Source organism: Scomber scombrus, chromosome 12, assembly GCF_963691925.1.
Source record: "Scomber scombrus chromosome 12, fScoSco1.1, whole genome shotgun sequence".
Lineage (NCBI taxonomy): Eukaryota > Metazoa > Chordata > Actinopteri > Scombriformes > Scombridae > Scomber > Scomber scombrus.
The window spans coordinates 15,793,739-16,082,096 of NC_084981.1; the positions used below are offsets into that span (position 1 = coordinate 15,793,739).

At 40.1% G+C, this 288,358-nt stretch overlaps 15 protein-coding genes across 21 annotated transcripts in view; 7 read left to right on the forward strand and 8 right to left on the reverse strand.

Moving 5' to 3' along the window:
- Positions 1-30,457: 30,457 nt before the first annotated feature.
- On the forward strand, positions 30,458-58,146 carry pax2a (paired box 2a). Of its 6 annotated transcripts, none has more exons than XM_062430072.1 (11): positions 30,464-30,506; positions 31,962-32,139; positions 33,153-33,350; positions 36,842-36,927; positions 37,122-37,241; positions 38,245-38,289; positions 45,933-46,108; positions 48,146-48,266; positions 56,148-56,249; positions 57,721-57,807; positions 58,006-58,082. In XM_062430072.1, the coding sequence occupies exons 1-11, from the start codon at positions 30,464-30,466 to the stop codon at positions 58,080-58,082; spliced, it is 1,233 nt and encodes a 410-aa protein (XP_062286056.1). The 6 variants fall into 6 exon arrangements, with proteins under 6 accessions (XP_062286062.1, XP_062286056.1, XP_062286059.1 ...); XM_062430075.1 differs by having other exon boundaries at positions 31,974-32,139; XM_062430078.1 differs by lacking the exon at positions 38,245-38,289 and having other exon boundaries at positions 30,458-30,506; positions 31,971-32,139.
- A 46,893-nt stretch (positions 58,147-105,039) lies between these two features.
- Positions 105,040-110,268, forward strand: cuedc2 (CUE domain containing 2). The gene is made up of 9 exons (XM_062430309.1): positions 105,040-105,132; positions 105,852-105,938; positions 106,535-106,678; positions 106,806-106,867; positions 107,068-107,201; positions 107,345-107,512; positions 107,624-107,688; positions 107,776-107,836; positions 107,939-110,268. Exons 2-9 carry the CDS (start codon positions 105,865-105,867, stop codon positions 108,083-108,085), a joined length of 855 nt encoding a protein of 284 aa, XP_062286293.1. The 5' UTR covers positions 105,040-105,132; positions 105,852-105,864; the 3' UTR covers positions 108,086-110,268.
- A 114-nt stretch (positions 110,269-110,382) lies between these two features.
- hif1an (hypoxia inducible factor 1 subunit alpha inhibitor) lies at positions 110,383-120,296 on the reverse strand. Its single transcript, XM_062430307.1, has 8 exons — positions 119,942-120,296; positions 115,221-115,471; positions 114,513-114,661; positions 114,166-114,311; positions 113,726-113,832; positions 113,026-113,089; positions 112,813-112,923; positions 110,383-112,501 (listed from the first exon to the last, which is right to left on the reverse strand). The coding sequence occupies exons 1-8, from the start codon at positions 120,119-120,121 to the stop codon at positions 112,451-112,453; spliced, it is 1,059 nt and encodes a 352-aa protein (XP_062286291.1). The 5' UTR covers positions 120,122-120,296; the 3' UTR covers positions 110,383-112,450.
- A 5,924-nt stretch (positions 120,297-126,220) lies between these two features.
- Positions 126,221-131,412, reverse strand: wnt8b (wingless-type MMTV integration site family, member 8b). Its single transcript, XM_062430137.1, has 6 exons — positions 131,342-131,412; positions 130,217-130,250; positions 128,965-129,103; positions 128,333-128,458; positions 128,038-128,180; positions 126,221-126,790 (listed from the first exon to the last, which is right to left on the reverse strand). The coding sequence occupies exons 1-6, from the start codon at positions 131,410-131,412 to the stop codon at positions 126,221-126,223; spliced, it is 1,083 nt and encodes a 360-aa protein (XP_062286121.1).
- Positions 131,413-134,705: 3,293 nt separating this feature from the next.
- On the reverse strand, positions 134,706-142,359 carry scdb (stearoyl-CoA desaturase b). Its single transcript, XM_062430135.1, has 6 exons — positions 142,080-142,359; positions 141,628-141,877; positions 140,625-140,755; positions 140,196-140,401; positions 138,733-138,965; positions 134,706-136,467 (listed from the first exon to the last, which is right to left on the reverse strand). Exons 2-6 carry the CDS (start codon positions 141,860-141,862, stop codon positions 136,274-136,276), a joined length of 999 nt encoding a protein of 332 aa, XP_062286119.1. The 5' UTR covers positions 141,863-141,877; positions 142,080-142,359; the 3' UTR covers positions 134,706-136,273.
- A 3,017-nt stretch (positions 142,360-145,376) lies between these two features.
- Positions 145,377-147,149, reverse strand: trmt2b (tRNA methyltransferase 2 homolog B). Its single transcript, XM_062431029.1, has 2 exons — positions 146,286-147,149; positions 145,377-145,991 (listed from the first exon to the last, which is right to left on the reverse strand). The coding sequence occupies exons 1-2, from the start codon at positions 147,147-147,149 to the stop codon at positions 145,377-145,379; spliced, it is 1,479 nt and encodes a 492-aa protein (XP_062287013.1).
- Positions 147,150-147,349: 200 nt separating this feature from the next.
- On the forward strand, positions 147,350-154,211 carry dnajb12a (DnaJ heat shock protein family (Hsp40) member B12a). The gene is made up of 9 exons (XM_062430141.1): positions 147,350-147,482; positions 147,837-148,014; positions 149,543-149,688; positions 149,781-149,951; positions 151,429-151,508; positions 151,608-151,717; positions 151,804-151,976; positions 152,418-152,562; positions 153,601-154,211. The coding sequence occupies exons 1-8, from the start codon at positions 147,350-147,352 to the stop codon at positions 152,537-152,539; spliced, it is 1,113 nt and encodes a 370-aa protein (XP_062286125.1). The 3' UTR covers positions 152,540-152,562; positions 153,601-154,211.
- A 364-nt stretch (positions 154,212-154,575) lies between these two features.
- LOC133992162 (DNA damage-inducible transcript 4 protein-like) lies at positions 154,576-155,711 on the reverse strand. The gene is made up of 2 exons (XM_062430864.1): positions 155,483-155,711; positions 154,576-155,245 (listed from the first exon to the last, which is right to left on the reverse strand). The coding sequence occupies exons 1-2, from the start codon at positions 155,652-155,654 to the stop codon at positions 154,731-154,733; spliced, it is 687 nt and encodes a 228-aa protein (XP_062286848.1). The 5' UTR covers positions 155,655-155,711; the 3' UTR covers positions 154,576-154,730.
- An 8,420-nt stretch (positions 155,712-164,131) lies between these two features.
- Positions 164,132-195,149, forward strand: spock2 (SPARC (osteonectin), cwcv and kazal like domains proteoglycan 2). Its single transcript, XM_062430134.1, has 11 exons — positions 164,132-164,320; positions 175,826-175,834; positions 176,347-176,392; positions 184,723-184,837; positions 185,219-185,324; positions 186,990-187,098; positions 187,313-187,447; positions 191,824-192,042; positions 192,530-192,592; positions 193,509-193,640; positions 194,200-195,149. Exons 1-11 carry the CDS (start codon positions 164,132-164,134, stop codon positions 194,343-194,345), a joined length of 1,269 nt encoding a protein of 422 aa, XP_062286118.1. The 3' UTR covers positions 194,346-195,149.
- Positions 195,150-196,385: 1,236 nt separating this feature from the next.
- Positions 196,386-200,176, reverse strand: tysnd1 (trypsin like peroxisomal matrix peptidase 1). The gene is made up of 4 exons (XM_062430522.1): positions 198,923-200,176; positions 197,489-197,619; positions 197,169-197,354; positions 196,386-196,971 (listed from the first exon to the last, which is right to left on the reverse strand). Exons 1-4 carry the CDS (start codon positions 200,020-200,022, stop codon positions 196,769-196,771), a joined length of 1,620 nt encoding a protein of 539 aa, XP_062286506.1. The 5' UTR covers positions 200,023-200,176; the 3' UTR covers positions 196,386-196,768.
- A 1,906-nt stretch (positions 200,177-202,082) lies between these two features.
- sar1ab (secretion associated, Ras related GTPase 1Ab) lies at positions 202,083-205,659 on the reverse strand. The gene is made up of 7 exons (XM_062430207.1): positions 205,586-205,659; positions 204,364-204,434; positions 203,703-203,822; positions 203,522-203,587; positions 203,328-203,431; positions 203,080-203,211; positions 202,083-202,333 (listed from the first exon to the last, which is right to left on the reverse strand). The coding sequence occupies exons 2-7, from the start codon at positions 204,419-204,421 to the stop codon at positions 202,217-202,219; spliced, it is 597 nt and encodes a 198-aa protein (XP_062286191.1). The 5' UTR covers positions 204,422-204,434; positions 205,586-205,659; the 3' UTR covers positions 202,083-202,216.
- A 2,122-nt stretch (positions 205,660-207,781) lies between these two features.
- On the reverse strand, positions 207,782-211,951 carry ppa1b (inorganic pyrophosphatase 1b). Its single transcript, XM_062430770.1, has 11 exons — positions 211,797-211,951; positions 210,927-210,991; positions 210,048-210,101; positions 209,716-209,835; positions 209,518-209,604; positions 209,237-209,363; positions 209,014-209,141; positions 208,581-208,666; positions 208,400-208,475; positions 208,254-208,293; positions 207,782-208,135 (listed from the first exon to the last, which is right to left on the reverse strand). The coding sequence occupies exons 1-11, from the start codon at positions 211,855-211,857 to the stop codon at positions 208,104-208,106; spliced, it is 876 nt and encodes a 291-aa protein (XP_062286754.1). The 5' UTR covers positions 211,858-211,951; the 3' UTR covers positions 207,782-208,103.
- A 2,999-nt stretch (positions 211,952-214,950) lies between these two features.
- Positions 214,951-219,381, forward strand: eif4ebp2 (eukaryotic translation initiation factor 4E binding protein 2). 2 transcript variants are annotated; one of them, XM_062430160.1, is made up of 3 exons: positions 214,951-215,247; positions 216,908-217,099; positions 217,230-219,381. In XM_062430160.1, the coding sequence occupies exons 1-3, from the start codon at positions 215,115-215,117 to the stop codon at positions 217,259-217,261; spliced, it is 357 nt and encodes a 118-aa protein (XP_062286144.1). In that variant the 5' UTR covers positions 214,951-215,114; the 3' UTR covers positions 217,262-219,381. The 2 variants fall into 2 exon arrangements, with proteins under 2 accessions (XP_062286144.1, XP_062286145.1); XM_062430161.1 differs by having other exon boundaries at positions 216,908-217,087.
- Positions 219,382-220,850: 1,469 nt separating this feature from the next.
- On the forward strand, positions 220,851-224,770 carry rps24 (ribosomal protein S24). The gene is made up of 5 exons (XM_062430162.1): positions 220,851-220,904; positions 221,523-221,588; positions 221,693-221,902; positions 223,034-223,147; positions 224,689-224,770. Exons 1-5 carry the CDS (start codon positions 220,902-220,904, stop codon positions 224,689-224,691), a joined length of 396 nt encoding a protein of 131 aa, XP_062286146.1. The 5' UTR covers positions 220,851-220,901; the 3' UTR covers positions 224,692-224,770.
- A 34,102-nt stretch (positions 224,771-258,872) lies between these two features.
- Positions 258,873-288,358, forward strand: part of zmiz1a (zinc finger, MIZ-type containing 1a) — a 101,913-nt gene continuing 72,427 nt past the window's right edge. The window contains exons 1-2 of the mRNA XM_062430133.1: positions 258,873-258,971; positions 284,803-284,919. The gene's annotated coding sequence lies outside the window, so the exon portion shown is untranslated. The remainder of the gene's footprint in view (positions 258,972-284,802; positions 284,920-288,358) is intronic.

Genomic DNA, 288,358 nt, shown 5'->3' on the forward strand with positions numbered 1-288,358 from the left:
TTTTATTTATTGTTGTCAGTCGGTTGCGAAGTGTGAAAACTGTGTTTTCATGGTATATGAATGAAGAGCTAAAACATCATCCTGGTATGATAACAATATCAACCCAAAGTTGTGAACATACTTGTTTATTTGTCAGCAGTGACATCTTTTATAAATCCTGTCTCAAAACAGATGTGCTGTAACTGTTGGACTGGGACGGGAGATCAATCCATTTATTTTTCCCATGTCTACTGAGAGACAACATACAAATTGAGACTGTATCTAAGTTACAATAGCAGCCAAGTGTGGCCCACTAGGATTTCAGGATTGATTGAGAGTGTGTTTAGATGCTCAGGGCCAAACTCTAAAAGCATTGTTACATTGACAAGGCCGACGCAGAGAAAGAATGCCTCTCTACATTTACTCTCCCTTTCTTGGGTATTGCTGCCATTGGCGACTTTGATATTGATTATTGTGAAACAAAAATCAGCTCAAGGAGCACAATCATTAAGACAGATGCAGTTGCACTCAATGCCAAACACACAAAGACCTGAAATTCAGGAGACTATGAGACAGACTGCTACTGTCAGACTTTAGAAGATACAGTACCTGTCAGTTATTTATGCACTATAAGAGGAAACGATAAACAACAATTTCTTATTTTATACTACATATAGTATCGAATAACATCCATCATTGTTGTCAGCAAAAAAAATCCAAAACTTCTGCTGATAAATTTGGAATTTCTTTTTTATTAAATAGAACACTTAAACATGTGCAAGGGACTGAATCAGTGATGGAGGAAATATTTCGATATTTTGCTTGAGTATAAGGAGTAATACTGCAATATAAAAAATACTGTGTTACAATAAAAAAAGTAATGCATTGATCAGTAATTATCAGTAAAATGTACTTACAGTATCAAAAGTAAAAGTACTCTTGCTGCAGAAAAAGAAAAGATTGGATAGTAAAGTCCCTTGAGGGAAATTTGTGATTTTGGACTATACAAATATGAATAAACTTGACTTTCATCTATAACTGTGCATCATATTCTTATGAACAGAAAATACTTAAGTACCTTAATACTGCAAATTTGCATTTCTTCAAATACAGTACTTAAGTAAAATCATCCACTGAACCAAATAGATATTACTTACATCAAAATTACAAGATAAAATGAGAAGAAGAATAAATCTAATCACAGGACTATTGTGAGTGATTCCAATAAACAGCAAATTATGTTTTATTTCACCTACAAAAATTGAAAAATGAAACAAAACAGTTCAGATGACAAAAGAGACATAGTATATGTATATGTATAGACAACTGTGATACTGTTAATGGTTTGTCTTGTCAATAAGAATAAGATCCACCTTTGTTTGTGTTGTTTTGCACCTATTTTTATCATCTATCTTGCTGATCAACATTGTTGATCCTAGAGGACAAATGATCTGTATTTGTTTTAGAATCAAGAGAACTGGAGATGAACAGTGTTAAATCACAGTGCAACTTGAGTATATCTCCACCACATTACAGACAGCACTAAAATATATTATGATTTCAAAAACAGTGAGATAATACACTGGAAAGGATATTCATTATGTACATTAACGATATTTCAAATTTTACTCTAAACAGTGATCAATTTTTCTTGTTTAGCACCGACATAGCTCTGACTTGAGGATGTCATTGCAGATTTAATGTGGCCCCCATACCTTTAAAACTTTCCATTTGTTATGTTTGGTCATCCCATTAGTTGCCATTTATTATCATTAGTGTGATAGAAACCCCTTCCTCGCAGAAGCAGGAAAAAAAAGCCTCCACATTTTCACATTAGACAGAGCTTCACTGGTGCGTCAGATTAATGTTCCTTTCACAAAAACAGAAAAGGTAGGTGGAACATCAACTTCAGGAGCAGCACCATAACTATTACATTATGCTGTCTGTTTATTTGCTTATTTTGTTGATGGTTGGCTAATTCCTTTCCCTCATGATGGTTAGAAATATGGCTCCTTTTCTGTCTAAGTGCATTTTAAGAACCTGTAATTGATGCTTTGGTTGTGATAGCTTCAGTCATCAGTTAGGCTATATTTAGCCACAGGATAAATTAAGGAGCTAGTGGGCAAAAACAGATTAGAACAATTTCATGCCTCAGAATTCAGAGAATACCATCATTTTCATTTAATAAATGATTATTTATTGAGTGATTTGATTTATTTGATCAGGAATTATACAGCTTTTATTATTTGCATAATGAAAACTTTAATTTGGCCATGAATTGAAACATGTCAGGTTTACTTTGTTTTCATACTTACAGAGAGGAAATGGAAACACTAACAGAGACAATACAGAAAGAAAAAGGAAAAAACAACAACAAAATGATTGAAGTTGATAAGAACTTTTTTTTTTAAACATTTTGAAAACGTGACAACTAAACTGTATCCATCTTGTTGGAGAAGGCAGGTCTGGATATGCCTGCCTCAGGTACATGTCCCTGTCCTGCCCAGTGTGAGTGATAAGTAACAAGGCCCCCAGCAAGCAGGACAGGTGTGTCGCTGATTCACTCTGTATTACACCAAAACGTGATTAATGGTTTTCTTAATGTATTCATGGCAGTAATAGAAGTCCCTCACGACTAACCTTGCATAAAAATGCAAATGAATAGAGACAAACTGCGGAAAAACACAATGGGCAGGGCTAAGCCTGGAAGCCTTGGGAAGTGGGTGTGCATATTTCTTTATTTCAGGGAGAACAACTTAAAATTGTAGATTAGCCCTTGTTGTGCTGGAATAATTAAAGATCATGAGCCGTCATAGGAATAATTTGGGTTTTGTGAACAAAACCACCAGGAAAGAGAAACCTGTAGTATCAAACAACTGAATCAAACTTTTTTCTTTTTAAAAAAAAAAAAAAAAAAATCTATGATGCATAAAAACTGGAAAGTTGGCTATTGAGGTTATTTTGGACTAAATAGAGTTCTGAATAATACTTTTAACACTTGACACGGTTGCTTGAGAAATACAGCACTAAAGCATGCAGTTAATGTTTTATATATTTTAATCTTTATCATGAAAAAGTCACATTGTTCCCTAAATCCACAGGAGCTGCCCAGTACAACCACAATATTCAGCTGGTGCCCACAGCTCTGCTGGAGCACATTAAATAATACACATTTTAAAAGTTTACTTGACTAAGTGAATCATGATTGCTGCTGCAGTCTGTTCTTCAGTAAGTCCCCCCCCCCCCCCTCTTTTATCATCATAAATAATGTTGATTAATTACCAAGTCAAAACCACTGAGGATAATCCATGTAGAATATATCACTGTCAGGAAAACTGTTGAATATTGCATTTACACCAGGAGCAATTTAATTACAGATGTCTTAACATATCAATTAGGACTCGGAGGGAACATAACAGTTAAAGGTAAGAATCTGAAAAATTACTTTCACACTAGATTTTGAGGCTGTTTTTCCTCTTTTGTGCGTTAACTCCTTCTCACCTCTTCTATTTCTATTCACCTCTTCTATTTTTGGCCTTATTTGCATCATTGATTGTATTAAAGCATGAGTAGCTCCACTGCCACTGTTTGAGGTAAGGCAACTCATTACTTAAAGAATAGGTTTGGTGATATTCTGTAAAGAAAAGATCCAAACTAACATTAAAACAAACACTTTTTCTTATCCGAAGTTTCACATAGCTTTTTATCTGTGTGATAGACCTCCTCTTATTGTCCAAAAACTACATCAGTAAGCCACAGTTTCACTGGCTGATATGTTACTTCACTGCAATGAATATTAGTTTATTTTTAGTTTATATCACATACACTGTCCTGCTTGAAGTCATTGAGTACTGAGAAATTGACTTACGCATTGTTGGTTTTGGTCTTTTCATGATCAAAACCAAGCCAAAACATAAAATAATGTATTATTAGATTACACCTGTTCAGTGTTTTAATTCACCTCCTGTTTTGTATCTTGAGTTTGTCACTTGTCATTATATGAATACAATCTAGTGGCAAATCATCGGTAGTTTTTATGTATAATTATATTTACTTATATTTTTATAAGGCTCTGGTTTGACATAGTTTTGAATAATTAATGTTATTCATTAATTTGAATCAACTTCTACATCTTCTCCCAGAATGCAAGAAACAGTTGCATCATTCTCTAAAATGCTTCAGTCACAGTGTTTAAAGGCTGAAACAGAGGGATTGTTTTGTAATAGGTCTGAGTTAAGCAATCTCTCTAAGCTCCAAAAAGCATGTCTTACTGCTTTATGAAGCCATGACGCACTCATATCATCCTTTATGAAGCCCAACCAGCCCTCTTACATAAAAGCCCATCAGAGCCAATCCCATCAGAGGGATGTGGGGCAGAGATGAAATTGGGCTCTTTAAGTCCCTGTACCGTAACATGCTAATGCAGGACAATGACTCGCTCATTGCCAGCTATTATAGGATATACTGGAGCCCCAACATGAGGGCTGTGACAGAAATGATTGTGTGATACATGTAAGTGCAGACTGGGTCTCTTAGAAGAGTGAGGATTCAACTTTTAGTGTCAGGTGTGGTGCTGTTGAGGAACATCCTGAAGTTGGAAATGAAGATTGATGCCTTGCATTGCTGTTATTAATATATTGATGGTGCTGTCAAAAACATTACAAATAAGTTTTTTTTACTCTATATTGATACATTAGCCCAGGTAATTGATGAAAATCCTATAACACTCCTTAATTTTTTTTCCTTACAAGCTATTTGTCTACCATCTGCTCCACTTAGGGCTCCCCTGGGGACGGTCGTGATGGGTTGAAATCACTGCTGATGAGAGTCCTGAGTGCTCACCACTCACAGTGGAGTTTGCTTAAAGAGCATCAGAATCTGTGTAGAACTTTTTTTAATAATCAAACATCCAGCATAAAATAATAGTTCAGTTTTAAAACCCAGTACTCTCCATATATTTGGTTCTTAAATTCACATTAGCTGCAAACCAGTAGATACTCAAATCACTGCAAAGTAAACATTCAATCAAAAATGCTTACAGGATGAGAGAAGAGTGCAAAGATGGAGGGGGGTGCGTTTAATCTCTCCGTCATCATGACGGGCGTTGATGTGAAATGAACTGTAGCCACTCTCCTTGACCAGTTCGCAGTGGTCAGCGGTCCACATCCAGGAGACTAGATTGGATTTATTGCTACTGGGCCAAAGGTAACAAATACATGCAATATAAAGGCGGAGATGGATGCCATTATCACTGGATGGATTTTGTGCCCATCATGAGGGGCAATCATATGGAATAGATTGATACTGCAAGCAATACCTTTATATTAGGCTTATATATCTTAACTGGACAATTCACCTACAAGAAAGCAAAACAGGAAGTAGTTGAACTATGGTATTTTGCAGACAAAGGAAGATGATATAGTCAAACACTTCATATTTCTTTTTTGTTTGTTTTTTGTTTTCATAGTTTGCCTTTAGATGCAATAATCAAACAATCATAAAGGTCAAGCTCTAATTATTGTGATTATTTAAAAACCAGCCAGAGGCTTCAGTTGGCTGAAGGTAGAAATATCTTCATCTCATCAGCAGGGTCGGCCGAAGGTTCCTGGGAGTCCTCGGAGGGATGAGATGAGGTTATGAGAGGTCATGTAGAACAGCTCAGTGTGACAGTAAAGCAGAGGCCTCCACTGCGGATAAAGTCACGTGAAACAAAAGGAAACAAGGAGATGAAACACAAACACTAACCTATGTGGGCAAACTCCTGCAACACTAGTGACATATGGCCTCATTCCACTGTCATAAATAGAGAAAGAATTTGGCAAAATTGATGTTCATTAAACACTATGATGAAATACTTTCTTGATCTTTCTGGAAATTCTTTCAAGTGTGGCTCTGTGTGCTTTCTTTATTGTAGTCCTCTATTAGGAAAATAAAGAAAGCTCACATATATATTTTAAAGTGGTTGGTAATAGATTTTTAATGTTCATTTGTCTATTCCCTGAAGGCTTGGATCTTTGACATTTGAAATAATTGTTGTTCGAAGGATCATCACCAGGGGAGGGTTGTGAATAGTGTAGGGACGATTTGAGTAAATGACTCTGTCAGCCTGTTTATTTGTAACATGATTGCCTGAGGCGCTGCCGCAGGACAGCTATTAGAGGGTCTGGCCATAAAGAGATAGAAAGAAAAAAGCCCGGCGATCACCCAAAAGTTAGCACTTAATGTGACAACTTATCAGACAAAAGCTCCCCACAGAGAATGTAAAAATGAGAGAAACAGAGAGGGAGGGAGGGAGGGAGGGAGAGAGAGAGGGAGGGAGGGAGGGAGGGAGGGAGGGAGGGAGGGAGGGAGGGAGGGAGGGAGGGAGGGAGACAACACAGGCAGAACTGCTGGATAATATGATAGTATGCTGAAGAAGAAACTGTATTATAATGACAATTACCTTAAGTGGCTGCCATGTGAAAGATCACATGTATATTCAGTGTCTCAAGCATCGTCCAATATGTTTTAGCATATTGCACAAAGCTGTCCAATCCATGTTGGCCTGAGGGGAGTCAGGGAGCAGAGGACGTCCAGCCCCTTATTTAATTAGATGACTCTAATACCTCTCGCCTGTAGCAAGGCCTGAAGTGTAAGTGGAGGGGTTTTTATGCCGTCTATAAGAGCTGCTAAATAAATACTGAAGGTCCCAGTGGGCTCGAGATCATGAGAGGATGCATGTCACTCCCAAGATGTAAACACAGCAGGAAGAAGAATAAAGAATTACAGACAATACGATGGAGGGAAGCAGAAGGAGGGAGATAAGGTTGTGTTGTTTTAAGTATGTTTGAAGATGAACAAAGCTATGACGTTTTCAATATTTGTTGCTGTCACATAATGATTATAATTTAAATGTTGTGATCAAATGCAAAAAAAATGTGGTTGTATCAGAGAAAGCAAGACATTGCATTTTATAATTGTGGTTGCATGAAATTATCTATATAATTATCCATAGAGAGCTAATTTGAGGAAACATAACTGAAAATAAAAATCATGATGCCACTGACACAGAGGAAAATGAAATGAAATGAAATTTAGCGAAATGAGTGTTTCTTTCTGGCAAAGAAAATGCTAATTTCCCTGTAGCCAAGTAATCATTTTGTTGTCTGTTTGCTAGCAATATAACATGCTGAGGCTGAATTTTGAGGCTTGTCCTTCTTCTCCAACAAATCTGACTTTGAGTCGCTAAATCCTATGTCCCTGCTGCCATGATGGAAACCACAACAAAATACTGCTGCATTTAAAAAAAAAAAAAAAAAAACCAGCACAGGTCTCCACGACAACTGGGGTCTGACTCAAGAATGCTTGTAATCTCTTCTGGCAAGAACGGATCCTGCGGCTCAGGCCGGCTGTGGAGTGGACAGTCCTATTGTTGCTTAAAACCTCAAAGGAGAGAAGGAAGATAGGAGGGCAAGCAGGAGGCGGAAAGAAAAGACTAGGAGGAGAAGGGCTGTGGAAGCAGTTAAATATAGTGCTGGGCTGGTTGGATTAGCGGTGTGGAGTTGACGGTGAAGAGCAGGTAGTGTCTTCCTTTAATCCTTCTCTTAAAACTCACCTTTTCTCCCTTATTCTGGGAAAAAACATTGTTATCCTAGCTGGTATCTGCCAACTTAAGAACATTTCCAGTCCTATGTTTGTTTGTTTGTTTCATTTGATTTCATCAGATACTTAATAATGAAAAAAATACTTTGCATGTTCCTATTGATTGTAGACATGAATAAGGTGTTTAAACATGAAGAGGACACAACTGTTCTTTCTGTCATTTTCCTGTGGATGAAATGGAAAGGAAAGGATAGTGTAAGTGTGTGTTTGTGTGTGTGTTTGGAGGGGGCAGAGGGGGAGGGATCAAGGTTTTTGAAGATTATGCTAAATCAGGGCCCGTTAGAAGAGGGGGTGGAGTAGAAAGCCAGACAAAGACTGAAGAGGATGCTGCCACTGGCATTTAAATGGGCAAGAGGGTGAGGAGTTGAGAAAAAGTGAAGAAAAAAACAAGAGAGAGAAAAAGCATAGAGTTTCTCCACCATGGCAGACACTTTTTTCTGGCTCCTCAAACAGATGCTGAGGCAGATGGTGGTGAATTAACAGAAGATGGGAGAAGAAGAAATGAGAAAGCCTAAAACAGGCCCATGGAGGGAAGACATTAAAATATTGTGTGTGTTTGTGTGTGCATGCATGGGTGTATGTGTGTTTGTCTGAGAGAGAGAGAGAGATAATAAGTGTGTGTGTGTGTGTGTGTGTGTGTGTGTGTGTGTGTGTGTGTGTGTGTGTGTGTGTGTGTGTGTGTGTGTGTGTGTGTGTGTGTGTGTGTGTGTGTGTGTGTGTGTGTGTGTGTGTGTGAGTGCACAGTCCAGGCTGTTAAACAGTATCTCAGCTGGGAGGACTAAAAGAGGATGGGTGGAGGATTCCCAGTCAGAGATAGAGCTCGCGATAATAATCACAGGCGTGAAATTACAATGCTGATATTTGTTGCACCCCAGGGTGTGGTGTGGTGGGGCTACCGGAGCTCAGAGGGCCCACATATCACCAGAGGCCTGCACCGGCTGACGGTCATCAATGATCACAGAGCGCTCCTCCACCCACACTTCTGCCCACTGTAGATCCAAATCATCAAGCAGAGTTGCAAAGTATTTTATGAAAACAGTTCATGAGTAAGATTGTGCCCTCTATTTTTTTTTTCGATTTGCATTTACACTAGTTGTTTTTGTTGCATTCTTGCTACATTTGTTATATTTTCCCAATATATCATGTTTGTATTGAATAAAATAAGCAAATTCATGAATGTTGCCATTTGATATGTTGTATCAGAATTAGCTTACATGTAAATGTGTCACATTTTTCATCCTGATATATTTACTGCTGCAGCATCAACGCCTGGACAGCCATCACAATATGTATATATATATATATATATATATATTATTGCAGATCTATATGGTCAACCCTGTCTCTTAAATTATGTTTATATACTACTAAATTGCAACAGCAAATGAGTTTTGGGAGATATACTGTAAGAAACTCACCAAGATTTTTACAGTAACTAACTGGCAACAATTGACAAGTAATTTACTGGAAAAATAATTTACACTAAGTTTACTGTGTTTATTTTTACAATAGCAATATTGTAACTGTAAAATGAAACACATTAGTTTAATGATAATGTACTTATTTTCACAGTAAGGAAATCATAACTGTAAAATGAAACTAATATAATGAAATACACTAATACAATACTGTAATTGTGTATTAGATTACAGCACCAGACATTTTACAGTGAATTAGCTTACTCGTGTAACACTGTAAATTTACACACCTTACTTTTACAGAAGTCTACAGTCAAATATTAACTGGTAAAATTAACAGACTGTGTGATGTCGGGAAAGCCCACATTTTCCATGTATAATACCGTCTGAAGACTTTACACTTAACAAAAACGGACATTTACATGGAAACTCATAAAAAGACAATCCCTTTATGTAAGAAAAAAATAATGTAAACCAAAAAGCTGTAAAATCCCAAACCAGCTGCAATGAAGTATTGTGGCACCTAGACTGACTCAGTGATGCTATTCAAATTTGATATCACATGATGTATTTCTTCTACTCAACCAATCAGCTCAGGACTTCAAAGACAGTCTGTCCTGACCTCATAAACATTGACACATTTAAAAACTGATGAATTACAGTCTGCAAATGAATGAAGAAACAAGGCCATCTTGATGTTTTTGAATGCCTCTGGGGGAAAAAATCCAAACTAATGTTTAATTATTTGGTTTGCACCATGAAATTGAAAAGGGAAAATTGGTATCTTAATTACAGTAGTATAATTGTTCCTGTGATTTTCTAGTGTGTTTGCTGTGATTTTCTAAAGAAAGTATTATTTCTGCAGCAGTATTAATATTACTGTGCTTTTCTGCAGTATCCTGTTGATTACTGTGTTTTAAGCCTAACACACAGTACTTTACTTTATATAACTGTGTAAAAACATGCTACATTACTGTGGATTTTACAGTGCACTTTTTATAATTGTATCAACATAATAAGGAAATATCATGACAGAATGTGTCAACCAAGTAGAAAAATGTTCATACAGAACATATTTTCACTGACATCTGCTTTTAACAACTATTGCATAGTGTTTATTATGTTAATACATAGACTATGGTCTTGGTTAAATAATTAAATATTTGAAAAGGTAAAGGCTGACCTGAACTCTTTCACTGTGTCAACATGTAAGCAAAACCACAATGCTTTCTAATAACCAAAGACTTTTTGAGCTAAACACTCACAACTAAAGATGCAAACCCTGTGTATTTTCATGCTTTTTTGCTAACTTCTCAGAGTTCTGTGTAATGCCTAGTAAAGCAGTTTTCCTGCATGTTCACCTTGTTTAACATTTAAATCAGTAGCAGAAAAGGTGGCTGGACATACTTCAACATGAATATCTCCTTGGCTATGAGCCAAGCCCTGACAAGATATGACACCACATTTTCTTCCATCCATTCAGTGAAGGGGGGGAAAGAAGCTCATTTTCATGTCCATCATCTCCTGCTCTTGCCACTGCCTCTGTGAAGGGGCCCCTCCAGCCCCCCCATTTCTGGGGTGAAAGTGAAAAGTAGATGTGTTGTCAGGGCAAAACTGATAATGGCAGTGGGACACAGACTGATCCCAATTGCCCTGCTTTCAGCCCCTGCCACCCCCATGCTCCCCAGCACTAAAGGGTCCACTGACAGATGGGACAGGGCACCGTGGGACAGAGTGCTGAGTTGGCATAAAAAGCCCACCAAATAGGCCTTTTTCTTGGCACCGGAGCCCTGCACAAATAGTTTACTGTTGGGATCTTTACTGTCTGCATTTTGCCTTGCATTCATCTTGTGAAAAGGTCCACTGAACCTAAACAACATCAAGAGTTTAAAAAAAAAAAAATGAAGGAAATTCCAATTTAAATTTGAGCAACCAGATCAGATGATGCATTTCATAAAGGTTGAAAAGTTATTATGTTGAAGACACTGGCAAAGAGTGGCACTGGCATTTAAGTTGACAAAAGTTCCACTGGTCATGCATTCATGTGGCTAGTTATGGCCTTTGAAATGACTCCCTTTAGCATCCATTTTTGCTCAATATGCCCTCTGATTAAAGCATCTTATCAGCTTTGGGATACATTCAAAACTACATTCCAAACTTTGGAGTCTGGGACCAAAGCCAGTTGGGCACAGTAGCTCGACCCTACTGTGTTTATTTTCTGCCATTTGTAAGGAAGCCGAGTGGCTAAAATGCAGGGTGGTTATCACTTCACAGGCCCATTTCATTCAGATAATCTTCACCTCTCAGCAAAGGGAGAGATAACTCAAGAGATCTATCACCAGAAGGAGAGAAAAGTGAAGGTCATTATAATGTCATCGAAAGTTATCCTGCCGACCCCGAAATCCCAGACTGAATATTGTCCTCTGGAGAGTACATATAGGACATAAAAGGACGAGAGGAGGGACAGTTTTATAGAGAGAAAAAGACATGTTGACAGACAGGAAGTGAGAAGAGGAAAAAAGAGTAGGAAATAATAAAATGTTACAATAACATATTTATGCAGAACTATATTGCATTGGAACAGGTAATGTATAAGCTGCCTGTTAGATTTATACCAGAGAGAATAAGCTGGTAAAGATGCACTTTATCTTCAGACATGAAAACAGCCCTTCTGTTGTGGCACCATCCCAGCAGGGGCTGGTGGGAAATTGCTGTTTTTACATTTCTGTATCATTTTCCCATAAGGGATATGGACAACAAATGAAATATTCAGCCCCATTGTCTGATTTATTCCTTTTATTATCCACAAATATCCGCCCGGCAGTCAAAGGATGCCTAGCCTCATTCAGGGGGCTCTTCCCACTTGGGGCCTGACAGCCTATCAAGTCTCCTCGTATAAACAGGTCAGAATCATGTGAGTGCTCCAATATGCTATACTTTCAGGTTTTCACCATGCAGAATCACTAAACAGAAATCGAAAATTACTGAAGAGAAATTCCCTGAGGTATCGTTGCAGGCCCCTCTGCAAATACTACATGCACATCACTTGGAATAAGAAGTCAAATAAACAACATTAAACCCAAATAAGAACCAGAGATACTTAAATAATGGGATGTTTGCTTCCTCATCTCAAACATGTCCCTGCAGCATGCAATTTCTAGCCAGAAGTGTGTGACCCCCACTGCAGTAAAAGCGCCCCTGTTGTTTTGTGATGTTTGCAAAGCAGGAGAGACAGATGCCCAGTTACTGCGGCATTATAACACAATGAGCCTCATCAGATATTAGTAATTGACCATTAATGAACTCCCTGTGATAGCCCACTGAGGAATACACACAAGGGCCCTGGGGACGACGGGGCAGCAGGGAAAAAGGCCCCATGGCATTAACATACTCCCAAGGCTACAAGAGGCTTTTAAATAGCCAATCAATAAAGAGCATTAGTTCATCATGCCCTTTGACGGACCCTGGAGGTGTCTGTTGTGTGTTGAGAGGCAGCACAAAAAAGCGGAAAAGTGTGCAGTCAAGAACCCTATTCTTTGTAAATGATGAATGTGAGAAACAAAACATCAGCTAAATGTGTTGCATGTGGAAGTACTTTTGTGTTATTTCATCTATCAGAGAAGAAATTACTACCAGTGTTGTGTTTTATGGCCATGAATAAACAGATACATTTGCCCCCAAAAAATACCCCAAAACCTTTCACTCTGTGCTGCCCACATTCCAAAAGCCCTTGGCACATTGTGAAGGCAACATCAACATTTTAACCACTACTGTAAAACCAGGACAAGGGCATCACAAATATCATGTGACATTTACTGTACATATCCCATTAGATAGCTATGAATAAAGCTAGACCTGCTCTGCACCAAGCAGTTTTATTCTTAATTTTCTCATTTGTGTTATATGGCACAATGAAATGAATATCATTACATAGAATAGCACTATCATACAAATACCATGCTGTGTCCTTGAAGGCGGCATAATAAATGGTTCATCACTGGCAACCAAATGGCAAGACAAATTTATGGCTACTGATCTCTCTCATCATCAGAGCAAAGTACTCAGTAAAATTTCATTGTAACTTCCAGGGAAATAAATAAATTTGCCCCCTGACCTTGAGGGAAAAAAATCTCCTCCAACTCATCCAGCTGAGATGATGGACCCCTCTGCCTCCATCACTCCCCCTCTCTTTTTCAATCACCTCCATACATCTTACCTTCCTTGGCACTGTGTCCATTCATAGACAGTAGGCTAAAGATAGGTGTCCCACCTTCACTTGCTCTATACCTAAACCCCCTGAGATTTGTTGAGCATCTCTCTCTGTCTCCTCTGCCTCTGTTGATACCTCAGCCCCCCTCTAAGGAACAAAGATAGACTGAAAGGGGAGTGAGCATAAAGGAAAAAGAGCAGATCTGGAGGGAGGGAAAGTGGGAAGAAAGAGAAGGGTAGGTGGGAAAGGGCGAGAAATGACAAGAGAGAAATATGCAGAAAGTCTCAGTTTAAATCAAGATAAAAGACAGAAATAGAAAATAATAGACGGAACGAACCTCTGGACGCTGACTCTCTCTAATGGAAACACATGGCTGAGGGCTGAGGTGTTGTCAGCAGTCTGCCTGCGCATACAGTGACATTCTTGCCTGATAATCTGGCCTGCCATAAAATTAGAATAGCAAATACCCCTCTGACAGAGATGCATGTCCTCCCTCTCTTGTGCCACCATAAAAAACTCCTGCCGGTGTCTCCAAACGCCACAAACTTCAATTTAAATTTACAGTGCTGCAAAAGGAGAAGTGATATGCATTCAAAAATTTTAATAACCTATTAAGTTATGACTTCAATTTCATTTTATGAATATTTTCCTTGGGGAGTGCTGTCATCACCAGAGAAAGACAGAAATTTTAAAAAGATAGATTGTGCCATTAATCTATAACATTTCTCTCCCATTATTCTTGAAAATGAGAAGTTATTTTTGCGCAGATCGTCATATAATTAGCTCCTTATACTTGACTCACAAGCCAGAAAATGACCATGTTCGAAAGGAGTCTGTAGCTTGTCATTTGATTGGGGGTAAAATTATCATTTGTCTTCATATATTGTCTATCTGACAAGCAGTATTTGAAGTTGATTAGGTTTCAGTAGCTTTATTAATAACAACTACTGGATCAGAGGGAGGTAAGCTTTCTACATTTAAGAGCGACACGCTGTGAGATTGAGCTGCTGCAGAGGTCAGTAAGTCTGCTTTGCTTTGAAAGATCACTGTGCTATAAATTCTTAGACGCCGTTTATAACCCGACATTACTGCATAAACTGGTTTTAAGCCACAAAACTATTAAACAACTCATCACAACTCCACTTTGTAGAGGGTGAATGTGGGAGTGCAGCAGGGTATAATAGCTTTAATCTGTCTGTTGTTTGTCTCATGGGCATTAAACACCATCTTGATATGAGTGAGACTACAGTGCACACAGGAGGGGGTCCTCATAATATTTAATAGGTCATCAAAGGGAATGGGGGGTAGACTGCTGACATTTGCCTGGATAGTTAGGAGAAACCCCAGGAGTTGTCATATGACTCATTACCAGAGCACAGTCGACTTGGTTGCATCATCGTTCAAAGAGACTGGCTGGCAGAAAAAAATCATCATCCAACAGATATAACTGTTCAAGTCACAATGGCTCCATTAACTAACATGAGATTTTGATTCTTGTTTCCACCCTGAAAGTAGAGACTAATCAGTTAATAAAACTCTATTACTGCTACTTTAAATGAGAAAGCGGTTGCTGTTAGTGTGAAAAACCCTGTGAGTACAGTGGCCTGGAAGCATAACATGCTACAGCTAAACATGCCTTTCCCACGGATAGATATAGATAGATTGTATTTTGGTTCTTTCGCTCTTAGTGCAACACTCCCTCAAGCATCTAAGCACCTGCCTCTCTACCTCTGGTCAAAGATTAAAAACTGTAGCCCCACAACCTAAAGGAGGTGATGGGACATCATTTGAAGCTGCAAGATTTTCCATAAAGAAAAAAATGAAATATGGTGACTGGGCCAGCTGCTGACCTCCTCAGGCCTGCCAGACAGCAGGTGTCAGAGGGGCACGATGAGAGTAAAAAGTCCATGTGAACTCCAATATTTGTTATATCTAACTTTAGATTATATCTGAATAGTCATAAAAAATGCCAATTTATAATCAATAAAGAAAGGAAATGTCCGTGTTCCTTTTGCAAACCTACAAAAAGTTGTCATTGCATTTTTATATGATCAGAAATTTCCATTTTTCTCAAGCAACAATGACATTCCCACAACACTCATTTGGTTATTTTACCACAATAAACCTGAAGTCTCCTGTTAGGCTGCCAGCAACAGCAAGTCAATGTTTCAACTGGCTACATCAGTTGCGTTCAAATCATTGTAACTCATACAATAGACATGTCAGTTCTTAATCATTGCAACACAATTTAGTGAAAAAGTGATAGCCCTATTAAGTTTATGCAAGCTTTTTTAGTTAGGCTTAAATATTTGGTTAATGGTTATATATAGATATTTATACAGGATAGTGACAGTTGACAGATAACAGGAAACAAGGGGACAAACAAGCTGCAGTTATGCGGCATGTGTCTTAACTAGTGGGCTACCGGGGCACGCCAGTGGTTTTTATGTACTTTAATGGGAAACTGCCCTGGTCCACACAGTCAACAACTTTTTAAACAATATTTACATTTTTATTAATGACTGTAACTTTCCCATGAGATTAAGCTTCATTGTTAATGTCTTAACAAAGTGGGCTTCACAAAAACAACAACACAAAATGAAGGCAACCTCAACCTCAAAGGCTTGATCAAGCATGTTTAGCATCAAGATGTGGTGACTACAAAAACCTTTAGAGCCAGCAGTATTTGTAGCTTGCCAAAAATGCCAGTATTGTTCTTTGTCACCACAAATGTAATGGACAAAAGTACACATATATTTACTTTACTTTACTATATTTACTAAAAAATATTCCATACTGACAAGGTAGCCACTAATATTACAGTTTTGATAATAACTGGGGTGTTTAAAAGCCATAAATCAACACAACCAAATTTGGAAAATAACCTTGAAAGTCTTCACATTTCAGCTCAAAAAGTTGTTCTGTCTTTGTAAAGAAGCAAACAAAACATTTCAAAAGAGAATTCAGCTGTCACATTTAAGACCCCTCAAACTTCGGACAACCCCCATGGCCCTCGACAAAACAACACTAAAGCTCTTACATGCCCCTCACACATTGATTCCCCTCCCGAGGGCCCAAACCAATTTCTCTTGTTTTCAGACACTCTCCCTGCCTGAACCTGCAGTGGCCATCAAAGACATTCATCCATCCGCCCAGGATGACTATGACTGATCTCGCCACCAAACGATCAATTTGTATCCCTCTCTTTCTCCTTCTTTCTACTCTCTCTATGTCTTTCTTTCTCTCCTTCTCTCCCCTCTCCCTTTGTCTCCTTCACTTCATTCTCTTGCTATTGTGTTGATGTGCAGAATATGATGAAAAAGTGAAGTGTAGATCGCTTTGACACCACGGCGTGTGAGAGTAACAATGCAATCAGTATTTGACCTTGGAGAACAGTTAATTCATATGTTCATCTATCTATATGTTTGACACATGTAACTTTTCATTTCAGTGGAAGCCCACAGCTCATTCATGCAAAAATAAAATAATAATTCTTTACTTGCAGAATTTTATTCTGTAGGCTATTTGATCTTTGACACATTGAGCCATTGATAGACCGTCAAAAGATAGTGGATATTATTAATAAATCAAAGCGACACCCTCGAAACTACACTGTAAGTTAATTCAGAGCAGCTGCCTGATTTGTTCAGTGGTATATGTCTCTCCTTCATTCATTAAGCTATAATTGGGTGTGATTCGCATTCAGGAATGCAGCATCCTTAGATTCCTCCAAGGCATGCAAGGTGATGATGACAGTGTTAGAAAGAGCTGTTAATCCATCTTGTAATTGCACAGAGCAGACGGCAGGGTTGTGTCTGTGAAAAGGCTGTGGAGAAACATTAGTCACCAGACGTGAACAATAGGAGGCGTTATGTGTTTGGGTGCATCTGCGATGAAAGGTTTTGTATGCATTTGTGATGTCGGTGCTGTGAGTGATAAATGAAAGCGAATGGTACATTTGTGTATATGTGATGCAGGTCTGTGCATTAGTATATGGCTGTGTTTGTCCATGTATGTTGATGCTAATGTTGTTTGTGTGTGCATGGTGGGTTGTGTGCATGTGGGGGTCCCTTTTCCTTTGCTATTCAGAAACAATTTGTAAGGCCGGCTGTTGAAGACAGGCCTAAGCCCGTGGAACAGCTGGAGCCCCTCCATGATTGATAAACGTGGCGGCGAGAACTTCATCTCCCCCTGAATGAAGACAAAAGCCCCACAATGCTCAGGCAGTGTGTTACGCCTGCCTGTCGTTAAGTGTGGACTGCGGACCTGCCCTGGTCCTCAGCTGGGGGAGTCGAGGTGCCAAGAGGGAGGTCAGGACCCAAACTAATTACCATTTTATGACAAAACGGTTCTTTTGTCGTCGTTATATAATTGATTTACCTTTCAGTGGGAGATCATTATGAAGTGGCTTTGGGAGGGTGGGATTAAAAGGGGGCAAAAGGGGATCAGCTTCAGTTGTACATGTTTTCAATGACATGAAGGTGAGAATAGTCATACATGTCAACAAATACAAATAAAATTGTTAAATATCCTCTAAATGGTAAAAAAAATGAATAATCTTATGTTTTAAGTATTTGTCACACTTTATCAGACACACTATACATAAGACAATATATAAGCAGTTTAAATAAGCACAATATCAATGCTAATGAGTAAAAATGGTGGAAGAAAAAAACAAACCAATTTATATTGAAACAGTAGAAATCACTGACCCCATGAGTGTGCTATGAGCAGCTATGTGCATCCAAAATGACAGTCAAATCTACATCAATTGCACGTGATCAAAAAGACATTACCATGTTATATTGATCCTAGCACATATCAACACAAAAAGAGACAGATTTTAACAGAGACACATTCAGAGGTCCGCTGCCTCAGTGTCGTAAACTTTTGCTTAGTTTGTGACCCATGCAGGACCAGGTCAGTGAGTCAGATCAGGGCCTGCTCTGTCAAAGTCACCACGTGCTGATAATCATTATATTGGGCTGTGAAGAATCCCACCCAGTGATCTGTTTCCTGTGACTACACATGGTTCTGGATGAGCTTTTAGAGATGAATCCTAATGTAGTGGCTTTTGGGTTTTCCATTTTAGTCCTTTCTCCAGTCAAAGCTTTGAAATGAGCTAGCTGCAACAATACTCTTGCAGTGTTTATTATTGCTTTAGGAAACCCTAACTTACACATAAGTTCAGTGTATTGCTTTATGTGTATAACCCTTTAGTTGCAAGCATTTCCCTCTCTGTGAAACAAATGATGTTTTGCAAACAGGCTCCCAACTTTCTCTGTTTGACTCAGAGAGCAATGTAGCCTGGGTACATCCATCCTTGACCTATTTAATGGCTGGGTTCTGTTGAAGACCCGCTGCACAAATTGAAACGTTTTCAGTCGCTAAGTGAAATGTATGGCTCTGCCTTCGGTCCAGAAAAATTGGGGATTGTTCTATTTTAATTCCAAACTCAATTTCAGACATCCTCCTCGCTGCAACAAAGTGGATTTCAGGCCCATCCATTGCAGTGCTTGTCGAGATTTCATCTGCCAGGACAGACGATGAATGAGTGAATATTGATGAACACAAAAGATGTACCCAGGCCATTTTTTCCTGTTATTGTTGGCGTGGAGGTGGGGGAAAAGAGGAGAGAGGAGGCGCCCTTTGGATCCCCAGGGAGTGAGGAACCCCTCTCCATATTCAGAATATTCCCTGTGAAGTTCAGAAAGAGATATCAATCTCACTTTGAGACTCTAGGCCTTCATTTGTTTGTGAGAGATGCGGAGCGCTGCTCAGATGACTGTGCCAATTCTTCAAATCCCACTTACAGTAGGAGTCCACACAAACACGCATGCACAAGCGCGCACACACACACACACACACACACACACATGCACACACACACACAGAGTACAGCATCTGCCACTTTCCCCTGCCTCTGTGTCCCAGGCATCAGTGTCTTCAGCAGTGTAGTCTGCACTGTGGCACTCTTAGGTCTTGATTGAGGAAGCAGTCGCAGCTCTGTCGGCAGCTGAGAGTTAAGAATAAAAAATACACCATGGTTGTTTGGGCAGAAGCAACACAAATGTATATTGGATAAATGGGTTACTTTTTCTATGTCACATTCATTGGAGAAAAAAGGTGTGCACATGTGTGTGTGTGTGTGTGTGTGTGTGTGTGTGTGTGTGTGTGTGTGTGTGTGTGTGTGTGTGTGTGTGTGTGTGTGTGTGTGTGTGTGTGTGTGTGTGTTTCTTTGTGAGAAAGTGAGTGAAATAGAGTTGTTAAGCTGTTGCCACTGACCATCTTTAGTATTTTTATTCTTTGTTTTAGACAGCAGGAAAGTGGATTAAGTATTTTTTACATAGACATACAGATGTAGATGAAACCAAAGCATACAAGATATTAAATAAGGAAGAAAATAATCTGTAATTGATGTTTTAATGTGTGTTTTTTTAAAGTCAGTTGTTGAATGTTGGGTATTATTTATTATTATTTTAGTGTCTTCTTCATTAAAATTGCCATTTCCACATTTTTTTTCATCTACAATTTGTCTTGTTGCCTGTTTGTGTAAGATGAAGGAGCTCCTTGCCCTTATTTGGAGCTCTGGTTGGATAATCATGATCAGAGAGCAATTTGAGGGAAACACATGTTAGATTGCCACGGTGGAACATTACACTGGTGCTGTGCGTGTAAACGTAAGGTTCTTAGCCGCTGACAGTATCGCAAGCAGGGCCAATAATGACTCTAAGAAGTGAAATAATTACACACATCCCCACAAATACAGCCATTCTTCACCTCAATGAACACCCTCTCTCTCTCTAGGTCTTTCTCACTCGTGGTGTGCTTGATGTGTCCTCATATAGCCCACTGCAACAAATAAACCCTCACTGTTACCAGCTAGTGACATTTAAAAAGAGTGTGGTCGATTGTTTGCAGGGTATTTTGTCTTTGCTTTTATTGTGTTTCACCATTTATATATATTTTTTCATTATTGGTTTTAAGCCACACACTTTTCTTTCTGTCTCAGTCTCATCTTTTCACCGTTTTCTAAAGACACCAGTTTGTCAGGTGTCCAACCTGGCTATGGTTTGGTTTTAGTAAGGCAATGGGCCATGCAGGCCTTTTTTCCCACTGTGGGCTCCTGAGTGGAGTCTTTGCCCTCACATGTGTCCAGTTGGGCCTGCTTTACCCACACTATTGATTGCAGGTGATGTTCTGGACTCAGTCCAGCTGACCTTGAAGGGGAGTCAGATACATCATTGTCCGGAGAGGAACACTCTGGAGACCAGACAGAAGCAGCACACGTGTTAAGCAGTCTGACTTTGTCCAGCAGTGCATCTGTCAAAAAACACTTTGGACACAGCAGTGCTCATTCAGTTATTACAATAGTGAGCAAAGAAATTGATGCGCCACAGACAAACATTCATGCTTCAGCTGCCGTGCTTCTTGAATGACCATCCATGCACCGCACATTCCTCAGCCACTTCACCTTTTCCTTCTGCTTGCTAATTAGAAATTTTAATATGCAATCATGTTAACATTGGGTCTAATTTGTGCTCCATGCATCTTTGTTTCTTACACACCTCACAGCAATTGATGGATATCCAATGAGACGCAGAGTCACTGCCAAAGGGAGTAGCTCTGCAGCTTGTGACACATCGCTGAGGCTGGGGGGAAGTACGCTTTAAATTAATTAACATCGGACCTCTTGTAGCTGCTCACTTCTGTAAACAAACATTTTAATATGCAGTAATTAATTAAATCTGCCAAGCTACTCTGCCCCTCCCATAGATCTTCCTTCACTCTTACTTTCCCCATCTTGTTAAAGAGTTTATTATGTTCTGTGTGAGATGAGGAGTAAATTCAAAACTTTGTCCAGCACCATCTCTCCAAGTAACAGATTTCTGTATTTCTAACTGTGATCTATTGTGTCATATTGTAATTATTGTCCCTCTAACCCATCCAGGGTTCACATTTCATGTAAGGTGAAAGATATAAGGGGCAAATGTAAGTTGGCACTCGTGAGGAATGGACCAATAAATCTTATGTTGCAACAATCCTGCCCTTTTTAATAGCTTCTGGGTTCTGGCTGTGAGAAGAAAAAGGTACCAGAGCCTCTTGGGCTACTTTGAACAACGTCAATGAATAATGTTTGGTCTGACAAATGTGTGTTTTTGACATCCAATATACTGTACTTGTCCACTACATGTGTTTCTTACTTCATGGTTCCATGAGATCTTTTCAAGAGACACATTTAAGAGACAAAGCAGGATTTGTGGTCCAAAACGATTAGTGTTCTACTTTTCAGTGATGAAAACATGAATATACAAACAACTGAATGGACTTTTCTGTAACTATACAATCCCTTCAAATAGATGCTAATATTATGCTGATTCTATAAATGTGCAAACAGCCATTCATTGAGTAGACACCGCAAGCTGACTACATTAGAACACAAGTGTGCCAAAAATCTATGGATTAAGATTTATTTGGCAAGATTTCTTATTAAAGATAAATAAATTCAAACACCAATAAATCCCTCAAATTATCTACAGTGGATAGTTTTGCATTTATCAGAGATGGTTAAAAAAGGGTTGCATGTGTTTATGGAAATCCACATCAGCAGGGAATGGATGCGGACTCAAGGGGCATCACTGCACAGGTAAGCTGCTTTTGGAGGGTTCATGTAAATCCTAAAGTCCAAAAAGTCAATTACTGGGGCATCTCAAGCGTGTGTTACTGAAAGACTCTGATGTTTTATTGAAGAGAGGCTTTAATTCATCAGGCTTCTCAGCTCCCTTTCATGCGGCTTGGAGAGGGAGAGCGAGGCACCTCCTTCAGATGGCCAGTGTCATATATCACACACACACACACACACACATACAGAGAGGCAGAGAGAGAGAGAGAACACACACTAATGCCCAAAAACAACTCTCAGGTGGTCTGCTTCACTCCACTGACCAGACCATTACCCCCTACACACACACACACACACACACACACACACGCACACACGCACACATGCACACACACGCACACGCGTGCACACACACACACACACACACACACACACACACACACACACGCACACACACACACACACACACACACACACACACACAGCCTTCTCATTGCAGACCACACAGACTAAACAAGAAATTCTAACTCATGCATGCAGTGTCTTGTGTGCTTTCTACATGCAATAATCAACATTTCAAACAAGCCAATGACACATTTTAATTACAAAACATATATATATATATATATTCCATATTCTAACCACCCACAGTTTGACGGTCATTTTACTTGCTATATGCCTTGGACTATGAGGACATCTACAATTAACATTTGCCACATTTTTCATCAGTATCTGACTTGGATTGCTTCCTTGTCATGTCATCCACGCAGTGTCTCTGTAGCCTCTACCAGAACAAGCTCATTTCCTCACAGCTGGTTTCAAGGTGGGAGTTACTGTGTTACACTGCCATTCCTATCTGCTGATCGCAGCGTCTCTCTACGCTTTATTCCCACTGGAACATTAATAAACAAATACTCATCTCAGGCTGACGTTGTCCCATCACAACAGAACGAGTCCTCTGTCTCTAATGTCCCCACAGCTGGAATTAAGGCTCATGGTGGCATTGCCCACAGTGAGGGAGGCAGACAGCTTATTTTTCCACTGTGATTAGCCAAACTGTGCTGCTCATATACAAATGGAAATGGGATGTGCATGAGTGTCCCCCTCTCCATACCCTCTCTTTCCCTCTCCCTCCCATCTGTCAAGACAATAGATTTTAATCTTTAATCCATGAGCAGCCATTGAATACTAGGGAATTACAAATTACAGATGTTTTACCGTTTTTTTTTTTGCTTTGTTTTTTTCTCTTCCCCAACACCTCCTGCCTGCTGTCTGTCTTCCTGTTCAGGCCCTTCAGCTACCAACACTATCGTGATGTTAACACACAAAGGTGTTCACGCTCTCGCCACAAACAAATGTGTACAACAGAGATGGAGAGAGAGAGAGAGACACACACACACACACGTACACACATTAAACACACTCATTCTGTGCCATCATGGTACCATATGACACTGTCATCATTTGGTAATTAAACCCTTGCTGGCTTTAAATATGAAAAGCTGGCAAGAGTTGATGATGATGATACTGGCTGTCGCTCAGCCCAGATTTCCAACAAACCATCCAGACACAAGGCAGGAAACATATTGAACCATTGTTGCCTTAGTTTGGCATTCCATTTCCCTCCAGAGGAAAATAAATGATACAAACAATATATTTGACAATTCATAAAGAGTTTAGCAATAAAGCAATAATGCAATGATATAGGTAACATTAAGAAATGTATCTGAAAAAAATCCCAAACACATCTGGTGTACAGCGTGATAAATGATGGGCACAGCCTGGTGCATAGAGTTACAGTGGCCTCCAAGTGAGGAGAGGGAGGTGGTACCAGGGAGAGATGTGGGGGGGCATGAAGGGTGAAGGAGGGAGGTTTATTTAATGTTCAGCCCATGAGCAAGTGGGACACGATTTTAAAATTGAGAGGAGGTGTGTGGAGGTGGCAGCGGTGGTGTGGTGGGAGTTTGAAGATGAAGGGTGGAAGTTCAGGTGAGATCTTTGTCTGTCCGTGGAGAGGAGACAGGAAGAGAGAGGGTTTGCAGATACCTTAGCTTACATTAACCTGCCCACCCCATACACACACACATACACACACACAGACACTCTCTCTCTCTCTCTCTCTCTCTCTCTCTCTCTCTCTCTCTCTCTCTCTCTCTCTCTCTCTCTCTCTCTCTCTCTCTCTCTCTCTCTCTCTCTCTCTCACTCACACACACACACACACACACACACACACACACACACACACACACACACACACACACACACACACACACACACTACCACTCACTCTCTCTCTTTCACACACACACAGACACACACGCTGCCCTCCCTACCTTTCCTTTCAGCCCTCTGGCAGTCTTGGACAGAGTAGATACCATTGACCAGTCTAATGGACTATGCCATAAGATCTCCCCCCCCCCCCCCCCCCCTTCCTCACCCCACACACGCAACATGGTCCAACCAAAATCACTCCTCTCCCTCAATTTTCAATCTGCCTCTCCTGCAGACTCCGGTCATAACCCGTAAATGTGGTGTGTGGCTCAGAGAATAGCTTAGGTTCCATTACTGACAGCCCACACAGCTTTATGGCCATTTAAGCACCTCGAGTTTGGGTTCCTCCCATTCGGATGTTCCTGCAGACCCCCAGTGTGTCGCCTCGACAGATAGAGGAGAAAACACTTATTAAGATCATTAATGTTGGGATTACTAAGGCAGACTCAGCTCTTATTGCTGCAGCAGCAATAGACAATAATATGGTAGTGTGCCAGTGTGTGTGTATCTGCCCGTCTGTATATAGTCTGTCTGTAAATTAGCATAAATTAACATGTTGGCTGTTTCTTGTAGGTTATAGATTATTATGGGAGGCTTTACACATAAATCAACTTTCTAAAAAAAATAATATAGTGCTCCACTTACTTAGGAAAATATTTTTTGAGATATTATTTACTACATAGCATAATAGTAATTAATTACTTGAGTCAGTTTTTTTTTGTATAAAATAGACAAAAAGAAAAAAAAATAAGAAGACATGTTCACACATTTATTTTAATTTTGATATTACATTCAAATATATTTATTTTGCAGCAAATTTAGAGGAAATCATACTATTTATATATAAGAATATGCATCTAAATTACCAAAATGAATAATAACGTGAACATATCTGATGTTTCAAAAGCAGACAGCGCCTGAAATGACATTTTAAGTAAGGAACAGATGTTTTTAAGCCCAGGATCTTAGATATAAAGTGTGCCATAATATCCATTACTGGTCCTTGGTCCAGTGGCAGCCTTATTGCCATTTTTGAACTTCAAGCACTGTAAAGAGTCTTATAATACAAAATGTTTGTTAAATAGCCATAGAGAAGCCATAATCTTTTAATGTTGTATTTTATAGCTTTACCACGCTCTGTCGTTCTTGTGGATATTGTAATATTGCATTTTACTGGTTATTCATCTGTTAATGTTCCAGTTACTAAGTTTTATACTCTCCCCTTACACTTTTTGTATTCCCTCACACTGTTAAACACACAGAGAAAGTTTCCCTCTGTGAAGTTTATGTATCTGTGTGACGTCTGACTGAATGAAATCTCTGGAGATGAGCACTTTGAGATGACTGTTTCAAGAGTTAAGATATCCAAACTGTGGTTGATAAGAAGAATAAATACATATCTGAAGCAATGAATCAGTAAAACCTGCAAAGTAAACTTTTGATTGGAATGTGAAAAATAAACTTTACTCTTAACTTGACTATTGAACAAACTTTTGACAAAATTAATTGATGGAAATTAAGATGTATTCATTGAATCCACATCATATTTGTATGGCGTGTGTGTGTGTGTGTGTGTGTGTGTGTGTGTGTGTGCGTGTGCGTGTTTGTTTGTGTGTGTGTGAGAGAGAGAGAGAGAGAGAGAGAGAGAGAGAGAGAGAGAGAGAGAGAGAGAGAGAGAGAATTGGTGTAATAGGTGCCAACGTTGTGTTATTATAAACATGGATGAAAGAGTCTCAGCCTAGTTAACTACACAATTACACTTAAATTATCATAATTTTATTAAATAATTTTATAGATTTTCGGTGTTGCCGATGCTTACATTTATTGGGGTTTGGGACATTTTTGTGCATCTAAACTACATGACGTCTGCCTTAAATTCGTATTATTTCTGTCACAATATATAATAATATATAAATAGCGGCATATATCCTATTGACCATTTAAAACTTGGTATTGGATAGAGTGTGTACGTTGCTCAACAAACCCACTGTAGGTTAAATAAACTTCGACGAAAATGTGAAAGACATGAAGTTTAAAATATGAAATGAAATACCTATCAACGCGTACTAAATCCATGAGTCAAACAGTCCAGCTGTTTGAATACGAAAATCCTTTTTTTTTGTTTTTTTGTTTTTGGTTAAACACAATATAGGAACATTTTTACAGTTCATTTTTAATTCAACACCTGCAACGCTCTGTGTTCTTTGATTTCTATTTTTTTACCCCCAGCTTTATCAATTCCTAGTTCATTGGAGCAGGGTTGCTTCCTCTTTTTGTTGTCGCCTAAACCGTTTAGTTTTGGATGATCGGTCAAAGATTCTGACAACCAGCGGGGAGAAGCACGACGCCCAGCCGGGGAGAGAGCGCAGGAGGCCGGACAGATCTACTGGGCTGCATCGGGGAGACGCACCATTAGACAAGGGGAGAGCCATGCCTCACAGCGCTGGTCGATCAGGTAAGGATTTCTCCCTCTACCTCATACTAATGTCAATGTTTGTTTGCAGGTATGCTGTCGGCACTGTGTGGGACAAAACTGTGTGGAGGTTGTAGCTATCTGCTTATCTGAAATTGTATTTTATTATATTTTATTTCTCACATTAAACAAAGCATGGTGCGCTTTTTGTTCCAGATTGTGCGGTGGCTTCATATATTTGTATTGTATAATGTCAGAAATGACTGTCAGAAAATTATTATTATTATTATTTTAAATAATAATAATAATAATAATAATAATAATAATTATTATTATTATTTATTAAATTCACCTTTATGCTTGGCGCTTTAATTGAAAACATAGATCACAATCTAATTCACCTCTCAATTTTGGTTGTAGATGGGAAGATCAATGGAAAACAGTTGTAATGATCTAATTAATTACGGCAAAATTAAAAGCAAGTACAAAATCAATCTGTGATGGTGTCGAGGATGGAGTCAAATTGATATCCATCTGCTCCCGTTATAAAGCACATGAATAAGCAATCTAAGGACAGCTGATATCCTGCAGTTTGGCATAGTCTACCCATATGGCTTTTTGGGTGTCAGGAGACACCAAATCATTGTGGAGTATCGCAAGTAACTCCCGATATGATGCTGATGTTTTCACTAATAGGAAAAAAATGGGGACATGTACACAGAAGTACCGTTTTTTTCTACGTCTGACGTGTCACATAATGAAATTAGCTTTTAAATATAGGCTGTCTAATGCAAGAGTGGAGAGTGAAAGTATTAGGTGTCAATATTTAGGCCTGCCTGACTCACACATGGATGTCCTCGTTGGGATGATAACTGTTTACTTCTAGATGACGTTTATACTTCTAAAACGTGAAAAACTGAAAGTGTTTACACTTTTAAATAGCTCATATTCATTTATCATTAAATGTCTGCTTTATAACGCTCGGTTTATGCAGACATTCTTGTACAAGATGAAAATTAAGTTAATTTGATTTAAACGTTCAAAGTCAAACTGTGGACTGTGTGGCTCCTAAACTGTGGTCAGGGGACATCGTTGGCCCTGAAATGTATTACAAGTTTCACTCTCTCTCACACACACACACACACACACACACACACACACACACACACACACACACACACACACACACACACACACACACACACACACACACACCAGGAAGATGAAAAAAACCCAATATCGATTGTTGACGTGATCGCGCGTTACAGGCCACATGTCTAAAAAAAAAATTTTTTTAAAAAGTAGATAAAAGGATTTGTTTTATCCTCCGTGAAAATTTCACATCCTCCTCTCCCTGTATTTCCCTTTTTAGTCTGTCTTTACAACAGATGTATCATTGATATTATAATAATAGTAATCATTATTATTGCATGACAGAGAAGACAGGCATAATATATATTTAGCCTATTGAGGACACATTAAACTCAGTTTTAATCAATAAAGCAGTAATAGAAAGCAGGAAGGTTTTTTTTAATAATTGTTTAAAGTGTATGGAATGTATTATATATTATCAACAGTTATCATTGTGTGTGACAACTGTGCCGACTCTCTTTAATGTATAATGCAAGCCACAAAACAAAAATCGAAGACAATAATCGCATTAGGGCCTTGGTGGCTGTGATTTTCAAAGAGGTGAAGTCGGGACTAACAGTTTCTTAATTATCACGCCATTTGTTTTTCTGTACTGTGACACGGGGACGTCATCACGGCAGCGCAGAGAGGTACGGGGGGCAAATCGGGGTGTTGTGGGGGGAAATAGCAGCAGCTTTAGGGCAAAAGTGCACTGACGTGTGAAATTACAGCCCATGGTGCTACATATTGTACCAGAAGCTCCCTCCCAAAAAAAAAGAAAAAAAGGGGGAAAAAAAGGAAAGCAGAAACAAAAAGAGGAATCGTCCTCAAACTTGTCCAGAGGGCAGCTGGACGAAACACGGAGTCCATAAAGTCTACAAAGCCTCATTATTATTATCATTATTATTATTATACTGTTGTGTCTTTTAACAACTAAATACATTTAAGTAAATAATAGGAGCATAATTATTTTACTTTTGGATAACTAGCACAGTGAAACACTCCTCTGCTAATAATATAGAAATATTTTTCAGACTGTCATGCTGGAAAACTGCAGCTACTTCAACTAAATAGCATTCAGCTGCAAACATACAGAAGTTAATGTAACGTCATTTTAGAAAGATTTAAAATCTATAACTCTTTGATGAGTGCCTTTTCTTTCTGTTTTCTTTTGGATTGAGTTCTACCGGAAGAGATTAAGAGTGCATAATTCGGCCACAGTAGGTTTACCCCCCAACCTTTGACCCGGCCAACCTTCAGCAGCAGCAGAAGCAGCCTACCTGTCTGCCTCCATGAGCACAGCGGGCTGTGTAACCTACTGTAAGAGCGCCATCTACAGAGCGATGCTGCACACAGACGGGTGAGTGGATGATGATGATGATGGTGATGATGATGGCCTGCTGACTGACTGACTCTCCCTCTGCAGGCTGCGAGCTCACCTTGCACACCTCCTCCCTGACCACCCACATGCTAACTTGAATGTCAAAGAATGGAGCATATAGAGGCCTTTAATACTGCTGGTAATTATCAATAAATGAGATTCATTCTGAAAACATGGGCTTCTCTTCGTTAAGAGGTGCTTTTATGTTCATTTAAAGAACGGGAAGCTATAATATGAATTAAACTGGAAGTTTGGGTCACATGCTGTTAAAAACATATATTTTTAAAAATTTTAGTGCAAAACTGTTTCATATTTGGTGAAATAGCTTATCTGTGATATTGAGATTCTACACTTTGAACCAGAGGCTCACAAAAGAAAAGTTGATTTGTATCATTATTTCATTCAAAATGTATGATTTTTCGAATAACTTGTCCCAGGCTGATAGTAGAAATTCAGTCCCATCTTCCTATGTGTACATCTCAGTCCTCATGTGTTTGTGTGTGTGGAGTCCTTCATATGAAAATAATCATCGCTTTAAACAACATACACCAGCCTGACAGTGCTTTACCTCTCTTCTACCCCCCTGCCTTTAATTTCCTTGATTCTTCACCCCAAAGTCTCATCATTTCCCATTTCGTCTCCCTCCCCTTCCTGGCTGTCGGATGCAGGGACCTCCTCATTTGAGCTGCAGGTTTTTACGTGGGCGAATCACAAAGTGTTGGAATCTATTGCCTTTGTCTGACAAGTCATCCATCTCTATGCGAGGGGATCTGTGGGATGGAGGTGGGAGGAAGAGGGGGGGTGGGGGGGGGGGGATCTGTGGGACTACAGCTTTTAGAAACAAACACACAAGGAGAGGGGTTTCATTCTCAGCCCAAAGCTTCGCTCAGGCACAGCCCATTCCGGAGGAGAGGGGGACACACTGCTCTGTACTTCGCCGTGTCCATGTTGTTGTCATCTCCGCCCCTATCTGATTAAACCACACAGTCCTCCATCCACGCCGTCAGAGGAGAGGGATTTTTTCGGCCGCAGCGGACCCGTGGAAACTCAGCTATCCTTTTTGGTTGTTTTCCCTCATGATGTCCTTTAAAAACAAACTGTGACCCGGTTTGAGCCGATGTTGCCGAGACTGGTGCGCTCTGCAAACGCGTGGGTCATGCGCTGCACCTGACAGCCCTTCTGCAGACTTTGAGTTTAGACTTTAAACAGGAGGAAAATTTAACATCGCCGCCGATAAAACTGTTCTCCTCTGCAGCCTGCGGACTCTTCCCACACGGACTGTTTTACCACAAAATATAACGCCTTGTTTTAATTTTTTTTTTAAACTGCTTTTAAGCTTCACCATCGAGGCGAAACGGCGACCTCAGTCGATTACCTTTCTTTCCTTTGCTATCCAATGGATATTCACTGCAAAGCAGACCCCTTCTCCGCGATGCACCGTGAGTATACTGAATAAGTTTGTAGACAACAAACAGTTGTGTTGTGACTTTAATTCCTGCTGTCTGATTCACGCAGAAACCAGCAAGAATGTATTTTAAATCTTAAACATTAAATACATACGTTATATATAAGTTCAACTAGTCTTGTTATTTTCCAACGTGAAACACAGCTATCAATGATTAAATATGTCAGTAGTCATTTTTATTCAACTATTAAAAAACACTGGCAAAGTTTTCCCAGAAGAGTCATTAAATATAGATTCATTAATGTTAATTCTGATTATAGAAATTAAAATAAGACGCAGAGAGACTATTCAATTTAATGATACATGTTTTAAACAAACAGTTATCTGGTTATTCTTAAAAGCACATTTAGTGTTTTGTTTTTATTTTCTCAGTGCTGATTCTGTTGTGTGAAGCTTTGTTGTCTTACAGATAAACTGACATGTGAGCGGTTTTCAGCTATATTTAGGCTACTGTTAGGTGAGAAAATGCAAACTCCTCAATTTAAATACAAAGCTTTTTATTACCTGTGACATTACTGCAGAAACAAGAGCACGTTGTGTGTAAATTGACGTGTTATTTTATTTAACATCTATCACTTTAAACGCAGGTGGTACTTTTTTTTTTTTTTTAAATAAAGCTGACAGCAAGAAAGTATGTAGCAGTTGCTTCAAAGTGTGTTGCTGTTTTTTTTTCCCTCATATGTTCTCCTCCATATGATATGGGTAAAGAAGACCCGCACTGTGCGTAAATTATTTATTCCTCCTCTCATTCGCACCATCCGCGTTTGTAATATGAGTTATCAAAGCTCATTTTAATTATTTACAATAATTGTGCAAGGAAAATTAAACAGGTTGAAACGTAATATGTGCGACATGTGTTAGGCTGCAGTGGCAGAGGTGATCTTGGAAAATATTACCTAACCAGGCCAATGAACAGGGAGAGAGGAGATGCTGTTATTGTTCCAAAAGAGCTCCTAAAGAGGATTTACTTTACGCATTTGGATGCAACAAAAACACAATAATTGTATTATTGTTTTATTATTAGGCTGCTTTAATTCCTATTATGTTTTAACCAACTATTATTATTGTTGTTGTTATTATTACTATTATTATTATTATCATTATTTTAAAAATTCTGCTAAAGGTAAAATATATTTAAAAAATCTGTGTGTGTGTGTGTGTGTGTGTTTCTATTTGTGTGTGTGTTTCTATTTGTGTGTGTGTGTGTGTGTGTGTGTGTGTGTGTGTGTGTGTGTGTGTGTGTGTGTGTGTGTGTGTGTGTGTGTGTGTGTGTGAACACTAATGCGATTTAACCTTTACACAGAAAATAAGAACACAAAAACACACACTGTGCATCCCTCCCAGACAATAACAGAAAGCAAAAACTGAGAAGTGAGGTCGTGTCTTCTGCAGGTATGTAATGTTATGCCCCCCCCTTGTGTTGCTGTTGTGTCCCACGCAGGGCACGGCGGTGTGAACCAGCTCGGCGGGGTGTTTGTGAACGGCAGACCCCTCCCGGACGTGGTGAGGCAGCGGATCGTGGAGTTGGCCCACCAGGGCGTCCGGCCCTGCGACATCTCCAGACAGCTACGGGTCAGTCACGGCTGTGTCAGCAAAATCCTCGGCAGGTAAAAGGGGGGAAAACCACTACCAACAGAGCCCTATGTGTGTCAAACATCAATCTTCTAGCTCGTATATGCGCACCCAGCTCTATTTCAGCCTCAGTCATCGGTTATATAGGCAGGTCATTTTTTCTTTCTTTCTTTCTTTCTTTTTTGTTTTGCTTGAACACAGCAGTTCTGCGTCCGAGATTTTCTATCCATCACCTACAGCCTTGCAAAAAGAAAAGCATCATAATCACGAAATAAATCTTAGGAGGAGAGTTTACAGCTAAACATTAAGGATAATAAATACCCCAGAGGAATATGAGGCTGTATTAAAATGATAGGAGACACAGGTGATAAAGAAAATACCAAAGTAACATGAGGTCACTTGAAAAACGACTTTTCAGTAAAAAGAAATACCGTAAATACACGCTGCACGCTTCAATATTTTTCTCATCAGTGCGAAGTTTACTTTAAACCTGAGAAATTAGTTCTACACAATTTTTACTTAAGAGCACAAATGCTGTGAGATAATATTTTGAAATATATTTTTTTCAGCTATCAGAAGGCATTTCAGAGGTATTTTCATTTCACACACACTGAATGTCTGTCACCAACATTTACCAGCAGGTCATGGTGGCATGTCGTGCATGCTACTATAAGCTCATGGAGACTATAAATTAGGTCTAAACTGTGCTCTTACAGCTAAAACTGTCCTTTTGTTCTGTCCGTCTCACTGCTTATTGTGTGATTTTAATTACACTGCTTCTTTTTGTTGTTGTTGTTGAAAATCCGCTCTGTTCACCTTCCAGCTGACACTCAATTAAGGCCATATAACAGCACACTTCCAGACTAATTAATAGATTAAAGCCGCCATCATATTTGTAGGTAATATTTTGCCCTACATGTAACTGCAGAAGGTCGGCGCAAACCCACACAAACGATTTCAGGCCACCTTTCCCATCAATCAGACGAATGACTGGATGTTGAATTGAGGAGGGATTCATTCAAGGAACACTCGCTCTGTCTCCATGCAGGTACTATGAAACCGGCAGTATTAAACCCGGAGTCATTGGTGGCTCCAAACCAAAGGTTGCAACCCCGAAAGTGGTGGATAAAATTGCTGATTATAAGCGCCAGAATCCAACCATGTTTGCTTGGGAGATAAGGGACCGACTACTGGCTGAGGGCGTCTGCGACAACGACACTGTCCCCAGCGTTTCATCTATCAACAGGTAGGTCTAGAAAACATATATTTTATTTTATCTTATTGGTGAAGGCATGCAGATTTTTTTTATGCGAGAAAAAAAACAATATTTCTTTCTAAATGTGTGCTTGTATGTAAGAGGAAATATTGGTGTACCAAATACCAAAGGAAAAAGAAAGAAAATCAGATAAGAAGCAAGAGCGAAAAAAAAAATCATTCATCATGCATGCGTGTTTAAAATCGAGCATATATATATAATAACTAGAAATAAACAGAGTGTCATTGAACAATATAGTCAATTCCAGCCGAGCCTATCCGGGGTGGTCTTACAAGTGCAATTCAATCCCCTCTGTGGCCCTCCACAACACAGCCAGCACGGGAGCGGATTCTGGGGCCACGGAGAAAAAAAATCACATCTGTCTCGATAAAAACCGATCAATACCGCGTAACCAGATCTAGAGGCAGAGGGAAATGCCCAACAAAGTCGTTCAATACGCGGACCACACTGCGACAGAGACGGCACACTCTTTATTGCCAACCAATTGCTCTGTTTTCCCACACAGAGGTGCATGTGGAGCAACAGCAGACCACACATTACTTCGGTTGGACAATTGTTAATTAACCACACATTATAATAATTATTAATATTATTATTATTATTATTGTTATTATTAATGCCAGAATGATTTGAAGAACTGTAAAATAATACAAAGGATGGAATTCAAATTCAAGTCCTAAAACAGTGTTAATCTAAGCGTAAATGTACTATAAAAGAGTTTCTGTTCCACTGAAGCAGCTAAAGCAGCAGACACCCTACACCTTCACCTTTCCACATGAAGTGGGACGAGCAGTGGACAAAGTATCTTTAGATAAGAGGACAGCGAAAAGCCCCAGTGCATGTGTGCAAAGAGAAAAAAAAGCCCCATAGTGCCTGGCGAGTGAAGAACTTTGGTTAGGAGGCACTGTTCCAGAGAGCTGGTCATCAGCATTACATTTTAATGAGCTAAAGAGAGTCTCATAACACATCCAGTTAAATGCCGGAGATGGATGAATTTCCTCAAAAAAGAGAACAAAATCTTAGACAAATTAGGCTGGCATGGAAATTGTGGTTTCAACAGGTCTTTCTGTAGCTGTTGTGTTGCTCTGATTTCACCTGTTGTTCCTAAAACTGAGGACATTTTTTAAGGGTGTATGGGGGAATACTTTAGAAAGGATTTATGATATACTGCTTGGTTTGAGCTGTGTGGAACAGCACTATTAGCACAAATTGTGTCCTTTGAAAATAAGTAGGCCTTTACATTAATAATTAACACTAGATCATGGGAAATGTTTTTTCTTTAAGGCCTCACCGATTACAACACACTGTAACAATCAGAGGGTCTCATGCTTTCATTTTTATTTTATTCCACAAATTATTATTATAAAGCATGATAATTGCAGACATTGTTTATAAAATCAAAACTTTTAACCCTGTTAATTTTCACTACGCATGCACTTTTAAATGTTTAGTTTTTCTTGCTTTTTTTTGTTTCTAACTGTTGTTGTGGTAAGGAGGGTTGGGAAAGATGTGGGGGAGGAAGAAAATGAAGTGGAGAAGAAAAAGGAGGCAGACAGAAGGAGAGAAAGAGACAGTGGACCCCTGGTGGTCTTTGTGGTTAAGGTGGCTGACCTCTGCTTTGTTGACTAAAGAGGATGTCCTGGCTTTAAACACATTTTTCCTGCATGAATTATTAAAGATTACACAGAGACAGGGTTGCACTTTGTTTTGTTGCCGCAGAGAGGAGTTTCCACCCGCTGCACCATGTCCAGTGGACAGAGGCGTACCCATGAGGTCCCGAGCGGCTATCAATCATATTGATCCACATTTTAATATTTCTTTGGGGATGTTGTTTTTTTTTTTTTTTCCTACAACAGCCAAACGCCCAAAGTCATTAATCCACCCATCCAAATTGCTTATTCAATATCAACAACATAGACTCGAAACAAACTCCTTGAATTTATGAGGCTCCCTCGAGTCATGAGGTCAGATAACTGTTGTGGTGAGATGTTAGAAATTCAAATAAAATATTGATGTGTGTTTTCTGGAGGAGGCTGCGAGCCGTTGTTGCCCTGCCTGAAGGAGAGAGTATGGAGGACACATAAGATAGTGAGGGGAATAAAAAGAGTCTGATGTACATTTTGCCCCTGAGGAAGTTAACCCCCATAGCTGCCGGATTCAGAATTGATAGCTTATTGCTCAGTTCTGCATGAACACGTGAACTTCATCTGCCTCATCTGCAGTGTATAAAAATGTGGGGTTTTTTTGTCACACCTCTCAAGTGAGAGGGCTTCCAGGTGGGATTTCTGTCTGTATACAACGTTGATTGTTAGTCAATGATCTCACGTTCGTCTGTCAATCAAAAGATTACCATGGTCATGGCTTAATGTAATACGATCATGTCCCAAGAGCTAAAGCCGAGCTTGTGTAAATCCCACTGCACTGTGAGTTTTACTAAAAGAATTACAACAATCCTCAAATTTACAAATGTAAAAATTATCTCTTAGGCCTCTAGTTTTTTCATCCATGCAACTGTTTTATAAAGTGCACTACTCTAGAGTTTTAAGATTTTAGTGACTCCTGCTATTTTTATTTTATTTTCACATATATATAAATATGAAGAAAGACATTGGATGTGGCAGTGGTCTCAGGTTGGGTCAATAAGACACTATTGCTTTCCTGTCACATATTATTTATAGATCACCATTTGCATTTGCTGTTCCTCACTGCCATTCGTCGACAACTTTTCTATCCTGGAGTCCAAATCAATAGGCTGTGATCCTCTGTGAGCCTTTAGGATTCCTGTGTGCAACAAAAAGACCAAAAAACTACAGCAGACACCAGAGAGGTGACACAGAAGGAAAGAAAAAAAGAGACAGACAGTGTGAAGTACGGACAGTAAAACAGTGAGCACATTGGACAGTAGGGAGAATTAGAAAAGAAATGAGGATGGGAGTGAGAGGAGTGAAAGATCAGGTTTGAGAGATGGAGAGAGAAAGAGAGCGAGAAGAAAAGAGGGAGTGGGGAGCAGGAGAGGGAGATTATTAGAGTTGGCCAGGTAGAGTCAGTGAAGCTGATCATTGAGGTGAATTGATGTGATTTCATGCTTTGTTTGCAAGATCATTCAGACCAAAGTGCAATGAAGACTTTCCCGCCACATCACATCTTACTGGTATGGGGACTTTATCATATTTCGAACCTCAGAATCCAGCTAGATTGAATCCACAATCTCAGGGGGCAGCTCTTATTTAGCCTCACACAGGAGCGAGAGATTGCCCCTAAAGCCCAGAGATTGGCTATTTGTGACGGGGGCCCGAATATGAGGATACAAGCGCTCCAAACGATGGAGCACTTGTACATGCAAAGGTGTAAGTGGACGTGATGTGCCGCGTTTAAATGTCCCGGGGCGCCTGGGCTGGTGTGAAATCTCCATGCTCTGAAAGCAGTATTGATTGATCCGTGTCTGTTGTTCACTTTACTAGGATTATCCGCACCAAAGTCCAGCAGCAATTCCACCCTTCCCCTGACGGATCTGTCACGCCACTCTCCACGCCCGGTCACACCATAGGTGAGCATGAATGAGGCTACACACAGATTACAGCATAGTCAAATGAGCCAATCAGGGCGGCTGGAAGAAACTAGAAAGAAAAGACATCAGCATTTACACACATTAATCCACATACAAACCAAAACACACACTTAAATGACCCACTCACACACACACATTCCCTGCACACCCACTAACTCAGCTTTCTCCATCAGTGCCCAGCACAGCCTCCCCCACTGTGACCAGCGCCTCAAACGATCCCGTAGGATCCTACTCCATCAACGGCATTCTGGGTATCCCCCGCTCCAACGGCGAGAAGAGGAAACGAGACGATGGTAAGGGAGACACAAGATCCCTTTTGTTTCCATCCTTTTAATTCTCTCCATCACTCTTCTCCTAGTTTTTTGTTTTTTATCCTGTGTGTGAAGAAGATGGCATTTATGACAGCGCTGCAGCCAAGTGTGTTTCTGTGTGCTGTCTCCAGTGACTTGTTATGTTGTATATCAGGCAGGGCGAGTGTTGAGAGTGTGTTGCGATTCAATCAGCTTTCTGATGCCCTACACTTTACCATACGCCTACAGAGCTGCATCTCAATTTTATACCAGACGCACTGTAGATATCCCATATAGCTGTCATACAACTCTAATCCCCCTTGGCAAGGCATCAGTGCTGCTGCTTCTGGCTATCATTTTTACAATGTTAGAAAATGCAGGAAAAGTGTGATTCTTTGCCCTGACAGTATCAGTTAAATACCACTCACTTAACAGATAAATGCACTTTCTGACTAATTAATAATTTTTATATCGTATTCTATGTCGCTGAACAGCAAGAAAACATTCAATATGAAGTATTTTTGTAAGACTTATTAGCTACTAAACTATACACTACCAGGGGGCTGGCAAGCAAATAGACCTAGATACGCTCAAAGATTAAGTGGAAGCCTATCCAGTCCAAGCCAGAATTTCTCATTCCTAGGCAAGGCAAGAGAGTGGACACACACTGCCTGAGGGCTAATAGATTATCGGTTGTGCAAACAATTGGCTTTTTTAATGCCTATGAATTAACATGTCCCTGGTGGAGGCCTGAACAGGTGTAGGAACAGACCGGTGGAGGCAGGGAGGGGGCTGCGCGTGTGTGTGTGTGCGTGTGTGTGTGTGCGTGTGTGTGTGTGTGTGTGTGTGTGTGTGTTTGTGTGTGTTCGTGTGTGTTTGTGTGCATGTTTGATTCTGTGGTACTGCTTTAAAGGTGGCTGATGGTGGGATGACATGGTTGAAAATGATCTCAAAGAACATTCATCAAAACAGGCCACTTCCTTCTTTTATGTTTCCGTCTCTTTAGTTCTCTGGAGTGGCAACCACTTGGATGGGAGGAAAATAGGACATTGTAAGTTGAAGTTAGACAACCTTTTCTTTTGCTTTGGTCAATCAGATCACAATACTCTCTTCTCAATTGCTGTTTTTTGCTTTTTCTGTGTTGTGAGCTTATGAGGAAAGAGGCGGGGAATGATTTTTTTTCCCCAATAAACAATCTCCCAGAGAAATTAAAATAAATTAAGCTAAAGTGACTGTGGAAAATCCTATTTTACATGTAATGGCATGCAGTTCAATATATAATAATGCAACATGTAGCTCATTTAGAATTATAACTGTGGATTTCACAAGTAAATTATGAGAAATAAAAATCTACTTTTTAATGATTCCTCTAAATGTGGCCTGTAATGTCAAGAAAGCCACTGCAGTTCTTGTTTTATGTTAATCATGGGGATTTTAAATTGCCCAAAAATGTTTTATAATTCCAGCATTAATAAAGCAAAAAGAACTTCCTGAGCTGGCTAAGCCCAACTGTCACAGCAGTTTACCTACTATAATGTTAATATGTTACTTTGTCAGAAACCTCAGTAAATATACAAATTATTAAAACATAAAAAAATAAAAAACTAGGTAAATTAAAAACTAGTGCAGCAAATAGTTTCATATTCCATAAAAGACACACTGGACTTTGTTGCATGTCTCTAAACCAGTGAAATAATTGTGCTTGTTTTATGGTAATTTCACCATGATGAATCTGAAAAACATGTTGTACAGTCCTCACACCAGTGGGGTCGTGATCCTGCTGGTGTGTGTGATCCCGGTGTGGCTGAAGTCAGTGGTTGCCCTTTGAGGGAGAAAAAGGTCCCCGTGACTGGAGGGCTGTAGAGATAATGTAGTGTGACACGCGTTATGTACACTGGGTCCCCGTAAGACGAGCTTCAGGGACATAGGTGCCATAAGAGCCATTAATCTGTCCTTGTCATGTGTTATTGCAAATTAAAAGTAGCATGTTACACCAGACGGCTTCGAGTGAAGACGGGAGGAGGGAAAAAAAGAGAGACAGAGGAGCAGGGGGGTTGGGGACGGAGGGGGGTTATGAGGGGAGGAGGTCCTGGCAGCCTCAATGAGAGTTGAGGAAGGATCTGTTTTTGGATTTGTTCATCCATACGTGCACACACCTATGCATGGAAATGTGTGTGTGTCTGTAACTCTCTGGCTTCAGATGCTCCTCGCACAGTGAACATAGTGACATTTGAAAGAATTTGCAATTCTGCAGAGAACAGCTATTAATTCACAAATTAACATCTCCCCCTCACCTCCCTCCCTCTATCTTGGATGTGCAAGCTATCGAAAAGACAAAAGAAATAGCCTTAAGGGGGGAAAAGAGAGAGTCTCAGCCCTATCTGTGGAGAGATTGGTTTGCATGTCTGCAAGCAGCGATACCAATTATGCCAGTGCTGGGAGAATGTGTCTCAATGCGCCCCCTCCTTTGCCCCCACAACTCCCCCATCTCCCTCCCCTCCCTCCTCTCTTCCTACCACCATCACCACCACCACCCCGAATCTATCCATAGCCAGATTTATTTGTGTATCTCATTACGGGAAATGGAATGTTTTTCTTGCCAAATGCATTAATAGTGAAGTGGGGAAATTAGCCTGTTGTACAGCATGCTCTCACTCAGTCATTTAAACCTATGGAGGAAGTGGAAGCCAAGACAAGACAGAGAGAGAAAGGATTGGATGACAACTGCTGTGTGATTGACAAATGTGTATTATACTGCGAAGTCCATTTAAAAAGTTTGGTCCCTTCATGGTTTTTGAGCAAGGTGAGACACACTTGCTCCAGTTTGTTCTCTTTTTAAACAAAATGCTTTTTTATCAACTGCTATATTCAAATTCAGTGTTCTCCCAGTCAGGCACACTGTGACAGGTTACTCCTGACCTTGCTGCTGTACGTAGGCAGGTTGATGTGACATAAGAGTTACTCTAATAGCTAGCTTACCACATCCTGGATGGAGCCCAGTGGAGTTCTGGGGAGGACAGGCAGTATAGGGAGCTACAGTGATAAATTAGATGGAGAAAGTAAAGGTCATAACTTGTGATTCTAGCGTGGGTGTGGGATGAGTGTAGAAGGAGCTGATGAGTGTGTGAGCGGGGAGAGGAAAATATGACCTAGCAGGTTGTTCATTCATGACATAAAAGAACGATTGTACGCAGCAGCCAGAGTCACATCAACCTTGTTCAATAGTTTGAAGAAAAAAATGAATACAGTCACTGTTTTGATTTGTTCAATTTTGATACTTGGCCCTTTTGGAGATTGTCGGTTGTGTATCTTTTAACACATAAGACCCACTGGCGGAGTTTAAATCAGTTAGTGTATAGATTTTAACCTGGGCCTACATTGGTTGGCTAGTCAAGCCAGTCCATGACAATGAGTCAATAGCGGATCACTTTAGAAAATAAATGCATCCAGAGCGAAGCAGAAATAAATGAAATCATGAGCACCATGATGGCCCTGATGGGGCGTGTGTGTGAGAGAGAAAAGCCCAGGTTTGAGAGGGGCCACAGAGCGTAACATAGAGACAAGAAGCTGTTAGGGCCCCGAAAGCAGAGGAGGACACAAAAGGGTCCACACTGCGTATCTCCCCCCTCCTCTTTCTCTGCTCTGTCTCTGCCACTCTTTCTCTTCAGCATTCAATCCCTTCGTCTTATCACTATCCTCTTCTTTCTGAGTCTTGTGGGTTAACCATTTGCATTCAGCGACACGTATAGTTGTAAACAATATACAATGAGATCCGTCACAAAAATATAAGGAGAGGGAATTCATTCAATGGAGAGGAATCATGTCAGAGAAAAGTCAATTACGAGCAGCGATGCCGAGAATTAATGGAGCGATGCATTACTCAGCTTGAGGAGGGAGAAAAGGCAAGAGAAAATAAGGGATACATTAATTGCATTTCCACAAATACTTGCCACACAGGGTGGCAACTGCTAAATGACAGACTGGTCCAGAGGAGGGTAGAGCAGGAGGACAAAGAACAATAAAAGATGGGAAAGAGGGACAAGGTGCACTATAAAAAAAAGTCTGTAATTGAGTGTTAGATGCAAAAAAGAAAAAGAAAAATGGCAGTGCAGTAAATATATTCCAGCTTGTTTCCAGTGTAAACCTATATATTTTTGTAAAATAACATTTTTCTTGATTGTCTCACACCGATCCTTTCTTGTTTTAAGAATTTTGTTGATTTGCACTGGAAATAGATGATAATGGCAACAAAAAAAATGTTTAGGATTTAATTATGACTAGAAAACATGGAGATTTCTGCAGATTTTTTGGCAGATGCCTTTATCCATATGGACTTACATTTTCCCCCCACAAACACACACCAGGAGCAGTTCAGTGTCTTGCTCAAAGACTCTTCAATATGTGGACAGGAAGGACCAGAAATCAAACCACCAATCTTACAATTACTGGCCAATCTGGTCTACCACCAGAGAAACCCTTTTATTAATGTTACTGAGTCACAAACTGCTTCCAAATAGTTGTTTACTTATTTTACTTACTATAAACTTTCTGCATTGGCCTAGTTATCATAATTTAAATCTGAGTAAATAAAATGTGCTTAAAAAAACTGTTGATGGAGCTTCAGAGATGGCGGTGAGTGCAAATAAGCATCACTATGCCTGCTGACAGTCAGTACACCGGTTGGTGGTGCTAAATCGAATTAATAAAGCTCTTAAACACGCTGCAACATAACAGGATCTTAACAGCCATGGCAGTGTTGCTGCCTCTCTCTCTCTCTCCCTCTCCCCCTCTCTCTCCTCCCCACCCCACCCACCTCTCTCCTTTCCGCTTCAAAGGTTTCATAAATATAGCTAGCTTACAGGGAAGGAGTGTTCACCCTCTGGGTATACCAGTTTGTTTGTGCTCTTTTTTTCAAGCTCAACTGCATTTTTAAAAAACATCAACAAATGATTCACAATTTGCAATAGCATCATTTCACCTATCAGCAGAGGACGGATAACTAAACGGTCGACTTGCAGCCTCTGATCTAGGAAACCCCATGTCATTGATTTACGGAGAGAGCCAGGCAGTGTGTAGGAATTCATTTGCCTTTCAAACGAGCCCCCACCTCTCTCTCTCTCTTCTGAGTTATCTTATCACTGGAACAGGGAGATGAAAGAAGGACATAAAGTGCCACCATGCCACCACAGGACGTTAACATCCCCCTTACACACAAAGCAAAACAGAACAGCTTTTGATACCATTGTAGTCTGTTTAACAGTAGCTATTGACATTGGTTAACTCTGTCCGTGCGTGTGTGTGTGTGTGTGTGTGTGTGTGTGTGTGTGTGTGTGTGTGTGTGTGTGTGTGTGTGTGTGTGTGTGTGTGTGTGTGTGTGTGTGTGTGTGTGTGTGTGTAAATGGTTGAGTGTATTAGTTTTCTAATGGCAATGCAACAAGAACAAAAGGGAGCAGTTGCAGATTCATGTGTGTTGGTTGTGTTTCTTCTGATGAGTTAGTACAAAACATTTCAGTCCACTTGACATGCAGCAGGCTAAAATGTTTAAACACACTATGATGAAATATATAACTTCTGGACACAGCAAAGTTAAAACAGCATCCATCTGTTCAAGCTGATCAAAGAAAGAATTTACCAGAAAGTAGATTGCTTTAGGGATGATACGTGTGAATGTCACTGTTGGAGAGCCTTGTTTTTATCTAGGTTTGTCTCCTCACACTTTGGTGTTAAAACGAAGAGATGCAGTCAGCTGGTGCTATGGGAGTGATAAGAGAATACCTGCTGAGACACCCAAAGGGGTTGAAGAAACACTGAGAAAATGAAACAAGCCAGTCAATGAGCCATACACACACACACACACGCACACACACACACACACACACACACATACACTGACAGTTGGGCTTCACACTCCACTTGACACGCTGACTGTCAAAGGATGAATCTGATTCATTGCAGTTATCTTGTGATATATGTCAAACATAAACCTCTAATGACGAATTCTGAAAATAAATGGTTTACTATTATTTCTATTTAAAGGCCAAATCACACATTTTTGACCATATGCATTTAAAATGTATTCACATGCATAACTGAGGAGTTTGAGTTTGAAAAATTGTGTTAAAAATTAGACATGTTTCACTCCAATTTTTGAAACATTTCTGGTTTAAATAAACTCTTTTAGCATCATGAAGTGCTGCTAACAAGGCCATGTGGCCCATTAAGGGTTCTGGAGTGCCACTCTGCCTGCAATTCCAAATATGAAATACACATTTAAATGAAAAAAACATTTTTGTTATTGTTGTGTGTGTGTGTGTGTGTGTGTGTGTGTGTGTGTGTGTGTGTGTGTGTGTGTGTATGTGTTTATATATATATATATAAATGTTTTATTGTTACACTCGTATAAATCATACATAATTACAGAAATGTGCAGCAGTACGGCAGTATGTGTGAAATATGTTAGGCTTTTCCTGGTGGCCCCTGATTGGTTAATGTTGCATGTCAAAAATAACTAGATCTGGGATGGAAAATTTTACACCAGAAAAAATTTTGCCAGATTTGGTGATTTTCTATTAGTGACATTCACCTCTTGAAGGCACACAAAATGTAAATGGTTCATTGTGATACTGTGGTGATAATTGTAAAGTGGAAGCAGTTGCTAAGTGGCCACTTTTAGAAACTACTGGCCTAGCCGCTAACCACCAGCAGCTAGCTCTCTGCTACATTGTATGGCGCACATGATTACAGCCAAAATACACAGAACTACCTATTGTCATAGCCCCACCTAGTGGAAAAGTCAAACCACGCCACCGAGTGCTAATATATTTCGTATTTGTTTATTGTCAATCCTTCTGTTAAAATGCCTGGCTATCAATTACGAGCAATAGCAGGTTCCAAACGTTTTTTTAATTTTGGCAGTGGGTCTTTTGTAGCATTTAGATCACAGAAAGTGCACCAAAGGAATTCCTATGATGCGAATTTGTGTCCTTTTGCAGCCAGTTCAGAAAGCCTGATTAAGTGGGATGGTGGGTGCTGAATATGGTAAGCATGCTCCTCCATAGTGAATGACAAACACTTGCTATTGATCGCGGTTGCCTCTTTTCTCAGACCAGCTGATACGAGGTAATTAATGACTCCATTTTCTTCTGTACCACAGACAACGACTGAGTTTCATATAGCAGCACTAATGCTGCATGACTATCAGGAACCCTCAATCCTTCACCCAAGGGAGCTGTTTCAAAAAGAAAAAAGGCTGTGCTAAAATATTCTATTAAACTGATGGTAGGAAAAACACATCTGGCAGGAGACAAAATAACAGATTCCTTCTTAAATGTTACACAAAGTTGAAGTCAATATACTGTATTTTACCAGTGAAACACACATATACACAAACCCTCCCATCTACACATACACACACTCATACCCAATTACAGTCCTCTATTCCATTCTCTCCATGGATCTATTTCTTGGTGCGAGTCGGGTTCATCCTCTGGCCTCAGCCATTGAAAAAAGGTCAAGCAGCCGAGCAGAATGGCAATAACGCCCCTGAAATGGTACCATCAGTGGAACATGATTGATCAATTGAATTCCATAGCACAGAAAAATGTGGGATTAAGTAGAGTATTATACGCACAATGAGTTGAGGCATGATGTTCATTCCAAGTTCATTTCGCCTCCCTCCTCTGCTGGCGGATCAGGCAATCAATAGTGGCCTTGCATATCATATATCACTACTGGCTCGCCCAGGAGAGAACATAATCTGCTGCAAATTTAGAATGACAGATTTGTACGGGAGCTAAAGCCCTCAACCGCTGTTGGCGTGGGGTATAGGGAGGAAGGGAGGGTGGCGGGAGGCAGGCAGTAGAGTGGAGGTTCCTGGGATGCTGGCTGGAGGTTTTAGCTGCAGATTTTTTTTTTCCTTTCAGTGTTCAGGACTTGATGAGTGAGCAGAGGGAGAGCTGCAGCGGTGGTGGCGGGCTCCGTGGCCGAGTTGATAGGGTCAGAGATCAGGAGAACTAGGGAAGCATAGGCTCATTTGTTTATATAGAGTGTGACCGAGTGGGAAAATGCATACGCTTGCCCTCAACGCCCCGTCCTCATTGGGCCCTGAGTACCGTCCCCACTCCATTCTGCTTTCCAGAAGACAGGCAATATGTGGGGGATGGAGAGAGTGAAAGAGAGACAGAGGGAGGGAAGGGTAATATGTTCAGGAGGAAATAGTACAGTTAAATAATGGCTCTCCATTTCCCGCTGGCAGAATGAGAGGCTCTGTATGTAATCGCCAGCCCTACTTTCTCCTCCTGAAACACACACACTCTCCCTTAAAAGTATATATTTGCACCGAAGGTAATCCATCAATTACCATAGACCTATCACATGATGACCGTGCTGATGGTGGCCGCGAGGACAGGTGGGGGGAGGTGGAGAGCTGAGTGCGTGTGTGTGAGAGGAAGAGAGGGGCCAGAGAAAAATAGAAAGAGAGAGGTAGATAAAAAGGCAGACATGCTGGTTGTTTTCTCTAAATTTACTATAGCTCTTTATGTCATCACTCTCATACACGTTGAGCTCAAAAACATTTTTTCCCTCTCATGCTTATCTCATGTTGCTAAAATAATATCAAGTAAAAAGACTGCAACCATCCCCTCATGCAAAATGTTGTCGCCCTCCCTTCCCTTCCTCTTCGCCCTCTTTCTCTAGATGGCTCTGATGGTTCAGGCCCCGGTAGCGACTCTCAGGGCAGTGTGGAGAGTTTAAGGAAGCACCTGCGAGCAGACGCCTTCACCCAGCAGCAGTTGGAAGCTCTGGACCGTGTGTTTGAACGCCCCTCTTACCCCGATGTCTTCCCCACTTCAGAGCACATCAAACCCGAGCAGGTTGGCCACACAGATATTTCTTTCTACACTCTGACATTTGCAGGGCCTGACTGTTTTTGTGCTGATTCTGCTTCTAGTGTGTTGCATTCGCCAATAATATGTAATTTTTACACTGATCTTTAATGTTACAAAATGAATTAAGTGATATAAATTCTGACACAGGTGACAAAAAGCTCTGCGCTACTTCTTGCTCAAAGCGGCCTACATGCCTACACCTTGTTACAACGGATAACCTTTATTTACATTCATTAGACTGTTAAACAACAAGAGACTGTTAATTTTTCTATTGGAACTCTATGTGGGTGCCCATGCAGCCTTAGCAGTGCCCTAATTGAGTTCATTTTCATCTCTGCGCGATCGCGGGGAATTACAGCGGCGATAAATCAGAGGGACAGCCCCTCAGCCTGCTATACAGGCCCTAATGCAGCTAATTACCAAAGTGATTTCTACGGCAAGATCAATACCAAAACGAATTGGAAATGACTTGCAATCACAAAGAGTGGAGGAGAAGGTATTAAAAAGGCGAGGGGGGGGGGGGGGTAAACGGCGTCAGAATGGTCCAGAAAAATCAGTTTTAATTTAATGTAATATTAATCAGGCCGCTTTCCACTCTTTCTATGCGCCTCCTTTTTTCTCCCTGTTTCCAACACCCCCCCTTTTCTTAAACTGGTGAAAAGGTGGGATATTAGGCTATTAGGGGCTTGTCTGGTGTCTGCGTCAGGGCATTAAAAAGCCATTTTGAAGAGGCCCGGCTGAATAGGCCTCATCCCTCCCACACTTCTGGCAGCCATGTGGTCAGGTCATTCAGGCCCCACTGTGCTTGCCACTCGCCCTCCGCCCAGCCCTGCCCAGCCCTGCCCACAGCCCATCTGCATGACAAAATGGCTCTTGTGCTACGGAGGCCCAGCGGAATAGAGAGGAACATCCAGCCTAGTGCCAGGGAACAGTTGTAAGCAGACAATTAGAGTTTATCTGGGATAGAGGCAGACAAGACTGGGGTCACCAGCTCGCCCCTGTGGGACCCCGTCCCATTGAGACAAACAGATGCACACACGCACTCTGGTACAAACACTCACAGACACAAACGTGTGCACACACACTTATCCTTTCAAAGAAGACGCAGGTCAGGAAGTGTCATCTCATTAACAAATAGGATTCATCACAGCTGCTTGCAAAGTCTTAACCTGGGATTAAACTGATCAAATACTTAACAGTCTAGGTGGCGGCTCATCCTCGCATTAAGTTTACAAAGTGCAGTACAGCAGATGAGTGCAAATGGACAACATCAAAGATGGCTTCTTGCAAAAAAAGTAACTACAAAGTCCATTTTATCACAGTTGAAAAGAAATGCAATGAAAACCCCCAATATATAGTAAAAAAAAAAATCTAATAAAAGTATAAAAAGCATAAAACAATACACATTATTTTATCATTTTATTAACCCATTTTTATGTGTTCATCCTGGAGGTGAAGAACAAAGGTTGATTTTGAGGTTGTACTCTCCTTTAAAAACCCCACCACATGTCTCTCCTGTAACAAAGCCCTGAATGTCTCCTCCCTTGACTAGTCACAGGGATGACTGCAGTGGAGCACAAAGAGCCAGCTGACACCCTGTCCTTTCACTCCTCTCCCAATCCCTCTCTCATCCCTCTCTCCCTTTCTGCCTTTTCCTCAGACAAGCCCTAATGCATGCATACATCACGGGTCTTGGTAAAGAAGCACAGGGAGCGGAGACTGGATGGGTTAGGGGGGGAATTCACAGGAAATATTCAAAAGGAAACACAGTGAGAGGATCACAGTCAGGTTTCAGATGCAGCAGACATATATCATCTCCTAAACTTAGATATATGCTTCAAATCTTGCACCCTAAGTAGGCTTGCAGGTAGTACAGCAATTATGTTTACCAGATCATGACACATCCTGTAAATTACATGTATTTTATATAAAAAGTGTGACTAGCTCTTTTTGATTGCCACCTACTCACATGTGCATCCCTCAGCTGACATATTTTAACATGCGTTGTTAATTTGTCTACAGGCAAATGAGTACTCACTCCCGTCCCTGAACTCTGGCCTGGAAGACGTGAAGCCGAGCCTTTCCAGCAGCGGCAGCTCAGACCTCGCCTCCAGTGTCTCCCAGAGCTACTCTGTTGTGACAGGTACAATCTGACTCATGCTAGATTGATCCTTAGAATTGCACACACAGCTGCAGCAGGCCAAAGACATCTGTACAAGGTGGTCGAAATAAGTCATTGCTGAGAACACAAAATAGAGTATTGAACTATGCGTCTGTTGCTACGTCTTTCTGTATTGTTTCACTGCATTTCCCCAACTGGTCATGGTCAGTTTTAAAAAGAGCTTTTTTTAGTTAAAATCAAACCAAACATTGAAGCAGGGAATGTTAACTGTGAACTATACCACTTTCCCCTCCCGCTCAGTCAGATGTACAGAGGCTTGATGTGCACACTATTGCAGCTGGTAAAGATCACAAAATTCAACGAAGGCGCTTTTTTGACCCAATCTTTCTGAAAATACAATGTTTGCTGTAATTTTCCTCCCACTTCATTGCACTCAGTAATACTGATGATCGCTGATAATCAGTCAGATTTTTCTGGCTTTACTTTTATATCGTTATTAAGTAGCAAAAATTTAAACTCTGCTCATTTAAAATAAGCCAAACATTTAGATTTTAGCATTTAACATATATTGGAGAAATCATCATCTGCTACTTCTTACTTCTTATATTTCATCATCATTACCTCACCAAGATTTTGACAACCACTTCCTTATGGCATACACATTTTCCAAGGATATAATATTCTTATCACCAGACGAAAAAAGCTTTTTCAAGGCACTTTTGAGGCACTCTGTGTGTTTATTACTAAGGGACAGAGTGAGGCAATATATCATCTGAGCCCATTAAATCCAACAGGCCTTTCACACGCTGCTCCTAACTGGCTATTGTGTTAGCCTGGATTGGCCCGCTAACAGATTGACTGGGAGCAATTCTCATAAGAGACAGCTGCTGTTCTCGCCACGACATGACGTTGTCGTCAAAGGCTATGATAGCCTGTTGATTGACAGCGGCTGGAACAGCACAGTGGCTGGCTGCCTCACACTGTGGAACGAGAGAGACTCATACAGATGAGACACAGTGAAAGAAACATTAAAATTACAGGTGTTTTCCAACTCATGAGCTGGCTGCTGTTTTCAATAGTTACTTCTACTAAGAGCCAGCAGGTACTAGCAGGTGCAGTGTATTATATATCTTGTAGTATTAACTATCTGTATCATATAACCCACACCAACCCACCCTAGGGTTAGGGTTAGGGCTTTTAATAAAACTCCCATAATTATGCAGTGGGCATCAAAGTCAATGAGTCCACTGTGTGTGTGTGTGTGTGTGTGTGTGTGTGTGTGTGTGTGTGTGTGTGTGTGTGTGTGTGTGTGTGTGTGTGTGTGTGTGTGTGTGTGTGTGTGTGTGTGTGTGTGTGTGTGTGTGTGTGTGTGTGAGTGAAGAGAGAGAGAGGGTAACTAAAGAGGAGGACAGCATGATTGAAAACTGCAGTGGCCCTTCTCAAATGATCCCTATAGTCTAGCCCCAGACCCAGGCACAGTGCTATGGGAAAAGAAAGACCCCTTTTTTATTCCTGAATATGTGGGAGGTGGATTTGCCCCAGAAAGTTGGGCCTCAGGAGAAGAAAGGTGTGTTTTTGTCTTTTATGCTGGACTCCTCATATGAAAGCGGTCTCGCTCCGGGGAACACACTCATAGCAGGTGGCCTCCATGCCACCTGGGGGCGTGGGGCCTCCTAACGCGATACATGTGAGGGCCACAGATTGCATAATGAGGGGACTAACAAAACTAACAAAACTTTTCTTAAAAGTGGAATATGACAACACACTTTGGAACGGCCATTTGGGGAAAAAATTTGCCTGAGAATCATGAGCACCAAATTAAACTGAGAAGTAATATCCAGTAAACTTTTATGACTTCATTTTCACCACTATGTAAAGTAATGCATGAGGCATTTGATTGGATGTAGGTTGTTAGTGCACAATATTATTTTTTCTGCCATTAGCAAACCCTGTAAATAGGAATGTATGCCAAGGTTGAAAAAAATGCAAAATTAGCTTCCTCACTTAGGCTGGGATCCAATTATCAATAAATTATGCTCTCATGCTGGATGGAGCTACGAGATTATTTTCATTCTTTAAATGTTTTCTGCTCCCAATTAAAATTCATGCAGTTATTGATCTTGTTGATTTTTATGTCCTGAAATTTGCATAATCTATTAAAGATGAATGATTAATGAAGTACTTACTTTTGCGTTCCAAGGGCGCTAACAATAGCAACGTTGGGCCATCTTTTGTGTCCTCTGTTTACCCTAATGTGTCAAAGAGGACATTACCTAGCAAGAAGGGTGGCAGAGAGAGATTTAGGGCTCTGAAATGCACTACCGGGTTTTAGTAAGAAGCACCAATCATTTACAAATAATTTCCACTCCAGCACAATGGCTATCTTTAGAATTTCAACATGTAAAAGAAAATCCATTATAATATAACCATCTCAGTGAAAATAGGGAAAATACTCTCTTATTCTTCCTAAATAGGAACATAATGAAACTAGCCTCTTGGTAATATTGGAAAGTACATAATATAAAATGTAATGGCATCATATATTATTATACTTATTACTTGCTTGTATTATACTTATTACCTTGTTTATGCTACTATGCTGCATATCCAAGTAGGGAATAAGTAAATGGGGCACGTTGTTTCCGGTATATACAAACTGTAGAGAAGCTGTTGTACTTGTTTGTGTCTATCTTCAGTAGATGAACACTGTGAACTGTTCAGTGCATCCACCGATAGAACAACATGTCACAACTCACCCCTGGTCGCTGGCCCCGAGCCAGTATTCGAGTGGCTGCGCAGTTTTCTGTTGATACATAACTGACAAAGCGACATACGGTATCTAGCAGATCATGTGCATCTTGATTTTTAGCTATTCTAATCCTGATGTGAGGTTTACATTTGGAACAGATGACAATATAATTTTGTAGCTGCTTATCACTAGTTAAATAGGGTTATGCCCAATGAGAGTTCAGTAGTCTCTGTGCAGGCTGGGTGTTAGATAATCACTTTCAGCAGAGCCTGTGGGGAGGCTAGGTGTAAATGGGCACCCCTCTGACCTACTACAACTCCAGCAGATGTGAATATCCTGTGTTATTCCACCTCTATATATCTTTCTACCTTTTTACTTAGCTATTTCTTTCTCTGTTTAAGTAAAAAACACAAAACTGTACTAATGAGAGAGCAGTGGTGAAAACACATGCTGTATTTGAGACTTAGATCACACTCTGAGATCATTTTATACCTTGGCAGTACCAGTGATTCTCTGCTGGGTGGCAAACAACAAGCAGCCACCTTACCTGCGGTGCCTGGTGTGTGGCCTGGTGACAAACGGCTTGTCTCAGCTCAGTTAACGCCCGCAGCCCCAAACTCGGAAATTAATGTTTATATCACCCCCTACAATGGCACACTAACCTTTGAGCACACATTTGATAATGAATGACTTTAACCCTGTGGACGGGGAATTTAAGTTGTTTTACCCAGCAAATGTTCTTTACTCACTCACAATTGGATGAGTTTGTTCTTTAATTCCTTTCTAATGTAAGTGGTAATAAATTACCACGTCTAAATAAATTAGCACAGAAGAGAGGCTAAACTGGCTGTACTTGAAGCAAACATGAACGTGTCCCTGTTGAAGTAAATATAACATTTAATTCTCAGTAGACTCCTCTCCAGTTGACTTTGCCCTACCTACACAAGAGGGAAGTTTCGCTTTGATCTTGAACATACTGTAAAAATGAAAAAGTTGTCTGTAAATAAAATGGCAGCCTTTGAAAACAAGAGTTCTGCCAGTAAATGGTTCTCACACAAGTTCCTTGGTGCACATTTAAAAAATGAAATGCTCACTTGAGAGAAGGCTGTTGCAGCTATATCTGAACGCATCACTCAGCGGACTGTTGTAGATTCTTAACAGTCCATTTCTATGGTTGATGGGGTCTGTAGACATGGTATCAGAGGTGGAGCAGAGACAGATGTTGGAGAACTCTATAGCATCACTACTCTCTCAGAGATGTGTTTGCTGGGGAGAAGAGTCCCCAAGGACCCTGAGTTTATCTTCCATCTCCATCATCAGGGCATGTGATTTGACAGGCTCCCTTTACCCAAGCTCTGCCTCATCTCCAGGACAATAAGCAACACCATGTCTGATTAGTTTCAGAGTTCAGTGGTCTTGAACGCAGCGTTTGTATCGGTTGTTGTTGCGTTGTAACCCCTGTCTGTTTGACAACGGTTGCTCAGGGGCTGAGAAAACATACAGTAGTATGCAGGGAGTCTCAGATACAGTAAACAGACTTGGCTTGGCTTTCATGTTTGGCAGCCTCAGTTTCATCCGGAAGTTCAGGTTCATGTCTTAAAGTTTAGGTGGCCAAGTGTTAATTTGTGTTTAATTTGTCTGTATCAATGAATGCCTGTTTTCTCAGAGGGGAAATGGCTTATATATAACTTGAGAGAATTGAACAGATATAATTAACTTATGAGCAGAAGTGAGCATGAGCCGTTTCAAATGGCTTCTTTAAGCAAACTCTGCTTCCAATGAATGTATGCCATACTTATACAGTACATGTGAAAAACTTAAGGTTCACCCAATTAAATGCACAGCACGCTTGTTATAATATTTCTGCTGGTGCCAGAGATTCATGGCAACTGTGCTCTTTAATGATTTGATCATCCTGCAAGTCTTGCGCACTTGTTAAAAACCTACGTTATTAAGAACTGTGCCATTCCCATAACAATGGTATTTGTCTCAATAAAATGAAGGCGCTCTGTGTAATTGCTGTACCTCCGTCTAAATCCACATTTACAGCTGTCACATATAAACAGAGGGAGAAAGATATTTGGAGAACCTACTATAGGTTGGGAAAGCAGTTACGTTTCCTGACTCTCTGGCATTAGGCTCATAGAGCTGATGGGGCTGCATCCCCCTTCCATAGAGCAACCCTTATCTTAATGAGGAATCGCAACACACAGTCCTGTTGTAAAACAACAATGATGGGGGAAGCAGCTAATGAGGCTATCATGGTGTCGGGAAAGAGCCATCTCTCCCTACAGGCCCCAGCAAACAGAGCGGGCTCTGCGGCAGACGCAGAGAGGCCAGAGACAGAGCTCACATTGATTACATAGGTTTCGAGAGGCAAAGCCGGTGAAATGAAAGATGCCAAGACTCATCAGCCAAATTAGATCAAAGTGTTGAGTTTTGAGCTGTCTGCGAGCCGATTGTTTGGTTGTTTGTGGGAGTGATTTTGTTGTGAGAAAGCAGCCGTGAGATTATGCTGTTTGTTTTCCCAAAACCTTGGGGAAATTTTTACGCATTTGAGCTTGATTGATCAGGCGCGATGTGTTGCTGCAACATTTCACTGGTGTATGTTTCCACTTAGTTGAATGAATTACTGCTGGGTGCATATGAGATTATTATTATAAGCTATGTAAATGAACAAATCAACCGCTAAAGACTGCTTTTCTATTCAGAATCAATAGGAAATGTCTGGTCTTAAAAATTATACAACAATAAATGTGAAATAGCAAGTACTCTTCTTATAACTATGTTCCTCATATGAAAGATAGTCCAAAGATTATGCTTTCTTGTAATTAATACCACAATTCTGCTAAACATTTGGAGCACTTTCTCTGTATGATTTAATAGCCTGTGGTAATGTTTGGTTATGTAATAAACAAATCTAAAAACTTTCTTTTGCTCCACTGCTGGCCACATTTGTCAACGCTGCATTTGGCTTGGTACAGCAGTTTTACTTTCAGTTATTTGGTCACTTGGAAAGCTAAATATCCATCCTATCATACATCTGTGTGAGTGAAGTGAATGCATGTATGCGTGGAGTTGAATGTCTTCATTATATTTAGCTCTTTTTTCTTTTTTTCCCACCCAGCAGACTCTCACCCATCATATCCACCTTCCATGTGTGTAAAGCGGGAGCCCCATGAGGCATCCTTTGCCCCCTTCACCCCCTCCTCTGTTGGGGACTCTGTTCTAGCTGACATCTTGTCCCACCAGTCCAGCCTCTCTGTAGATGCCTCTACTCCCAGCTACCCTGCCCATGCCCATGTCTCCTGCTACAGCCAGTATGCCAGCCAGCCTTTTATAGCAGGTACAGCTTTACTAAAGGCTCCAAAACAAGATCAAAATTAAATCAAGCTCACTCTGTTCCGTTGATTTTTTTCTTTACTTTCCTCTTTATTTTTTCTAATAATTTAGTAATTCTCAAATATACACTAAACGAAAGCAGCTGCCTCTCACGTTGCAAAAGCAACAATCCCATCATGCTTTTTTTTCACTCTACTGTTGTGTATACACAAGCAAAACTGATTGCTTGGCCCTCATTAACAGCAACTGCCCTCACCCCCTTTCCACCCTGCTTTTCTCCAGCTCTGACCCCTCACTTGTCTCCCGGGTTAACAATAGACCTGCAGGTCCTTCCAGCCTCGTGACAGGCCCAAGGTCTGAGGGGCCAGAGGAGGCGAAACGTGGGTGGTGGGAGGGTGTGTGTGTGTGTGTGTGTGGGGGGGGGGGGGGGGGCAGAGGAAGAGACTTAGAGCTGATGCTGGGGGCTGCTTAGGACCCGTAGCTTTCTGTCCTGTGTGCCCCCTCATCAAGCCAGACCCGATGCTGTCAGTGTTAATTACAGAGCTGAATGTGGAGCAGAGAGCAGAGTGTGCTCTCATTGGTTTGATGCTCCTGACAGTTTTAAAGCTGTTTATAACTTTAGTATATTAAAGTTACAGCAGTTTCAGTCTCTCATGAGATAATTTCATGAAAAATAATTTGAATAACTGGTGATTGACTAGCGACCTATCCAGTGCATGCTTGGATAGACTCCAGCCCTCTGCAACCCCAGACAGGATGAACGGCTCAGAGACTAGATAGACAACATGCAGCTTCATGAGACATATTGTGGTCACGTCTGTCGAGATGAATAATCTGTGGTTATTTTTAGCATTTTTTAACTACTTCTCTTTAGACTATTATAAATGTATCTTGATTAAGAAATTAAATGGTATGATGTGTTCTGTGTGACAGTGTCATCATTAATTTTTTAACTGTGAATATATAGTATGCATCACATCACTTGATGTCATAACTGCAACATTTAGGAAATGATGAAGAGAAATGATTTCCCCCTGAAGAAAGTGTGTTCAAGTGTTGAGTATTCAAAAATCATAAAACATACTATACTGGTTAGCAAACTGGCCTATTTTTTCATTCTGACAATGTGATATAAATGATCAACCCTGTCTCCTAAAAACTATGTTTACATACAACAAATTTGCAACAGCAATTTCATTGTGATGGAAAAGCTATGTCACCTGGGTCATGTTTTTTTTTTTTTTTATCAATAAAATGAGGATATGTTAATAAACATATCTGGCAATTTGAAAAATGTATTGATGGTATCTGCAAAACATTGAACACACAATTATTTTAGTTTTTATGGTTATTTTATGGCACTTAGGGAAACTTTATGGTCATGTTTAAAACAGAAAAGTCTGCAGTGTCTTTACGCGCAAGACATCATGTTTACTTTACTGACACTTAATCAAAACGATGAACTTTCACTAATTTTAACCAAAGTGCTGTTGTCCCACTTAACCACATATGGGACTCAGGATGTGAATCACAATCTCCAGTGTCAAACCAACCACTTCCATTTGACTTCTGGATGAAAAAAAAAATTCTTCACTTAAAAAACATTGCCTGTGAAAATAATCTTGGCTGTGATTACAATTTTAAATCGAATTTAATTTGGATATAAACGTAATTTCCATTGTGGTAGGGTTAAAATAATAAATATGTTTCACAACACAACTATCTGGAGTAGTAATAGAAACCATGAATTCATACTCCACTTTTCTGTGTTTGAGCCTCCTTGTGACTGTTTTCCTCTTGTGTGTCCGCAGGTCGAGACATGGCTAGCACCACCTTACCTGGCTACCCGCCTCATGTCCCCCCCACGGGACAAGGCAGCTACCCCACCTCCACACTCGCTGGAATGGTTCCTGGTAGGTGACACTACACCCTTTTTTATGATGCCATTAATTTTAGTTTACAGTACCCTTCAGTTGATCTTGTTTTTTTTTTTTAAAGTGAGGTCAGTCTAACCTAAACAAGAGGTAATGTCTATCTGTGATGTATTGTATAGTACATGAATACTTGTGACTATTGAAGAACCCTATAAGCGTTGCTCCTGACTCAAAGGAGTGAAGCAAGCTTGTTATAGCTGTGTTAGACTGCGGTTAGCCTGTGGTTAGCATCTGTGGACGAGGACATTAGATGAACTCAATAGGCGATCACCACAATCAGTGGCCGTGAGATAGGACAGTTCCTCTCAGTTACACTCCAGCTCCCAGCGCTCATTACCCTCACCGTGTCCACACAGCGCACTCTCACCAGCTCCGTCGATAAACACTGCTTTTGCTCCTCTCCTCGCCTCCCCGGACACCCAGGGCTGCAGAGCGTATCTCTTTCCCCTCTACTTAACCTGCAGTTCAGGTTCACAGCAAACAGTTAAGGGTCAAAACACAGAGGCGTGCAGGGCCTGTAAATATTTAAATCACTATCTCTCTCAGGGATGAGCTCGAGTTACGGGACCAGCGGTGTGGATGCTATAGCTGCCAGCATGTGTAGATCTCTCCTCCAAACAACTGAAAACACAATTCCCTTTATTGCCCGGAGACATGTACTTGTCACACTGACCAATAATCAAAGCAAGCATAAAGTATTTACAAGTGAGCTCAGTGTGCATGAGGGAAACAATTCAAGATGTACATGGGGCTAAAAGCTGATATCTCAAATCAAATTAAGAAAATTACATTTGATGTATTGGATTATACACCACTGGAAAGTGCTTATGGACATACCAAACACAAACAATCCCACATACAAACACAAAAGCATGAAGGCCTTCTTAATCCAGGGGTTGTAGGTTTTTTTTTTCCATCTAGTGGTGAATGGCTAAGATTTAGTGTCTGGCCCCAAACACTGTTAAAGCAAGGGCCATTCTTCAGCAGCTTCATATAAAACCCAACCTTTATAGTCTCATAAAAGAAAGGAACCTGTGGACCCACAGCATCGCTCTCTGGCATCCTCTCAGCCTCCTGTCCTTCCCGCCATGACCCACACAGGGAGGACAAAGACGAAATGAGAGTCTAAGAGAACCTATTAGGGAGTTTTGAAGCAAAGCATCATAGCTTAAAAGCAGTGAAGTCCTCACTTAAATAGAGAATAGAGGAAATCCTATATACTAACAGAGGATTATTAAAACAATCAATTCACCTAAAGGGACTGTGGAGGAAAGCTATAGAAGAAGCCAGGGCAGAAATGCCTCAAAAACATTGTTGTGGGACAAGATTGCGATGTAACTGCAATGTAACTTGGTAAAAAGGTGTCTTTTTACAGCTTTATATCTAACAAAAGACTGTCAGTGTTTGTTAACTCTTTGCTAATGTTTGTTTTTATTAATTTGTTTTCTAGGAGGGGACTTTTCTGGAAACCCTTATTCTCATCCACAGTACACCACGTACAATGAAGCATGGCGGTTCAGCAATCCAGCATTACTAAGTAAGTGATTTCTATGATAAAAACTACCAAACATACTGTAGATACTGAACTTTGATCTGTTCTACAATCCATATTTGGAAAATCTATTTAAAAAATCTCCAGGCTCCATATTCTCTGTCCTTGGAGCTATGTCACATGTGTCTTACTTGATGTTTGACCACGTGGTTTCCAACGGCTCGTTCTTCTGTTAACTTTCAGGTTCCCCTTATTATTATAGTGCCGCATCCCGTGGCTCCGCACCTCCCACTGCTGCCACTGCCTACGACCGCCACTAGTTACCATGGAAACCAGTTCAAACTGCAGGGCCAGGGCTTCGGCCTCCATATTGTCCCCGTCTGAGAAAACACTGAGGTCAAAGGGAAGCGAGGAGGAATCCTTAAGGAACCCCCACCCCACCACCCCCAGGAAGGATTGGCGAGGTCGAAGCCGATGCACCTAGCCCAGCTTCAGCGTTACACACTTTGGGCCAAAAGGGCCCGCAGGCTTTCAGAACTCAACCATCATGCCCTCACTTTCTCACAGGCCTGAACATTTCCAGAATGACTTTAAGAGATTATATAAATATATATATTATAAAATATAAATTGAAGAAAAACAGTGTGAAGAATACCATGTGGAAACAATGTTGTGGGTTTTTATTTCTGTTTCTTTGTTGCTGTTGTTGTTGTTGTTATTTTATTCATGGATCCTCACATTCCTTTACATAATGAACTGCAGTATTTTTCTGCTCTAAAGAGAGAAGTCCTGGGGAGATGAGAGTGGTTCCATAGCTTGATGATGCAGAGACTCGAGCCAGTGTTGCAGGGCCTGTCTGACACTTCATGAGATCCTGGCTACACACTGTAGGATGGGCTTTACTCTGGTGCTTTGACAAAGTCTTTTGCTCCCATTTCTTCAGTCCCACCTGCATTATCAACATGTCCTACAATATTTACTGACACTATAGACCAGTGGCAACTTCACCCTCCCTGTGGCAAACAATCAGATGTAAAAAATGTAAATCGTTTTTCAAAGTATTAAAAAACACGGTGACCTTATACGTAAAATGGTCTCGACAGAATTTTTAATACTTTAAATTATTTTTTCTGTCACTATTTTTAATGTGAGAAAAAAAAAGGTATCAAAGATTTTTCAGAATAGTTGTTTTTGTCACATTTCCCTCATTTTCCAGTCATCTCCATGTCCATGCATGATCGTCCTTTTGCTCTTTTTTTGCACTATAACCTCAGCTTATTTGATTTATGTGGCACATTCTCTTAAAGTTAAGTTTAATTAACCTACCGAGTTAGAGCATAAGTCGAACACATTTACGTTGCATAGGTGTAAAAACAAAAGCAGACCGACAGACAGTTGTGTTTTTGAGTAAACATCTTTTTCGAAGTAAAAGTTTCAATTGTCTGAGGAGTTTGTAAGCCATAGTTCTTTGGCTACATGAACAAATCTTTCAGTTCTCCTGGGTTATACTTCATTCAGCTACTTAGTCACACCACTAGATGCCTACACAGTTTAGAAAGCTGTCTGCAGTTGAGCAAGCCAACTGTAAATTAACTTTAACAATTGCCTTACAAACCTGTTTTTCCAACCTAAATTCATGCCTCTTTAATGAAATTGATTGCCTTTACAAACACGTATTCACCACCCTCCTCAATTTGTGTTCAACTCTCCACAAGGACTGAAAGAAAATACTTGTTAAGTTTGCGTTTTGGAAAATATTTTGTGAATGTACTTTTAACTACATTTGCCAAAGACTTAGTTTGATATTTAATATTTTATTTACAGTATATGTATGCATAAATAAATCAGTATTATCTTTTAAATAAGTAGTCAACACTGAACATGTATGTCGTGACTTTTCAACAGGCAAAACCACATGACGATGCATATGACTGTAATGAAAAAAGGTGACATTCAGTGACTCAATATTCCACCGGTTGCAACAAATGCTGCTTTGTAGAATGATTTGTGAATAATGTGAAGACAATTCTTCTCTGTAAATATGATCACACACACCATTGCAGTATCATAATGTACTGGCTCCCTTTGTAGATATACAGACTGAAAAAAAAACATGCATTACATTTGTGTCTTAATGTAATGTTGTGCTCTAGAGAAAGGCACAACTCCTGTGTAACCTGTGGCTACATAAGTAGCAGGTTTCAGATGCTAACATCACATACAGTAGGTTGTCTTTGTCATTTTATTTTATTTTCATGATAATGTCATGATGATGTTTTATGTCACTATGCAATGAGTTAAATGGCTTTCTGTATCATCTTTTGTTGTTGGGCTTAGACTAAGTAACCCCCATGGTCTTCTGTAGGAAAAATGGAGAACAGCATAAAAGTCCAAAAGACCTCCAGTGTGAAATGGTTTCTCTGGTTTCACTTTTTTCCCTTAAATGAGGATGTGATCAAACTAAAGTCCTTGGCAACAATCAAAGATAGTTTCCTGTTTGCTGTTAGTAGATGTTGTGATCATTATGTTAATCCAAATTACAGTCATCTGTGCCTCCATGTATAGAAACGCATCCAAACTTATTCCCACTCACCCATCTCTCCTCCCTCCCTGCCACCTGTCTCCTCTCTTTCTCACTCCCTCACACTCTCTCAGCCCAGCTACCAGTACAACTATTTAGCGTAAGGCATCCAAGATGAAGTTTACTTTAATTCCACGCAAGCAAACACATCATCTGATACCAGGGTTTAGCGTCATTGCTGAGGGCACCAGATAACAGAGAAACAAGACTACGGTCCTGCTCTACGGAAGAAGCTATCCTCTACAAATTGCACTTGGGATTTGCCTATTTCTGTCTACATGTATCCTGACATATCTGAAAATGAGAGTGCACGCCACCGTCATTCAGGCGAAGTCTTTGCTTTAGTAAGTGGAGCACCTCTGAAGGAATGGGTCTTCTGCTGTTGTAAAGATGATACAGGAGATGTGTCATGGACATAAAAAGGATTTCTGATGAAAATCTATATGGAAAGCCTTGTGGCCTCAATCATTGTTCTGTTTCAGTTCTGTTCCAATTCTTTTTGTGCACATGAGAAATAAATTCTTTTATATGTCAGTCGTTGACTTGGTGTCCCCTCATTATTAATCCCATAAGAAAATGATTCAGAGTTCAAGGTTCCCAGGGAAAGAGCTTGCTGCTGGCGTATTGATGTGTGGCTTTATGAATGTGACTACAGAAGGCACTCGTACTGGTTACAGCTCTCAAATGTGAAATAGGTTACACGATGGCTGCACGGCACATTGTTTGTGTGTGGTTGCCTCATGTATGGATATTTGTAGAAATCAGATATATCATGATTTCGGTTTAAAGCAGTCTATAATAAGAAGGAACAACTGCAGTTATGTTAGTGCACGTGTTTGTGTGCAGGACAGACAGAGATGGAGAGTGAGGACAGGACAGTTGGGAAGGCAGGAAACCGCTGCTTTTGACTCCAGTATATTTAATGATGAATTGGTTTCATCCATACCACACTGCTGCTACTGCTGCTTCATATCCTCTGCACACTCTCTACTCTGAAACACACAAACCCAGCCAGTTGTGATTCAATGTCTCTGCTTCCTCTGCCTATTGTTTATTTCATGGATCCCCTGTGAAGCATCAAAAGCTGCTGTATCTGTCAGCCCCTAACTGTCCTATGTGTTTGTCATTCAGGCCTTGTTAAAAGATAAAAAAAAATACACACACACACACACACACACACACACACACACACACACACACACACACACACACACACACACTAACACCCCCTCTTCTCCCAGCTGAGAATTCCCAGTGGTAAAATTATTCCATTTAGATGGGAACTTTTTTGTCACTACCCTGTCTAAATTGGCATATCTGGCTCTCTCGTAGAAACCAATAAACTGTGAACCCGGATGCATCTGTCAGTCAAGCTCATCTTTACTTTAGCGGGCCAGATGACAACAACAGGATAAGAGACACGCAGCAGCAGAATGGGGTGCACTGATTGGCTCTCATCAGTCAGGCATTACGAAAAGCACCTGTCATCCTCGTGGGCTTCTCAAACCCGCACAGAGAGGCCCTGCCACAGGGGCCAATGGGCCTCACGCAAGATTTACTGAAACACTTCACCCTCATTGTCAACTTGGCTTGGTGATGCCCTCCAGCTCGGCCTCTTTCGCATGATTCATGTCTGTCACTGCTAATATATACAGTTAAATAAGCCAATTTTAAAGAGCTGGTCTGAGGAAATTCCTTGCAATTCGAAAGTTTTATTCAGACACAAACATATTGCATTACATAATATTTTTATACTGCACTTGTTCATAATATTTGCTACTTCTTCTTCCAATCCTAAGCATCTTATATAAGACTGACAGGCAACAGGGTGACCAGAATAAACACTGCCACCTACACTGTAAACACCTAAGAATCAAATATATAATCATCTCTCATTGTGTAAACATCCACAAGATAACCAGAGAGCAAGTCTCGAAGAATCGCAAGGTGCATTATGAGCGCTTATTGTTCAGAGAGATGAAGAGTGGTGGTGGTCTAGCAGTGACGTCCTGTCATCTGCCTGCATGGGAGCCTGTCATCAGCCTCATCATGTGCCTGTCATAGTTGATGCTGGCGAGGGGAGAGGCCAACCCTGCTGTGTCAATCAACGAGCCCTCATTAGAAGCAGCTTTAATTAGTGGCTGCATGGGTGCAGTATTGTTCACAACTTCGTTAAGCCTGTTAATCCCAAATGGATTGGGTTGGGAAGAGGCAGCAGCACAGTGGTATAATGTGAAGTGACTTTATGTATCTCTGGTTGAAAAAGCTCTTTTTCCATGTTGTTCGCATCTTCAAAGTCCACACCTGAAGTGTCTCTAAAGAAGCATCTGAGTGTTTATCGTCCTCGTACATGGACAGTCCAAAGGAAAATTTAAATGTAAATAAAGTTTCGTGGAAATGTTCTTGTTAAAATAATTCACCATCCCATAGTAAGATTATTTCAGTGTGGCTGGGGAGTCAGAGAGTTCAAGCCTGGTCTCTGTTGATCCTGATCCTGACAGAACGATGATTATGAGGTTATTTTCACTGTCGGCGGGTGAGACCATCCAGGCGACAAGAACATGACTTTGTGATGTTTGTAATGAGTGAGCATTGATTGACTCAACACAGCCTAAAGAGCTCTCCACGTTCAAGCTCAGAGGATGCTCGGGCTCTGTGTGCATCCTGTACTGTAGCATAGTTCGCAGTTAGAATAATGAGCAGTCGGAGAGCTGTCTGGAGAAAAGCAATTGCTGTGTTTCTAAACCAGGCCTCATCTGCCAACTATATGCTATTATACCATTCCCATTCCTGTTAGATCAGTCAGCAGTGCAGGGCAATTTCCCTTCAGGAGCTAAATTATCGTTTTGAATGGCCATTGTGCGACACATTGTGTAATTAAGCACTAAATATGCCTCGCTACCTGATTATGTCACTCTCCAAAAGGGCCAAGGAGCTGTGGGGTGAGGATTGGCGTTTCTGTGTTTGTGTGTGCACATCAAGCGGTGGGGAGGTATTTAAGGTTGGAGAGGAAGTGTGCAGGGGTATAACAAAAGACCAAAGTGTGTAAAATAGGGTAGCACTGACCTGCATGCCCCCTTCAAGCTGAGAGAGGGTCTTCTGTCTGACAGAAGCCCAGCCTGGTGGTGGGGGGTTGATTTGTTTGAGTCCCAACTGTTTGGGTAAAACTGTGCAACAAGAGCATCCAGCCCTCTGCAGCCTGAGCAGGATAGAGGAAGAAGACACGACGAGGCAAAGAGGGGAGAAAGAAAAGTGGGAGGCCACAATCACCAACCCCCCACCACCTCTGACTGCCTCCACACCCCGCTTCACCCCCCCCACCCTAACACGCACACACTCACACACACTCCCCGACTCCTCCACCCCTCCCCTGCCCAACACCCAGTCACTGTCAGGCCAAACACATGATGAATTGCCCTGTCAACAGAATTCATTCAGGGACCAATTAATTCAGCAGAAATGAACTAGAGCCATCAGTCGCTGAAAAACTCAGTGCAAAGAGAGCAAAGTAGCCCCACTTCAGAAAACGAGGAAGCAAGGGAGGGAACGAGGGAGAGAGGGAGAGGGGTGAGACAGGCTGGAGAGTGTAGTGGAGACGAGAGGGCAAGCTAAAGAGAGAGGGAGAGGGAGAGACAGCGCGGTGGAAGTTAGTCTGACAGAAATTGGTCATTTAATGCTTTAGCGCACTGGAGACAGCCCCTGTCATAGAAGAAGGCATGGCAGGGGCTCCCCTGGTATTTTATTTATTAATTATCCTATGCAGCGAGGGGCCTTTAACTGTCTCAGTCCAGCCCCGTCAGCCCGACTCCCTGTCATTTTCTCTCCACAAACAGATCCTTTAACACCGTGCTCCAGGTTAATGGAGACAAAGCCAATATCCAACCAACCTTGCCTTCTCCCCCAAATACAGTATTCATCTGTACCTTATCCAGGTAATTATGTCCCAGACGATCTCCTGAATATGTCGTTCGGTTGCTAATAAACCACTTTAGAGCTGGCGTGCAGAACACATCTGACCTTTTCAACTCACTGCTTCATGTTGGCTACACCTCCTGAGGAGGGCAGCAATTATTTACACCTTATTGGGAGCTGCATGTCATTGAGAATAAACACAGTTCCAAATAATTTAATGATGGCTGCATATATTATTCAGGAAATAAGCAAGACAAACTCATACTTATGCCCTCATAATTGACTGCTGATATGTGACATGATTCAACGTGAAATCTTTGTTGGTAACAGAAATGCTTTGCAGAGGAGAGCTACCTGTCAGAGGGGATTTTACTCACATAATTCATATATTCGTCACCTGAAATGCTCTATCTCTGTTTCCTTAACAGTGTTGACAAAATTCAACAGAAGCATGCTTGCCAGAAGCTGTTTTGTTGGCGGTGACAAATTAGCACTGTGAAGGGCGATATCAACACCGGCTAATTAAGGTGTGTGATTTTGGGCTCAAGATCAAGAATCTGCTGATTCATCCCATGGGTGATTATGATGTCCATATGGTCAACGTACAGCAAGCTACGCTGGGAAACACTATCGGCCCACTGCAGTGCCAGCTTTGCCAAAAGTTTGATCTTGTCTTTTGTGGCGGTGTTGGGTGGTGTTCATCAAGGCTCTGAATTATTAAAGGCATCTTTTCTTCAAGCCTAGGATCCTCTAGTGGAAAACACGGGATGAGGGGCAGCTGGGAGGCTGCCTGCGACTAGCTGCTCTTCAACATCAGGAAGTGAAATTCAACGCTGTTTCCACTGTCGTTCATTGATGGACTTGTGTACCTTGGATGCCCCCTTCTTAGCGTCACTTGGTTTTAAGAAATTATCACACCAGGCAAGAGAAAGGTGATTTTAGGTATGGTGTTTGGTGGTTTCTTTGTTACCTGGCTGCATTGCATGTTGTGTGTATATATACTATATTTTATCAATAAAAGCAAAAAAAAACTCACATATTTCTCACTATTTACTTTTTGTGGCCAAAAGATGGGTTATTAGTCTGGGAAGTAAACTGAGTAAACTTCCTTTCTCTCATTCCTCTCCTTTCAGTTCTTTACTGTAGTGCTAAGCACAGTGAAAATACACCTAATAGACAACACTGGCATACAACCCAAGTGAACTTGACAAATGGAACAGAAAAGCTAACAGAGAAGAAAGAGGTGCTTAGACCAACTGTCACAGGTAAAGTGCTTTTCTGATTTCTGTTTACTCACCATGCTTGAGACTTGTCTTGTTTTCCTGCAGCTTACTGAAGAGATTATGTCTGTGAGTCAGCTGGTTGTCAGCGTGTCTTGCAGCAAAAACGCTCATTTAGTGCTAAATTTAGAGGGTGGAAAAAGTTATGTAGAGCAGCTTCTGAGGGTATAATAACGTGGTCAACAAGAGGAAGATTTTTTTTTTTTCATTTCATATGTTTAATTTAAGTAAAAAGCCTGTCATGTTTTGTATTTAAAGACCGCTTGATTCAACCAGAGGACAGCTTATTAACGGCCACTGTAACTCGAACACAACCTCCTCTGCTTCTCAGCAAACTCCCATAATACCGCTGAGATACACAACGTGGCAAGGCTTCTCATTTATACTGTAAAGAATTAGAGTTAGTGGAAGGATGAGAGTGAAACCTACAGAAAGAAAATTGCATATGAACAGAGAAGATGTGCTGTAGAATATAATTAATTAAATGAGACTAATTAGGAACATGAGAGCAGGTGCCAGGCTATGAGCTGACAGGGAAGACAGCGAGACAACATGCCAGCACAAAAAAAAAGGAGAAACACAGTCACACACACACATGCAAGTACACAACCAAACACACACACACATACGCACACAAACACACAGCTGCGGTTATGAGGGTGTATCGTGACAGGCACGGGGACAAAACAACTTTCTGCGTTTTGTCATGTGAAACCCCGCAGGAATACTCATGACAGGAAGCAGAGACCCAGGCACCATGGGGGTCTCTTGCCTTTGTCTCACACACATTCTCTTTATTATTTTGTTCTGCAATGGTGGAAGGAAGTTTGCAACAGCCAAAGATTTCTCTCTCCTAATTATTTCAGCACTTGCTCAAGACTGCAAGCTGTGTAAATTCACAGACTTCTTCTCCTCCACCCAGACCTCTTAAAAAACACTCCTCATTCTAGAGTTGCTTCAACAGGTTACACTTAAAATGATGAATATAAATTTGACAACGCAGAAACTGATGGTAAAAGTCCAGATTGCATGTTGGAATCAATACTCTTCAACTATAATACACTGAATAATTGTTTTTATAGAGAAGAAGTATATCCTATCCAACTGTTTTGTTAATGAAAAGTGACGTAACAACGGCAATAAATAGAACCTGAGACCTGAAAATAACTACATTTTTCTGTCACTTATTATATCACAAAAGTGCACGGATTACCAAAACTGAAACCTAGCCTTACCCAGTTTTTAATCCTAACCCCTGGCAAAAAAAGCAGAAAAATTATGTGGCACTAATGGCATTGTTCAGCGAGCACTTTATTAGGAACCAACCCAGTCTCAAGACAGTTAGACTGAAATAGTGGATTTTGTTTCTAAACCTAACCAGACCTTAACCACAGCGTTTTCAGACCATAAAACATCATGTTTTAACACCTGTTTGTTACCGGTTCAAAGTCCCGACTGGCAGGGGGGAAAAAAGAGATGCAGATACAAAAGATATTTCCAATTAAAATACATTCATTTGGAAGTCATGCTAATTGTCATGAAAAAAAATGGCAAATGTACACAAATCTATAGAGACTCTGTCATAGGAACACCTGTGTAATCTAATGCAATCCAATAACAACAGCTCCGCCATCAATTCTACTATTACGAAGCTTGCATTTTCTTTTTTTGACATTGTCAGAAAGATGGTAATTCTACTTTGGGTTTATTACTATGGTCATAGTGGGTGGTGCTGGTGTGCCGAAGTTCATTAAATTGAAAAGTGTTCCATATTTTGCCACTCTCAGGTATGTTAATAGCTAATGGCGTGTACAAGATGTGCATGTTGCTATTATAAATTCACTTTTCATAGGATGTGATACAATAGTTTGTCTTTATAGATAAAATAGGGTTGAAATGATATGTTGACTGATAAAAATAAATAAATAAATAATATTATAGGCTGGCTCCATCTCCTAAAATGGCAGGAGTTGCTTTTTGAAATATCAATGTAAATTGAACATCACTGATTTTTGAACTTTTGGTCGGAAAGCAAGACGTCACCTTAGACCCAGGGATATTGTGTCTACATAGAATTATTTATTGGTTAAAATTACTAAGCATGTGGTATCCTGCACTCTTTCAAACAAACAAGATCACCTAATTTCTTCTCAGACAGTAATGAAGCTTTTGTGGAAATATGCAGTGTTAGGCTGACTACTCAGGTGGGATATTTTTACTGATTTATTCAGCTGGAGTCAAAGAGTTTGAAAGCTTGTATTAAGGGGATTTAATAAAAATACATTTTCTTAGAGAGCATCAACTGAAGAGGAATGTTGATTTATTTTTCATGTTGTTCAGTTGTTTTAGCATGAGTGAAACAAAGGGAAACCTATTCTGACAGGGAAAACTTGAAGAAACCTCAGACTTTTCTGCCGTCAGTTACACGCAAACACCTAGGATCTATAACTTTCCTCCAGAAAGCACACACCATAGTCGCATTTAGAAGGCTATGTGGTCCTGCAGCCAAGACTCTGCGAAGCGGACAGCTCAATATCTAGCCTTAGTGCGGCTTGTCAATGTAACACCAAACTCAAGACAGAGAGAGATGGGGGTGTGGGTGTGGGAAAGGCTTTTTTAATTATCTGTGGTTGGGTCGGACTGTGCATCTTCATTAGAGAGACTAAATAGCAGTGGTCACTGACTCAAGTAGTGGTAAACGGCACAATTAACAAGCTGAGGAGGGAGAACTGTATTCAATTTGAAAGCCTTCTCTCCTAATCCATCTCCAGTGATCAGCAGTGCTGCTGAGCTACGCCCTTTTACATTCAATTACATTAATCAGGTTATTACCCAGCAAAAAGTCAACATTTTAATCAAGAACTGGCAAAGTAGGGCAGGACATTATACCTAGACATGGATAAGTGACAGTCAGAGGAGTGGAGTGATGATATTCTACTGAAGATAATCTTTTACTCATGAAAAAAGGCCCAGCAATGGAAATGAAAGGCTTCTAAGTCCTGGGTGCATATATTTAGATTTTCTACTAATTTTAAAATGCCCCATTTTTACCAGACTTCATCTTTGATGTCTACATTTCTACAAGTCTGAATTAATCTCAATCTTTAGTGTGAACTTCATGAATCTTTACAGCTCAGGTCAAGAATTCAGGCACTTTCTTTTGTTTTTTACACCCCTATATAGGCTGCAAATCCTCTTGGATTTAATCCTTGCAGGGGTGTTGTTAACACAGAAGGTGTGTAAGAAATGTAGCACAGCTACAGGGTTCACATCCCAATATAACTATCTTGGTACTCTGACATCTTTTGATGTGCTCTTTATGGAAACATTGCTGAAATAGGTTCTCTAGCATGAGCCATTATTCATTTATGGATGGAAACAACTTGTCTAAATGTATGTAGAGCTATTCAATGCAGTCAGGTGGGGGATTATTTCATTCACAGCAGAAAAAAGCCAATTTATATGAATATGTGCTTACTTCACAACCAGTTCAAGTTGACTTTGCTGACTGATTGCTGACTGCACACCATGCACACACCAAGTGAATCTAATTTAGTAGAACCTCTGGCTAAGCAGTAGTTTCTCGCCCATTTTCTCCCACTAACAGGGAAGAAATCAATTCTTGGTCATCTATGACATTCAGGAGATGCTCGTCTTGGGTTTTTTTTTTGTTTGTTTTTCTTTATCGCCCTGCTTCTTTTTGCATTTTGGCTTGAGTTCTGTTATGGCTGACCTGAGGACTCGGTTCTGTTTAATGGAGGGAAATTCTTGTTGTCCACCCCATAATGAGAGAAGACAGAGGTGAGAACAGCTCAATAGGAGAGATAACCACTCTTTGATCCAAACGGTCATGCAGAACCTATACTTGCTGCATCGTCAGAAAGTGCACTGTCAAGCTCCTCGCTTTTAAATCTCCCCTCATAAACTTTGAAAGGAAAGGATAGGCTTTAGCAATAGGACAAGTATTTTTTAGCATTTATAATAAAACTAAGTTTGGTTTAAGTTTGTCTATTGTTAATAACAAAGTTTGCAAAAAATGATAGCAAACTGTCTGCCCTCTGAGCGTATTGTTTCCAGATCACAGTCTGCAATATAATAATTGACTTCTTACACTCTGTTATGCACAAACAGCAGCGCACTGATACGGCATCTTCACGCATTTTCAAAATATTAAACTGTTTAAGTGCCATTTCTGGATCCCCACTAACAAGACCCATCTCAACTTAAGATGTCTTGTTAAATTGAGACCTTGTTCCCCAGTGGACTTAAATGTAAAACATATCTCTACCCTTGACAAGCAATGTTAATCCATTTAGTGTAACGAACTAACATGTCCCTAATTAAAATATGCCTTTTAATGATACATACTGACATCCTGGAAAACACTGTCACGCTTCCCTCCTTTAATACAGGAATATGCTAATTGCTTTTAGTAACACTGGTGTTCAAATCCCAAGACTACCGCCACATCCTGAGGGAGTTGGTGTTGGGGGCTTGAAACCTTGGTTAAAAAAAAAACAAAAAAACAAAAAAGGCCCTTTAACGGCTGTTTCTTGAACATCATTTTGGCCGGCAGAAAATGTTTGATATCTTCAGGGACTGACACTGTTGATTTCCATTCATTTACAGACACAACATTTTCCATTCAGGATCCCCCCCTCCTCCTAGCCTCACTCACACCCCTTCAGTCCACTGCCTCACCTATAGGTGCTGTAGGGCAGAAGGACAGAATCAGCAGTCCAGCCCATCGCATGGCAGCTCATTTAAAACAAATCAGGCTGATTGCTGAGTTGCTGCGCTCACAAGGCCCAGGTGATAAAGCAATTAAAGCCTTCTAATTCTTCAGATCGTAAAGGGCCAGTAGGTAATTAACTATATATAATGAAATCCTTTTGTTACCTCTTTGTTTCTCCGCGTTTGATTTCGGTTTCCCGATGAGTGTGACTGTTCATTTGATGGGCAGTACAGGGACAGGTCTGTGTGGGTGGGGTCTGCAGTCCTCTGTGGCAGGGACCCTGGATGATAGTAGGGCTTTAGTTAATAGGCTCTCTCTGGACAGATGAGGTCCATTAGGAGGTTAATTTAAAAATGAATAGAGGAAATAGAAAGAGAGAAAGTGAGATGGAAGCAGAGAGAGGGCTGAGCACATCCACATCACACAGTTCATGAAAAAGAGCAAAATATTCAATCAAATATTTATTTTTCTGTGAAGCAACATTGCCAATTAAGCATGTGATAATTAAATAGCTACAGATCGAGAGCAGCCATTTAAGCAGTCTTGTAAATGAACAAATGGAAAAAGGAAGCCCACTGCAGAACCAAACACAACTGAACCCTATCACTTCCCATCCATGAGGCCATTTCTTAAACATTGAGGCATTGTTCAGATGCATGGACTGCAGCCCCTGCCTCCCAATTTCCATTTCTTTCTCCCCTGCAGAAAGGCTGAATCTGATCCGGACTCATTGGTGTGTGGATAATGAAGGGGTTACCAGGAGCTGGGAGAGGCCCAGTAATTCCCCGCACCGGGGGACTGGGTTTTTGGGTGGGGTTTGGATGAGTACCCCTGCTCCGTGATGCATGCACTCATGTGAGCTTGTGACAGCCTTACCCAAATCCAAGGCCAGACATAGACGCTGCATGTATTATACCGAGATACAGTACAGAACCCAGCTTCAAACATTCTGTTGCTGCAGAAATGCTTTTCTCCCATACAAATGGAGCTGATGCTGTATACATTAGTATTGTATCAGTTTGATCTCCTGAATATATCACAAAGTATCATACTAGAAAATCATTGCATATATTTCAGTTACGTTGCAACATTTGGCAATACGTATAAGAGGATGTATTTGTCTCTGCTTGTTGAAACCAACATAAACAGAATACATTTAATACAAGTCAAATTAAAGACATGTAAATAAAATCTCTGTCCTTGCAATTCTTGCTGAGTTCATCGTCCTCCTTTTGCCACAGATGTGGGAGTAACCCAGCTCGATCTAAGGTCACAAAAATTAGCATATCATCTGGCAAAATGGTTAGCCAATGTGTGGGCGTCTCCCCAAGGGGGGTCACCTTAAACATCAGTGTTAAGGCACCACGAGACCCTGCATACTCCAGGGTTAAGTATCTCTACTTCATTATGATAAAGATGAGAACAACTACCCAACCTTCCAATGCTGTCAATAGACATCGAGTCCTGCCTCTATCCAGCTTGACTCGCCCTCTCTCAGGACCCGGCATGAGCCCCCATCCATCATGTGAATATTCCAGGCCCGAATCATTGCCGATCATTATAGTAACAGAGAGCGTCCTGATGATTGGCTGTGATTGCGGATCACAGGGATCTGAGGGGTGATCCATCACACTGGTTGGCACACTAACACCTCTGTGTGATGGGGTTCACCTAAGGGGTCAGGGCCAGGTCAGGAAGAGGAGACCCCCTCCACAGAGAATACCTCCAACACTTGCCGACCAAAGGCTCCCAAACTGCAAGTAAAAATACATTGTTTCTTTCCCATTTCACTACTCATGTTGCATTAGCAATCAGTAAGTGGGTGAGACCAAACCCATTATCTCTTGTTACTTTTTGATGTATCTCTTTCCATACTTGACATGCTTGTTTAGCCAATATAACATCTAGTTGTAGCATTGCTTTCGCACACTATGCAGTTTGTTTGTGTTTACCATTGTTTTGTTACATTTAATTTCTGCCTCAATGAAGACAAACAAGACTTGTTTAAGTTAAGTTAATGTTTACTGATTTAAGTCCTTAGTTTTTTGAGTTATATATATTAGCTTGTTGTTTTGCCATACTATCCATAATTTTCAAGAGATAAAGGGGGAGTCACCAAACTACTTCCTGCTTCTAAGCTTTCCCTGATGTCACCAGTGATGTCATTTTGTCATCTTTTTTGTTGTTGTTTTACTGTCTCTTGCTCGGCTGTGTTTATTTTATTTAATGCAGTTTGTGAGCTCATTAATACCGCGATTTAAGTCGTAAACTAATCTGTGTCCTTCTAGCAGGGCTAAACTCTGAGTGGGAGTAGTGCAGGAAACCGTACGTCCCCAGTTCTTAAAACGCTGATTTTTGGGTAAGTGGTTAAGATTAGGGTTAGGTTTAGGCAAGTAGTGGCTAAGTCTCCAGGAAATCAATGTAAGTTTTAGGTGTGGGATACTGAAATACCCCTGTGAGAAATATGGTTCTGCCTAGACAGAGTAGAGGGCCTAGTTAAGGGGAGAGGATATCTGAGTAGCTGTGCACATGTGATCATGTCTAAGTTTGGTGAGTTTTTCTGAGTTAAATCAGATGTCACTATGTTTGATCTGTTTGTTTTTCATTTCATTTATTTGGATGGGGTCATGGGTGTGAATTGGACATGAGTCATTTAGACATGGGTTTAAATAAATCATGTTTTTTTATTCCTTGAACAAGTCTCTGAGTCTGCCTCCTATCACGTTCCTTACCAACAAACAGATTTTTCAGAAAAGATCAGATGTTAATAGACAAGCTGGATCCTTCACCATCATTTTTGCATCAGACCTCCTCTCTCTTGCTTCACAGCAGAGGATGAGCAACTGACCCCATCCGACTTGTTTCTTAAAACTGGTGCAACACAACACGGTAACCTGAGGCTATGTGTTGTCATCCAAATGAGATAAGTTTATTTTCCCTGGACCAGCATTTGTTCCATCAGCCTGTAGGGTCGCAGACCACACTAGGAAGCAGTGGGGAGTCCTTCTCAGCACCTGCAGCTCCAGCGAGGTGGCCCGCTAGCGAGGAAAGGCTTTGGCCGCTGCCCAAATATCTGCCTGCACCTTCTGTGCAAACGCACCAGCCTTAGGAAACCAGGAGGCAGCAATATTGTGGAACAAATGTCCTCTAATCTCAGCCTGCTGGTCGAGGGTCCTGGGTAGGCCTTCCTAGTTGTCCCATCCAAACAATTTTACTTTTGCTCTTAAAGAGGTGTAACAGCAACATTGAGATACACCAGCTTTACTTGGACAGGTGCTTTATGCTGACATTCAATAATGAAGCTCTAATGATCTACAGGCACTCAAAGGAGGTCACACTGTCACATTTTGCCATAAAGTTTACATGAAATATAATCACAAACTGTTTACTCCCTCAGGCTGCAGAGAGCTTAAAACAGTGATCTACCTTCAATTACCTACATGCCATGAGATGCAGGCTGGGTAAGCAAGGGGGCTTTTTGAGTGGTATCACAAGGAGAGAACACTCATAAATCTCCTGGTAATTTGTAATGTGTCATTAACATGTAAACTCAATGGTTACTCTTTTTATACATCATGCTAGGTCATCACTGGAAGTTGGCTTTATACTGTTAATAAATCTGAACCAAAATGTTGAAAAGTCTTATTCAGTGTCTAAGTGTGGCAGGTTTAGTGCTGATTGATGTATGATACAGTAATAACATAAAGTTATGAGCAACCACAGTCCCCTGTATGTAATACTAACCACCACTCATCCATATAAAAGCTCACATACACTAAAGTTACTGGACATTATTTTAGATACATCTACTTAATAGACTATTCAGTTACTATAAATATTAGTGCAAGAAAATTATTTTACTATATGCTTTGTGTCTTTAGTTTTAAGGTGATCAGTCAGTGGTGCTTTCCTTATAGTTATTTAAAGACAGCACAGCATGATAAGACTAAAAATCATAACATCAATTCAGGATACGCATGCTGAGCTAAATTTGTCAATAAAATACATTCACAAACACACAATTATTGAGAAATATGAGAAATGATGTCTATGATGCCCAGTGAGATCTCTTAAGCCTCTGATCATCATTAGTGAAAGCAAGAAAAAAGCATAATCAATCGCTATCATAAGAAAATAAGGTTATACTAACATATTTATGTGAAAACATGAAGTATTTCTTTGCTATCTCAGTGTTTGAAGCAAATATAAATATACAGTATATGTAATTAATCAACAATTTAAGATGCTGGTGAACATGTGTCACTGCAAGAGTATTTTTAACAATGACTACGATGCAAAGTATGTTAAAGAGTTAGGATGGAGCGTGTCTATGTTCTAATTTCTTACCCAAAAAGAAATATACCAATAATTTCAGTATGTTATTAAAGATCAACAGATAACTGATTATTTGCATTCTGTCAGACTTGTCCTATCTCTCCAGGTTACTCTGTGTCATTTGATAACGTTCTGATTGACCGTCCTTCATATTTTAAAGTTATTACATAAATTCCTTTCATTCATTTCTGTTTCTTTTCAAACAGCTAAAGATAAACTGAAATTTACTCGGTTGGGAAATAAATGATGATCCTATAGTATTTATACATTTTCTAACTTAGAACGTAACGTTTATAGAGGTTCATGCATACACAGTAAATTCCAGTCCATTCAATCAGTGAACAAGACCTGTGTCTTGTGTAGCTTTCCATACAAGACGTTGCCCTGTGGAGTGTGTTATTGGAAAATAATATTTGAAATTATTTTCCTGATCACTGGTTTATCTCTTGGAATCCTTCCACCTCCAGTGGAAAGTTCTGCAATTTGGGCAAAACAAACAGAAACGCAGTCATCTACAATGACAGAAATTTATTTTTACTGTTCCAAAAACTGACTTTCCATTTTTCATAATCAATTCTAATATATAACAATTAAATCTTAGAGTGCATGAAAAGGAATAGTTTTCTGCCCTAAGAATCAGTATTCATATTGTTCAATGTTCCCTTTTCAGTTAAGTTGGTTAGGAATAAGACTGATGAAAATGGTCATTGGACCAAGTAGGAAAAGGATCAAAAATCAACCAACATTAGCTGATATACAGTATTTACGTGTTTACTTCAAATGAACAGTCGACTGGGGGTGGAGGATGTATCTATGGCAACAGTCTGGTCCCCAGCTGTCACAGTAAAGAAGAAGATGGGTGCCATGAGCGAGGAGACCACTTAACCTCAGCTGCTCCTCAGCTAAGGGGAGTCAAGATGCTGCCGAAACCCTTACAGAACCTCACTTAATATGTAGACAATAACCCCCCCCCCCCCCCTCGCCAGACAAAAGATGACTTCAAACCAGCCAGTGGAGAAAAAAAAAGAGAAAAAAAAACTGAGTTTTGTCGAGGTTCCTCTTCATATGAGCAGAGTTAACTATCAGAAGCTCCAATACACCAGATGGAATGTTTAGGGGTACGAGAGGGGGGAAATTGGCAAAAGCTAATTAGATCTGGTTTAACTGGAGAATCGCTTTAATCGTTAACTGTTAACTTCACATAGAGGGACGCCATTTTGCAGCAGATTTTAAGCTCAGCTGTAACCATCTGCTGAAGTCACATCAAACTACACAAGATGAATACAGAAACACTGGAAATTAGCAAGCATGAGTATATTTACATCGAGGTTTCTAAAAAAAAAGGAATCTTTGCTTTCTTCTTTCTCTTCACCAAAGTGTAAAACAACAGTACCATTTTTTTTTGTTTAACTCTGTGAACATTGTCATACTAATAACATACCAAACCTTTTACAAGTGCCTGGTTTGTACCAGCTATAATGGCAACAATGAAAAGCACAGATGTAAAGATGAAGTTATAATTTGAGTCATAAAGCCACTCTATCTACTGCATATCTACTGCAACTAACACATGATTAATCAATTAACCATTTGGTTTATACACGGTCAGACATTTGTGAAAAATGCAGATCACAAGTTCCTAAAGGTGATGTCATCAAATTGGTTGTTTTGTCCAACTAACAGTCCCGTTTTTCTCAAACTCAATCCTCAAACTTGAAGAGCTGAAAGCAGAAAATGTCTGCTTGAAAAATGACTGAAACAATTAACTGATAACAAGACAGTTGCAGATTAACTTTCCTTCAATCAACTCATTGATCAATCGACTAATTGTTTCAGCTCTAGTAACGTCATAATCAGTTGTTTCCTGTATTTATGATAATATGTGATTCCAGGGACACAAAATCAGACACAGATATTTCTTTGCAGCACAATTTTTTTATTCAGGTTCATGAGATTCAAATGTCCAATCAATCTTGAGTTCAAATGAGTTTCAAAGCTTATTAATCCCAATAGCAAACAAAAAATGACAATACTTGTCATAGCAGCACTTTAGTGTTTGGGTTTGCCTCAAAATGTACCTCTCTAGCAGTGCTGAAGTGACTTTGAACAACATAGCACCTCCAGGTTTACACAAACAAGCAGGGAAAGCAACAATATCACTGCTGATGAACTGCTGTTCAAAAATATAATAATTTAGGGTTCATCAGCTGACAAGGTTGGACTGACTGACTTTGAGGTTGGTTGGGGAGGGTAAAGGGAGGGAGGTATGGGTGGGTCTGTCAGGGTGTCGTCGCGGCTGTGATACGTATTGCCGGTGACAGAGGTTGGGGGGTCAGACAGGAAGGTCTGTTGTTATGAAGGGAAAGAGGACTGCATTGTTCACACGCAGCCATCGCTCCCTCCCTGACTGCGCAGCGATGGCCTAATCAGGCTTTGTCGCTGCTGCCCGACATAGACAGCGCAAGCTCATTCTGTGTTTTGTCCTTTATCTACCATTGTCTCTTTGTCTGTTCCTGTCTCCACAATCAATGACTCTCTTCTCTCCTGCAAGCTTTCACTCTCTTTCTTTCTCTCTCCTTTTTACATTTTTCAATCTTTCTCTCTCTCCACATCTTTCTATGTCTACTCCTCTGGCATAGATTTCTCCTCCTGGCTGTCTGTATGTGCATGTATTTCTGTGTGAGCATGTGAGTCTTTGCCTCCAGCCATCCCATGGGAGGCTTCACAGGCTTTAGAGGCCAAATGAGGTGTAAGTCTATTAAAAAGGCAGAGCCGATGTGCAGATTCCCAGCATGGTGTGTCATTCAGGTGCAGTTAATTTCCACTTGATCAACAGTAGATCAGGGCACAGAGAGACTGACAGGTCAGTGCCTACACATCTAGCATTTTTCTGCTTCCTAGTAGCCTCAGGTTAACCTAAAAGGACTTTCTATACACACGCTACAGCTGTTACTGAAGTTAATCTCACAAAAACATCCTACTACACTGATCATGTGTGGAAGTCTGAGCTAATTCCAAACACTGTCAAAGTTTCCACATAAATTCAGAAAATGACGGATTGGTACCGCATCTCTCTGCAGTTCATTTGCAATGGAGATTCTGTTGATGACCATTCAATGGAAACAGGACAAAAACAAGCATGTTTGTAGGCTACACATAGCCTGCTGTTAGCGTGTATGTGCCACAAAATGTCATGAAAGGACAGAGAGATTAAACAGGCCTGTTTATTCATATGAAGATGACAAATGAAGTAAGCTGGAGGAAAACAAAATGCTTTGAGGATACATTATTCATTATAAGAGCGCCTGTGGGTCATCGTGTTTTTATCTGAATCAGGTCCCAGCCCATTTTCCAGACCACACCACCAGGCTAGATGCTCGTGTTTCTGCTTAACCTACTTCGGGTAATCAGGTAGTGTTTCTAATACATGCCTTTCTTCTGCACCCTTATAGAAAACATAAAGGGGCATGGACAGGCAATGAAATATGCTAACAACAAAAACTGGAAAAAAGAAACTGTACAATTTAATTCAATATGAATTCCAATCAGCAGCTGCTGTGAGTAGCTCGGAGCAGTGTGTGCATTGCAGGCAAAATGACATGAGAGCAGCGTAACCAGAGTCTGTCAAGGCTAATTACAGGTGATTCTGGGTGTAGCCTGCATTGCTAAAAAATTTAATTTGCTATTGATTTGATACTTAAATGGTCTATGTCTATTCCTATCACTATAACATGGAAGCATGGCTGCCAATACACAAAGAGCACTGACTCCTCTCAGGGTGACTCCAAAAAGCTGTGGACAAGTTTTTTTTTTTTAATTTACTCAGCACCAGATGAATTCACCTTTTTTTTTTACTCTGCTAAGTAAGACACCAAATGAGACGAGACGTTTGATACAAATACATTATTATCCATGATTTGATGTGGCAGTGATTTTCGCGATACAGACAAATTTCTCTAAAGTTAAAGGTTCACATTTGTCTGTCTTTGGTGGTGAAAAACACATAATATATTTTTATACACAAACGGGAATCAAGCCTGACTCTTTTATTTCTGGTTTCTGGTTTCTGATGCTGTTGTTAATGAATTAAATCCTACTAAAGGCACTGGTCTATATCACTTATCTGCAATATTTCTAAGAGATGCTGCAAGAGTGATCACTCCTATTGCTCATATAATTAATATGTCTATTCAGTCAGATAAAGTTCCAGATGAGCTAAAAATTGTAATAAATTGAGTAATACCACAAGTGCTCCTTCAAAGATCATCGAAATAATTATACAGTAACCAATAAATGAATATATTTTAAACAGTAAGGTTGTTGTTTTTTTTAAACAAAAAAATCAAAAAAGAAAGAAAGAAAGAAAGAATATAGATAAAACACCAAAACAGTTAGGTGTAACAAGGATAATCTGGGATAATGGCATATTAAACATATAGACCTACATGGAAATGTGCCTTGAGATCTTAGTCCATGCTAGTCCATAGAGACCAATCCAATGGGCCTGCGGCCTGTTATCTCCAATATAGTTTGGAAAGAAGTCCCAACTATGAAAAAAATTCAATGGTTTGTCCCTGAGTCAAGCTTATAGATTAAGTTCCCCAACACTCTGGATCCATTGCAAAACCGTGGAGTCTGAAATCCACAGAAGAAGAACACATCTCTTTGCACTAAAAAGTAGCACCTTAAGCCGCTTCAGTGAAGTGGGGCTAAAGTTCAATGCTGCTGATTGTCTTCCCCGAATACACAAAATAGGTTCAGGTCCAGTTTTTTCTAAATATAATATCAATTTCTTTACACACACTGTTAATATCGTTGTTATAAAGTCATTTGCCAGATCTGTCTTTTATAACTGAAATAGCCTGGGAGCCAGCCTTAACCTTAACTAAATTTGCCAATTATTTACTTGGCTTATTCCTGAATTCATACATCCTATGCTTAGCAACAGAACAGATTTCTGAGCCTCTTTAAACGAGAAAGAGTCTAGAGCTTCTACAGTGTTGTAAATTTGAAGTATTAGGTCCTCTGGGAGGTAGCGTGCTTAATTGTTATTCAAGTATTAAGCCCTCTGCTTTTTCTTTAGCTTTGTTGAAGATGTCTCAACCTCAGCAGTGTCCAAAAGTAGACTAGGAGATACACCTGAGATGTCATTCTCAGTAATAAAATTATTAAGTTGTGAGATACGGCCTAAAATTTGGATTCTTAAGAAGGTGGTTCAAAAACCACCAATGCCCCTTGGGACGTTGAATTTTGCTGTACATGACCAAAAACAATGGCAAGTGAACGCTTATAGTATTATTGTTGATCACGCTGAAAAGCACCCCCTGGAGGGTATATTTAAGAGTTAAGAAATAATCGGTTCTAGAGGTTGATCTATGAACCTTTTAATCAGAGTTAATACTGAAACTTGCTGTCGTTGGGCAGAAGAATCCTCCATGTGTCAATAAAATGTATATCGCGATTACGGCCCAAGTTAGACTATGCTGTCTAAAGTCACCAGCTACCACAGTGGACTCAACCATCCACACTGGGAGAGAGTGGATTAAGAGAGAGAATACTGTTTTCTAAACAAAGAAAAGAAGTTCATTTTAGCCCTGGAGTGGTTCAGATGTGTCATTTTACTAACAAAGTTACTCAAAGTTAATGTCACATTTATAGTAGTGACAACAGATGTATGTTCTCATCAAAAACAGACAATCTATCACATGATTTACACGTGTGTGTTTTCTTGGTATACAGAAATATACAAAGAGCACAGAGCATATAGTCTGATACAGGTAACGTTAGCTACAGATCAGCGCTGAACAGAAAAGCTGAATGCTAAAAACATTCACAGATCTTAAAGTGTAGGTTCCTATCAAAAAGTATTGATGAATGTATCAAATATATGAGTTACACGCTCTTATCTAAATGCACAACACACACAAAATAGCCTACGTTATTCTAGTTACTTTTAGTAGAAAGTTGGAAAAAGTTTACTACTCAATATACGGTTCAGTTTAAAAGTTAACAAGTAAGAAGACATTGCCACAAGCAAGCAGCCAGACCTGCACACCAATTCACAAATCTCACATCAACAGATGACTGAACAACCAGATCAGACTCTTTCCACATGAGTCAAAACATCTCACTGTAACTCTTCAACGGCTTCAGTGTACATGCAAACTACCTCCAGCACTTTAAATCATCTCTTTGCTGATTTCTTCTTAAGGAGATAAATACACACACGCCCCCTCAGTCTAAATCCATTCTCAGTTAGCTTAACAAGAGTCCTTTAGGGCTGCTACAACAAGCTAAATGTTGCGTTGGCTAACGCAAGTAGGTAGCCGACTTTATAAAAATATAGACGAAGTAGTTCCTCTTCCTGCAACTTTGCAAAAGTGAAGCCGGAATATTTTCTCTTCGCAAGCTGCCATTCTGCTTGTGTGACGCCAGAGTCTGCGCAGTACAGCTGTCTGCAGCCTGGCAGCGGTTTGACCATAGACATATGTCTATGGGTTTGACAGCGGCTGTCACAGCTGTCAAACATGACGTCATTCCCTTTTTATATAGTCAAATAACTTATTAAAACAAACATATCAGAAAAATTAACAGTTGGACAAACATTTGCATGTTAAGAACTACCTGAAGTGACACATTATCTTTGTGAAGAATTTATTTGACGTAAACTTTGATTTATTAGTTTGGCTCACTTGGTCCCATTTGCTAACATGGAGGGGGTGGAATTCATGACCCTAATTGCAGCCACTACGGGACTATCGAAATGTTTTAGCTTCACTCTTAGGGAGCTGTCACGATGTCCATCTTTATATACAGTCAATGGTCTACTAGAGAACCACAATGGAAATAAGCCTTCAGGCTTTCATCCTGTGTGGTTTTTAATGTATGACTGCAGTGCAGTGCAATATGTGTTTATTAATTATCGAATAAATTCATATATTCACTCATGTTGAGATCTACTGACATGAAAGCAAAGGTTAATTAATTATTGAAAGTGTGCAAGTGGACACAAAAACAGACACCTGCAATCAAAGTGAGTATTTCACTGTAGTCGGCTCTATCTGTGCGTGATGGCTAAGGGGGGCTGAGGTCAGTAGCCCAGCTCTGACCTTTCTGGGCCTATTTCTCTGACAGACATTTGTCACTCTGAGGAGGGCTGTGTGCTATAATAGATTATTGACCACCTCAGCAGTCCCATCACTCTACACAGCTCAAATCCCCAATATAGCCACTTTTATCACCACACAGGAGCCAGAAGAAAAGACAGAGAGCAACAGCATCAGGAAGGAACACATTATGATGAATAAAAAGCTGATACCTACTACTACATTGTGTTTATTATGTATGTGAATGCAAAAATGGCTGAAATCTCACCACTTAAAACTACATGGCTTTTCTGAATAAAAAATCTATTTCTGAATTGCTGAACACAATCAGTGCGATATTTCACAATGAACTGCAACACTTAAGAAATACAGAAAAGTGCACCAGTGTAAAGTGTAAAGTGCAAGTGTAATGGCTACAAAGTCAAAGCCTGTTCCTTTAAAAGAGGATGGGACATTGGTCGGTCTCTGATGAATTAGGGGGAAAGTAGGTCTTTCCTCCATATTGTGTGTTTTGTGTTTTGGCACATTCTGGGGTCCTTAATTGTATGATAATTCATCTCGGAGCACTAATTTACCCCCTGCCAGTCGCTTTAAATGTGGGACCATTTTGTGTACCAGCTCTCAGAATTAGAAATGAGCCAATGGCTCATAGAAGTGTGTCTTCCAGCTAAGGAGCATATTTATAACCATATTCTTCAGCTTTTCTTCAAGATTAGGGTTTTTGGCATATTATTGCCCATATGTAGTATTTTTCTGATAGAAAGGCATTGTTTTACTAATGTTTCATGAAAAAGGTTAATAAAATTGCGATTGTACGTAAAGTAATTTGTCTTTTTACAGTGAGGCTTTTCTGCTGTGAAATGATTTGTTGCGACATTTGAAAACTGGTTACTGGTCCACAGAAGAAGAACACATCTCTTTGTCCTAAAAAGAAGCACCTTAAGCCGCTTCAGTGAAGTGGGGCTAAAGTTCAATGCTGCTGATTGTCTTCCCAGAATACACAAAATAGGTTCAGGTCGAGTTTTTTCTTTAATATAATATCAATTTCTTTACACACTATGACCCAAAACTCATTAATAAGAGGGAAAAATAGCAAGAAACATTGTGCAGAAAATTAGCTTTATTTCTCCACTGAAACATACCACGCACACATAATGACTCAAATTCAGTGCAGTGTCATGGTTTTGATGTGGCATGTTGGGTCTACAATATGTCCCTCTCCAGCAATTCATATAATAACTACCTGCTGTTCGGATTCTTGGGCCCTGTCTGTCATGCGATTGGGAGACATTTAGGCTTATTTTGCCATTGCTTATTTAGCCACGGGAGGCCTATTAATTTCAGCAGGCCCTGTCCTCTCCAGGGGCGATCGCTACCCACAGCACGCACGTCCCATTGTTTAGATCCATTTACATCTGTGGTCAATGAATAATGACAGCTCTACGGTGTAGACTCTAACACAGCAAAACACTCACTTGCACACAAATGCACAAGGACATGAATAGACACATGCATTGAAAACATATTTCCTCATGTAGGATTAACAAAAAAGGAAAATAAAATTTCTAGGATTGCTATGCTTTATCTGCAGAGAATTATGATTAAAAGCTGCACAGTGCCAGGAAAAGCTGTAACTTTCCTTTGTGATTCTCCATCCTGTTAGAAATTCTGCTAGTACGGCTGTTATTTTGGCACCCTCCCAACCGTATTTGACCCATTAAATTAGTCACATTGGTTGATATGGTGCCATGCTAATGTTGAGGGTTTCTCTCCATCGGGTGCACAGACTCCTGGCACACGGTATTTCACTCTGGCTGTGCAAAAGAGTCTGTGCCACTGCTACCACACATCATAGAATATTAACCCTTTTCTGTTCTCTGGCAAACGCACCAGATGGCACAGCACAATAACAGCTGTCAATTTCAAGGCAGTGCCTCTTTGGTGGATTTTTTTCCCCCTTGCTCTTTGGGATGCTGGGAGGATTTTTTAAGACATAATAAGCGAACTGATGTGCTGTTTCAGATCGTAATGAATCAAATGTTACAGCGGAGCAAGAAGCGTGTTTCCTCCCTGGGAAACCAAAGAGGTGTTACTGAGCAAGTGCAACAGTCAGCTGCAGCACACAAACACACATGTAAACACACAAACATACACGCCCAGTGATGAGGCTGTGGAAGAGATCTTGCACATTGAAATTGTACAGCACCAGGTTGAGGTTTCCCCTCCTTCCACCCGAGCGATCGTAGCAGTCGTGAGATGAGGTCCCTGGTGCCCCCTCAGCTGCCACTCTAGTTAAATTAAAACAGAGGCTTCCAAATACATTTCTCACTGTGGGCCTAAAGCGCAGGAAAGTTGTATTTGGCCCAAGTGGTGGCTGGGGAATTGTCCCCCTAACCCAGTCCTATTCGCCTTATTTACATGATAAAAGCTGGAGTCAGGAAGAGCCACAGGCCCTGGGCTGTGGTGCTTTTTTTTTTTCTTCCATTTATTCATTTCTTTACCAACATCACCTCTCCTTCATCAGAGGCAAGTGACAAAATCATAGTAGCAATTTAGATATAGTTTAACACATTCTCTGGAAAACAGCACAGGGAATTGCCTCTGCACCTGTCACGTGTCTCCACCTACGACCTGCATTCCTGAATAAGAAGTAGAGAGTGTTTTACATACCTCTGACTGGCCCATCATTTTGTGATTTACCAAAAGCAGGGCTTTCCCAGTCATGTTTTGAGGGGCACCATTTCTCTCCTATTCTGAAGAGGACTCAACAGTCCTCAAGATTACAAGAGTATGAAAAGAGTAATATGGATTTTTACCTTAGTCTCCTTTTCACTTCAATCATCTGACTTTCTTCAGCTGGAGTTATGAAAGGCAGACACAAACTGTATAACTGTCACAGAGGTCATCTATCCTTCTCATACTATGCTTTGTAACTCAATTTCCCACCTGGCTTGAGCTGAGGGCGACACACAGAAGTCAATTCCAATACCGACTCCCCAAAGTGCATGTCCAATCGAGAATTCTGCAGTTTAACCTGAACGGACTTCATCAATTGCAAAGTTGAGGTAAATCAATTTTGAATTGACCCTGAGTCCCGAGCGCTATCTCAGGTGACACTGCATTGTCTATATGTGCTGGCTATCCGCACCTGACTTTGTTAAATGAATCTGACTTAATGACATCACACTGGAGCGTATAACTACTGTGCTTGCCAGCTATCCTTGCTTTCATCCCTTGCTTTATGCCACAGGTTTCTGGCCTCGAGGCTAAGAGGAGAGAGGTGCAGTCAGCAGGAGGTAAAATCCATACACATCTCCTGAGATCTCATCACACTCATCAGTGTAAGAACTCATATAATCCTACTAATGTCTGCGTGCCTGTCAATGGCAGCTCTCACTGAGACAAAAGTGTCCTAATTAGAAAATGAAAGTGCAAACACACTTGATCTGTATGTGTGTGTGACGGAGGAAGAGTCTGAGAGAAAAAGAGATGATGAAAAGCTAGTTAGGTGAAGAGAACAATGGAACACACAGATCATTGAATTTGCATGAGTGGATCGTCTATTTGTAATTTTCATAATTAGCAGTATACCTTTCGAATCTACAAACGCCCTCTTCATATCCCCCCTGCCATTTCTCCCGAATGGTATCCTCCCCCTTAAAGATTAATTGAAGCTGGGATAAAACAAAATGGTTCCCAGGGGGTGGCCCACTGTTTGTTATTCATGTGGGTCTGAAAACAGCAACAGTAAATCCTCTAAGTTGTTGTTAAGCTGGGGATATTACCATATGTGTGCCATTTCCATAGACTGACAGCTCCCTCTGGATCAACTGGGGACTATTGATCTTGCAGCACTCCATTTCAAGTTAATTGTGCTTGAAATGAGGTCCACACTCCCAGGCATACCTTTGTTTGAAAGGTGGATATTCATTTTTATTTGGCAGGATGTTGATATCAAAGATACAGGATATATTTCATATTTGGTTTATGTTTATCCTTCAGAAGCAGTTTCTCTTGAACTGATTGGTCAAACAGTCAAACGCCGATAATAGGCTGAAGAACGCCCGTTCGGCATTAGTCACACATTTTACTCAGTTATGATTGGATAGAAATAATGCTCCTCCTACACTGATCATTTAGGCAATGGAAAGAGCAGAACATCATTTCTATTTCCATTATTTTTTTTATGTGTAACAGAAAGAGAGTTTCAATGAAAATATTGATATCGATTGATGCTTTGACACACAAAAAATGCATTATTTAGAGATTATTGCTATTGTTTTCATATGTTGAACACTTTGCAATAGTAAAACATGAATGAGGACACGTATGTATTTTGTGGTCAAGGACGTATTGTGGGTTAGTATGAGTGCTCACAGTTTGCTTAAATATTATTTTATATGAATTAGGTTAATGTACTGTAGATATCTGTCTGTGTTTTCAGTTCTGGCTGGTAACCTTCTTTTCATCTGTTGTGTGTTTGCAATAAATGCCAGACACAGAAGGAATTAATCTCATGCAAAAAAAAAGGTAGACTTTCCCACCAGCTGGCCAATACACAAACAAACAAACACTTGAGCCAGTATTTCATCTACTCATTTCCAGAGATTATTCAAAGAAGAAGCCTGAACAGGAAAACTTGAAAGCTACTTATGCAAGCACTCTTAAGGTTTTATTTTTCTCCTTTCGCCTTGTTTAGCCTTAAATCCTCATCAGGGATAAATTGTCCACCCTGCAAACTTGCGCCAAACTCACAGGAAGGTGAACTTTGCTGCTGGAAAACACTTAAAGAACACTGAAAGTTTCACAGCTTTGTGGCTACTGTACATACAGTATAATCCCTGTCATGATTAGGTGCAAATCGGATTAGCATATGTGACATATGTGTGTTTTTACAGCTACTTTTGACAGCCCGACAGAAACAGAGTGTGAAAGGTAGACTTCCAAGGAATGAAGCAAAGTACAACCTCATTAAGACAAAAGAGAAAACGGCGAGGTAAGCTCTGTTACGGCCCAAATACTGCCACTCTCACTGATTAAACCTCTCAGTCTCAACTGCATCGTAATCCTGCCTGGAACTCATGCAGGAGGATTCTTTAGCAGGAGAAAAAAATAACAGAGGATATCAAATGAGTGTCAGTCCCAATCTAAAGGACATCTTAGAATATTCCCATTGCTCATTCCTCTGAGGAAAGGAGCACTTTGCCGGGAAGGATGCAAATTCCATCTTCCCCCTTAATCACTCCCATACCACTCTGATGTCCCTGATTGTTGCTGGAGCCATATCTGTTTGCAATATCAGATCACAACAAATAAAAGGTGTGTAATGGAGGACATTAGAGAGGCCAGTGTATAGAGGCAGGATTTAATTTGCATGGCAGATAAGCCTTCTAGTCCCACTGGTGGGGCCACAGCCTTGGGGGCAAAATTACACCCTTTCCTCCCTTTCCCCCATCTCTTTTATTCTTTTATTAATAGGATCTAGTCTCTTCAAATCCATTAAGTCAATTGAGCAGGCCCGTATATAATCTGATTTCAAATCCAGCATGAAAATGCTTAACCAGTGGCCCTGGCTCCATGCTGGTTTTCTTCAGGCTACTGGCAGGCCTAGTGTGGAAGGAAGGAGACACACGGTGAGAACATACACATCTTTGAGCCCCTGAGTGAGATGCAAGAAAAACAGTTATTATTATCAGAACTTTTCATGAATATTGAGAAATTGCTAATCCTACTGAGAGTTGAAATGTTTCCACTGGCGACTGCACGGTCAGTAAAATGTACTGCATGCATGGCGTTAACAAAAAAGCAAAGAATCCCGGAGTGTTGTATACAAAATAAATATGTTACATCTTCCGGGCTACCTATTTCCAAATCCCAGTGGAGGAGAGAGAGATTGAAAGAGAGAGAGAGAGAGAGAGAGAGAGAGAGAGAGAGAGAGAGAGAGAGAGAGAGAGAGAGAGAGAGAGAGAGAGGGAGAAAGCACGGCTGGAGGCTTTTTGGTCTCTGCCCTCTGCGCACTGGCCTGACTGGGGCCAAGTTACGCCTCAGTGCCCCGGCGAGCCTCAGCTTTACACAGGCAGACAAACACACACACACACTCACAGCTGGGGTTACCAGTTATTAGACAGCAAGAGGAGAGAGCCAAGTACACACTTTCACAAAATCATGCATTCATAAATACATTTACACACCCTGAACTCTTCTCTCTACAACACATAACCGAATGACATGAAGGCGAGCGCCTTGACAGCTTAAAATGCTGCATAAAAGGCTACAGCGATTTCAAAGGGACCCCTGTAATGAGCTGCACAGGCTTTCTGTGTCAAAATATTATTGAATATATGTATTTCACTGAAAGAAAAATTATTAGAGACAACATATTGGATTATGTTTTGTAATCTGAAACATCTAATCTAAAATAATTTTGTCATAACTTATCCCAGCTGCCTCATGTGAAATCATTACCTTCAGGACTGTCTCTTGTATTGACTTTGAAAGTTTGCCTAAGGTCTGCCAAATGCACAATATTGCTTACTACAGGTACATTATGAATCCTGTGATGTCAACCTTGAATTACATCTGTGCACCACCACACGCCCCACACCCCAATCCACGTCTTATTAACATAGAAGGCAACAGCAGCAGCAACAATGTTTTGCTAACAGTTCATGCATTACTACTCAGGGGAGGGTTAGCACCATGCATCCCTGCATCTCAAGCACACACACATGTTCCCCAGTGTGATTCAGTGTGAAAAAAAAATAACACAACACTGCTGATCAGAGCTGCTCAGCCCGCCTGCTCTGCACTCAGGGCCCCTGACAGAAGCAGTGATGTTTGAGATGCAGGGAGCTCCGAGTTTGTCCATCACTGATTAGTAAAAACTCTTGCTTCTTCTTGCCCAGCTGCAGCTGATATGCTTGTCTGTGGATCCTGACACCAGCTCCGAGCGAGTTTATTTTTACAATGAGACATAAGTGGACACACACAATAGCACATGTAAACAAAGACACACAAACACGCATGCATGAAATGCGTGCACACACAGACAAATGCTCTGCAGTGTGCAAGAGCTGTTTTTTAATTTGTAAAACACTGCTCGGCAAAGCTGGAGCAAAGCAGGCAATTAGAGACTCTTCTTCCTGAGCACTTGACTGTATTCCTTTAACCTTTACACAATGATTTATGTCAAAGGATTTGTCACCTTCGCAGTGGGGCCTTCACACACAGCTTTTCAAAACACACAATAGGGGAAAAGGAGGGGAGAAAACTTAAAATCCGCCTGTGAGGATTTGGGAACTTATATAACTCCCAATTATCAAAACTTCTTCTTGCAGCCTTTGCAGGCCTCCCCTCTGTTTGTAAGACTCACAAAATATCTACTGTGCCACTGAAGAGTGTATAATGCCTGTGTGCCCACATGACTGGCGAAAACACTCCTGCTCTTTCTGCCCCGCTGAGTCCTGCTGCATAATGGGGGTCTTGAAGGCTCTGGGCTCAGAGCAGGCCTGCCTAACAAAGCCTTGGTGGCTTGCAGCAGACAGGAGAGTGTGTTTGCAAGCCGGTTGCCAAAAATTAATTTTCAGGAGGTTTTCTATGGGATGCAGTGGCAGCAGCATGACAGTGTGAGGTTTAGATATCTTGGTGAGCGGGGGAGGGCTGGGGTTGAGATATGTAGGTCTTTTGTGAAGGTCCAGAGAGTTGGTTCGAGAAGGGGAAGTTCACAAATTGGTTGTTCAGAATAAATTTCAAAAGTAAGTAAGGTTTTTTTCCTTTTCTTTATTTCTTTTTGTTTGTTTTTTGCAATTCTTAAATTTCCACCACTTCATTAAGCAGATTTTAGAATTAATTTCAAATTAACCACACTAAGAAATGCACTTTCAGCAGCCTGTCAACTTGTGTCGTATTTATTTCATTCAGTCCCTATCCATCTCTCATAAGTACTTTTTATCCTCTACCCTAAACTATTCACTTTCCTTTTTGCTCCACAGTAGTGTACCTGTTTACCTGTTGGGTGGTCTTGAGCTGGGCTAAACTAAAGCCCCAGTCCCTGCAATCTAAGTGTAGAATAGCTGCTAATCCGATTTCAGGAAACAGCCAAACCCCCACATCCCTCTCCCTCCACTTGCCCACCCCTCTGTGCTTTCACCATCCCAGCTTACCCTTTCTCCTACGGGAGGGAAGAAAATAAAGAAAAAATGAATGATGGTGAAGGAATTGGAGGGAGAAGTCACAAAGGAATATTTGGTTATTAGAGTATTTTTCAACAGGTGCTACATAACCTGGGCTCTTGTGTATACTGTATCTGTCCCTTTAATAAGGTGTGACACAGAGTACCTGCTCACTGACTGGGCTCTCTTCTGAGTCCACTCTGCCCTCTCTGGGACGTTACCGGGGCCAAACATAAAGCAGTGTTTCATGGTGCTGGGGCTTATCTGGCCTCTGAAAGTATGTGAGACATGCCAGGAAACAAAGGAGCGTCTCTGAGCCCACTACTAGGGTGAGCATATCCCTTTCACAGGCCACACATCTCCCTGGCTTTACTTATTTGACAGGCTCATGGCAGTTTTCAGTGGAGACGGTCTGCACCTGGAAACAGACTGACCAGCCATCACCACTGCTGGCAAAAACCTGGACTCATATAATAAGTCTTATGTCATGAGAAAATATGTAATATACACATATCATAAACAAAACATCATGTAAACGTATGTGTAAAATTGAATCCAAATTTGAAGCTGCAGACATGTTTAACACTTTCTAATGTGTGTGTCAAAAAAGAAAGTCAAATTTTACTTTTGAACATAGTTTACTTCTCCTAATGGCCATAATAATAATTACAAAAGTGAATATTTTAAGGTAAAATATTAATGAAATGACAAATCAGAAAGTGTACAGTCATGGCTAAAATGAAGCAACTTCCACTTCCAGTCTGTTCGAATGACTTCTTTTGCTTTTTCTTTTTTATCCATAAGACAAAATGAACAACACAATGACAGAAATACTCAAAGTCCTGCATTCAAAATTTGACTGGAAGAAATGAAAAGACCAACACTACCAGCGTATCAGTAACAATATACGTTCTGAGTTTTTCTCAGCCTTGGCCCCAAGCGCATTGGTCCCAACTGTGAAAGTAATTCTTTAAAAACTGCTAACAAATTTACAGTTTCATTTTTACAAAAGGATCATTTGAAAATGTTCACTGATGTACATTGTCCCTGTTGAGAAATAATAAATAAAACCAATAAGTAATTATTTCCTATAAAACCAGGTGTACTATAGTTTTAAGCAAACTTTTCTTCAGCAGGACTAAAAGGTGACTTTTTAGAGGGAAAATTTTCTTAAATAGTTGTTGGGCCACAAAGCTATATTGCACAGGAGAATAAGCTTTGGCAGGCTTTGACTACACAGATAATAATGTGATCAAATAATTGATGATAAGGCTAATCCTGTAAGTAAAAGTATAGATACTAATTGTACAAAGTACTTGTTATGAAGAATGGCTCCTTATGGTTTGTTAAATAATCCATGTAAGCAGAATGTTAATGTTGTAGCATTTGTAAAAAGCACAGTAAATAAAACTTCAAATATAATGGACAAAAAGGATGACAAATGTAATTAAACACTCACAAAATGGTGCTCAATGGATAACGAGTCAGGATCTAAAAACTCAACACAGAACTTGAGAAAAGTGAACACACTTTTTAACTTTCCACTGCTGTCAAAACAGTGTGCTCTGTGATGAATATGCAGATAAGGAGCTTGCTTCGTTTTACATGACCCATATACAGCTTTGTTGTGAGGAGAGAGAGCGTCAGAGTGACAGTATATGCTGAGGCTGGAGACAGACTCGGTTCACCCTGAGGAAAGCATGGCCTCAGCTGGCCAAACATGAGCAGTACAACACACAGCACCTCACAGCTTTCCTTTCTGGTGAGTGTGTGTACAAATAAATAATCAGCCATGTAAATTATACAAACAAAACATTCAGTTTCGTGCATTTTTTTAAAACCATGATTTAAAGCAATGAAAAAAAGATATTAAACTGGCAGGCATGTTGCCCTGTTCATGTAAAAGACTGACAACAGCTAATACATGAATAAATCTGCTACCTTATATGTGACATGATGAAATCCCACAACACACACACATGCACACACTTACACACACGGTGGTGTTAGAACAGCATTGTGTGTGACATGAGGGGATCGGTGTCACTGTGTCACAGCTGATCCCTGGTGTACTGTCAGACAGCCGAGACCCTCAGGGCCCTCTTTTACTGCTGCGACTACAACAGTCCATACGGCATCTGTCGTACCCGCTGAAACACAAGCGTGTGTGTGAGCGTGTGTGTGAGCGTGTGTGTGTGCGTGTGCGTGTGTGCGTGTGTGTGTGTGTGTGTGTGTGCGTGCCTGTCTGTGTGTGTTTCACATGCATGCCTCTGTGGACATGTTGGTGTATCTTTGTTTGCTTTTGCATGCATGTGTGTGTTGGGGGACACATTTGATTGCACATTTCTTATTCATCTTGTTGCTTTACAGACAGATTATCTGATTGAAGTGCAGAAATGTACCACCTGTGCTCCTCCCTAACCTGCCATTGTGGCTACCTACCTGATTAGCCCCCATCTCCAGAGTTCCTCATGTGTTTATTTGTCCCGTCACTCTGGTTGTAGCCACTGATGACCTTGGTCTGGCACTCCTGCCACAGTAGGATTGCTCCATAAACGGTCAGTAAAGACTGAGTGTCTGGGGGGTTAAAAGCGCCCACTATCACAAACAAAGGTAAGTAACAGTGACTTGGTTGGGATTGTGGTAGGGCTTCTGCCCTTCTGGTACAACTCTCTCAGCAGGTTTCGTGTAGGGTTTTCACCATGGCACAGTGTCACTGAGATATCTTAACAACTACTGGATGGATTGCCATCAAATCTGGTACAGCATGAATCACTTTGTTCATCCTGAAACTTTTCATCTAGCACTATTATCAGGTCAAAATCTCAATTTGTTCAATTGATTACTTGGTTTATGACTATTTGCTACTGGCAAAACTCAAGACATTTTCATCAGTCTCAGTTATACTTTTTATTGAGAGCTAATCGCAAATGTTTGAATGCTAACTCGCTAAACTAAGATGGTGAACATGGTAAACAATACCAACTATCAAAATTAAAACATGTGGCACAACTCGACTCCAATACACCATCCTTTATTCTCCAAATGTTTTCAGATTCTGTTTCCTTTACATACATTCCACTGATTGATCAATTGACCAATAAATAAAAAATAAAACATAAAAATAATTAGATTTTCCAAAATTATCACAAACAAAAAATTATAAATAGTCCTAAGAAAAATGTTGACTCTATTAAACCAGGACTCCTAATCTTTATACAATATCATCCAGAAAATGTATGTTTTCACCTCGAGCAAATTACAAGTAAAAAAAAAGTTTAATGTTCATTTTGCAATTCAGGCAATCAAATACTGTATTCAAGCTAGCATTTCGGGACACAGTCTATTTCCTTTTTTTAACATTTATGAATAATACAAAACAATTTCAAAGTTCAACTGTACACTGAAGTCAGGTCATCCATCTACAAACAGAATTTCAAATTGTTTCCAAAAAAACATTTATTGATTTAAAAACACATATGACCAAGTAGACTCTACAAAAATTGATTCAAGTCTAATTCCTCATTAGCCCTCTCGGGCATAAAGTGCCCAGCCTAGAAATCCAGAAGACCTCCATTTTAGGGAGCAATCTCTCCAAATCAATACACGGTTTAACATCAGCATGATAGCATTATCATTGTGAGCATATTAGTATGCTGACATTATCAGGTATAGCCTCACTGTCACCGTAGACTCTTGGGCTTGATGTCATGTGTTAAGCATATTAGTTAAAGGACAGGTAGTTATAAACATAAATGATACAGTATGAACGTTAAGTTGTTCATTTATTATACCAGCAACATTTTTGTAAAGCCTTCAAACTCGATAAACAGCAACAAAAAAGGCTAACCACTTAGGCCTATTTGTTTAACCGCTGTGTCTTCATCAGAGCTACTGAGAAAAGTGCTGATTTAACACTTCTATAGCTTCTTTGAAGAGAAACCACTTGAAAAGGCACCAAGGAGCTCTGTCCATTCCCAGGCAGACTGCTCCAGGTTAACTGGTTTTCTTAGTGTCTCCTCTCTGGTGAAGTTTCTTTCAGTGGGCTGAAAGGCAAACAGGGCCCCGGTGAAAGACTCATTCCCCATTAGTGGAGGTAAATGGCTCTTCTGTGAGCAACCGGTTAAAGCAGGGTAGGATAAAGGGCCTCTCCACACACTTCTTCAGACAGATTAGAGAGGTGACTCTTGTCTCGAGTATGTAAAATGTTTATACGCGCGCAGGGGGAGCACTCTACCACAGGAGCCTCAGCAGTGTCACAATCACGTTCATCATCAGGAATTCACGAGGCAACACTACACTGAATCATGATGCATACGGTATTTTTTAGTTGAAGCCAGAACTTCAAGCCTGAATTCAAATGTTATCATGAATATCAAATGTTATAAATAATCAGTTTAAAATATTCAAAATAACTAAATTCTTTTTAAATAGCTTAATTAATTAGCTTTTAAAAATCCACCTGAGCTTTACAGAGAGTTGCAAAACTATTATAATACATTTTTTCCATCTTACTTCTTCATCTGAAAATCTTCCTTACTTCTTGAGGAAAAATTAAAAAAAGTCTGCACCTAATCGCAGGCTCATTGCTTCCTTGCCAGCTAGCAGCCCCTGATTGCATTTCAGCCGAGAAGTAAATACTACATGCTCAGTTACCAGGTGAAATCAAGCAGGCAGATGTGTCTGCAGCCTCAGTAGACACTCGCTGGACCCTGCTTCTGTCTACCTGTGCCACAGAGTTTCTAGCCAAGTCAGCTGCTCCTGATCCATGTTGCTGAGTGGGTATGTGTGTATAACTGTGTGTATTTGAGAGTAGAAAAGGACGGAAAGAGCAGGAAGAATTAAGGTGACTTTTTAAGGAATAAATATAGAATATAGATCTACAGCAATGAATGCTCATGTGTAAGGCCGAAATTTTTAGGTGGCAAACTCCACCTCCTTTTAATCAATTGTTTATATATAACTCAATGTACTACCGATAACTTCAGATTTCTACCCACTCTGTTCAGAATTCACCAGGCCTGTTTGTAATGAAGAGTTTACAAAGGAAGAGAGCAGCAGAGGTATGTTTGCCAGAGAAGGGGTGAGAATACAATAGCCCTCCTTCCAAGGGTCTGTAACCATAGACTCTAATAAAGTCACTGCCTGCAAATAAAGGGCCACTGCTCAGCTCGCGTTACAACAACAAGGACAGCATTATACAACTCGGCTCTGTTTTGAAATACACCACCGAAATGTTAGAGAGCAACAAACAGAACACAGTGCACGTTATCTACTATTTATGATTCAGTAATATTCAGTTTTATTCTCATTTGTAGAGCAGCTGATCATGAAGTTATAGTAGAGATCTTATTGTGTAAGGTTTCTCCTTCTGAGACGCCGTTTTTGTGGGATTCATGCACTAAAAGCTGATTGTGTTGACCAATGACGAGTGAGTGACTGTATGAACTTTTACAGCCTGAACCAAATAGTAAATACTAAACTTTACTCATGAAGTTTAATTGATTATTTTTGTGTCATTTACAGGAAAACCAACTAAACCACTAACTATCAATGCTTTTAAATTAGGCTACTAAGTTTAGATGAATAATATTTACATATTTAAGATGTAACTTTTTTGAAAGAAGTAAAAAATCCTGACTCACTCAATGTTTCCCTTCTTTTCCAGCAACCTGTCAGGCCACTATAAAGAAATTGATCACTATGCAATTATGTTGGATGGTGTTGCATTCAATGTCGTAAGTAAACAATTTTCTTTCTTCTTTTTTTTTTTACAAAAGTATGCAAATAGGAGTACATATTGATAATTAAGCTGCAGGATGATTAATAAACATTCATGTGGTGTTTCTTTTAATGGATCCAGACAGAACTATTTGAGGTAAAATGCTAAAACATATGGTGAGATTGACTGACTTTTACCTTAAATGAAAACTTCCCTCATAAACACTTGTCTGTATTGTGTCAATAGTTTGCAACCAACCAAAGATTGAAGGAGCCTCTCTTTGCAAATTTCAAACCTTTGTGTTGCTAAAGGTTGTGACCTCACTTTTTATTTTCCCCCGGGGCTGTTGGGTTAATGAAGTAACAACAAACTGGGCCTGCGGCTAATTTGGACTGGCACTTCCTGGCCCCTCCTGTGTCTGCAAAGACGTATTTCATTTTCTCTTATCTCTGCCTCGGTCATGTGGCTTTCCGCATGGACGCCCATGTCTCCCCCAGTTGCACGACTAATGGAAACTTCGTTAATGTCATTAATCTGCAGACCAGGACATGAACCAAACATGTTTAACCTTTCTGGGCAGGCCTCTGCCACCGAAGCTGTAGTGACTGTCCACACATTCTGTACTTGTGGCTCAGTGCGACATGCATCGATGTGAGCGTCTCTGGTCCACATCAATTTCAGCCACTATAAAATCATTCAACATGGCAACTGAAGCCTTTTATAGAATATACAGTTTTTTTTCGTGTCTTTTAATTAGTCCACTGACATGTCAGGAAAAATGCTCCATGCTTTCTGAGAACATCCCTACATCTCTCTGTTTTCACTGAATATCTATCTTTCCTAATCAGCTTCACCTGAGTGAACGGATGTTTATAGATGACAGCACTCTCACTTCCACCATGCACATTTAAACAATGGTAATGTCAAAAGACTGCTTAATGACTAATCAGGTGGCTGTGATTCATGCCTCATGCAAAGCCCTTATTCACACATTCCACCAGCTCCATGAATGGACACTCTCAGCCCCATATGTCATATACTTTCATTCATAAAGAAGAAAACAGGAGAGGGGGAGCAAGGTTGAAAAAAAAAATAAAAGGAATCTCTCTGGTAGGATGGGTAACCCAGGGGACATTTTCTTTTGTGTGGCGCTCAGCTTATGGGGCCAAATGCCAGCAGGCTTACCTCCACACTGTCTGTCTGTGTGTGTCCCCCTTTCCTTTGCACACAGTAATTAGGAGGATCTTAATGGAGAGGGGGTTTATTAGTGTCTGAGGAAGGCTTTAAACGTCACTTTAATTAAGCGGGATTCGGCAGACAGCTTGTGTGGCGATGTCACCTATTTTATAAAATCCTTGTTTGGGCACAACAGGAAAATAGAAGTGGGTCTTTAAGAGGAAGAGGAAAAAGGGCTTTCCAGAGGAAGGCCGTCTAGACCTGCGGTCAGAAACTAAATACATAGTCTGACCCTGGCAGAGCATTAAGATGACGGTCATTATCTGCCAAGAAATTCCACATGTGTGCACGTGGGGAGTAACACCTCCTCTCAAGAAAAAAATTCAGCCAAACAAACCGCCCGCCCCTGCTGAAACTGTTTCATTCAAAAGATAACCTCACTGCTAAAATTTTGGGGGGGATTAATTTATTCTCAGCATATCCTATGGCCATTCATGCAGGATATAAAATCCTAGATTATTTCCTGCTTGGTTAACCCGCATCCGGCCAGTCCCTCTCACAAAGCCATTCTAATGTTGTCATTAGTTATGCTCCTCTGGTGGCCAAAAGATTGATCCCAGAGACTTGGAATCCAATAAATGTGTACATGAATGGCAGAGGGAGATAACATGTTTCCCACAGATAGTGCGAGGGGCCGATCAGTGCTGAAACATCACTGGAAAAAGATGATTAATGATATCATATTTGAAAATAACCTCAACATTAAATTCAGCATTAAATTCTACAATAAGGGTTTTCTCAGCCTTGTCATTTTTTTGTTTTGTTATGTTTATTGTATTATTCATACTTTTCTAATTTTGTGTAAACACCATTATTAGATGCAGGCTATTTTTTAAAGTCTTTAAAACTGACTCAAGAGCTCAAAATATTATATTTCTTCAGGTGTTTTCCAACAGCTGTTCATTTAATATGTTAAGTGTGTAAATTTTAAAAAATGGAATAAGGATTTTTTTTTTATTATTATTGGATGATACCCAGCCAAAACTACAAAAAAAGGAAACTTCCATCCCAGTGACCACAAAACAACATGTACTCACTCATAAAAGCTACTGTTGTCACAGACATCATGGGGCTATAAAAGTAGAGTCTTCCACAATAACCACAGCTGCTGGGAGCCTACAGAGGGGATCTGATAATGGGCCCGAGGGGAAACGACAGCGTGCTCAGGGACCAGGGATTGTCTGGAAGACACATAAGAAGACACAAGGAACAGGTTATCAGCTAGTTTATGAGGTGTCACTCTGCTGAAACACTCACCTGTTCTGCAGGAAAATCATCGAATCACAAACAGGCATCCCATTAATTCATGCGGGGCTCTTGCTGTTATGGATCATTTAAATGTAGATGTCTTTTACACCTTTTAAACCAAGTCTCTGGCACAATATTTTCGCTCTCTTATCGACAATTTGCTCTATTGTGTCAGAAAAAGAAAAGAAAAAAACATTTTACAAAAAAAGCACATTTTGTGTTTTTTGCTTGTTTTGTTTGCTTTTACTTAATATACAGGTGTATCATACAGAAATCAAAACTAAAATTTCATCTACCCTCACACACATCATTGACATAACTCTGAAGTCCGTGTGTTAACTGATAAAATGTCTCACATCAAGCCTAACCGTAACATGTTCGATTATTGATGCTGCGCTTCAATACAGCTCAGAACAGGCTCTCGGGACAGTTTTTCATTGTCTAACAATGTTGTATAACACATTTTTCTCTAGTCACTTCAAGATTTATATAGATTAATTGTCCTGCCTTCAATATCATACAACTGACAAATTCCTTTGTCACAATAATTTCTCTGCAACTAACAGTAAAGTGACTAACAATTTTCTGTGAAACCTTAAACCCAGACCTGTGACCTGAATTACCCGTGCAATCTAGGTAATCAAACAAGTCAGTCAGGATGGCTGCATGCATGCTCCCTCTTGTGTTTTGACCGGACAATACTGTTGAGCAGTGAAAAGGAGTGAGCTTAAAAGAGCTACTTGACTAAGATGAATGGCAGCTGACCTGGGAGTACACAGAGGTGATGTGCCTGGTATTACTGGAAAGGTGCTCTGAAGACATTTCCTCTATAGTTGGAGAATGGTGATGTCACCTCACCCTGGGCCATTCTGAAGGAAAAAAGTCACATCACAAAGCTTGTGTGTCATTTGTTAACAATAAATTCCAAGGACCAAGACAGCAATGTTTTGTCCTTATCAGTCCTTGTGTGTGGTATTATGCTTTTTTCTGGTGTGAGTGAGTTCGTACTGTATATGTATAAACCTGCCAGAATGAAGGACTACATTTTATTCTTGATACAAAGAGGAATTGCATTTCTCATAATTAAATCATTCTAAATAATATGAAGAGTGACTTCCTCCACATATGATAAAAATAACATCATGAATAATTTCTGTTTTAGGTAATCATCTTTAGGCAGCTTGTCTGTAACACTTACAGACAGGGAATGTATGCTTAATGAGATGGTTAACTGCAAAGAATGTTTCTAAAAACTTTACTTTGTCATATCACTCATAGTCCATTATAGTTTACTTTTATATTAAATAACATAGTTACATGACATGCCTCAATGTGCAGACCACTATCCCACTAAATCTGAGAGAAATGTTCCTTTCTATTAAAAAAAAAAAAAAAACAGCCCAACTGTAGACTGCTCAACTGCATGGGTACATCCTCCAGAATTTTTTTTTTTTATCATTATTCTTTCACCCACATAAATGATCAAAAAAAATGACAATCTCTGTGCAAAGAAGAGACGGAGCCCACAAAAGGCAGTCTGACAGCCATTTCCACAACAGATGTTTCTACAGAGGGGTGTCTTCTCTCTGCTGAGCAGTCTCACACATGAGAGACCCCCAAAAGCTTCAGAGAAACGTCCAGAAAACCAACATGTAAATTTGTAACTGGCACGTCTCAGACTAGCGGGCCCACGCTTATTTTATTCCTTTATGAAAAAAACAAAAAAACAAGGAAAACAAGAAATTGTTATTGTATCATATCAGTATGGATGATTTAAAAAAGGCGGAGGGATAGAATTAGAACTTCAATATCAGAAAAAGACAACAGACAACATCGTTATGTGTTATCATGAAAAGATAAGTCCCTATTGATCCACGTTGTGGGCAAAGGCTGCACTATTGACAGGAAGACAGAACATGTCGGAGGGGCAATATTTCATACATTTGGCCTGTTCACTCCATCACTATGAGAGGGTGTTTTTCTGGGCTGTATATAATAACACGTGTGCTCTTTATTTCCTTCAGATCAATGGTAATGCGAGAGGGGCCACACAAGATGGATGCCATGGGCAGGTTAACCTATCGACTGCTAAACAGAGACACACAGACCAAGACAAGACAGACCAGTCCATTTACTGAGATGAACTTGAGCTAGTTGTATACTGAATTGCCCTACTTATTGTACCTGTCTGTTCTAGATATGCCTGACAAATCTTTACTGCTGCAAAAAAGTATGTAACATTTTAAGGAATTTATTTATTAAGTAATTTGCTTTAAATGTATGAACTGTATATGCATCTCTGAGGTCGTGTCAGTTTTTCTTCAATAAATACAATAATTGTTTCATTTGATTTGATACAAAATCCAAACATTTTTTAAGCTTCATGGTCTACAACCCTTCACTCTTGCATACCCTGAGACTGGTTGAGGAGTCTGAATGGGAGAAAGAAAAAAAAAGTGGCAATGAGCTGCCTGGTGACCACTTCCTGGAGACAGGATAGGAGGCAGACGGGAGGGCAGGCTAGCCCACACAGGTGGCCCGGATCTGGATCAGGTCAGCCTCGCCCTCGGACAACAAGCCAGCTAATCTCATGCTCATGCTCCAAGTCCCTTCACCAACCTGCAGCTCTTGATAAAGAAAAAAAAAGTGCAAAGGTAAAAATGTTATTAATGACATATGCTAACTTAGATTTCACAAGTGTTATTAACAGTTTGCTTTTGTAAAATCCACACAATACAACTTTTAAATCACCTTCAAAACCGAGCAGAGAGTGGTGAAATTATCAGTAAGTCTTAGAGTTGATTAAAGATGGATTATGATTGTGAGGGTTAGATTGTAAAAGTTTCAATTAATTAAACTGCACTGTGCTTGAATTCACTTTGTAAAAGCACCTTTTGTAATTCTTTGGAACAGATAGGTTAAGTGTTTAAAATTTTTAACAAATTCTCTCTCCAAATAATGTGCTGATCCGATCTCTGCTGCACAGGTGATTAAACTGAAAATATCAAATAATTCTCCTCCATTCTATTGTGGATGCAATGCTACACATTCACTAAGAAAATACAATCAAATCTAAATATGAAGTCACTCTGGCTGAACTGCAAATCGAACGTTAATAGAATAATACTCCGACAGACAGCTCTGAGCATTATTGTCTAAAGTTGGGTAAAGGGTAATTAATTTGGCAGTGTTTTGGTGACTAAATTCGTCTTTTTTCTTTTTTCTTTTTTTGCACAGACAACCCCCCAGCCAACCCCCAGTCCCCATTGTCTGAATGAAAATGGAAATCTGTGCCACCAGTACAATATCCACATTATGTGCCCTGGCTCGACATTGTTGCATGACATGCTTGATTGTACCCTGCCATATATGAACAGAAAAATGTTAGCACACATTAAGGTTTGTCTTCCACTTACAGCCATGTGTAATATATGAGTTTATGAGTTTTAAAATGATTTCTACAAAACCTTTTAGAACCTTGTAGAACAATATGAAATAATTAACAGGACTGTTTTTGCTTTGAGAGCATTGCTCTTGTGTTTATTTCAAATTTGTATTAAATACAGTTTATAAAAGAAAATGTACAAATATATTTAATTGTTTATTATACTATTTTTCACTCACATGCAATGAATGCAACTGGGAATGTGTTTCCTTTCAACTCAAACATTCAACATGTTAATGTCTCCCACTATGGAAATGTTAAATAATAATGGTGCATGAGGTGAGAGGTGTAATGCAATATCAGCAATATCATGTTATTATTAGCAGCGGCTATTAGAGATCTGTACACATGGATTTGTATTGTATGTGTGTACTGTGTTTGATTATACAACAATATATTTGTATGTTTTTCTGGATATTTTATTTTAGTTTAAGGAGGTGTGCAGCAATACTGACTCCTAGACAAATATATATACGTGTGTGTGTGTGTGTGTGTGTGTGTGTGTGTGTGTGTGTGTGTGTGTGTGTGTGTGTGTGTATATATATATATATATATATATATATATATATATATATATATATATATATATATATATATATATATATATATATATATATATATATATATATATTATATATTAACATTTATCATTAAAGTGCTTTTCAAATTGAGGCTGACATATTTGTTTTATGTTCATCCATGTGAAACATAATCTGAAATGTCCTCTGTTTATATGTCTAAATATGCACAAATTTAGTTGGATTCACAGATTGGATAAGTGCATGACTGACTGAGGATGCTTCAGCACAGTTAGCACAACATGCATCTCTCTCTCTCTCTCTCTCTCTTTCTCTCCTTTCTCTCACTAACACACAAGCACACACTCTTACACCAACTAATCAGCCCTAGCATGCACAAAAATGAGGCTCTTGCTTAGACAAATCAGAAAATCTGACGACTTAACTAAATTTGAGAGCACTTATGTTGCATCTGTACTGATGAACTCTATACTTCAAACTTTTGTGTTTTTCCGGTTGAGGTGTGTCACAATGTAATTAGGCCAATTTTTAAAATGATGCATATTATCTCTTTTAATTCATCTCTGTTGATCTGATATTAGCTATGAATCTGTTTTGTTGCTTTGTTTCGCACTTGCACCTTTCAAGAGGAAACCATCTCTCCAGAAAGTGGATGTATGAGCCCCTGTTGTCACTAATAACTCAATGCTGCCACCTTGTGTCAGAATATGTTTTGTTTCAGCTCTACTAGGTCTGTCAGCATGAGTTAATATTTATGTATTTATTAGTTATTTATCTATGAGGGAAACATGGTTTGTGCTCCAGGGTGGCTTTAAGATCATTTGTTTTTGTTTGGGAATAAATATGACATTACAATACAGCGAAGATTTCACTTATATACATTTATTTGTACATTTATGCGTTGAAGCTGTGAATATGTGTGCGTATTTATTAGTGTGTATTAGTGGCTTGAGGTCCTGCCCAATGTCAGCCATTGATACACTGAGAAAAACAAGATGCTCTCCTTTGCTGTAGATTTTACACACTCTCCCCCGCCACCGCAACCCCAAGTGTCTAGCCATGAGCTCAGAGTTGAAACAGAGTTCAGCCAAGTTGACAATTGTTCTTGCTTGTTTCATCAGTAGCGTGTACCATATTTCCCGATGAAATACTACAGCAGGCAAGAGATACCGCCAGGAGAGCGAGGAAACAATTGAATGGGCATTAATGATTTACAGGTACATATCTGCTATAATACCAACACAGGCAGAGGTAACTGAGAGCAGGATCTGATGACATCATTGATGCTGCCTCAGATAACACCTTGATCATCAACTATGTATGGATCCAGTAAAAGATATAAGATAATGTCCAAGTGAGAGTAGACTATTTACTGACCTAATGTAGGCTAGACTGACGCTGAGTCAGGAACCAAAGATAGGTCGAAGTAAGCGTCACATTTATTGTACAGAGAGTCTTAATAATATTAGCTAATAAATGTTTCTGTCGGATGTGAGGAAAAGAAATATAATGTGATCTCCTGTTGATAAAATGTTTGATAACAGCTGGAATACATGCATTTCTAAAAGTGCTAATGTGACCTTGAACACCACAGATTAGATTGTGTGTGTGTGAATGATGCAGATTTCCCCTTATTGAATCCATTGTAGGCTGCATGTGGGATAGCTTAAAAAATATGAACTGATGATGATAAAATGAAAAAACACTTCAAAACAGTAAGCAGCTTATTTCAATATCAGTTATTAAAATGCAGATATTATATGGCTAACCATACATAGGCCGCACATCTTAATAACTCTCTGCACTTTGTCCTCTTCCCCTTTATATTCAAGGTATTTGTGTAATAATGTTATTCCCTCCTTTTCATTTCTTTTGGTATATTTCTTCATAAAGATGAGGGACAGGTTGACATGTCATGCACTTTGCTGCAGTGAAAAGAGTTAAGTCCACTAAATCAGTCTGGGTGCATACTAACTTCCATACCAAGTATTCAAACTATGAAGAAAGACAATTACTGTATATATTCAGGTGGAAAGGCAGTCAAGTTTTGAAGTTTGACAATGTTTGTGAGTACAGTGGCTACACATGGACCTTAATGCTCCACTAATAATCAGAATAATAGCACAATTAGAAATAAAAATGCCTCATGCAACCCCCCCAACCAGAAAAGACTGGTCCGATCAGAAGGAATTTTCAATTGCGTTGAGAGGGGTTACATAAACCTCTGATAATCTGTTCAATAGGAAACCCTAACCCTAAATCTCATGGCTCTTGTCAATCACATGTATTTGTCTTTTTAATATAGACTATGTTTAATAACTTGTTGAGTTCTTAAAAAAACACACATTAAGGGTAAAACACAGAACAGGGAACAGGATAAATACATGACCAGTTAAAAAGCTCATATTTTATGATAATGATGAGTATTATTATTATTACTACTACTAGTAGTACTACTACTAATACTACTACTAATAATAATAATAATAATAATAATAATAATAATAACTTTAATTGTAAAGCACCTTTCATACAATAAATGCAGCTCAAAGTGCTTTACAACAAAAAGAAACATAAAAGGAGCATAGAGCAATGTTTAAAAAAAGAGCAGAAAAGAAAGAGGAAAGAAATAAAAACATTAATGTAATATAATAATAAATACAATAAAAATATTGTAGTAGTCGTAGTAGTAATAGTAGTAGTTGTTGTATTATTATTATAATTATTGTTACAATCATTAATATTATCATGTTGTTGTTGTTATGTCCATGTAACCTAGCCTACTGTTTCTATGCCTCATCTCAGTCTTGAACTGATACAATGAATGTGTTTTGTTTTAAGAAAAGATGTGAATGAATGACTGAAATCTAAACTTAATTACTTACATTCACTCATATTTGGAGCAGAGGAGCTGCAGCTGTTTACAATCAGAGGAAATGACGTGCAGTGTTTTGAATCTAGCAGCAGGGACAGAGAGCCTGTAACCACTGCACTGACAAGCCTCCCCCTAATACATCTGGGGGAAACTTTCACCTTCATGTCCCCATACTTTGTGTCACAGTAAGTGTGCTCCGATATAAATAATAATCATAATTTTGGTTTGTTTGGTTTCTGCGTGCTAACCGTCAGCTAGCAGCTAACACAGCAACACTTAGCTCGTTAGCGAACACATCCTCCCGTTATTTCTCATAGAGGATGAATGTTGACCTTGTTGATGTATTGATGCAATCTGGCAGTGGACAAGAACAATAAGTTACCTGTGGATGATAACACGGGTGTCTTGTGGTTCACCGTTTAGCTTGTGATAGCATTGTTTTCCTATGGCGTTGATAAGCAACGCTAACCTGAACCACTGCTGTCCGAGTAGTTAGCTCAGATGCTAACGTTAGCAAGCTTATTATATTGTGTTTACATTAGAGTGAAGTAAAGATTATTGTCAGGGCACTCACTCTGTTTAATGAAGACGTCTGGTAGCTTCCTCGACGTTCTTAATGGTAGTTGTTGGTGCAGTTTGGTGAGCTTCTTTGTTGCCGAATAATTTGCAAAGTTTAGGGACGTAGTGATAAATTCATGCAGGGTTGCTGTAAAACTATTCAGTCTAACCACTACTACGGTGGCGCCTGCAAGCTTTCATAACTGAGCTTTCGTAAGAAATGCTTTTGTAACCTCTTCACGTAAGTCTGTATATGCTGTGCCGTATTTGGTAAATGCATGACAACTGTTGTGTTATTTAAGGTTTGACCATCTGCTGTCTACTCTGCATTTCCTCTGCTACACAGTTAGGAGAACGCAATGGACCTCCACAAAATCATCCACAGTGCGCTGCACGAATTTATCCGGGCTTATATTCCTGATGCAGATCTCAGGTAAAAAAAAACAAAAAAAAGAAAAATCTCTGTTTTGTATGCATCTTAACACCTGGGGTGTAGCTAGGGGTGGCTTTTGAGCCTACAGCCCCTAATACTTTTTCAAAAGCCCTGACTTTTTATTTTATTTTATTTTTTTATTTATTTTGTTGTAGTAACTTTTTCTTAACAGTGACTTCAACCAGCTGCTGAATGAATTTGAGTGAGTTAAAACAGTTGTGATTAAGCGTGAAACTTATGAAGACATTTCAGTTTAAGGCGGTGCTACTGAGTGAAATGTTATTAAAATGAATGTAATATCTTTTTAGTTTTCCTTTTGAGCTAATGCCTTATTGTTATTTATGTATTTATATGTGCATTCTTTTTGGAAAATACATAATGGACCAAAATAAATTGCTACTACCACTACTAATGTTTGCAGTAGTCATAAAATGCAGTCAAATTCAATTCTGAGTATGTGAGCCATCAAAAAAGAAATAGGGCCTGGCTCTGGATGCTCTGGGCTTAGCCCCGGATCTAGTCAACTCCTACATCCGCCCCTGCTTAACACTTGTTAAATCAGTTTTACTTAACATCTTTCTTGTAATTCAATGCAGCACGCTGGACGATGTTCTTCTGTCTTACATCACTGGAGTCCTGGAGGATCTCGGCTCCCAGCAGAGCGTTGAGGAGAATTTCGATGTAGAGGTCTTTGCAGAGATGCTAGAAGCATACATACCTGGCTTTGCTGAAATTGACAGGTAAACAGACAGTCATGCACTCTCTCTGTTAGTGATAAACAAGACTAGACAACTGTGTTATGCTGACATGTATTGTCATTACTAAAGTAAAAAAAAACATTATTTTTTTATTCCTTTTTTTTTGCAGTGTTAAAGTCTGTGATATGATGTTCAGCCTGGCTTCAAAACTGGCCACAGCTCGGACCTCAGGTAGGGTTCCTAATATGTTTTCTGACATATACAGTATTACGGCAGTCTTACCTTTTCCAAGTGGGTTTCCCATTTTCCAAATGTTGCCAATGGGAGTCATCGACGTCATTGGGCACTGACACTCATTTCAGAGGAGGGTCATGACCCCAACAGTTATATTATGGTGTGTTATTTTGTTTTTCTTTTTTCTGTCTTTCTAGCTGACGAAGAAAACAGCGTGCCTAAGGAAAAGACAGATGAGATTTCACTGAAACTCACCAACCTGCCCAGTGCACCTCCACCAGGGAGTGAAACGCAGTGCCTTAAAACACAGACAGAGGGCGCCACTGCCAAGGTAATCATTCAAGCATACATTAGCACATCATTGGCTTTTCTTGGTGCATTTAAATCACTATCATTAAACTTTTTACTTGTGTGTCCTGCTGTTGATATTTCTTGCCATAGTCCAAAACATTTAAGCAACATGTATTTTTCCAGGTGCCAGTGTCTGAGTGGGAGGCCCAGGAGCAGCACCTGCTGGAGATGTTTCCCAAGTGTAGTCTGTCAGAGGCCCGCAGTGCCCTGTCCATTGCCAAAGGAGACATGGAGGAAGCTGTGCGCCTTATTATAGAGGGTGATGTCCAACTCAGCCCCACTCCTCTTAATGTGAGTCTCTTCAATAAACAGAAACACTGCCACTGTTTCTGTATATGTTAGCAGTCTATTTGATGGCGTATGTTGACACCTGTAAACAACATTACTGTTCTATTTCCTCAGGTAAACCATGGGAAAAGTATTCCCTTACAAGCAGACCACAAACTTAAAGAGAGCATCCTTGAGAAGTAAGTAAGAATGCTATTACCCTGAAAAGAGCTGAACTGCTCTCACCTTTCAGCGGCCTTGCTCATGACTGTGGTTAATTTTCATAGATACATGCTGGTTGACCGGGAAGATGATAAAAAAACACACCGGCCTGTCGCCCCCAAAGATGTAAGTCTCTGTTCATGTGCCATATTCTCAATGTAGCTTATCAAAATGTTCACAAATATCACTTATCACATCATTTGATGCATTCTGGTGTAATTTCTGCAGGCTCCAAAGAAGCTAGTTCGGTACCACAGTAATCAGGTGGTATCCACAAAAGGAGAGCGATATCAACTTGTGAAGACAAACGAGACAGAGGAGATGAAGAAGACGTATGTCAACCTCAAGCCTGCACGAAAGTACAGATTCCATTGATGACAAGCACAATTCTGTAAGAGCAGCTACTGACAATATTGTTTACGTCATTTTTAATGTATTAAGTTGGTTTAGCCTGAATTTGTTAGATATTTATACCAACTACAGGAAGCTATATGTTAGTGTGTCAGTGGCTTATTTTTAAAAATGTTACCGTTATCTGCCTTGGTTAAAACATTTAATGACAGTATTTCAGTTACTTCTCTTTCTTGTGGAGCTTTTGAAATTTTGTGTGATATTTTGGTGGGAATGTTGTAACTTGTGTTTGTGTGTCAGCATCTACTTTTTGCCATCTCAGCAGGTCTGATGTTGCACTGTTGTCTTTTTTTTGTTTATTTTTTCCCCTTTTTTTGTATATTCTTAACTAACAATATGGATTCATATTTATGACATGGTGTTGTAGGGATGAGTGTATTTTCATTGTTGTAAATAGGTTCTAGTGGTGCTTTAGACTTTCCTCTGGATTACATTACAGGTCTCAACTGCTTTTTGTACATGTGGGTGTTAAATCATCAATGCCAATTTCATCTAGAAAGGTTTATTTTTACATCTCACAGGAGTGCAAGTGCTGTGAAAATGTTTGCTCAAGCCTTGTGTTTTTGGACAGTTTGTTGTGCTGCAAAATGTTTTTAAACAAAACAGGTTTGTTTGACAGAGACAGATAATTTAAGAACATTTGTACAGTGGATGCGCACATCAGTCCTCACCTAAGAGTTTCATATGTGGCCTCTCCTGGTAATTGTTTACTTATTAAGATGAGACTAGTATGTACCGTACTGAATGTTAGGCAGGTTTACTCACTTACTGTAGCTGGATAACTTTACTGAACAGATTTTTTTTCTTTTTATCAGTCCATTTTCCAGACTTCAGGGGTTTTACCTAGTAAAATATCTCTGTAATGAAGCAGGTTTTATATTCAAAGTAGTCGAGTACCGCCTTGAATTGTAATCATGACAAGTAAATGGCTGCTACAGATGGGTAAAAAATTGAAGAAAAAACCAACAAAATGTCCTAGTAGTGTGTTGGGCCACCACGTGCCACCAGGACAGCTTCAGTGCGCTTTGGCATTGATTATACAAGTCTCTGTACTGGCCAACACATTGGTCCAAAATCTCCTGTAGTTGTTTAATTGTCCTAAACTGAGCCTGCATCATTTTAATACATGCCACAGAGCAGGATTGCATATTAATTGCTTAATTGTGGCATGTAGTGTCCCTGTGTGGAAGCATGTACATTTATCATGTTTCTGCACTCATTTATTCAGTTTTTCCTTAAACTTTTCACCTGTCTGTAGCTAGGAAGGTCTATTTCTACGAGACTTGAGCAGCATAAGAGCAAATGTTAAATATTTGTCAGTGGCATTGCTAACTTCTGGTTAACAAGGGGTGCACTTATTTTTACAAACCTTAAAATAATTGTATTACTCAACTGTAATGGAAAACATTGTATAACTATCAAATCACTCGTAATTTTCTAACAAAAATTCAATTCTCAAGGCGTGCACAAACTATTACAGCACCTTAAATTAGTGGAAAAGTAGAGGACTGTGACTCCCACCTCAATGGTAACTGAGACATGCGGCTTGAGGACTTGATTTTAAAGTTCACTCAAACAGCATTTTTATTTTTGATATAGATGTTTAGATTTTGGAACGTCTCTGATCATGTGTTAATTGTGACCAGGGCTGTTGTGTGCTTTCAGGGTCTGTTTACCTCATGTTACTGAAGTAGTCCTCTATCATGGCTCCTTTTAATCTCATTTTGTGTTTTGTGAATTTTGCTTCATATGTGACTGTTGGTTGTAAAATTATGATTGAATTCTCATTTGATTCTTGGTAGTAGTACATTAGGATAAATGGGTCCGTCAGGATTTGTTTTTTATGAACATATACTGTTTATTTGTGCTAATGTCTGCAACCATTTGGAGCAAATTATAAGCAAATGTGTTTGATTGGTATACGTTTCCTGAGTATAGGTGTAACACAATCATGTTGAAAAGATGTGTTACTGATACCGATCATTATCAGCAGCAATGTGGTCTTTAATTATGACAATGGTGTTACTGTAGAGCATGGAATAGATTTACTAAAGCTGTTTAGTCACAACTGAGTTTTAACTGCTCGCTTTGAGAAAACGCTGACTCACAATTTATAGTAAATAAATACTAATTTTTGTAGACTACCATTCACAATGTTTCCTGTGATTTGTTCAGCCATGTTATGTAAGATACTGCTTGAAAAGCATCACGGTAGAATATTTAAAGCTACATGTATAAGACAGTCACATGTTTCAGCAGAGTAGAACTTTGCAAACAAACTTTAATTTGAGAAACAAAGAGAACATAATGTTCAAAACAAACAAAAACAACAGGCATCCATCAATGAAAACATGCCTCTATCTGTAGAAACCCTGGTCAGTCTCACCTTTTAAAGCTGTTTTAATGCCAGAGTGAAAACATAACATTTTGACCATGAAACACATTTCAAAAATCAACTTCTTGCAACAATAGTGCCACGCCATCCTTAAGCAAGGCACATACAGTAAACAAGGTTAACCTAGCAATAAAGAGATGAAACATCTTCCGTCAGGTGAATTCTTTTTACAGAGGAAGCAGCACTGATCCATAGTTGTGTAAGTTGTAAGAAGCAGATATGCACACAATGAGCAACTTAAATGCTGAATCTTGACAGAATGTAACTTGAGAACCTGAAGATACCTGGTGAATTAAGTGCTCAGATATTTCTATTTTATAGTTATCCACTTAACTGATTCATCTCATTTGAAAGGCAAATAATGCTCTTTGAAGACGAAGATATCCATCCACTGGTTACTTGGAGGTTTGGCACATATCCTTTCCTTTTGTTTTATACACATTTTTACAAAAGTTCGACAAAGCACTTAAAACTTGCACAGCAACGACCATTTTTTTCAAGTTCTTTCTCTCACTTTAAGGTCTTTAAAATATGGCGTCATGAAAGAAGAAATGAATGAATATCTGAGGATTGTTAATCCACAGTATATTCAAAAGAGCAATAGCATGTTTTCAACTGGAATTAGACTTCTGTACACATTGAAGCTTAATTGTAGCTCAGTTCTACTGCATCTAATGCATTGTATTGAATAATTGTATTGTTGCAGTACAGTTCATGAACCAGCTAGCAATATAAAGCTTAACATGCAACTTCAAACCTGACCGCTACATTGTACATCATGTTGCTCTGCAGTGGCTGATATATAAGCTACATTCCAGCAGATCCTCCTGCTAATTGACTCAGTTTATAACATTTTAACATATATCTACTCCTAATGCAGTTCACTTAAACCACTCATCACAATTTTGACCATCTTTTAAACAATAAAAAACAATCACCTGTAAATACTCTGAGAGGTTTTGCCGTAACATACCACTAAATTAAGGTATTTTCATTCCTAAAGTGTATTTGCAACTAAAATTGCAGTATGTAATTTATTTTCAGCACTCCCTCAATTATCACTGGTATGCAGAAAAACACGTCCAATAAAGTCATTGAAATATAAATCAAACACACAGGAGCATAAATAAAACACAAAGTAATCACTCAGCTAAAATAATTTAGCTGCAAGCAGTCACATATTCCTTGAGCTGAATATATGAGCTCCCCCCCCCCCTTTTACACCCACACATATTTTCAATTGTATGTCATCGCTGTTTTTAATCACTGTACGTCTGTTTTATTACTGTGTCTATGCTGTCTTGTTGAAACAGAAACTGCACAACTGCATTATTAGTAGAGATAACACAAATACAAATATTCCAAAAACACTTGAAAGACCTGTCATCTTTAGAGGTAACCAAACCAGTTGTAAAGCTGTCTTTGTGATAAAGATGGAGAACACAGCGTGGTCATTTCACATTTAGTAATCAAGCAACGACTGTGTTATTACATGTAAATGACTAGTAAATATAAAAAATACTAATACCCCTTAACTAGTGGTCTAAAAATTGAGGTTGCTCCAAAGGTACTGATCTCAGACAGCTTTTACTGACTGGACGAGCCAACATAAACCCAAATACCCATCAGCTTGAATTATGAGAATGTTGAGCGGACACTGATTAACACAAATATATCTGGACTTAAGCCACATTAGGCTTTTCTTCAAGGACAAAAAAAACAGACCCTTTCCATTAGGGCAAATCCCATGAGTTAATTAAAAGTTCCTTCTGCACTTGTGTTTGCAATCACTCGGGATACGGCTGAAGCAGGATGGTTTCAAGATGGCCACTTATTGCCATGTAGTGATGATACGTAGGTCCGCACTCAGAATGCGTATCACACACACATAGAGTTTCTGAAGAAGTCTAGTGAACAGTTTTAAGAGAGGGGCTCTAACTGTGGTCATATCGCCCATTAATCATAGTTTTCAGTAAAGGTCCAACCTACAGAGAGAAAAAGGATTTTAGATTAGGATAAAGTACTTCATAGTGTCAAACATCACAGTGTTTTACTCATTCTTCCAAGCTGCATGTATCTTTTCTTTGTACTAAAATCAGGTAAGCCATAAATATTCACAGTAAGTGGGTTGCTGGAAGGGTCAGCATGCCCCTGGGATTTTATGCAACAAGTGACCTAAATGTGGATCTGATTTGATGTTCTAGAAACTGGCAGTCAGACAGTCATATGCAACTTACTCCATCAGTACACTGATGAAAGGAAAGAGTGAGGAGGATATAAAAACAAGTGCTTTTACTTCATGTGGATCTCCAAGTGCTTCTCCCAGCATCTTCTCAATGTTTCTCATGATGGCCACCTTCTGATGAGCTCGCAGAGGGTATTCTATCCTCTTGGGTGTCGGGGCGCCCTAGACAAATAAGACAAACTTGGTGAGGGATTGGAAAAAGTGTAAACAGTGTGGTGGCAATTGTCAAGATGAATAAAGTTCTAGTGGCTTAAAAGTACGTACTTTGTACCAGAAGTTTACAGTGATTGTCACTCCACCGTTCAACAGGGATTCAATGTGATGCCACCTGAAGAAAGAAGAAAAATACACCAAATTAAATCAACTCTGGCTGACTGTCAAATAGCAATTTTACAGTTCTTCTTGCTGTCGAACTGCCTATAATTACTTAATGTCAACATCATAAGTGCAAGCTGGTGTTTCTTGGAGAAACTGACAGACAAACAGTGTGATAAGCAGCAAATAGATAATCTCAGACATCACTGAGCCTCTATTGGTGTGGATTTCTGCATGACAACTGGGATATTACCCAAAAGGAAGTACAATGTGCCTCCTCTTTTCATGGAAGTTGGACACTACCCTGTAAACTACTTTAAATCAATTCACACAACAGTGAATTTAGTTCAAATTTAAATAAACCAACACCAATACCTTGCATTCACTGTGGATTCAAATCAGCTTTATTACTGACTATCACAAACACATTATAAAGTTACTTTTGACAGCAGCTGTCTACTGATCCCAGCCAAATCAATCAGGCACCGATGAATAATTTAGCAGATACATCAAAGAATAACATGCTGAAATGCAAAGAGCATGAAAATATATCTGCTTGCAGTGCATCCAAGAGCTCAGAGCCAAAGGGGATGACAAACTGATTTTTCTAAGTAAATAAACAGATGTACAGTACAGCTGTACTTCTTACCAATACATTGGGATGTAGAGCACATCTCCTGGGCCCACAACAGTCTCATAGCCAACAATATTTTTAAAATTGGGAAACTTCTCATAGTCAGGGTTGTCAAAATCAACCTACATATTAAAAAAAAAACATGCATTCATTAGAAAACATTTATATTACTGTATCCCATTGATGTGTATTTACATATACAATAAAAATACATTTCATTCCGCCTTACTTTGTTTTTCTGACAAAACTTCCTTGTGTTCTACTTAAAATGGAGATAATAGCTTTCTTAACTGTGTTGACAGCACTGTATTATGTCTTTGAGGGGATTTCCTGTTTCTAAGAGCTTTACTGTTAATTATCTCCACTGCTGTAGATAAAGGCGACTGAACTGAACAGATCTAAACTATTAGCAACCTTATAAAACCTGAGTAAGTTTTTAAATATCTCTAACTTACTTGACTTTGCCTGTCACAGGGGTGATGCACAGGGTATGGATAGAGACACTCAAACTGGTCTGGAGGGAAGAGGATGCATCTCTTGTGGCCTTTGATCTGTGCAAAAAAGTTCTGCTGCTCGTCGTAATGTGCTGGTGTCACATTCCCTACAGTGAGATAATATTAATAGAAAATGTGATGTGCCAAAAACTTTGAGTGCAACATTAGAAAAAGAAGCAAAAGCATTTATAATGAAAGAGATGAGGTGAAACACAGGCTAGCCTTGGAGCCATCCTACTTTTAGAAACTAAAACTGCAGAAACTACATTACTTATGCAGTAAGCAACAACTTTCCACAAAATCCTCACCCTCCATGCCTATGAGCAGCAGGTTGGATGTCAGCTGTCCCCAGTTTCTCTTGGCTTGCTGCTTGTTGATCCAGTTCCAGTTGAAACCAAGGAAGTCGACGACAATCTTCTTTCCTACTGTGTCATTCAGTGTCTGCTGCAGATATATCCTTAAGACATGCAAGATGTATGATTCACTTTTTTCACACCAGTTGCAATGCAGCAAATCTTCAAAAGTGAAACAAATGTGTCTGCAGGACATACGCTTTCATTCTTTTTAGGAAATACTTCCATTTCAGCAAACTTCATCTCCTTTATCCATAAAAAATAACTTGATATTCAGGGAAGTAGACAGTGTAAAAACATACAGATAACAGCCATTGTGAGTGTCAGCGAGTCAAACCGTGTGTTCACTTTAATCAGTGATATGTATATCTGTGTGTGTGCGTGCATGTGTGTGTGTGCTTGCGTGCACAGCCAGGCTAAGGCAGGTCACAGCAATAAGCTTCTCTCCTGATTCTCCAGTATAATTGCTTAGTCATTCACTTCACTTTCCTGTGCTACATTACATTTCATGAGAAAAAAAACAAAACACCCATCACTGTCAGGAACACCTGCAGCACTGCCACATTTTGCTCAGCATCAGCTGAAGCACGATTAATATAAACCAAGCTTACATTGTATTCTTGTGGAAGTCAAGCAAAGTTGTCCTTGTATAATAAATCTTACCTCTCATCTCCTCCCAGTTCTTCCATTTTATGCATTCTTTCCACAAATTCAGAGAATTTCATTTCCATTCTCTGCGACTTGGGGACAAAGTTCTCAAAGTTGGACATTTTTTTCTCATCGTAGTAGAGGAATTTGTGGTTTTCTGCGATGTAAACAGAGAAGTCTCCGTGTCCAATATTTTCTTGGAGGTATGCAATGTCCCATTTGAGAGCTGGATAGACCAGGTTTGTGTCTGTTAAAACCACCGGCTCCTGAAAACAGATAAAGAAATGTAATTACAAAAATATGCAAAAACATATGCTGATGCCGATAGTTGGGAGTAAAAAATTCCAATATTAACAGTAAGCTTTATTTAAAAGTTATAATAACTATAAATAAATAAAAAACACAGAATAATAAAACATATGTAAGTATACATAAAATCTGAATTAAGAAAAAGCATCAAATAAACATAAAACGCTGCCTATATAACACACACACACATCAGACAACATATCTGCTGATGCATCTGTGACTGGCTACTGGCTATAATAACGGCTATGTCAGCTTTAATACACTTGTAAAAACAAGTAAGTTATTGTCATTGCATGGTAACATACAACTAAAATCTGCTGTCTCTCTTGAAAAAAAAGAAAAACTGTACCCTGTTCACGGTCTACACTCATTCACTCACATGTACACACATTAAAAGAAACTGTGAGTTGAATGAGGAAATAGCTATAAAAAAATATATAATAGTGTTCTAAGGGAAAACTAGGCTACTTAAAGAGTTATATCAATTGGTGTCTTGAATCATTTTCAAGTGACTGTTCTTTATGGTATTTTATTACCTAATGAAAATGCAGGAGATTATGTGGTGGTGTTTACTGAAACCAATGGTATTTATACTTCTGCCTTGAGTAACCCTTTTTTTTTTTTTTTTACAAAGAGGAACATGAATGCCAGCACACGCCCGCGCACGTGTACATGCACTGTGTGTGTGTGTGTGTGTGTGTGTGTGTGTGTGTGTGTGTGTGTGTGTGTGTGTGTGAGTGTGTGTGAGTGTGTGTGTGTGTGTGTGTGTGTGTGTGTGTGTGTGTGTGTGTGTGTGTGTGTGTGTGTGTGTGTGTGTCGGACATGCAGAGCAACGAGGGCTACGTGACTAACTGAACGTAGACCGATGGGCGCGCTCCCGCTGCCTCTGCACTGGATCGGTTTCACTTTAGCCCGGGGACAGGAGGAGTCTGCGGTCACGGAGTGTTCAAATGATGCTGGGAAAGCCCCCTAACGTTGTCTATTAACTTCAACTTGATGATATGTGGCAACTTCTTTTGTGTTAAAGTGTACGTGTCTTCCTCTTTCTCTGCAGGTGCCGGAAAACGCGCGTATCCCTCACACACGTGCGCGATGCTCTGGACTTTGTGTTAATCACTGACGTTTTAAATGATTAAAAATGTATCTTAACATCTTGGTTTTGCCTTGATATGACTTACAGGCATACCAGGGTGTCCCCAGGGTATAGTGCTGCACACTGTAGTAATGTTGATGGTTGTTAACGGGACAGTAACGACGCGCCATATTTGGACATGTCAACGCTCCTCTTTTATACTCATGTCGGACGCGCGCTTGTCATTGGCCGTATGCCTGAGTTCAGTAAAAGATACGAAGAAGTAGACAGCTGAATGTTAGTTTTAAGGTCAAATGAAAAATTGGAAGACGACAGTACAAATGTGAGAGAACATAGGGAACTTTTATGTAGAGTAAAGCATCCATGTGTTAATTTATTGATGTAGCTATCACGTAGAGTAAACCAGTGGTTGTCAAAGTGAGGTCCCAGGACCCCAAGGAGTCATTTCCTTGAGGGGGTCTCCAGCATAAAAGGGGATAATTTATTTTCACTATAATCCCTCCATAAGTAACACAATGACAGAATGTATGGTTGTATTCATTTTTTTTTCATCATGGGTTTCATAAACTTTCTGTAATAAAACATCTAAGAGCAGACCCTGGGACAAAATCGTATTAAATGGGGGTCTGTGATCTAATTTGCATCACTTTAGGGGTCTATGATATAAAACAGTTTGAGAACCACTGATGCCATGTCTGGATCCTAAACAGACAACATTCATTTTTAGCCTATTTTAAATTATAATATGCAACAATGCAAACCATGCAAGCCTGCAGAATGAATGAGAGGACACACGAAGAATACACTTACAGGTGTTCATCTTTTACTATTATGTTCCTCAATAATATAAGATACCACCAGGGGAAAAAACCCTATTTTAAGAGCTGAAACAATTAGTCAATTAATCCATAAATGGATTGTCAGAAAATGATTTTGATAATTGCTCCATCACAATTACCATTTGTTTCTGCATCAAGTTCATGCATAAGTTTCTCTCATCAGCTTCATGACATCTTGGAAGCAGACTTTAAACACTCAACCATCATAACTTCCCACAAACATTTGCAAACTAGCAACTTAACTATTTTTTTTCTTAAGATTGATATTAGTTTTATAAAATTACATTATTTAGAAAGCTCAAATTTAGTCACATCAGCAATAGTTCAGCGTATCCACAGATAACAATAACTGTGTGTATTTGAAATCATCTGCCCATTCAAAAGTTTGCAAAAATGTTCACTTTGTAAACCATTTCACAAGAGCTGGAAATCATCATGGTCTGTGTGCAATAGAATCATCATAAGCTGAGAGGACACTTTTTCAATTGTCTATTTTTAAATGTATCAAAGATGACACATTTCTCTTCCTGTATACAATAAAAATTACAAAATAGATTTCATAAAAGAGAATGTCTCAGTTAGGAAACTGCAGGATCTAATTTGCTATCTTACATCTTTTTAGTCTGCATCTGGGTAAGCAAACCGGCAAGTGCATGTTTCTATTTTGTTTTATGTTATCAGCAACATCAATAAAGTATTACTCAGGAGAATAAGTTCTTTTACAAAGACACAAACTATGCCTGTGCGTTTAGTTGTTGGTGAAAATGGTCTGAGTCCCATCCTGTCCTCTGTGAGATGCAACAGACAGATGTTTCCGCTAACCTTGTAAAACTATCAACTAATGTGTTGTTTAATCATCAGTCAACCAGAGACATCACAGCTCTATGAAGAGAAAAAACACTTATCATGTCATATCTAAGATACTTGTGGCATCCTAAAATATCCAAAGAAAACATAATGTATCTGGGTTCTCTTCCATTTCTGAGACCCAGGTGCACAAATAACAAATTCTAGTGAATTAAGACTTAATTTGAACCTTTTAGGATTGGGTAAGTTGGGTGTGATTTCCATTGACAACAAATGACAACACATTTCTCTTCCATGGCAGCCATCGATGTGCATGATGACTCTCTCCTGTGTTGAACAGCCTTACGACCTTCCTTGGAAATGCTGCTTTTCACAACAACGCTGAATATGAATATTAAGAGATTGGATAAGGTTTTCCATAAGTGAAAACAAATGCAATGCTGCACGTATTCCTCTTGTATGCCAGTCACTCATAAATGTAATTAGGTCATTCATCTAGGAGGTTGTTAGACATATACTGTTCCACCAATGAAAGCATCAACATTTATCTCAGACGGGAGGTCAACATTAAATCACGTAGAGTAGAAAAACTGCAGCAGGCTGCTCTTTTTCCCTTGTCTGATGCATTTCTGAGCAAGCAACAATCACTGTTTAACCTGATGTGACATCACTGGCTCGATTAACCTTGCACTTGAATCTAAATGGGCTTTGTAGTTTAATTGTTCTATTATTTCCAAAAACACAAGTACTTTACTGTCACACTTTTTTTAACAAGTGGGTTACATCTGTGCATACATTTGCCAAGCATGGCAGATAATGACTTGTGACTCAAAATACACCTAAACACAATTATATGCACTTTCATTTTCAATATGATAATGACAGTAATATGATAGTGACCTTATAGTTACAACTTCCTGAGTCAGAGGGCAAGGCGATATGGACAAAATCCAATATCAAAATATCATCATGAAGTGATTTGAGTCACTATTTTAGTGGAATAGTCATTTTTGCATTTCATCTTCACTTAAAATATATACAAATGATGATGTGATTTCTTGCAGAGGTCTGTACCAAACAAGAATGTTCCCTTACATCTGGAGAATATGATTTGTAGACTGTGGCAAATTTGCTGTCAGAGCACAAAATTAACACCAGCCACCAGCTGGTACAATATGCAAGTGACTGGTAGATTTGCTTCACTCATCAACCAAAAAACAAACAACGCTAAGAGTGGCTCCTAAAATCTGTACACTCACTAGCCATTTGGTCTGTGGACAAAAAAGTTAATTTTGCACCCTGTCTGTTGCACCACAAAGTTTCATTTACAATGGTATGCTGCAACAAATGTTACTTTCATCAAAACAATTGCAGCCCCTGAGATTTGGATATTGGCCATGTTCCGATTTCAATACTTTGATTAATTGTTCTCCAACTTCAGAAAATCACATCACTTTACTGTAATGCAGCCTTTAAAATTATGCCATTTCATTAGCCTATCCAAGAAGATATCTAGCCTCATATCATAATATTGAAATAATATCGATATATTACTTAAGTAAGCCGTAAGTCAAACTATAATCAAAAACTGTGGTGCAGAAACTCTTGATATGAAGAGTTCCGATATCCCCTGAACTGACAGGGCAAGTAGGGAGCGTTAAAAGTTTTAGTAGGGCTTGCAGCTTTACCTCATTATTTATTAGCATTTCGGCTCTGGGGTCCGTGTGAGACAGTCTAGGAATGGGCTTGGTTGGGAAAGAGTATTTTCGGAGCTGAGACTCATCCCATCCGCGGGCCTGCACGTCGGAGAAACCGGCGCCACCTTCACTCGCTGCCCGATCAGCCTCCACTACGGTCGCTGCAGCCATGGTTGTCGACAAGCTGCCTCCGTCCTCCTTACAGCCAGAAAACCGGGCGTCCCTTTCGGACACTACTCTCCTAGGCTACGGAGTCAGCGGCGGAGATGTTATTATAAATTTCCCATTCACAATTATTGATTTAATAAAGGAAATCTCCGCAGTTCTGAAACCTGCAGCTCTGCTCCCGGAGTCTGTTCCGTGTGGGTGTTTACACACTGTGTTGACAGCCAGAAAACAGACGACATCAACTAACACAGTCAAGAAAACACTTTTTGTGCTCAGAGTATCGGACAGCGACACCAGCTGCACTGGCTGGCCACATGCTCATGTTGTAAGACAGTGTCTTTACCACTAGATAGCGCTATTGTATCTGCTTATCTTGCAGTTTTTAATCAGGAACCGGAATTATAAGCACCATGGAAGTCATTATAGTTCAATAGTGGAAGAAGATCTTTTACATAACCCTGTGTGGCATGGTGTTGCCCTCAGACAATAAACCATCTTTTTGGACCTCACACCTCTCATATATGTTTTTTTTTTTAAATTAAATGTCTGTGTCCAGTGAAATGACGGGCTGATGGGCTGAAGTTGGGTTTGACCTTTTGTGCAGTGGAGCAGAACTTTCAAAGCATAGACACATGATGTGACACAGTGCCAGCAACTGGTAAGATAAATATCACAATTCTTAACACATTTAAATTCATATAACTTTATTTAAAATATATACACGTATATGAGTATGTAAAGACATGTTTTGTTTTTTCAATTGTTGCATCCCAAAACTGTGCAGTTACACCTTAGTTAAGACAATATCATGCGTGGAGATGTGCTGGGTTGCATAGCTACTAAGTGGATCCCAGGATCAGGTTTGAGTCACAGTTAGAGGGTCAGAGGTCAGTCAGTAGAGTACGGTGCATATGTGTGTGTGTGTGTGTGTGTGTGTGTGTGTGTGTGTGTGTGTGTGTGTGTGTGTGTGTGTGTGTGTGTGTGTGTGTGTGTGTGTGTGTGCGCGCACATATGTGCCTGTAGATAATGAGACTGCGTCTGTGGATGAAGATGTTGAAGATGTACCAGAGCATGATCTTTCACATTTACCTTAGTATTTACCTACAGTCCCAGACTAACCCAATGCATGCACACACACACAGACACACAAACACACACGCGCGCGCACACACACACGCACACACACTTTGTTTGATATTTTCACATTAAAGCTTCATTTTGTAATTGACTGAAACCATTTCTGGTTGATATTTGTCAACCTGCTTATTTATCCTTATTCTACTTGTGATGTGTACAAAACCTTGGCATTTCACCCATGTAGCACATTGTTGAACATTAAAACAGAATAATTGATGCGTACATGTTAGCAGCATTTTAATGTTGTCAAAGTAGAGTTTGTGTGAGTATATACACTCACATACTGGCCACTTTATCAGGTACACCTAGTTAGTACCGGGTTTTGCTTTCAGAACTTTCTTAAAAGAAAAATGACAGTGTGACACAGGTACTTTTCCCACCACATTCTAGTAAAATCCAGGACCCTGATATGCTAATTCTCAAACCAAACATAAATCTGATGAAGCATTCTTTTTGTCCCTGACAAGACAGAAATACAGGGGTCATTGCACTTCTTCAGAGTCCAATGAGCGGAATGGGCATGACAGCCCTGGTTAGAACCAGTGCAGCGTCTGGATACATCTGCACCTTATACTGTTTAATAGTTTAATATATAACAATCTATAAAGTAAGTGATCCCTCAGAACAACTTTGTATTGATTTGCAGTGACCCTTGATTTGCAGGGGACAAGTAAACCCAAACCATGCCAGCGAAATGCCCCCCACAGAGCCACCAGATCCCCTTACTGTAAGGGTCAAGCATATGTATTTACAATTTATTTATATGAACAATTGTTTGCACTGAAAAGCAATGTTAAAATCAGTAATAAAATATTAATAAAAGTCCTCCCCCTTTCTATCTCTGTATGCTAAGATATGGTAATGAAAGCCTGGGCAAACACTTTTGAAATCCAGAGCAAATATTTAACTATCATCATTGTAGCCTCAGCATTACTGTATTGATCACCTGGCAGTCATTCTTCATGAGATAGCAGACAGCAGTGCACACTGTACCTTGCTCAGTGGACTGATCAGCTGATGGAGGCATGCTCTGTTTCGTCAGTGTCAGAGTGGTATTGAACATATCTTATCAATCACTTTGATCATCTCTGAATTTTAGAACTTCTTGTGACAACTTTCTATGAATTTAGCTCAGATTAACCATAGCATTTCCTGAAAGTTCTGTAAAACTAATGCTTGTATGTTGAATGAATTAGGCCTTATCAGCAGATTTCCACCCCAGGGACTACTTTGGGCTCCCTGGTGGGTTCCCATGCTCTGTGTTTCCTGTGCAGATCAGTGAGCTGAGCTGAGCTGATCCCTCTGATGCTCCTTTCCTCCCCATTCTTTGCAGATACCCAGGGAAGGAAGATTGACCACCCCAGTGAGTCCCAAGAAGCTTGTATCTCAATCCTGCTGATAGCAACAAACACATACACCACTGCAGTCTTCTCCACAGCAGCTGGACTGCTGTCAAAACAAAGACTCTCTGAGGAGTCACTGTTACAATAAAACAGTCTCTTGATGAGTGATATCACCTGCTGTAAACATGCAGTTGTAGATTAAATTTTTTTTTTTTTTTAAATCCTGAGCTCATAGCTAATGCATTAATTGCCAACAGATTAACTTAATGATGAAATACAGGTAACAACTGATTTTTGTTAACCACTTTAAGAGCACATGATGGACGTCCCACTCATCTGTCCTCATCTGTGTTGGCTTCCTCTCACATTCATACTGACCCTCGCCCCTCTAGGTGTTGCAGGTCTAAAACCCCTAAGCCATAAATCCTATTAGTGGGGGATGCTCTGAAGCATTATGAGTTGTTGTTTTTCATTTTTTACTGATTGCATTATCACTTGCTACCTGAGAGAAATCTTCCCCCTTTAGGCATATTTTGGTCTATACCATTTATATGTCAAAAGGGATATTTTGTAGAGCCACAAAAGTAGTAATTTACACAAAAGCAGATAAAAGCGTAACTGGTTCCACCTTGAACCAAAACCTAGAATTATTTTGTAATTGGCTTTTATTGATGCAAATTTCTATCAATAGTCACCTGCATTTCTACAGAAACTGATTATTCAAGCTCTGTCAGAAAGCATCCGCTTAAAACCTCACTCTTCCCTCTGCTGTGTCACCTCTCTCTCCACCACCTTGGGCTCATGCATTTTTGCAAATTGGACATGGCAGGGGCAGCCTGGGAGACGGAAGTTGAGACCCCTCGGTCGGAGGTCGTGTCACTCTCTGGGTGGGGGAAAAGGTTGTGTGTCTGAGTCATGATCAACATTATGTGCTGTTTCACATGCCATCATGAAGAGTGTACCCTTCAGTTCATCTCTCTTCCCTTCATCCTGAGTGCATATTGGTTCATTTGTGGGTATAACATTGACAGAGATGATAAAGATCTATGTTGCATGTTTTATGTCTGGCTGTGATTCAGGCGTTTGTGACCTGTGGTTGTCCATGTGACCACTGAGTGTAGTACATCATGTTATGAACATAAAAACACACCCATGATAACGTGTACATAAAGACATGTCTTTTAGGAAAAGAATGAGAGGGTAAAGGGTAAGGATTACAGTGTCAGTCTGGTGCAATTTAAGTATTAATCTGATCTCTTTTTGCTTCTCTCAGTTGCACCTGACGTTAGGTCTCCAGGTTAAGCATAGTATTATCTTCAAATACTGCCTACTAGAACAATGTCCTCTCTTTCAACTCTGCTACTGATGTACAATTGATGTTGAAGCCCACAGTATCACAGGTGTGTCACACTGTTGAACTTTACAGTGGACAAACATGTTTTTCTGTGTGTCTTTCCCACACATGCACCGATTGCTGTGTCAGTAGGCTTTCCCTTTGTTTGATTATGTCTACATGTGGGTATAAGTGGGCAATTTTCTGCTGAGAGAGAGCCAGTGCATGACAGAAACAATCACATACTTAACCACACAAAAAATCATTGCATTTTACACATCTCATTTAAAGTGGTGTTGTCAAGATAAATCCAAAATTATAATTTTACCATACCTTTAAATTATTGTGAATGAACATTTTTGATGCACCTCTTTTGCACTCCCAATCACAGTATACCTATTGCAGAAGTTCCACAGTAGCCGCAGGGAGAAAGCTCGGTATGCTGATGCTTTTGTTGGTGAGAGGGTTTTGCTGCATGCCAGGGAGAGCAATCCAGCCAGCCCACAGGGGTCATCAGAGGAGGGAGGAGTTTTGATTATGATCATTATTTGGTAAATAAGATGTCAACAAGGTGTTTCCTTGACACTTTATTGAGTAAAAGGAGGAAGGTGCAGAAATGAACTCCCCTTCTCAATGGGACCTCTAATCTCCTCTTTCATGTCCCATCGCGTCTGAAGGGTTTCAGCTTCGGCTGCCATGTGCTAGTCTGCCTGGGCCTGGAACTTCTTACTTGCAGGTGGGGTGAGTATCCTGGCAAGCATGTGTTTATAAAACCCACTTGTTTGGGCACAATACTTGAACTAACTTCTTTTCAGCGAACAGTGTGAATCTGTGCAAAGCCTTTTCCCAAAGTCCTTTAGAAGGCGACAGCCCATTGAGAGTAGAGAAGAAGGGATTACCTTCCTCGACAGTGGTGCATTTCCGAGAGAGCTGATTAGCTCTGCATTCATTGTTAAATCGAGCAAAGGAAGGCCCTAGAAGAGTGAAAGGATCCAAATAGGTGGGCCCAGAAATAAAACAGCCGCAGGAAGCCCTGCACAGGCAACCCAAAATTTTCCCAACATTTCTTTCCCTCACTCCTAAGGAGGTGCTGCGTGAAAAAGGAGATTAGCATACAAAATTAGAGGCGGAATGATTTTTAAGGGCAACTTGCCTCATGCCCTCCACCCCCAGGCCCTACTCTGTCTGGACAAAGTTAATTAAACTAGTATTAAACAGTAAAGAAACTTCCAAGCGCTCGGGAGTTAGGGGGCTCTTTGAGGATTAACATGATGAGGGAGAGAACGGGAGGTATTTTGTTGAGGCGAAATTGAGAAAGGCGTGATGGAGGGAAGAGTATGCTGAAGAGTTTTCCATTCTTACTGCTTTGCCCCAAAGTATCCTAACCCCAGTGTGAACAATGTGAAGAGTACGTCTGTGTTTACCTCAAACCATCAGGTATTACTACCACAAAGAATGCGTTAAGGAAGGATGACCACTTTCTTTCGGCTGAATGATATCATGATTTATTATTCTTTCATTACATTTTTATAGAAAATAAACCAAAGATGACTAACAATAAAACAAAACTAGGAAATGCTGTGCAATAAATTAACAATGTACAGTACAAAGTGCTTCATTTTATATACAATTAAATACATGGAGAGGGCAGTAAAGGTCAGCGCGAGCCAACTGATGTGAGAGCAGACTGTACCCTAAAATGTCCAAATGTGTCTTTGTGAAATAAAGTTAAAAGTTTGGCACTGATAGTTCATATTAATACAGATGTCTGCTGGGCTGAACTTCTTATAATTTACAGAAATTCAACCTAATCAGTCTTTTAAATTACTCATTTGTAGTCAATTATGTATAGCTCAATAGTCAAAATCTGAAAAACTAATAACTGTTTCAAGTTCAGGTTTTTGTTTGTATGAAAATAAATAAATCATGTTTGGGAGAGATTTGAAGTCAGTGTCAGAGAAAAATGCCCAGTGACTTTTCAAAATGTATAAAAATATATTTTAAATACATTTATACCAACAAAAAAAACTACAAAGTTGTAAAAACTTCCTCTTGTCTTCTCTATTGTGTTTTTTTGTTTGTTTTTTTGTTTTGCACATTCCACTGTTGTTAATCTTTAATACAAAACTGACCATGAAGACAGCCTTAATCTGCATGTTTGCTAAATTGATTTTTTGTTGTTATTTTTTTTAAATACACACAATCTGAACAAGCACAGACAGTTTGGATGTTGACAGAAGACGCAGTGGTACAAATATGATGACAACATTGGAGAAGTGATGAGGATGCTCAGTGCTTCTTCCTCAGTCTGAGGTTCTTCCGGCGGCTTCCAGCACTCTCATTCCTTCCCCGCTGACCTCCTTTCTTCACACAGAAGTACTTGGTCACTGTCTTTCTGCACTGCTCACACTTCACCGCACAGCACCAGTGGAATTTGCAATTACAGCTCGACACCATCTCGGCTTTGCGCTCCTCCACGGCCAGCCCGCACTCTCCACATAGCCTTTTGCAGCTCCGTTTCTCCCATTTGCTTAAGTTCTTGCCCTTCTTGAGGCACTCACGGCCCTCTGTGCCCGGCAAGCCCAGTGTGCGGTTCTCTAGGCAGTAATCAGGGGAGTCTTCAAGGTGGACCAGCTCCTTGCGTGAGATGGAGTTAAAGGTCTCAGCAATGGCCCCTCGGCTGGCCGCACTATTACCTGCTCCACGGAGGAGATCTACCTTCAGAGCCCTGTGGTACTTCTCCTTCAAGTAGTTCCCCACTTCCCTGAACTCTGGCAACTGCAGCCAGCAGGTCTGTGTGGTGCAGCTCCCCGACACCCCGTGGCATTTGCATGTCCTCTGCATGGTTCCCTTCACAGCCTGGAGTTCAGAAAAACATAGAAGAATTGAAACAGGGACGATTCACGAGTACTATGTTTTGTTCTGAGTTTCAAATGAAAAACTCAGTCATAATAAAGGAATTGATTATGTGGGTGTGAGTATGCACTCATATACATATGCACATGTGTGTCTATGTAGGTATAAATGTGTGTTCAAGTGTGTGTGTGCAAAAGACAGGATGTCCATTGTCTCCTGATTGATGTGTTGTCAAATTAACTGATTGTATTCTCAAGGTTTTCTAGTGAAGTTGAAAAAAGGATGAATACACTGAAAGGAAGAAATGATAGCTACAAGTTCCTTTGCTGAGGTTTTTTTTTTTTCTTTTTTTTTTTGTCCTGACTTTACCCAACACAAAACAGCTGTCAGTTGAAAAGGGATGTATTCTTTCCGTGAGGAGGGGATGAACTTTTCTGTTAAGCTGAATCAAAGTTTCACATTGAGTCCCATTGTCACCCCAGAAGAAATAGGAGTATTTATTTAGCATGTTCATTATCAACATGTTTTCTAGTGTGAGAAGACCCAATGGAGAGTCCCATTGAGAGGAGAAATGAAAAAGGAGTTTTTCTCTCCTTCTATCCCCATTTTTTTCTGTTACAATGATGCTCCAGGTGCCATGGGGATCCTAGGGCCCAACAGGGGGGAGCAAAGGCACCATAAACAAAGAGCACTTCAGCTGCATGCCTGTGGTCCCCTCAGACTCCCTTGGGGCTAAACAAAGACCAACATAAATGTGGGATCCTTATTGCAAGAATAAAACTAAACACTTATTTTAAAAAGCAGCATAATATAGAATGCTGTGCAATGTCTGGCTCCCCAGGATCACTAATTAAGCTTGCACCAGTGATCCTGAGATTCTTGAGTTGAGGTATTGTCATAAGGGGCATTCAGCACTGGTAAATAGGCCCTTCTGGTACACCGAACACACTGTTATTATTGGGGACGAGTGGCACCTCACTTATAGCGATGTGAAAGGGATGCTTGGGTGGCACACTCAGTGTAAATCTGAGAGGGGAAAAATGATTCAAAAGGTGCTTTACACTGTGCAATCAGTTGGAGGGCCAGGAGAGATCCCCAAAATATCAACCAAGCTGCCACCCAGTTTTTGTGGGATATAGCAGATAAATACTGTATGATTCAGGCTTAACAAAAACAAGCAGCCTGAAATTAAAACCAAGGTAATAACATCACTCCAAATGGATGCAGTGGGTTAAAAGCATCCACTGTACCTTGCGCCCAGCCTCGTTATTATGGAGATTCATGGCTGCCCGTGCATCCTGCCCAGTCTCCAAAGCATCAACAAATTGTTTGGAGATGGCCTCACCAAAGCCAACATTATCACTGCAGCCACCCCAGAGCCATCCATGACCACCTAGGAGATAAAGAGAAGGAAACTTATCCTGCTGTTTGATTGCTGTTTAAATGATCTGTTCACATATCAACATCTTTTGTGAACATCATCTTTAGTCAGAAGTTATTTCACACTACCTTTGTTTTACATATAGATCTATGTATTTATCTTACCTCGTTGTCCGTTTCTGCTGTCATCACAGCCACAATTGTCAAAGTCCCCAAGACTGCAGTTCCTGGTTAGAGTATACATGACGCCAGCGGAGCTGATGGCATGGACGAATGCTGTCTCCCGATTTGCTAGGAACGGAGAAGCTCATTTACTAACTTTTTTCATCACACAGATCATTGAATAAATACTTAGACATTATACAATCTTCCAGAAATCAGTAAATACAAGTAGCTGTACATGGATATTGTCATATTGGGACCATGTTACCAAATTTGAGGTTAATTACCTTTGCCTTCTGAATGCAGCTCATATGAAATTGCAAAATTTGTCTCATGTGTCGTTTGTATTGTGAAAACCAGTATTGCTTACACGAGCCTAGAATAGAAGCAGTGATTGCCATGGATGACGTAAATTGGATTAGTTTGTTTGTTTTGGCTCTAGCGACCATGGTCCCAGTAACGATCCCAAATTGTGATGAATCTTCTGATTAAGCAAGCATTTAAATTTTGCAAACAAAAAACTCCTCCTCTGTGAGAAATGACAGAGTTTTGAAACAAAGCAGATGCTCACAGTTACCATAAAACTTTTCCTTAGGGGTATTTCCCATCCAGAACCAATAAAAGGCTAGACTTACCACTGCGCAGGCTGCTGTGCGTGGACAGTTGCAGAGCTCTCTCAGGGCAGTTCCAGCGGTCCCATGCAAACTGGTATTTGCACTCCTCTATGCCACTCTGAGCTCCTGCTGCCACACTGCTAGAGTAAATCAGGTATGCCTGCAGAAGAAGAGGCAAGAAAATCATGCGCAAGCCCCCCACATCTAGCAACAAAGACAACATGGTTTAAGACAGTGAGATTAATCATCTGGCATGATTTAATACCCTAATACATCTACCTTGCAGTAGATTATGAACTGGTTCAAGTGGTTGCATCCCACCTATTAAATCCAGCCCAAATAGTGGAAAATAACTTTTAGGAGGTTGAATAAACCCAGAATACACAGCTCAGACATATAAAGAGACAGTATATGCAGTCTCTAGCAGTAAAAGGTTGTAGATGGCTGGCAGCTGGCTTTGAAATGTGTAAGTTGTGCAGGTGTTCAGTGAGTCCAGAGCAGATGTTACAAATCATAAGAGAAGTTTTGGCATTTCTGAGCTGATTGAGTGTTCACAAAGTCAAATCATGTTTGAAAATAAACTAGGAATAGTGTTGTAAGCCAAGTTTAAAATTGAACACATTGAAATGTAAACATTTCATTGTGTTCATTGAAATTTGTATGCATATGAACAAGTCTTCTATGTTATGGAAATGTTTATAACACACATTGTTTGTTTAGTGACAAAAACAATATGAATTCAGTCAAACATGATCATACTTTTTAAAACTGAATGGTGAATACAATGAATTTGTAAGTTCTTTTAAACCCGTACGTTCTGTTCTTGGCTTTCACCCACTGATCTGCTACTTGTTCAGACTGTGTGAACGATAATATAACTAATATGTCTCAAGTGGCCTTTGGAGAAATGGAGTACCACCTCTTTCATAGGGGTCTGGCTCACTAATGATGACCACCCACTACAGCAATGCCTTGCCCTCGCCTCTACTGCCTCTTAACACATTCACCCGCGGATACACAGAGCCTCTGAATAAGGTCAAGTGTAGGGAGGGGGAAAGAAAATCACAAAGGGCCAAGAATATCACTGATATATCAGTGCCATTGTTGCATGCACACAGGTACCAGAGCTTGTCCTTACACTTCAGTTAAGACATCACAAAGATGATAAACTTGAACTGAGTACACTGGAAAAACACAGAAACCATGTTTTCTCTCCCTCTCTCTTTTGGGAAAAAAGGGACAGGGAGGAAAGATCAAAAGAAAGTTGGCTTACCTTGGGTCCAGTCATCAAGAAATTATTCACTGACCTGGAAAAGGAGACAGCTTATTCACTCAAGGAAGCTAAGTGTCCTTCACAAATTCCTCTGCTAACATCTCTCATTAGTGCGCTTTGTAACACGCTAAACCATGACACCAGTAGGTAACCAAACCGTAGTGAACAATTCTGCTGGTTTTGTTAAAACATTTCTAGAAATGGAAGAAATGTAGCACACTAGGGTAATGCCATACAATTAAAAAAACTCGATCAAGATTTTATCATAATTGGTCGAATTTAGAGTATTATAATTGAATAGTCCCAACCAACATTCATCAATTCATCAAGTACAGATGATGAATCAAAGGTTTAGGTGAAACTTTTTTACATTTTTAAATGAGCACCTTTTTTTTTAATAAAGGGCTTATAAGTAACTAATGGCTTTATTATTGGTCAATAAATAATTTACTAGTGCTTTATTGATCAGTTATGAGCCCTTAATGAAGAAGAATTTGGGGTTGACAGGTTGTAACACAGTTTGAAATGTTGGTAATCCATTTCTAAATACTCGCTTTCTAATCAGCCATCAAGTCTGCAGCTATAAATATTAGTAAATCATAAGAAAAGTGTTTTAATCCATCAAATCTGGAGTTGTGAGTGGTTACAAATGCTTAATGATCATTTCCAGCCCCTTTCTAGTAATAAGCGGTAAGATGATGTAACCAGTCAGTGGGCATTTCACATCTTGGCAACCCAAAAGTTGTCTTACAACTGATTAATAAAGCATTAGTTAACAATTCATTGACCATTATTGAAGTCATTAGTTACAACTTCCAAATTTTATAAAGGCTGGTTTTTCAAACAGTGGTACTGTTTAAATTTATGTAAAAAAGGAAATTAATTTAAGTAGCTTAACTTCTTCATTTCCGAATGCTCAATTAAGTGATTTTATGGGTCATTCTAAGCCTTTTTTTAATGAGTTATAGAGGCCTATAAACAAATGTATACTGACAAAATTAAATGTTTGTGTTGCATTTATTGCCACAGCCATGACATGTAGAGTTTGGAGATGAGCATCATCTGAACACAAAATTAAACAGAAAAATAAAGGAAAAATGCTATTTCATCCTAAACATTACTTACCAGCAGCAGTATGACCTCATGTGAGCCAGGAGGATGAAAATGTAATAGAAAACCTCCAAATGCATGAACATCCTGACAGGTGAGGGGGGATGACGGTCACTCAGAGCCCGTCCAAAGCCTGCAGACAGTCTAGCGGTGCAGAGGAAACTGAGCTCCCAGCACATGCAACTTCACCAGGGCTTCCAAGGAGATTCAAGGAGGGGGCTCTGAAATGGAGCTGCTCTCGTCCCAACAAGAGATTATCTGCTTAATTAAAGATTTTCCCCCCTCTTACTCTCCTGGCCAATCAGAAGTATTGCACCAACGAGAGACTGCGATGATCAAAAGGGCACCCTGGGCCTTCAGGGCCGGGCAACTGGGGCTTCCCTGCCTCTATTCAAGAGCAAAGGAAGATCTGTTTAATCCTATAGGAAAAGTGTAACACTGATCCCTTGAATTTCTGACCAGAAAAAAAAGTTTATTTAAGTTATCTAACTCGCAGCTGATTGTCAGGGATTAGTGGGAGATGTAGCCCTCTGGATGACGAATTGCTTGATAAGTCTACAAAAAACTGTGCCCATAGTGTTTGTTCTTGAGGAAGTAATTCACGGTTTAACAAAGATGTGATTGAATCAATGTTTATCACTCTGAAACACAAAGACTGTTACGGCAGAAAAATAACAGCTTTGAAACTGTCTTTTGACCACTTGATTCAGGATGGGGTCAAACTCCCTCATTCAATTTGCAAAACTGGTGATTTCTGGGAATATTTATTTTATTATTAATTAAAGGGATCAACTGCAGGAACTTGCGCAACTTTTTCTCAGTACGGAAGGTCTATTTCTACTTTGCCCACATCTGCGCAGTTACAGTCGCAGAATTGGGTCTGATGATATTTTAGATACTTGTTAAAACTGCAGACATCAATCTAACGTTCCTTTCTTTTGGGTGAGGTCAATTGATACGCAAAAATAAGTAATATTATCTTTGCTTTTGAATTAATACATTTAGAAGAAAGTCCACGAGTCAGCTATACCGATAAGAGAAAAGTGTCGCACTATTTAGAGTTAGTTTTTTCTACTTTTGTAACTTTCACGTTTTATGAAATATTTCAGTCGTGTCAATCTAAAAGTCATTACAGGATAACTTTGTTTAACCTTGTTCTGGAGTATTTAAGAGATACATTTCCTTTGAGTGATGATCCCCCAACAGAAAACGAAGGGTGAGGGATTGGGACATTGGATTGGGCCTATAGTCATTGATCAGATATGCGACATTTGCATCACTAATCCAGACGGTCCCTACCTAACACTGGATGAAGGGTTATTCCCTAATAACCTCGTCTGACCCTTAGGTCTCTTCCCTTTGGCTCAGGCAGCCCTTTAGCAAGCTTCTTGTGTGCAAATTAGGATTAGAGGGGGGAAAAGTGATTTGGAGGGCGAACTTCTGAGGGATGTTTGGATTAAGATTTAAAGAGGAATGACATGAGACAAAAGCAGGATCCGTCCTGTTGTTTTAGTTTTTTTCGGGGGGGGGGGGGGGCGGGGTTTAAACACAGGATAGATGATTCCTAACAGAAAGCATCACCAAAAATGAATTATTGCAGCAAGTAATTTTCAAAAGCTAAATATCAGCAAACTACCATAATTATCTTGAGTTGCTGCATGTGCTATAGGCTACATGAATGAATGAATAGCTTTATTTGTCACTGTACCGAAATACAATGACAAATAAAGTTATTCATTCATACATGTGAACAATAGCAGAATATCTAAACCACATTTTGCACAAATTAAATCGCATACTAGGCTATAATGTGCGTCAAATTGGACGAGATGAGAATTACACATGAGTACGTTTCAAACTTTTTGGGCCGTTTCATATCCTTCTAAATTTATGAAATGAGATTCCCCAGCGTCACATATTTTAGTTAACACGCCCTGTGTGGTGCTAAAACCCTCTGACTGTCCTCACCGGAGTGTCTGAGTTATAACTGGCAGTGTGACCACACAGAGGTGTTACATGCCGAGAAGAGGATGGCCTGACAGTCGGCAGCCAATGGACAGAGGGCTGATGTCACCGTTGGGGCACCAGAGATCAGCAGTGGTGGGACCACTTGCAGTAACTTTTGGACCAGACCCACTCAGTCTGGCGGCTGCAGCTCTTTGGCACATTTACCAATATCATCATGTTCAACAAGCAAACGACATTTACTGCTTTTGCACAGAGGGAAGATGTACTGTAGCCAATTGGTTGCTCATTTAACTTGCCATAATTCTCCAGCAGAGGGAGCAAGTGCGCACATCCTTCAACAATTGTAATACGCCACCTCTGAGCAAATTAAACTCAAATAGTGAGAGCTGGAAGGGATGTAACCATTTGCTCAAGGGCTCTTCAAAAAACCAGCTACATAGCTGACAGGAAATTTTGAACTCAACTCATATTATGTCTCAACCTCTCTGATGCTCCCATCAGCACCAGCAGCCAAAATGAGGACAAAAACGAAATGATTGCAAATTGTATTACTCCAGAAAAACTAGCAAAATGACATTAAGTACTATATCTACTGCAAGCTGTCCTCAAAGAATGTGGAGACTATATGTGCAGGTATTTTAAATATGCATGGTTTAATGGCCGTTACGTGTGTTGTGGTCTTACAACATTGTTAGATATGAGTGAGACAAGTAAGCCAAGCATGAACAGCAGAGGTAGATTCCCATCAGTAGGCATGCAGACAGGAGACACAGCTTTCGATGAACAAGTACAAGATGTCCAAAAGCATCAAAGGTAGATTTTTAGAGATACTGTGACTGCAAGATGAAGATAAAAACATTCAAAGATTCTCGACAATTAAACAAATAAAAATGACCACCTTAATCCCTGCTGGAGAAGCATAAATGTGTGTTGTGCTGACAGACAGTCAAACCCATAACTATCAATAAAGTTTTCCATAAATACCAATATGTCACTGTACTGCACTATGGGAAGGAGTAAAATCTAACAACCTTTTGTCACATGTGGAACAGGTTTCACTGGATTAATTCACATACAGGCACGGTTTTTTGTGTGGACATCTCACACGTTTTGTTTTGTTTTCCTTTTTTTAAACTGTGCTATCATCACATATCTTTTGAAAATACTGTGTATGTAGTTACTCAACATAGGTTTTTGTGTTATGTGTGCAGTTATACTCTGCATGTTCTACTTAATAACTAAGGAAGCACAAAGTGTTCATGATTTTTGACAGTTACCGTGCTTTCTTCCTACATTTGAATAGTTCTTTATGGTATAGCTAATGTGTTGTGATTATTTCAATAACAGTAGCTCATTATCAGTATCAATAATAGTCGTTATCATTGTAAAATGATAAAGAATGTTACAGAAATGGTATGCTCATAATTTTTTTATTCAGTATACGAATAAGGAGTATTACAGAAATCCAACAAAAACAGCAAAACATACTTTGTCACAGGTAGAAAATTTGGTTTATTTATGGTACATACAGTGGGCAAAAACATTCTTTGAAAAAATTTGCCAATTTTTAAGGCATTCAAACTTCAAGAAGTTAACACTGTAAAAATTGTTGTACTGGAAAAGAGAGAGTGTGTCAAATATTACAACAATATCCTGCTTAAGAGCAATATTTTGGCTTATTCAAAGATCTTTTTTTTTTCTTCTTTTCTTTTTTTAAATGGTCCCTCTTTTGTATTATAAATAAGGGATTTCACTTCTTCAAGAGTTCCTTACAGACAGTCACAACACAGCTTTTAATAGACAGCAAATTTAAGCCCTAATTGATTTCCATAACTTGCACCCTAATTTTTTTAAGTGTGCAACTGAAAAGTACAATATATTACCCTTATAAGGCATTTGGGCAAGAGTCCTGATATATGTTTTGAATAATATCAGACAGCACAAAAGGCTAATGCACCTCCTACAAATGCCTCATTGACCTTATCTGAGGGAGAGGGAGAGCTTATATCTAGATTCACAATAAAAATAAATAATTCTCTCTTGTCCGATTAAGAGTGAAAACTCTGGTTTTATGCTTGTGCAGAGATGTCTCCGTGATGAGGTTGGATGAAGGAGTCCGAGGCGGCTTCACTACTTAACCAGAGGCATACATTGTGTTACACCAGAGAACTTAATCCTTCATCAAGACTTTCGTTAATAAAAGCCCCTTGGACAGGAAACATTTGGTGAGAAATAACAGATTGAACTGAATTTCGCTCAGGGTTGCTCTAATGTCACACACGGGGACAGTTCAAAAGTGTGTTGACTGTCTCTGTGTTGGCCTTGAACACAGCAGTTTATGGTTTAGTAAGACTACTAGCTTACCAAAAATAAAGAAAACCTTAGCTTAAAAAAGCTGAACAAATATTGAGATCAAAGTGTACTCCCTGCGGAGTGAAACAAAGCACTACTGACAGAAGTTAGACCAAAAGACCCTTAATAAACAGACACGATTAAACCTTGCCTGTAGAGAAACCTCACTATTAAAGGATTTCAATAAAGCTCCCAAAGACTATTAATAAATAGCACATGAATAAATAAAAGATTAATTATTCTATAATCACTGCTTTGACACACTGCTCACAGACTTGTTTGGTTGTACCAATAGAGACCTAAATCCCAATTAGCCCCCCCCCCCCAATTCTCCTTGCGCCTGTTTGATATTATGGTGAAAAAGCTGTGCTTGCAGGTGTAGCCAAGTTGTTGGCTGTGGCAAGGCGAGGACACTTCAAAACAAAAGAGACCCACACAATTTATGCAAAAGGTCTACGACTCTTTAAAGCCAATATTAGTCTCTGGAAGAGGTTTAACTTATAATCAGAAGCATGGTAATCACCACTCCACCACTACTGCCTCACCGAAATGCTGCTATCACTGTTGCTACGTTCGGTCTTGGTTCGTCATGTCTGCATCAATAAACAGTTTTTAAGCTGGTGTTGCTCAGCCACTTTTGCCATCACCCGTCCGCTGCCTGCGCGCAGCTATGATTTGCTTTGACACCATCTTACGGTCCGTGGCCAAACCCAGGGAGCACATAAGGTTTATAAAGGCAGTTGTGAGATTGAGCTTGCAGCCGAACTCACTGGTGGCGTAGTCAAAGGGGAATGTGTGATGGTAGTTGTGGAAACCTTCCCCTGAAAAAAACACAACAAAAAGAAAAGGCTTAGTTTTATGCTTGAGGTCAACAAGCTCACAGGCATGAAGATATGAACAGTGTACTTCATGATGAGGCTGATGACAGTCATACGGTAAATACAGGATACAGCAGGGAGAGAAACAGTGATTGGCAGCGTGTGACTGTTATTTAATTTGATGCTAAGTTTGATGCTGAGTTATTTTTGCACTTGAAAATCTTTAAGGCAGAGTATGTTCTAATGTGATTTACAAGCACAAAAATCAGGAGTGCTATTTCATGGTAACAGCACAGGAAGTGATTTTTGTGTTTGAAGTTATCATCAAACAGCTGCTCTGACTGCTTAGGAACATGCAAGTAACAAATAAATCATGTTACCAATTAAAAAGGACACAATAGGGGAGACTTACAAAAGGTGAAAATTGGTGAAGGTGAAACATACTGCAATTGTGCCAGGGCATTTTTTCCTTTGCACTTAGTCTCTAGAGAGCATTTAGTTCAGTGCTGGGCTACATTGCTCACAAGCTCATTAGACAAGATGGAGTGGACAGTGTTAAAGGATAATGTCGCAATTTTTAAAATCTTTCCTAAAACAACAGTCATGTGCCCAAATGATCACTGACACATGTTTTTTTGCTATAATCATTTTTCATGTTGTGGTGATTTTCAAGCTCCTTCATGATGCACTTTCAATTTAAGTGGGGAGGAACAAAATCCACACAATTGCATGCAAAAATGTATTCGAATGTGTATTTGAAGTTAATGAGGCTTCAGCCATCCAAATTAGTTTCTAACTTAATTTAGTTATTGAATTGTCTTTTTAGTGTCAAATTCCCCCTTTTCTGCTATGATCCTTCCACTGCAGCTGAAAAGGAAAACACTGTCTGTCGAGACACAAAGAGGGATTGTTTTACTGAAAAGACTATAAGAGTAGCAGCTTTATATATGATTCAGATAAACCTTCAAATATATTTTTTGCTCAAAATGAAGGCCATGGATTTTTCCCCCATCACTTACATTGCAAATGCGTTTGAAAGGACTCTCTTAATGCTCAGTACAAACAGGAGGAATGATCACAGCGAGCAAAACCTGTTTCAATGTTCATTTGGGTACCTGACTGTTGTTCTAAGACAGACTTGAAAACTTGTGAACTTATCCTTTAGTCCTAATACATCTGCATGGAAAGTGTGTCAGAATGGTGCATTCTTGTGCAATAGCTTCTTAGTTTGTGAATTTAGAGCTGTTTTGCAGTCAACAATGCTCATTGCTGTTTGCAGCATCACACCCCCTCGGTGTCAGCCATCACAACAAGAAACAATGACGCAGAAAAAAACCCACCAGTGCCTAACTCAACAACACGAGGTCAAAACCATGTATGTGGCTGGAGTATGTATGACTACTGTTATGTAGCTTAATAAAATTAATTTCATCTAAACTGAACTGATTTTAATATATTCATTATATTTACCAAAATGTGGTGATTTCTGCAATATCTATAAATATAGTAAAAACATTAAGCTTCACTTTACATTCACCCAAACAAATATGGCAGATTCAGTTGTTTGAGTTCATCTGTGGGACCAAAATTTATCTTCCAGAAGGAATTATGTCATATATCAAAATGCTACAGAGACATTAGAGTCAGCAGTAAATCACCAAAGAGCTGCACAGATCAGTTCATCGGGATGACCTGACCTCACATCTCTAAAAACATCACAGCGAATTTCCAAACAGGTGTTATTTGGATAAAAAGGCCACATATTCAGAATTGAAATGGTTACTTCCTCACTTGAAAATACAACATATTTAAGCCTGGCTCAAAACATCCCGTGTGAAATTAATTCTGGGATAATTTGCTATACTAAGTTTCGGCAGCCTTTGGACGACCAGTGATGCAACTTCACTCAGTAACTCAGTCAGTTCCAGACATTTGCATTTATGAGTCTGGCCCCACTTGTGCGGTCTGGCCAAAAAAAGTTAATAAACACACAATACAAAGTTAACTGGCTCTATGTTTCATAAGCAAAAATTGGCACAGCCAGCACAAAATAAACATCAGCCACTGGATTACAAAACAGTCCCACTACAGATGCCAGACTGAAGCTTTGACAGAACCCCCACTGCGGTTGAAGACAGCTTTAAGCAAATGATGAAAACATCATTCAAAATCCCTCAGGCACAACAGGACACTAAATAATGCAAAAATGCTGAAATAGAATATGCACATTATCATAGGCAGATAACAGTGAAAATGGTGTTAACTTACCTATGGCGCTGATAGCTACCAGTGGGTTTTCCCTCGGGTTAATGGTCTGGTCATAAGGCCTGTTGCCCCACATGTGTGCAGCGCTGTTGACCAGCCAGGTGGAATTGAGAACCATAGTGTATCTCAGGAGTCCAGGGACGAAGTATCCCACATGGAGGGATTCACCCCAGAAGTACCAGGGGACCAACATGGGCACCAAGAAGCAAAATATCAACACAGAGAGCTTGTAGTGTCTGAAATGAAACAGCACAATGTATATCTCACACCAGATCCCTTTCTCAACTGGAATGAAATTAAATAGATTAAACTTTTAAAAATGGTCTTTTGAGGTTAGACTGGCAGTGAATCTTTTTTGTATAAAGTGAAATTATTTGATTGTTAATATAAAATAAAAATCTGCACCAGTGTCTGCACCATTTTATTTCTATTGTCTCTGGACAATTTGGATATCAGTACACAGTTCACAGGGTCTTCTAATTGGGTGGCTCTGGTCAATGATAATCCCTTTTACGTGAGTGCAGCACTGAAAATCTGGGACTGCTTCCAGAGGAGCAGAAATGTTGACAAATGATCAGTCAGTGTGGGCATGCTATGATTTGATCCCTGGTGCAAAAAGCATCCCTTATCAGTAAATCTGCCCCTAAAGTGTTCATGGTTATAGTGACTCAGAGTATAACATCCTGTGTAGCTTGAGTCAGAGGTCAATTACTTTATCAACAAGACACAAAACCTGCCCACACATTCATATATAAACTACTCTGCATGAGCAGATATAGCAATATATTCAGCTGCGACATTCAGTGCTGATGCAGAATGGAGTGTCACATTTTTATATTGCTATAGTGAAGGCATGGAGGTCCGGACGATGGATGGGTTTAAGTATTGAGCCTTTGACACCTGATGGTGCAGGTTCATGGTCCGTCTCGCACTAGTAAGCAGTGTTGCCATTATTATTATTATTATTATTATTATTAAACCATGACCATGACCTTTCGCCAAGTGGTTTTAACTCCCCAAACACAATTTAGTTGCAACATTGTGATGTTAAAATGTATTGAAAATTTTTTTTTTGCAGATGTGTCCAGTAAGACTGTCCTTTAATTAGCTGTAGCTAGTGACAGCAGCTGTTAGCATGTGGACTCATGTTATGGCTGTACTAAGACAACTGCAATAGAAGCTGTGACACAAAGTTGCATTAAAAGTCTTATTGAATCTTGACGTGGGTTCCCTTTGTTGTTTCCCTAGTTCAAGAACACTGGAAGTTTTTTCCTTCATTTTTGTTGCTGCGATCCTAATTGAATGAAATGTCAAGGGAGGAGTCCTAATATAAATGCCCCCTAATGCCCTTTAACATTTGTGAAATCGAGTGTATAACTGCAAGGTAAATTTGAGTAGATCCAGCCAGAAAGACCAATTTGACCTGAACAAGCAGTAAGACGAAAGACAAACAGTGGTTTTCTCACCGTCTTTGGAACATGACAACTTTATCTGCCTTCAGGTCTGACAGCTCCAGTTTTTTACCCTTTTCAATGACGTCAGGGTGCTTGCGAACCAGCAGCCAACCGATGTGGGCGAAGAAGAACCCCCGCATGGCATTGTGGGGGTCTGCGTCCGTCTCAGAATACTTGTGGTGGACACGGTGGTCCCTTGCCCACTCGTATATGTCATTCTGTGCACACACAAATAGAAATGGAGAAAATTTGATGATGTCAGGGATCAGTTGGTTACAAAACAATAAACACATATAACTCAGATTATGTAATGATACTATTATGTGAAAACCATCCAAATTCTACTTTTTTGGTAGTAAATGCACTAAATGTGATCAATAGTAAGCATAAAATGGCAAAAATGTAAACACATGTGGAATATTAGATTTTTTTAAGTTTTACCTGAAAGGCCATGGAGTTGGCGATAGCGAGGAAGACTCGCAAAGGGGGGCTGGCCTTGTAGGATCTGTGGCTCCATAATCTGTGTGCACCGGCGGTGACACCAAGAGCGCTGATGAGGAAGTACACCACAGCTGGGAGAAAGGGAGGGTGAAAAGGACAGACATTTAAGGGAAACTGTCACTAACACACTGAGATTAATTTTACACCCGTGAGAGCAGAGTTACTGGGACACCGTGTTCTTTCCATTACACCCCGGCCTCGCTGTCATGGGCAAAGTGTGGGGAGATGGGACGGTGGGAGCAGGCAGGTCTGCCCCTCACACTTTTGTTGTTGCAAAACTGCTGAATGTGTTTCTATGTGAAGCCTAGACAAGGCTACCCAGGATTTGAGAACCGGGGGCTTCTGGCTGGTAAAGAACATTCTGTTGTGGTGCCACGCAGTTCACAATGGGATGTCTATGGGAATGGTGATTGTGCTTTGTCTTCGGCAGTGAAATAATATGCAGCTCAGCATTGCAAAGAGAGGGGAAAATTATGCAGTGCCAGAGTGGAAACAAAGTTGAGACTGTTCAGGAATTTGAGTCATGCCTCAATAGTCTACATACTGTACATAAGGCACAAATTCTATTTATTCTGTAAACAGTTTGGCTACAGGCTCTGAAATCCACATGCCTCTAATTTGGGACTTCCAACACATTCCAACAAGCCCAAACAGTTAACTATCAGCCACAGGTTTTTTAGCTCTGTAAAAGAGGGGCAAATATAGATTTAGAGGCTCACAAGCAAGGATGTGTATAATGGAAATTACAAGGCCTGAGTGACTCATTCTCCATTATTCCCACTGGCATGACACCCCAGGCTGTGTAGCCTGCATGTACTGTAGTTTGCAATGATCACACTATATCAGCACATTCTGTACTCTGCCTGTGGCCTGCAGGGAGGAAAAAAACACACCAAAATGCAGCAAAGTTTAGGCCGTGATTGTATTTACTGTTAATACTTACACCAGGCAAGAGTTAACGCCGATGCGGAAGGGATGACGGTCACTCCATAAAGCGCACCGAAATGTAAGAGGGACATAAGTATGATATTTCTCCACACTAGTATCCTCGGCGGTTTGGGACCTTCTTTCTCTCTATAGGTGTCGTCAAAAACATCCTCTACCGTCGATGTTTCTGCCATGACATCTCCGTTGTGTTGCTTGCCATCGTGATGATTTCTGGTTTCCGTTTCAGTCATTTCGCTGTAGGGGTTCTGTAACAGCAGTGCGCGGCAGAAAAAAAGAGATGTTGCTCAGTTGGTAAATGCGCACGGTGGGATGCAGAAACAGAAAGAGAGAGAGAGAAAAAGGAGGGTACGGCGGCTGGCAGTGTACATGCGGTAGCTAGAAATGTGCATTCACTTGCGTTTTATGTCCATTTGTAAATGGCTGCTTCACCAGGTTGCGCCTACTCACCGTGTGCTGAAGACACCACAGCTGCAGGGGATCCGGGCACTGAGAGATGTGGGTGCAGATGAAAATAGAAAAGATGCGTAACTGGTGCGTTATGGTCCCCGGTTACTGAAGTCCTCTTCTTATTTCCTATTCCGACGTCGTTTTAAAGCAATTGGTCGATGAAAAAAAATTCATGCCTCCAGCTCTGAATATCCCATTGGCTGTTTGCTTATCTGATGTTTACCACCATTCGTGACTATTTCCCCCGTCAGTATTTGATCAGTCACTGTAAGAGCCAACTTTGTGCCACATGTTTCGAGGAAGCTTCTCAGTGTTGTCAAACATGCAGTATAGACAGTTATATATTTATCTTCAACGTGACGAGTCATCACGCAGATCACGCTACTGTATGATGCAAATTGGGATCATGATTGAATTTCAAACTTTTTGTGAAGCCACAAAATCAGATTAAAAAGTGGAAAGACGTTTCACCCTCAACAAATGAATTTAGAAACAGCCTGTGTCAAACATTGCACATATGCACATTATACAACACAGCTCAAATATGCAAATGACTTTACAACGGTAGAACACATTTTTGAAAAGACAGGAAGTTCAATTCTTTCATTTTCTAAGTTTCCCTTTGTGAATAATTTAGAAATAAGACATATTACGATGGTGATTATGTCTGGCAGAGTTAGTTAATGACATGTTTTTCAAAAAAATATGAAGGTATTGTTTTAAATGTTTATTTGTCACAAAGGTCAAAAGAGTAGCACCAAGGGTTAACATGGGCACACCCATATCCTCTGACTGCTCTGGGGCTGACTAATCTGAAAATCATTTAAGTAGCTATAGGGCAGATATTTTTTTTAAATCGGTTTTGAGTTATATTCAGCATAGTTATTTAGATAAACCAGTCAGGCATGCTACCAAAGTACCAAGTACAAATGTTGTACAAATATAAAATTATAATGGCAAGATTGTAATTTTTTTTGCTGAAGATAAAAAATAAAAAAAAACATTTCATGAAGTTCAATGATGAAAAATCCTGAAGACAAATTGTTTAGGCTGAGTTTTATTTTTTTGCATGCTGCATGTACATTACACATTTCTATCAAGTTCTGAGCCGTGTTTGTTTTATAGTTAGAGGTGACCAAGTAAAGCCATGTTCAACACACCCAGTCTAGCAAACATATCACATTACTGTATGGGATTTATATAATGTGACTCTTTTGTTTTTTAAAGGGCAGATGTACTTTTAGAAATGTTCAAACAGAAAGTTGTGTCATATAAATTATTCACTGCTCCATCATTCAAATCAACATCTTGATCTAAATATGAATTTAATCTGATTAAACTCTGCAACAGGTTGAAAACAAACGTCAACTCGTGACTCCATGATGCCGCACAGCAAGGACTGTCTCTGTTTGAGTCATGGCCTGTCAAGAAATTTGCATTCATATGACTGTGCCCTTTAGTTTGACTTGCATGTCACTCTTCCAAAAGAAGTACAGACACTGTGCAGTTCAAAGCAATTTAGTGATTCTGCAAGTCCCAGTTAATTTTAAAACAAGTCTAGTCTGACATGGTTTGAACTTTGGCCAAGACATCCTAACTTTTGGTGGGCACAGTTTTCTAGTAGAATATATTTTATATAAATCAGCAGTCAGAGATAGAGAGGGCAGATGACTTGTTTCTCAAACCAATATGGTAATACTACAATGCAATGGTATACTTTCAAAATAATCAGTGTTTGGCCAACAAACCACAAAGATATGTTGCGACCGTATATCTTTTTCAAATCTTAAACTTCAGTGAAGTTTGACAGATCAAAAGCAGAACTGAGTAAGATGTGCTTTTTTCTATGTACCCGAGCACCTGGCAGTGCACGTTGTTGCCGTAAAAAAAAGGTTATTTCCCAGTCTTGCTGCTGAACCTGACACAGCCTACATGACTGTTTGGATGGCCGTTATCAAACCATTACTCCACTCGAGATAAGAGTATGTGTAATCCCAAAGCCAAGATTGCCTTGTTTGCAATGTATGACCTCACATGAACAGTGGTAACCTCTCAGTAACTAAACCTGGCCATTCAAACTGTACACTTGTTATGTCATGACCCTTAGTAAACTTGATAAATGGGGTGAACCTAGGCAGTAATTGTTTAACAGCTGAGAGGGAAACTTTCCTTGAAGGGTGGCTCTGGAGGAGTTGAAATGACACCATCTGCTGCACAAACACAGGTAGTGCATGGTAGACAAAGAACAGCAATAGGACAAGACAGAAGGTGGACACAATGTTATATACACATACATACATACATACATACATACATACATACATACATACATACATACATACATACATACATACATACATACATACATACATACATACATACATACATACATACATACATACATACATACATACATACATACATACATACATACATACATACATACATACATACATACATACATACACACACATGTGTAGATGGATGGATGGATAGATATGAACATCAAATGTGCAGCAAATGCTACCCTTGTGAAGCTTGTAATGGCCAACTATTGGACAAGACTTGTCAACTCTGTGGAGTTTGTGCTTTAGCAGTTCTGTGTCTGTTTTCAGACTCTAAAAATTTTGCAAGACTCAAATGAACATTTATTTCTGACATAGTCTCAACACAAAAGTAGCATTGACTGCAGGACCTTTGCATTAGATTGCATTTGATTGTTCAGGTGTTTGTGTTACTCTGTCCACCGTTGCAGTAAAGCATAATCTGTTTAATCAGAATATCCCCATCATAGTGTTGTGTTTAAAGGCCCTGCACATGTACACAGGTGTTTTCAATCATAGTTAATTAGCACTCAATAATAATTGCTCAATAATGATACAAGTTCAACAAATTCTATTGACTAACAGGATTGATGGAGGCAAAAAATGTCCAACCTTAACAGACTAAATCTAAACAGGAGAGATAGTTGTCAATCTAGCTAAATTTGTTCATGTCCACACAGATGATTGGTCAACTGTTTTTTATTAAAATTATTCATTATTATTCATGCAAAAATGCAACACAATGAACTTTTCGAATGAGATTAATTTGAGTTTTCTGTTTATACCATCATAATGTAATATTTTTTGTGTTTTGGAATTTTGTTGAAGCACAAGTTGAAGATGTCACCTTGAGCTTTGGGAATTACTGACTTTTTTCTTATATTTTATAGACCAAATGATTATTAAAAAGATGTGCTTTCTGAAGCAACAAGAGCTGTTGAGGGGTTAACGCCCACCTCTAAAAATGTATTTGCTACCTCTCAAAAAGTAGCACCAGTTCACAGTGTGGAGTATGCGGGAACATGTCCACAGGCACAGCCAGAGTTGGAGAAAATGGCTCCCCTATGAGTTTCTTCTTTGGGTCAGGGGCACAACAAAGCTCCCTGAAGTTCCTCATAGCCTCTCCGTCCGGTTTACAGGAAACATAGACCAGCCTGCGGATAGCAGGTTGGTTTCGTAATGCTCTGATCACACAGTGATGCAGGCCAGCACGAGCGGGGTTTACCACAGCTGTAAGCCTTGCAGAGTTAAACTGGGAAATAAGGCCAGGGAGTACTGCCTCCGCCTTCCCTGGGATAAACTCACAGTTCAGGACATTATTGAGTGCTGCGTTGTGTCTAGCATCTTCCACCGCCTGTTCTATGAGCTCTATACCAATAATTCGTTCCACTCTGGGAGATACAGTAATGCCGATAGCACCCGTCCCACAGCACACGTCTAGGAGAGTGTCTCCCACTTCTGTTCTTCCTCTACCTTCCTTCCAGTTTGGGACACACACGTCTCTAATTGTGCTGTAGAGTACCTGAGCAGCTGCCTGGTTTACCTGGAAAAAAGCATCTGCAGAGATGCGGAACATGAAACCCAAAACCTGTGAATGACAAAATGGCACGGGGACATTTAATAACTTAATAAAAACAAACACAATGTAAGCATACATGGAGTTTTTCTTGCTTGACTAGAATTGCTGTTCACTCACTCGTATGCGTTTAATCATCAGAAATTTAAATCTGCATTTGTGTTAGTACAAACAATTCTACCAGCAATTAATTATCAAAAGAAGTATGTCAACATTGTCTGATACAGCTGAACAAGAGATTATAAAGTTGGAAAATGTTGGAATATTTGCTGTTTACAACTTGAAGTCACTTGCAGTGTCACTTACCTCCTCATAAATGTGTGTCTGGCCATGCAGGAGCTGATAGGGGGATTCCTCATGAGCACAGCGAGTCATGGTGCTCTCTTGGAAGAAGAGCGAGTCTAACTGACACACAGCCCCCGTACCTTGCGTAAAGTAATCCAACAGTTCAGCTTTATGAACCGCCACCTCCTCCGGGGTCAGTGTCTGTGGATGAAAGTACACTATAGCCATGGTGCGGCCCTCTGCATTGGTCCTCACTGTGACCTCTCTCCAGTGACCCCCAGTGTGAAACAGCAGACAAGGCTCCAGGGAGGACAGGCGTAAGAAGTCCTGGTAGCATCGGGCTACCTGTTTGTGCTTCTCTGGCATGTTGAGCAGGTGGTCTCCGTTGACGCAGACAATGTTTCCATGCCTACCTGTGCCCAAGTAAAACCCAACTGTCTTTGGATTTCCATCCACTCCTCTGTTGACAGAGAACGTAGACTTGTTGCGGTAGCCATCCCTAACTGGTGAAGGGAGGATAGGCAGGACAGGGAAGCTGGCTTTACTTCTGACAGGTGGTGAGGAGTGTGATAGGGAGTCACCTGAGAGATAACCAGAGAGCTGCGACAATATGTTCTCCTGCTGTTTTTGCTTGAGCTCAAGTTGCTCCTCATAGCTCAGCCTCCACAGAGGGGTGACCACATCAGCCAACCTCTCCTCCCAGGATAGAGAATCAGTCCAGGGAGGCTTCTTCTGACTTTTTCTCCACTTTTTCTTTGACGGTGTCCTCCTCTGATCAGCTGGAATCGTATTATTAGATGAAAGTAACACACAACAAGTTTCCTTTATCTTGTGCTTAACAAATAACCTCATGACTGACCTGCTGTGTAGAGCTGCCCAAGCCATTCTGATTCAAAAAGAAGTAGATATTATGGTTGAATGTGCTGCAGATGTCACCAATGACTTCCAAAACACGCTTTCTGCCGGGTGTACAGCGGAGCATGCTGGGGGTTGCTGTCATGACGTGTTATTTACGAGGCCAGATAGCTCCCCCTGACGTCATCTCTACGCGCCAAGGGGCAAGTAAACATTTCCGCTGTGTCGCGATGGACTCAAACAAGGACGAAGCCGAGCGGTGCATTAAAATAGCCCGAAATGCGATCAGTAACAACCAACCGGACAAAGCCAAGAAGTTTCTAGAGAAGGCTCAGCGCTTGTTTCCGACAAATCAGGCCAAAAGTACGTCGAATAAACGCGTTTTTAAGCTTAAATTTGATGTGAAATGCTGGGCCATGGCTGTGAGAGCGAGTCAGCTAACGTTAGCATAAACCGTCTTATCGTTACACCAGGTGCTGCTTAACGACACTGGTATTTGTAGTTTTTCCAGCTCCACCACCCGCAGTTTCTCATATATATATGGTTGCTACTTGGGTTACATTTGTACCTACTTATTCGCAGTGAGAATTAACATCCTTGCTGTCAGCTACATTGCTAATCGTTAGCTCACTATGCTCTTACATGTACTTAATAGGAAGACACTGATTTAAGCTAAGTGGTGTCCTTTATTATTGTGGCTGCTCTTTTTCTTTACAGGTTTATTGGAGTCGTTAGGACAGAATGGAAAGCCCCCGGATGAGAATGGTAGTCCTATGAACGGAGACGGACCCACTATGAGGCACCGCAGCCCCGGAGAGGAGCCTGATGCGTCCGCACAGAGGCCCACAGAGTCAGCCAAGCCTTACACCGCAGACCAGCTGGATGCTGTCAGAAAGTCAGTAAACAGATTGTCTTAATTACAATTCTACCACCCAGCGTTGGACCACAATGGCTAACGAGGCAGTAGAGCTGGCATAATTACATGTCACTACATTAGTCAGTACCTACATCATGGAGATTTTGCAAAATATCAGTACTATCAAGTATGGCTGGGTATCGGTACTCTATACTTTTAAGGTATGGACTGGAATAAATCAATACCAAGTAGTATTGAAACATGTCCCATCAAACGACACCTGAAATCTATCCTTTTTGCTCAAATATTACTATTTATATGGACTTAGGTACAGCCAATCAACATAAGATGCTACCTAAATGCTCTAAAGTGTGGCTATAATACATGCCTGTTATGCCAGATAAAAGAAAGTGCACCAAATGTGTAATGGTTATCGAATGTAGTGCTCAGTTGGTATTGGTATCACTTTAAGGGTACTAGGATTGGTACTGGTATTGTAATTTTTTTAAACGATACCCAGCCCTATTATCAAGATATGATGATCATTTCACTCAGCTGGATTAAGTTGAGACAATTTCATCCCCCTTTTTTTAAAGTTCTGCCCTTAAGGAGAAAGATTGTTTGTATCACAGTGTTCCAAAAACTAAAATCCTACAAGATATTTCAGATAATAAGCCGAAATTGAATGTAGTAATTATACATTTTATTAGACAAGTAGGTTAAATGAGAAATATGTAAAACTGACAGCAAGCGTTTAAGATCGGTACTGCAGTCCAAATTGGACTGCAGTTCCCCCCTGCCTTTTTCCAACACTCAAGGTTCACGCAGCTTTTTTTGGTCAGGTCTCAGTTGACCCAGTTTGTTTCTTTTCATGGTTGCAGCATTTGACAACCTGAGGTGTTGAATTGGCCGTCAACCTGATCTCAAAGAAATGACCACAACCTCTTAACACCGCATTACATGGTGGTGGTGTGTAATGGGTTCAAATTACGTTCCACCACCACGATTACGTTGAATAGGCAGTGGATGGAATCACAACACAGGCTAAAACAAAAAGAGATATTTCGCACCCGAACGGAAATTTCAAAGGAGATCATACTGGCTGTGGTATTATAGTCAGAGAAGCAGGTATTTAAACTTAGTATGTTTCCTTAAACTCTGATAACATATCATGGTTATTTTACGAGTTAGTACAGTAAATGATATTGCATATTAGTCCTTTTAAACATAGTATCAACATGCCCCCAGTATTGTAAGAATATTTGGAAATGGCAAAATGCACCAGATAAAACGTGGCTTGGCTGCAGTTGTCCAATGTTTATGGGGAGCCAACAGCATTTAAAAACAGTATAAAAGTGCACAAAGTGAATGTAATAATCTTAAAATGATCATAGTTTACTTATTCATCGATAAGAAGTGTCATTACTTTTAGTTTCATGAGGTATTTGATGTCCCTTGAATATCATAGGTGACATAGGTGATCTGTTATTTGTTATATATCTGCTTTTGTGGTTTATTCCACCGTCTGCTAACCTTTTTTGTTTTTTTTGTTTTTTGTTTATTGCAGGATTAAAAGCTGTAAAGATTACTACCAAATTCTAGCCGTTGAAAAGACTGCGTCTGAAGAGGATCTTAAAAAAGCTTACAGAAAGCTAGCTCTGAAATTTCACCCAGATAAAAACCATGCACCTGGAGCCACAGAGGCATTTAAAGGTAAATTAAAAGTAATCCCCTGTGCTGTGCTACATAAGACACATTAGTGAAACCTCACTGAGTGCAAATATTTGCCTGTCTGTGGTTTTCAGCTATTGGTAATGCCTATGCTGTGCTGAGTAACACTGAGAAACGAAGGCAGTATGACCAGTATGGAGAGGAGAGATCACACCCGACCAGACACAGACACCACCGTGATTTTGAAGCAGATATTTCACCCGAGGACCTCTTCAACATGTTCTTTGGTGGAGGCTTCCCATCAAGTAAGTAGAGGCCAGATATTGTTGTACTTTGGTGTGGTGGTATTAGTTTTCACATGCTACCAAATGCCCCAGTTACCACTTGATATGAGAGCGTCATTGATATGAATTGTCATGGCAATTCACCTCTTATGCTTGACCTTAATGAGGAGTGAAATGGTTTCTCAGTACAGTATTATCATACTTTCCTTAAAGGTAGGGTATGTTATGTTGTTCAGAAGCACTTTTTGTTATACTCGGTGAAATGGTCCTTCTATTATCATAGGTATCAATACATTATGACTTTAGAAAAAGGAACGGAAAAAATCAGACCTCTGTGACAGCCACAGGACTGATAAAACTCCGACCAATCCATGCTCTTCGCACCGAAAAGCAAAGACCAATCAGGTGCCTTCATGTCTAGTTTTGCATCCGCCCCCCTCTCTCCCTGCCTACTTCGCGCGTGCAGTCTTCACCTGTCGCTGTTGCCGGAAAACAACAGCACACTTTTCTGCAGAACTACAGAGTTGGTGGCGCGTGGCTTGGACGGACTCACTGACGGGAGGGGGAGCAGCGGGGTGGAACTTAGAGGAGGCAGGAGGAGGTGATATTTTCAAATCTTGCTAGCTCTCTTGCTAGCTTTACAACACTACATACCCTAGCTTTAATGCTCATTGTGGGTTGAATACTCGTTTATCTCTTTTTTGACACCAACCTCTAGGAGTTCTGAGTGTGGTTATCCCCACACGGACATGGCAGGATGGGCCTAAACATTTTCATGTATTTATATTTTCATCTTCATGTAATTTGCTAGTAGGAACTGATTTGAAAAACTGGCATCCTGACAACATTTGACTGTCAGGAGCCGCTGGGTCTGGTGTCATCAACTGCCACTGTTTAGTTTTGCACCGTCTCTCGCGCTGTTGGCTCCGCTCAGTCCCTCATCAGTTTGGCTGATTCAGCATATTGACTGGGTCAGTGAGATAGAGCTGTCTTACTTGCTGTTCAGCCTTGTGAATCTCTGTCATGTTTTTATCTTCCAAACTTTATTGTGTCAGCTGTAATTTGTTTTCATCAACATATTTGCCTATTTATAATACAAGCCTATGAGAAGACTGTTATCAGGAGAACGATGGCATAAAAAATGGTTGTTCTTTGTTTTGTTGGCTTCTCCATGTAGTTAATTTCCTCTCTTGTAGGCACAGCAGTGTAATGTATACGTCATTTGAAGTTAACAGGCTGAAACCACAACTAAGGTTCTTATTAACGGGATCAGTCAAATTACTTTTATGTTTTACATATGCACAAATCTACAGATGGCTTGCTGGGTCCACTATGTTACAAATTAAACTTTGTATGTAAAAATTGTTCCTTCTCTCAGGTTGAAGATGTGATTATCTGTGAAATAAGCTAGTGTTGTGAAAATCTGCATACTCTTAAACCTCGCACTTGGTGTGGCATATCTTTCTCTCATGTTTAATCTTAATTTTCTTTTTTTTAGGTAATGTACATGTTTACAGAAATGGAAGAATGCACTTTGCACATCATAATAGGCAGGAAAGACGAGAACAACAGAGAGATGTATGTCCTGCTCTTAATACTTCTGTTACACTTGAAATTACTATTGATGTGTGTGTATGTCCTGTAGAAAAACTAATCAAGTGTTTTCTGTCTGGACAGGGAGGCCTTGCTCTGTTTGTCCAGCTGATGCCAATCTTAATCCTCATCATTGTTTCTGCACTCAGCCAACTAATGGTTACGCAGCCTCCATACAGCCTTAGCTACCGCCCGTAAGTGCGTCACCTCTTGCCAAGCTCTCTGAGGTCATGTGAAGAGATCCCACTCACAGTTATTATGTCTTTTTCTGTTACCTCAGGTCAGGTGGACATATTCACAAAAGGCATACATCAAGCCTGAAGGTGCCTTTCTATGTTGGGGACCGTTTCAATGAAGAATATTCTGGAAATAATCTGAAGAATGTTGAGCGAAGTGTAGAAGAAGACTACATCTCCAACCTCAGAAACAACTGTTGGAAAGAAAAGCAGCAGAGTAGGTCTACAGTAGTGCTACAGTCATTTTTTATTAATTCATCTGCTAATCAAAATTTCACAGAGCCCAAGTTTACATATTTAAATTACTTACTTTGTCCGACCACCAGTCCAAAACCCAAAGACATTCAGTGAAGGGTAAGAAGCTGAAACCAGTGAACTGTACTGGATTTTCTTGCTTTTAAAACTGACTCAAAGAATAAATCAATTTTCTGTTGATTGATTAACAAACAATTAATTGGAGCTGTAGTTTACAGTCCTGTAATTGTACAGTATGACCCCTGGTTTGTTGTGTTCTTAAAACGAAATAACAGCAGTTTTGAGTTCATTGCAACAACTTACAATTAATTTAACACTCAAATTATATAATTTTAAGTTTGACATACTTAAATTGAGACGCAACATACGATTTACAGTTTTTCTGTCCCTTTGATGCTTTCAGAGGAAGGCTTACTCTATCGCGCTCGGTACTTTGGGGATTCTGAGTTGTACCAAAGGGCACAAAGAATGGGGACTCCCAGCTGTTCCAGACTATCTGAGATTCAAGTTATACTGGATGGCTAGGAATCACTAGCGCACACACATGGGTAAGTTGCTTCAAACATCACAGCGACATCATAATTGCAACTGTATTCACCATATGAACTGCAAAAATCACACACTCTACATTACTGCTGACTATTATTAAAAGCATTATACAATATGTTTGTTCATTGATTCAAAACCTTCTAGGCTGCTTTTGCAATTCAAATGCTAATCCATTATAGTCAGCATTTAGTCAGCTTCATTTGTCCGTCAACATTGCATGGTAATACTTTGACAAGCAGTGACTCACACCTGATAATTTGAAAGTCAGCTGTATCGTCTCAGATGTCAGAATTTCCCACAAGCACTTCAGCTACTTGAGTGCACCACCAAGAAGAGCTTTCAAATCAAGCCCTGCTCACAACTGCATTACCATGGGATGACAGGACTTTGACCAATGAAATAAAGGCAACTGATGGGTCACTGCTCAAGATTACTTATCTTGAGCAAGGGTCAAGTCCCTGAAATGAACCAAAACCTTTATTCTGCCTGGAAGTTAGGAAATCAACTAAACAACATATACAGAGTTGCAACAAATAGTTATTTTTATTGTCAATTAATCTGTTGATTATTTTCTTGATTAATCGTTTAGTTGTTAGATCCATAAAATGTTGAAATGGTGAAAATTTCAATCAAAACCCAAGATGCAAGTTATTCAGTTTACTCTGAGAGAGGACAAAAGAAACCAGAAAATATTCACATTTGAAAAGCTGTAATTACTCAAAACGATTAATCAGTTATCAAAATAGTTGCCGGTTAATTTAAAAGTTGGCATGTACTGAAGCAATCAACTAATTGTTGCAGCTCTCAAAATATATAATTAGAAATCTGTTGAACCGTTTTTAAGCATTTTCGTTGTAGTAGTTAATTGGCTAAAACATCAGCTGATCTGTTTGTTTTCACAGCTATTCAACTGATACTGAATATTGCTCTAGTGACCGTGATAATGAATGATTTGCAGACGTGCAGAAGTTTGTGTTTTTGAGGTTAATCCTCTGTACTGCTGCGTGACTCTTATTGATTCTTTTGGGTTTTTTTAGGTTCGTCTGTACTTGAATCTAATGAGAAGAAATCGGTCGGAGCCCACACAAATTGGAGCATCTTTCTGCAGCAAACCAAGAGAATCAAAATTGCCTTACGCACAGTGGGCAGCAGACCTCATCAGGGAACCTCTCTGCAACTCGGTGTAGATTGACTTCCTGTAGAACTGTGAGAAGTTTTGAGTTGACTGCCGACATTTTTCTGACCTTAGTGTCTTCTGGAAGGGTAAGAGTCCGCTGGGCATCACGGTGGAAAGTAAGAGCATAGTTGTCTATTTGAACGGTTAATGAAGCTGCTAAGATTAGCTTTCTCTGTCCCAATCTTTGTGTTTTCCTTATAAAATTTTGAGAAACCTCATGGCCTTCTCATAGACAGGTGTCTGAGCCACTCACAAGGAAAGTGTGTAATTTTTATAGTTCTTACCATTGTAAATATCCATTTTACTTTTAACAGTGCAGGGTTTATTGGAGTTAACATCATTTACTGTAATGTTATTATGTGGATTTGCTTGTAGCCTGTTGGATCATAAGTATTGAAAATCATTGCACAAGTAAAAGTAAACCATATTTATTAAATTAACATGCTAAAATTGTATAAAAGTTTCTTTGAATTAAATTTGTCTGATGAATGACTGGTGCATATATTATCTTTAAAAACACATTCAGGCACACACACATACATATTTACACATTTATCTCTTTTTATGACAAGTTGCTTATGAATGAGAGAAGAACTATCACAACAAATTAATAGAAAATAATTTATTTATTCAAGTCTTTTGTTAAAAAAACAAAGCACACACGTTTCAAGTGATGATATTTGACTATCAAATACGTAAGCCATTCCCTTCAGGGTGTGACTGTACACTCATAGGTAAGACACTGACCCATGTTCAGACATGAATCTTCACTCATCAGTCACCTGTAACCAGGTAGGTAGCTGCCATGAGACATAAGTTGGAGTCCAGAGAAACCTTATAAACAGTAACAGAGACAGGTACGTGTTATATCAGGACCATGTTAGTGCTGTTTCACATGTGTAGGATTATATTTTATTACAGAGCCAGTACTGGATCTTAAAATCTCTTTTCTTGAATTGAGTCCAGCTTATCAGCAGCAGGAGTGCTTGGTCAGCAGCACTCTTCAATCAACAGCTCTCCTGAACAATACAGTTTCTTCTTGATAGCCCTGAAGCTGGTGCTCAGCTTCTGAGTGTGTCTGTGCATGGGAGACAATGGAGATGTCTGCGGGGAATTGCCACCCTTAAAGAGTTTCTGAACCTTTGGCCAAAGCCCACCAGACTCAAACCTCAGAACCAGGGTCACATGGAAGGTGGGAACCAGGCTTGAATCCACTGCTATTTGATCCATAGTACATAGGGAGTCCTGCCCCCCCCTGTCCACACACAGGTCTATGAGTGCTCCCCTGAGGCCGCAGGGCTCACTGACAGCCAAGTGGAGCAGTTCCTGGCTGATATTGTGTAGAAGACAGTCAGGTAAGATGAGTTTTGAGCAGCCCAGGATGTGTGATGCATCATTGAGACTTTGTGTGATGGTGGTCACAACCTTGGTAGCCAGAGTCTCCTCCAGGGGGTAACAAAAGAAACTGCTGTCTGACTCTGTCAGGGAAACGTCTGCTACAGAGCCTACAAAAAAGAAAGACAAGTTAAATTCTTGTGTAGCAGTACAGGATTCACTTTAAACATTTTATTCTGTTTTCTGCTGATTAAAAACAGAAGAGTCATCTGTTAATGCATCTGCCCCCATTTTACCCCTTTGTGTTTGGTCAGTCTATGCTCGCTCTTTTTAGAGGTGCAAAAAAAGTACTGTGTGATTCAACCCAAACAAAAGAGCCTCCTGTGACAAAAGCCTGCAGCACTCACCAGTTTCACTCCTGCTGCACTGATGATCTGTTGTGACTCTCTGACTGATCCCCTTCAGCTCAGTCAGCCTTTGCAGCAGACTGCCCCAGGACAGCCGTTGTGAACCCCTGTTGTCCTCCGCTGGGGATGGAGGAAAGCTGCCGTCCAGGGAAAGATTGCAAGAAAAAGACATTTTAAAAACAAAATAAAAAAGATCTGACTGTAAAAAAATAAAATAAAATAAAGTGCAAAGGTATCCTCAATCAGTAGGTCCCCCCCTCCTGAACTAGACCAGCTGGAAAACACACTCTGCAACAATGGAACAAAGCTTTAAATACCCAAGCCAGGAGACTCCGCCCATTGTATTTCTTAACCAATGAGGCTGTAGCTCACGTCCTCAGGGCTCTACCCTGCCTGGTAACATTTTTGGTCCCCTTTGATGATGAGGCAAAGGCCAGACCCCTGACCGACCCCCGACCAACATAGTTTATGTTAGTGTTAAGAATAACAAAACTGACTGCCCCATGCCAAATTAAACCAGTTCAATCTAGCTATCAACTTCCGCTGCTTGGACGGCATAAAAAAATAAGAAGACACCCCCTCCCTTGGTTTTATAGAAAGTTAGACAAAAATCGACATGCAAGAGGACACAGCGGTGGGAAGATTTATTACTGTGAAAGAAAGGCAGCTCTTACTGACACGTATCGCACGTAGGCTGCGTGTTTGTCTTGAGATGCATCCAAACCAGGACTCAGTTTATAAATGTTAACAAGTGTTTTGTATTCAGTCTTGATGAAAACTATAAATGAACGGAGCTCCATCCAGGTATAATGAATTTAGTTTTGGATACACAATAATGGCATTTTGTGATAATAAAATATAAGTTATCAGACTTATTAGAGCTCCGGCCCCCTCCTCCATTTTATGAAACACATGATCATAATGATTAGGCTAATTGGTGACTCTTCAATTAGTTATATGTTTTTGACTTATCTGACGACGTTGTGTTAGTTTATTAACTTCTTTCTACAACCAAATTAATGTTTTCTTGCCAGAGAGACAAAAGAGGTTAATTGTTAAAACGTTTGTTCAGGCTTATACGTGTATTTGGTTGTAGATGCGTTCAAATAGGCTATAGACAATCTTTTTTTTTCTTTGAGAACAACTCTCACATTTTACTGACTCGACTTCAGACACGTACACACCCACACCATCCCCCACCTCCCAAAAAGACTTGCTCAAGAGTTAATTAAGGAGGCATCATCAACTTTTGCTTTAGGCTCTCATGTGTTTACAGTGTGCTTGTCGGTTTTTTGCGAAACTACTTTCCACATCTGCAGGGACATTTAGGATGCAAGTCATGCCATGTTGATACCATTGTTGTCTGTTAAAGATGATTTCTGTCTTTGTGTTGAATTTTTTTTTTTAAACAAGGCTTGTCAGGGAGTAAAAAAAAATTCTAGACTACTCTAGACCCTTGAAGAAAACTGAAGCTACTTAAATGTTTATCCTTATCTCTTAAAACTCACATTTCACACAGATCCCACAGATCTCGTATATTTCCAAATATATAAATATATCAATTATGTGAGGCTGGGCAGGAACGTATAGCATGAATGAATGAATGGTTTATTTTGGTCATATATTATAAGGAACAAAACTTTGTATGGGTATGCAACTGACAAAACATTGCCATACATGTTTACACCAGTCAATTCCACACAGTCATTGACAAAAAAGGAATAGGCTAAAGCCCAAGGCTTATTTTTGCCTATGCAATCCTTAAAATAACCCAGAATATCAGAAGTACAAAAGAAAGAAGGGGGAAAAATGCTATTGACATAAAATTAATAGATAGATTAGGGATATTAGGATATAAAAGATGCATACAGATGTGCCTGAAGATATTGGTGCCATTCTACCTTTAAAAAAACCTAAACTAAATGTTTGTATTAAGTTGAAACTGAATGAGGTATATGGTATCCAGGTCTTTATTTAAATGAAAATGGCATGGCCAAAAATATTGGTCCCCTAAACTTAATATCTTGTAGCACAGTCTTTGGAGGCAATAGGCCAAGCACTCTGAAAAAAGGTTTCTACACTTCTTCACTGGTAGTTTGGCACACTCCTCTTGAGCAAACTACTCTAGTTCTCTCAGGTTTGATTGGTGTCATCTCCCAACTGCAAGGTTCATTTCTTTTCACAGATGTTCAGATGGGAGATCAGGGCTCATAGCAGGCCACTTCAGAAAAGTCCAATGTTTTCTTCTCATCCGCTCTTGAGTGCTTTTTTATGTATATTTGGGGTCATTATCCTGCTGGAAGACCCATGACCTGTGGCTAAGATACAGCTATCTGATACTGGACTGTATGTTTAGTTCAAAAATGCCTGAATAGTCCTCTGGCTAACCCCAACCCTCAATGCCGGAGGCAGCAAAGCAACCCAAAAACATCACTGAGCCTCCTCCATGTTTCACAGTCAGCTTGGTGTTCTTTTCTTTGAAGGCTTCATTTTTGCTGCTGTGAATATAGAGGTGGTGTGATTTACCAATAAGTTCTAATTTTATTCCATTCTGTCTTTTTTGTGTCTCCCTCTTAGAAGTAGGGTCTTCCTGGGTCTTCTACCATGGAGCCAATTTCGGTCAGACAGCGATTTGAAACTATTGTACCTTGAACTTGAAGATCAGCTTGGAAATTGTTTGCAGTTTTTTTTCGTTCTTTTTCAACCATTCAGGCAATCCTGTTTTTAAATCTCAGGCCAATTTTCCTCTTGTGACCATGTGATTAATTAAAACACAATAGTCTGCTTAAAGAATCACAGCAAATCAAGTTTTCTTACAATTTCTAAAGGGTATCAATACATTTGTCCTTGCTATTTTAGAGTGTCTTGTAGAGTAAGCATGAATAAGCCTTTTCTGTTTTGTTCCACTTCAAAATAAACATAGACATGCATTGATAATAAAGTATCTTTTAATTTCAACACAGTTCACGGTGAATGGTGCATTATTTTAATAAAATGCAAGGGTACCAATAATCTGTATGGGAAAATTGTTGTGGCAAATCATTTTGGGTAAAGAGTAATACAGAGAATATCCAGATGATGGCCCCACTGCACAACCTTAAAATGACACACAATGGAGGGCCTACAACCAGTGTGGCATGTGAGTGTGATGTTTTCATGTAAAATGCTTGAGTGCACCTATTGTTTTGAGCCAATGTACCCATGAACACACACTATGCAATGCATTGGTCCTTGTACACGTTGTGCAAAAATGCACTTTAAAGATCAAAATGGGTTTTTCTACATCTTTAATGCATCTTTAATGTGTCTCTGTATGCTGTTTATGGATGGGAGATCGCTCACTTTAACTGCAGATTTGAGCTTCTACGCTACAATGTTTTGGGGTAAAGCATTATTTGTGCCATGTCATGGAAAAAACATAAAATGGAAAAGAGGAAATAAAGCGTGACAGGCTCTGTGTTTTACAATTCAAAAAGGCCTAAGAGAGCTGTTAGGCTGGCCTGCCTCAGGCTATGTAATTCATGTATAATAAATCTACTACCAAATGGATTGTTAAGAATGGATTTTTTTTCTTTCTGGAGCAATTTGCTTTAATCTGAGGTGCAGCCGAGTGAACCTTTGCTGACTTAATTTTTCATTCCGAAGATATTTGTCTCAGTAATTGGGGTAAAATAACCAGAGCAATTATGAGACACGAAAGTGGAGAATGCCATATATATACACCTGAATTAGCTCAGATGCAACCTTCTTCTCTAGACTCCTTTTGAATATGCTCATGTCGTTAATTAATTCAGTCAGGGGTAAAAGGGTCCCAGGGTTGTTTTTGCCAGGAAGTAGCTATAGCAACAACATGCTGTTGTGAGCAAACTGATCTTGCTGAGATGTTTTGTTGAAGAAGCTGCGTTGGGACAAACTTGGATGCCTCATGTTTTTGTCACTGTTCATGACATGAAAAGGGTTGTGTTGTGTTGGCAGCGTTTGACATGATGATTACAGCAGAGGTGGAAATAAAGTTTCAATGTACCTCAGTGGTAAATATCACACAGCCTCTCATACTCTGTCATCTGAGTCCTGTGTCTATCTAAAATAACATTTTTACCCATTTTGGCTTTTTGTGCCTGCGTCACCTGAAGTCGGAGCCTAGACAGTGTTCCATTTAGGTTTTGATTTATTGCAGGAGGAAGCAGAAACAGACCTGCAGTCTCGGGAGGTGGGGGGGGGGGCACGAGAAACTGTGATGTTTAGCATGTTTTGCTGAGACACACTTTTTTAATCAAAGCATTAACTCTTTACTCACCACTTTCAAATGCACATGGAATATTAGCTTGATGCCAAGTTGGACTCTTCGTTTTTGGCCAACCTGGCATATTGGGCAAAGTGAGTGAAACATTATTTATGACCTAAAGTTTAAAGGACCAGTGTGTCAGATTTAGTGTGTTTGTTCTTAAGTATGTTTTCATTAGTGTATAATCGAGCCCTTTATATCTCCATTGGGGACTTCATGGAGGCCACCATCTTGCACTGCCTTATTTTTTACAGTAGCCCAGAACAGACAAAGCAAACTATAGCTCTAGAGAGGGCGCTTAATGTTTTTCACGAGTTTTACAGCCACTGTAGGTTCTCCAACATGATTGGAGGGGGAAGATAGCGGTAATCAGTTGGTAGCAATCCGCAACGACACACTAGATGCCACTAAATCCTACACACTGGTCTTTTAACAAATTTAAACAGCCTTTTGATACACTTTCATATTTTAAAATAATGTTCCACAAACTGAGCTACACTATCATGAAGAAAACCAATCTAATTAATATCTATTTCACCTAATATTAAATAGCCTGGGAGAGTGAAGTCCATGGCAACAATTTAAGAGATTCACACCCTTATAGTGGACTGTAGTGTTTTGATGTATTTATATACTGTTTCCTCTTCTTTTATTCATATTTCAGGAGACTCATATACTGTGCTATGCATGTATTTACTGAATGGACATGTATTCCCCTAGAAAGAGGTATTACCATTTCTCCCTTTCAGACTACAGACTTGACATAAAATACCCAAAGGAACAGGATTATTTGTAGTTTCCTTTTTGTTTAGCCCTGCCTGCGAATGAGCCTTATTATTGATATTGATTAAATGTCATTAGGCAGAGAGGCAGCATTGCTAAGTGATAGGTGCCAGAGTAAGAAAGTTGATGCATAGGCTACATGATGAACTCTAACCACATGACATCAGATGGCAAAAAAGATCCTTATCATTATTTATAAGTACTCTTACCGTGACTTGGACCTGAGTGAAGCTATCTCTCATTTTAGAACCATATGAATTATTTAGCAGTGCTGCCAATGTTATGCTTTTTGTGTTTGGTTTTGAATTAAACAAGACCGGGTGGGTTGTTGTGACTGCTCTCTGAATCTTAAATTAGACTGAATATCAGCCATGTTGACCATATTTTAAAGGCCTGACAGATACTAAATGCAAATTATAGATTGTGTTCTTTAAACTTGATTGATTGAATTAGATTTTTTGAGTTTTGTGAAAAGCTTTGAGATGAGGATGGTAGACACTTGACTAAAAGTGTCTAAAAATCAATTATCTAATGTAAGATTTCACCTGAGGGTTTGTGCATAATAGACACTTATAGGCATATAATAAGAAAAACAAATACAGAAAAGAGATTTTCTAAACAAAACATTAAAGGACCAGTGTGTAAAATTTAGTAGCATCTAGTGGTGAGGCTGCAGATTGCAACCAGGTGAATATCCCTCCAACTTCTCCGGCCCATCCTTGGTGTAGATCCTACGTGCTGCAAAATTTGTTTTTAAAAAAAGGAAAGGAAAAAAAAGTGAAAGGCAGTCTTTAGAGCCAGTGTTTGGTTTGTCCGTTCTGGATAACTGTAGAAATATAACAGTGTAACATAATGGCCTGTAACATTTATGAGGTTTGCATAAACTTAATAGATTTCATCCAAACATGTTTCAAGATATATAAGAATATGATTTGAATAATGATTTATGCCTAATATGTTTTTTTCCGCAAATAATTAAATTATTTTGTAAAATCCTTAAAATGACATTTATTTCTTCTCTCATTTAATATTCAACAATCTATTAATATGCAAATCTTGTTAATCTCACAAGTCTAACTGTTTGTTAGTCCATTCTCAGTGTATGTGCGCTGGAGGCTTTAAGTTTCCACGTCACACTTGTGTCAGTTGAACCACAATTGGCTCCAAATTAGTTGTGATGTCGCAAATCCTGCTAACTGGACTCACCCCTTAAACTCAGCTTTTCAGTGGGCACAGAGAAACTTTCCTCTTTCAGCAGACAAAAATGAAAACAGCTTTCTATTGTCAAATTCTGCACAATCATCATTCTGCATAGTGTAGCTTAAACATCCAACTGAAGTAACCAGAAGAAAAACACATTTTTGAGTGATGGGAGACTTTAATGAAATGGCCAACATCTTTGAGTATGTATGCAGTCCACAGTCGACTTGTGGCCCCTGGCGACTTGTATCTAGTCATATCATGCAGTTGTTTTTGATTACAGTGGCCTACATGTTTTCTTAGTAGGCATCATCTGATATTTACATGTCTTCCCCTGCAGCCATCATCCAGCCATCACAATTAGATTCCCACCCTTTGCTTCACAGAGACCTGGGGAAACCACGTTTACATGACTGACAGAGGAGCATATTCTTTTTCCCAGTTTCCCAGCTTTTATAAGGAGATTAAGGAGATAAGGAGACTCTCTTTTCAGGATGAAATAAAGAAGGCATCAGTTAATCCAGCATTTCAATTACAAGCTGTCATTCAGTGTGTCTCTCAGGGGACTGGCTGAGACTGCAGCAGGGGAGAGATAGAATCAGATAGTATGGCACAATGCAAATGCTCTGCTTCCCAGTCATACATCAGAAAACACAGACATTATCTGTAGGACATCTGAACACAGAGGGGCAGAGATCAACAGTATACTAATCGACACAAACGTGCTTATTGTGTTGTCTATTAATCAATCCAGGTTTCTGAGCTGCAGCATAGACTTCACTTTTCACATTTTTCCAGCTTTATAAAATATTACTATCCTTTTTTTCACATGTATGTCTCATTGTAAAAACAACACATGTAATACCTGTGTAGTTTAATCAATGATCAATTTACTTAATTCCAGACCACAAGCTCGTAATAGCCCTGCAGCTAATAGTAAATCATTTGTGAGTCATTAAATGTTCAGACTGTGTCAGAGAGGTTCTAGATTCAACTCGGTGGTAGAAGGACTTCATACACAGCAGGCACATGCAATATCAGGATATAAATAATCACATTAATTATGGGCAGCATTGCATGTAGGTGTTCCAGTTCCACATTCCTGGTGTTTGGTGTACTGGCTCGCTGGGAAACTGAAATGGGTCAAAATTTTAGTTATTAGTTTTCCTACTATGACAAAATGTCTGCTGTGAGAGGCTAAATCTAAAACTATTGAAGTCAGATTGGCCGTTGTTGTCAAAATACAAAATATTGTAAAATCCATTTTTCCATCTAACAAAATAATGCAAACAGCAGCAAAAGTGCATAAAGATGAATAAATCAGTAATGTAAGTTTGTTACATTGTGATAAAAGCATAAACCCAAAATATATATTGTATTGGTCAAAAAATATATCTATGTTGGGTAAGTCTATGATGATTAGATAGATTAGACTCCAGATAGAGTGGAGGAGCAAAGGCAAGATTTTCTGCTTATTTGTTGATGCTGTAAATAACTTCACAATACATCAAGAAAACAGTTTTCACATTTGTTGCACTCTGTGTAATATGAAATCATTGTAATATACACAGTTAAATTGACCATTTATATATTTACTTCTATATTTTGCATACAGTTACATATGTTGTGCTTGTGCAAATGGTGCATTATGGATTAATCTGTCATTTGGTCCATTAAAATTGAACACGGTTTCCTAACGCCCAAGGATGGCCTCAAATGTCTTTTTTTATATTCAGTTCACTAAAAGACTAAATCTACCAGAAAAAAAAAATATTTGGGAGGCTGGAATCAAAGAATTTGGATCCCCCAAAAAAGACTCAAAACGACCAATCCCTTATCAAAATAGTTGGCGATTCATTTTCTGTCATTGCAACTCGCACAAATCCAAGGAAATAACATATCTTGGGATCTTTTATGGTTTTGTTGTGCACCTTACTATAGTAAATTATTTGGTGATATTTACAATAAAAACAACATTTTCTTTGTTTTTAACAGAATAATTGTCCCATTTCATCATAGCAACTGTCCCACATGAACCCTGGATGGGGGACACTGCAGGGAGTCACGTGACAGTGCAGTTTGTAAACATCGACTACAACATAAAAAATGTGAATAGGCTACATCTTGGGAGGATTTATAGAAACATACAACAGTGTGCACCAGGATTGACCATATCTTCAAATAGTCTCTCTCTCTCTCTCTCTCTCTCTCTCTCTCTCTCTCTCTCTCTTTCTCTCTCTCTCTCTCCCAGCAGCAGAAGGAGCATCCTATAGGCTAATCACTTGATAGTTTTCATTCCAGCCTCAGCATCCTCCTCCTTCTCCTCCTTCTCTAGAAGAGGACAGCCGGTGCGTGTCAGGTGTTTTTTTTTATCCGCTACCATGGTGGAAATTACGGATATTGTGTGCCTTCTCGCCCCGCTGGCGATGCTTGTGGGCTCTACCTTCCAGACCGACATGAAGACCGTCAAAGAGGCGGAGAAAACGGGGAATTTCATGGAAGACGAGCAGTGGCTGTCCACCATTTCACAGTACAGCCGCAAGATCAAGCACTGGAATCGCTTCAGAGACGTAAGTCCGCCGTGTTGACTGAAAGATGCCCGGTAATGCAGTACAAGATACACTGATTGGGGAAACATTCACTGCCATTTAGAAACAGTAATAATAGTTAAGACACACTTTATTAGCCTTGGAAGACACACAAAGTTGACGCTGTTGTTCATACACAACTCACCGGAAAAAAACCCGCACACTCTTTAGACTGAATGTTTTCAAATTGAGAAAATATCCAAAAATGATCACTGTGCAGGTCTGTTTCTGTGTGGTTAAAATATACATGTATGACATACAGTTGGTTTAATGTAATAAGAATATATAATAAGAAAGGATTGTGTTTACAATGTTCACAACATGCCTTATTTTCATGAATGCCATCTCCATTACGTTTTAACCTGATTTTGTTTGTTTGTTTGTTTGTTTTTTAAGAATTGCTCAAACTAAATGGTATTTTATGTGAAATGTATAGTTTGGGAGAATGGCACATGCCAAACACCAACTAAACATTTTACTTTCCTAACTTCTTCCTCAAATCCATGGTTTCCACTGTGATATTTAATGGGAGAGGTCAAATGAAAGGAGGCAAGCTTTTCCACAGCTGCAAATAAAAACTGTATATAGGCTATTGCTGTTCATATTTTTAGTGTATAGGCCCTTTGTTAATTAAGCAATTAATGTTTTAGTCTCAATTGCACAGCAGGAGCAGTATAGACCTATTCCATCATACTGCCTCTAATATGGGTTACCTCAGGATGTGTTTCTAGACTTGTCCCGGGAGATTTCACAAACAAGAGAATTAAGCAATTAGAGCAGAGGGGCAAAGATTGATTGATGTGCATATTCACCTACTGAACAGACCGAACTGGGTTGCAGGGATTGATTGAAGCCTGCAGGGTATGCATGGTGATGTATTGCTGTGTCTGTGAATGTATGGATGTGGTTTTGCCTCCAGCACTGTGAAATGATTACTAATGATCCCAATAGGATTTGGACAATAATGCAGCAGGATTATGTTCCATATGAATCCTGTTAATTGGGTTTTAATTGATCCAGTGTGGTTACTGCTGCATGTGATAGATATCGTTATTGGATTTGAAATGTGAGCATTGGCTTCAGCTTCATCTATAGGAGAAGAAATTCCAGACCTTCTCAACACAAGAGACGGTCTCTAAATAATAACCTTCCCAGAGAAGCTATGGTGTCATTGTTGATCAGCATTCACACGCCTCCTTAAATCGTGGGTCATGGATGTCCCTGAAGGAAAGGTGAATGTGTGTGAAAATTGGCAGCCACCCTCCAGGGCAGGGAGGGGGGGTGGGATTAGTTTGACTGTGATTGCTTAAAGAGTACGTCCTCTGTAGTCGTACTTAGGGAAGTAATGAAATTGTGGGCATGGAAAGATTAAGTCAGAATTATTGCAGGATTATAACTCACTGGATGCTGCTCTATATTTAAGCTTTGATCCAAAATGATCGTTAGAGCAGTAACTTCACTCTGAAAGCAGCACATGACAATTGACTGTGCTAACCCCCCTCCCCATTGCCCTCCAAGAGAAAATAAAAACACACACCTGGAGTATGTGGAACATCCTGAGATAATGGTTGAAGTACAGTGGGATCATCTTCTCAACATTGCTTAAGGGTTTGCCATTAAGTTTAAAGATGTCACTTGCTCCGCTTTCCCTGTTTTCCCTCAATTTAACATCAAAGCTGCTGAGAAACACATACAGCCCCCTACAGTTCCTCACTGTATCTCTTTCATGATCATTATTCCCAGGGGTGATTTTCTTTGTGTGTGTGTGTGTGTGTGTGTGTGTGTGTGTGTGTGTGTGTGTGTGTGTGTGTGTGTGTGTGTGTGTGTGTGTGTGTGTGTGTGTGTAAGCTTTCACACGAGCATGTATTTGCGAGTGTGTTAAAGGGCAGGAGTGGTCGTGTCTCTGGTGATGATGATGATGACAGGAGAAACATCAGAGAAGCGAACCACTGAACCTCCTGAGGGAATCGCCAATAGAAACCACTTTGATTTCAGCTTGCTGCCGTAGCAACAGCAGTCTCTATGTTATGGTGTTGAAATGGAGCATGTTTCTCTGGGAGTTTGATGACTCTATCTCCTCACTAGTTCTGCTTCAGGCTGCAGGAATAAGTGGAAACATCCTTTATTAGCATTTTTCCCTATCATTCAAACTCAACACCCTTTGTGCAACTAAGAATCTTATTTTTTAAGATTCTTAATAAGAGCTTCTTAATCTTCTATAATATTCTATATAATCAACCTTTAATCAATGTTGCATCATGTTAGTCTTTGAGCTGGAAAAATAATTTGAACTGTAAAATGAGTGCAATGGTCGAATGTCTTGGAATTATTTGGTTGATGTGTAAAGCACTGCAAACGACACAGTTATAGGTATTCAGATTACACAAATTGATGTTGACTCGCACAGTCCTCCGAGAGCAGAAAGTTGAATATTAATCCAACACTGGAAAGCAATAATCAAAGCTGCACAACATAAAAGAGGAGCTCTTTCATTCTCTCTTTTGCATGTACACAAATGCGCGCACACACACACACACACACACACACACACACACGCATAAAACACACACACACAATACATAGGCTCTAGAATGACACTGTAAATATTTCATATTTTTTCTCTTGCAAAAGCAGAATTGGAATAAGAGGCTCTTTTGATTCTAAAAAAAATAGCTTCCACCACTTCAATTCAATCTATTTCACAGGAAGACAAGGGGATTAGATTGAACAGTTACAGTCAACAAATAATAGCATGGGATACCTTCAATCCTTTAATCTGACAGGTGCACTCAACATTTCATTCCACTAATGCACCAAATCCAGAGTACAAAAAAAAAGAAAACAGGGAAGGCAGTAATGGTAACTGAATGCAGAGTTGTTATTATAACGCCAAGGCTTTGACAGTTTTGCCCCATTGTTATGATAGATTATGATAAAATAGTCACTTTTAGCAAAAATGGACTCAATATGGATTTATTTATGTCTATATTTTACTAGATTTTAAACATTTTTGACATAAATGTTAATTAATCATCACAACCAATACATCTTATTAATAATTAACTTTAAATATGGAGCTCAAAAGAGAATCAGCTCTAATGGATGGTTAAAAGATGGAGAAATACAGGAGCTACAAAGACATTGCAGATATGAAAATAAATGAAAAATATTTCTTGTTGATTACTTTCTTGTTGATTACTTATTTTCACTTTATGGACAATTTTAAGCACATGCAGAGAGAGAAATGTGATTGTCTGTTATGTACTCTTCCAGATTGTCCAAATATATTACAAGAAATATATTCAGAAATTCTGAAACTCAATTTCAGGGACAATTAGAAGTCAACTTGGATCATTTCACCATTTGAGGCCTGTATGTTTTAATTTCAGTATGAAATTAAATGACTGCAGACTACTGCATTTTATGCATAGCAGATCCAATTTGGTGTGTCTACTAAAGCCAAATCAACAGTAAAGTCAATTCTTTTTTGCTCAACTTGTCTTGTAAAAATTATGCTGTCCATGAATTTGCCAAGCCGTGAAATTGGTCTGATGTTTTATTCTTGTGGATAAAAGATCAACTTGGGTATGTGCCTCAAAATGGATGATGCTTAGAACATGTATTGCAAGTTTAGCCAGCATGAGGAAGTTTATTGCTGCCATCCATCACACACACCAGTATGAACATGGCACAAAGGGCATTGAGTTTATGATGTGATTTTCTTTTCAAATTCAATTTAATTTTTTCATTTTCTCGGCTTTCTCCCGTCCCATCCTGCACTGTCTGTGCCTGGTACATTCTTATCTTAAAACCACACGCCTGTGCAGTCACATAGCTCTGGACCACCCAGTACCAACCCTGCCCGCACCTGCTATTCATTCACTTCATTTTTAATGAACAGAAAACTCTCTGTGCCAACACAAAAACATCAGATCCCTCGTCAACACTAGATGAAATATGCAGAGTGATGGAAGCACTTGGGGCCGTTTTTGGCAGTCCTTACTATGACATGATGTTCTGTTCTTTTGCACCATTTTGGCAACACTTTACAGGAGGTTTACTTTTGCTACTCATATTCTCCTGCCTGATTTTGACCTCTTGTGCTCTTAAACTGGCTTCAGTCCAACAGAATTTTAATGTTTTGTGATTGCGGTTACACCCCTCAGTGCTTCTTTTTATTATTTCACCATAGCATATGAAACATAATTGTGGATAATGGCATCTGTAACACTGCAGCCAAATACTCCATTAAAGACTATGCACGCGAACTGTAAATTATTATCACTAGCCCTACACTTAGTCTGGCTTTCTTATCGCGCAGACAGTCCCTGCAGAAAGCCACAGCCCTCTGATGTTAGAATAGACTGCTACTGAAGCATTAATGTTATGAGTGATGATAACAGCTTATCAGGAATCCATTATTCTATCTAGTCATGCTTCGTTCTGGCGAGCGTTCCTTATCCAGATTCTCTGAGAGGCTGTACAAGTCTACAGCTCTGTTGGTGATGCAGATGGAGTGCATCTCGATCACCTCCGACAGTTTTGGGGAGAAATGGCTCAGTTATTCTGGGTTTGGATGGACTACTGGTGCGCCGTGGGGTGTCTTGGCTGGCTACCAGAGGCCTAGGTGGGCTGTAATAGAGTGGAAGAAGGGGAAAAAAGGAAACAGCCTTTCATCATGCCCCGCTTGCTCGGCTACAGCTGCTTCCCACTGCAGTACAATTGCCAGAGCTGAAGGGCGAAAGGTGCCGCAGAGAGACAGGGAAAGGATTTTCTAACCAGTGAAGGAAGGTGATTAATATCAAATATCTTCACCAATACGGTTGTACACTAAATTGAATCTACGCGTCATCACCCAGAGCTTTCCATACAAGTGTGACTAACAGCTGCAAAAGATATTTTAAAGCATTGCTTTGTACAACAGTCTTCTTCACAGATGCCAGAAATCCCTGTCTGCCAGCAGTTGCATCTCAGCATCTCACATGCATGACTTCTTGGAGTGACCTGCTTCTGTTTTGGCTACACCTGGGAGTCTGTTTGCCAAATAGGTCATTTGCTGCTGAGTACTGACATCCAAGAGTCTGCCTGTAATGAGCCCTTACTTCCAGTGTCCTCTTGTAATCACAAAACCTAAATAGTCAACAATAGTCACTGTGTGTGGCTTCTGAGATCTGTCAAGTTGCTTTAATAAATCACACCTTTTTTTACTGTTAAAACTAACAGTAACTCCAAGTGTCAGCAGATGTCCCTAAATGCCACACAAGTGTTATTACCTTTAGGCTTCAGCCAGACAGATTCAAAGCCAATGTGAAATTGTGGGGCGGGGGAGTGGGGCTTACAAGTGGTTGGAAATAATAGACCTAGTCTGGATCTTTTCGCACCTGAGAGTGCCTGAGAATGGGCTTGTTGAGAAAGGGTTTACTGTAATCAAAAGTGGAAAAATATCCTTAGATGCACACACACATACAGAAAGTCTCTGGAGCTAGGATTCTTTTATTGAAAGGAGCTGGTTGTTGAGAAGTTGGTTAATATCAATTCAAGACATGACTTGTCTACTGTTGAAAAATTACATTTATTAAATGCCAAGAAATGCATACAAACATAATTGAACATAGCCTAAATTTAGAAAATATATGTATAAGTGTTTGATTTGAACTAAATTGGATTTGTCTGAAATAAAAAATATTTAAAGGCCTTCATAGCTCATTTGAAGCAAGTTATTTGAAACAAGATACAAAAACAAACACATGAAACTATTTAAGGATTTTTTTGCAGCTTGAGATATGAGTAAGTCTGTTGACTGGACATGTCAGTTTGTCCAGATTTCAGTCCACTGTTGTTGCAGAATGCAGATCTGATTGTTATTATCTTATTCGATTACATTGTTTTAGACTCCCCTGTCTCAAATAATTGGCAGATTCTTATCCTTCTTGTACTCCCTACCAAGGCAACTTCATTGATTTTCCATTGTTGTACAAGTCTTTTTTTCTTTTTTTTTCACTCGGGCTTCGTGTTTTCAGTGAAGTGTGAAGGTTCTCGCTGTTTTGTACCAGATTCTCCTGTGAGTTGCAGACTGTTTTCTTATTCCCCGCAGGGCCCTGAAAGGCACAAGGGCGGATTTTATTTATAGACAGTGAGTACAGGGCTGGCATGAGTGCACAGAGTCTTTGTGGACTAAGTGTGATTTTTATAGCTGTATCTGTGTGTGTGTGTGTGTGTGTGTGTGTGTGTGTGTGTGTGTGTGTGTGTGTGTGTGTGTGTGTGTGTGTGTGTGTGTGTGTGTGTGTGTGTGTGTGTGTGTGTGCGCGCGCACGTTTGCTGTAATATTGCAGAGCTATGAGGATAAAAGCAGGTTCAACAGTATGAAATATTCTGTCAAATTCAGTGAAACTAGTCAATTCTTTTGTCCTTTACCTTTGACTTTGTATCCAATTAAATGGAAAAAGCAATTCTGCGGTTACATAATTGAGTGCAATTTTCAGCCAGCCCATGTATTTGACCTTTTATCCACCCTTTTCTGTCACAGTAGGTCTGACAACACTCATTGCTACAAATGAAAAAGGGGATTTATTATTATATTGAACAATATCTTGAGCAGTGTCATGCAATTCAGTGTAGATGTAAATTAATATTTTGTCCCATTAGTATGAGAGATGTTTGGGCCAGTTACACAGACAATTGGTCTATTAATCTCTCAAATTATGTTTAAAATGAAAATTGAAATCTATCTGCAAACTAGAGCATTAGACATCATTAATTTAAATCAGATTTTCAGGGGAAACAGTCACTGTGGCTCAACTTTTCTACTGTAGAGTCCAAAATCACACTGTCCTTTGTAATCAATATTATGGAAAAAGCACAGAAAATAATTATTCTAAAAGACAAAAGAAATGTTAAGTTCTAATTTATCTTTCAACTAAAATATAGGCCATTGCTTTTCAAATGCAAATAAGGGATTTTCTGCCATTCTATCTTTATCTGTTCAAACCTTTATTGAAGCAGGTAGTCTTATTGAGATTAAGAACACTTTTTCAATAGATACCTGTGCACAAGGATTAATAAAGGAGCGTTTATGTTTTCTGAAATGTTCAGAACAAATTTTTATTTCAACACTTTTGTACATTTGTTGAAAGAAAAGTATTTAAAACCTGTTTTTCCAAGCTCCGTTTGAACTGAAGTATTATAGAGGAAAAAACAATGATTTGTAACAATGATGTCAACGATACTTTCATTGGGGCAAATGTTTGACAAACTCCAAAGCTTACAGTAACATCAAATAGAGCACACCTGTGCATCCACATGCGAGTACAGATGAGAAATTAGAGAATTGCTAAAATACATCAGAACTTCTGTGGATACAACATAATCACAAAAGAGAAATCAATACAGAACACTGCCTAGAAATTAAAATAATGGAAATACTTATAAAAAATGTATCTACTTAACTGCATCTGTAGGGTAATGCTCACATCAAAGTCCATATTTAAACCCACAGGCTGTGGAGAGTCTAATGTATGTATCTAGTACAGTTCTCTTTTTTCCTTTATGTTGGGCCTCTTTGCAATTGTTCAATATCCTGAAAACAGAGCCCAGAGAGACCTTAAAGGATTAATCAAATTTGTCAAAAGTGCAAATTAAAGGCCTGGATAGGTAACTTTATCCTGCATATCACCTCTGAGTCACCTTGTAAGTCCTAGTGGGGTCACAAACCCCAATTGGGATCCCATCGATATGGTTCTTATGTCTCCCGCTAACCCCCACTTTACCTTCTGCTCCTCCAGTCCTCTCGGCTCTCTTACATAAGCCTCGCTCTTGACTTGGCCCTGTAAGAAAAGCAAACCAGACTCCTTCAGTGTTTCATGCTCTGCCTCTGCTCTGCAAGCGCATAAGCTCAGATCTCCCTGTGCATGCAGAAATACAGGAATCAGCGGGCTTGCTTCTTGTGCCCTGCAGCCCAGTATGCACGGAGATATGAGAACATATAGGATGAGAATATTGTTGAGTGATTTTGTTTCATTTCAACCGCGTCTCATGTGATCTGTAAAACCAAAGCTGAGAGGCTGTGAACAGCAAGTCTTTATGTGGATCTCGAGGTGGGAGGAAGTGATGCGATGCTGTATGTGGCAACGCTGCTGAAGACAACCTCGGGGCAAGTTCATTTTTCAGTTTTATTTAATCAGATTCAGGGTTTTATTTTACACTAAAAGATTATCCACCAGAGTTAATTTCAGTACTGCACTTCATTGATGTGAAATAAGAAGCACTATTAAAACTCACTCAAAGTCTATTTCTTTCACAATTTATACTGATATTAGGATGTTTTGCTGCTTGCAGATTAGATGAGTTTTGCTCTCCATCTGGAAGACATCCTAATTGTTCAGAGTCAGCCTCTTTGCATCCTTATCTCTCAGTGACTCTTGTCTTTGAAGGGGGTTCTTGCAAGGATGTTACGCTGTTGACAGAGGATGAAAAAGGGGCTTCAGCAGTACAAGTGGTGGGCATGCAGCCCAGTCCTTGACAAGGTCTGGAGGGAGATTACAGTATGGAGGACCTTCAGTATAGAGTGGCACTCAGTCTGCAGTGCAGGTGACCAGCATGCTGAATCCTCTGTGAGAAAGTTCAAGTGAACTACACACTCATACTTGAATCAATTAACCACTAGTTTTTTTTATATCAAGGAACGGACAAAGAAATCACATTTCTTGATAAATTTAACATATGAGGTTGAAACTGGCTTAGGTTTAGCTCCTCTGATGCTCGTATTTACTTTGCTGCAGCTTTGAGGATTTTTCACCTCACTGATAAAGAGGTTACACATACATACATCAAAGCCGGAGATTGGGAGTTGAAATTGATTATTTTGTGAATGTCGTGACTCCTGGCTTTTTTTTTTTTGAGAGAGAAAGAGTACAGTGCAATATAGAGTACAGAGCCACGCACTAGAGAGCTGTGTCTCAGGAGGGAGAATGGGTTGTCTACTAATGTTAATTGGTGGTTCAATCACTGGCTCCTCCAGTCCACATGTGGCAGAATCCTTGGGCAAGATACTAAACCCCAAATTGCTCTCGAAGGCTGTGCTGTTGGTGTGTGAATGAGTATTAAATTAGATCCTGATGAGTAGGTTGGCACCAGGTTGGCATGGAAGCCTTTGCCATCAGTGTGTGATTGTATGTGTGTGTGAATGGATAAATGTTGACATTCGGTCCAAAGTGCTTTAAGTAGAATAGAAAGGTGCCATATAAATGCAGTCCATTTATCATTTCCATATGCTGTTCTGCATGGGTTCTATGAATCCACTGAGGACATGTATTAACAGTGATTGCGAGAAAAGGTCAAGTATAAACCTTTATCCAGCACATGAGCCTGTGCACCACTCAACACGAGAGTGTTATCACCGTGTCCTTTTTCGGCGATGAGGCGGTGATGCACTCCGCTGTCACGATGAGCAACCCCCTCAGGATTACTGCAGTGAACACAGAGTCCATCCGACAGCTGACATTTACCCAGAAACACCTGTCAGTCACAAGCACGTTCTGTCAGATGGATATACACACATTCGTATGTTCATTTAAACCAAATTCCTGTTTGTTCTTCTTTTTTTAATCCATCTAACAAGCACAATCTGTCTTTCACACATGTACAAATACATATACTTTCTCAGAGATCAGGGCGACACAGAGCCGTTCCTCCTGAGTTGAGCCCAATTTAACAGGGGACAGGCTCAACGGGCCATGATCCTCATCCCACAGATATGAGGGATTGTGATCTGTCAATCAGTATTGTGGAGCACAGCAGCAGGGTGAACAGTCTGCCATGTTCGATGCGACAGGAAAGCTTCCCCGCTCTGTTTAACAAGAGAAGATCTCTCTGATGTTATCAGGTAGATCACAGAGCTTCTGGATACAGCTGAGCGTTTTCAACTCTCAGCCTGCTTCCTCTAATCATTTTGGTGTAAAGAGAGGCAGTCTTTTCATCAGAATTTGGGTTTGTGAGTCATTTTTTGCGGGTGATGTAACTTCTCCGCTGTGTGCCAAACTTGTCACTGTGCTCTGTGCTTCATGCTCACTTTCATTTACACTCAGGAGAATTTATTTCCCCCTGAATATATTTTCTGCAGCCTCTTTCTTTTTTATGAAATCATTGATTTCCAGTGCTTTCGGCGCAGCAGGACACTTTCCTCATCAGCCCTGGCAGAAACACAAATAGAGAAAGGCTGCTAAATAATGCAGGAGCTGAAGCATCAATAAAAGAGACATGGGAGGCGTCAGATTAATGGCCAGGTTGTAAACTCTTTGAGGTCTTACCCCTGCTAATATTTGACTCCGACAAGGTTACACTATACAGCCGACAATCATTCATGTTGCTCAGCTGAGTGTTGACTTAAAATCCAGACTCTCTCTGTCAAAGACACAAGCCAGTTTACTGGAAGTGATTTTGCTGTCACTGAGCTGGGGGAAATGAGCACGGCTCAGCAGTGAGTAGAGGATGAGCAGAGCTACATTAGTGCAGTAAATTTCAATGCTGGAATAGTCTTTGCCAGTGATGACAATATTTACCTCTGCAAGATAACACTGTGAGAGTCAAAGAAGACTGTCCCAGCTTTCACGAGAGCTCCTTATTTCATGTGTTGTGTCAGGATTTATCGCATCCCGGGGAGCTGTTTGGCTCACGCTTTCCAGTGCAGTAAATGTTTACGGTGATGAGTAAGTCATCACTAAGGAGGGGGTGGTAGTGGGATGGGGGATTGTAAATATCTTGAAATGACTCATCTTTATTATTTCAGAAACAGCAATATGCTGAAAAAGCTTTACATCTGTACTGTCTCCCCTGAGATTCCCCTCTAATTGCAGAACTCTAATTGCAGAACTCTAATCTAAACGTGGCTAATTTAATACTCTTACACTGCTACGAATTTTGGGATTTATCGAGATGTTGTCAGTTTCAGAAAGAAAGGTCCATTTTGATTCGATCAGTGTATGAATTTAATTTTCACTCCTACATTTATTTAATATTACAAGCCCTGAAAACAAATCTTCTTAATTAGCTTTTTATTGTAGAACATTATGAGCGATGCTGTCCTTAAATAACTCACTATTTTCTGCCAAAGTTAGAACAGCTTTGGTAATTTCGTCTGCTTTTCTCACTGGTTTAAACTGATGTCATGTACTTCTGTGCTCCAATCAGAGTGAAGTAACGTTTGTATCAAAATGTAATAAAAGCATTATTCTGTGTAAAATCTTATAATAAAAAAAAAAAAACTAATAATTTCTAAGGATGTGTGTTCCCTGAACTTTAACTATGTTGCTTATTTAGTCATGAATATTTAGTGTTATAAAGAAGTACTTGAGATTTTTCAACAGCTTTAAAATGAACATAAAAAGTCTCTTTGTGGCTTTATGAATGTATAATACCCTGTATCTAAAATTACACTTTCTTCTCCTTCACTAATATTGGCTCTTTTCTCTCTTTTTGCTGTCATTTCACCAGGAGGTAGAGGTCAGTTCTCTCCCATTTTTGTTCCTCCAGCTGCCTTTGTACGACATCTTTGTCATTCATGACTCATTTCCTCATCTTTTTGTGCATTCTTATCTCTGCTTCTCTGTCACTCTCCTTCAACTTGCCCATTTTAATTAGAACAATTAATGTTGTAATTAAGTTAGGGGGAAAATTGTCAGAGCACTTAAAAGGCAGCTCAACCCCCCCCCCCCCAGATGCCATATGTCTCATATAGACATTGGGTGCGGATTTGCTAGGCTCATTTTCATGCAGATCTACAGCCACAGTATATACCTGTCTGTCTCCAGTGTGACTCACTTGGCTAATCATGCTGCAAGACTAATGTATGCATTAAAATCAATGTGCAATGATAATGTAAACTACTTAACTTCTCCTATATGGAGATGACAGAGTGTTACTATGTTATATTATCAATAACAATGTGTGCTCAAGTCTTACATGGTTTCTTATTCTCTGCAGTTGCTAATATTGTTTTCTTCATATTTTTGCAGGATGATTATGTGCGTACCTGGGATGAAAATCCAGGTTCTAATGAAAGTAAGTCTCATACCATCTTGTCTCTTTCTCACTGTCCCTGAACACTATTTTTTGCTAGTTTAATACAGTACTTTTCAGCAGATAAGCTAGATTTTTTAAGAGAAATAGTCATAACACATGCAATAATATCATTTCAGAAAAAAAAGATCTACTCTGAGCTCAAGAAAATGTAGCCGTGTGGCTCGAGGAATGTCAATCACACTGTTAAATGGATTGAAATGACATTTTCTACACATATCCACAGTGTCCAGAGGATGAAGCCTATTGGTGATTCTGTAACTTTACCTTTAGTGCCACTAAGGTCAGAATTGAAATTCCCCCAGTACACTGGTTTGAAAACGTCTGTGTTGCAGTGTGTGTCCATACTGTATATTTAGCTTTCTTAAAAAAGAAGGCTCAATGAGACTGCCTCTTTGAATAAATGATTGCATAAATAACCAAATACCTGAAACACATACCCAGCCACATGTACACTTTGTATTTAGTGCTAATTAGCAAATGTTAGCATGCTAACAACTTTATCTAAAATGCTGAATGTGGTTAACATTGATGTTGGCATTTAGCACAAGGTAGTTAATCTTGTGTTATATAGTTTTATGAACCTTTATGAACTTATAAACATGCAACACATTTATTGAATACAAAATAGATTTGCTTGATAAAATTACATAATATATATCCCTTGTCTGTGCTCAAAATGTGCCTTCATTGTGGCACAAATATAACTCCATACATATTTTGTGGTACAACTTGGGCTGTATGCTGATGCAGTGAAAGCAAAGCCACATGATTTATTGAAACTGAATATCATCACCCTGCACTCTAGTGTGGAGACAGAATCCATGGCCTGCAGTTGAACTGTGATGCTTCCCAGACCGTCAGTGCTTCATTGTATTAGACAGTGTTGTATTTGTTTTTTGTGTGGTCTCCTGCTGTCCTCTCTTGTAGGGGTTCTTCGGCGAAAAGGTTGAAAGATGTTAGCACTCTGTTTTATCTGCTCAAGTGGATCTGATGTGCCTCCCCCAGGAGATGCTCAACACTGGTTTGGCTTCAACAGATCACCACCACCCTCTGCTTCCTCCTTTTTCTCCCTCTGCTGCATTCGAGCAGGAGCTGTGCATATAGAACGACTGTCTGAGATGTCCTCCTAACTCCTGCTGAGACTCCAGACCTAATTGAGTCTCTGTCAGATGAAGTCATGACACAGAGTTGTGTCCTCAACCATTGTCGCTTGATTTGCAGCTTAAATGAAGTCGTCTGAATGGCAGAGTCCATTAGCGCAATTTCCAAGGGCTTAATGAAGGACTAATTATTGTTTCCAGTGAAAGGCCCGAGAGAAGTAAAAGCATGAGAAAAGAGTGAGATGGGGGTCGGGGCTTATATAGCTTGATTTAGTGTAAAGCAACTGACATCAACATTATTCCTGTCAACTCTAAGGTGGTTTGGTGATGAGGAAATTGTGGACTGTGGGAGAGAAGCCAAGTTGAATAGGAGAGGATCATGTGATGAAAATGAAAAGAGGAAAAATGAAAGGATATCTATGTGCTCTGGTCAATCTCTTAAGAGGAAGTTGTTTGTCCACTAAGAAGAATACAACAGCTGTATAATGTGTCACAAGTTGATGTGCATTTGAAAAGCTGCATTTATGATTTTAAATTTAAGATGAACCAGTCTTCTGAGAACAAATAAAGCCTGAAAATGTAACAGAAAAAATACTTAAATGTGATTTCACTGTCAGTTGCTAGTAAAGGCATAATGGAGAAGCTGCTTTTAAGCCAGTTCTGAAAATTCACATCCTAAGAAGTAATTTTGTAGTGTAGTCAGATTAAACTCCAAAATGTCAGTTCAGACAAGCAAAAAAAAATCCTGCAATGATTTTGTTCTGTAGGTTTTGAATGGGTGTCTTCCATCATCAGAAGATTACAAATCAAAGAGAAAAACCATGGGACTCCATGAGCCACCAGAACAACTTTAATGCTCCTTGACAAGTCTTTGGAATACAGGAAGTAGTGTATCCTATAAGAGTATGTACGTCAGGGTGGTTAATGGGTGTGTAGCGAGTCAGAGAATTTAAAAAATGTTGGCATTTTATGAAAAAAATTGGCATTGAACTTGATGCAGGTTTTTTGCCAAATTGTCCAATCTTGGCTTTATTGTCTGGCAATAGGGTTGAAATAAGAAAATTCCTTTTATCAACCCAACCAACATAGATCTCCTTCACAAGTGGCATCCACATAATGTTTAACTGTGTGTGCTCAGCTTTTATGAAACTTTGGTTAAGTTTTATATGCTTGCCTCAAGGTGTCAGATGACTAGTATTTTCAATTCACACAGCATAAAGCCATTCATCTATCTATTTCCCTTTCTCTCATTTTGACATGAGTGCGCTATCTCCCTACATTAATCTGCCTTCCTTTATGAGTGACCTAATGAAGCGCATGAGCAAAAAGTGGAGATGTGTCCCTCTGAGACATCTCTAAATCAGTGTGATGTCTTTATTCCCAATCTCAGACGAGCCTGCAGACCTCATTTCTCAGCCATGGCAGGCCAGACCACTGCACCCCCACATAGAGGAAGACAGCTTTTGAACTGTCCACACTCTTAACACACAGGCTCTGTTCACACTTACTATTAAAATCCATCTCAGTTGAATCAGTCACAAATGAACAGCTAATTACAGGTGTGAATGCACCCAAGACACATTTAGGATGAAAGTGAGATCTGATCACTCCAACCAAATTCGGAGGTGTTCTGGGCTGCATATGGCCACATTCTTTTAGTGAATGTGTCCTGGGCCATATTGAAGGGCCGCCTACTCAACTGATGTCCCCTGCGGAAGTACGTACTCATTTGTGCACCAACAGCGTCATATTTAAGTGCTGGTGACTAGAACAGAGAGTATGAAGTTAGCAGAAAAGCTGTGGATGTAGAAGTGCATTGTGAGTGCAGTGTTGGCTATTTGTCAGTGAATAAATGCTACAAATTCCTGTGTCCTGCTTTCCATCTGCTGGTTAAAGAGAAAGGGGCTAGCCCTGAAATGAGTGACAATGGGTTAGCTCACTTTAGGCAGACTGACCTTTAAAGTGAACCAGTTATTCTCATTGTAGTGACAATCTCAGCTGCTCTTAATAGTGAAATGTCTGGCTGCTGTTTTTTTGCTCGCCTCAGCACCGCATTTAGTCTGAGATCTGATCATAAGTGGTCACTCGAGAGGCATGTAGAGACGTATCCTAATACCTGGTGTGAATAGACTTTCCACTTGTGATCGGATCACCCAATATGCCTGTTAATAACAGGTGTGAACAGGGCCGCAGACAGTCACCGCCAACCAGGTGGAAATCTGAATTCAGGCACTGCAGTGGCTGACTCCACTTCAACTGGAGCTGGGCTGAACGAGGGAGTAACTTGCAGTCGTTTTCTACAGTTAATTCATCAATCCAACAACTGACTCTGCTCTGTGATTGAATCACCTCACTCTTGATACAGTAAACACAGCATAAGAATGGTTGTAATTTAGACTTGTAAGGACAAACAACTGTACACGCACGCATGCACGCACGCACACACGCCAGCACGCACGCACGCACGCACGCACGCACGCACGCACACACACACACACACACACGCACACACACACACTAATACTCAAGTGTTTGAGTAAAGCACTCAGAAAAAGACCTGATCTTTTTGTAGGTACACATTCAAGCCTACCTTGGTTTTCAGAAGCTTATCAGCCAGAGAGGCCAGGTAAATGGTGAATGGTGAATGGACCGTTTCTGGCCAGTCAGTTGCTTCAGATCAATGGCAGACAGCATGGAGATAGGAAAACTCGCTGAGTCCACACTCAACAAGGTCTATAGTTTAATACTTTTTGAAGCTACTGATGGATATTGGTGCTTAGGTAGCTCATATACACACACACAATAGATAACCATAAAACGCATTGTTTAATTCTACAGATGGTTGTTAAAACACAAGATTATCAAGCTACTCTTTCTTTTCCTTCCCTCTGCAAGACCTCTATGTTGCTATTAACACATTTGTACTCAACAATATCCTCCAAATCAGACCCTTCCCTCTGTAAGGAGTCTGTACCGCTCTTTGAGTGGATATATCTTCTATCTGTACTACAACTCTCAACCTCCAAAAGCAGCTGCTACAATCCTCCAGAGTGCTGTTGCCCTTCTCACCTTCACACTCTGTGAATTTGCCCAGTGTCACCCTGTACTGTGACCCCTCTACAGGCCACCTGGGGCTGTTTCTATCAAATTCAAAATCCACATACAAGGACGTGAAAGGATCAACATGATACTCTGATTCCAGTGGGGAGTCAGCCTCCTTACCCCACCACCATCTATTTTAAAATAATCTTTTCAAGACATGCCTCCTATCATCTTCCTGCTACTGAAACTCCTCTATTCATAATTCTGTAAATACTCTCAAAAATAAACCCTTCACATTGTATCTCTCTGTAGCTTGAATTTATGTTAGTATCATATTCAAAACTTAAAGCTGCACTGATAAAAACAAAATAATTATGTTAACAGGGATAGTTTGACAATTTGGTAAATTTGGTAAACTTATTTGCTTTCTTGCAGAGAGTTAAATAATGTCTGTACATTAAATATGAGACTGATGTGGAGCTAGCAGGCAATTAGCTTATCTTAGCATGACTGAAAGGAAGGGGGAAACAGCTGGTCTAAATTTGACTAGTTAACATGTAGTCTTGTTTGTTTCATCAGTACACAAACAGAAATGTATAGAGTTGCCAATTTGCAGACATGGAACAAAGTACTAACTGACCAATGAGAAAGAGTGCTAGACAGACATTTGTTGTTTTTTTAATATAATTATTGCAGTAAGAAACACCTGGAAGTAAACAAGTGCATAAGACATACCATATCCCATAGATTTGATTCCAAATAAAAGCTGTGATAAACCCACTGGACGCTGCCTACCCAGCAACCGAACAACAAAAAGACAAAGTTAGCATCTAGCTGGTGAATACATAATGGAGCATTTAGCAGCTAAAGAGCAAGACATTTCCTTCAGGAATTGGTGGAGAAAATAGAGCCTAAAGGAAAGTGAATACTGGACTTACATTTGCAAGGTCACCAGAAACATGACTCCAAAATGTTGCTCCATGTTTGTTGGATGTGTAAATAAGCAACTATTTGTAATACACTGACCTCAACAGCTTTATAAGGTGACAATATGTCAGTGTTTTGTATCTGCTTGTTGGTAACCTGACGCACCAGATGGTTTGTTACACATAACCATCTGAGAAGTCGTCCTTGGAAACTGTTTGGAAAAGTGCAGGCACCTTCAAAAAATACTTGGCAGGTAATTGGATGAACCGTCTGTTTATCATCACTGTCTATCAACATCTTACATTGTGAGGCAGCTGGACTTCCAAGATCACAAGACCACATGAGAATCCTCACAGGATGCTGATTGGTCCGAACTACTGGCGATTTGGACACAAGTGCATAACTTGAAGGCTGACAAGATGGATTCTAATGTGATCTCTTGCGAATCCAGCTGATGGATCGGCAAAGTGGCCAAAACATTTATTAATGCAATTTTGATTTTAGACTTTTTGTCTCCTGTTATATACGTTCTGATTGGTTTGGTTTTTTTTGTTTGTTTGTTTGTTTGTTTTGTTACTGTGGGAATTGAAGCCTATTTTTTAATATACTCAACTAACAATTGTAGACTACAGACACGTTTGGCATGTTTTGTCTTACCTAGAAGACAAGATAGCACTGACGATGTTAGAGGCTGAGTGTGTAAGTAGCAGATAAGAGGGTTGATGATCACGATGTGACCTGAGCGCTGTTTCTGTTATCCCCAATCTACAGGGATAAACCTCAATCTGGATTGGATTAGACTGAAGCACGGGGAGCCTAATTAGGAGAGGCTTATTGCTGCAGGCATCAGTCTAATAACGAAGGACAGACTTTCAAAAAGTAAAAATGGAAGTCAGTGTGTGCGTCTAGGGTTGAATAGAGAAAGAGGGGATGTGCTGAGTAAAAAGGCACAAAGAAGAAGAGCAACAATGAGAATGCATACTGTGGTGGAGATGTGCGTTTTTAAAAAAAAACAACAAAGGAATGTTGAAAAGATTGAGGAAAGGTAGACTGATAGAAATGATTGCTCAACAGGGGGGGGGGGGGGGGGTAGACTGAGAGGGAGAGAGTTCTCACCAGATTGAGCTGAAAATCACAGTCAACCCAGAAATGATTCCCGGACCGCTGAGAGCCTGTTGCTATGGGAACATCATCATCACAGGCACTGCTTTAATCCGTGGAAGCCTGTTAAGTTAACATGAGGCTCAGGCAGCCACCTTATGCTTCTGTACTCACAACACAACACTGTGCCAGCATTGTAGCTGCTCGCCTCCAACAAGATTTATTTACAAATGTTTTGCTATTAGAAGGCAGGATTATCCACTCTCTGTTTGTACACTGCTTCTTTTCATTTCTTTGGCTTATGTCTGGGTAAATAGTCATTGGATGGATTGCAAAATACATAGTCTTGCGTATTTGCCCCCCTGCCTACTGCACTTTATCCCCAATACTACCTTAATCTCCTCATCCTTTGTGTCAGAATCTATCCTAAGGGCTGAAAAGGCTGCTGTATGGTGGCCCTGAGGGTCAAAACACAACAACATTTCAGAAAACACAACAACATTTTTGATTACAGAGAGGGTTCGACAACACTTTTTTTTGTGATTGGACAGAACTGGTGTGTCTGCTTTGAATGACAGGAGGTTCAGGTTCCTCAGGCTTGCTAGCCATGCATTTCAGCTAACTGAGCAATGAATCGGAGCTCCAGCTGCAGCTGATGTTGCTGCTGCTTTTGGTGACTTTTTATGCCAGTATTGGACTGCAAATAATGGGTTTTGTTATGTGTTAGAGTGTAGACTGTTGTGTTTTTAAAAATGTTGTTCTGTTTCCTGAAATGCTGTTGTGTTTTGTGAAATATTGTTGATACACTGGTATGAAATTGACGGAGTAGTGATACTTAAAAATCTGCAAGGAAAAGAAAGGCTGGCAGCAACAAAAGGGGTGGGCTAAGAAGGAAAGGCAGAGACAGAGAGAAAAGCTGGGAGATGTGTTTGATACAGTACACTGAGATACTCTACACAATCAATGCCAACTGGGATAAGGGGCGACCAGAGAATAAGGCTCCACTGTTGACAGTCAAAATGGATGAGGAGTCTGCATCTGGGCATTAATGCCTTTGAGCCTCACTGTTTCTCCCCAGTAGAATGAGAGAGAGTCAGTCAGTTATACAACCAGCTCAGCCATGACAGGTGGGGGGGCTGGGGTGTATTGTTTTGGATTTGCTTCTCAAATCAGATATCTGTCAGTTTGCTTCAATAATCCTGTGATGTAGGCAGCATTAATGTATTCAGCCAACGGAGAGGACAAGAGACGAGAGCCTAAGCCCGCCTGCTAAATCACAATCGTGCCATAAAACAGAATACAGTAGGAGCAGGCAGGGGATGAATGGGTGCATGATTTAAAAGTCACCTCTGTCATATAGATGAAACCTGCAGTAGTAAAATTGTGAATAAGCTTTGTTCCGGTATACTTTAATGTAGGTGAAAAAAGGCCAGAGGAGTTGAGGAGAATAGAGTATGACATCCAACTCGGGCTCCGGGAGGTCTGCTTGGAACAGACAGCTGTGACATATGAGTGTGTGTGTGTGTGGTGCTGATACACGGTCCAGCATTAGTTGCTAGCAAAGAGTGTGATAGATGGGGCTGGATGAGCTGGCCATGGAGGCTACAGTACATTGAGAAAAGTATTTGCATAAGCAGGTCAGCTTAAGTGTCATGTTGAGTCTTAAAATCTTACTTAGATAAGCAAATAAAAGAAATCAGTCAGTGATGTGTGACAATTGCACTTTGCTCGAGCAAAATCTACTTTTTTTCCCAAATTGAATTACATTAACTTGAAACTATGTTTACATTATCCTAAAGATGATATTACAAAACTAAAAACAAGCACAGATGCCTTAAAAACTAACAAACTATATCCTGTTAGAAGTTATTTTATTTTCACAAATATATATTTTTTTAACTGTCTATAAAGCAAAAAAATGCCTCAAGATACACATTTGTTACAGTGCAAAAACAACAATTGTGTTCTCTGCTAATATGTTACACTCACTCACATTTATGATCAAATAGAGGAGAGGGGTTTGGGATTTGAGACTGGCAGGGAAAGGTAGAATGAGGAGCAGAAAACGATAGAGCCAGAGGTATAAAGTGAATCAGTGAGGATACTGCAATATACATCTCATATTCTATTTTCTCCCAGATGTAGACACCACCAAGGACCCCTGTCAAAAGGTTAAGTGCAGCCGACACAAGGTGTGTATCGCCCAGGGCTACCAGAGAGCTGTGTGCGTCAACCGCAAGAAACTTGAACACAGGTGAGTGTGTGTTGCTCCTGGGCAAGTACTGACTAACTAAGTCCCAAAACAAGACGTACCTGTAGTCAAACTTTCTCTCTGTTCATGCTCGCTAACACGAGGTCAACACAACCAAAATTACAGTCAGTGGCTTTGCTGGTCTGGGATGTGTTTCCCTGCTGGCTACAGTGGTCATAGAAAAGCTTGTTTGTGCATCGATGCAGTTCGACTGCCTGCTGTTTAATGATAAGCTAATACATTCAGGCAACATGGCGGAGGGCTGTTTGCTAGACCTTCATGTTCAGGTTGGTGCTGCTCTGTCTGTACTCAGAATTAGCAAACAGTTGCTGTCTCAGCTGGACTTTGTGAGCTTCAAGTGTTTATGCATTATCTGTCCTGCAGACTCAAGCAGCCTGTGCTCAGGTCTCCTGACGGAAACTGTCAGCCCTGTCCCATCTCTTCTACCGGGCCTGTGTGCGGATCAGACGGACACAACTATGCCTCGAAGGTACACTGAAACAAATGAATACCCACAGGGCTAGGCAATAATGGAATGGAATAATGGAAACATTTTTCTTTTAATATCATGATACTGACTTTTACAATATTGTCTTGCCCTACATGATTTATACCTAGCTTATACCTGAATCAAATACAAGCCTAATAAGGATTAATCAAGTGTGAGAGGCTTATATTAAGGGGAAGACATCCCTCCTTCCCAATGTTGAGATGGTATTAAATTATCTCTGCTAAAATAGTTTGCTTATAAAATGAAATTATTTTGAAATATAAGAAACAAATTGGACCTGCCTGTCTTCATGACATTTCTTGATTTTCGATCATTTAACCCCATTGATATGTTGCTGTTTAAATTGACGTATATTAAAGCTGCTCTTATCAATCATTTTTATATTAACTGATTAACAAACATATATTTTTAATGTTAGTCAACGTAATGATTAAACAAAAGAACTCCTGCCACATGCTCAACTCAAAGTAAACAGAGATATCAGCACTTACACATCACTGTATATTATCACTTGAATGGTACACAGCAGCACAAGCAAGGGACGCATTTCAGCCTGAGGCTTTCCTTAGTGTTGCTGTCACAATTGTGGGTTGACCTTATAACACAGCAGCCAGGGATTTTCTGGTGATTAAACCCAGCTGAAACACATCATCTCAACAGGCATCATAAATCAGAAAAAAAACAAGAAAAACTGACAAGAAAGCACCTAAGATGTTCCTGGTGTTGTTATGTGACTGGTGACCACAAAACAACCTAAGACAACACATTTTGAAATGTTGTTAAAAAAAACCATTCTGTGTTAATTCAGTAATTACAAAAGCTTGATAATGACCAATAAATTATATATTGCACATGTAAATGTACCATAAAGCCTGTGTGACAAATCAGTCAAGGTAATGACATTTATATTTTTCTGTAAATAGAAAAGAAATGAAGGGAGGTAAATAATCACTGTGCATAGGTGGAGGGGGGATATCATTGGCAGTGGTACTGTAGAGCATACCTCAGCATAAAAAGTGAAAATTATTCCCATGTAGATGTGAATTCAGCATCACATATGTTCTGTAATATATGCATTGTAATCAGTTGTGGTAATAAAAATGTCTACAATAGTCCATACCTATTAATAGACCTGTGCAGCGAAATTGCACAGTACTTGAATAAAAATATGTGTATCAGATACTGGTACATCTGTTCACAGCTTCGACTCTGTTATATATGTGCTAATATAATGTATTATGCATTGTAGGGTAAATAGTGATGAAATAGTCAGAGCTGAGCAGTGTGAAGAGAAGAATCTCGCAGGGGGTGCAGAGACAAAGAGCCATGATATATAGCCTCAAGAGGACCAATTGTTGGCTTGTCATGACAGAATCCCATGTGTTATTGATTTATGCTTTGTCTTTTGGATCACTATTCCTGACCTTGTATGCATGTAGAGGTTGGAAAGCGCATCCAGGAACAAGTCTCAAATTTGAATTAAGGCGTACAGTTGGTCACCTCATGAATAGTTGATCTGTGTTGCAGCAATAACTCATTTTACTTCACCTTTGTGTCCCTTTGTCGATATTGTTGGTGTATGTGTGTGTGTGTGTGTGTGTGTGTGTGTGTGTGTGTGTGTGTGTGTGTGTGTTTGCATTGCAGTGCAAGCTGGAGCAGCAGGCGTGTCTTACAGGGAAGGATCTTACCATGAAGTGTTCAGGTCTGTGTCCTTGTCCAACCGCTGCGCCTGCTTCCAAGGAGAGTAAACATGGTAAGATCAAACACACACAATAACCATGACAAAAAATAATCTGGAAAAATATATTAAATATGAATTCATCAGTAATAACTACAATACAAGGCTTCTTATCACTCGTTTTCAGTGTGTCTCACAAACGTGCACAATGTTAGCACAGCAATCATCACAGCAGCAATGAATAGGTTCAACAAATATCATATTCTTCCTCTCCCTCTGGCCTCCACAGATAGCTGCACTGGACAGGATCTGGCTGATCTTGGGGAGCGTCTGAGAGACTGGTTCCAGCTACTGCAGAGCAATGCCAAGCAGAACAACAACAGCAAGCCTGGGGCCAGAACCACTGCAGCCAACACCGCATCAGGTTAGAGCTAATACTTAATGAATCCCAACGGCATGAGGAAGGAGTTACAATAGTTACATCCTATTATATCTCAGTCTAGAGACCCAGGTGCTAATACTTTTGGCAGTTGTGGCACAGAAACCCACAGTAAATCAATTCTGGTGGCCTTTCACAAGGTATTTTCTGCCTCAAGACATTTTCCCCAGCTTTTATCAATTGTCCAACTTCCACACATCTGTAGCTCAGCAGCCTGTCACTCTAAATGTTCTTTCATATGATGGTTTGAGACGCCGACAAGAAGCCTGAGTCACTTAAGCTAGCCTTATGCTCCATGCCCTGAAGAAGTAGCAATCCTTTATTAAGATGCAGTTTACGAAGTTTGAAGACCAATTGGACACCATCAAAAAAGGTAACACAGAACTCAAATGAGATAAAAAAGAAAAAAAAAGCTGAAAGCAGAATATACAAAGAGCTTTCCACCCACTTGACCAAGATGGAACCAGCTTTTCAGAAGACATGTTTCACAAATGAAACTAGCTACACGGCACTAGAGGACAGGTCCAGCAGAGACAATATTCACATTATTAACCTACCAGAGAAAGATTGGCTATGCATCAGGGTTTGTTTCAAACTTGCTCACTAAATGGTTCCCTACTCTTTGCCCTACTATTTATTAGTCACACCTTAAACACTGATAAACACTGATTGGCAAACTGACACTACTATACTGCAACTGTGGCTGCATTCAATTTGCAATTTTCATTCAAAAGGTGCCTGACGGTTGTTGTTAGTCTATCCTTAACAATAATTGAAAGCTATGGAAATGAATACAGCCAAATTACCTACGTTAAAACAATATTTATGAACAGAAAATTGCATTTTTGGGTTTTTTTCCCTCCAAACCAATATAGTTCAAATTTCTTTGAAACAGTATGTATGTATGCAAGATTTCTCAGACATTATTGGTGCTGACATGAATACCTCCTTGATCCCTCACTTGATAGATCCAGTGCACCACCTCAGCATACTCATCCCTCTACAGTTGCATTTCAAGGTCTGATTAGTGATTTCAGTCTCACTCTTTTATTTAGAGCCATAAACCCTTCTTCAAAGACAATATAGTTTATATTCAGAGAGGCATTAAAACCTATTCAAGGATAGATTATTTACTGGCTTCTGTGGCTTTATTTTCTCAAATTCACTCTGCTGTCCTATCCTTTATTTGACCATAGTGTAATCACTTCATAGTTTACACTAGCCGATACTCCTACCAAGGCTACAAGATGGTGCTTTAACACCATGTTACTTAAAAACAATGATTATTCGGAACATTTCAGAAATACCTCTAAAAAGAGAGAGAATGCCAACTCAGTAGAGAGTCCTCAAGTCCTATGGGGTGCAATTTAAGGATTTGTAAGAAACACAATCTCCTTTGCTTCTCACCTTAATCGAACAAGACTGGGAAAAATAAATACACTCGAGAATGATTGGCAAAAGCTGGAACATGACCAGCAAGGGGTTGGTTTTACTGAGGATAGGAAAAAGGAAATCAGTTCAGTCAGAGTAAACATGAATAATATATTAAGAACAACAGCTGAATTCCAAATCCATAGGACCAGGAGAAATTATTATTTGATAGGTTCAAAACCAAGTCAGATTCTTGCACTGAGAAATGTGAAAAATATTCTAACGTCATGACTACTAGCTCAGAGCAGAAGTTCTAACTGCTCCCAAAGAATTAAACACAGTTCCACTCATTTTATTCTAAGTTGTACAGGTCTGAAATAACATTGGATGATGTTACAAGATTTAAAAATTCCCATTCTCCGCCAAGAGGATGCTGAACACCTTGGAGAACCAATCACTCTGACTGAACTGAAAAATGCCATAGCTAAAATGAAAAAAAGGAAAATTGCCAGGATGGATGGATCCCTCCGGGGTGTTATGTCACATTTTGGGAGGAACTAGGACAATACTTTTGAGCCATGATTCATAGATCTATTGATGTGGGTGCCTTTTTCAATAACACGAATTCTGCTTTAATTGCTGCACTGTCCAAACCCAACAAGGACATCACAAAATGCAGCAATTATAGACCATTATCTATCTTTAATGCTGAAATGATTTATTTTTTTGCCTGTATCTTGGCCCCCCATTTACAATATCATAAAATTCATTCATTGTGATGAGACCGGTTTTATGAAAACACGGCTTCCATCTGATAATGTCCTTGACTACTCCATGTCATTCATACTGCCAACGATATAGCTTCCCCATGTGCTGCTATGAGCTTTGATGCAGAAAAGGCTTTCAATAGGGTAGGAGGGGTATACTTACAGGAGATCTTGCAGTGTTTTAATTGGGTTTGAATGTCATTAAATTATTCCATTTATCATATAATAACCCATCTGAAATGATAAACACTAATGGCATGATATCATCTAAGGTTATCTTATTATGCTTTTGCCGATAGAGCTGACCTTTATTAAGCCTTCCCACTCAGAAAATTCCTCAACATCCATCAATCGCTTTCAATGACACCACTCATTCTATATCATTGTATGCTGATGACTGTTATTATACTTTCCCTGTCTGGGAAATCAACATTATTTCTGATAACACATAAAACTGACAATTCACCAATGTTACAAATCAAATGGTTGTCTTTCAGTTCCTAATTTTAAACATTATTTTTGGTCATTTGTCTTGAGACCATTATCAGATTTGCTTGATCCTGATTCTGTAGCTTGTTGTAAACCAGTAGAGAGTAATCTACCATACCCACATAGACTGAAAGATATGATTTGCTCTGCTGTCTCTTTGAAACATGTTAAACTATGTCTTGGCCTCATAATGAGTTTCCTTTTGTCAGTATGGTATCTTGCTGAGAAAGAATCTAATTGTACATGTAAATGGAGTCTTAATAGCCCAATCTTCAATAACTATTCTCTTCTCAACGTGGGAGTCCTATTTACATACCCAGCCTGGAGTACTAAAGGTGTCCATACTTTTGCCAACATTTATAATGAGAACCGGCTCCCCAACCTTAATGATCTCAATCTTTTTTTGATAACTCAACTGCAATATTCCATGAAAACATACAGAGTGCTATGAGACACTCCACTTATCACCCAACAAAGAGCTAAAAGAGGTTTGGTATCACAACTATATTCATTCTTCTGGATTACCTATAAAGTTCTATTCACTATACATCTATGGACTAAGGATCGGAAGCACTACATTAGAGAGGATCCACTTAACTGGGAGAAGATATGACAACACAGATCATCAGCAGATTCATTGCAACTATTTTCAGAGGACTTACCCACTCTGAGGAAGCGTTATCTCATGAAATGGTTATTATCTCCAAGCTGCACTTTGTGCCCAAATGGGCTTACAGGTTCTTGCATGTACATGTCTTTTGGATGCAAGAATGTGAGGCTTTTTTGGGGTGAGGTTTGTACTGGACGTAACTGTCCCATGCTCGCTCACTGTGCTACTCTTCAATGATACCTCCTCACTAGAATTAATATGTTTGAATAGATGTATTTGCTTAATGGGCATAATTGCTGTCTTTATCTCGGAAACCTCCACATAAAGTTACAAGAGCTTGATGAATGAACACATCCTTCACATTAAAATATAGCTATCAACTGTAAGAATGCATGGTGCCGTAGCTGGTGTGATAGCAGAGAAAGTCAGGGAATTGTTGTAATCAACATTACTATCTATTACTACATTTTGGATGCTTGTGTCCTGTTTTTTGTTTTTGTTTTGTGTGTATTGTTCTTGTTTTTATGTATCTGAAGAAAAAAGGCAATAAAAAGTTAATCGTAAAAAGACATACTACAATAATTGTTTCATGCAATGACTGCAACTGGAAAAGCAAAAAGTTCAACAAGGAAAATTAAGTTCTCACAAATTCAGCTTTACGTTTTGTTGGTGTTTCATCCACCTCCGGGTTTTATGAAGTTCTCACTGGATACATCTTGCAACGACTTGAAAACATTACAGGGCTGGAAACTCAAAACTCTTGGGTGGATGGATCAAGATTATGTTGCATCACTTACAGCACGCTGTGCTTCAAAGCAACAGGAAGTGAGCCTCAGGATCTGGTTGGCAGCACATTGATGCCTGATAAGCACTAAGTCTTAACCAAGATTTAAAATCTGAGTTGGAAAATTCTCATAATGGGCTAAAATAAGTTCTCATTTCTAATGCTGTTTTCACTGATTTTTTAAAACTGTCTTTAGTGAAGAAAATGATAAATATAGTGGATTTACACTGGGAACAAGAAATATTTCTGAGCACTCTGGCATGGTTTAATTTTTCCATTTGTGCAGCTGTCCCCTGAAAAAAATGAATATTTGTTTGTTTGCCTATCTTTGTGTTTGCAGTGTTGGACAGGAGCCTGGTGGCCAGCTGTAAGGACTCCATAGGCTGGATGTTTTCCAAGCTGGACACCAATAGCGACCTGTACTTGGACCAGGCAGAGCTGGCTGCCATCAACCTGGACAAATACGAGGTCTGCATTCGGCCCTTCTTCAAATCCTGTGACTCCTTCAGGGACGGCAAGGTCTCCACTGCTGAATGGTGCCTCTGTTTCTGGAGAGAGAGTGAGTATTATGAAGAGCTTTATATCTTCACTTGCCTGTGTGCTGACATATTCCCCTTGGTGCACGCATTCAAACTTCAAGGCGCTCAGCTGCCCTTAGGATGGCCAGTTCTGTGTTGTTGTGTTGCGCCGGTCACTATTTGTCATCCTACTCATCTTCCTGTTCCCCTGCGAGGCAAAATGGTCACCGTAAGCCACTAAAAACATTCCTGCTGCTTGCTGACAGCCTCTTTTTCCCAGAGCTCTTGGAGATTGCGCCTGTCAGCCAACCAGCCAAGCAGAAACTAGGTCCAGCTACCGAGTTTTTCTTTTAAATGGAAAATACAAAGGGAATGCATTGGAAATGATGTTAAAACTGAAGTAGGTCATTGGAAAACATTGATTACATTTATAAGATAATTCAGTTTGTGATTGCTGATTGTCTAGATTGTGCTCTATTTTTTCTTTTTTCTTCTTTTAAATAAAGACCATGCCTTGTTTTGTTTCAGAGCCGCCCTGCTTGGCTGAACTCGAGAGGATTCAAGTACTAGACGGCGGCAAAAGAAAGTTTGGTAGGTATCTGACTTCTTGTAAGAGCATTACAGACCAACTGGATCCGTCTTTCTTGGTCGAGGGTTTTAATCAACCAGATCACAAGCAGGAAGCAGGGATTAGTTCCTGATCAGCCTTGTGGATTAGAACTTGATACTGACAGACGGCAAAGGAAGGCAGTCATAAGTGTGTGTTGCATGTATGTGTGTGTATGTGTGTTTGTGTGTAAGTGGGTAAATATGTGCACTGCAGATTTTGGCTAGCTGACTGGGCTCTGAGTCAGGACTCTCCAAGGACACAGAGCGACAAGCAGAGGGCAGGCCGCCAGCCCGAAACTCAGATGTTCCCTTGAAAGACTAGATGGACAGTTCTGTTTTGCCCCGTCTCATTAGTGTCACACTTCATTGTGTTTTTCACATTAAAAAATATCCCTGAAGTATTTCATTTTATGACAAATTCATCCATCTCTGAAGAGATGCTGCCTCATTGATAAACACAACTTTCGTACTGTTGTGCCTTTTCCTGTCTTTCTGCACTCTTTTGTGAACACACGCTGTATTTCCTATTCATGTAACAGTTCAGAAATGAAAAAAGTTTCCAATCTTGTGTTCTCCTTATCCCATGATGATTAGCTATCTATCCCCACACACACACCCTAAAAAAACCCAATATGCTGACTTAATACTTATTCTGTATCTTGCTCTGTGAACATATTTGTATTCATGGAATATGGAATTGGCTGCCACATATGCTGCATGCATTACATTCTCACTTGGGCTCAGTGCCATGTATAATAAGGCATGATGCAGGATGTGTTCGTCTACTTTTGCCTTCATGGGGTTTAGAGAGAATAGACGACATGTAAGGTAAGGCTGCCTCATCGTACCTCACTCTTGTTTGAATTTATTTTTGTGTGTGTGTGCTTGTGAATGCCAGGTCGATTCATCCCTAGCTGTGATGAAGACGGCTACTACAGGAAGCAGCAGTGTGACAGGGGAGAGTGCTGGTGTGTGGACCAAAATGGCGGAGAAGTAGCAGGATCTAGGATTCGTGGCAAGCCAGATTGCGGTATGTATGTCCCTTCAACTGTCAATATATGAATAGAAATTGAACTTGGGAGCTCCATTAAGCGAGAAAAAAGAAAAACACTCAAAAATCAGCCCACTTCTCCACAACACCCCCACATGCATTCTGCACAAGGCTTCCTTTATGTTAAAGGACTTAGGCCCCCTGCAACATAACTCACTGCAGAGACCAGTGCCACATTCATGTGTCCGGAGTCATTTGCATTCTAAAGCGTCGCTTGTCGCTGTGAGAAAAGTCTTTCAAGATAAATGAGGGCTGGTTGGACTAAACCTGCTCCTGATAAGAATGGGTCCCCTGGCAAGGTTTAGAAATAGCTATTAAAATCCAGACAAAGTCAAACACATGCCCTTATTTTGCCATAGAAGTCAATGTTGATTTGAATTTGAATGTTGAATTGATTTCAGCATTGCTCATTCGACCAGAGAGGACTCCATCAAAGTTGAGAGGAAGGAATGATGAACAGAATTTATTGCATTAAATAAGATGACCAGAGTGGATAATTCAATCTTCCTGCATGTGTTTTCTCTATGTCTTTCCACAGACGATGAACTGGCATATTCAGGTGATTTTGGCAGTGGGGTTGGATGGGAAGACGAGGAAGAGAAAGAAGCCGAGGAGACTGCAGAAGAGGCAGAGGAGGAAGAGGGAGAGGTGGGAGAGGTGGATGATGGGGGATATATCTGGTAAAGTGCCAACGTCTAGTCCAACCTCTCGACGGGAGCATCTTGATGGTTTCAAACACATAACACACACACACACAGATCCTGCAAAGAGATGGACATGGTGAAGCTCTCAGAACAACTCCGGCTTATGAAAAAGTAAGGGGAAGGGATGCACAGGTTGGGAGAGGGAACATGCGTTCGTTTTGGGAGTATTTCATGTTACAGAATGTTCTTAAAATGGGCAGGGGAAGGGAAAATATCACTATTAGGTAATTATGGGGTGTGGAGTCAGGAATTTTGTCCCTCCTATTTGTGAATCTTTGTTCTATTCTGTTGTATGTCCTTTGAACTATCTTTGAGCAGTTTTTAGCTGGCATTATGGAGAATTTAAGCAGCTGCGGGTGCTTGTCATGTGCTTGCATAAAAAATAATGGAGAAAGACTGGGTGTATTTCAGTTGTCTAAATTGGCCTCTATCATCTTTTCTTCCTGTAGAATAACACCGTTTAGATAACCAGTCCTGGTTTTAGGCAGGAAACGGGCGATAAAGAGAGGAAGCCACGTCAGAATATTGAAAAGCACCCTTTGACTTTTACCGTTTTCATGTCATATGCTTCAGTTCATGTGTGACAGTAGTGCTCTGTCTCATTCATGACTTATTAAAAGTAAAGTTTCTCACGCATCACTCTTTAGCTTGTATATGTGTGTATCAGAAGACAGATCGTCACATACTAGTCCTGTTATCAATGCCTTGAGAGACTAGCAGAATTTACTGCTTGGTTGACAAGTGTGCATCGTATCATAATGTGGATCAATTATTGTGTTTAATAAAAAAATGAAATTAAATAAACTGGTCTATGTGGCCCAGCTGGCCACCATACATCCGAGTCTGTGCTCTCCTTTTTTTAAATTCCTAAATGAATTTTCACCTCTTTCATCCTTGACAAGTGTTATGCAAAGTATATGCAAGTGTACACAGTGACATTGTAGGAAGCTCTAACCATACTTCACCCTCCAACACCACTGATGCATATATTTGCATTGAGAATACATCATCAGGGTCTGCACATTCAGAGTATGCCACACATTCAGTTGCTGCAACACCACATTTCTCACTACCTAACACCTAAACAAGTTAATTAATTCTTGCAATCTTGCTGTTCTTACATTTGGAATAATCTGCTAGAGGGTGAGATGACTTTAAAAATTGCAGCCTGTCTTTTAGAAACTTGTTTTTAACTCAGTATAATCAATGCATACATTAATTGTTATCATGAAGAGAAGAAAACATAAACCTCCTCTCTGTGTGACTCTTTCACTGAGAAGCAGATCTGATCTTATTGTCAGCTCACTTCTACTGTTGTGTTACCTCACTCTGCAGTGGAGCGTAGATTATAGCTATGGGGGGCGAGCAGAAATGAGATACAGATCCAGGTCTGCATATCAGCACTTCTAAAAGCACAATCGAAAACACTCTCCTTGGCTTTCGCAGGACATTTCTTAAGCTTCTTCACTGTTAACTATTTAACTATTCAGTCTGGGAGTAGTGACATATGTTACCCTGTATGCACATCCTTGGGAGATCAAGCCGAGAAAGCTTGTTATAGCAAACAAATAGACAGTAAACAATCCTCTGAAATGCCATTTCTCAGTTTCTCGTTTCTGTGATAATGGAAATCAGTACCAGTAATGTCCCAGTGGGTGAAACCTTAAATGTGTTAACTGTGAGTGGGTAAGCCTGCCAACAGATGTCTGAATACCTGACACCTACAGCAAGTCTTCCAGCTACCCAAAGGGACCAATCATTTTCAGCATCCTGTCAGTCCATTATACTGAATACATCTCCTGCTTGGTAAAAACAAGCCATATGTAACAGAACCAGGCGTAAATCCTAACACATGCCTCCAGGATGGGTGAGTGTGTGTGGGTGAATATTCTACCTTTATTTAAGCCTTGGGGCTGTGTTTATGTTCTTTTGGTATATTAGCTGTAATAATGTGAGTAATTTGTGAGGGTTGTGTTCAGAAATATATACCCAACTTACACTGAAATCACAAAACTATCAGAATATCACAAAAATAAACAATTTTATTAATTTAATTACCTCACTGTAAATTACAGTACAAAAAAACAATAATTACAGGTATTAAAGCAGCTTAGACTTGGCTGTTAACATTAAGTGGTCTTGTGAATATTTTACATTATTTGCTGCATAATTCTGCATGAGTGTGTTAATGTTAGTAAAAAATAATTATTCTTTTAGCTGCATTAACTCCTGCAGATCTGTGATTTTGTGCCTCCGCTTGTAACAAACTGAGGTATGAAACATGTTGAGGTTTCTATCTGAATATACCAGTTTTGTAATATCACTTTGATTATCTAAAGTGATTTAGCATATAATCTATATTTATTTAATTATTCAACCTTTTCAAGATGCACAGATACTCAATTATAGTTTGCTCGAAGCACCTTGTAGTCTCCAAACCCTTCTGACATCTTCTTCTGTGGTGTCCAACACCCTGAATACATTGACATCTCTTGTCTGATTAAATTGCTGCAACAATCTCTGGAATACAGTCACTGGGATGCTGAAGTTGAGGTGGGGGTAGGTCACTTTGGCAGCCAAGTCCCTTGTATTGCTGGACACTATACCTGAAAAACAGCAGATAATCTTTACGCTTGGTTAAAATTGCAACTAAAGCAGCGCAGAAAGAGCAATCTGATGAGTGTGGCTGCTTTTTTCTTTACACATATGGTGCATTGTTACATTAGTGGTGCTTTCAGTGGTCACCTTGTGCCCCCCACTGATCAAAAAGAGAACATGATTTTGTAGCTGCAGGTTTTCTTACCAAGCAGCTCTCCTGACCCTCTCCGCACCACAGCACCCCCGCTGGCCCCTGCTTGTACTGCGCAAGTGGTTTGAAGCATGACAGGCTGGTAATTCAGGTTGATAGCTTTGGAGAGGATGCCGCAAGTCAGGGACGGACCACAGCTCCGACCCAATCCACCATAGCCCACCACTAATACAGATTCACCTGTGAGCAGAGATATCAAGCTGAACATTAATCATAGAAAAGTTTCATTAATATAAAGAAACTGAAATTTCCTCTGACACCAATTATTGCAACATTAATATTTCTGTTTCCACAACAAAAGACTAAAATCAAACCTGGATTGAAACTCTGAGCCAGATGAGGGACCACAAACTCTGGGGTTGAGTCTCTCAGCTGCACCACAGCCACATCATAGGGTGAAGACACTTTAGTAAAAAACAGCACATCACCTACAACATCATGGACTCTGTGAAGCAGAAATCATACAAACAAACATTACTAATTACATACCACTTCAATTGTGACTCCAAAATCAGTATACATTCAGATCAGATCAGTAGCGTTATAGAAGTTGACCCTGCTGAAAGACCCTGTACACCTACACAGGTGTTTTCACTTATGCTGGCTAATTAGACCTCCACTCTAGTTGAAGTTGGATGAGGCAGTTTATGAAACTTTTCCTACTGTGACAATGGCACAATGTCACGGAGTAAATAATAAAGTCAATGATGGTTGACTTCCATTTAGCTGCTTTAGTTTAAAGCCGTATTGTGCATGGTTGCTCGCTGTCACACTGTCATGACACTTGAATAAAACAGAGGCAACCTTAGTGTTGCTGGTGACACCTTAGCTTCTCCTACTATGACGAGTTCAAATATTTGCTCTGAAAAAAAACCTCTTACGTCACTGAAGTTGATGTACTAAAGGTGTAATTCACCGGGTGAAATTTACTCACGTGGTGTGACAAAAAGCAGTGGGATAACATAAATTGTGAGTAAGGTGGTTGCGAGCAGAAACGGCAGCAGTCCACAAAGTTTATAATTATACAGCTTCTAATCAAAAACTCAGTAAAGTCTGTCACTTTTCTTGCACTCACTACAACCAAACAATGTCCCTCCCTCTTTGCTGCTCGTATTACTTCTGCAGTTAGACAAGAATGTAAACAATCAATATTTTGATATTTATTGAGAGCTAAAACTGGCTAGACATTGGAGAGCCTTGCGTGCCAAAATTCAATCAGATTAAAGAGAAAGAAGCAGGTCAATTTATGACCAGAGGTAAATGCATCTTGTCCCCTTCTCCATAGAAATTAATGGGGGACAAAATCTGGTGAGACAATGAAGAGAGAGAGAGTTTCACTACATTTTACTGAAATTCTGGCCTTCGGTTGGCAGAGCCCGGTGCAGCAAAAGATTACAATTGAGCAGCTCTTTGCAAATATGAAGAAAAAGTAATGATTTCCCACAAACCTGTGATAAAACATATGAGAACACCTGTCTTACAAACTATACCATAAACCGTCTAGGCACCGCTTGATTATGGCAGTTCCAGCAAATATCTCAAAATCTCAGCAAATTACACCAACTCTCTCTGAATGGATAGCCAGCACTCTGGCAGAATTCAGGGCAGATATTTTGATATGACAGAGGTAGTCAAACCACTGGTGGTGTGCATACAGAAAAAAAATACAGATTAAACATTTGCATGAGTTTAAATGAAATCCTCTCCTTTACAGAGAAGGACAGGGTTAAGACAATCAATGTGTGTACCTTTCCCTGTGATGAAACTTGAGGGTGACTGTCGACTTCCCGTTGACAACGTGCCGGCAGGTTAGAACCAGCTGAGAGGCCACAACAACCCCTGAGCCCCAGAACTGCCCACTGTTCACTAAGCACACTGTGGGGTATTTAACAGCTTTTGACTCTTGGGCCATGGTGCACATCTGAAGGCTTCTCTCTCCCGGATGGAGCCAAACACCTCGTAGCGGCTCTTGGATGCTCATGCAGCGGATGATGTTCCTGAAGATCAACTGCACAGAGCAGACTAGTGTGAGGCCAATCCACTCAGTTGCCTTCCAGCCAAACGGAGACACAATCAGCCCGATGAAGTGGAAGCGGCCTGCACCTTTCATCATGAACAACCCCCCACCTTCTGTGCCTGGCAAGCAGCGAGCATCTGTGAGGATGACAGCGTTGTCCTCTCCAGCGAGGTTACTGATGATACCTCTGCTGAGGGTGCTGATGAAGAGGTCCAAGCAGAGGGAGCCAAAAGGCGAACCACATGCGACAACCGGGCAGCCTTTCTGAAGAGATGAGCTGCTCTGCCAGGATATGGTGCCCGTGTAAGGGCTGCTGTTGGGTACCACATCTGTCTTGAGCAAAGCAAACCAGCTGAGGAACTGAGCATCTTTCATCAGCTCCTCATCCTCCTCCCCTCCATGGAAACGCCACTGGTCAGCGTCTTGGAAGAGTGCCCGGAAAGCCTGTTTAAACTCCAGGCAGTTCACCAGCATGAGCAGCTCAGCCACAGCTTGGTGTTGATGAGTTGTTTTGCTCCTCAGGGGTGTGAATGCTTCTCCCTGTGCGCACTGGTTTGCCTCCAAATCTGGCTGATTGGAGAAGCTGACGCGGATTTTGAGTTTCTCGCTAAAGCTACGAGGCGAGAGGAAGCTTTGGTCTGCGGAGAGTGGCTCTTTGTCGGTAATAAAACGGGAAAACGGGAGGCCGGTGCACAATACGGTCCCAGTTTGGGGATGGACGATAACACCGCTGCAGCTCACAGGGCTCTTGGTAGAAAAAACCTCTGACAGCGTGACCACACAGCAACACCTCTCTACTTCTTTCACCTCCATGTCGTTAGCTGTGCACATGGACTTTACTCACATGTCGATAACTAGACAACCGTGAAAAGACAGCACGTTAGAAGGAGGTGAGGCAAGAAAATAAACCTACATACTGAGCAGATACACCACACTTCTTCAAAGCTTTTTATCTGTCACGAATATTCTTTAACTACAGTTGTAGTTTGTGTTTACTAGCTGATTGCGACTATCTTCCTGGTTGTATCTCATTGGTCAACGACAGGAAACGCCGACAACTATCACTTACTGTGATTGGATTGAAAGTAAACATCATCAGCAAGGAGGCGGGCATACAGCAGTCATGTCACTGGTGCGTCAGTATACCGAAATCATATATAATAATAAATCAGTTAGGGGGACTAAACCACTTCTTTTACTGCAATACTTTAAGTACATTTTGCTGCTAATACTTTTACTTAAACAGGATTTTTCATACAGGACGTTTACTTGTAATGCTTCTTCCACCATTGGTAGGCTACTAATTTATTTTCTTTCTTCTTTTCGAAGTTTCCACATGTAGTTGTTGTGACACTCATAATGACATGTCTGGGTGTTTATTGCTTTAATGAAACATCCACCTGTTTTAACTGTGACCTAAAACAGCAAGTTATGATGGGAAAAAGTTAACAAACAAAAATTGTTAATCAGAGCTCAGTCTGTTATTGTAGTTTGTTTATTTCTTGCAACTAAGCTTGTTTGTAATGGTTAGACTGTACACAGCTGATGAATGTTTAATTATATAGGCAAAAAAAGTTGTACAATTGTAAAGGTTTTTTTAAAGAGGGGTCCCATATTGTAGTTAAATGTGTAAATATCCATTTGATTATAAATTATAAGTATTAGTATTTTATTACATATTGAATCATATGAAATAATCCTATAAATGTTTAATCTCATCTAATAATAATATTAAAATACAAAAATAAAAATATGGTTTCATATTGTTTCTAATTGGTCATCTTGACTCAGTAACAATGACTCAGATTTAAAGGATTGTCAAAAATATTTATTATGCTCAAACTTCACACACGTTGAATGACATCAGGACCTACCTTTTGTAACAAATCAATGACTTGAGGACTGATAAGCTTGATGAAACAGAAGGCAAGCCAGATTCGTATTGCAAAATATAAATAATAGCTTATATACAAAATAAGGTATAATATTGCACTAATAGGTTATCTCATGCATAGCTTTTGCATACCCTACTTCTAAGCACCACCCAAGTACTCTCATAATATCACTGCGTGTTGTGAGCAGTAACTAGTCACAAAGTACTCAAGTCATTTCACAGTGATTCACCATCATGAAAACAGGTAGGCAGGCATCGCCACTGTGGACAAGTTTAAATGGGTTACATCACCTGGCTGTGCTGATGCAGTCATCATATACTGCAATGGTTTAATACTGTTCTGTGGTATTAAATAAACCAGTTAATGCACTTGTGGTCACATTCATATAATTGACTTGTGGCGGTAAACCCTTAATTGATTTTTTTTTTTAAACAAACATACAATGAGCAACACTGTCAGTATCCTTGGAGGTAGCAGACTACTGTATTGATAACACTTTTGTGGTAAACAAATATGGCACAAATTCACTGCAGCACTTTAGGAAAAGGTGCATGGTACTTAGTACTTACTAAAAGTTACCCACTTTTTTTAGATAAATAAGATAAATTAATGAATTCATTATAATAATTAAATAAATGTATATCTGTACCAACAACACTTCTGACTTCAATCAAGTAAGAGTGACTCCAAGTACAAAATGTTAACCAAACTGACCTTCGCTGTAAGTCAACACCAGCATCTAAAAATACACCCGGGTCAGAAACTGGTTCACAGCGATGACATGTTCTATATGGCAGACAGACATTCCTAAAGGCTTTAAGTAAAGATGGAGCCCACAGCATGAAGATTATTCTCTACACTCAATCTGAACAGTACAGACTGATGATTCATAACTTATCTTTGACTCGCTGTGGTGTGGCTGATATGACATAAAGATTTCTTTGAACGCATGAAGAAAACGGGGTATATGAACACAAAAACGCCTCCTGAAACATGTTTCCAACTGGCACAAGTCCTATATATAGTATATTTAATACAATATCTCTCTACAGCAGGTAGTTTTGTGTGGAACATGTCTTTGTGTGCACAGGCAGCATTGTAAATCAGGTCAAGTATGAAATCGTAGTGAATCAGTCAATATACTGGGAGAGCCAGCGGAAACCGTCTCCATATCCTTGTCTCTTCAGCACGCTGCACATGAAAACCTCCATTGGCCTCAAATTCAGCTCCTTCAATGACACTTTGCCCTGAAAAGAGACAAAAATACACACAAAAGGGCATCCATTTTTAACACTCGAATGACCCACGCATTCCAGCATGCATTATGACGGTCACTGTGTGTGCAACATTAATCCTAAACCCGTAATTTTCTGCACGTTCTACAAAGAGAACACAGCGTAGTGAGAGAGCTGTAATCTGACTCAGTGATGTGGATCACTGAGACAGGCCATTACCACCACATTCTGTCTCCTTTTGCTCTCTTTTTTGCCTAGAAACAGCAGGTGGTTAACATGATTTACATTAACGATTGCATAAGATGGGTAATGTGCAAAATGCTTCTTGCAGCACCTCACCGCCACTGTATTTAACAAGATCATTAGTGATCTAAGCCTTCCCTTGGCAATTTAGATTGGTTTAAAGAAATTCAAGCAAGCTTCTTCTTTAATAGAGGAACATTAAGAGTGTTATTGAACAGAGGGTTCAATGGCATCCTCCCTCTGTGCTGAAAAGAAGGTATGTTTGGCCTTGTGAGACTTGTGAAACTGATTCCCTTCATTATGGACTGAAATTGTCCTGGCAAAACAGCAGCAGGCAACTTGCACACAAAATGTACTATCGATTTAACTCATGAAGCAGAGTAAGGTGAGTGTTTTCACATGTGGATAGATTAACAGTGAAAAACCTGAAAACTTCAGCTTTTAATCACATTATTTAGTCCCAAAATCTGTGTTTGTGTGGCATCAGAGGTTAATTTCACGTGTTCATTCATTACCTTTCCAGTTGTGTGTCCATGCAGACCAAACATTCCTCTGAGTCCGTCCTCGCTGATGGCCTCTGGACGATCAATCTTATTCCCCAGGATGAGAACCGGGACGTTTGAGATGGTTTCATCTGTTAAAAGGGCCTACACACAGGAAGTGTCATATTGATGTAAACCCAATAGACCATTCCCATCAGTGAAATGTCTTTAATACCTGTTGTGTGTCACAAAAAGAGGTGAAATCAATACAATCAACTTACATCCAGTTCAACTTTAGCCTCTGCTAGTCGCTCATGATCAGCACAATCCACCATGTAGACTATACCGTTTATGGCTGGGAGGTAGTTCTTCCAGATCCTTCGTGCTGTGAGAGCAACACAGCATCAGTATTTATGTGACACATACTGTAAGTAGAGGATGCCAGTGCATCAAACAGCATTTTCCTTATTTCTACCTTGTGTATGACCTCCAAGATCAAACGTTGTAAAGGTCATGCCAGCGATGGTCAACTCCTCAGATGCTGAGGACAGAGAGGAAGCACTGGCTTTAGATATGAGATGGATAAAAGAAGACCTACAGCCCTGTTAAACATGGCCGAGTTCTGAACTGACAACATGTCACATCACGAGACGTACTTGGATGTAGCGTGGGCACGTGCTGTCCTAGCCTGTCATCTCTGAGCATGTGCAGGAGCGTCGTTTTGCCGGCATTGTCTAGCCCAAGGAACACCAGCTTGCCAGTCTTCTTGTACAATCCTGAGAGAAAACAAAGTGAGGTCAATAAAGTCACTCCAAACTTATTTTATGTTGCTCCCTTGAAGAGGAATGTGAGAAACACAATATTTGGTGTATTCAGGAATGTAAGTGAGGATTGAGGATTTTAATAAATCTGTTTCTAAAAGTTAAAATAAATAAAGGAACTAAATTGAAAAGTGCACATTTTCAAGTATTTTATTATAATATAGTATTTCATTTGTTAGCAATGTTATCCATATTCTATGCTGCATTCTTTGAATTTTAGGAAGGGTGGTATTGGTATTTTTTCTGTAGCCCTGACCTCAACAGACAAAGGTAAACATAGTTGTTCAGACTGAAGAAAAATTGTTTTAGACCGATATAAAAATTCAATTTTTAGACCTGCTGCTCTGCTTCTGTGACAGATATAGTGTTTCTGACATTTTCGCAAGTAACTCAAGGAATTTTGCATTTCGTTTGAGTGGAGTGAAAGAGGGTACTGAATTCTTTTTCTGGGGCAGAAAAGCTAAGGTGTTGTTGAACTGTGTGTAAGATACTCTACCTAATAGCTGCAAGACGCTGCTGAAGCTCCTGTAGATCCAGTCAAATATAAAAGACATTGCTCTTGACTGCCTATAATACAGACAATGGGACCAGAGTTAATTATTTATTACAGCATATTAAAGAACATAGCAATGTACATAAGATACCACTCAGTGAGGTTCCAGCTTCTCTCAGATGTTTACCAAGCTTCGTCTCCAAAATACACCTACATTTATTAATGAACACACATCCCAAGTTACAACACACCACATATAGGCAAATAATAAATTATCCAGTACATGCTGTATAGAATTTGGTACACTATTGCAAAAGGACGTTGTTGCATTACAGAATCTAGCACTGAAGCGCATTGTTAAATCATTATTCCTGACCCTGGATTACTCTGCTGGTATGTGTAAACTCTGTGTAATCACACCAGCTTTAAACCATTAAGGGAAAGGTGGACAAACCAAGCAGCAAACTGGTTTAAGGTGATTTTTTAGATGCTGGCTTGCTGTGAGAGCCTGTCTCACTGAGTCTCACTGAGTAACACTGATCCTTCCTCCTCTGACTATTTTTATGGCAGGTTGTGGCATGGACACTTGATATCGGCGGTCACCCCCTGCTTCACTCGCTCTCTCCCTGTCTACACACACACACACACACCTGTCACTCTCAGTGGAACTTGATGTGCTTGTTGCAGTGAACAGCGAGGCCTTGGAAAAACCCAATTGTTGATTTGTTTATGACACAGTGTTTCAACTGCGTTACCTGTACACACCAAACTCCATAGGCCTATATATATATAAAGCCTAAAGTATATGATGTAGCATTTAATCCCTAAATATATTAATTAAAGACGGCAAAATAACAGGCACTGTGTACTCGGTTAACCCTCAAAAATCTCTGTAGTCATGTAACAAATGGCAACAGGTTTTAACACACATCTCAGATCAGTATTTCAACACAAATACTGAGAAATGACACCATGAAACACGACAGGCAGCTAAACGCATGACTGGAACGACTTTTCCAGTGATTTCACTGCTGATCGCTGCCTCTGTTGGTCTGATCACACGTAGCTAGTGAAAAAACAAACATCAGCTGTCAAACAGTAAACAATCATCATTTCAGTAAACAACCCGAGCGCGTCGCAGACTGATAACTTTATAAATGTCAGATAAAAGGCAGAAAACTAGACTGAAAACTTAACACATTAACACATAATTTGCGGTTTTTACCTTGGGCTGCCGACTTTATGAAGTCCCGGTCCGTTAGGTTTTGGTCCGTCCCGTCAACTGACATGAAGCCCCACAAGTTTGACAGTTAACCGGAAATACGTCACCATGGGTCGCGGGAGGAAGAGGGGGGGGGGGGGGGGTGTCTCATGCCATTTCTGATCACATTTTAACGCTTACATACTGTTTAGGGTCAACCCATTTTTACATTTTAGAGCTGTAAAAAAAACCCACCATATACACATTTCAATTAGCCAGACTTTTCCTATTGTGACCCACAGTATATAAACATGGAAATTAAATGCATAATTTTTTTAAAATGTTTATGCAGCTGATACACATTTTTTATATACAAGTTCGACCTGTGTTTATTTAAAAATTCAAAAATCAGCATTCAAAATTATTCTATAAAATGTTCTCCTGGACCATAAAATAGTGATTGTAAATTTTTTTCCATAAGATTAATCAAACAAACATCAATGACCGACGGGGAATTGATGAATGTGAATTAGTGTAAATTCTAATTATGAGTCAGAATATGAACAGTATGTAAGGGTTAAGTAAGTTTCACATGAGATTTGTATTGCCCAAAAAAGAGTATTAAATCCTGTTTTGTGTATTAAAATATCAATATTTGTAGCATTATAACCCCTTTTATATTGTTAAGTACATCTGTTATGAAAATCTATTCAGATTTTTTTTAATTGAAGATGTCTGTCACTTATACGTTTACTTTTTATTTATTTCTCTTGATTTCTATTGAAATTATTTGATCTTCTTCTTCTTCTTTTCTTTTTAATTTTATTTTTAACTTATGAACTGGAATGACTGGTTGTTTGTATATTTTTAATGTATTCTATTGTATATTCATTCAATAAAGAATAGGAAAAAAACATGCCAGGAGTTTTGTTTTGTTTTTTAATGAAAATAAACATGTTTTACTAAAGTAATGTTACTCAGCAAGCATTTTTGATCAAATCTTTAAGTAAGTTTCAACAATACTCATATGTGACAATGTATTGGTCAACTAGTCAATTACATTCTGACTATTTTTTCTTAGCCAATATAATAGTATCTAATATTAGCACAGTTTAAAGCTAAAGATGACGTTATAATCCTAATGACTAGCCTATATTTTTATTTGTTACAAGAATACCCATATTCAACATTGTTAATGAACAGTAGACATTTAACAGGCCATAAAGGGAAAGAGGGAAAAGGAACTCAATACTGTAATATCAAATGAGGATTGGCAAAATACGCAGAAAAAACAACAAATGGACATCTAGGGAGTTTCATGGCAGAATATTTTGTGTTGAGAGTGTGTATCTGTAAATGCTGATCATGGTCATGGATAGTGGAAAAGTCCCCAAAACAACCAAATTCTGGAAAATAGTTTGTACAGCAATGAAAAGAATATTAAGATATAATGTTCCTATGGATATTTCTCTGCTTTATTTTTATAATTTTTCAAATGGTCCTATAAATTCGTATTTGGTTAAATTATTAAAAGTGGTTTGTAAAAAGGTAAAAACACAGAAATAGGGTAAAGCTGACGCGCTAAATATGATCAGTCGACAGATAGTTGAGGAAATCTATTTGATGGAAAAATTGATACACATTGTGACTGCAAGAAACCGAAATAAAGAGAAAGTCGGCAGGAGGCAACTCTGACCTCACATGTTCATTGTTTTGCATGTAAAAACAATTTCATTTTTTTGTCATGTTTACCATTTTCCCTTGAGTCCACATTTTTTGCTTAATTGAATCTTTTAAAACTTAATCTGTTCTTATTAAAATTATACATCTTTTTTGTAAATAGCTTTGATTGTACTTTTGATTTAAATGCATTTTTACTGTTACACACCATTATGGAAATGGAAAAAGGGAATAATTGTCGAATAGTTAACTTTTGGCCTAATAATACACACTTATGAAACAAACATTTAAGGCAAGGGAATCAGATGATATGACCCAACACACTTCAGCCCTATCAACACAGTAAGCATCCATGTAAATATACTGAATTACATTTTAAAAAGAGGTCATGTAGGGTAGTGAACACAAGGTGGCACAATTGTAACAATGAATACATTCAGTTCAAAGCATAGGCTGTATAAAAAGACAAATTGAAGGAAAAGGTTTTAATGAGGTAATTTGTACTTGTGAATAATAAAAAACAAATCAAACACACCTTGATGATAATTTAACCGGTGAAGCTTTATTAAAGCAGTTCAGAGTATCATACAGGGAACAACGAGGCACAGCACCTGTACTTTTTGACAGCACATCTCCAATGAGATCTTTGTTAATTAAGTGGATACTCATTGGTCAAGACATGAGCACTTTGTGACTTTTCTTCTTCTTTACAGTTTCTATCCACTATATCTCCATCTACAGTAAAACAGCTGACCCAGACCAAACCTGCTACATCCCCATCCCATCGGTTCCTAATATGACATCTTCAAGCATTGAGAGACGATGAACCTTTCACTCTGCTCCAATCCAAACAGCTGATGGCTTACTTCCTCTCATAGTAGAACCATTTATCAACTGTAAATGAAAACAACAACATAACAGTGAGTCTCATACAAACTGATCAACCTCGGCAGAAATTAGATATGCTTTTAATAATTAAGGCAATATTGAGAAGAATATATAGTCACACTACCTGATGATGGTAAAGGTTCCTCTTTTCCACAAGGACATGTCTAAAAATACAATGGAACATCAATTATGAAATCGTATTGAAAAAGGAATGATGCCTGGTGTTGAAATATTACACATCACGTTGCAAAAAAGCGAAATGTTACTTACCTCGCCAACAGCAGTTTTAGCCTCATCCACTGAGCAGCAGTAAGGGCTGTCGCCGGCTGAGACACATGTGTTTTTGCTGTATTGTTTGAGAAGATACAGCATATGTGATCAAGAGCCACCAATGCATGTAAGTGTACAATTGTTCTAAAAGGAAGTTTTTTTTTAGAAGTAGAGTGTTTACCAGTTCAGTTCACCAGACTTGGTCTTTTGGGAAATGAGGTCTTTCCAGAAGTTGTGAGTGCTCTTGATTGTTTCAATGGCAAAATCCTGAAACACAAAAAAACAAAGTGCTTTGTTGAAATCAAAGTTTTCACAAAGAGCACAATTTTCCCAAGGTTCTTGCGATTCTAGTTCAAGTGAAGTTTTCAGAGGATTGCAGGACGTGCATGCCTGTAAAATTATATCACATCTTACAGGTTGGTTTACTAGAAAAGCTTTGCACAAGTTTGAACATTAACTGCAAATCTTTGACAGTATACTTTGCTCACAGCAGGGCAAGTCAACTGAATAAAAGAATCAAAGCAACTTTTTACAAAGTAGGGTATTTAAGATCAATCATAATCCACTTTCTCACATTAGAAATTATCACGAAATCATGTGTGTTAGTTGGATACCTTGTCTTTGAACTCATCATTGAAAGCAAATCGGTTCTCTGGTTTCCCATCTGGCACTTTGTACCTCCTGAACCAGTCAACTGTGGCCTCCAGATAGCCAGGTTTCAGGCGCTGGACATCACTGATGTCTAAACACAAACAAGACAAGTTCAAAATATGGCTGACGCATGAATGTCCCAGACAGATGGGAAAAATAGGGGATTTGCTAATATTGAGTCCTTACTGTTAAATTTGCTGGCTTCAGGGTCCTCCACATTGATTGCAATCACTTTCCAATCAGTCTCACCCTCATCAATCATGGCCAGGATCCCGAGAACCTTCACTTTCATGACCTCTCCGCGGGAACACACCTGAGGGCATTTCAGTTTGCTGTTCATTTTCCATTTACAGAGCATGCACCAGCCCAATTATGCTTGATGTTAATGTACACAATTAAATGATTAATCACAGGGGCTTTATGGTTCTGTAAAGTAAAGTTTGTGAACTCATCAGCCGGTGTTGTACCTTACTGCCAATTTCACAGACATCAATGGGGTCATTGTCACCACAGCAGCCGGTGTCTCCGTCTTTGTGTGCTGGATCTTCCCATGTCTAAAACATCATAAAACAAGGCCTTTTTAAACATTTTGAAGAAAAAGTCTTATAAATACATGCCATCGCAGTTTTAGAAGGACTCATTAGCATTAGAAATAGAATCTTAACCTGAGGAATGGCTCCGTAGTTCCATATGTAGCCTTTATGTGGGAACACATTGGCAACATAACGCAATTTGCCTTTCTTCACATCTTGTTTTATTGGGTTCAGGAGGTCTTTTGTAGCAATCTGGAAATAAATTGCAAAATTATAATTTTATTCATAAATGTTTGCTCATTGTCAAATTACACCACAAGCAAACTGCGAAAATTATGGTTTATTAGCAACTGAGGAGCTTCAAATTTGATGCTTTGGGGAAAAAATATTTTAATCCAATAAACAGCAACAAGCAACATTATATCAGATCCAAATGTTGATGTGGCATGATTGAAGTTTCTCACCTCCATCTTTGCATTTGTCCATCTTGGTACTTCAACAACCACGTGAAAGATGTTCTGTAAGATAGAAGAATCTGTCATAATCTAGCAATTTAAAATGGTACATTTTATATATTATGTAACATTACAAAGTTATTTCTTAAATATATAAATAATACAGAGTTGACCTGAAGATGACACAGTTAAAAGATGTGATTTGTACGATTTAGTGACATCTAGCGGCGAGGTTGCAGATTGCAACAAACCGAATACCCGTCCACGCAATTAACAGTGTTGAGGGCAACACTATGGTGGCAGGGAAAAGCTAGTGCAAGTGTTTGGTTAACCCCCTTCTGGGCTACTGTATAAACATGGCAGTGCAACGGGGGTCTGTGTAGATATAAAGGGCTCATTCTAAGGTCACAAAAACAACGATTCTTATTTTCAGGTGCTTATACAATAATTAAAACACACTTATTAATATCATATTCCAGTTCTGCCAAGTCCGTTCTACTTTATGCCACTAAATTCTACACACTGCACCTTCAAACACATCACCTTGACATAAAGTGCTATATGCACCCTTTTATTACATTGGTCGAAATTAATTGTTTCAGAAAGATAAGATATCTGCTGGAATCACAAGAGATATTGACACAGCACAGGAAAAAAAGAGTAAAGGCCATCGCCTTCACAACTAGACTATGACCCTGCTATTCTGCAGAGCATTACCTCTGGGCACTTTCAGTATCTGTAACTGATAAACAGTAGTTTACTGAAAATGGTTTAACTCACCGAACTACATATTCATGGCGGCACTGCAGGTGGCATTTAATCAGTGGGTAGCTTTAAAGAGTACACATTCACATACAATTTTAATGGGCTGAGGGTGACAGACATTACCTGACTCTCATCAGCATACATTGGTATGTCATGGAATGGTGAGATGTACTTTCCTTCAGCATTTTCTGTAGGACAGTGAGATCAGACACTGTATGAATATGATGGGCAGATACAAACAATTCCAATAAGTAAACCTATGTTGGCTGAGCACACAGTCTTATTTGGCTTCTGTAATCCTCAGGATCTGCACTCAAAGACCTTAAAGTCTTGCAATTTAATGATACAGACATGTGACTTTAAGGTTACTCTGACAAATTCGTGAGTTAGATATTTCATGAGAAACTATGAGTAATGACTATGAACTATGCAGGGCAACAACAAATTATGATGATCAAACATCAGTCTGTACACCCACAGAGAACAGGTCAGCATAATCGGGCCAAATCACAAATCCTGAGCTGCTGGCCTGTCAGTATCAATGTATTTATCAGTGTTTTATAGTCAAAGAGGGCGTTGTCCCATCAGCTAATTTAATGCTGGATGACGTCTTTGAGCACCTTGCAGTGTTTCCCGTAACAACCAACTTCCTTCATCGATAACAACCACGTTCTGGCAAGAGTACACTATAATGGTGTAAGTGTTTCATTAGAAATCAGTTAATCTGCTGGCACAACCGGCACAACTAGATAGCACATTTGTTAATGACTTAGCCAAAACACTAATGGTGTCCAAACAAAGTGAAAGCACCACGTGTAATTTCCAGTAAAAGCATACACATATATCAATACTTTCAGTGATGTGGTGGAACATAACCAGCAACATTATAAATGAATAAGTGACACGTGGGAGTTTGCGGCTAGCCTGTGTCAGACTGCTCAAAGTAGCACACACACACACAAAGTCTATCATTTATGTTTATCTTCTACTTACTGAAGAACAAGCGGTAGCTCAGAGAGTTCGGGTTTCCCCTCTCTTCCACTGTGAAGCTCATGTTTTAGTGCAGGTATCGTTAGTGTCGCTTTCTGGCTCTGGGATGAGGATGGCGGCGGAAGGAAACGTCGCTCTGAGCTCGGTGGTGTTCGTGTCTACATGGTAACCCTAGAGTTGTACAATACACTCTCGCGAGACTCATAGGGAGGCGGTTACTTGAACCCTTTTAACCCAATCCAGGATCTCTACCTAATCTTCGCCAGGTGTAATTTATTCCTAAATCGAACCAGATTTTAACCACAGCGTTGTCACGTCAAAAAATAAAACAGCGGGACAAAAATATTTTGAGGAAGCTCGCGAGAGTTTCGCAAATCTAGGGTTATCGTCTAAACGCGACCCTCGATAGTTTGTAGACAGAAAGGGCAACGCGCCTGCGCACTATGGATGAAGATCCATTCAGGGACTATCGGACATGTTGGATATACTAGAAACAAAAGTACCATCTCAAATGTGACTCATTTAGCATGAAAAAAACTAAACTAAACTGACTGAAAGCTGATTTTGAAAAATGAGAAGTGTATACTGTCTCAGTTTAGCTTGCTGTCAACTACTGTCATCAAGTACTTGCAGGAGCTGATAGTTTAAACTTTCATCATGTCTAATGCTGGCTGTGATTATTCAATAATACTTTTGGAGAGTGACCACAGTTTCACTTGAGTATTTCACATTCAGAGTCCCAAAATATTCATGTAGGGTTTGATTGTTTTTATTGTAGGATGGCTCCATGGTCCAGTGAAGACCTGTATAATAAACTGACCACATTGTGTTTGTGTATGATGAAATATTGCAATAATTCAGTTTTATATTGTAAGTCTGCCAACAGTTTGAAGTATTTGAGCAAAACAAGCAAAAAAGCATGTCAAACAAGGCATATAGGTTTACTATATATGAGGTACTCATGTGTACGAAACAGAAGGGAACATTTAGGAGACGTATTATGAACTAAACTATGAACTGACTGATCTGCTATACAAAAACGGTACAGAACCTGTATTGAAAATTTTTTTAGAATTAAATTTATAAGTTCCCAAATATCATTAGACAGGTTAGACAATGAACTTGGAAACTGAAATTGTATGACACCTGAACAACACCAGTGCTCATGTGGCAAAAAGGATGAAGCATGCATGTTAAATCCTCAAACTCACAAAAGATGTGTAAACTTTGAGCACAACTAAAACTATCTGAATTAATTATGTGTAAAAACAGAAAGTCTTATTTATGTTGCATATTTGTCTGAAAATGCTGAACAGGACCATGTTAAATAATTCATGTGTTGTATTGCACATAACATATTCTTTACACCTGATGATTTTACTTGATTATTCAGACATTTGTATTATATTTTGTATTGATATATTTAAGTAAATAAACTACTACTACTACTACTAACCAACTAACTGTACAAAAATGGTTTATTATCTCAATGCACTTTCATTATAATGCATTTTTTCTGCTAATGTTACATAGGATATGATTTCTACTGACTGGGTCCGGGCTGCTGCTGCATCAGATAAACGTTTCTTATAATTACATGTTACAGAAATGTCACAGAAAAAGATTATGTGGTGCCCATCATCAGGATCACCAGGACCAAAACCAAGAGGCAGACCAGACCTAGTATTCTGAGCCTTTATACACAAATAATTGCCTGCTTATGTAACAAGGAACAGTTCACTGAAATGTTGGCCAAAGCAATCTGGATTTATTCCAGTCAAGCGGAAAGTCAAACTAGACTTTTCATAACCCCCAAATTACAAGTAAGAAGATCTGGATCCTAAACTTGTACTTAAATTATTTTTGTAAATTGTTTCTGTATTATCAATCTGGAAATGTTGTTAACTTTATCAAGCAGCTACATGATAGTTTCACTTTGTTATCTGGTAAATGCAGAGACGCTATCACTCTCAACATGTAGGGTATGAAAGCTGTTGATCATGATTCATTGCTGTTGTAAAACTGTACTTCCCATATTTGCAAAAGATGATGTGAACCACAAATAAAGGGCAGCTCTGCTAATCTACTGCTCTATGTCAAAGTTGACAACAACTCCTTAGTTTTGTCATCTGCACCCAGTTAAAATTAACCAAAAGCATTTGAATGCAGCATCGAGCTTATTCAACTTTTAGGGACTCTCAGAAAATGCATGAATGAAAACGTGGATATTTCAATTATGTTCCTGTGATTTCCTCTTGATTAATGATAATTTTGCTAATTGATGTGTTCTGTTTGCTTGCTTTAAAGTCAGCTACACACATGCACACAATAGACGTTGGTTTGTTGTGCTTGTTAAGACTGAGAAGAATATTCAGGCGATCAAATATACTGTTGGCTTAATTTCAGGCTGATTATTCATATTGAGAATAACTTTAATTGATATGACCAGATTAAAAGACACCCGATTCAATTTTGTCTATTTACTACCAGCTGACAGAATTTATAAACAAAATCATGAATTTACAGGCATGTTAGTCTAAAAAGTAAGCTAGCACCAGGGGTGAATTTGTCATTAAGTAAGGAAGGCACCTGCCTTGGGCCCCTCAAACTAAAAGACCATGTACAGCTATAAATTTAATATTATGCTTAGACATGAAAAATATTGAATTATCTTACCATTCTAACTCATTATACCCAGAAATACCTTACAACATTTTAAAAATATGCAAGTGTGGGCTACTCCTACTTCAGAGGAAAACATTGTGCTGACAAATAGCCTAAATATTACTGGTTATGCTGCAGATTAGAAAAAATTAACAAATAAATATGATGCATTATCATTTATTGAACTATCCATCATTAGGCTGTATGGAAATTAAAAGCACCACCTTGAACAGACATTAAGTAAATTTGTGTACATTGTGCTCTCTTTCAATCCTCACTTTTTAAATGTGAATGCTGCTTTTCACACTAAATTAATAGTTTGACCTAAGGAAAACGTTTTGAGTATTTCTACCACTGCCAATCCCAGTTAGAGAAAGGGTTACAATAAAACAAGACGGCTCGGACCCTGAAATCAGTCAATCCGGCCCTGGCAGGCTTTGAGGTGACCTCACATCCGCCCGCAGCCTGTCGTGTTTCCTGCCTTGCTGAGGGAGGGGACGGTGCTGACGGCTGGGAGAACGAAAGGAGAGCACAGAAAGCTTTTGGAAAGATAAAAGAGAGTGGGGAACGGCCCTGGTTTCCACCGTCCGTCGGGAAAAGAAGCACCCCCCAAAATTTCTGTAGCTGCTGCAACTGTCACCCAAATCAGCGCTGAAAATGTCGACCAGTCGTCAGCTGAGCGAGAGCAGGGCCATCCCGACCAGGACGGTGTTGATCAACGACACAACGCAGCTACCTCATGACTATTGTACCACCCCTGGAGGCACTTTATTCTCTACCACTCCCGGAGGTGAGGACATGCCACGTTTAATTTGTCACATTTTTGAAAGAAAAGAAAAAAAGCCGCAGATAATGAGCTTTTTGTTTAGTGTTTGTGCTCTCCCCATTCACACCAGTGCTGCTGTCATTGTGGCCTATAGGCTGCCTTGTCATCCTGATCAAAACAAAAACAAAGCTTAGTCCCGCCCCTGTTTGCTGTGCGGGCTTTATGATTGGCTGGTTTGCAGCGCAGAGGTTATGATAAATGTATTGTATCATGATTGTATCTACCTGTTACAATTGTGAAAGGAAAAAATGCAGATTAACATGTTTTGTTCAACATCCATAGCAAAATGTTTTATAACCAGTGGCAGTTGTCATATTGTTTGGAGTACAGCCAGGTTGCGAGCTATGATTCACTACAGGGTAATAATGTTGCATCTGCAGAGATCTCAACACTGTGTCATGCTTTATTTTATTTTATTTCTTTTTATTAATTAAGGCTATTTTGCGTCCCTGGCCAGGTGTTAGTTGGCAACCTAAAATCAAGAAACACATTTAAAACATTGTAAGACTTAGCAATAATGTAGACTTTATTTCAAGGGATATTGTTTATTCAGATTAGGACTGCAGCTAATGATTAATGTCAATTACAGGTTACTTTTCCTGAATCCAAGATGACACCTTCAAATGTCTTTTTGTCCAACCAGCATTCCTAAAGTCAAAGATAGTCAGTTTACAATTATATATAAAGAGAAAAGTAGCAAATCTTTATTTTTGAGATGCTGGACCCAAAAACTAATCGATTAATAAATCCAGCTCCAGCTCTTTATTGTCTTACTTGTATATCTTTTATTAAAGCAGTGGGCACAGAGACATGGAGAGTGAGTGGACATAGTTGAAGGAGAGTAATTATATGCACATCATGTACAGGCGTACAGCTATTAGAAAGCAATTTCAATGAAAAAAGGTAACACCTGCTCATAGCCAAAAAAACAAAACACAAAGTGAAACTAAAGGTGGAAGCCTGTTTTCACAGCAGACATTTTGTCACGTCAAACACAGATGTATCTGAAAAATGCTGCATTGCATTGTAGTGTTTCCTGTAGCAGAACTCCCGTGCTTTTCCTGGTGCAACAGGGCAACATTTCTAGTGCAAAAAACATTTATAAATCTGATTAGTTTGGTAATAAGCAGGAGTGCTCTGATTATTCATATATAAGATAAGATGGACAGATTTTTGACAGGATAGAAAAGACACACAGGTCAAGTATTTGCTGAAATCCAAAATATGAAGAAGTGTTGCTCTTGATTGCACGTCAGCCAAATCCTTTAATCATGAGTTTAAAATGTAATCAATTTACAGTTTTTTGGCTCCCAAAGGCAGGCATGACAGAAATAGTTAGAGTACCACTGACTTAAGACAAGTGCAGTCACAGTGGTTACTCTCTCCTTACATCTCACATTTAGTTTTTTTTTCTTTTCTGGGTTGAAAATTTGATTGTGAGCTCCAATAAGACTTCTAGTCAAAACCCTGCATCTGCAACAGAACTGACTGAGGTTGGTAATAAATCCTTTTCCCTGAAGAACACTCATTGTGACATGGACACAACACATCTGACAGCACTTACATGAGACATTTCTTCTGATGCAGCATGAGTATTTGAAACTTGTTATGTGTCCTGTTGCAGGAACCCGGATCATCTATGATCGTAAGTTCTTACTGGACAGACGTAATTCGCCCATCGCCCAGACCCCGCCTGCTCACCTGCCTGTCATCCCTGGAGTGACCAGCCAACATGTCCTGAATGAGAACAAGAAGAATGAAGCCAATAATCACATCAAAAAACATGATGGCAAGCCTGCTACCGGTAAGAACAACAGTACGTATCAAGTAACCAACTTTCTTAACAGGAATTGCTCAGTATAGTAACCAATACCTCCCTGCTAAATCTCACATCCCCTCATTTCCAGACATGTCTCAACATCTTGTTTTCTCTTTTTGTTTTCAAGGTGATGACGCTCAGTTTGAAATGGACATCTAACTGACTGGAACCACACCAGCAAAAGCAAATGACCTGGCATTACACGTGCCAGTGGCTTGGCTTGTAGAAACCAATGTTGTGAGCCCTCATGGCAGCCATCTTCTTTAGCTCTCTGTCTCGCTGCTGGATGTAATGTGTGTAAACCACGGGAATACAGTATATCATACATGCAGGCACAGTGCGGCCAACTCTGGAAGCTAGGTAGAGGGTTTATTTGAATAGATTTCCATGGTTACCAGTTGCTGTACAAATCACCAACCAGACAACAAGGGAGCAGGCGTGAATATTATGCACCCAGACACTCAATGTCCAATTCGTAGATTGCAGTGCTCGTCTTACAGCTTTCTACGAGTCCGGATCCTCAACAGAGCACTCCGTAAAACTGACAATATTCCAACATAATTGAGGGAGGAAGTGGTAATTTTTAACTACTGGCCTTAGAATCAGTCAAAAGCTTTGATATTCATCACAGTCTTTGGTTTTGAAGACCCTTGCAAGCATGTTATTTAAGTGAGTTTTTCTTTTTTTTCTTTTTTTTCCTCTTTTTTTTTTGGAACTACTTGAAAAGCTCCACAATCTATTATTGGTTGTTTGGTCTGTTTAGTATCCAGTGACAGTATGTAAAGGGATGCTGTGTTGATTTAATTTTCCAATCAGTTGACGATTTCATGCCATTCCAATCATTTATTTTCAATCACCAACACAAGCCTGTGTCAGTTTCCAGTTTTCAGGGTAAAGTATATTTTTTAAATGACGTTTCGGCCATGATTTAAACATTTATCAAATGATTGTATTTCCCACTAATTTACTAATTATAAATCTGGCAACTGAAAATGAACTTTTCATTTAGAATAACATTTCAGTGTAGTATAATGTTATTAAGCTGGTTGAATTATTGCTATTTTGACCTTGCTGCCAATATTATTTACACGTCTCTCCTGCCAAGTCAAGTTAATACACTTTTTCCACCAGAATTGATGGTTACTTCACTCATTTGCTGTGTTGGCAAGAGCTTTGTGTTCATAATTAAATATATCGAAGCAAGGAGGTAATACTTGACAATATCTGTCAGGTGTTTTTTATCCAGACCACATAAACATTTAGAACAATGTGGAAATGGTTATATCCCAATGTTCATTTTTGGGTGAAATACAAGATTTTTGTTTTTGTTTTGAAAAAACTTGAAATACTCCAGATGTTTTATATGCATTTTATTTTTTAATACAGTTTCTTAGTATCGAGGGTATCTGTCCGGGAACAAGTTCCCTTTATCTACAAATCTGTCCCCAGTGTCCTAAATCCATTTTACATTACCTTATTCTTCTCATGTGTCATCTTTGTCTGCCCATGCCTTACTTTACATGAAATGCAGTAACAACAGCTAGGTTCCTCGTCATCAATTTGTACTTTCCAACAGATGTTTATTTTTTCACTATAACATCGAACAGGTAACATTGTATTTAGCAACTGAGCAAAATAGACACTTTTAATGTATTTTCTTTTTTTCTACATTATTTCCTTCCTCAAACAGGTTTGGATGTGTGATGGTGCACATTTGGCACATCTTTAGGATGCTGAAGTTCAGATTGCGATGTGGTTAAAAGAGAGTCACATGATCATTTACGCAGATTTAGGCCCACATTTTTAGTTCTGTATCATAGTTCTGTCTACAAACTGTCCAAGTAGCAGCTATGAACTTAGCAAATAAATCACCATGAAGTACCAGTTTTTCATTCAAAAATCATTAATGAAGTGTATTTCTTGGTATGATTGGAACGACTGAATGGCTGAAATGATGTCTATCAAAGATTTTTTTTTCTTTCTGGCTTTGTAATCCATTCTGGCCATGTGTGGTGACGAATACATCAAGGGGTTGCTTAAACCCATTTTGCTTTGCACATTTTTGGGCAGCAAAACTCTTCATATTATGGCATCATGATTCAGATTACAGATTTATTTCAAATCAGTTTGGTTTGACACTGAGGGTTTAACATTGTGTGTTGAGAGAGATTTTAAACAAACTTACTGTAACTTTCTGTTCTGATTTTAAATAACTTTAATTTTAAATGAAACTCCAATGCCAGTGGACACTGTTGCTGCAAGATCAATAAAGTTCTGTAACAAAGAAAATACATTGTGTTTTTCGTGTCGTGGATGAAATCATAACACAACTTAATAAGGGCCATTATTCTCATAGTGTGTAAATGAGGAGCAGATATCGCTCCTCTTTTTTCAAGTCCTATTTCCACATCTGAAACATTGTCACATATAAACATTAACAAACTATAAGCACAATCTCTTTGTGTGCATTTTGTGACATTGATCCTGATCATTTTATCATTGATGGGACACTATCTTCTTCTGCAGTGTCCTAAATCATTGTAAAATACTTTGTATTGTGGAAACTGGTTAAGAGGGTATTTTGTCCTGGAAACGGCTGTCTAATCTGGAGCTACATTGACCAAACTAACATAATAATGGTAAAAAATATAAAAATGTCTTTACTTATCCAGTACTTTTAAAAAACATTGTGTACAAAGTGCTTAGCATTTTCTGCAAATTTAAACACAAAACACATGAAAAATGAATGTAGTTGTAAATAAAGCATTAAAACACAAAACAGTGATTCACACAGAATAAGGTAAAGGAAAAGAACAGGGGATCAATGGGGGAAATAAAACCATGAGTAAAAGACCACATCAAATGACAATAATTATTTTGGGGGCCCTGACCGAAAAGGCTCGGTCCTGATTTGCTTTAAATTTGGATTTTGGAACATTAAGAGGATCTTCCCATGCTGCTGCTTGGGCTCAACATAAAGCACTTTTTCCTTCCCCCTAAAAAACTCAGGTAAGCAATTCCCTCTTATTAGTCATTCTGATAATAATATTAATCATAATTTGGAAAAACGACCACTTCTTCGTGTACACCATGAACTTCCAAATGGGCAAGATGGGCAACTGCCCCTTGGTACCAGACTCCAAGGGGCCCCAAACACTCAACATTAATGTACAATCCTAAGAAAGTTTGTGCCAGCAAAGTACAATATTAACTAAAGCAGGTCATTACTTTGTGTTTGTATTTTACAAAGGTGCCAGCCATGTCAAAATCTAGCGTAAATCCTCCATTGTAGTTTATATAATGTTGCATAATCCTGAATAAAATTGTATTTAATGAAATCTGACACACAGAAGACAAGACCTGAGACCAGGTAGTGGTTATACAGGAGTATAGTTTGGTTTATTTGCTGAAGGAGAGGAGCTCTGCTGAGGAGCTTTGAATGGATTCAGTTTCAGACATTTACTGCGCTTATAATACATTCATTTTACTAACGTTCAGTGTACAGAAAGGAAATGCAGCCATAGACATTAAGGAAATGCAGCCATAAACATTACATGAATGCAGCTGGTGTTCGTTTTAGTATCATAGTATTTTTTCTCTTTTTCACAACCACCTCATACCGCGATTTAATTTTTTTTTTTTTTAGAGAAAGTATTTCCTCACATTTTTATGTTTTGTTTTTACGACTTTAGATCAGGCAATATCAGTAGGTGCCCACTCAGTTTTTCTGCAGGCATTAATCCGGGCGCCCGCTGGTCCTTCTTCCTTTTCAACGTCCCTGAGCGAGGCCGGCGTCAAGATGGTGAGTCTGGTGACAAAATATGGAATTAAAATCCGCCGATTATCGAGTCCATCCATCCATCCACACGTTTATCATGCAGACTAAGTGACATTTTAAATCTGAGATATAATAAAATGTGGTTATTGACATGATACGATATTATATATGAGGAAATTAAACGGTAACATCCTCAATGCTATCATGACTGTCGCTACAGATGGTACACAGGCTGTATTTACCCGCGTTTAGACGGCTTGTAAAGTGTCCAGCTTTAATTTCAAGTGCCTGATATTGACTACAGAACAACTGTAACATAAACAGCTGCTTAAAGACACAATATTGTATCTACATGTCATATAACTTAATTCAGAACCGCTAAGTTGTAGCTACCAGAGGCTACCGATAGCTGTAGCGAGGCCCACACACTCAGGTGAACACAAATGTTAAACTAATACAGTATTTACTTTCATTTACTGGCACATTACTTGTTAAATAAATGGGTCATTTAGGCTGTGGGCACATGTAAACTCCCGGGAGGCTGTTGTGACATAACAGGCACCTGTAGTAACATGTTGGAGCCATCAGTGTTGTCTGAAGAAGACGTGTGTTTTATTCTCACTTTTTATTTTCTGCCTTCAGAATGACACAGTAACAATCAGGTCCCGCAAGTTCATGACGAACCGACTGCTTCAGAGGAAGCAAATGGTAAGATTCAGCTCCTTTATTTCTGTGTATATTGTGTTGATCAGACTTTTAAGGTCATCATCCTGTCATACATGTGCATATTCATTGTTCTCTCCTCTCTGCAGGTTGTCGACGTCCTGCATCCAGGCAAAGCAACAGTCCCCAAGACTGAAATTAGGGAGAAACTTGCCAAGATGTACAAGACCACTCCTGATGTCGTGTTCGTCTTTGGGTTCAGGACTCAGTTCGGTGGCGGAAAGACGACAGGCTTTGCCATGGTGTACGACTCCCTAGACTACGCTAAGAAGAATGAGCCCAAGCACAGACTGGCCAGGGTGAGTCTATAAGGTTTTTTTTATTTGACTGGGAAATCTTAAAGTTTGCAGCTGGAAAGTCGCAGTCAACACATCAACTATTAGGCTAACAAAACACCCCAGGGTCAGTTTTCAGCCACTGGTTTAAATGTCAATATGAATGAAGACAAAGAGCAGAGACTTTTGTTCACATGGTTTTTAACAGCAGTAAGCATCAATGTTCCACATCTGTTAGAAGGAGGACAAATGCTCACAGCAGGTGGCTTTTCTACATTGGGGACCAGAAGAGGTTCAAATGCAGGTTTATGGGGAATTATATTTTTTGTTTATGATGTAATAGCTAAAAGCTGTAATAATAAGTTGATAAACTGATAAGTAATTGACAACTCTAGTCATTTTTCAAAAATTACAACCGTATGCCCTTTTTTAGTTTTTAGGTTTTGAAGGTTTTCTGTGTCATACATGATGATACAATTAATCTTTGACTGTTGAATGGTTGATCAAACAAAACAATGACTGCCTAATTTTAACAGGTATTTGTGTATGAACAAAATGACAAAAAAAGAATAAGTTGATTAATCAATACTGAAAATAGTAGTTGCAATCCAACACCCCTCCCAGTTGCAAGCTTTTGAAAGATTCCTGTGTTGCATGTACATCATGTGATGAAGTTTGTAGAAGGCATCATTTGACATTATAAATGTGGAAGATGGGAGCGCTATTGAAAGGTATGAAATTAACACAGTACATTAAACACTGTTAGTGTTTAATGTTGAACAGGTGTGAATTCTGTATGTATGAAATTTAGTTAATACTATTAATATAAATTCTGAAGTTCTCATGGATTTTCATAATCTCTTCTAATTAGATAAATCCTCAGGGAATCTATCTACAAGTGATCTTTTTTTTAATGTCGACACAATCTTCTGCTGATAACTTTAATATCTAAAAATAATTAATCAATACTGAAGGTAGAAGCCCCTAAATCAGTTTAAGCATTTCAAGTCTCTGTAAATGTATTTATTTATTGTTAGGAGGTTCAGATCAATTGAGGGGTGGTCAAGAATGATTAAACTCTCACTGTAGGTTATGGATGCTAATGTTAAGCGTGTATGATGTTATAATTACATTTTGCTTTTATTTGTCTCTCAGCACGGTCTCTATGAGAAGAAGAAGACCTCAAGGAAACAGCGCAAGGAACGTAAGAACAGAATGAAGAAAGTACGAGGCATCAAGAAGGCCAGTGTAGGCGCTGCTGGCAAAAAGGTATTGTGACCGTAGTATGATATAGTCAGTGCATAGTGAATGTTTTTCACTCTGTATTCTCACATCTGTGCTCAAAATGATTCCTTAAAGTACACTTGATTCTTTCTTGATTTTCTATTGCACACTTGTTCTTTTCATACCCTGCTACTCTTTGTTTTTCATGACTTTTACCGTTTTAATTTCCTTTGTCATCTTTCCAAATCATATCAAATGTTCGGGAATTGTAGAAGGTAAATGTTGTTCATAAGTAGACTAACTGCAGTGTGCAGATAATCCAGGAGTGATAGATACTAGCTAATTCCCTCCCTTTTTACACCCTCACCTACCCACCTAAGAGCCATAGCCTTAATGCTTTTCCTTCTGGATGTACAGTAGCATCCAATAGGAAGGGCTTTGACCCATTATTTAATACTTACCTGGTCATACCTACTTCACTACTCAACACTAATGATTACTAGCTTGAAGTGAAAACTAATGGTGTTTTTTACACTGTATTTTTCAAAACTAATGATGGTGTGAAGACATAACCGCAAGTAAAGACAAAAACAGAAGTATCCCCTAGCTGGTTTTTGTTTGAAAGAAACAGAGCATACTTCGAGACCCTCTGTGGAATGAGTCACTGGTATAAAGTCACTTACAATGGACCCCTCAATGTCAAAACCCAGCCAGACTTTGTTAAATACCACTTAACTGCATCTGTAATGGCTAATGCTCAACAGGCTTTTTAAAATATTGATGTAGTCAAAACATGTCTGCCCTGGTTTTGATTAGCTTGTCTAAATGTGGTCCATGACCTGTGGAGTGCAAATCCATCTAGAGATCTTTTCTTTCTCATGTTTCAATTTTCAACTTGTTAACATATATTTTTTTGTTGTTCCATCTTTTGTTCTTGATTTTGCTTCCCATGGATTTCTTTGGCAGAAATGAAGTGTCAGTGTGCAGGTATAGCAGCAGAACAAACATGGTGTGCCACTGTGTTGCACATCAAAGTTGATAGACCTGAGTTGTGCCGTGCATGTCACGCCCCACTTTCCCCTGCAGTTTCCCCCCTCAGTGTTTACCCCAACCCATTCAGTGTTTTACACTCCCTGCTAATAGATTTCCACTCTTCCTCAGTCCTTTGTACCACTGCTACAATGGGAATATCAGTAGGCCTTGCCCACTGTTGCTTACAGTTTAACAGACAAATGTTTTTACAATGCTTAAAATCCCTACTTAATAGAAGCACAACTTGGGTGTAGCGTGTGTATCTTAATTTATTTGTTCTTTTTGCGTGTTGAGTGTGGGGCAGCTGAACTAAAAGCCTGCCAAGGTGTGAATTTCTCACTCAAATTTATGTTCTCCCAAAAAAAAAAGTTAAGAATCATAACAATGTTGTTTTTGTTTTTGTTTTTATTGAAAGTATTAAACAATGTTGGGTTAAAACTGTTTGTCTAACCTAAAAACATAATTTGTTGTCTCAATTTGCACTCCTAACTTAAGATCACATTGTCAAGACGTTTTGTTGCTGTGGTACTAATTTTGCTTCTGTCTCCTTACAGTGAGCCCGGACAGCCAGGGATGGTCTACGTGCTCAAGATGTTCTTGTATATTGTCATCGAATAAAGTTTGGAGAAAAAAAGATTTTTTTTTTTGGGTATATTTATTTGATCAACTATATTCTGATGTAGTTCAGACAGCTGAACAGTTTTACAAGTTGTTAAGTGGATATGAATATCTGTATAATATCCAAGGATTGTAAAGTGGTTTTCATTACAAAGCACACAATATTACATGGTTTGGTTATGATTCAAATTTGACTTATATTCCACAAATATAAACTTAATTGTTGGTGACTTGCACTATTATTACAGTAAAAGTTGCAAGTTTGTTAAAAGCTTGAGCTGCAGTAACCTAAATGGCCTCATGAGGACTCCCTTTCTAATGACATGACTTCAATGAAGCCATTGATTTACCTTTTAAACTGGACTTGGTGAAAGTAATGGCTTGCTGAGATAAAATGCTTGTATACATAGTGCATATATTACAAGTTGAAGGACTTACTCCAAATATGTACCATGATCACTTTGGTACACTTTGTTCTGCAGTTTATACTATTTGACTTTTTTTTTTAAAAACTTATTACAGGGAACTGCAAGGTAGCCTATCAATTGATTGTTAAAATACTTAGCTGTAGTAACACAAATGGCCACATGAGGACTCCCTTCATTAAAACAAATGTCAGACTAGTTAGATGCACTGAAGCCAATACTTTAAATATATACCTGTTAAAAGTATTTTCATCATGAGGATTCACCACCAGTTCGTCCTGGAGGCAAAACCCCCTGATGAATAAATTGTACTAATACACTGTTAGGCCAATCGGTGTGTGGACTTGGCCTTTTCCTGTTTATAAACACCATTTGGAACAGAATAGATATCCCTCTTTGCAGTGTGACCTTTTCAGATAATTTGCATAGAAATACCCTGAGAGTGTGTAAATGAAGTGATTAAAATGCCAGGGAATGGTCGGTCCTCAGGGTAACCCCCACCCCAACACCACCAACCCAGCCTCTTAACATCATCCATTCTTTTATGAATATCAGCATTTCCTCATGTCAAGGATGCAGGAGCTGCAACTAGGGTCTGTTCTTATGGAATATTTGGCAGGAGAAATGTATTTGTCCTATAAGACGCTAAAGAGAAAGGCAAAGTACTTATGTGGCTCTTACATGCTATTTTTTATCAATGCATTAACAAGAAAAATACTGCCATGCACTTGTGCACTAAAATGCTAAAAATGATAACCAGCTACCTGCTATGACCTTGCAAGTGACAACTTGCACAAGAACATTATCCAGAGTGCCAAACCAACATGTTGGAGACTGCACTTGAGCACTATATGTTATACATATTATAGGTGATTGTCTTCAGCCCTGCAGTTTGACATATTTTCATGCCTCCACAAAGTCTTGAATGTAGGCCAGACATTTCTCTACCAGAGTGCTCAGTGCTTACACAACCAGGCAAAAAAAAGGGAAAAACAGTAGCTCGGAGGCACTTCCATTGACACATTTTGAGTCGTGGGCTCTTCTTTCCCAGTAGAAAGACCTATATATACACACCCATCATCCCCTGTGGGCCTCTCTTCAATCGATGCCAGCCGGCTGAGATTAAACACTGACAGTTTATCAAGATAATTTGAAGTCCAACAAAGCAGAAATGGGAGTTACTGTATCAAGACCCCATTTGTCAGTGAACTGCTGTAAAGGTGAATATATTAAAAGAAAAACCTTACATGCTGATGCCCAAATAAGTACACTCAGAAAATAGCAGGCAAATTAATTTGTCTCGGCTAAAGTGTGAGTTATAGCGTCACCTTAGAGCATGAGAGTGGGTGCATAGGTGTGGAGGGGACACACAAGGAAAGACAGTAGAAAGGGTCTCTCACGGCTCTGTGGTGCTCTACTGGTGTGTGGTTGTGGGAGGTTTGACATAAGTGGAGCTTTCAACCCAGGGACTGGTAACAGATGGTGTTGGGAAATTAAGCTCCTCTCTCCACAGCCCTGTAGGCCCATCCCAGGAGTCTCTGCCTCTCTGTCTTTGTCTCTCTTTCTTCTTGCAGCTCCTGTTTTCAATGTCTCCCACTCATTCTCCTTGCTCATGTTTCTTATCTTCTGGGCCCCTCGTCTTTGTTTCAGTTGTTGGACAAGTGAAATTGGTTTCGTTTCTCTTCTTCTCCTGTGTTTTTTTGGAAATGAGGATGACATTAGTTGGCTAATGCAAAAAACAACATATGACAGAGAATGTAACAGGAAGAAATGAACTAAGAGGACAAAGAAAAGATGGCTGGTATGTTTACAGGAACACTGTACGGCAGGTAGCTGCAGTCTCCAGGGTGCCCCACATATACCAAATACACCCTGATAAAGCACTATATTCATTTTTGCTTTCCTTCAGGGCAAGAAGGTGTTTTGTAATGAGAATATGCCTCTTCCTGCTTGTACAACAAAGGTGCTCTGCAGTCAGGTTTATGATAGATGGTGATGAGGAACACATGTTTATATCCTCACAACAGGTGCAGTTTTAATGGCCCGTCTTTCTCTGTGCGGAGATTTGAGTTGTGCTGGTATATGGAGAAAATGGACAGAATTCGTGATTGTTCACTGTGTGTTTTTGCCAGCATGTCCATGTCCATGCAGATATCAATAACTATGTCAGGCGCCTTAAAATATCAGCATTTCATACAATGGTCTTGCTGTTTTCAGTCCATTAATCAGCATCAGTGTATTTCTAAACTGCGTAATCAATAGTGATTTAGTTACATTTTTGTCATATTTTATTATTTACTAGAACATTTATTATTACCAAGCTTGCTTGTGTTTGTTTTGCAGCTATCACTGTATGTTTTCAATAGTACTGTGAACATTTTTGCAAGGGGCAACTTGGTGCTGTAAAGTGTGGCCGGGCGTTCAAGGATGCTATGCATCTTAATGAGGTATGTTTCTCTTGTTGGCCTCAGCAGGGGAATCATCACAGCTCATTTTGCAGTCCTGCAGTGTCCTATCAGCTTTGGCAGCCTGCACTAAGTTCACTCCATCTGCCAGTTGCTAGGTGCTGATATATAAAATGATCTGTGCCTTGGTAGCCCCAGAGCACCAGGGAAGTGATTTGCTTTTGAGGACAAACTGTGTTTCGTGAATCCTAATTATCCGTTTTGCATCACTGGCCTGACATGGTTTTGTCATTTATCCCTTTCTGGAAGCAGCAGACGAGGAAAAACACCTGCAGAGACCACAGCAAACTACCTTTGCCCAAACAGACAGCGCTACTGTGGATTTACTGTCTAGTAATGCAACAATGGCATCTTTCATCCGCCCATTTTCACATGTTCAGCAAGAGGTGAAAGACATGATACCTGCTGTCTAATTCTGGCGCAATAACCGGTGTGCACATATGAAAAATCTCCTCTCAGTTTCAATCGTCTAAGGTGTGTCGAAACCACTCTGTGGCCTTTTTTTCCAGACTGTGAACATGCTGTCTGAGGCTCAGAGGACATCACACTGGTGTAAAAGCGTGTCAGCCCACCTGTCTCATCATCACACAGCTACGTCCTTGGGAATTCTGTTCATTTTTGTCAGTGTGGACGAATAAGTCTGTAGAGCAGGAAGGAATGGGAGCGGGAGAAATAATGTGAAGGAATGGAGAAGAGGAGAAGGAGAGGGGGAAAAAAGGCTGAAGGGGAGGTAAAGGAGAGGGAGAATCGGGAGGGTGTGGTAATGAGAAAGGGCAGCAGATGTGAGTGACAGTATGATGGAATGCTCTGTGTGATAGCCATGCAGTACTCTCCATACTGGTGTGTCTGTGTGTGTGTGTGTGTGTGTGTGTGTGTGTGTGTGTGTGTGTGTGTGTGTGTGTGTGTGTGTGTGTGTGTGTGTGTGTGTGTGTGTGTGTGTGTGTGTGTGTGTGTGTGTGTGTCTGTGTGCAGTCATTGAGGAATCATGGGCATATGTGAATGTGTGTGTCCTTGGATTTTAGAGAAAGGGTACTTGATATGGGCTTATCAGATTTGTGCAAAATATGGTTGTATGCCCTGCAAATAATTTTCCAGGCAATTCATCATGGTCCATCAATTTACTAATTAAATTGAATTATACCATAGTACTATTAGGCAGCTTGGAGGAATGTTCTTTCATGTCAACATTTATTCATGATGCTAACATTAATATTAATTATGATCATTGGCTCCTTATTCGCCTTCTCGCTGAGATTTAGCTGAGACATTTGATATCATGTCTGTACAGTGAATATACTATAATATAGCCAGTATCTTAGCTTAGCTTAGCACAAAGAATGGAAACAGCTAGCCACTTACTAGCTCTTCTAAAACTCATTAATTAACACATTATTATTGTTTGACAGCGGCTAACTAGCTGGTTCCCTGTATTTCCACTCTCTGTGCTAAACTAAGATAAACCAGTGGGCTGCTGGAGATAGCTGTGTAGGCTATTTATCACACAAACATGAAAGTGGTATCGATCTTATCATCAATATCTCAACAAGAAAGTGTTTTTTCCCAAAAAATGTCATTGTAAATATGTAAATATCTTAGTCTTATTCTTCAAAGTTACATTTCTGTGAATCCAGTGGGGATGCAAAGAGGAACATAATATGAAAAGCAAAGAGAAATAACATCTCACAAACCCAAATGGTTTCTAACTTATCCTCATTACAGGGACATTAACTGCATAAAAGCAAGTTTATAGATTCAATTTATGAACAAAATGCTCCCTTCAGCCAAAAGACCAGTCCAGTTTTCTTCAATCAATGAAGCAAATTTGTGTTTTGGACTTAACGTTGAATCATGTGGCTTCCAAAGTACCAATATGACTCTGGTACCCTGCATGGTTTTCCAATAGCAGTCTAAAACCAAATTGTCTCAGTCCCTTGTGGACGTTCAGCAGTTTGATATAGTTGCTCTTCATCATCAGAGAACACAGTCAAATTGTAATGGACTTTATTCATAGTAGGGATGGGACCAGGTTGTGTTTGGACTGCACACAGCACTTGGTTGTTTGTATGGCTGAGTTATTCAGCCATTTTTCAGCCCTGTACACATTCCTCCACTCATTGGTATTCCTGTTCATATTACCCTCTTCAATCAGCAGCAGAGAAGCTCTGATTAATGGCAACAGTGAGAGCAATCTCCCAGTGATTCATTAAACAGGACTGGCATGAATAAAAAGGGAGATTTGCTCATATTGCCTCTCAGATTCCATAATATGTTCTGTCGCTGGAGAAATGTATAATTCATGGTGTTGTTAGTGGCTCTCGGCATGTCCATATAGTACATAGAGCCGTAGGAAATGGGTGAAAAAGTCAAATTAGTTGGAATAATTGATGCTCCCTGTTTAAGGTTGAGACTCTTGATTTACTCCCCAGTCTTTTAACACTTGCCCAAGTAATTATAATGTAATGGATCTTATTATTGCTGTGTGAGTGATCATCTCATCACTGGTACATTTAGTGGTAATCCATAGCATTGATATGTCTAGATAGGTCTAGGTCTTTTTTAGGAACAATAAGAAGCTTAGCACATATTTAAAATCACATACCTTATTTCTGCGAAAAATGTTGTTTTAAAATGAAGCCATATTTTAACAGTTTTGGGAACATTTTTGATTTTATCACAGCTACACATCATAATATACCTACCCTCCTACATGGACTTACTGGTTGTTAGTGATGCTCAGTGGTGAGCTCTACCATACATTCTGGCATTGGGATATTCCAGTATAGTACAGTTGTATTCCTGTATTAATGTGCTATCCTAAAATCAGGCACTGTCCTTTTTTACACTTCCGTATGCTGCTAAATGTTATTCATAGTTTTACTTGTATGGTTTAGTGGGTTTCTTAATTTAACTGATAATAAAAGACATGATTTTTTTGTTTTGTTCACTATGAAGTAAGTGTAGACTATTATTGCTAAAAGAAAAAACAAACAATCACTATTGCCAACCCAGTAATGATGTGATCTATTTTGTTGTCTGAATCACATTCAGCTAACATCTTTATCGATAAGACTTCCAGTGATCACTATAACAAGCAGCACAAAACACCACAAGACAAAAATACCCCAATTTTTCTAATGTAAGAGTTAAAAAGGCTTTAAAACAAAGGCTTGATTTGGAAGCCAAAAGAGACGTCCTCATATCCTGAGCCATTGCCACTAGACAAAACCCATCTCCAGAAAATCACCTCAGTGCTCCCATCCACCATATTATCTCGGATTGATTTCTATCAAACATTACCCCTGCAAATGTGCGTGAGCATGGGCCATCAGGCAAGTGTCATTACTGCTGCTCATTTGCGAGGTACGAGACGATCGGATGTGACAGGGGCGGAATTAGCTTTGTGTTGGCTCTCCGTCACTCTCATCCTCAACTGCTGCTGGGTGGGGGAGCATGATTAAAAGGATATATGATTCCACCCTGCACATTAAAGACCCCAAGCCCTACTTTCCCTCCCACATATGCTATAGAGCACACAAAGGCCACAGCCCAAGCCGCTTTACGGTAGTGCATAGCGCTGCGATGGAAGCCTACCCTATTTCTGCTGCCTTTCTTCTTCAAGGTGATTGCTGATCTGCTGAGAGATGAAAGTATCCAGGTGGAAAGCCAATCATATAGAGATCCTCTGTGTTGCTTTTTTCATTATATTAAACCTACATGGAATGAATGTAGCAGCTAGTGTAAGTGAGCTTAGGCCATGTTTCTTTACACTGGTTCTATAGTGGTGTCTTTTGCACTGAGCAGCCTGCTGTCTCATTGAGCAGTGTTAAAAATCAATAAGCTCTGACCTTACTTTTGTCAGAGGCTGTGTTGAAGACCCCATCAGGACACAGTTTGTCCTCCACTGTCTCAATACAACTGCTAGTGGACTACTAAAGCAGGTGGCAGCTAAGTGCTTGTGGATAAAATATTTTAGCCAGCATCACAATAAAGCCAGAAAGCAGTATCATTGTTAAGCTACTAAATGATGCACAGAACAGTTATCTTTTCATGTATTCTTTGACACATTATTGCTGATGTTGTGTTCCCCTGACTTTTCTTCCAGCGCCACCTTGAGGTTGACATTTGTAGTTTTGCGTCAAATATCCTGTCAACTATTGAATGTATTATATTGTGCTTTGGTACAAACATTCATGTTCCCTCAGGATGTATTGAATTAACTGTGGTGATCCCTTAACACTCATGTAGCACCATCATCATTAAAATATTTATTTTGCTAATTTTTTGTTTTATGACCAGATACTTGTAAAACTAATGGAATTCCCATCAGCTTCAGCTATGCTTTGTGTTTAGTGCTAATTAGCAAATGTAGGCATGCTAACACACAAAAAAGATATAATAATATTATCATTGTTCACATGCTGACTTTATTATTTAACTCAAAGTACTGCAGTGCCAAAGTACAGCTTCACAGAGCTGTTAGTGTTGCTGTAGACGCTTTTTCCTGATTTTAATAATCACATCAATGACAACTGGCTGACAACTGTTTTGCAAAACATTGTGACAAGTAAATATTAGTAGTCATGAGACCTCTCGAGCATTCATGAACCACAGCATTCAGTAAGAAGATTTGATCAAGATCCACAAATCCATTCAGGTCTATATCTGTCACAACTACAAGAAAGATTTCAACACTAAATGTGTTTTACATCCTTAGAGTGACAACAATGAGAATCTCCCCTAGGTTGCAAGTAGTTAATTTACACATAATTACCTACTACATAACTGAATTATAGGAACCTGAAGACAATGTAACCCTGCAAATAAATGATTTTTAGGATTTGAAGAGGTTGGCAAACTAACATCATATTTCCAGAGGGGACTGTATCTACTGTAAAACCAGGTAATATTGGGTCAGTGTGTAATCGCATAAGGAGAAATCACACCTCAGAAAGAGTGATTTCTCCTTGTGTCAGTACTTCAAGTTGTGTAGATGGATTAGGCTATGTGTCGAGAAGCCCATTAATAATTAAGAGGAAACCAGAATATAAGCTGCTCCCTGTTGTGCAGTCAACTGCACTGGCACGAAAAAGAGATGGGAAAGAGGAGAAGGGAAGGAATGGTGAGACATGCTTATGAAATATGGATATCAGGAAGAGAGCAGTCCAGGAAAGTTAACAGGAAAACACTCATTAATTAGTTAAATGATGCAAGACAGAACAAAATTTAAAAAAATTTAAAAACTGACAACAACGATCACCTGGCATTTCCTCAGAAACAGCATGGATTTCTAAATTAGATATGTGAATTATATGAGTCTTTTAGTCAGTAGTCTTACACTATGTGATATATAATTAGTACACACTTTTCACTCTGTAGCATCATTCAAATGTATAAGAGAGCAGTCTCCATAGACCATCATCGTCTTATATATCAATACAAGGCTCATTATAATTCATTAAAGGGGGAGCAATTACTTTAAGAACATCCCTCTGTGTGTTTGTTGGAGAGGTGGCATAAAATAGAACACCTAGGTAATCCCTAATGGCTGCTGTAACGTATGCATGATTTCATGCCTGCTAGCGCAGCTATTCCAAGAGTAGCAGCTATGATTAGCGTCCCAGTGGTGATGTGTTTTTGAGATTCTCAGACATCTGATGCAAAGACTTTACATAAAACCTGATCAAATAAAGTGAAAAGAAATTGTGTTGTTAGTGGGGAACAGCCAAGGTGGAGTTTATGTTTACTGCCAGGGCAGCATTCACTGAACGGCACTGTTGCCTTGGGCTTTTAGGGATGTATCTGCTTTCTTAAGTATTTTAGTGCCCTGAGGAAAAGCAGGGAAAAAAGTGCAAGCATGATCTAAAATGTGAACCCGTGCCATCATGAATATTTAATACTTCAGAGGGCTAAAGCACCAGGATACCCTTTGACTTTTGTTATATTAACTTGAAAAGAGTGCATTATGGCATTGCCACTTGATTTGCTTTATGCAAACATGCTCTGTTGAGCAAATGACTGTGAGATTTTCAATGGTGTCTGTTGAAGCCTAGACTGTGATATTAAGATTTAACATCACTCTTGACATAGGTTGGAGGAAAAAGCTGTTTTGTATTCCCTCAAGCTCCGGCTGAAGACCAGCATCATCCAAACTAGTGGGGAGAGTAGCACGCTATCAATGGCCTGACTGGCCGACTGGCTCTGGTGTTCAGCTTCAAAGAACCGCCTGCAGGCATCGTTTCTAATATTGTCTCAGAGTCTGTGTTTTTCACAAAACTACTGATGCATGAGTGGCCTGGAAAAACAGAGGGGAAACATCAAAAGTGCTTTTGAAGTGTGGGGGTTTTGTCAGACCACAACTAAATGTTTCCACCTGAATCCTGATTGGTGTACAGCTAGAATGTGAAGGAGATGAACAATCTTTTTTGCAATCAAGCCTCTGTCCAGATCAAACTTATACAGATTCAGTGCACAGATATAGTGCATATATGTATGCAGGGAATGTGCTGCTCATTCTCAGCAACAGGGTGATTTTGCTCTTTCTGTACACATGCTGACAGAGCTGTACAATGTGTAAGAGGGGGCAGAGCACCTCTTTTATCGCCGGGATGAACAGCTGTGTTTGCCTATGCACAGTACGTGTCTAGCATGTTAATCCGCAAACCAAACAACAGTATCAAAGTAAAGGATATGTGTAATTGTATCATCACTCAGCCTGAACACACAGCTTGAGCAGTGTGTAGATTTCTCCCAACACATCCTCATAATTAAACGACCACATAGGTCGATTTTACCAAGCACTCCAGAACTACCTAAAGTGTTTTCTAATGTGCTGCCTCTATCAGCAGCTTTCCAAAACTGTTACAAATCACCATTAAAAAACAATAATGTGTTATGGTGTGACAACACTGTATTATAGTCTGATTAGGTTAAGGCACAAAACACACTTAACCCTAACCCTAAGTAAAGATCATTGATTGGGTTAAAATGATCACTTGGAACATGGTGTGGGTTAAAGTTAATACTTCCTTTAAGCTAAGCAACCATTGTGGTCATGGCATCAGCAAACAACATCATGAAAATCGTAGATATGGTTGTAAACTGTCCCAACTCGCATTTGGAAATGTGACACTGACACAAGCCATCCACCCAGCCTACCACCTCCAGATATAGAAATGTGTCACCTAATATAGACATCATCTGGACTGCGTCACTTCTACAGGTTATAATACAGCCGCTAGATGGGTATAGGTCATTTTTTGTTCCTGAATTTACAACCTATGCTGTCATTTTTCTTGGGAGGATGGGCTGATTTCCCCCTCCCCTTGCTTTGTTTCTCACATACTACCCACATGCACATAGAATTATGTAACCCAGGGTCTGGGTGTTGCAAAGAGAGTGGTCCTCCATAGGGGATGTGTAAACAGCTGCAGTGTCAGTGCTGGGCATGCTTAATCATCACAGCATAACACAAGAACCCCTGAGGCATCTTTTGTTGCAGAAACAGTATGAGTGTAAGCAGGACTTGCATGGAAAATCACAGTGACCCATAGTTACTAAGACCTTTTTTCAGTATCTGGTGTAATTCCTGTCGCTGCACGTTTTTCCTCACATCATCACATAGTTGAGTTGTATCCATAGATGTATAAGCCTATGGCTTTATGATTAAACTAACTGCAGCAAACCATTATTGTGTAGTGTAACACTCACTGAGAGAGATAGACACCAGTGTCAAGGCTGTACTCTGGGAAAAGACTGGTCTGTCACGCTCTGGTTGACTTCCATCTTTCATCCCCCTCAATCCCCACCATGTTGTTTTCTGACTGTCACTTTAGATTGGCCTCACACTACACTAAGCCTCTGCTCATATCTAATTGGAGAGACGAGAGAGACCTATCTCCAGCCCCATGGTGTCTTCGAATGTGGCTACTTAAGCACTTAGAAACTCATTAAACTTGCCTGCACGGCCCTTTATCTCCACCTGACATTTTCATATCGAGTACCACGGTTAAGCATCATCATCATTGTAGCTGAAACGACCCAATGAGTGTCATTCACTACATGTCTATTGTTTGAATTATAATTGTTCATTAAAATTAAATCATAGGTGTCACAACCAAAATATGAGCTATAAACTCCAGTGTGTCATAGTCTGCAGTAGTTGTGACTGCTAACAATAAATCAAAATAAATGATCCAATAGGGAGTAATATTGAACAATTTTCAGAATGTTTGCATCACTGTCCAATTAGCTTACTTGTTACAACATGCAGTGATACTTTAGACAAAAGTGTTGCCAACTTGATGGCAACAGTTTGGGGAAGGCCCCTTCATATTTCTTACCCCAGTGCACAAAACCAGGTCAATACAGATTTTTTTTATTTATTAGTTTGGTGTGGAAGAATTAATTGATGAATTGAAAAGTCAAAGGGAGCAGACAAGAGTGTAAGCAGCAGATAATTCCACATGGTATTGGAGTGACATGTTCAGCTGTCATACATATGGGATATAATGTTTGTCTCCATGCACTATTGGACATGTAGTGTATCCAAAGTCTTTATGGATGGAGGGTTTCTGTGGGTTAATGCCATGTCTGAAAGGGTTCAGTGGGACACACTTGCTTTATTCACCTCCTGCCTGTCATGGTTCACAGCACCGCATCCTCCATACAGGGCCTCTGTTTATCATGTAGTACCACAGCTGACTGTGATGCTACAATGAAGCTCAGAAAACTGAATAAGATGGCAGGTGGTTTTCACTCTATTAAGTCTTCCTAGATATATTGTTTGCGAAGTTGCTTTATTTCAAGGCCCCGGAGCACCTTTTATCCTTTATTTGTCATGTCACATAGGGGCGTACCCACACATGTGCCAACAGATGCAGACATGGCCACACACACACACACACACACACACACACACACACACACACACACACACACACACACACACACACACACACACACACACACACACACACACACACACACACACACACACACACACACACACCATTCACACAAGAGGAGGCAGTTAGAGTAGGATCTGCACACATTTGTCACTCTGGCAGACAGGCCTCCCTTTCTCAGGGTTGGTGGCCTGGTTTCTGCACAGGGGCTGGGCATCTCCTCTCCTGTGCTGCCTAGTAACTGTCAGATGAAGACTGTGATTTATGCAAACTGGCAGGCAAGGGCTTGTGGGTCAGCCACGATATGTGGTAAGACTATCATCAGGACAGTGTACAAAGGCAAGACAACAGAAGCAGTCATGCTGTGTATATAACCAGGAGTGTATACCAGTAGCAACTGTAGAAAGTGATTCATAAATGATAAAAAAAGTATATTAAACTACATTTTTGACAGTGATATTAGATCATAAATTATTCATAGGGGAAGGTCAAAAAACGTATACCTTTTTATGATGTAATAATACATCAAGTAATTACACACCCAAAAATAGAAGGGTTCAAATGCTTGCCACTTGGGCGGTACCCTTTTGTCGGTCAATTTTTGTACCTTATCAAATTGTACCAGTTTAGGTACAATTGTGTACCCTGTAAGATAGTACCATAGTCATAGTCAGCATTTGTGGTGGTATATAAAAAGTTAAGTCATTGCAAATATAGCTACACATATAATGTATCCATGTCAATGTATAAAGTAACAAGAAGAAAATATTGCTTAAATTATTAACATTATACACTGCATATTTTAAACTGATGAACTACTCTTCCATTACCCCCACCCCAAAGTCAGACTGAATACTTTGTGGCAACAACTGACCCACACACAAACCGTCCCTTCAAAAAGAAACTTACTTTTTAAACGTGAAAGATTGTATAACAATATAAAGATGATGGACAAATTAAGGTAAGCACTTGGATGCTTAGCCCTTACTTTAAAGGGGTTTAATAGCTTTATCATTCCCTGGGGACCATTGGCATGGTTTGGAGCCAAAATGACCCCTTGATCTAAGGATCACTGCAAATCAATAAAAAAGTTACTTTTAGTGATAATAATGGAGCCATCTGACCCCTTCATAGCACATTCGAGTGTTTCCTTTGATTTGTATTGTATGTACGGTATGCATCAACAAAACAGTCATTTCAGCATATTTAGCCATTATAATTCAAGGTAACTAACATATTTAGATAGAACATAAAAGATAAGCATGCCACCACTAAGACTGGTATTTGGAAAAAGCTGACTGGCAGTTACTTATCCCACAGGTTATGCTGAAATGAGGTTCGTGGGCATGTATAAGTTGAATATGCTCAATCAGTTTTTTAGGCATGATCAGTCAAGAAGGTTAACAACTTGAGTTGTTGTCGGCATGGATTTATCTCTGGCCTCCATGATGTTTGCAATGTAGCTCTAGAGAGAGATCAGTGTCTTTTTAAGTTATTCAGGATGTGTCATGTTGAAGGCTGCGATAAAGGCCTCATCCACCGAGGTGCAGGAACAAACCTCAATTACTTCAACTTTGACGACACCCTGACACTGTCTTGAGACGGAAATGAATGTCATATTTATAACCATGGATGTAATTTGTTTGTTTAGCCAGTATAACATCTTTATCTGTACAATTGCTAGTGCATACTACCAAGAGTTTGTCTGTGTTTACAATTATGTTTTGTTATTGTTACATCTATGGACATTGGAAGCATTGCAAATGCAGGTGGAACAGTTTTTCATGGGGAGTGTCTGGGGATCCTGCTCCTGAAATTTTTTAAAAGAGAAAATACCATTTCCTTTATTCTGGTGCCTTTGGGTTTTAAATTTTGATCTGGTTATACTAGCATGAGAAAAATAATAGGTACATTTTATTATTACATCTAGAGGAAGTGTCTGGCCTCAGATCACATATTTGAAGAAATTCATCAGAAATTCATCAGAGATGGCTCTAATGACTTAGAGCCATCTCTAGTAATAATCACTCATTGGGCCAGATGCAAGAATATGTTCGTATTTTTCTTCTTAAATCTGTCGTACTTTCTTCGTGAGGTGGAATTTACGAGTGAGCCACGTCGGATTCACCAAACACTCGTATCACCAGGAAACAGTCGTAAATGACTTTCGTAAACATGATGAATCCCACCTGTTCTAAATGAACGCGCGTTCCCGAGAATAGTAAATTAACATGAATGACGCCCCCAAAATACCATATAAGGTCAGACGACCGGCAGGTTGTGGAGAAGCTCCATTCATGAAAATGACACTAAAGACTAAGAATTAGAACTTTACGAGCTCTCAGACTGAGGTCCCGCTCTCAGAAATAGATCAACAGAAACACATATTATTATTTAGTGTTAGTGGTGGAATTAAAGGTCCTGAGAAAGACAAAGAATGAGGAAAAATGACCCTTGCTGTGAACGCTGTCTCAGCTGTTGCGCGCAGCATCACAGAAATAAAAACAAAAATGACTGAGCATGAATTATGCCAGGGGATGTCATCAGCCAGGGAGTTAAACTTACTTCGATAAGCAATATTTCAATTAAACGAATAACAGTTATTAATAAATAATCAGTTTATATTGTGGAAAAGTAACTGTGGAAAAGTAACTGTGGACAAATCGCTTTGTAGTTTCGGCCGCTAATATTTATATTGTACGCTTGCATTATCATAGTTTCAATTGTCAATTCAAATGACTGAAATATCTACCTAAATTGTTAAATAGCCTACTTATTTATACTAAATAGCCTAATTATTTTACAAACAGAGTAATGTCATCATGATTATGGATTCAGAAGTGCAATTTAATGAACGCGACATAGTATACACTCCCCCCCCCCCCCCCCCCCCCTTCTCTACATCCCCTGTAGTTCACTCCCATTACTCAGGGGTCTCTAAAATACTGACAATATAATAATCGCTCAGCCTGCAGATCGACATTATTAATTTCTCTGTTAAGTGGTAGTCAGCATACAGTGATGTTAAAAAGAAAATCCAAGTCAGTTGATTCTGAATCTCAACTGCTGATGTTACACCTGCTGCCGGATTGCTGTCAGCACAGACCTGCTAACACCTGGGATGACAACGCAGGGCAAGCCGGCAGAAGAAGTTGGAGATGAGGGTACCCGTGTGGAGGTGTTATGTTTTCACTAAATGATTATCATATCTTGCTTATAGATATAAATTGAGTTCCCCCAAAAGACATGATATCGTTGGCACACTGCCATTAGACAATTATACAGTAACAGTCGTGATTTATTGCTTTGGAGGACTGCAGGTTGGTTGTGCGTGAGAGGTACGACAGGTCTGCACCACTCGTAAATGTTGTTCGTACCTAAGAGAAAATCCAAAATACGAGGAAATTGGTGAATGCGGCAAATCCTCATAAATCACTCGTACGCATGGTTTAAGAACGAATCTGTGCGTACGAGTGGTTCTTGCATCTGGCCCAATCAGAGCAATATCTATCAGTCCTCAAAATCGATCACATTCAAATCTGTCTCAAATGGGCCTCTCCCAATCAAACACCTGCTCACTTTGTTCCCCTAACACTTAAAATGATTACTTGTGTGCAATCTGGCGCTGTCCCCCGTACAACACTTTTGGAAGGAGCTCCCTAATAAGCAATCAAATATATTGGACTGCTGCATAAAACTCTGCTCATCTCACTGTTCACAGGCAACCTCACAGTAGCTATCGCCTCACCACAGTCACACTGATCATTTTAAGTGCTGCCAAGAAGTGCATCCTTCTCTTTATAATTCCTGTCATTAAACATATTTTTTATCAAACATCACAGGTCTTCCTCTGCGGCTCCCTCTTCTTCATAACTTGGTTGTCATTTCATTTATTAGTATTGCAGTGGTGCATGATGGTCCTGGCGATCTCTCCAAGGAGGATCGTCCTGGGGATTTCTGGACTGTGCTATTTAATAAAACACTAAAGAGGGACCAAATAACAAGTCATGATAATGCGTCTGTTGCAGGAGTAGAAGACATTAGATTAATAAACACATGATCAACCACTGGCATCTGCCATTAACTCCCTCAGTCCTCTCCATCACTGTAGCTCACTTACACATGTTGTGCTTCCAAGGAGTATGTTCTCACTGCCAGTGCTCATGTGTAACACTTGATCTGCGTCTTCCTTTTCCTTCCTTTTCCTCTCCTGCTCTTCTCTTCCCTCCACCACCATCAGTCACTCATGTCTTCCTCAGATCTCAGGGATTTTTTAAAGGATGGCATTATTAGCTCTGGTTTTGGCCTATACCCCTTTTGTCACTGATTAATTGATATATTGTTATTTTCCTAATGTAAGTGTGTTTTAGTTGTATTTTTGTTCTGTGAAATTCTCAGATCAAAATTAATATCTTAACATTTTTATTTTAAGTTAGTTTCAATGTCAAATTCATAATGGCCTTGTAATGTTTTTGCATATTTAGAATTCATATCTGTAGTGGATGGTGACCATGTAATCATAGCTTCAAAGCCTGGCCTTGTCCTTTGTTGAATCTGATCCCTCATCTCTCTCCCTTCATTTCCTGTCAGCTCCCTGCTGTCTCTACAATCTAATTAAGGACAAAAATCCGGGAAAAGTATTTTTTGCCACCCTTTGGTTGCCCTCAGATCCAGGTGATCCAGGTGGCATTGGAGGTAGGAATGGACATTACCATCCTCTGATACAACCAGTTGGTATATCTATTTTAACGGCTGGGCACTTGTGGTGCCTGGCACAGTTTAATTAGTGTGAATACATTAGGTCTGTGTGAGATCTTGCTACCTGGCAGGGGTTAGAGCTGGGCAGGGACTGCAGAGGAGCAGGCTGCACCAGCGGCACTCCCAGGCCCTGCTGTAACGATCCTGCCAAGCTGACACAACGCTCCCACCTGGGGGACCACTGCGGCTTTCCAATGACAGATGGAGGGCTGCTGAGACAGGGGAGCTGGGCTGGATGACTGCGGACTAACAGAGCAACCATTAGATCAGCCAGTCTGCCAGCAAGCCAACATTTCTTTGTGTTTGGCGCTACCTTTGCCTGGTAAGTAATGTAATGGTGTGACCAGACACGCTGCCAAAACATTAAGTACATGTTTACTTCACCATCACTTTGCATCTGTGGCTATGTTTGGAATTGCTTACATGCTGGGTGACTTGTGCTTATTGTTTATGTGTATTTCTCCAACAGTTTAATCACCAGACTCCAAGCACACTCCAAAATATTCTGCTCCCAACTCCATCATGCAAATTTGGCTCCAAAAGTGTTTTATTGAGCTTTAGGGAAATTTCAGTCAGGAAATCTACCTTTTGCATGCATACATGTAGGCCTTTAGTTATATTTCTCATTTTCGCCTGCTGTTCACATCTCTCACACATGCTCACTCATAATTTCCCTTCCTGACATTGTCTGAGATTGTCAATTTAGCTATTAGCTGTTCACATCAGCTCCTCACATCTATCACATCTATCCAATAGCACAGCATCACACTTTTATTGTAGCCTGTCATCTTGCTACTGACTTTTTAAATATGTTTCTCTGCCTTTAGTGCCTTCATGCTATTGTTATGCACATCCCTCCACCTCCCCATAACGGCCTAGTCTTCACAGATTCATCAGTTTCATCAGTTTCATCACTTCATCAGCCTCATCAGCCTTATCAGTCTCCAGCAGAAGTCACTAGCCACCACCACCAGTGCCTGGACTCCATGGGGGCATTTATCTTGCTGCTGCTCAGGGCTGATGGATAGATTAAAAATCTCCCTGTTAAGACTTAAGCCAAAGACTTTCCTGACCAAGACTTACTCTACGTCATCAGTTAAAATAAACAATTATCTTTACTTCTTTCACTATCTCCTGATTGAAATTTCTTTTAAAGGTCACAAGGATCTTGCATGTCTGCAAAAAATGTCTGCATGAAACAGAGCAATCAGACAGGACTTCAAGAGGTGCTTGATTGTTAGGATTAAAACTAGGTGAGACAAATACTGCAAAATTACACTGGTGGCAGGGGTCACTCACCTGCTCAATCACCTTTAATCCTCATAATTATTTATTGTTTTTGCAAAAAAACAGAGAAACATTCAAACAAACCCAAAAGAAACAAAAAAATCAGGTTAGAGGTTGTCTAAATTGTCATATACTAAGTGACAAAAATGAACCAAATGATACAACACTTTTTTTCTTAAAAGTAAGAAACAACTTTCATAACTTCCAAAAGTGAGAGACAATACCCATCACCTGCCTTTTGTGGGGAGGTGGAGAAGGATGAAGAGATGTAAATAAACCTTGGTACTTGTACCAGGCGTGATACAATTTCTTTGACACTTTTTTTCACAGTGATTAAGCACATAGTAATGGATAGCAGAACGATACTGTAACTCCAGGGTCACAAGACATTATTTCATGGGACCTTCATGTTAGACTGATCTCATGCATCGACACAAGAAAGAGTTTTTGACACAATTTGATCACAGCGTGCCAGTCAACCTGCAGCTTTTAACTGTAGATACAAGCATGTAGGTTGAATCTATTAACTCTCTCTTCTAGTCTGACGTGTTGATCAGAGAATTTGTCTGAAGCCTTCTGATCTCTTCCATGTGGGGACTTCCACTGTTGCCTCTGATGACCAGCGCTGCTCCTGTGTTTCAGTCAGCAGAAGAAAAAGGAGCTCTTTGGTCTGGTTTGTGTTAGTGATATAATCGTTAATAAATGAAAGCTCTTCTATCACACACCCTAAGGCAAAGACTGGCGGCTGGCTTGGACTTCACTTGCAGCAGGAGAGCAAGGGGAATGAATGTGACAGTTCTCATAAAAAGGGAGAGACAGAGGGATGGAGAGATGAAAGGTGAAGAGGAGGAGAAGAAGGGAATAGAGCCTGCCCTTAATGTGCACTGTCCATGTGGTGTCCAGAAACACTTGAATCTAATGGGGAGACAAACATGCACAACCTCCTGAAGGTTGTACAAGCAATTATGCCACTTAGGAGTCTTTGACAGGCAAGGTCGTACTGGCAAACAGACACGAGGAGCATTATAATATAATGTTCTGTATTCTGTGTGACACAGACCCTTTTAGCTAAGACAATATCAATCTTCTGACTGCCACTCATCATCCTGTGACCACAGTGACCTAAAATCCTCTATAATCCTACCTGTGCTGGACGGGTGTGGTACTACCTCTACTCTGTTCAGTGAGGTATAGTATACACCACATAGCTAAGGCACCATACTTGCCTATACCAACCAGAGACCTGTATGTTTTATTTTTCCCTGAGGATGATAACAAACAAAAAGAATAAAGCAGCAACAACAGTGCAGTGAGAGAAAATTTCTATCAAACCCTAAGCCAGCAGAAGGGAGCTCCGATGAGCCGATAACAAAAGCAGATGTGATGGGGAGGACTTTGCCAGAAAGGGTTGATGTAACAGTTTGCTGGGTGTTTCTGGTGTTCATTTCATTCACTCCATGCAAGCTGTGCACTGTTGTCAGGGGAGCCCTTATCTTGACTGCGTGTGTGCGTGTCTGTGTGTGTATGTGTGCACCTGAGCTCCTTAGTACCACAGGAAATATGGTTGCCATGGACACAGGAGATTATTATAGGATGCAAACAGTTTCATCTCCAAGCATTTTGAAAATGATCACTTTAACACTGCTTGAAAGGAAAACTGTATTTAAATTTAAACTGGTGAACTAACCTTTGAGACATGTACTGCTTCAGTCAAACGTGTATTTGCAAATTGCAAATGTCAAAAGATTTTCTTCAGTTGCATTTTCTCAAACATATTATCTTCCTATATAAACTCAGTTATGTGAAAAGAGTAATGTAGTTCATTATAACAGTAGACAAATAATGTAATCCTGTATGTCAGCATCCTGTCCAGCCACAGTTTGCTATGTAACTGCCGAAAACGTTTTTTGCACTGCTGTAGTGTACTGTAGTGTAGTTATTAATAAGAATGGGAACAGATTTACATTTGACAGAAGGGAGATTAAAAGTCTCACATCACAATCAAATCACATGTTTACACTAATAAAGCCTCTTTCTGGCATATGGTAAGCTGTTCTCAGAGGATACAGTCTTCCTGTGCTGCTGGCTTTTGTAGCTTGATACCATTTTGTTACACTTGAAAAAAAAACCTCATCCTCCTCCAAAGCCAGAGTCAGCTTTAAATGTTCAGAGAGGTGACAAACTACAGTGTACAGTGTGTGTTCAGACACTTTGCACCAAGGGACACATACGTATATTAAAGTTAATGGTGTCAAAACTGGAACCTCTCCACTTTCCATATGACCCATTGACCACATTTACTGTAGGATAAGAAGCCCTTCCAGCCAACAGAGGGCGCTGTGTGATGTGTTTGGAGTGCACAGTAGCTAAGCTTGAGGTCTGGAGGTTGAAGATACAGAGAGGGATAATTACATCTAATTAAGCTTGATATCATCTTCAAACCGTGCCTCCCACACACTTCAACAACCACACGAGGCATCTGTTTGGGAGAAATAATGGACAATGCAGAACTGAAGCAAAAGACACCACAGGTTTACATGCCTTCAAGGTTGTCTGATCTTCTGGAATGAATGTACTGTATTGTTTTAGGTGATTTTCTCTGATTCAAATTAGGGAGGAATTTTTTGAGATGGAAAGCATAAATGCGTCCTTCACTGTGCGACTTGCAACAAGCTACAAGTCTCTAACAACCTTCCTGATTCTCTCTGTCCCTCCATCCACCATCCCTTCAGGCCCCCACCTCGTCCCTTGACACCTCCCATCGTACTCCCTCTACTGTCTTCCCTTTTTCTATCCTTGGACCTTCTCTCCATTGGTAGACAGTATCAGCGTGGGATGAGATTAGCCCAGTGTGACAAGCTCTTGGGAAAAACTCAAGTATGGGATGACCCCTCTTGCTTTTCGACTCTGCCTGGACCGGTTGTATTTTCACCTCCCATTTCTGGAAGTAGAGAGCAGAGTGGGGGTCATCAGAAAGAGGAGGTTCATCTGGGTTGCTGGTTTGGAGAGCTTTTATAGCTGGCCAGCTGTCATGCTGCCACATTGTCTCCCGATTTTGGTGGTTTAATTTATCATTTCTTTCAGCATCCAACCTTCATGCATTATTCTCTACTCACCCACACAATCGTGTATATCACTGATTTTGCAGATTTTTTACTGATGCTTGTTATTGACTGTTTTATTGTAAATACTTTGATTTAATAAATTGTTTCATTTTTTGACCTACAACCTTCTGTGCTTTCTCCTTTTATCAATTTACTTCTTTCTTTCTTTCTTTCTTTCTTTCTTTCTTTCTTTCTTTCTTTCTTTCTTTCTTTCTTTCTTTCTTTCTTTCTTTCTTTCTTTCAGGTTTCCAGGATGGAGGGTGCTGCTGCAAATTTTTTTCTGCCCAAAACAGATAAGAATGTGAGTAATGGCTTTCGTTTTTGTAATTTACCTGTCTTCACAGAATGTATCCATGTGTCACCTGTTCTTCCTCTGTTGAATATGCTATGTGGAAAAATGCAGTCTCTGTACGTACTGAGACCATTGTATTCTGTGAAAAACAAAACAAAGAGTGTGCTTATGAACTTTCTGTTTGGGCAGGTTAAACTGGCTACTTGGCTCACAAGGAGGAATAAAGTGAAGGACTGTGGGCCGGTAGACCCGGTTTTAATGTTGAAGGGGTTGGTCTCTGCATTCCTTTAAGCTGAATATGCTTATTACAGTCTAGTAAATGATATTATTGAGTTTCAGAAGTCTGGCATATAGACGCACTTGTTTGTACTTGGAGGAGTGTCTCTGTATCTGTATTTGAATGTGGAGGCTTGATGTCATGTTTTTGTAGTTTTGTTTATAATTAAGTATAATGTAAGGAATGCTGTGGCACAGAGCTGCAGCAGTGTGTGCAGGCTCAGTGTGTGTGTGTGTGTGTGTGTGTGTGTGTGTGTGTGTGTGTGTGTGTGTGTGTGTGTGTGTGTGTATTGGTGGATGTGCAAGAGGTGTCTGTAAAATGTCTTTTTTTTTATTTACTTGTTCTTTCAATGGATAGCAGCTGTATGTGGTGTTGTTTTTAAGTGGCTTCGTTTTTATTCAAGGACATAAAAAGCCCTTTTTTTCTTTCTTTCTTTCTTTCTTTCTTTCTTTCTTTCTTTCTTTCTTTCTTTCTTTCTTTCTTTCTTTCTTTCTTTCTTTCTTTCTTTATTTCTTTCTTTCTCTTCATGACTCTGCTGCTTTCATATTGTGTGGACCCTGCGTCCATGCATGACTGTCCTACTGTCGCTCTGCCCTCAAGACGTCCTTGGCTGAAAGTGTCTGGTCTGTGTGGATGTATTCCTGGTGATACAGGGTAAACTCCTGACCCGACTGCACTGTGGCCTCTCTGTTAGATGCTATTATTCTATTAGATGCCACTAATTGCCACTGACATTCATTTACCCACTAAGGCTATCACCTTCCCCATTACAGGACTGGCTTCTGTCTCTGGGTTTTAGCCTGTGCCATAGAGGGGTGTGTTTGCACATGTATGTGTGTGTACTAGAATCCATTCAATACAGACTAGAATAATCGCCCATGTGTGCTTGCAATTCTGGGGATGAATGTCTATATGGGATATTAGGAAATGAAAATCAGTACTGCTATCTGTGTAGGGTCTGCCTGTGCCTGTTTGTGATTAAGGAGGATGATCTGCACAGCTTATCTAATGTTTTGATAAAGGATGCAGGACATAGGGAGAAAAGAAGGCAACAAAGAAAGAAAGTAGTGAACAGTAATGATGTCATAGATACAACTTGTTAAAAATAATTTCTGTTTTCTTTGAAAAAAATGTTTTCTGTGATAGGTACCACTTTCTAATTAGTTACTCTGCATATGCTTGGTAAGATGTTATTAATGGCTTTAGTAATGGTTAGTAAATGATGTGCTTATTCTTTATAGAACAGTTGTACACTTGCTTTGTCTTTTTAGTTCACCAAGTAGACACCTCCAATGGACCATTTGACCTATGACTTCTGGGAAAAGAGAGATTTTAATCAATATTTTATCATTAACAATGAACCAAATTATTGCATGCATGTGAATGATGTTGCTAGTAGTGACAAACCATAGATAATTAACAGCACCTGGCTCTGCAGGTTGACTCTACGGAGCATTTTGACTTAAGGTAATTGTTTTAGTTTTTTATGGCCTACAGCTTTACTGTTTGGTTCCACGTTACTGCTCTGATGAATGTCTTTTCCAGGTTCGGTAGTCAACAGTTTACAATGAAAAGGTCTGAAATCCTGCTGTACACCAACAATGTCAGAAACTAGCTGGTGAACCCATTTTTACCAGCAGTTTTTCCACAGCCTGACAGGCCAAACGTGTTCTATTAATGGTTTATAATCAATCTATAAAGCAAGATTTAAGCCTTTTGTTATGAGAAAGTGGTGCCCCTCTGATATATATGCTGCAATCTAAAGAAAGCCCCCATCACAGCAATACTTGTGTGTCAGTGTTTGATACAATACTCCACACATGAGAGCCTATGTATGCACACTTCTTTGAAAGGGCCATTTGGAGAGCAGCAGGTCAATACACATTCATAGAGAGTGCATTTCCCTGAATGCTTCAACAGTCCGTAAAGCCTCAGTGCCACTTTCCATCATATTCTGCTTACCGCATTAATCCATCTTACAAAAGTGTCATTCTGTGCTTGGAGAGAGAGGACACTCACACACACAGCAGAGGCCCACATAGACACACATTTTCACAGCTTCAATGGCAGAAAATCCATAGCCCTTTCTGGGAGGAGGAATTCCATTAGATAATAGATATGGAATCCATCTCGATTCCCCACCTTATCTTCACCCGGGGTGAGGGATCAATACTGGGGCTTCAGCTCAACTGCCAACAATAACAGGAAATTGATGGGACAGAGTAAGCAGTGTGGAGGTCCAGTAATGGCACTTCCTTTGTCACCTCTGTTATGTAAATCAGAATGGGAGTTAATTGGTGAAAGGCTGCTTGTAGTAAATAGGAGGAATGGGAGCTGATGTTGAGAGTTCATGAACCAACACATAGACATTAGGTCGTTGATTGTTTAGAAAAGTCACAGCAGCTGTTGTTCACAAAACAGGCACTGTTTCACACTGTTTTAAAGGATCAAGATTGACAGAGTAAAAGATACAGAGAAAGAGCTCATGAACAGTTATCTGAAAAAAATGGGTATGCACAGAGTAATGGCATCTCATTTTCCACAGAGCTGCAGAGGTTTCCTGTCGAAGTTGCCAGGTGCTGTGTTTATGGAGACCGTTGCCTGGCAACACATTCCAAACAGTATTAGGATATGAGGACGAGGGAGCAGCGCTGAGTTGAGTGTGGGGTCAGGCACTCTATAGGCTGAGATACTGGCACACTGATACTGCTCACACCTGGGCGGTTCCCTTCTTTCTTACACAAGGATGAGTAATTTTGTGTTTGTGTACAGTAGGTCCCATATGTGGCAACATGTGGGTGGGTAGTGGTTGGGAAGTTTACAGCTCACTGGTCATCGAGGTACAGAGTCCAAAGATGTTTGCACAGCTAAAACAGCACTTATTGCGTCATATCACAGAAGGGTGTCCACGACAGAATGAGAGCATGGAGAGCATGAATGGCCGCTGTGAAACTGCAAATATTTTCAACCTGTGTCCTGGAAACAATTTTTCATCCTGCTTCCAATTATCTGCTTACAGCCACTGAGCATTTGGGGTTTTGGTGCCATTGCTCATACTTGATGGACTGAAGAGCATTACTTGCTTTCCTTTTTGCTGGGATTTAAGTTGGCAACACTTCACAAGCCACAACATCCATGGACTATAGACTCTAGAAATTCACTCAGCCCTCTTTTATAAGTGATCTCTGTATTTGCACATTGAGGATACCCCCCAGCCCTCTTACCCCACACCACTGACCACTCACAACCAGCAGGTGGTGCTGCCATCTGTGGTATCACATTTTGTTTTCCTTGGTTTAAATTTTAAGGCTCTGTTGTAGCCACTAAATATTAATCCAGAGTGTGTTGTTCATACCGCTACTCTCAGTAAACCATCATTATTCTGTGTTGCTCTACAATCAGCGAAGATGAAGTAGATGAGGCCATTTTAGATAATTGAGATACACATGATTACAAGTTGTGAGCAACACACTTTCCTCTCTGATCTCTGTGGTTGTCTACCAGTGCATTATCAGCACTAATAGAGTCAGATCTTCACGGACAAATCCCTTTAATGTCATCCACAGCGCCCAGGGGAGACCACACTCATTGGGAGCAGGGTGGTGGGAGCTAATTTCAACCCACACAATAGACTCATCTCTAAGACTGCCGTGTTAGATCACACTATTTCTTTGTATAAAAGACACTATGTGCGTGTGTGTGTGTGTGTGTGTGTGTGTGTGTGTGTGTGTGTGTGTGTGTGTGTGTGTGTGTGTGTGTCTGTGCACGCGTATGTGTGCGTGCGTGTATGTGGGGATACACATTAAATGGAGAACTGTACTGTCTGAGCATGGGCACTCTGGGGAATTAAGGTCATGTTTTCATGCCACTCGAATACTAATAACTGAAGATTGAAGCTTTCCTCTTCATGGACATATAACAGTCTAATCAGGGTCCTGATCTGTAAGAGATGCAGCAAAACCTTTTGAGAGAAGACATAATGTTCTCACAGATAACATCATGCGGCAAAACTTGTTAAAAGGGAGAAAAGATCAGTACACGATCTTCGGTTTTGATTGAGTGTTGAGCCTTTGTGGTGGAGCCACTCCTGGCTCACTTTGTGCCTTGCTCTCCCGCACCATGATGTCATCTGTGGGAAGGTATTTCTCTCAGACACAACCTGTCTGCTCCTGTCAGGGGCCACAGTAACTCTAGCTGCCTTGAAAGTCTGGGAGTGAGCACCGGTCACTTGCAGACAAGGGCGTTATTTATTTTTTCTGGAGGAGATTCAATACCTCCTCCTGCTGCTCCACGGCTCCGAGCTCCATCCTGAACTCTGAGCCACAAAGCACTTGCCCTCCAGAGACACACAAGAGGTTGTGAGCTCAGTCACAAAGTGCTTTGGAGCACTGAAGACTGGTAGGTTGTGTAACATGATTAGTCATTGTTAAACAATCCTGACAACAAAAATACAGAATATAAATCTAAATGTTAACAAGTGCCAAGGTCACTATACATAAGCTTATAAGGTGGAAGAGAGCATGTCGCTTGTACCTTTTGTTTGGTCCAGAGCTTCACCAATCTGCATTGCCTTTTTTTGATGCCCACTGCAACATTTTTACAAAAGGCTATCTTTAATTTTAAACCCAGGTCTATAGCCTCAAGGCGTCCATCCTTTTTACTTTTATATAGCAATTGCCAAGTGTATAGCAAGTGTTTTTCGGCTGATAGATACATGCCAGTGTACCAGGGCTGCGGAACACTGCCTGGAAATTGTCTAAGTGTTTCAGCTGCTAAATACATGCCAGTGTACCAGGGCTGCTAAATATATGCTGGTGTACCAGGGCTGCAAAATACTGCCTTGAAATTTGTGTTTCAACTGGACTGGCTAGGCCAGACCCCTCTGGCTCAAGCGTCTTTGCTGCCTTTGGACGAAAACCCCAAGCCACCATTTACACGATTTCAGAAACCCAATTGTCGAGAACATAGGCGCATAGGCACATAAGCACACAAGGCGCAGCTTCATGCGAACATTAAATTTCTCAAACTCTACCGCTGAGACCCCACCCAGGTCTCTCTGTCGTCTGCTGGTTAATTGCCGGTACACTTGTCAAATGCTTATCTAAGTGTTCTAAGATGCACCCAGGGTGCACAGAACCCTCCAGTAGATCAGAAGAAGATTGTCAGTACTAATCTTGAATTTGAAAAAGGACAATAACTATTTGCCTTTCAAGTTTTAAACTTACAGGTAGAAAATTATCATAAAGAAAACTGGACTGTGGCGCTACAGTGATGTCACTCATTTTTCCTATCAGTTGGTGTGTGATGCTAAAGTGACATCGCTGTTTTATCCCACATGAGTGGGTTCAAGTAGTATGGAGTACCAGGGCCATGGTATACAGTATTCCTTGAGTTGTTAAATATACTATATAACATTTTTGCACAGGGAGTATTCATACATACAAAAGTAAAAAAAAACAAATTCAATGCAATAATAATACATCTTCAACATTAATACATCATTTAACAAAGTGCCTTGGTAGTTGAGTGGTTACTGCGCATGCCACATAATGGCAGTGTCTCTGGTTAGTTTCCAGTAAGGAATCTTTGCTGTAGGTCATTCCCTCCTCACTCTCTCTCTCTCCCTGTTTCCTATTGGCCTCTATGCCATGTACTTTCAAATAAAGGCAAAACATGCCCAAAAATAAATGTAAACCCCCCCCAAAAAAAACAAAACAAAAACATGTATATAATCACAGAGATTTGGGATGGCTTTGGCTCTTAAGAAGTGTTTTTGTTGTTAAGATGCTAAGTACATATTGTTAATGAGCAGTTGAACTGCAAGTGTTAAGAATGCTCTCTTCCACTTTAGAACCCTCCATATGAAATAAATAACATATGCACTACAATTCATATATATGAAATGTTTTGTCCAATATGATTATGATGATTTCATAGAGTAGAGTATATACCATATACAAAACATATGATGAAAACATATTCTTGAATGAATTATGTGTGAAAGAGGCCTTATTCACATCAGCCAAAAATACTCAAGCAGTAAATGTATGAATGAATTTGTTCACAGCATATATGATTCTAATATGTGTTTTCTATATGTACATGCACTGAAAGGTCTTTAATGTGAAAACCAGAGAAATGGCTCTCAACCAACCTCTGCTTCCAACATCACACAAGCCACACCACCAACATTTGTTTGATAGACTGAAAAACTCTCTAGGCCATTATAAAACCCACAGACATTCTTCCAAGAGCTGTAGTTTCACAAAGGTACGGGGGGTTTTAGCACATGAACAACAACGAAGTGGTGACTATTACTATCTCATGTTCAGAGCAGGCACTGTTTCCATGCACACTGTAAATGTTTTTAGTGGAGGTTAATAGAGAAGACTGAACTGCTGTAACCAGGAAAAAATCAAGTTGCCTTGACACCTGCAGTCACGCTGAAGTGGAAATTGCAGTGAGCTTGCTGCACAATTATAAACAACATCAGTCTCTTTGGCCATTCAGCCTTTTCATGAACTCCCTCCAGGATCAGCAAACACTAAATGGATCTCAAGGATCTGTATATGAGGATGAGTCACAATGACCAGTTTGTAGGGAAGCAACAGGACCATTGAAAACCAGGGGAGCATGAGTCAGTGTGGCAAGGATCAGCGCACATTACAACAGATGCCATAACAAAGTATTTGTATCATTTTTGAGACATTTTTAAACTTTGATGGGGTTTTGATACCAAGAGAGCCATAAAAGAAAAAAACTTAAGATAAAATGATCTGTCATAAAGGAGATTAATTACTCACTTTTAACATATTTAATGCATCTTCATATGAAAGAGAAAAGGTAAAAAACTGAATGAAGATGAATTACTCACACGTCAGCATAAAAGACACCACAAGAAACAATATTTAACATGCAACACTGCAACCAGCCCTTGCTTGAAAACATGCCCATGCCAAAGCATTTTGAGTTAGAGTGCAGCGATCGATTGGCTTAAAAGGTTATGCGAATCAATACAAAGTTGTTTTGGGCACCAGCGCTATTATATTAATGTCATCCTGAGAAATAGGCACTCGCTTAGGTGGCTTGTCTGCCAGCCTGTTTTCCTTTTTAACTCCAGTCACAAGATCCTTGTTACAGTGCAAAGATTGCTTCTGAAAGCTGTTTTATATGACAGGTTATATGACTGTAGTTTTAAATGGGATTTTCCACCATTTTTTAAAAATAGTATTGTTTTGTACATGGTGTGGTTAAATGATGGATACTGATGATATTTAAAATAATACCAGAAAAAATTCTTTTCTTCCATTCTAGTCTTGCACCAAATCATATTATCACTGCACCACAATGAGCAGGTAACCTATGGAACTGAAAAAGCTGCATTAATAATGTCCTGAGTCCTCATGAGAGCTGCTGTGACTAGTGAGGTAGCTAGTTGGTGCAGTCAAGGATGACGCAGAGGTTGAAATGGTCACACATTTACTCAGCTCTCTCCATATCCCTCTGGCACATGTTCCTCCCAAGGTCAGATACTGCATTGCATAATAATGTTTTTATTAAAAAAAAGGGAAAAAAAGAGGCTCAACACATACGCATACATGCAAGCCGTGCAACAATGGGAGGAAGAAGAAGCCAACTAAAAATAGCACTATCACTGCAGCCATCACCCCGAGCATCGGACCACCACTCTTCACTTCACATCTCATAAATGAAGAGTCCTGCTTCAGATGCAGCCAAGAGTTTGCTTCATGAACTGTATGTTGACCTCAAGTTGCACATTTGTGAGCATAAACAGCCATGAAGGAATATGTCTTATTTCTACCAATGCCGTGGAAACAACCTATGACACCCATGTGTTGAAGCGCAAAATCTTGTCACCCTCCACCTTTCTCTGCCTTTCCTCTCTTTTCTCTTCCCCTTGTACCACATGTATCATCCCCCTCTTCTCCGCCTCCTTCTCCGTGGCCTCAGGGAGCCGTTAGCTATCTGGATGCTGGCGCTCTATTGTGAGCACTCATTGCCTCTGTGCTCCCCACAGCCAGTCGGGCCAGTCAGCATGGGGCCCCGGCTTTCTGCCTTATCTGCCACTGCTCAGTCCACAAACACTGTGAAAAAACAGGAGAGGGATGGAGCGAAAGATTGAGAAAAAGAGAATCTATAAAAGGCTGTCCAAGCTTCCCAAAGCCAGCAGTTGTATCATCTGTTTTCTGTCCCGCTCTCTCTCTCTCAGCTCCTTGTTCTTCTCACAGCCAGAGACAATCAATGGTGTGCTCAACCAGACTTCTTGTCTTATTTTAAAATAGTGCTCCTCTGCCTTTTCTCTGCAGGAGATGATCCATTTACTGCCCTGCATCTCTGCTTGTTCTGAATATTAACCCTTGTTTCCCCCTCCTCCTCCTCCTTTGCTCACTCAGTAACTCTGTCAATCAGTTATATCACTTTCACATGCAAAATCCTCTGTGTATGAGGTAAGATATTGAACATGTGTGAGCCCACGTTTAACCATTCGTCACAGACTATTGATCATGTGGTCATACCAGATTGTTACTATTAAATCAAGGTTAGCGCTGAAATGATTAGTTAAGTATGCAATAAGTCTCTCAAAAAAATTAATTGTCAATAAATATGATAATCAATTAAATGTTTGAAAACCCAAACTGTTGCTGGTTCCAGCTTCTCCTGTGTTTTTGACTGTTAATCAGACAAAACAGATGTTTGTCACTATTTTCTAGCATTATATAGACTGAACAATTAACTGATTGTTTTTTTTTTTTTAAATCCACAGATTAATCAATAAAATAGTTTCTAGTTGAAGGCTAACTCAAGGCCGAAGGTTTCCAATGTTTCTTATACATCAAGTCTAAGACCTTGTAAAAAGCAATATGGATTTCCAATGCCATTAAAGGTGCTCGCTGCTGCATTGTTTTTGCAGATTCAACATGGTGGAACATGGATTTATTTTCTTTCTTTGGTCACTCTATAAAAGGTTTATGCATTGACTTAAACCAAGGGTTTTCAAAGTCTGAGACTGTGGGCCTCCCCTCTGACAAAGCTTGGAAAAGGGCATTCCCTCACACCATAGTTTCACTCAATTCTTGGAGGCCTAAGGAATCATGATTATTTTATTTGATCGCATAGACACTCAACAATTGAGCCAAGAAAGTCTGATATTGCTGTTTGGTGGGTAAAAACACTACAATTCCCCAAAACTCCTGTATATCTGGACTACAGGAGATATACTCCTGTATATCTGGACCAAATCACACACATTTATGCTATTCTATGTGATCTCCTTTTGATAACCAATGTAATATTTTTTCACTTGCATTCACTGAGCCTCCTCTGAAACTGTTTGGAGCCCCTTGGGAAGGCCTGCTTCCCACTTTGAAAACCTCTGACTTAAACTATACAATTATGTTAAAGCAGGTCTTTGCAGAATTTAAATTGCTGCAAATCAACTGAATAAGGTTGTTGTTATTTTTATCATTATTATCATTTTACTATAGTTACCATATAGAAACTATTTAATGTTGTTCATCCTTTACTACACCAAAGCAACAAAGTAAAGCCCTGGTCATGAGCAGTGTTTTTTGCAGGTTCAGAAAACCCTCTATACACAATATCTTTGATCCTAACTTTACTGTGAAAGAGGTATCAGTCACTCAGTCAGACTCTTGTCTTGACAATGGCACTTTATATCAGTATTTGAGTGCAGTGTTTCCAGCAGTAGGAGTCTGATGGTGGCCACAGCAGGGTGGCACTGTAAACAACCATCACACCTCTGTGTGAAGGGCAGAGCTGATGTCAGCACAACTGAAAGTCTCCCTCCATCATGTAGCTACATGGAGCCCCGGTAGCATCCATCTCTCCCCCTGCTGCCTCTGCTGAGAGATGCCTTGTCACCACCAGAGAGCCTACAGCACTGTGGCCAAGAGTAATGCACATCATTTTGTGTTTGAGTCGGAAGCCAAGTCTCTTGCCTTGATCGTCACTAATGTTCTAAGGTTTAAACAGTTTTCATATGTTAATTTGATGCACTCCAACACAATGCAATATGTATTAACCTTGTCGGAGCATGCTTCACTGAGAGTTCCCTTTGTTCTCCTTTGATGCATTCACTCAGCTCTTTGAAATGCTGTGTGTATGAAATTATACAACCCCACCTATAATCCATCCATCTTGTTGGCAGCCATCTGGCCATATTATTTTGGAGAGACTGGGGAGCACGCCTTGCAATGAAAGTGAGGACATTTGACAACAAGCCACTCTTTGATCTGCAGGCTGTCATTGGAGGTGACCTGACCGGCTGCAGGGGCCCCGCTGGCACCCGCAACAGGCCTTGTTGCCTTGAGATAGTATACAACAAAAACTTGATGGATGATCTAGAACAGATAATATTATGATCATACTGAAACCTAAATGACGAAAGCCAACAATACATCTCTCCGCTTTTGCTCCCAAGCTCTCAGGGTATAGTTGTATAGATACGTCCTGATCTCTTGCCATCTAATGACTTGCAACAGGCTCAAATTGTCTGACAAGGGTTTCAGGGAAAGAAGACTGCATATAGGATGTGTAACGTGTGAATCACAGTGTCAACATCAATACTGCTGTTGCGAAGTGACAGGTGAAAAACATCAATGACAGACGCGGGGTCAGAACAAAGACATGGGACAAGCCATTTCCAGAGACAGAAAAAAAAATCAGATCATGAGTTCACAGCCAGAGCAGTGTGACATTGACTGCTCACCCAATCTCCATCTAAGAAACAAGCTCCCCCGAAATAAAAATGAGTGACTGCCGGAGCTGGTGATGTCACCGGCCACATTTGTCCCCATCAGTGCAGATAGCTGCTTTGACCAGAGGGCTGAGGTGTCCTTGAGACACTACTGTGGCTGTGATAGAGACACCCACCCCCACTTCCCACATCCACCCACACCACCCCCCTCAGTGGTGATACCCTGCTCAGGCCTCCACTGCATCAGTGTCATGAGCCCTGCAGGCAAGAAGCTAAAAGGACGGTAGCTACTTCCTTCCTTTCGAAGAGGAGAGTAACCTGGAACCTGGGCCGGGAGCTGCTGATAGCAATTTGACCCCTGGTCTGATGACATTATGTGGAGGGAAATTGTAAATTGCAAGATCTTGTCATCTTTATTGACGCTCAGGAAATAAAATGTTTGTAAAATGCACACAATGACTAATCTGCTGCCCCATTGTGATTATTTATGTGTGTATTTATTTATTTATTATTGATTGATTGATTGATTAATTAATTGATTTGTAAAAAAAATGCACATACACACATACCGAAGAAATCCTGTGTGCAAGCACAGCATGAGGAGTGAGTGACTCTATCTGATGCACTGTGAGCTGAGCGGCCCTCCCTCTGGGCAGTTCAGCCTTGCCTGACTAGGGGAAGAGCTTGTGTGCTTGCTTGCTTGCTTGCGTGCGTGCGTGTGTGTGCGTGTCGGGAGGAGAGACATTGTTCCTTGACGTCACCGCTCAGCCCAGCCTGCCGCTGCTCTCAAACACGTCTTTGTTATTCCGAGGCTTCCACTGGAGACCGGCAGCCTGCAAAACCTGGAGCACGGCCTGTAGACCTGCTGCTGGAGCGGGGCGGAGGTTGCAAAAGCAACACACACACACACACACACACACACACACACACACACACACACACACACACACACACACACACACACACACACACACACACACACACACACACACACATAGTGGAAGTTGTAAAATGCGAAACGTAAACAAGCTAAAGGGCAAAAGATTAGACATTGTTTATATTATATAACATTCCTACTAATATTCCTATAATTACTATCTTGTTTATACTTCCGCTACTTAAATAGTAAATGATTTAGTAAAATAGTGAAATTTTAATACTGCATAATAATTTGTCAAATAATATCAATGATGATGACAATAATGATGATACTACTACTACTAATAGCCTAATAATAATAATTATAATAATAATTATAATAATAATTATAATTATTATTATAATAAGTGACAAACAAACAGGATCTTTTAAGATTTGTTTTTTCAAGTTCGTGTTATAGAATATGAATAACATATGAATCGCTTTCTTTGAGGCATTTGAATAGAAAAATCACAATTTCTGAAAAAAATATTATTATTTTCAAAATTACATAATGACGTTATGAAAGAAGTCAGTAGATGTAGCCCTATCATGACTACTATAGCCATTTTTTAAAACACAAAAAACAACATTCATTGAAGTGTTTATTTTACTTCATGATCAACTAATGGCATAATAATGTAGCCGTTTTGATGACACGAGCTGAACCAGAGACAAACAGCTGGAGCAGTGAGCCGGAGTCCGCTCCTCTGTCAGATGCGCCGTGAGCAGCCTATTAGCGCGCAGTTACACCTCTACACTCGGTGTCCTTCCGCAGGAATCTAGGTCACATTTTCACACCAACCGCCGAGCAAGGCTCTCTCTGGTAACTGAATAGCCAGTGTAATCTGACACTTCAACTTGCCGTGCTCTACGGTAGTTGATTCAGTCACTCACTCGCACCGTCTCCGGGGCTTCTCACGTCGGCTTTGTGGAGTGGAGGGAGCCTGGGAGAGAGAGAGAGAGAGAGAGAGAGGGTGAGAGAGGAGCACCGTAAACACGAGGTGTGGAGAAACAATAACGCGGATTTGCCTCTGAGGTCCGAGCTGAAAGTAAGTTTCGCGCCTGGTTGTTATATATATATATATATATATATATATATATATATATATATATATATATATATATATATATATAGTTGTTGTTACAGAGCGGGGTTTTGAATGTGTGTATGCGAGGTTGCTCAAGATGGGGTTTGCCTCCCGCTGGACGGAGACTACCTGCTAACAATAGAGTGACCTCCCAGAAACCTTTAACAGCCGCTGATGAACTCGTGTCAGTGGGGGCAGATCAGATTTTGGCTGGCGTGAGCAGCAACGGAGCGCCTTTACAACACCCTGGCTTGTGTGTGTGTGTGTGTAGTGTGCCATGTTTCTGCCTTGTGTTAGGACGAGTTTGCGCTGGAGCGAAATAGCCAGAGTCGTAACGTGTATGCAGGGGTTATTTCTGAATATGTGCATGCATTTCTGTTGAAGACACTGGATAAGAATATGCTAGTACCTTGCTGGTTGCTGCTCTCTTGTGTGAGTGTTTGGGTGAACGTGTGTGTGCTCGCGTGTGTGTGTGAGCGCGCGCGCATGTGTGTGTGTGTGTGTGTCTGGCGATCAGCTGACGGCTAGGTTGATGCTAAACTGAGAATACAGTGTCAACAGTCTGGGCTTTCCTTCAAGTCTATTATCAGCTACCTGTTGTAATACAATTAACAGGCATACCCATATGTTAATCTGTTATGTTCTGTTAAACAACTCCGTGTAATGCGGCTTTCAGTGTTATTTGCCTCCTTCATGTGCACTGATAACACCTACTGTCTTGATTGGATCCTCTCATGGATCACTTAAAGATCTGTGGCTCCCAGTGAGAGCTCAGGGGCCCTTAATGGGACTCTAGTAGGCTCTGTAGTAAACTGAGAAATAGTTCACAGTCACAGTGGCACTGTGAATGATCTCAGTTAGACAATGCTCAGGTGTGACTGTAACCTCGGTGTCACCTCTCCAATGATACACCTGCACTGAAACCTTACCTGTTCACATTTCAGTACAAATCTGGATTCCTTGATGGGACATAATGTGAATGTTTGGTAGACAACAGCAGCACCACGTTTCCTAAGCAGTAGCAGCAGAGTGGATGAGCTGCTTGACTCAGCGCAGCCCTCTGCCATAAGTCTGGCGGACCCTCCCCGTTAAATTCCTCCGTCTGGATGTGAGGCCAGCCGGGGCAGAACGAAGTAGAGAGAGGGGGCTCCCGATGGGAGGAAGGAGGAGGAGGAGGAGGAGACTGCCGCTCTTTCATTGCTGTGCACCCTGCTACAGGACAGCTAAAGTTTGGGAGGGGGTGAGAGACAGCCCTCATTAGCAAGGTGCTGAAGTTGAAAAGGGAGTACGATTAGGAGCAGATCAGCAGTCCTTTACTATTGTTAAAGAGTGGAGTGCATTTAATGCCAAACATGTTCAACAGTATGTAATCTATAATCCCCAGTATACCACTTACTATCCTGTCATCATTGTAATACAGTTAAGATAACAAGTGGATACACTGTCATCACCTGCAAATCAGTTATCTTCAAAATTCCCAAAAGCCCAGTTTCCTAAGAAATCTGACACAATTAAACATTACACTCTTAACAAAGGCGGGTGTTTGTTGCAGAAGTATTGCATTAGATTGCAGGTGTTCACATTATTGTGTCCACTCCCTGTACGCCAGTCTTAGAGAGTGTGTAAACAGATTTTGGATGGGTGCACCCTCCAGTGTCTCCTCGGTAATTTTAATTGGTGATGTAATGAAATTGTTTTAGCAGCAACACTGCTCAGCTGCACCACATTAATTAGTGCTGTTTTTTCCCCCCTTTTTTTCTCCTTTTGTCAAACTGAACCAGCGTTAAGTCATCTCAGCAAAGCATGAAAAGCAGGCACGCTTTCAGAGTGGTTACCTGATGAATTGTGAAAGAAAGAGGGCAAGGAATTAAAGCCATCTGCAACTGTTTGAAACTTGGAAGTGTGTATATAAATGTGTGTGTGTGTGTGTGTACAGTATGTGTGAGTTTTCTTTCCTTCTGTTGTCCCTCCTGGGGCCTCTCTGCAACCAACCAGCCAGCCAGCCAAGCTGTGAGACAAGACAGAAGAGTGTCTGATTCACTAAACAGGCTAAAGGCTCCACGAGACTCACTTTGAAATCAAATCTCGGTGTTTCAAAAGCCATTCAATACGATGAAGGGTGGAACTGCTGAGACTGTAGGTCTTCTCCTCTATGCTATGAAGTGGAGTTGTGTGAGATGATGTTGGGAATATGCAGGTAAAAACAAGTGAAATCTTAAAGAAGAAGCAAGTGTTTAACCTTAGTAATATGCCCATGTGGTGTTTTTTCATGTTCTACAAGACATCAGGAGTGAAATAAGCATTCAACACCATGGCTGAACATTTCTGCTTTTAAAATGCAGCGTACCAAGGACAGTTTCAAACACACTGATTCAGTCAGACAGGATTTCATACGTCACAAGCCCATTGTTCATAATTAAAGGTATTTACATGCAGAGTCTCCCCAGGTTTTCCCCAACTGCCGATTCTGATCTGCACCAAGAGCAGCAAACCGTTGAGTTGGAATAGCCAAGTTGCTGATTAGTGAAGTTTCGGTCAGGAGAAAAGCACAACATCTCAAGATGAATGCTCAGTCTCAATAAAATCAGATCCATTTTGTTATCCAGTGAGTGAACGTTGACCAGATAGAGCGATGAGATAGCAGGCCTGGTCGCGTTAGCTTTTAGCTTGACTAACAGACCTTACCCGCTAACCCCACTATGCCAGTGCAGCTGCAGTCGGTGTTTGTTGGAAGTGAGGCGGGCGAGTTATTGATAATGTTCAGAAGTCTGGTTGGGCTGTACCTTCTTAACCTAGTTGCACTGGTTGTGTTACTGGCACACTAGCACTCTTTACTCTGTAACCGACAGCCAGAGAAGCTGCTGTACTGCTGTGCCGCCATGAATATATTTGCATATTTATATATTCTGGAATTCTGGAATTTTTAATGAGGTGGATGGAGTGGATGTCATTTTAAAGATTTTAAAGTTGTAATTATACATTTTTTTGTTTGGAAAAACCACATTGGACACACATTATTATTCAAACCAGTGTATTTTTACATGTTTTCGAATATGGCTGGAGGGGATCTTTAAACAATGAACATGTGCACTGGCAGCGCTTCAAGTTGAAGCTAAACATGAGGACGGAGATGTATGTATGCAACAGTGTGTTTGTTCCGTAAACCAAACTAAGAGACAGAATGGAGGAGTTACTTTCCCATCTGACTGTTTGAAAGTATTGAATTCTCAAAAAAATCTTTATTGCTATTCAGTTTTGTTTAATTGCCCAGGCTGCAACAAGTTATATTCCAAGTTTGAGTATCAGTTTCAAACACCTGCAGCTATTCACTGATCTCCCAGGGTGATTATTTACAGAATGCCATAAGGTAGTGAATGCATCTGACTGCCTATCTTTGCACATCTGTGAAGCAAGCAGCTAATACTGATTAGAAAGATGTACTGGAAGAAAAAAACCCCCAGCAACTAAAGACTTGCATAGCGAGTAATTAGATTTTTGTTACTCAGCTATTTACCAAGTTGCTCAGTCTTTGCTGCTGTTTACTGTGTGTCGGCACAGCTGCAGCCCGCTAAATGCTTAAAACCTGGCAAACGCTAATCAATGTTTTGACAGCCTGACATTTCATCTAAACTGTTCGCGTCCGTTTGTGGAGTGCTGTGAAACACTTGCGGCGCGTTCGCTTGACATGGATTTCTATGTCTGGTGTCTCGCCGTCAGCCCAAACCCACCCACTCCTGTCCCGAGCAGAAGTCTGCCTTTGTTTCTGCCTCTTTTTCTCCATCTCTCTCTTTCTTTCTGTCTCACTTGTGGTTCAGCTTGGCAGTACTTCTCATCTTGACTGATCCTTTGTTTTTCAATGTGCCTATTTTCATCTTTTAATAAGGAAAAAACTTGTGTTGCCTCGGAGCGTTTTAAAGACTAATTTTGAGAGTAAGTCAGTTTGAGCTGAGGTTGCGCCCCTTGTGTCAGACACTTAACTACTTCCTAAATGCTGTTGTAATTCTACCCATAAGTCTGCAGTTAAGCTCTCTTCAAGTCAAAGCCTGGTAATGGCGGCGTAACTAATAACGCTGAAAATGAAGCACCCAGATGTAACTCATCGGGCTGACGGTGATGACATCAGCTTGGTATAGGCAGCCAAATGTGGACCGACGCGAGGAGAGGGGCGGGGGTAAGAAAACCTCGATGTTGCATGCCTGTCACCACCGTGCACTGCGGTTCGCCTTATGGCTCAAACATTTATGGTTTAAAGGTGGCTGAGAAAAGTCAAGAGAGTCACTTTGAATAATGCTGAGTCCTTGAGCAAGGCAGTTAAGCTCAAGTAGCATAAAACAGCATTGTTTGTTGAAGACTGTGGCTGTTCTGAGCAGCTCCCACGTGTGTGAAACAGGGCGGTGCTTTGAAGGAACGTTTGCATTCTGAGAAACCCTTCCTTGAATAAATAAAGATTTTAGAAGTAGTATATCCCACTCTGGCTTGAAGTTACTTCCTCATGTATAAAACCTGGCAGTGTCTTTGTCTGTGCCAATTGTTGTGCTGTTGATGGATATCTGTTTAAGTTGTGTACATATAGGCAAAACATGGACATAACTGCTGTTTCCAAAGTGAAGTCACTTCAACCTTGAGTCCCCCCCACCCCCTGCATTATCAGGGGAGATGCAGTCTTCTAAGTGCTTTTCCGAGACAAGAGAGTGAAACAGAGTGCAGAGAAGGGAGAGTGAGGAGAGAAGTTGCTGGCCCACCCTGTCACCGTCTCATGCATGTTTGATTTGATGTTCTTTGAGGAACGAGTGCAGGGGACATCACAATGGCCATGTCCTGTTCCCATCCGTCGAGAGGCTGAGGGCCCTTGAATCATAAATGACACCCGGCCTCACCGGGAACAATATGAGAGTCGGAGCCCGCACAGGAGGAACAAAATGTTCCCTCTATCCATCCATCCATTCGCCCACCGCTGCCGCCTGCACTCAAGACTTCTCACCATCGCAAGCAATTACCCTCACTTTTTTTTTTTAAACTGCTGACGAAATCCTCACAGAGCCTGTCTCGGCTGCGTTTGTCTGTGTTGGCGAGACGGGGAGAGAAAAAGGGGGTTGCGCTCGAGAGGAAAAAGAGATAGTATATGTGTCTGAGTGAGTGGCGTTGGCGTGTGTCTGTTTGGCTTGTAAATCCTGTTTAAGCTAAACAAACTCATTGTCCTCATCCTCCAACTGGGTGCTTTCTGTGTGTGTGTTGTGTGTGTGCTTCACCCCCCCCCCCCCCCCCCCCCCCCCCCCGCTCCCTCCTTTCTCTCCGTCTCTCTCCCTCTCCGTTTGAGTTGTAAGTACAGTCACTAATTAGTCCCCTCTCCCTCTTCATGCTGGGTCAGTGGGTTTACGGTTTCAGCGCTGATCTGCTGTGTTTGCCTTGTCTCTCCTGATACCGGAGCATGCCTGCAAGCCAGCGCGGCTTGCAGCCTCCTCTAAGAGGTCTTCACACCTTACACAGCGTCCCACATGGGTTCATTTACCAGACAGCCACTCACGACTGAGCTTGGGCTCACTCTCATGCAGCTTGCCCGGTGCTTGAGTTCAAGCCAGGCATTAGGCTGTACCTGCTGGGTTGAGTCAATAAGTTAAAACCTGTTAGGCTTTTGGACAACAGCAATGCATTTTGAAACTGATCCAAGCATTTTCTAGGATTAATTTCACATACACTTTAGTTACCCCTCACACAGCATGCTGCAAATCTTTCTAGCTTTTAGCCTATAATGAATCGTTTTCATGAAGATAATACGCTACATGCTGCGTTTATAATATCATTTGTGATATAAACAGACTCTTGTCTAGTCGGCACTGTTGTCTCTGAGTGCACCGTGATGCTGATTTTGTGGTGGAGGTTGCGTGGGAGATGGAGTGTGATGGCAGAGATTCTCTGAAGGCGGTTGAATTGTCTCCAACATGGCCTCCAGGGATACATACTTCCTTGTTTTCTGACAAAGTAAATTAACTGGGTTTTACTAATGCAAAAGGGACAGCATTTATTCTTTGCTTGCGATGTCAGTTACTAGAGGGGAGAGGGAGTCATGCAATAGCTGCTCTCACATAATCTTCTCATGCTCACATGAGCGTGTAGCGCAAAAAAGCTGAAATTTGGTCGATATCGAATGGCAGCTTTCATTTTTCTTTATGACAAATCATAAAAATGTGTTTTATGGATGAGGATGGTGCTTAACACAAGATGATTTTCCAGTTTTTCTTTTCAGTCTTTTAATAAACCTAGCTGTGGTTCATATTGAGAGCCCCCCAAATCATATTGGCATATAAATCTTGAGCTCCACTGCCCCACTAAGACTGTTTTCTTACTGCTTTTCAGCATCGCACAGTGACAGAAAACTCTATTACTGTGTTTGCCGCCTTGGTGCCCTCCCCTTCGTTTTGACACCAGTGGTTGAGCCAAGCGCATTCCCAGGGTTCTGAGGACTGACATCCCTTTCATTTTCCCGCCTGGGCGGCTCAGATAAAGGGGCATATTTTAAACCTCTGTGTAGATACACCAACTGTAAAGAGAGACGGGCTGGTGGGCCGGGGCAGAGCTGCAGCATTAACTTCACAGACAGAAAGAGAGAGAGGGAGTGGGGATGGAGAAGGTAGGAGGATAATGATTAGTGAAACAAATAAATAAGCAAAGAATTTTAACTTTAATGTCCACTTTGTTAAAGAGTGATCTCTGCAATTTACAGTATATGGTTGTAAGTGCTATAACTGGCTGCGGACCTGACTCTTTAAATATCACGAGCATTATCTGCAATCACAACACAGATCCCATCTCTGTTGTTCATCCGTGGTCTATTAGAGGGGCAATGTGTTTCACCACTCTTTTTTTCCCCTAATCTCCCCCCTGCTACAAGTGCGTCCTCCCAGCAAACCGAAGCCACGGTGGAAGTCGTCGTTTATCATATCAGTAATGAGAGCGGGCTAATCGTGTGTATTCCGGAGACAGCAATGATACACTGCTTGGTGCTTGCCAGGAATCAGCCTCCAAACAATGTTTATCATTGTCTCCCAGGGCTCTTTAATTATCTGGCAAACATTATTGACAAAAACAGCGAGGGTCCCTGTGTTTTATGATTTTTAAAGGATTCTGGGTTACTATGCACCAGGATGTGTGCAAGAGAAAAAGAGTAAAAGCAATGGATTTTTTCAACTACATTAGATTATGTTTCACAAATAACAACTGCTTGCTATTTACAATTTTAGTGTTTATAATAATTATGTGTTTTTTTTGCTTACCTAGCATTCATTGCAGATCATAGAGTTTGTACAAATGGCTAACTTAGGAGAGATAAACAAAGAGATAAAGGTAAAGGAGGGACGGTGGATTTCGTAAGATACAAATCAGATGCTCCATTTACTTTTGCTGTTCCAAAAACTCAAGAGGGGCGATAGTCTGCGCGAAAAATACTTATAACGAACTCCTAAATTGTGTCATTTATGTTATTTTTGGAATTAAATCAGCTTTTCATTGAACTTATCCTAAATAAGTAGTGGAACTTGTAGTGGAGTTTGTAGCTGGGCACCGCTGCAGTGTATTAAATTATCAATATCATCCAGCTTTTAAATGACCACCAGAATGAGTCTGTTAAGAGCTCTTCTGTGTCTGTTTCTATCCCAATAACTACCCATTAGTCCAGATTACATACATTAGCAGCATCTAATACAGTTATTACACATCTCAGCCGTATTGCTTTCACAGCCATCCCATAATCTTTACTTAGCTTCCCGGCGGGAGCTGAATGGAAGCTGAATGGCATGTGTTGACATTGTTAAAGATACACGTGAGGACATCACACGTTTCATGTCTGACTCAGATATTTTGAGGAGAGGGGAGGGGGAGGAGGAGGGGGAGGAGGAGGAGGAGGGGGAGGGAGGGAGTTTGCCATACCACAGCCCGACCCACAACATCTTGAGGCTGTTGCTCAATGTCCCACTAATAAGTGTGGCTACAGTCAGAATGGAGCAAGCTGATGTGTAAGCCTGTGTCGGTTAGCGATGGTCAACAACAACAGCAGCAGTAACGACAGCGGACAGACATGGCTCTGAAATATGCATTAGGGTCAGACAGTATGTTACCTACCCCCACACATTTACACACCCCCATCCTCTCCTCCTTGTCATGTCTCTGTAACCATGTCTCACCGGATATCAAATCAACATCACTGTATAACAAGAAAGGAGGTGTGTCTCATTGACGGTTGCATGAAATCACCTTTGCTGCGGCGTGTGTTTGTGCATGTTTATGTGTGAAAAAGAGAGAGAGGGGGAGGTGGGGGTAGCAGCAGAGTCAGCAGTGGTGGCTTGGGGTGAGGTCCTGCCCTGATTTTTCTCAGGAATTCCTTTGTTTTTGGAAGCCAGAAAAGGGGGAAACTGAATCTATGTAGCCTCGGGGTCTCGATCTGCTTCTTGAGAATTCTCCGCTCACATCTCTCTGCCGCCAGTCCTGATGGTTTAAGAGGTGGCTCTGTTTTCAAAGCTCAAAACAGGCAAGGTGTTTTTCACCTTCCAGAAAGAAGGCCAAAAAAAAAAAAAAGGAAAAGATGACAACAGCAGGCAAAGCTGCTCAGGCCTGGAGGGACTGACTCTACACAAACATAAATTTGCTCCATATTTCAGGGCTCCGGAAATGAAAGTCAAATGTAGATCCTGTCACTCAGGACACAAAAGATACCTTCCAATGAATATGGATGCAGAGAGTGAGCTCATTGAAACATACCCTTCACTTTCTTTATTCCAACTCGAATGAAATGGGTGGTGCAAGGATTGCCTAATGTTTTCCATTTTCAACGATTCCTCTTTTGCAGATTAATAAGTCTTTTTAATGGTGTTTCACAGCCAGTGGAAGGGCCAAGGCTGCTGGAGCAATGTTGTCAGCTGCTACTGAGGCTGAATATTTCACCTCACATTCATGGCTCATTAAATCTTGATAAACCTTGGGTAATGGTGTTAAAATTGTACAAAGGTATCTCTATTTACTCTGCGCCACAAGTTTTCCGTGACCAGATCCTTATCTGGGGGGCTGTCGCTTTAACTAACTTCCACAAAGCACAGCTTTTCCCTCTTGTTTGAAGGGGGCTCGTGTTGAGCGAGGGTGGGTTGGGAGGGGGCGGGGGAGTGGGGGTTGAATAAGCTTGTTGCCTGCCTCTATTTAGCCAGCACCATTCTTCGCTGTCCCCTGGAACAGGCGGGTAAGGGGGGCTCAAGAGAGGGGAGATGGCAGAGGGGAATAGGAGAAGGGCTAGGAGGTCCGGTCACGTGAGCAGTAATGGCGTTCGTGCTGGTCCCTTTCAGGCTGTCACAGTAAATCTGTTTGACTTGTCACTTTGTAAATCATTACGAAGGCTAAAAGCCTCTCTATTGGATTGCGGTGGAAAGGGGGAGGCGGCAGGTTTCCTTTTGTGCCTTCTTGACGATGATGATAATCAAGTTTGTTTCTGGCCATCCTGCTGTGAGGCTATAATTAGCTCCCTTCTTCTTTCTCCTCTTCTTTTTGGCGTGTTGCTCCTCAAAGCGGAAGTGGAGTGGGAGGTCATATGTTGAGTTTTGTGCAGAGGCATCAATGGCTTCACTTTCATCAGCTTTTCTACTGTAACTTCAGAAGGAACGCTTGTGTGTTTTTCTGCTTTGTGCAAACGTTTATTATTCAGTGTGTATCAGCTCGGCTTGTGCTGCACTGATCGGGGAAAAAAGAGCACTAATGGTGATTTACTGCATGTGGGGTCTCCTGTTCCTCTCCCAGGTCAGTCAGGGTGAGAGTCACAGCTTGAGGTTTGTCTAAACTTGTAGTGTCACTTTCTGACCAAACTGGCTGCTGTCTGAGAGAAACATGACAGAGTAGATCTCGTCCCGCATATGACGTGTGATTTCCTCAGGCAAACTCCTCATCCTCTTCCACTTTTGTCTCTGTTTTCCTCTTCCATCCTCTTTTTCATGCCATCCATCTACTCCTCTGTGCTCAACCCTGTTCTCTCCCTTTTTGCTTTTTTTCCCTTTTTTCTCTCTCTCCCTGTTCTTTGGTGTGTGTGCCAGCAGCACTCATGCCTGGAACAGAGCGCCAGGGCAGACATCTGTCGCACAGTGTCCCTGATCTGATCTGTGACTCGAAGCATCGGGGTCATGAAGAGTAGCAGCCGCCAGTCCAGACACCACGGGAGACAATCTGAGCGTTCTATGTATGTGTTTCGGTCTTCCTCATTAAAATTCTCATTGCGCACAGCCACACACACTCAAACACCAGGGTATTAAGCTGTTTGTTGTCTCTATGCGGTGCGTCTGTCACTTGGACTGTGTAGCTCCAAGTCAAACCAGGCTGGCAGTGTCCCATCTCTTCCTGATAAAGCTCTCTCTCAGACTCACAGGTGCAGGGAGCAGAGTGAAATGTCGGTTACATCAGGCTGTTCGTCAGCTGCTGTGATGTGCAGTTGATCTGAAATGAGGATTTTGACAGTTAAACTGGATCTTTGTGCCTGAGGCAACGCCATTAATGACAAAACCAATGACAGAATGAATGAAAGAGTGTTAATTGCGGCTGTTCGGTTGTATTAGAGAGAGTGTAACTGTGGACTGACATACACAGTGTCTGCCAAGTTTGATACTCCACATACCTCTGTGAGAGATTAATGCTGGTATATTGATCCAGCTCAGTGTTTTGAAATGTATTGGCATTGCAGCAGTAGCTTTCCTCTTAAAAATAATCGAGTTTACGCCAAGACTGGTAAATATTCAGCTTAGATCTTCATGAGGAAATATGATTATGTTGAAGAGATTAAGTATATTGTCTACTGAATTATGATCTGTAAAAAATCCACAATGCTAACGTACATTGTCACGGTTGATTAGTAATTGTCACCTGAAGCTGAGTCAGCTCCTGATGTGACTTGGCTTGTGGTCGATGTACTAGATGACGGAGCAAGTAGTAGTCCAGTACCTCTGGACTCTATCAAATCACTTCCACACAACTGAAGTTATGAAACTGAAGTTGAAACAGATTCCCAACCACAGTGGAGCCTGCAGCAATATTGCTTTTAGCCATGTTTGTGGCTGCTGTACGAATCATTATATGAATGTCAGCATGCCAAAGCATGTATCATGAACGATATTATATGGCACGCCCCTTTAATCCCTCATACTTCATATTAAACAAATATTAAATCATGAATCACATGATCTATTCAGTGTCAGAAAATGTGTAAAATGTGACTGTCTGTCTGGAAAACAGTCCAAAACACAAAGATAACCAGTTTAACCTTAACCCTATTATATAAAACAAACAAAAAAAAACAAAGCAAAAAACAGAAAATACTCATTTAAGAAGCTGGATCCCAGGATTTTTGTGTGTGCAATTTTTGCTTAAACAATCAAAGTAATCTCAAAATTATTGTGGATTTATTTTCTGAGGATGGACTAATCAATCAGTGAATTGTGGCAGCTCTAGTTATCTGAAAGTAGTGATACAGTTGACAGCAGATGTTGGATTCAAAGATACTAAAACAATCAAGAACCTTTACAAATCAACAAATAACCACACAACCCTTTTCACATCCATGTTTACTCACTTGCCAAACTGATTTGATTTTGACAACACAGCTTGTCATTGCAACTGCTTCTCTGCACCCTATTGTCAGCTCTCTGGTGTTGCAGAGTTTTGAAAATAGTCCCTGATTGAAACTTCAATACCTCACAAATGCAAACCTTTTACAAAAAAAGCAATAAAGGTGACAACCACTGTGATGGATCGTCAATCTAAAATAACTTTTTACTTTCTACAAGTTGATTTTCAAGCTGAATTGATGCTGTATGAAAAACTGGGGAAGGAAACTGCTATAAGCTTTGTACTGTACTTTTTAAATGGTTGGTAATGATTAAAGTATGTTTTGTATTTAATGGGCTCAACATACAAAACCGCAAGGCATAATAATTAGACTGAATTGCCATATTGTTTTCACTTCATTATTCTGTCTGACATCATCTTATGTAACCATCAACTCTCTCAATATAATTTCAGTCAACACCAAAGAGGTTAGTGGTTGCTGGGAGCAGTTATGCTGACATACACTGATGAGCCACAATATTAAAACCTCTGACAGGTGAAGTGAATAACGTTGATTATCTTTTTACAATGGCACCCGTAAAGGGGGGGTGGGATATATAAGGCAGCACGTGAGCAGTCAGTTTTTGAAGTTGATGCGTTGGAAGCAGGACAAATGGGTAAGACGTAAGGACCTTGTGGAGTTGGGTGCGTGTGTTTCGTTTACCTATAAAAGAGATGGAATTGCCACACTGCACACACTGCAAAATTGTTCTGGAATGGTGTTGCCTTGGACTCAAAATGACCCAGATCTCAATCCAAATGAGCATCTGTGGGATGTGATGGAAATACAAGTTCGGAGTACATGGAGGCCCCAACTGGCAACTTACAGGACTTAAAGGTTCTGCTACTAAAGTCTTGATTCCAAATACCAGAGAACACCTTCAGAGGCTTCGATGGGTCAAAGCTGTCTTGGTGGCACAGGACGGGACTTACATTAGTTGTTTTAATGTTGTGTATATCATCTTGATTGAAGAACTTTGCAAACTAAGGAGTTGTAATTTCTGTTAGAGGACTTACATCAAGCTTTACAACTGATCTCTCACATGCTTGTTGCCATTTTTCCCCCCATTCTTCTGTCACTATTTGTTTGGCTCTGATGTTGGGGCTTGTGTTCACTCATTCTTAATGCTGCCTACAAAGCGGTTGACTTTTTCTCTCAAGCAGGCCTGTCAATAAACACCAGATCTATATGAATCGCTGATGATCACACCACCTCTGAATTGCTGAAAAATCCAAGATGTAAGCAGTGATTCAGAGGTCTGTAAACAGGCTACAAAACCACCAGTATGGTCTTGTAAGATAAAGGAGTTTGACCCATCTGATGAACTCAAAGCCTCAGGAACACTGCAGCTGTACACAACACTCCTGAGTCACTGAATCTGGAGTTTGCTTTGATTCATCATATGTGAGTCAGCACACTCTTTGGTAAAAGGCTAGAATGTGTGACAAGCAGATTAGTAGCATTTATGACGCTTGTCCCCTTTTAAAATATCTCAACATCTTGTTTACTTAGTATAAATCCCTGAAATAGAAGTCAGGCCGAGATTAGATAAATGGAAGACACAGCTGTTATCTTTTGAAAGATAATTGACCTGTGACACCTAGTTGGCAGGAGCCCAAACCCATGATAGCCACATGATCTGAATGTAAATGTGTTTTCAAGTAACAGTAAGATGCAAAAATACATGTTTACATAAGTCATTATGAAGAGTTCGGGATGTATGTGTGAATATATGTGTCAGTGTATGCTGACACACTGTATAGGCCAGTATCAGTATTCAGTATCGCTGCTGAGGCCTTTTTTTTTTTGCACTGGTTTAAGATGAGAACAGCATATATGATCAGACAAACTCAATGTATACTTTAGAGACGTTAAAAAATAGTCTGCAAATTTCAGATAGCATTCACTGAGCAAATATTAGCTGGCTGGCTCTGTGCATTAATTATGTTCACTGGCAGTACGGTAGCCATTGCTCACAGTGTGCTGTCATTGTATAAATCACTCTGTCAAAGGTTCCTATTGGCGCTTAATAAGACCCATTCACCTTGATATATCTCATCTTGTATTGTCAGCCTGTATCTCATTACATCACTGAGTGAGTATACACCTTCCATGCCATTACACCGTAGCTTTTATAGACTCTTATTTTTTTATATGAGTTGGACTGTAACTACTATTATATTCTTTACTGATTTGATTTTTGATGAATTGATGAATTATTTCATCTATAAAATGTAAGGAATGTTGAAAATGCTAATTGAAACTTTCCCAAACCCAAACATATTCCACTTACGATGATATCAGAAAAGCAGCAAATTCTCATATTTGACAAACCAGGAAACGATTGCCATATTTGCTCCATAAATTACTTAAAACTATTTAATGATTATCAGGATTGTTGTTGAGTAATTTTCTGTTGAACAACTTATCATTCCTGTGTGTCCAATTTGGTATGTTTTTCATTAAAGTTGAACTTTGTGTCCTAAATCTAGATCTGTCCTGCTCAGTTTTGCTCTTCTTCATGCTGAAAGTTTCCTCTGTGTCCCCTCTGTGTGCTGGTTATGCAGCAGCCTGGAAAAAAAGGAGCTTTATGCTGATGACAGGCAAGGACGGGCCATTGAAACAGGACAGTGCGAGGGAAAGTAAGAGAAAGGGGGACAGAGGGGGTGGTAGAAGGAGAAAGTGTAAGAGAGAGCCGCTACAGCTCTCCCAACTGCAGCTACAAATCAAACAGAACCGAGTCGCTGCTGGCACTGCGCCACGACACTGATCACTGGCACACAGAAACACTGTCAAAACCGTCTTGATGGGTAATTAGGAATACTCTATCATTTCTGCTATCACTTAACCCACCGCGCTCATGTAGTCGAGTGTGTGTATGTTGTGTAATGTGGCACGGGAGGTTTGTTAGAGAAGATGCTGCAGTGACATCTACACGTTTTGCACAGTGTAACCCAAGCTGGGCGTCGGACTTTGAGATGGAAATGATTGCGGCTGATCCCATAAAGTCAGTCCGAAGCAGTAAACTCTGGCTGACCGTGGCGTGTGTGTTTGTGCATCTTTAACGTGCATGCGCAGCGCTGTGTGAAACCCTGTGGTTGTTTTTTTTTTGAAGGGCAGCAGCAGTGTTACGGCTCATTGTGAGTGTCGCTGATGAGCATCGTGTCCTGTATGACTTTGACCAGGCAGGCCTTGCAGCTTTACAGTGCAGAGCGTGTGGGATAGATAGATCAAGTTTTAAACAGCTCTGCATATATATACACGTTTTAGAGAAAGATGATAAAAACGTTAGCTGGCAGGCTGCCCCCCCCCCCCCCCCCCCCTCCTCCCTGTGATTTTAAACATTTAGAATTTCCCCATTAACCCTCATCACTCACAAGAAGACCTTAGCTACAATCCCTACTTTTACACTTGGGCTGTGAACAATTTTGCAATTTGTGCTGTTATTATCCTAATTTGCGCAAGCGAAAATGAGAGAAAGGGAGTGCACATTGTGTGCCCTTTGATTAAGTGGGATGTTTGAATGTGGGCCCTCCACCTTCAAGAGAGATTTGATACTTGAGGGGTTGAAGTGTTTTTGATGGAAACTCCATTAATGATTGATAACAGGAGGAGAGCGGTTAAAAATCTCCCTGCTCCAGCACCATCAATTATTAAAAGATCTCTCCTTGCATTTTGGTGGCACATAAAATATCAGTCAACATCTTGAAATCTTTAGTTGATAATAGCTGTCAAAGGAATTAGGGCTTTGTATTGACTTGTTCCCCATCTTGAAACTCTGTTCATCCTTGGCTTGTGCGTTGTGCATTTTAAAGGTGATGTTTGCAATGATTGCAACCATTAACATCATCGGTTTGTTGTTGTCAGCTGCTCTCATCAAAAGAAAGTGTTCCTCCTTAGACATCATCTGGTAAAATCACAGTTTTATCTTTTTATTGATTTGAATGAATTTTTATCTAGGACTTGGCTAAGTTGAGCTATTAAGTTAAACATTTTGACACATCAAACATTTCCTGCCAAATAAACTTTATCCAACCTTTTAACAGTATTTCTCTTGCTCTCCTACATATGTGAGCGTTTTCTTGAGATATCTAATTTAATAGCTGGAATGATTCAGTCCGTGTTTATGCCGAGAGTCTCACACTCACACGGCTCATATCGAGTGTGATGTTGAGGGACTGAGTGGATGTTTGAAGTGATGCTGGAGATTCGTGTCAGCCAGTGTATGAGTGCGTGTCGGCGAAGCAGTAGAAGTTCTCCGCAGCTGAGTGCTGATTTGAGCTCCATCGAGACGAGCTGACAGGCCTGCAGGGCTCTCTGTGTCATTGCCAAGGTTGCCATCAGTCCTTGCAGAGGGAATTCTCTCAGAAAGCACAGCCGCACTTCCGCACAGGAGACCCGATTAAGTCTTTATATTTGCATGTGGCAGCTACAGAGCTCGGCCACTCTGCTCAAAGTGCTTCGAGGCACACGAGAGTAGATGTTTTCTCGACACTTAAAGTGGTTGTGGAGGTAATGATTATTGGTGCACGTAAGCCAAGAGGACGCCTGGAAGCGCTTCTATTTGACGACATCGCTCTGTTTTCACGTCATCTGAGTGACACCCTCATTTACTGGTGTCAATATTCGAGTTAGTCATTGACTACAAATGGAGCCCTACAGCACTGTGTCTGCAGTTCTTTTTTGTGCTCCTTTGTAGTAACAACCACCTCTGAGGAGAATACACCTGAAGATATGAGTATATCAAAAATAAAAGTTTAATGAAAAGCAACAACAATAAAGTGATGGCTGTCCTTATCTGTACCCTGATCTCATAGCGGCAGGGGAGAGTGTGCTGTCCATCTTGTGTCAACAGCGATGTATTTACATAAGCTGTTTCCCGTCGGCTGCGGGTCCTGTCCTGAGAGCACCAGGAGCTGCGATGGTGAGGCAGTGTGATTAGATTTACAGATGGAGATTAATGTGAACAGAGGTAATAGCACAAAGGCATAAATCACAAAGAAGAGGCTGGAAGCACTGCGCTTGACCTTTTTGAATGGTGATATTGATGCTGGAGTCAGATACACTCCTACTGGGGCTGCAGCACCAGCGTGCACGAGTTTAGACAACACTAACATCAATGCTGAATTTGTACATGTGTGCGGGGGGTAAATGGGTGGGCCGGTCAACACTGGAGTCCATTTAGATGAAAGGACTTATCAAGTGACAGCATGTATGAAGCTGTCAGAACATTACAAGCTACAAAGTGAGGGGAATGAGTAAATGCACTCAGCCTCTGCACACACACACACACACACACACACACACACACACACACACACACACACACACACACACACACACACACACACACACACACACACACACACACACGTGTGCGCTGATAACTGCCGCTCAGGCTCTTTCTTTAAGTGGGAAGTGAAACCTGTCCGCCCGTCTGTCTTTTTGTCCGTCTCCCCGTCAGTCCTCGCACTGCAGAGCATCAGCAGGGTTATTAGAAGGTCCCTATGGCTGCCACTGATAAGGCCTGTATGGGTGCTGCCACTGACAGCGCTGCTTGCCTGCGTGGCAAACACAAGTGGCCTGGCCGGGGGATTACTGCCTGCTGCCATTTCTGCTGATGCCTTTCTTTATGTTATCCTCTCCAGTCAGATGTGCTGCATTTGAATAACTTGGCTGATGTTGTAGAAATAGAACTCCTCAAAATCTCCACCTGCATACAAATGAAGGCGCATGCCTGAGCACAGATGAAGCGCTCAGACAGGCACGTGTCCGCCTTTAGACACACGTTGAGACATCCTCAGTTTATTAGTCTCCCGGCCTCCCTCTTCTCTTTCCTCCTGCTAGTGGCCACAACTGGTTATTTACATGCTCTGTCACTTACAGGGAGGAGTGATGCTGATGGGTTAGGAGGCTCACTAATCCACTCTGCTGCTGTCATTAGAGAGAAGCAAACAGACTATTACCTCCTCCTCCTCCTCTTTCTGCTCATCATAAGCCTGCCTGAACCTCACATACACACAAATGCGTGCACACACACACACACACACACACACACACACACAGCTGTGATGGAGAGTGCCTCTTGTTTCTTTAGCGCTACCGATGGAGCCCTGCTTTTGTAATTGATCCTGTTTGGTACATGGGAGGAGAGAGAGAGGGAGAAGGAGAGAGAGGGAGGGAGGCCCTAAGTGTTGTCAGTTTGCTGCATTAATTTTTCAACCGTGGCCAGTGAGGCTGGAGAGACGGAGGAGGGGCCCACCGCAGAGCTCGCTCAGAGGAGCCGTACTGTACCTAATGCTGCCGCTTTGTCCGTCCTCACTTACTCTGCTGTTTATCGGTGCTCATTCTAAAATAAGTTCCTGTGAGACTCAATTATGATTCAACTGATTACTCTACTCAGTCCCGGCCTCCTGCTGATGACATATTTGTTTTCCTCTGTCTCCTCTTCTTCTGTGGCTCAAAAATAGCCTTCTGGTGGTTGTGTGCCTCTTTGTCTGGGTGTTTTGTGCCTGCTCATAGTGTACAGTATGTGCAGCTGATAATAGACAGACCTCAGTCTGTGCTTTCTGATCCCAGCTCTGGGCTCTGGTCGCTGACTCACTGATGATGTCACCAACACTGCTGAGAAGGAGGCCTGGGCAGCAAGAAAGCATAAAGATAGTCTTTGCCTTCTTCTTGCTATAATAGAAAAAAATGCTGTGATTACGGATGTACTATAATATTAGAAATTGCTATTATCACGACATTGCTATTCTTCACAGCTTCCCCCCTGTGTGCTGTGTTAAAATACTCCTCTACTATAATTAGTACCACTGTTATCACAAAGCCGGTCAGTGGCTGGAAAAGGATACTGCTGAGTGATTTCCGTGTCCGTCAGAGCCGTGTTAGCGAACACTTCCATGAGTCATTAAGAGGTGCTCATAGTCACAGAGGACGTCACTGCTGACATTTGTTGCAAATATGAGTCATAATTCTCGCTTTCATTTAATACTTCACAAGCAATTTGTGTTTGACACATTTCATTTGGCCTATCTAATGCTCGTCCTATGCTGGTAGATGTAAAGTAGCCAGGCAGCAGCTCATCACAGATGTAATGCAAAGCATCTAAAAATGCTTTGTGATGATGCAGTATGTAAAGCACACTGTGGGAGAGAGCTGCCTGGAGGCTATGCAAGAGTTAAGTCATGATCACTGGAGTTACACCACACACAGCACACTGCCCAGGGAGCGGGAAGTTACGAACTCCTAAACAGGGATGCATGAAGTCACATGTAGGGAGAGAAATATCTCCCTCAGGGATCCATGAAGTATAACCTCACTTAACTTGGGAAACACCATACTTGATTACTTTTTTATCCAAAAGATCCGTTACTCTAGTGTGGATGGATCTCAAAAAACAAAGACTGTTTTCTAAAAGTTTGGCCTCAGTACTGTATTGACAGACAATAGAAACATACATAAAGGGGTACTCAAGTGATTTATATTGGACTTAAACAAAGTCGGGAGCTTAACATGAGACACATAAAGCAAAGAATAGTCAGACTCGATGCAGCAGAGGATACTTTCAATCCTTTGTAGCTCTGAAAAAAAAAGAAGGTTGGATCCTTTCCCTCAACTTCTGCTGTCTGTTTCATGCCCACATCTTTCAAATGCAAGCCCCAGTTTGTAACACAGGCTTTGTTTTATCAATTTGTAGTCTTCAAGCCCAAACAGAGATAACCCCGATGACATAATCAGGATTATTTTTTCAGACTTTAGAAAGCTCCTAACAGAGCCACAGATGATATTATACAACTGTTTTCACCGGCTGAAAAGTGATCCCCATGACAAGTAAACTATACTAAATGTGCAAAATCGACGGAGTGCTCCATTAAATCTTTTTCCTTCTTCTCTTTTACTTTAACTGCAATTGCAGTTGAAGCATTGATTAATGAAAAGAGTACTCCACAGATTTAGCAAGGCACCCCTATAACTTTGTCAGACTGAGGATGGACAATTTAAGCAAAATGATCAAAATAGAGGTCGACCGATACAGATTTTTTATGGCCGATACCGATTTTTTTTTTTACATCAGCCTTAGCTGATGGCCGATATGTGCTGCCGATTTTTTTGAGCCGATATTTGGAGCCGATATTGCTTTTTCTCCCTCCATTTACATGATAAAAATGACACAATGATAACAAATGTTAAACGTCTCAATTTAACCAAAAAAAGAAACATTTATTTACAAAATTAACAAATGTACTTTAAGCAACAAGTTGTTTAAGTTTCTGCTCTAAAAATAAGCAACATGTTGCACCTATGTTTGGTGCATTATCAACGTTAGCGCGAATAAATATTCAACCACGCATAAACCATCTCTCCCATCTTACTTGTAAAAGCTCTTCTTGAGGTGGAGCAGCACACACACACCGCTGCGATGGCTGCTCTGCCCCGCTCTCAGTCAGAAAGAGAGAGAGAGAGAGTGAGGTTTCCAAAACTTACACCTACACTCTGCCAGTGAGGGAGGGGCAATGCAAATCAGGCCGAAAAAATTAAAAAAATTAAAAATCGGCGAACGCACCCGCGCATCGGCCGATGCCGATACCAGTACATCGGCCTTTAGATCAAAATCAATACAGCAGTACCAGACATATCTTCCTTTTTATTCCATGCATGCTTCTTCTTTGTCAAAACTTAATGTTGAGAGTTAAGTTAAAGTTTCAGATGTGTCATGTAGTAGCAGCTCATGTACAACTAGTACTCAAGACCTGTAAACACACTTTGATGTGTGAAATCAGTGGAGTTCCCCTTTAAGAGGTACCTGGTAGGAAGTGTGGTTTGATTGATGGATGCTTGTGATTAACTTGTGTTTTGGTGTAGCTGATGATGTAGCAGAGGCATAACAGTATAAACTGGAGGTTTAATCAAAGGGAAAAAAGCTACCTACTAAACCAAAACTAATACTGATTTCTAGATGTTAGGATTGACTATTTTAACATTTTATATCTGAGCAGTTGTCTGAAAGTTATGTCATTTAGATATACATGTTTTGTGTGATTGGTTTATGTGACCACGACATGTATAACCACATTATTTTAGACATGGGCTGAAACACAAGACATCAATAGAACAGACCAGATGTAGGGCAGAATCACTATTGTAATTTTGTGAATTGTCATGTAGTGTGTGTGTTTTACCTCCAAACGTTTCCATTTGACCTCAAAATGACGACATACCAAACATAATAAAAGCCTGGGCCGGCCAGAGATGAAGAGTGTGATTTACAGCTTTTTGTCAGGTCACACAGGTGAGAGTCCTCTCTTTACCGCCCTCTGTTTTTGTCCCATTCAACAGGTGTGTTTTCTCTCTCATGTCTGATTCCTCTCCACCACCTGCCCCCTCCTATCCTCTCACCCTCCCACCAGCTTAGCTAGCCAGGACAGGCCTTTCTCCACTCCAAAACCATGATTGCATTCTTGAGCTATTCCAACCCCCTCCTTCAGAACAAGAACCCTCCGCATCTCTCTCCCTTTCAAGTGGAGGCTGCCCCCCGCGTTTCCCCTTTGAAGATGTAATCTTGGAAAACTCAGAAACATCTCTGGGATTATCTTAAATGTCTTCAGTATGTCAACAGCCTAGCCCCGTTACAGAACAGCGCTGGTTGTTTAAGGGGTCGGCTGTGTTGACAGCCAAGGAAAATGCCGCACCGCAGAGGTAATCACAGGGTCAACTCCACTGACTCCATTCAGGGCCAAACTCGCACTGTTAGAACTGGATGATAACAGACACAATGAAATGATGTATTTCCCCATGTGGCAAGGCAGTGTTTACAATCAAAGGTAATAGCAGGCAGTGAAGCGCTCAATAACAGATGGCGTTGTAGGGTGAGGTTCATTTATGTCATGGCATTTTCCAAAATGTTATGAAAATCAGAATGGCGCAACATCGTAACTAAGCATACACAATAAGACGAGGAGCATCATTGAGTAGTCACAAGAGGGAGAGTTACTATACACTAAATTAGAGGCGCATAAGTGGGCGCTCCTTGAAAAGGATCTTGACTTTGTAATCATATCAGATGTTATCGGGAGGAGATTTTAGGAAGGGTAAGTGCTCGGAAACTAAATCAGAGAGAGGCTGCCTAGGGAACACGTTGTTATCATAATTACCCGCTGAGCGATGACTGCAGAACCGGTGTTGATGTTGACGCCGAGCTGCCCTCCTCTCCCTCTCCGACGAGGTTGCCTTGTGTGGGCCACAGCCTACTTCCACGTCTCTCTGTTGCTCTGTTCCGTGTGTGTTTTCTTTCTCCTTTCAGTCGGGAACACAGACTGCAGGCCAAAAACACAAATATTGTTTTGGTGGAGATCTGGCTCTGAGATCCAGAACGGACTTGCGTCAGTGTGTACGTGCGGGTGCTGGCAAGCTCTGGGGCTGGTCCCAGGAGCCGAGGCGAAGCGGAGACCTCATCCTCTCCGTTTCAAACAACAGCCTGCTCCTTCCGGTGCACGGGGGCTGCTGCCTGCATGGGTTTTTTATTACAAATGATCTGTTTGAATGAAACGCAGCCCCAGCCTTCCTCACTGTTGGCATTTAAACGGGAGGAAATAACAGATGATGAAATCAGAGCAGGAGAGAGGGAAGTAGAGGGAAAGACCACTCAAGGAGGAGAAACACTTGACCTGTTTGTTTTGGGAAAATGGTATTCCTCTGCTAATTTCCTCCTGATAAGTATCTGACAGCTCATAGTAAAGTGTTTTATCTTGGCCAGAGGGAAATGGCTTCTCTCGCTCACAGTCCCAATCGATTTCAGAGACTCTGCTGCTTTAAATTGCGTTCTCTGGTTTTTAGAGGTCTTCTATTTGCATAGAGGTAATCAATAACATATATTAGCCTACCGCTTTTAGCTTAACATGGACTTTCTCCTTGCTTCCCTCCCTCTTCCTGGTTTCTCCTTACCTCTCCAGACACTGCTGTAAATTCTTTTCTCTTCCACCCAACATCATTGACTGGTGTTTGCCGTGTTGGGGGGCATTGATTTTTACTGCTCTGCCTCTCTCTCTGGTTTAACAGTTGATGAGTTGTGTTAAGATGCCCAGGGACAGCCCTGCCTGTTTTAAGGAGATGAGGTTGGCTTTTATAGCCCTCCTGCTTCCTCAGCCTCGGATGATAAGATATGTGTGTCTGTATGTGTGTGTGTGCATCTATGCGAGTATGAGTTATTCTGTCTGTATGAGTTGAGCAGCCGCTTGAGACTAGGATTCCCTCCAGGAAGCTAAAATAAACGCTGGTGGTGTTAAGGGCTTTTATCAGGCAAACTCTGGCTTTGTCATCTCCAGCATTTGAATCACTCTCAAGACATTGTGCAGAAAATTGGTCTATCTCAGTCAATGAAACAGCCACATTCATCAGATACGATTACCAGGACTCAAGTGTTAAGAGAGTAATACTAAGATTATGAAACAGGAGACAATGACTGGCTGTAGTGGAGAGTTGACACAGAGTTTAAATTCAAAGTTGACAAAATAGTTTAGTTTCTCCAAGGCACCTATAACCCCCCACACACGCCCCCACGCACGCACACAATCGCACACTGAAAAGTCATGGATACAGACACAAACCTCATTTAACACGATTAGTTTCTTTGAGGATTTTACCGCAGCCTCTTAAATCCGGGATGAAAGAGTTCACACTTCTGACAGGGAGAGAAAAAAAAAAAAAAAGCTAGAGTCTGCAGAAGCTAGTACAGAGCACTCAGCTTTTCACTGCAATATTCACCACATTATTAAGGAACACATTGCTTTGTGTGCTGTGTTGCTCTCAACACCATCTGTAGTGTGCTGCTCAAGTGGTAGCAATTTCCTTGTAGTCTCGTGTCTCTCATGCAGTATTACAAGTGAGACTCGATTGCAGATCTCCGCTCAATGTTCTAGTGCATTTAGTTTCTCATAAACGTTTGCATCCTTCAGTGATTGCTCCCCGGCAGGTTCCTATATGCAGAAATGCTTTGCCATGTCAGTATTTAGCTGCCTCTCATACTCTTTGAAGCCTCGTGTCATTTCAGAGTATGTGGGGGCCCAATATTGCCCTTAAACTGGAATCCAATCTAACTTCTTTGGTAATAAAACCATCTTGTTTTTTTTTCTACCATCCTTAAAGAAAATAGCTTTCTTGTAAAGCTGCTTTTCTTCAATGAAAATCAGCTCACTAAAGATATAATTATTGCATTTTGAGAAGCTAATGTATGGCCAAGTTAACAATGGGATATTATAATCTCTCTCTTAAACCCATCACCTTAACACACTCACTGCACACACATTTTTAAGAGGGTCCATTGGTGCGTGTTATAGCTGGGTAATATCAACCTAATAGGCTTACCTGTCAAGCACTGTATGGGACGGAGACCCTGTAAATCACATTTGTCCGCGACACCTGCTCGCCTCCCTGCGTATTTATGGGTTTCTCCTCCGCCCTGTCCTCTTCTTTTTGGCCTCAGTCCAAAACCAACCCGCTCTTCTCACAGTATGTTTTTCAGTATGGTCCCTTCTGCTTGTGGATTAAATGAATGAGCAGGTGTTAAGATATATGGGGGGGGGGGGCACACACACACCCCCATTCATGCACCCATTCCTCTTAAAACACCCATGTATTGTTTTCTAGCTCCCAGATGGAAAAATTATATAAAATCTTGTCGCATTTGCCAACTTTTATATTTGTATTTGTCCATGTTTTATTTTTAAACATCAAGAGTGAACACCTTGATTTACTCAAATCATAAATTTGGCAAACACACACCATGCAGAAATCTCAGGAGTCATAATATATTAATTATGATCAAGCACCGTTTCAAAAGATGAACTGCACCCAGTGTGTACACAGACATGTAGCAGGCTAAAACTATTTACTCACAGTGTTGCTCCAGTGACGTTTCAAACCACTGGCCAAATTGTCATGCAGGTACATACTGTACCTCTTTGAAAATGGCCACTAGCCAAAAAAAGTATACTTGGTTGCACCAGTGATAGAGATTATACAGTAAGTGACAAAACAATGAAAACAATGAAGACAGAAGACAGCAGTGTGTCTTTACCAGAAGACTTTGAGATAAAGATGGTAAAAAGTAAAACTGTTCCTGTCAGTTTCTTTTGTTATATTCATCTCATTCTTTTGTCAATATTGATGTAAAGAGATATTTCTGTTTGTAGTATCAGCATATTTTCTTAATCATACATAGCACAGAGGTGTTTTAATGGAGTTTCTAGGTTTTATTTTATGTTTTGTTTGTGTTACATTTTCTCTTTGAATGGTTCTGATGCCTGTGTTGTATCTTGTGTTAGAAAGTGTGCTTGTTGCTGTATGAGATTATGTCATTGGGGGGTTTTGCAGTCTCAATGTTGCTGTATTAATGAGTTTCAGTTAACAGTGCATCTGCTGGAGCTCGTCATCCACATGAGTGGAAGAACATGACTGAAAATAAATTCACAAAGAGCAACATTACTGTGTGTTCATTTGGAGTCATGTTTCTGCAGCTCTGTTTTGGTCTCCGCCAATTTCTGGGTGAAAATATGAAGTTTTTTATCTTTATGTTCACTGCTCCATGTTCACAAGCTAATGGGTTTTGAAGAAAGTGGGTGAATATAAGTGCATTGTGGGTGTTTTGGAGTCAGAAAGGTAATGTGCTGGGGAGCTAATCCCAAAACTTGTGTACTGGAATATACTGGATTTGTATCAGTCCTTCAAGGGCGCCGCAAAGCAGTGGGGACAGACTTACAGAGGTGTATTAAGGCGGTGAATCTGGCTGCTCTGTGTGTAATGGACTCAGGATGAGGCTGACCAAGCGTCAGGCTGCTGATAACCTTTAGGAAGGACATTGTTCCTGTGCAGCGGGGGGTGGGGTCGCACTGTGGGGTGGGGGGATATACAGGACTGCTGCAGTATACAGGCATGACAGTGTGATAGGTGGTGCAGTTGTTCATTGGTTCATTGGCTCTTAGGCAGGGTTAGGAGGTAGAGTAAATGGGGCAGTAGTATAGCAAACTCCCTCATGGCTTCCTGCGTACATTTTTCAACAGTGGGGTGTATTTCTCTGTGATACATTTGTCCTCTGTTTGAACCAGGTTCTCTCTGGCATTCCATTAAAAGAAATTTAACAGCCTTTTCTTCTTTCTTCCTTCCCCTCAGATCACCACTTAAGGAGGGGTCAGCGAGGGACTGTGCGTGAGGAATACATGAAGGGCGGGGTGGGGGAGGGGGAGGCTAACCACAGCGGCTGTACCACCAAGGTCAGAGTTCACACAGGTAAAAAGATTTTTTCTTTTAATCCACAGCTCAGTGGTTTCCGTCGCACACACTATCTGGTTTAGTCCTGGCTTTTTTTTCCCGACACGGAGCAGACTTGGCACGCAAAGGCAAAGTGAAGGAGTAATGTGGCTGGTTTTGATAGGACCCTCCTGGGCTGGCGGCCGGGGAGGAACTGGGAACTGAGCAGTCTGCAGTTGCTGTTTATGAGGAGCTGTGCAGGATCCTGTTTGGCTCTGTCTAAAAAGGCCCAGCCAGTCCCGGATGAGAATCTCTGTAGCCAGTGTCAATACTTGGAATATAGGACAAAACCATGATGCTTTGGTTCAAGAACCATTTGTTTTCAAAAAAACTCACATTTTGTCATTTTTACATTTTACAGTTGGCAGATGCAAGACTGTGAAATGGGGAAAAAGATTGTTCATGTGTTAATGCAGATTTATAGTGACAAAATTCAAGACTATTTACCTGTAGTCCTGAGTGAGGACTTTAACATCACCCGACTTTAGAGTTTTAGAGTTTTAGGTGGGATAAATTCAATATCATGTTCTGCACTATCCAAAGGAAACTTTGAAGAGTTTATTGTGAGCTTGTTGTGGTTTATTCAAAGGTCTAGTAATGTGAATAGTTGGGACTCATGGGCCTGAACCATAAAAGATTTGTAATTTTAAAGTAGATCCAACATGGCAGAAATACTCTGCTGCTTGAATTTTACACTCACTTTTGCCTTTCCTACTGCATTCTGTGCTACCAGGGATTAAGAATGAGGACTGAAGGGGGGAGTGTTGGAGGGTGGGTGCAATCCAGGAAGCAAATAAATAAATAAAGTGCTGGTTAATCTTCCTTAGTACGGTGTGTGAACGCTGAGCAATGCCACCGCCCGGGGAACATCTGCCTCGCACACAAACACACGCGCACACTCACACACACACACACACACACACGTATACGCAGCCGGAAGAACACAGATACTGTACACACATGCGTGACTAGCGGGGATCAGCCAAAGCGATTAGCACACGGACGTCAGAGCACAGAAAGCGACAGGTTTAACACACACACACACACACACACACACACACACACACACACACACACACACACACACACACACACACACACACACACACACACACACACACACACACACACACACACACACACACACACACACACACACACGCGCGCGCGCGCAGACCATCGGTGGAGTGACAAGTAATGCACAGTGAAAGAAAGAGAGACGCTGCCAGCTGACAGAACAGAGCCACAGAGTGTGACAGCACACGACTGTAGACACATGAAAGTATAGGAAAGCAAGTTTTATTGAGTGTCTCTGCTGCTGTCATACTGTTTTGATCTCGACTGCTATTCACGAGCTCATGTGTGTTCATTTCTTTTTCTCCCCCCTCTCACATTAACACATACACAACGTACCAACAGTTGATCAAACAACTGTGCAATTGAGGCAGAATTTGGCCAGACAGCCAGCCAGGATGAGTAATGCAGAGCTCCTTTGGCTTAATTTGTTTAGAAAGCCTATCATCGCTGCAAACATGTTACAGACTGTTGCCGTTTACAGCGGAGTGTTTTCCCCTGCAGCTTTAATTGGATGCATTTTTAATTCTAGCGCCACATAGTGTGGCCACTGTTGACACTGAACACTGTGGCCATTGTGAGACGACGGGGCTGAGTTTGAGGAGAGTCAATGTGTGTGTGTATAAATGTGCGTATGTGTGTCTAATCTTTGCATTAAAGTATGACTATTTTAACCCGGGTAAAATTGAAAACGCCTTTTTTTCTCAGTTTTGGTCGTCTGTCCACACAGCATTTTCACACGCACAAACAACGCTTTTTGAAAACTGATACATCTTTGAATGCCAGCCACATGTTTAAGTATGGGTGGTAAAAAACGTAGCTTTTGTACAATGCAATACAAGACATGCTCAGGTGCAGGCGTAGCAGGTGCTGTAGAAAGGTTAAGGGGACAACTGTCTACCCTAACCTGCTCTGTTATCACTGAGTTAAAATGTCAGTATGGAGGCAACTTAATACAGATGTTGTCATTAGTCTGTATTTGTTATAGAAGTGTAATCAATAAAGGGTGAAGGGTTTTTGAAGTTCTGTGGTTTCAGCTTCTTAAATGTGAACATTTTCTGGTTTCATTCGTCTTCTTTGACAGTAAACCGAAGATTTTTAGGTTGTGGACTGTTGGTTCAGGACAAAAACAAGACATTTTAGGTTGCATGTTGGATGCTGGAAAACAGTGATTGACATATTTCACTAACTAATCGATTAATCGAGGAAATAATGAACAGATTAGTTGATAGTGAAAATACTAGTTGGAGGCCCAGTTTGTTATGTAAGATGACTGTGTTCATCAAACTGCGATTTGATCAACGTTTCAGTACAGGAGTGACTAGTTGCCTGGTTAGCATCCATGACCTGCAATCAACTCACTATGTTGTGCTTGGATTTTGTCTACGCCTCATTGCCACATGGCGTTCCTAGATAAAGCAAAGAATGTCAAAGCGCTGAGGGATTAGCTCACCAAAGGAATTAACATCCCATTCCCAGCTTCCTTTTTCATTTTCATCTGTTTCATTCCCTCCACTTTGAGTTCTTTTCTTTCTTTGTTCCCCTTCTCTTCCTCTTCTTGTTCCAGAGTGAAGTTTTCCTGAGGTAACTGTGTTCATGTGATTCATAGGACGGCAGAGCACATTGGCAGCCCTGTGTTTCTCCACTGTCATCTCTGTATGTGCACATTATACTGCATGCTCATGACAGAGAGAGTGTGAAAGATAAAACATATGTCTAATAAAGACTCCTTCTTTAAAGGGTAGCAGCTTAGGTGACTGTGATGATATTCGAGAAATGTGTATTTTTATCCTTGCTGGTGATATTCCCCCCCCCCCCCCACACACACACACACACACACACACATACAAAGCTGGTCTGCTCAGATTGTGCGCTGCGAGAGGCATCTCACAAACAAGCAGAGGTATAAAGTGGTGAGAGTGGGAGGATGAGAGAGAACATTGTCTTCTCTTTTCCAGCTTAGGGACAGAGCAGAACAGGTTGCGCGAGGATACTTGCTATCCTTAACAACGTCTAACACTGCCTCAGGGCCACCTCTACTCATCTGATGCAGCTGAGAGTTGTGCTGTGCAGAGGAGATGGAATATTTGCAACACATTCTTGAGTGTCAGATGGCATTCCTACTACATTGTAATTACAACAGCAACATTTTCACTTTGTCAGGTGTTGACATAATTAATGTTGTATCTTAGATGAATGTCTAATAATGGTTTTCTTTGCAAAATTTAGATTAAAATGTTCCCCCTTTACTCAATTATGACTCATTAGACTTATTACATTAATTTCTTTGTCTAACTAAAATAGATCAGGTTGCATCAAGATTATCCTGGATTTCCATCTTGCA

Bases quoted from the DNA above. Each gene is read 5' to 3' on its own strand.
- pax2a (XM_062430072.1), top strand. From the start codon at position 30,464: ATGGATATTCACTGCAAAGCAGACCCCTTCTCCGCGATGCACC. The intron at 30,507-31,961 runs GTGAGTATACTG...GTGTTGCTGTTG, and splicing joins CCCCTTCTCCGCGATGCACC to TGTCCCACGCAGGGCACGGC. The intron at 56,250-57,720 runs GTAGGTGACACT...TTTGTTTTCTAG, and splicing joins ACTCGCTGGAATGGTTCCTG to GAGGGGACTTTTCTGGAAAC.
- cuedc2 (XM_062430309.1), top strand. From the start codon at position 105,865: ATGGACCTCCACAAAATCATCCACAGTGCGCTGCACGAATTTATCCGG. The intron at 107,202-107,344 runs GTAATCATTCAA...GTATTTTTCCAG, and splicing joins CAGAGGGCGCCACTGCCAAG to GTGCCAGTGTCTGAGTGGGA. The intron at 107,837-107,938 runs GTAAGTCTCTGT...TAATTTCTGCAG, and splicing joins GGCCTGTCGCCCCCAAAGAT to GCTCCAAAGAAGCTAGTTCG.
- hif1an (XM_062430307.1), bottom strand. From the start codon at position 120,121: ATGGCTGCAGCGACCGTAGTGGAGGCTGATCGGGCAGCGAGTGAAGGT. The intron at 114,312-114,512 runs GTGAGGATTTTG...ATCTCACTGTAG, and splicing joins GCTGCTCATAGGCATGGAGG to GGAATGTGACACCAGCACAT. The intron at 112,924-113,025 runs GTACGTACTTTT...TTATTTGTCTAG, and splicing joins CTGTAAACTTCTGGTACAAA to GGCGCCCCGACACCCAAGAG.
- wnt8b (XM_062430137.1), bottom strand. From the start codon at position 131,412: ATGTTCATGCATTTGGAGGTTTTCTATTACATTTTCATCCTCCTGGCT. The intron at 128,181-128,332 runs GTAAGATAAATA...TTTATCTCCTAG, and splicing joins CAGCAGAAACGGACAACGAG to GTGGTCATGGATGGCTCTGG. The intron at 126,791-128,037 runs GTACAGTGGATG...TCTGAACTCCAG, and splicing joins ATAACGAGGCTGGGCGCAAG to GCTGTGAAGGGAACCATGCA.
- scdb (XM_062430135.1), bottom strand. From the start codon at position 141,862: ATGACTGAAACGGAAACCAGAAATCATCACGATGGCAAGCAACACAAC. The intron at 140,756-141,627 runs GTAAGTATTAAC...CCTTTCTCCCAG, and splicing joins GGCGTTAACTCTTGCCTGGT to CTGTGGTGTACTTCCTCATC. The intron at 140,402-140,624 runs GTAAAACTTAAA...GTGTGTGCACAG, and splicing joins CCAACTCCATGGCCTTTCAG to AATGACATATACGAGTGGGC.
- trmt2b (XM_062431029.1), bottom strand. From the start codon at position 147,149: ATGGCTTGGGCAGCTCTACACAGCAGGTCAGTCATGAGGTTATTTGTT. The intron at 145,992-146,285 runs GTAAGTGACACT...TGTCATTCACAG, and splicing joins AGACACACATTTATGAGGAG to GTTTTGGGTTTCATGTTCCG.
- dnajb12a (XM_062430141.1), top strand. From the start codon at position 147,350: ATGGACTCAAACAAGGACGAAGCCGAGCGGTGCATTAAAATAGCCCGA. The intron at 151,509-151,607 runs GTATGTCCTGCT...CTGTCTGGACAG, and splicing joins GACGAGAACAACAGAGAGAT to GGAGGCCTTGCTCTGTTTGT. The intron at 151,977-152,417 runs GTAGGTCTACAG...TGATGCTTTCAG, and splicing joins TTGGAAAGAAAAGCAGCAGA to AGGAAGGCTTACTCTATCGC.
- LOC133992162 (XM_062430864.1), bottom strand. From the start codon at position 155,654: ATGTCTTTTTCTTGCAATCTTTCCCTGGACGGCAGCTTTCCTCCATCC. The intron at 155,246-155,482 runs GTGAGTGCTGCA...TCTTTTTTGTAG, and splicing joins GTGCAGCAGGAGTGAAACTG to GCTCTGTAGCAGACGTTTCC.
- spock2 (XM_062430134.1), top strand. From the start codon at position 164,132: ATGGTGGAAATTACGGATATTGTGTGCCTTCTCGCCCCGCTGGCGATG. The intron at 184,838-185,218 runs GTGAGTGTGTGT...TCTGTCCTGCAG, and splicing joins CGCAAGAAACTTGAACACAG to ACTCAAGCAGCCTGTGCTCA. The intron at 187,099-187,312 runs GTAAGATCAAAC...TGGCCTCCACAG, and splicing joins TTCCAAGGAGAGTAAACATG to ATAGCTGCACTGGACAGGAT.
- tysnd1 (XM_062430522.1), bottom strand. From the start codon at position 200,022: ATGTGCACAGCTAACGACATGGAGGTGAAAGAAGTAGAGAGGTGTTGC. The intron at 197,620-198,922 runs GTACACACATTG...TCTGCTTCACAG, and splicing joins AAGTTTCATCACAGGGAAAG to AGTCCATGATGTTGTAGGTG. The intron at 196,972-197,168 runs GTAAGAAAACCT...GCTGTTTTTCAG, and splicing joins AGGGTCAGGAGAGCTGCTTG to GTATAGTGTCCAGCAATACA.
- sar1ab (XM_062430207.1), bottom strand. From the start codon at position 204,421: ATGTCTTTTATATTTGACTGGATCTACAGGAGCTTCAGCAGCGTCTTG. The intron at 203,823-204,363 runs GTAGAGTATCTT...GTTTTCTCTCAG, and splicing joins CAGCGTCTTGCAGCTATTAG to GATTGTACAAGAAGACTGGC. The intron at 202,334-203,079 runs GTAATGAATGAA...GTCTCTTTTCAG, and splicing joins ATGGACACACAACTGGAAAG to GGCAAAGTGTCATTGAAGGA.
- ppa1b (XM_062430770.1), bottom strand. From the start codon at position 211,857: ATGAGCTTCACAGTGGAAGAGAGGGGAAACCCGAACTCTCTGAGCTAC. The intron at 209,364-209,517 runs GTACAACACCGG...AAATGCCCTCAG, and splicing joins TCTGTGAAATTGGCAGTAAG to GTGTGTTCCCGCGGAGAGGT. The intron at 208,136-208,253 runs GTAGTGTGACTA...TTTCATTTACAG, and splicing joins GGAACCTTTACCATCATCAG to TTGATAAATGGTTCTACTAT.
- eif4ebp2 (XM_062430160.1), top strand. From the start codon at position 215,115: ATGTCGACCAGTCGTCAGCTGAGCGAGAGCAGGGCCATCCCGACCAGG. The intron at 215,248-216,907 runs GTGAGGACATGC...GTCCTGTTGCAG, and splicing joins ATTCTCTACCACTCCCGGAG to GAACCCGGATCATCTATGAT. The intron at 217,100-217,229 runs GTACGTATCAAG...TTTGTTTTCAAG, and splicing joins TGCTACCGGTAAGAACAACA to GTGATGACGCTCAGTTTGAA.
- rps24 (XM_062430162.1), top strand. The intron at 221,589-221,692 runs GTAAGATTCAGC...TCCTCTCTGCAG, and splicing joins TGCTTCAGAGGAAGCAAATG to GTTGTCGACGTCCTGCATCC. The intron at 221,903-223,033 runs GTGAGTCTATAA...TTTGTCTCTCAG, and splicing joins CCAAGCACAGACTGGCCAGG to CACGGTCTCTATGAGAAGAA.